Genomic DNA, 286,764 nt, shown 5'->3' with positions numbered 1-286,764 from the left:
GCAAGCTGGATGACCTCGTTTTGCACATCAACCCTTAAAGTGCCTGTAAGGCGTTGTGTGTATTAACTTGTTGCGATTCGTTTTAGCCGCTATGTGCAAACTTGAATCGCAGTTCTGAGCCTAACCCACGAAAGCTTGAGTGACGCCTATTTGCACATCATGCCTAAAAGTGCGTGTAAGGCTTTGTTTGTATTAGCATGTTGCGATTCGTTTTAGCCGCTACGTGCAAACTTGAATCGCAATTCTGAGCCTAATCCGAGCAAGCTGGATGACCGCGTTTTGCACATCATGCCTAAAAGTGCCTGTAAGGCGTTGTGTGTATTAACTTGTTGCGATTCGTTTGAGCCGCTACGTGCAAACTTGAATCGCACTTCTGAGCCTAACCCGCGCAAGCTGGAAGACCCCGTTTTGCACATCATGCCTTAAAGTGCCTGTAAGGCTTTGTGTGTATTAACTTATTGCGATTCGTTTTAGCCGCTACGTGCAAACTTGAATCGCAGTTCTGATCCTCACCCGCGCAAGCTGGATGACCGCGTTTTGCACATCAAGCCTAAAAGTGCCTGTAAGGCCTTGTGTGTATTAACTTGTTCCGATTCGTTTTAGCCGCTATGTGTAAACTTGAATCGCATTTCTGAGCCTAACCCGAGCAAGCTGGATGACCGCGTTTTGCACATCATGCCTAAAAGAGCCTGTAAGGCTTTGTGTGTATTAACTTGTTGCGATTCGTTTGCGCCGCTACGTGCAAACTTGAATCGCATTTCTGAGCCTAACCCGCGCAAGCTGGAAGACCCCGTTTTGCACATCATGCCTAAAAGTGCCTGTAAGGCATTGTGTGTATTAACTTGTTGCGATTCGTTTTAGCCGCTATGTGCAATTTTGAATCGCAGTTCTGAGCCTAACCCGCGCAAGCTTGATTGACGCCTATTTGCACATCATGCCTAAAAGTGCGTTTAAGGCTTTGTTTGTATTAGCATGTTGCGATTCGTTTTAGCCGCTAAGTGCAAACTTGAATCGCAGTTCTGAGCCTAATCCGAGCAAGCTGGATGACTGCGTTTTGCACATCATGCCTAAATGTTGCTGTAAGGCGTTGTGTGTATTAACTTGTTGCGATTCGTTTGAGCCGCTACGTGCAAACTTGAATCGCACTTCTGAGCCTAACCCGCGCAAGCTGGAAGACCCCGTTTTGCACATCAAGCCTAAAAGTGCCTGTAAGGCGTTGTGTGTATTAACTTGTTGCGATTCGTTTTAGCCGCTATGTGCAAACTTGAATCGCAGTTCTGAGCCTAACCCGAGCAAGCTGGATGACCGCGTTTTGCACATCATGCCTAAAAGTGCCTGTAAAGCTGTGTGTGTATTAACTTGTTGCGATTCGTTTGAGCCGCTACGTGCAAACTTGAATCGCATTTCTGAGCCTAACCCGCGCAAGCTGGAAGACCCCGTTTTGCACATCATGCCTAAAAGTGCCTGTAAGGCGTTGTGTGTATTGTTGCGATTCGATTGAGCCGCTACGTGCAAACTTGAATCGCAGTTCTGAGCCTAACCCGAGCAAGCTGGATGACCGCGTTTTGCACATCATGCCTAAAAGTGCCTGTAAAGCTGTGTGTGTGTTAACTTGTTGCGATTCGTTTTAGCCGCTATGTGCAAACTTGAATCGCAGTTCTGCGCCTAACCCGAGCAAGCTGGACGACCGTGTTTTGCACATCATGCCTAAAAGTGCCTGTAAAGCTGTGTGTGTATTAACTTGTTGCGATTCGTTTTAGCCGCTATGTGCAATTTTGAATCGCAGTTCTGAGCCTTACCCACGCAAGCTTGAGTGACGCCTATTTGCACATCATGCCTAAAAGTGCGTGTAAGGCTTTGTTTGTATTAGCATGTTGCGATTCGTTTTAGCCGCTACGTGCAAACTTGAATCGCAGCTCTGAGCCTAATCCGAGCAAGCTGGATGACCGCGTTTTGCACATCATGCTTTAAAGTTGCTGTAAGGCGTTGTGTGTATTATCTTGTTGCGATTCGTTTCAGCCGCTACGTGCAAACTTGAATCGCACTTCTGAGCCTAACCCGCGCAAGCTGGATGGCCGCGTTTTGCACATCATGCCTAAATGTGCCTGTAAGGCTATGTGTTTATTAACTTGTTGCGATTCGTTTTAGCCGCTATGTGCGAACTTTAATCGCAGTGCTGAGCCTCACCCGCGCAAGCTGGATGACAGCGTTTTGCACATCAAGCCTAAAAGTGCCTGTAAGGCTTTGTGTGTATAAACTTGTTGCGATTCGTTTTAGCCGCTACGTGCAAACTTCAATCGCATTTCTGAGCCTAACCCGCGCAAGCTGGATGACCGCGTTTTGCACATCATGCCTAAAAGTGCCTGTAAGGCGTTGTGTGTATTAACTTGTTGCGATTCGTTTGAGCCGCTACGTGCAAGCTTGAATCGCATTTCTGAGCCTAACCCGCGCAAGCTGGAAGACCCCGTTTTGCACATCATGCCTTAAAGTGCCTGTAAGGCGTTGTGTGTATTAACTTGCTGCGATTCGTTTGAGCCGCTACGTGCAAACTTGAATCGCAGTTCTGAGCCTAACCCGAGCAAGCTGGATGACCGCGTTTTGCACATCATGCCTAAAAGTTCCTGTAAAGCTGTGTGTGTATTAACTTGTTGCGATTCGTTTTAGCCGCTATGTGCAAACTTGAATCGCAGTTCTGAGCCTAACCCGAGCAAGCTGGATGACCGTGTTTTGCACATATTGCCTAAATGTGCCTGTAAAGCTGTGTGTGTAATAACTTATTGCGATTCGTTTTAGCCGCTATGTGCAATTTTGAATCGCAGTTCTGAGCCTAACCCGCGGAAGCTTGATTGACGCCTATTTGCACATCATGCCTAAAAGTGCGTTTAAAGCTTTGTTTGTATTAGCACGTTGCGATTCGTTTTAGCCGCTAAGTGCAAACTTGAATCGCAGTTCTGAGCCTAATCCGAGCAAGCTGGATGACTGCGTTTTGCACATCATGCCTAAAAGTTGCTGTAAGGCGTTGTGTGTATTAACTTGTTGCGATTCGTTTGAGCCGCTACGTGCAAACTTGAATCGCACTTCTGAGCCTAACCCTCGCAAGCTGGAAGACCCCGTTTTGCACATCATGCCTTAAAGTGCCTGTAAGGCGTTGTGTGTATTAACTTGTTGCGATTCGTTTGAGCCGCTACGTGCAAACTTCAATCGCATTTCTGAGCCTAACCCGCGCAAGCTGGAAAACCCCGTTTTGCACATCAAGTCTAAAAGTGCCTGTAAGGCTTTGTGTGTATTAACTTGTTGCGATTCGTTTGAGCCGCTACGTGCAAACTTGAATCGCATTTCTGAGCCTAACCCGCGCAAGCTGGAAGACCCCGTTTTGCACATCATGCCTTAAAGTGCCTGTAAGGCGTTGTGTGTATTAACTTGTTGCGATTCGTTTTAGCCGCTATGTGCAAACTTGAATCGCAGTTCTGAGCCTAACCCACGCAAGCTTGAGTGAGGCCTATTTGCACATCATGCCTAAAAGTGCCTGTAAGGCCTTGTGTGTATTAACTTGTTCCGATTCGTTTTAGCCGCTACGTGCCAACTTGAATCGCATTTCTGAGCCTAACCCGAGCGAGCTGGATGACCGCGTTTTGCACATCATGCCTAAAAGAGCCTGTAAGGCTTTGTGTGTATGAACTTGTTGCGATTCGATTGAGCCGCTACGTGCAAACTTGAATCGCAGTTCTGAGCCTAACCCGAGCAAGCTGGATGACAGCGTTTTGCACATCATGCCTAAAAGTGCTTGTAAAGCTGTGTGTGTATTAACTTGTTGCGATTCGTTTTAGCCGCTATGTGCAATTTTGAATCGCAGTTCTGAGCCTAACCCGCGCAAGCTTGAGTGACGCCTATTTGCACATCATGCCTAAAAGTGCGTGTAAGGCGTTGTGTGTATTAACTTGTTGCGATTCGTATTAGCCGCTATGTGCAAACTTGAATCGCAGTTCTGAGCCTAACTCGCGCAACCTGGATGGCCGCGTTTGGCACATCATGCCTAAAAGTGCCTGTAAGGCTTTGTGTTTATTAACGTGTTGCGATTCGTTTTAGCCTCTATGTGCGAACTTGAATCGCAGTGCTGAGCCTCACCCGCGCAAGCTGGATGACCGCGTTTTGCACATCAAGCCTAAAAGTGCCTGTAAGGCTTTGTGTGTATAAACTTGTTGAGATTCGTTTTAGCCGCTACGTGCAAACTTGAATCGCATTTCTGAGCCTAACCCGCGCAAGCTGGATGACCGCGTTTTGCACATCATGCCTACAAGTGCCTGTAAGGCTTTGTGTGTATTACCTTGGTGCGATTTGTTTTAGCCGCTATGTGCAAACTTGCATCGCAGTTCCGAGCCTAACCCGCGCAAGCTGGATGACAGCGTTTTGCACATCATGCCTAAAAGTGCCTGTAAGGCGTTGTGTGTATTAACTTGTTGCGATTCGTTTGAGCCGCTACGTGCCAACTTGAATCGCATTTCTGAGCCTAACCCGCGCAAGCTGGAAGACCCCGTTTTGCACATCATGCCTTAAAGTGCCTGTAAGGCGTTGTGTGTATTATCTTGTTGCGATTCGTTTGAGCCGCTACGTGCCAACTTGAATCGCAGTTCTGAGCCTAGCCCGAGCAAGCTGGATGACCGCGTTTTGCACATCATGCCTAAAAGTGCCTGTAAGGCGTTGTGTGTATTGTTGCGATTCGTTTGAGCCGCTACGTGCAAACTTGAATCGCGTTTCTGAGCCTAACCCACGCAAGCTGGAAGACCCCGTTTTGCACATCAAGCCTAAAAGTGCCTGTAAGGCGTTGTGTGTATTAACTTGTTGCGATTCGTTTTAGCCGCTATGTGCAAACTTGAATCGCAGTTCTGAGCCTAACCCGAGCAAGCTGGATGACCGCGTTTTGCACATCATGCCTAAAAGTGCCTGTAAGCTTTGTGTGTATTACCTTGGTGCGATTAGTTTTAGCCGCTATGTGCAAACATGAGTCGCATTTCTGAGCCTAACCAGCGCAAACTGGATGACCCCGTTTTGCACATCATGCCTTAAAGTGCCTGTAAGGCGTTGTGTGTATTAACTTGTTGCGATTCGTTTGAGCCGCTACGTGCAAGCTTGAATCGCATTTCTGAGCCTAACCCGCGCAAGCTGGAAGACCCCGTTTTGCACATCAAGCCTAAAAGTGCCTGTAAGGCTTTGTGTGTATTAACTTGTTGCGATTCGATTGAGCCGCTACGTGCAAACTTGAATCGCAGTTCTGAGCCTAACCCGAGCAAGCTGGATGACCGCGTTTTGCACATCATGCCTAAAAGTGCCTGTAAAGCTGTGTGTGTATTAACTTGTTGCGATTCGTTTTAGCCGCTATGTGCAAACTTGAATCGCAGTTCTGAGCCTAACCCGAGCAAGCTGGATGACCGTGTTTTGCACATCATGCCTAAAAGTGCCTGTAAAGCTGTGTGTGTAATAACTTGTTGCGATTCGGTTTAGCCGCTATGTGCAATTTTGAATCGCAGTTCTGAGCCTAACCCGCGCAAGCTTGAGTGACGCCTATTTGCACATCATGCCTAAAAGTGCGTTTAAGGCTTTGTATTAGCATGTTGCGATTCGTTTTAGCCGCTACGTGCAAACTTGAATCGCACTTCTGAGCCTAACCCGCGCAAGCTGGAAGACCCCGTTTTGCACATCATGCCTTAAAGTGCCTGTAAGGCGTTGTGTGTATTAACTTGTTGCGCATCGTATTAGCCGCCCTGTGCAAACTTGAATCGCAGTTCTGAGCCTAACCCGCGCAAGCTGGACGACCGCGTTTTGCACATCATGCCTAAAAGTGCCTGTAAAGCTGTGTGTGTATTAACTTGTTGCGATTCGTTTGAGCCGCTACGTGCAAACTTGAATCGCAGTTCTGAGCCTAACCCGGGCAAGCTGGATGACCGCGTTTTGCACATCATGCCTAAAAGTGCCTGTAAAGCTGAGTGTGTATTAACTGGTTGCGATTCGTTTTAGCCGCTATGTGCAAACTTGAATCGCATTTCTGAGCCTAACCCGAGCAAGCTGGATGACCCCGTTTTGCACATCATGCCTTAAAGTGCCTGTAAGGCGTTGTGCGTATTAACTTGTTGCGATTCGTTTTAGCCGCTATGTGCAAACTTGAATCGTAGTTCTGAGCCTAACCCACGCAAGCGTGAGTGACGCCTATTTGCACATCATGCCTAATAAGGCCTTGTGTGTATTAGCTTGTTCCGATTCGTTTTAGAAGCTAAGTGCAAACTTGAATCGCATTTCTGAGCCTAACCCGAGCGAGCTGGATGACCGCGTTTTGCACATCATGCCTAAAAGAGCCTGTAAGGCTTTGTGTGTATGAACTTGTTGCGATTCGATTGAGCCGCTACGTGCAAACTTGAATCGCAGTTCTGAGCCTAACCCGAGCAAGCTGGATGACCGCGTTTTGCACATCATGCCTAAAAGTGCCTGTAAAGCTGTGTGTGTATTAACTTGTTGCGATTCGTTTGAGCCGCTACGTGCAAACTTGAATCGCAGTTCTGAGCCTAACCCACGAAAGCTTGAGAGACGCCTATTTGCACATCATGCCTAAAAGTGCCTGTAAAGCTGTGTGTGTATTAACTTGTTGCGATTCGTTTGAGCCGCTACATGCAAACTTGAATCGCTGCTCTGAGCCTAACCCGAGCAAGCTGGATGACCGCGTTTTGCACATCATGCCTAAAAGTGCCTGTAAAGCTGTGTGTGTATTAACTTGTAGCGATTCGTTTTAGCCGCTATGTGCAAACTCGAATCGCATTTCTGAGCCTAACCCGAGCAAGCTGGATGACCTCGTTTTGCACATCAACCCTTAAAGTGCCTGTAAGGCGTTGTGTGTATTAACTTGTTGCGATTCGTTTTAGCCGCTATGTGCAAACTTGAATCGCAGTTCTGAGCCTAACCCACGAAAGCTTGAGTGACGCCTATTTGCACATCATGCCTAAAAGTGCGTGTAAGGCTTTGTTTGTATTAGCATGTTGCGATTCGTTTTAGCCGCTACGTGCAAACTTGAATCGCAATTCTGAGCCTAATCCGAGCAAGCTGGATGACCGCGTTTTGCACATCATGCCTAAAAGTGCCTGTAAGGCGTTGTGTGTATTAACTTGTTGCGATTCGTTTGAGCCGCTACGTGCAAACTTGAATCGCACTTCTGAGCCTAACCCGCGCAAGCTGGAAGACCCCGTTTTGCACATCATGCCTTAAAGTGCCTGTAAGGCTTTGTGTGTATTAACTTATTGCGATTCGTTTTAGCCGCTACGTGCAAACTTGAATCGCAGTTCTGATCCTCACCCGCGCAAGCTGGATGACCGCGTTTTGCACATCAAGCCTAAAAGTGCCTGTAAGGCCTTGTGTGTATTAACTTGTTCCGATTCGTTTTAGCCGCTATGTGTAAACTTGAATCGCATTTCTGAGCCTAACCCGAGCAAGCTGGATGACCGCGTTTTGCACATCATGCCTAAAAGAGCCTGTAAGGCTTTGTGTGTATTAACTTGTTGCGATTCGTTTGCGCCGCTACGTGCAAACTTGAATCGCATTTCTGAGCCTAACCCGCGCAAGCTGGAAGACCCCGTTTTGCACATCATGCCTAAAAGTGCCTGTAAGGCATTGTGTGTATTAACTTGTTGCGATTCGTTTTAGCCGCTATGTGCAATTTTGAATCGCAGTTCTGAGCCTAACCCGCGCAAGCTTGATTGACGCCTATTTGCACATCATGCCTAAAAGTGCGTTTAAGGCTTTGTTTGTATTAGCATGTTGCGATTCGTTTTAGCCGCTAAGTGCAAACTTGAATCGCAGTTCTGAGCCTAATCCGAGCAAGCTGGATGACTGCGTTTTGCACATCATGCCTAAATGTTGCTGTAAGGCGTTGTGTGTATTAACTTGTTGCGATTCGTTTGAGCCGCTACGTGCAAACTTGAATCGCACTTCTGAGCCTAACCCGCGCAAGCTGGAAGACCCCGTTTTGCACATCATGCCTTAAAGTGCCTGTAAGGCGTTGTGTGTATTAACTTGTTGCGATTCGTTTGAGCCGCTACGTGCAAACTTCAATCGCATTTCTGAGCCTAACCCGCGCAAGCTGGAAAACCCCGTTTTGCACATCAAGTCTAAAAGTGCCTGTAAGGCTTTGTGTGTATAAACTTGTTGCGATTCGTTTGAGCCGCTACGTGCAAACTTGAATCGCATTTCTGAGCCTAACCCGCGCAAGCTGGAAGACCCCGTTTTGCACATCATGCCTTAAAGTGCCTGTAAGGCGTTGTGTGTATTAACTTGTTGCGATTCGTTTTAGCCGCTCTGTGCAAACTTGAATCGCAGTTCTGAGCCTAACCCACGCAAGCTTGAGTGAGGCCTATTTGCACATCATGCCTAAAAGTGCCTGTAAGGCCTTGTGTGTATTAACTTGTTCCGATTCGTTTTAGCCGCTACGTGCCAACTTGAATCGCATTTCTGAGCCTAACCCGAGCGAGCTGGATGACCGCGTTTTGCACATCATGCCTAAAAGAGCCTGTAAGGCTTTGTGTGTATGAACTTGTTGCGATTCGATTGAGCCGCTACGTGCAAACTTGAATCGCAGTTCTGAGCCTAACCCGAGCAAGCTGGATGACCGCGTTTTGCACATCATGCCTAAAAGTGCTTGTAAAGCTGTGTGTGTATTAACTTGTTGCGATTCGTTTTAGCCGCTATGTGCAATTTTGAATCGCAGTTCTGAGCCTAACCCGCGCAAGCTTGAGTGACGCCTATTTGCACATCATGCCTAAAAGTGCGTGTAAGGCGTTGTGTGTATTAACTTGTTGCGATTCGTATTAGCCGCTATGTGCAAACTTGAATCGCAGTTCTGAGCCTAACTCGCGCAAGCTGGATGGCCGCGTTTGGCACATCATGCCTAAAAGTGCCTGTAAGGCTTTGTGTTTATTAACGTGTTGCGATTCGTTTTAGCCTCTATGTGCGAACTTGAATCGCAGTGCTGAGCCTCACCCGCGCAAGCTGGATGACCGCGTTTTGCACATCAAGCCTAAAAGTGCCTGTAAGGCTTTGTGTGTATAAACTTGTTGAGATTCGTTTTAGCCGCTACGTGCAAACTTGAATCGCATTTCTGAGCCTAACCCGCGCAAGCTGGATGACCGCGTTTTGCACATCATGCCTACAAGTGCCTGTAAGGCTTTGTGTGTATTACCTTGGTGCGATTCGTTTTAGCCGCTATGTGCAAACTTGCATCGCAGTTCCGAGCCTAACCCGCGCAAGCTGGATGACAGCGTTTTGCACATCATGCCTAAAAGTGCCTGTAAGGCGTTGTGTGTATTAACTTGTTGCGATTCTTTTGAGCCGCTACGTGCCAACTTGAATCGCATTTCTGAGCCTAACCCGCGCAAGCTGGAAGACCCCGTTTTGCACATCATGCCTAAAAGTGCCTGTAAGGCTTTGTGTGTATTACCTTGGTGCGATTAGTTTTAGCCGCTATGTGCAAACATGAGTCGCATTTCTGAGCCTAACCAGCGCAAACTGGATGACCCCGTTTTGCACATCATGCCTTAAAGTGCCTGTAAGGCGTTGTGTGTATTAACTTGTTGCCATTCGTTTGAGCCGCTACGTGCAAGCTTGAATCGCATTTCTGAGCCTAACCCGCGCAAGCTGGAAGACCCCGTTTTGCACATCAAGCCTAAAAGTGCCTGTAAGGCTTTGTGTGTATTAACTTGTTGCGATTCGATTGAGCCGCTACGTGCAAACTTGAATCGCAGTTCTGAGCCTAACCCGAGCAAGCTGGATGACCGCGTTTTGCACATCATGCCTAAAAGTGCCTGTAAAGCTGTGTGTGTATTAACTTGTTGCGATTCATTTTAGCCGCTATGTGCAAACTTGAATCGCAGTTCTGAGCCTAACCCGAGCAAGCTGGATGACCGTGTTTTGCACATCATGCCTAAAAGTGCCTGTAAAGCTGTGTGTGTAATAACTTGTTGCGATTCGGTTTAGCCGCTATGTGCAATTTTGAATCGCAGTTCTGAGCCTAACCCGCGCAAGCTTGAGTGACGCCTATTTGCACATCATGCCTAAAAGTGCGTTTAAGGCTTTGTATTAGCATGTTGCGATTCGTTTTAGCCGCTACGTGCAAACTTGAATCGCACTTCTGAGCCTAACCCGCGCAAGCTGGAAGACCCCGTTTTGCACATCATGCCTTAAAGTGCCTGTAAGGCGTTGTGTGTATTAACTTGTTGCGCATCGTATTAGCCGCCCTGTGCAAACTTGAATCGCAGTTCTGAGCCTAACCCGCGCAAGCTGGACGACCGCGTTTTGCACATCATGCCTAAAAGTGCCTGTAAAGCTGTGTGTGTATTAACTTGTTGCGATTCGTTTGAGCCGCTACGTGCAAACTTGAATCGCAGTTCTGAGCCTAACCCGGGCAAGCTGGATGACCGCGTTTTGCACATCATGCCTAAAAGTGCCTGTAAAGCTGAGTGTGTATTAACTTGTTGCGATTCGTTTTAGCCGCTATGTGCAAACTTGAATCGCATTTCTGAGCCTAACCCGAGCAAGCTGGATGACCCCGTTTTGCACATCATGCCTTAAAGTGCCTGTAAGGCGTTGTGCGTAATAACTTGTTGCGATTCGTTTTAGCCGCTATGTGCAAACTTGAATCGTAGTTCTGAGCCTAACCCACGCAAGCTTGAGTGACGCCTATTTGCACATCATGACTAATAAGGCCTTGTGTGTATTAACTTGTTGCGATTCGTTTGAGCCGCTACGTGCAAACTTGAATCGCACTTCTGAGCCTAACCCGCGCAAGCTGGAAGACCCCGTTTTGCACATCATGCCTTAAAGTGCCTGTAAGGCTTTGTGTGTATTAACTTATTGCGATTCGTTTTAGCCGCTACGTGCAAACTTGAATCGCAGTTCTGATCCTCACCCGCGCAAGCTGGATGACCGCGTTTTGCACATCAAGCCTAAAAGTGCCTGTAAGGCCTTGTGTGTATTAACTTGTTCCGATTCGTTTTAGCCGCTATGTGTAAACTTGAATCGCATTTCTGAGCCTAACCCGAGCAAGCTGGATGACCGCGTTTTGCACATCATGCCTAAAAGAGCCTGTAAGGCTTTGTGTGTATTAACTTGTTGCGATTCGTTTGAGCCGCTACGTGCAAACTTGAATCGCATTTCTGAGCCTAACCCGCGCAAGCTGGAAGACCCCGTTTTGCACATCATGCCTAAAAGTGCCTGTAAGGCATTGTGTGTATTAACTTGTTGCGATTCGTTTGAGCCGCTACGTGCAAACTTGAATCGCAGTTCTGAGCCTAACCCGAGCAAGGTGGATGACCGCGTTTTGCACGTCATGCCTAAAAGTGCCTGTAAAGCTGTGGTGTATTAACTTGTTGCGATTCGTTTCAGCCGCTATGTGCAAACTTGAATCGCAGTTCTGAGCCTAACCCGAGCAAGCTGAATGACAGCGTTTTGCACATCATGCCTAAAAGTGCCTGTAAAGCTGTGTGTGTATTAACTTGTTGCGATTCATTTGAGCCGCTACATGCAAACTTGAATCGCTGTTCTGAGCCTAACCCGAGCAAGCTGGATGACCGCGTTTTGCACATCATGCCTAAAAGTGCCTGTAAAGCTGTGTGTGTATTAACTTGTAGCGATTCGTTTTAGCCGCTATGTGCAAACTCGAATCGCATTTCTGAGCCTAACCCGAGCAAGCTGGATGACCTCGTTTTGCACATCAACCCTTAAAGTGCCTGTAAGGCGTTGTGTGTATTAACTTGTTGCGATTCGTTTTAGCCGCTATGTGCAAACTTGAATCGCAGTTCTGAGCCTAACCCACGAAAGCTTGAGTGACGCCTATTTGCACATCATGCCTCAAAGTGCGTGTAAGGCTTTGTTTGTATTAGCATGTTGCGATTCGTTTTAGCCGCTACGTGCAAACTTGAATCGCAATTCTGAGCCTAATCCGAGCAAGCTGGATGACCGCGTTTTGCACATCATGCCTAAAAGTGCCTGTAAGGCGTTGTGTGTATTAACTTGTTGCGATTCGTTTGAGCCGCTACGTGCAAACTTGAATCGCACTTCTGAGCCTAACCCGCGCAAGCTGGAAGACCCCGTTTTGCACATCATGCCTTAAAGTGCCTGTAAGGCTTTGTGTGTATTAACTTATTGCGATTCGTTTTAGCCGCTACGTGCAAACTTGAATCGCAGTTCTGATCCTCACCCGCGCAAGCTGGATGACCGCGTTTTGCACATCAAGCCTAAAAGTGCCTGTAAGGCGTTGTGTGTATCAACTTGTTGCGATTCGTCTGAGCCGCTATGTGCAAACTTAAATCGAAGTTCTGCGCCTAACCCGCGCAAGCTGGATGAAGCCGTTTTGCCCATCATGCCTAAAAGTGCCTGTAAGGCGTTGTGTGTATTAACTTGTTGCGATTCGTTTAGCCGCTATGTGCAAACTTGAATCGCAGTTCTGAGTCTAACCCGAGCAAGCTGGTGACCCCGTTTTGCACATCATGCCTGTAAGGCGTTGTGTGCATCAACTTGTTGCGATTCGTCTGAGCCGCTATATGCAAACTTAAATCGAAGTTCTGCGCCTAACCCGCGCAAGCTGGATGACCGCGTTTTGCACATCATGCCTAAAAGAGCCTGTAAGGCTTTGTGTGTATTAACTTGTTGCGATTCGTTTCAGCCGCTATGTGCAAACTTGAATCGCAGTTCTGAGCCTAACCCGAGCAAGCTGGATGACCGCGTTTCGCACATCATGCCTAAAAGTGCCTGTAAAGCTGGGTGTGTATTAACTTGTTGCGATTCGTTTGAGCCGCTACATGCAAACTTGAATCGCTGTTCTGAGCCTAACCCGAGCAAGCTGGATGACCGCGTTTTGCACATCATGCCTAAAAGTGCCTGTAAAGTTGTGTGTGTATTAACTTGTTGCGATTCGTTTTAGCCGCTATGTGCAAACTTGAATCGCATTTCTGAGCCTAACCCGAGCAAGCTGGATGACCTCGTTTTGCACATCAACCATTAAAGTGCCTGTAAGGCGTTCTTTTTATTAACTTGTTGCGATTCGTTTTAGCCGCTATGTGCAAACTTGAATCGCAGTTCTGAGCCTAACCCACGAAAGCTTGAGTGACGCCTATTTGCACATCATGCCAAAAAGTGCCTGTAAGGCCTTGTGTGTATTAACTTGTTCCGATTCGTTTTAGCCGCTACGTGCAAACTTGTATCGCATTTCTGAGCCTAACCCGAGCAAGCTGGATGACCGCGTTTTGCACATCATGCCTAAAAGTGCCTGTAAGGCCTTGTGTGTATTAACTTGTTCCGATTCGTTTTAGCCGCTACGTGCAAACTTGAATCGCATTTCTGAGCCTATCCCGAGCAAGCTGGATGACCGCGTTTTGCACATCATGCCTAAAAGTGCCTGTAATATACAGATATGTGGCGCAAACAAAGACAAACACAGGAGAAGATCCACAACACACGCGCACACTATCAACTGTAAGACGAACCGGAAAACACTTCCTCTTCTACACTCAGGCACGTCTCAACTTCTTCTTCTCATCTTCCTCGTCTTTGCCAAGGGGAAAATGTCACACTCTTCCTCGCAGACCATAACCTTGTCCAAACATGGCGGTGACCAATCTCTTCTTTCTTTTCTTCTATTCTTCCTCTTCTTTACCAAGGGGATATATAGACACTTTCTTCCTCTCAGCCCAAAAAACATCAACAAAACAATACAGTCACAAATTCTATACTGTCCTGTAAATCCACACCACTGCATTGCCCAGTAACTCCTACCACACTGGACAGGTAAATATCACCACATAGTCACAAATCATGCACTAAAAACACCACCACACAAATACAGCAAATACAGTAGGACATGTCCATCTACACACCATAACTTAAGTAGTCCCTATCTATTGAGAAACTATATCTTGCCAACATCTAAGAAGCCACGAGGCCCATGTACTTAAGGGGGAAAAAAATTCTGCAAACTCCCATGGCCCCAAAAACGTAAGATGAGTCCAATAACAACTTTAGGTCAAGAATAACAGCTTGAGGCCCGATAATAATCTCGTTCTTTGCATAACTCAAGAGAATTGCTCAATAAAATTTAGTTCTTTTCTACGTAAACTCAACGATGCTTCACTAATGCATCTTTCATTTTTCTTCTGTATCCAATATGCCTCTAAAATTTCGCGTGCCATCTTATCCCGACTCTTGCCTAATATGTTTAACCTACTAAACAATGGCTCACACTTGCACTTTTGGCAGTGCAAGGCTAAATTTGACCCTTTGCCATTTTCTATGTTCTTCTCATGTTCCCTCATTCTATCATTAATACATCTTCCTGTTTGCCCAATATATAGATTACCGCACGTCAGAGGAACCTCATAAATCACCCCCACCCGACATCCAATAAAACTCTTAACATGCTTCTTCTCGCATTGCCCTTTGTTTTTTCTCCCTATTATTGCACATAACCCACCCAGTTTATTGGGGGCAGAAAACACAAGTGGCACCTCAAACCTACTAGCCACTTTTTTCAGGCCGTGTGAAACTCTATGTATATAAGGGATCACTTGTGGTCGTTTATTCCTCAACATATCTGGCGATCTTTTTTTCCCTTTCATTTTTTGAAGCAATGACTCTGCCACCCCACATATAATCATACCCGGGAAACCAGCCGCATCAAGTCTTTGTAATTGATTATTAAAGCTTTCCTCTGCCATATGTACACATGATTTCAACAAAGCCGACTCCAAACAAAGGGAAGCTATCCCTCTTTTTATAGTCTTTGAATGGGCTGATCCATATGGAAGTAGCTCTTTTTTAGCCCTGGGAAAATATTTCCAACACACTTCGCCATTACAAATTTTTATATTTAAATCAAGAAACTGCAATTTGTTGTCCACCGATAGCTCATGAGTAAACGTGAGCCCTTTTCCTTGTATCTTAAAAATAGAAAGCACACTTTCCACACTTTGACTCACTGCAGCGCCCTTATCCACAATGACTAGGAAATCGTCAACATATCTAAATATTTTAAAACCTGATCCATTAAGGGCTGTATAAATTGCTCTGTCAACACAGGATAAAAAGATGTTACATAGAACAGGGGCAACACATGACCCTATACAAATGCCCCTTCTCTGCACATACAAATCAGACCCAAACGATACAACAGTGGACTTAAGGTAAAACTCAAGAAGGGCTAGAAAATTGTCCACATTGACACCAGAAGAGTTCTGAAAGTCTATAGTCCCATTACTTTCAATGCATTCCCGCACCGATTCAAACAATTCTAAATGTGGCACCGAATAAAACAAATCCTCTACATCAATAGAAAAAAAGTACCCAAGATTGGTTTGATCTTTTAAAAAATTGATCACTTCAAAAGAATTCTTAGTAGCAAAGGGATCATGAACCTCCAAACCTTTTAAATGTTTAAGAAGATACCGGCTGATCTGATGCTGCCACGCATCACGTTCAGACACAATACATCTGAAAGGCGAGTCCGGTTTATGAGTCTTAACAGTAAAGAACACATCCAAACAGGCCTTCTTGCATTCACTGATCCCTTTTGCCAACCTGGTTAGCTTCATATCATTACATAACGCAATAGCTCTTGTTCTACAAACTTTCTTCTTCACTTTAACAAAATTTTTCTCAATTGCAATTGTCGCCTTCTCTTCAAAGAGTCCAGCCGGTATCACAGCAAAACCCCCTTCTTTGTCCGTTTGAAGTAATCGAAGGTTATTCTTTTCAAAAAACTTCACCACTTCTGCAGTACATTCCTTTGGTACCTTGTCCTTGTTCCAAGACGTCCTCATAATACTATCAAGCCCATCCAGTAAGCATCGGTCCCGATCTTCACCAGCTTTATCCGCTATCTTTCTGTTCAAGGACAGAAGCTCACAAGCTGGAATCTTGGGCGCCACACTATATTTCGGGCCCTTCTTTAGGGTATCAGCGACTTTTTCTGGAATAGCGATATCCCCCAAAACAACCAACTGCCTTGGCTTACCAGTATGCTTTTCCATTTTTCTTGGCAGCAAGGCCACATATCGTAGCCACAAAAACTCTGTTGTCTGGGTCACTAGACGCCATGTTTCCTTCAATTTTCTTTCCGCAACCCACACAGGGTGTATTGTGTAGCATATAATACGAATCCAGTCTTTGAACATCCGAATTTGCCTCCATAACTCTGATTTCAAAATTCGGCAAATCCTCTTAACGTGACCAACAGACGGCTGAATCACACCGAAAAAAACACTCACTTCTGCTGGAACCAAACCCTTTCGCAAACAGAAGCTGATGCATCTTGCCCGGCATGTCGAAGAAGCAATCCGAGCGATGAGCACATGTACCTGAGCGTAGTTAGGATGAGAACACATAAAAGGGCCCACAGTACAAGAAAGGTATCTCAAAATAACGGCTTGAGAGGCTAGTTGGTGCATCATCATATTCAGATATGTGGCGCAAACAAAGACAAACACAGGAGAAGATCCACAACACACGCGCACACTATCAACTGTAAGACGAACCGGAAAACACTTCCTCTTCTACACTCAGGCACGTCTCAACTTCTTCTTCTCATCTTCCTCGTCTTTGCCAAGGGGGAAAATGTCACACTCTTCCTCGCAGACCATAACCTTGTCCAAACATGGCGGTGACCAATCTCTTCTTTCTTTTCTTCTATTCTTCCTCTTCTTTACCAAGGGGATATATAGACACTTTCTTCCTCTCAGCCCAAAAAACATCAACAAAACAATACAGTCACAAATTCTATACTGTCCTGTAAATCCACACCACTGCATTGCCCAGTAACTCCTACCACACTGGACAGGTAAATATCACCACATAGTCACAAATCATGCACTAAAAACACCACCACACAAATACAGCAAATACAGTAGGACATGTCCATCTACACACCATAACTTAAGTAGTCCCTATCTATTGAGAAACTATATCTTGCCAACATCTAAGAAGCCACGAGGCCCATGTACTTAAGGGGGAAAAAAATTCTGCAAACTCCCATGGCCCCCATGGATTTGCCGAATTTTGAAATCAGAGTTATGGAGGCAAATTCGGATGTTCAAAGACTGGATTCGTATTATATGCTACACAATACACCCTGTGTGGGTTGCGGAAAGAAAATTGAAGGAAACATGGCGTCTAGTGACCCAGACAACAGAGTTTTTGTGGCTACGATATGTGGCCTTGCTGCCAAGAAAAATGGAAAAGCATACTGGTAAGCCAAGGCAGTTGGTTGTTTTGGGGGATATCGCTATTCCAGAAAAAGTCGCTGATACCCTAAAGAAGGGCCCGAAATATAGTGTGGCGCCCAAGATTCCAGCTTGTGAGCTTCTGTCCTTGAACAGAAAGATAGCGGATAAAGCTGGTGAAGATCGGGACCGATGCTTACTGGATGGGCTTGATAGTATTATGAGGACGTCTTGGAACAAGGACAAGGTACCAAAGGAATGTACTGCAGAAGTGGTGAAGTTTTTTGAAAAGAATAACCTTCGATTACTTCAAACGGACAAAGAAGGGGGTTTTGCTGTGATACCGGCTGGACTCTTTGAAGAGAAGGCGACAATTGCAATTGAGAAAAATTTTGTTAAAGTGAAGAAGAAAGTTTGTAGAACAAGAGCTATTGCGTTATGTAATGATATGAAGCTAACCAGGTTGGCAAAAGGGATCAGTGAATGCAAGAAGGCCTGTTTGGATGTGTTCTTTACTGTTAAGACTCATAAACCGGACTCGCCTTTCAGATGTATTGTGTCTGAACGTGATGCGTGGCAGCATCAGATCAGCCGGTATCTTCTTAAACATTTAAAAGGTTTGGAGGTTCATGATCCCTTTGCTACTAAGAATTCTTTTGAAGTGATCAATTTTTTAAAAGATCAAACCAATCTTGGGTACTTTTTTTCTATTGATGTAGAGGATTTGTTTTATTCGGTGCCACATTTAGAATTGTTTGAATCGGTGCGGGAATGCATTGAAAGTAATGGGACTATAGACTTTCAGAACTCTTCTGGTGTCAATGTGGACAATTTTCTAGCCCTTCTTGAGTTTTACCTTAAGTCCACTGTTGTATCGTTTGGGTCTGATTTGTATGTGCAGAGAAGGGGCATTTGTATAGGGTCATGTGTTGCCCCTGTTCTATGTAACATCTTTTTATCCTGTGTTGACAGAGCAATTTATACAGCCCTTAATGGATCAGGTTTTAAAATATTTAGATATGTTGACGATTTCCTAGTCATTGTGGATAAGGGCGCTGCAGTGAGTCAAAGTGTGGAAAGTGTGCTTTCTATTTTTAAGATACAAGGAAAAGGGCTCACGTTTACTCATGAGCTATCGGTGGACAACAAATTGCAGTTTCTTGATTTAAATATAAAAATTTGTAATGGCGAAGTGTGTTGGAAATATTTTCCCAGGGCTAAAAAAGAGCTACTTCCATATGGATCAGCCCATTCAAAGACTATAAAAAGAGGGATAGCTTCCCTTTGTTTGGAGTCGGCTTTGTTGAAATCATGTGTACATATGGCAGAGGAAAGCTTTAATAATCAATTACAAAGACTTGATGCGGCTGGTTTCCCGGGTATGATTATATGTGGGGTGGCAGAGTCATTGCTTCAAAAAATGAAAGGGAAAAAAAGATCGCCAGATATGTTGAGGAATAAACGACCACAAGTGATCCCTTATATACATAGAGTTTCACACGGCCTGAAAAAAGTGGCTAGTAGGTTTGAGGTGCCACTTGTGTTTTCTGCCCCCAATAAACTGGGTGGGTTATGTGCAATAATAGGGAGAAAAAACAAAGGGCAATGCGAGAAGAAGCATGTTAAGAGTTTTATTGGATGTCGGGTGGGGGTGATTTATGAGGTTCCTCTGACGTGCGGTAATCTATATATTGGGCAAACAGGAAGATGTATTAATGATAGAATGAGGGAACATGAGAAGAACATAGAAAATGGCAAAGGGTCAAATTTAGCCTTGCACTGCCAAAAGTGCAAGTGTGAGCCATTGTTTAGTAGGTTAAACATATTAGGCAAGAGTCGGGATAAGATGGCACGCGAAATTTTAGAGGCATATTGGATACAGAAGAAAAATGAAAGATGCATTAGTGAAGCATCGTTGAGTTTACGTAGAAAAGAACTAAATTTTATTGAGCAATTCTCTTGAGTTATGCAAAGAACGAGATTATTATCGGGCCTCAAGCTGTTATTCTTGACCTAAAGTTGTTATTGGACTCATCTTACGTTTTTGGGGCCATGGGAGTTTGCAGAATTTTTTTCCCCCTTAAGTACATGGGCCTCGTGGCTTCTTAGATGTTGGCAAGATATAGTTTCTCAATAGATAGGGACTACTTAAGTTATGGTGTGTAGATGGACATGTCCTACTGTATTTGCTGTATTTGTGTGGTGGTGTTTTTAGTGCATGATTTGTGACTATGTGGTGATATTTACCTGTCCAGTGTGGTAGGAGTTACTGGGCAATGCAGTGGTGTGGATTTACAGGACAGTATAGAATTTGTGACTGTATTGTTTTGTTGATGTTTTTTGGGCTGAGAGGAAGAAAGTGTCTATATATCCCCTTGGTAAAGAAGAGGAAGAATAGAAGAAAAGAAAGAAGAGATTGGTCACCGCCATGTTTGGACAAGGTTATGGTCTGCGAGGAAGAGTGTGACATTTTCCCCTTGGCAAAGACGAGGAAGATGAGAAGAAGAAGTTGAGACGTGCCTGAGTGTAGAAGAGGAAGTGTTTTCCGGTTCGTCTTACAGTTGATAGTGTGCGCGTGTGTTGTGGATCTTCTCCTGTGTTTGTCTTTGTTTGCGCCACATATCTGTATATTACAGGCACTTTTAGGCATGATGTGCAAAACGCGGTCATCCAGCTTGCTCGGGATAGGCTCAGAAATGCGATTCAAGTTTGCACGTAGCGGCTAAAACGAATCGGAACAAGTTAATACACACAAGGCCTTACAGGCACTTTTAGGCATGATGTGCAAAACGCGGTCATCCAGCTTGCTCGGGTTAGGCTCAGAAATGCGATACAAGTTTGCACGTAGCGGCTAAAACGAATCGGAACAAGTTAATACACACAAGGCCTTACAGGCACTTTTTGGCATGATGTGCAAATAGGCGTCACTCAAGCTTTCGTGGGTTAGGCTCAGAACTGCGATTCAAGTTTGCACATAGCGGCTAAAACGAATCGCAACAAGTTAATAAAAAGAACGCCTTACAGGCACTTTAATGGTTGATGTGCAAAACGAGGTCATCCAGCTTGCTCGGGTTAGGCTCAGAAATGCGATTCAAGTTTGCACATAGCGGCTAAAACGAATCGCAACAAGTTAATACACACACAACTTTACAGGCACTTTTAGGCATGATGTGCAAAACGCGGTCATCCAGCTTGCTCGGGTTAGGCTCAGAACAGCGATTCAAGTTTGCATGTAGCGGCTCAAACGAATCGCAACAAGTTAATACACACCCAGCTTTACAGGCACTTTTAGGCATGATGTGCGAAACGCGGTCATCCAGCTTGCTCGGGTTAGGCTCAGAACTGCGATTCAAGTTTGCACATAGCGGCTGAAACGAATCGCAACAAGTTAATACACACAAAGCCTTACAGGCTCTTTTAGGCATGATGTGCAAAACGCGGTCATCCAGCTTGCGCGGGTTAGGCGCAGAACTTCGATTTAAGTTTGCATATAGCGGCTCAGACGAATCGCAACAAGTTGATGCACACAACGCCTTACAGGCATGATGTGCAAAACGGGGTCACCAGCTTGCTCGGGTTAGACTCAGAACTGCGATTCAAGTTTGCACATAGCGGCTAAACGAATCGCAACAAGTTAATACACACAACGCCTTACAGGCACTTTTAGGCATGATGGGCAAAACGGCTTCATCCAGCTTGCGCGGGTTAGGCGCAGAACTTCGATTTAAGTTTGCACATAGCGGCTCAGACGAATCGCAACAAGTTGATACACACAACGCCTTACAGGCACTTTTAGGCTTGATGTGCAAAACGCGGTCATCCAGCTTGCGCGGGTGAGGATCAGAACTGCGATTCAAGTTTGCACGTAGCGGCTAAAACGAATCGCAATAAGTTAATACACACAAAGCCTTACAGGCACTTTAAGGCATGATGTGCAAAACGGGGTCTTCCAGCTTGCGCGGGTTAGGCTCAGAAGTGCGATTCAAGTTTGCACGTAGCGGCTCAAACGAATCGCAACAAGTTAATACACACAACGCCTTACAGGCACTTTTAGGCATGATGTGCAAAACGCGGTCATCCAGCTTGCTCGGATTAGGCTCAGAATTGCGATTCAAGTTTGCACGTAGCGGCTAAAACGAATCGCAACATGCTAATACAAACAAAGCCTTACACGCACTTTGAGGCATGATGTGCAAATAGGCGTCACTCAAGCTTTCGTGGGTTAGGCTCAGAACTGCGATTCAAGTTTGCACATAGCGGCTAAAACGAATCGCAACAAGTTAATACACACAACGCCTTACAGGCACTTTAAGGGTTGATGTGCAAAACGAGGTCATCCAGCTTGCTCGGGTTAGGCTCAGAAATGCGATTCGAGTTTGCACATAGCGGCTAAAACGAATCGCTACAAGTTAATACACACACAGCTTTACAGGCACTTTTAGGCATGATGTGCAAAACGCGGTCATCCAGCTTGCTCGGGTTAGGCTCAGAACAGCGATTCAAGTTTGCATGTAGCGGCTCAAATGAATCGCAACAAGTTAATACACACACAGCTTTACAGGCACTTTTAGGCATGATGTGCAAAACGCTGTCATTCAGCTTGCTCGGGTTAGGCTCAGAACTGCGATTCAAGTTTGCACATAGCGGCTGAAACGAATCGCAACAAGTTAATACACCACAGCTTTACAGGCACTTTTAGGCATGACGTGCAAAACGCGGTCATCCACCTTGCTCGGGTTAGGCTCAGAACTGCGATTCAAGTTTGCACGTAGCGGCTCAAACGAATCGCAACAAGTTAATACACACAATGCCTTACAGGCACTTTTAGGCATGATGTGCAAAACGGGGTCTTCCAGCTTGCGCGGGTTAGGCTCAGAAATGCGATTCAAGTTTGCACGTAGCGGCTCAAACGAATCGCAACAAGTTAATACACACAAAGCCTTACAGGCTCTTTTAGGCATGATGTGCAAAACGCGGTCATCCAGCTTGCTCGGGTTAGGCTCAGAAATGCGATTCAAGTTTACACATAGCGGCTAAAACGAATCGGAACAAGTTAATACACACAAGGCCTTACAGGCACTTTTAGGCTTGATGTGCAAAACGCGGTCATCCAGCTTGCGCGGGTGAGGATCAGAACTGCGATTCAAGTTTGCACGTAGCGGCTAAAACGAATCGCAATAAGTTAATACACACAAAGCCTTACAGGCACTTTAAGGCATGATGTGCAAAACGGGGTCTTCCAGCTTGCGCGGGTTAGGCTCAGAAGTGCGATTCAAGTTTGCACGTAGCGGCTCAAACGAATCGCAACAAGTTAATACACACAAGGCCTTATTAGTCATGATGTGCAAATAGGCGTCACTCAAGCTTGCGTGGGTTAGGCTCAGAACTACGATTCAAGTTTGCACATAGCGGCTAAAACGAATCGCAACAAGTTATTACGCACAACGCCTTACAGGCACTTTAAGGCATGATGTGCAAAACGGGGTCATCCAGCTTGCTCGGGTTAGGCTCAGAAATGCGATTCAAGTTTGCACATAGCGGCTAAAACGAATCGCAACAAGTTAATACACACTCAGCTTTACAGGCACTTTTAGGCATGATGTGCAAAACGCGGTCATCCAGCTTGCCCGGGTTAGGCTCAGAACTGCGATTCAAGTTTGCACGTAGCGGCTCAAACGAATCGCAACAAGTTAATACACACACAGCTTTACAGGCACTTTTAGGCATGATGTGCAAAACGCGGTCGTCCAGCTTGCGCGGGTTAGGCTCAGAACTGCGATTCAAGTTTGCACAGGGCGGCTAATACGATGCGCAACAAGTTAATACACACAACGCCTTACAGGCACTTTAAGGCATGATGTGCAAAACGGGGTCTTCCAGCTTGCGCGGGTTAGGCTCAGAAGTGCGATTCAAGTTTGCACGTAGCGGCTAAAACGAATCGCAACATGCTAATACAAAGCCTTAAACGCACTTTTAGGCATGATGTGCAAATAGGCGTCACTCAAGCTTGCGCGGGTTAGGCTCAGAACTGCGATTCAAAATTGCACATAGCGGCTAAACCGAATCGCAACAAGTTATTACACACACAGCTTTACAGGCACTTTTAGGCATGATGTGCAAAACACGGTCATCCAGCTTGCTCGGGTTAGGCTCAGAACTGCGATTCAAGTTTGCACATAGCGGCTAAAATGAATCGCAACAAGTTAATACACACACAGCTTTACAGGCACTTTTAGGCATGATGTGCAAAACGCGGTCATCCAGCTTGCTCGGGTTAGGCTCAGAACTGCGATTCAAGTTTGCACGTAGCGGCTCAATCGAATCGCAACAAGTTAATACACACAAAGCCTTACAGGCACTTTTAGGCTTGATGTGCAAAACGGGGTCTTCCAGCTTGCGCGGGTTAGGCTCAGAAATGCGATTCAAGCTTGCACGTAGCGGCTCAAACGAATGGCAACAAGTTAATACACACAACGCCTTACAGGCACTTTAAGGCATGATGTGCAAAACGGGGTCATCCAGTTTGCGCTGGTTAGGCTCAGAAATGCGACTCATGTTTGCACATAGCGGCTAAAACTAATCGCACCAAGGTAATACACACAAAGCCTTACAGGCACTTTTAGGCATGATGTGCAAAACGGGGTCTTCCAGCTTGCGCGGGTTAGGCTCAGAAATGCGATTCAAGTTGGCACGTAGCGGCTCAAAAGAATCGCAACAAGTTAATACACACAACGCCTTACAGGCACTTTTAGGCATGATGTGCAAAACGCTGTCATCCAGCTTGCGCGGGTTAGGCTCGGAACTGCGATGCAAGTTTGCACATAGCGGCTAAAACGAATCGCACCAAGGTAATACACACAAAGCCTTACAGGCACTTGTAGGCATGATGTGCAAAACGCGGTCATCCAGCTTGCGCGGGTTAGGCTCAGAAATGCGATTCAAGTTTGCACGTAGCGGCTAAAACGAATCTCAACAAGTTTATACACACAAAGCCTTACAGGCACTTTTAGGCTTGATGTGCAAAACGCGGTCATCCAGCTTGCGCGGGTGAGGCTCAGCACTGCGATTCAAGTTCGCACATAGAGGCTAAAACGAATCGCAACACGTTAATAAACACAAAGCCTTACAGGCACTTTTAGGCATGATGTGCCAAACGCGGCCATCCAGCTTGCGCGAGTTAGGCTCAGAACTGCGATTCAAGTTTGCACATAGCGGCTAATACGAATCGCAACAAGTTAATACACACAACGCCTTACACGCACTTTTAGGCATGATGTGCAAATAGGCGTCACTCAAGCTTGCGCGGGTTAGGCTCAGAACTGCGATTCAAAATTGCACATAGCGGCTAAAACGAAGAAAGAAGAGATTGGTCACCGCCATGTTTGGACAAGGTTATGGTCTGCGAGGAAGAGTGTGACATTTTCCCCTTGGCAAAGACGAGGAAGATGAGAAGAAGAAGTTGAGACGTGCCTGAGTGTAGAAGAGGAAGTGTTTTCCGGTTCGTCTTACAGTTGATAGTGTGCGCGTGTGTTGTGGATCTTCTCCTGTGTTTGTCTTTGTTTGCGCCACATATCTGAATATGATGATGCACCAACTAGCCTCTCAAGCCGTTATTTTGAAGTGCCTGTAAAGCTGTGTGTGTATTAACTTGTTGCGATTCGTTTGAGCCGCTACGTGCCAAATTGAATCGCATTTCTGAGCCTAACCCGCCCAAGCTGGAAGACCCCGTTTTGCACATCATGCCTTAAAGTGCCTGTAAGGCGTTGTGTGTATTAACTTGTTGCGGTTCGTTTGAGCCGCTACGTGCAAACATGAGTCACATTTCTGAGCCTAACCCGCGTAAGCTGGATGACAGCGTTTTGCACATCATGCCTAAAAGTGCCTGTAAGGCTTTGTGTGTATTAACTTGGTTCGATTCGTTTTAGCCGCTATGTGCAAACTTGAATCGCTGTTCTGAGCCTAACCCGCGCAAGCTTGAGGGACGCCTATTTGCACATCATGCCTAAAAGTGCCTGTAAGGCGTTGTGTGTATTAACTTGTTGCGATTCGTTTGAGCCGCTACGTGCAAACTTGAATCGCGTTTCTGAGCCTAACCCGCGCAAGCTGGAAGACCCCGTTTTGCACATCAAGCCTAAAAGTGCCTGTAAGGCGTTGTGTGTATTAACTTGTTGCGATTCGTTTGAGCCGCTACGTGCAAACATGTGTCGCATTTCTGAGCCTAACCCGCGCAAGCTTGAGTGACGCCTATTTGCACATCATGCTTAAAAGTGCCTGTAAGACGTTGTGTGTATTAACTTGTTGCGATTCGTTTTAGCCGCTACGTGCAAACTTGAATCGCAGCTCTGAGCCTAACCCGAGCAAGCTGGATGACAGCGTTTTGCACATCATGCCTAAAAGTGCCTGTAAAGCTGTGTGTGTATTAACTTGTTGCGATTCGTTTGAGCCGCTACATGCAAACTTGAATCGCTGTTCTGAGCCTAACCCGAGCAAGCTGGATGACAGCGTTTTGCACATCATGCCTAAAAGTGCCTGTAAAGCTGTGTGTGTATTAACTTGTAGCGATTCGTTTTAGCCGCTATGTGCAAACTCGAATCGCATTTCTGAGCCTAACCCGAGCAAGCTGGATGACCTCGTTTTGCACATCAACCCTTAAAGTGCCTGTAAGGCGTTGTGTGTATTAACTTGTTGCGATTCGTTTTAGCCGCTATGTGCAAACTTGAATCGCAGTTCTGAGCCTAACCCACGAAAGCTTGAGTGACGCCTATTTGCACATCATGCCTAAAAGTGCGTGTAAGGCTTTGTTTGTATTAGCATGTTGCGATTCGTTTTAGCCGCTACGTGCAAACTTGAATCGCAATTCTGAGCCTAATCCGAGCAAGCTGGATGACCGCGTTTTGCACATCATGCCTAAAAGTGCCTGTAAGGCGTTGTGTGTATTAACTTGTTGCGATTCGTTTGAGCCGCTACGTGCAAACTTGAATCGCACTTCTGAGCCTAACCCGCGCAAGCTGGAAGACCCCGTGTTGCACATCATGCCTTAAAGTGCCTGTAAGGCTTTGTGTGTATTAACTTATTGCGATTCGTTTTAGCCGCTACGTGCAAACTTGAATCGCAGTTCTGATCCTCACCCGCGCAAGCTGGACGACCGCGTTTTGCACATCAAGCCTAAAAGTGCCTGTAAGGCCTTGTGTGTATTCGTTTTAGCCGCTACGTGCAAACTTGAATCGCGTTTCTGAGCCTAACCCGCGCAAGCTGGAAGACCCCGTTTTGCACATCATGCCTAAAAGTGCCTGTAAGGCATTGTGTGTATTAACTTGTTGCGATTCGTTTGAGCCGCTACGTGCAAACTTGAATCGCTCTTCTGATCCTCACCCGCGCAAGCTGGATGACCGCGTTTTGCACATCAAGCCTAAAAGTGCCTGTAAGGCCTTGTGTGTATTAACTTGTTGCGATTCGTTTGAGCCGCTACGTGCAAACTTGAATCGCATTTCTGAGCCTAACCAGCGCAAGCTGGAAGACCCCGTTTTGCACATCATGCCTTAAAGTGCCTGTAAGGCTTTGTGTGTATTAACTTATTGCGATTCGTTTTAGCCGCTACGTGCAAACTTGAATCGCAGTTCTGATCCTCACCCGCGCAAGCTGGATGACCGCGTTTTGCACATCAAGCCTAAAAGTGCCTGTAAGGCCTTGTGTGTATTAACTTGTTCCGATTCGTTTTAGCCGCTACGTGTAAACTTGAATCGCATTTCTGAGCCTAACCCGAGCAAGCTGGATGACCGCGTTTTGCACATCATGCCTAAAAGTGCCTGTAAAGCTGTGGTGTATTAACTTGTTGCGATTCGTTTCAGCCGCTACGTGTAAACTTGAATCGCATTTCTGAGCCTAACCCGAGCAAGCTGGATGACCGCGTTTTGCACATCATGCCTAAAAGAGCCTGTAAGGCTTTGTGTGTATTAACTTGTTGCGATTCGTTTGAGCCGCTACGTGCAAACTTGAATCGCATTTCTGAGCCTAACCCGCGCAAGCTGGAAGACCCCGTTTTGCACATCATGCCTAAAAGTGCCTGTAAGGCATTGTGTGTATTAACTTGTTGCGATTCGTTTGAGCCGCTACGTGCAAACTTGAATCGCAGTTCTGAGCCTAACCCGAGCAAGGTGGATGACCGCGTTTTGCACGTCATGCCTAAAAGTGCCTGTAAAGCTGTGGTGTATTAACTTGTTGCGATTCGTTTCAGCCGCTATGTGCAAACTTGAATCGCAGTTCTGAGCCTAACCCGAGCAAGCTGAATGACAGCGTTTTGCACATCATGCCTAAAAGTGCCTGTAAAGCTGTGTGTGTATTAACTTGTTGCGATTCATTTGAGCCGCTACATGCAAACTTGAATCGCTGTTCTGAGCCTAACCCGAGCAAGCTGGATGACCGCGTTTTGCACATCATGCCTAAAAGTGCCTGTAAAGCTGTGTGTGTATTAACTTGTAGCGATTCGTTTTAGCCGCTATGTGCAAACTCGAATCGCATTTCTGAGCCTAACCCGAGCAAGCTGGATGACCTCGTTTTGCACATCAACCCTTAAAGTGCCTGTAAGGCGTTGTGTGTATTAACTTGTTGCGATTCGTTTTAGCCGCTATGTGCAAACTTGAATCGCAGTTCTGAGCCTAACCCACGAAAGCTTGAGTGACGCCTATTTGCACATCATGCCTCAAAGTGCGTGTAAGGCTTTGTTTGTATTAGCATGTTGCGATTCGTTTTAGCCGCTACGTGCAAACTTGAATCGCAATTCTGAGCCTAATCCGAGCAAGCTGGATGACCGCGTTTTGCACATCATGCCTAAAAGTGCCTGTAAGGCGTTGTGTGTATTAACTTGTTGCGATTCGTTTGAGCCGCTACGTGCAAACTTGAATCGCACTTCTGAGCCTAACCCGCGCAAGCTGGAAGACCCCGTTTTGCACATCATGCCTTAAAGTGCCTGTAAGGCTTTGTGTGTATTAACTTATTGCGGTTCGTTTTAGCCGCTACGTGCAAACTTGAATCGCAGTTCTGATCCTCACCCGCGCAAGCTGGATGACCGCGTTTTGCACATCAAGCCTAAAAGTGCCTGTAAGGCGTTGTGTGTATCAACTTGTTGCGATTCGTCTGAGCCGCTATGTGCAAACTTAAATCGAAGTTCTGCGCCTAACCCGCGCAAGCTGGATGAAGCCGTTTTGCCCATCATGCCTAAAAGTGCCTGTAAGGCGTTGTGTGTATTAACTTGTTGCGATTCGTTTAGCCGCTATGTGCAAACTTGAATCGCAGTTCTGAGTCTAACCCGAGCAAGCTGGTGACCCCGTTTTGCACATCATGCCTGTAAGGCGTTGTGTGCATCAACTTGTTGCGATTCGTCTGAGCCGCTATATGCAAACTTAAATCGAAGTTCTGCGCCTAACCCGCGCAAGCTGGATGACCGCGTTTTGCACATCATGCCTAAAAGAGCCTGTAAGGCTTTGTGTGTATTAACTTGTTGCGATTCGTTTCAGCCGCTATGTGCAAACTTGAATCGCAGTTCTGAGCCTAACCCGAGCAAGCTGGATGACCGCGTTTCGCACATCATGCCTAAAAGTGCCTGTAAAGCTGGGTGTGTATTAACTTGTTGCGATTCGTTTGAGCCGCTACATGCAAACTTGAATCGCTGTTCTGAGCCTAACCCGAGCAAGCTGGATGACCGCGTTTTGCACATCATGCCTAAAAGTGCCTGTAAAGTTGTGTGTGTATTAACTTGTTGCGATTCGTTTTAGCCGCTATGTGCAAACTTGAATCGCATTTCTGAGCCTAACCCGAGCAAGCTGGATGACCTCGTTTTGCACATCAACCATTAAAGTGCCTGTAAGGCGTTGTTTTTATTAACTTGTTGCGATTCGTTTTAGCCGCTATGTGCAAACTTGAATCGCAGTTCTGAGCCTAACCCACGAAAGCTTGAGTGACGCCTATTTGCACATCATGCCAAAAAGTGCCTGTAAGGCCTTGTGTGTATTAACTTGTTCCGATTCGTTTTAGCCGCTACGTGCAAACTTGTATCGCATTTCTGAGCCTAACCCGAGCAAGCTGGATGACCGCGTTTTGCACATCATGCCTAAAAGTGCCTGTAAGGCCTTGTGTGTATTAACTTGTTCCGATTCGTTTTAGCCGCTACGTGCAAACTTGAATCGCATTTCTGAGCCTATCCCGAGCAAGCTGGATGACCGCGTTTTGCACATCATGCCTAAAAGTGCCTGTAAAGCTGTGTGTGTATTAACTTGTTGCGATTCGTTTGAGCCGCTACGTGCCAAATTGAATCGCATTTCTGAGCCTAACCCGCCCAAGCTGGAAGACCCCGTTTTGCACATCATGCCTTAAAGTGCCTGTAAGGCGTTGTGTGTATTAACTTGTTGCGGTTCGTTTGAGCCGCTACGTGCAAACATGAGTCACATTTCTGAGCCTAACCCGCGTAAGCTGGATGACAGCGTTTTGCACATCATGCCTAAAAGTGCCTGTAAGGCTTTGTGTGTATTAACTTGGTTCGATTCGTTTTAGCCGCTATGTGCAAACTTGAATCGCTGTTCTGAGCCTAACCCGCGCAAGCTTGAGGGACGCCTATTTGCACATCATGCCTAAAAGTGCCTGTAAGGCGTTGTGTGTATTAACTTGTTGCGATTCGTTTGAGCCGCTACGTGCAAACTTGAATCGCGTTTCTGAGCCTAACCCGCGCAAGCTGGAAGACCCCGTTTTGCACATCAAGCCTAAAAGTGCCTGTAAGGCGTTGTGTGTATTAACTTGTTGCGATTCGTTTGAGCCGCTACGTGCAAACATGTGTCGCATTTCTGAGCCTAACCCGCGCAAGCTTGAGTGACGCCTATTTGCACATCATGCTTAAAAGTGCCTGTAAGACGTTGTGTGTATTAACTTGTTGCGATTCGTTTTAGCCGCTACGTGCAAACTTGAATCGCAGCTCTGAGCCTAACCCGAGCAAGCTGGATGACAGCGTTTTGCACATCATGCCTAAAAGTGCCTGTAAAGCTGTGTGTGTATTAACTTGTTGCGATTCGTTTGAGCCGCTACATGCAAACTTGAATCGCTGTTCTGAGCCTAACCCGAGCAAGCTGGATGACAGCGTTTTGCACATCATGCCTAAAAGTGCCTGTAAAGCTGTGTGTGTATTAACTTGTAGCGATTCGTTTTAGCCGCTATGTGCAAACTCGAATCGCATTTCTGAGCCTAACCCGAGCAAGCTGGATGACCTCGTTTTGCACATCAACCCTTAAAGTGCCTGTAAGGCGTTGTGTGTATTAACTTGTTGCGATTCGTTTTAGCCGCTATGTGCAAACTTGAATCGCAGTTCTGAGCCTAACCCACGAAAGCTTGAGTGACGCCTATTTGCACATCATGCCTAAAAGTGCGTGTAAGGCTTTGTTTGTATTAGCATGTTGCGATTCGTTTTAGCCGCTACGTGCAAACTTGAATCGCAATTCTGAGCCTAATCCGAGCAAGCTGGATGACCGCGTTTTGCACATCATGCCTAAAAGTGCCTGTAAGGCGTTGTGTGTATTAACTTGTTGCGATTCGTTTGAGCCGCTACGTGCAAACTTGAATCGCACTTCTGAGCCTAACCCGCGCAAGCTGGAAGACCCCGTGTTGCACATCATGCCTTAAAGTGCCTGTAAGGCTTTGTGTGTATTAACTTATTGCGATTCGTTTTAGCCGCTACGTGCAAACTTGAATCGCAGTTCTGATGCTCACCCGCGCAAGCTGGACGACCGCGTTTTGCACATCAAGCCTAAAAGTGCCTGTAAGGCCTTGTGTGTATTCGTTTTAGCCGCTACGTGCAAACTCTAATCGCGTTTCTGAGCCTAACCCGCGCAAGCTGGAAGACCCCGTTTTGCACATCATGCCTAAAAGTGCCTGTAAGGCATTGTGTGTATTAACTTGTTGCGATTCGTTTGAGCCGCTACGTGCAAACTTGAATCGCTCTTCTGATCCTCACCCGCGCAAGCTGGATGACCGCGTTTTGCACATCAAGCCTAAAAGTGCCTGTAAGGCCTTGTGTGTATTAACTTGTTGCGATTCGTTTGAGCCGCTACGTGCAAACTTGAATCCCATTTCTGAGCCTAACCAGCGCAAGCTGGAAGACCCCGTTTTGCACATCATGCCTTAAAGTGCCTGTAAGGCTTTGTGTGTATTAACTTATTGCGATTCGTTTTAGCCGCTACGTGCAAACTTGAATCGTAGTTCTGATCCTCACCCGCGCAAGCTGGATGACCGCGTTTTGCACATCAAGCCTAAAAGTGCCTGTAAGGCCTTGTGTGTATTAACTTGTTCCGATTCGTTTTAGCCGCTACGTGTAAACTTGAATCGCATTTCTGAGCCTAACCCGAGCAAGCTGGATGACCGCGTTTTGCACATCATGCCTAAAAGTGCCTGTAAAGCTGTGGTGTATTAACTTGTTGCGATTCGTTTCAGCCGCTATGTGCAAACTTGAATCGCAGTTCTGAGCCTAACCCGAGCAAGCTGGATGACAGCGTTTTGCACATCATGCCTAATAGTGCCTGTAAAGCTGTGTGTGTATTAACTTGTTGCGATTCGTTTGAGCCGCTACATGCAAACTTGAATCGCTGTTCTGAGCCTAACCCGAGCAAGCTGGATGACCGCGTTTTGCACATCATGCCTAAAAGTGCCTGTAAAGCTGTGTGTGTATTAACTTGTAGCGATTCGTTTTAGCCGCTATGTGCAAACTCGAATCGCATTTCTGAGCCTAACCCGAGCAAGCTGGATGACCTCGTTTTGCACATCAACCCTTAAAGTGCCTGTAAGGCGTTGTGTGTATTAACTTGTTGCGATTCGTTTTAGCCGCTATGTGCAAACTTGAATCGCAGTTATTAGTGTAACCCACGAAAGCTTGAGTGACGCCTATTTGCACATCATGCCTAAAAGTGCGTGCAAAGCTTTGTTTGTATTAGCATGTTGCGATTCGTTTTAGCCGCTACGTGCAAACTTGAATCGCAATTCTGAGCCTAATCCGAGCAAGCTGGATGACCGCGTTTTGCACATCATGCCTAAAAGTGCCTGTAAGGCGTTGTGTGTATTAACTTGTTGCGATTCGTTCGAGCCGCTACGTGCAAACTTGTATCGCACTTCTGAGCCTAACCCGCGCAAGCTGGAAGACCCCGTTTTGCACATCATGCCTTAAAGTGCCTGTAAGGCTTTGTGTGTATTAACTTATTGCGATTCGTTTTAGCCGCTACGTGCAAACTTGAATCGCTCTTCTGATCCTCACCCGCGCAAGCTGGATGACCGCGTTTTGCACATCAAGCCTAAAAGTGCCTGTAAGGCCTTGTGTGTATTAACTTGTTGCGATTCGTTTGAGCCGCTACGTGCAAACTTGAATCGCATTTCTGAGCCTAACCAGCGCAAGCTGGAAGACCCCGTTTTGCACATCATGCCTTAAAGTGCCTGTAAGGCTTTGTGTGTATTAACTTATTGCGATTCGTTTTAGCCGCTACGTGCAAACTTGAATCGCAGTTCTGATCCTCACCCGCGCAAGCTGGATGACCGCGTTTTGCACATCAAGCCTAAAAGTGCCTGTAAGGCCTTGTGTGTATTAACTTGTTCCGATTCGTTTTAGCCGCTACGTGTAAACTTGAATCGCATTTCTGAGCCTAACCCGAGCAAGCTGGATGACCGCGTTTTGCACATCATGCCTAAAAGTGCCTGTAAAGCTGTGGTGTATTAACTTGTTGCGATTCGTTTCAGCCGCTATGTGCAAACTTGAATCGCAGTTCTGAGCCTAACCCGAGCAAGCTGGATGACAGCGTTTTGCACATCATGCCTAAAAGTGCCTGTAAAGATGTGTGTGTATTAACTTGTTGCGATTCGTTTGAGCCGCTACATGCAAACTTGAATCGCTGTTCTGAGCCTAACCCGAGCAAGCTGGATGACCGCGTTTTGCACATCATGCCTAAAAGTGCCTGTAAAGCTGTGTGTGTATTAACTTGTAGCGATTCGTTTTAGCCGCTATGTGCAAACTCGAATCGCATTTCTGAGCCTAACACGAGCAAGCTGGATGACCTCGTTTTGCACATCAACCCTTAAAGTGCCTGTAAGGCGTTGTGTGTATTAACTTGTTGCGATTCGTTTTAGCCGCTATGTGCAAACTTGAATCGCAGTTCTGAGCGTAACCCACGAAAGCTTGAGTGACGCCTATTTGCACATCATGCCTAAAAGTGCGTGCAAGGCTTTGTTTGTATTAGCATGTTGCGATTCGTTTTAGCCGCTACGTGCAAACTTGAATCGCAATTCTGAGCCTAATCCGAGCAAGCTGGATGACCGCGTTTTGTACATCATGCCTAAAAGTGCCTGTAAGGCGTTGTGTGTATTAACTTGTTGCGATTCGTTTGAGCCGCTACGTGCAAACTTGAATCGCACTTCTGATCCTCACCCGCGCAAGCTGGATGACCGCGTTTTGCACATCAAGCCTAAAAGTGCCTGTAAGGCCTTGTGTGTATTAACTTGTTGCGATTCGTTTGAGCCGCTACGTGCAAACTTGAATCGCATTTCTGAGCCTAACCAGCGCAAGCTGGAAGACCCCGTTTTGAACATCATGCCTTAAAGTGCCTGTAAGGCTTTGTGTGTATTAACTTATTGCGATTCGTTTTTGCCGCTACGTGCAAATTTGAATCGCAGTTCTGATCCTCACCCGCGCAAGCTGGATGACCTCGTTTTGCACATCAAGCCTAAAAGTGCCTGTAAGGCCTTGTGCGTATTAACTTGTTCCGATTCGTTTTAGCCGCTACGTGTAAACTTGAATCGCATTTCTGAGCCTAACCCGAGCAAGCTGGATGACCGCGTTTTGCACATCATGCCTAAAAGTGCCTGTAAAGCTGTGGTGTATTAACTTGTTGCGATTCGTTTCAGCCGCTATGTGCAAACTTGAATCGCTCTTCTGATCCTCACCCGCGCAAGCTGGATGACCGCGTTTTGCACATCAAGCCTAAAAGTGCCTGTAAGGCTTTGTGTGTATTAACTTGGTTCGATTCGTTTTAGCCGCTATGTGCAAACTTGAATCGCTGTTCTGAGCCTAACCCGCGCAAGCTTGAGGGACGCCTATTTGCACATCATGCCTAAAAGTGCCTGTAAGGCGTTGTGTGTATTAACTTGTTGCGATTCGTTTGAGCCGCTACGTGCAAACTTGAATCGCGTTTCTGAGCCTAACCCGCGCAAGCTGGAAGACCCCGTTTTGCACATCAAGCCTAAAAGTGCCTGTAAGGCGTTGTGTGTATTAACTTGTTGCGATTCGTTTGAGCCGCTACGTGCAAACATGTGTCGCATTTCTGAGCCTAACCCGCGCAAGCTTGAGTGACGCCTATTTGCACATCATGCTTAAAAGTGCCTGTAAGACGTTGTGTGTTTTAACTTGTTGCGATTCGTTTTAGCCGCTACGTGCAAACTTGAATCGCAGTTCTGAGCCTAACCCGAGCAAGCTGGATGACAGCGTTTTGCACATCATGCCTAAAAGTGCCTGTAAAGCTGTGTGTGTATTAACTTGTTGCGATTCGTTTGAGCCGCTACATGCAAACTTGAATCGCTGTTCTGAGCCTAACCCGAGCAAGCTGGATGACAGCGTTTTGCACATCATGCCTAAAAGTGCCTGTAAAGCTGTGTGTGTATTAACTTGTAGCGATTCGTTTTAGCCGCTATGTGCAAACTCGAATCGCATTTCTGAGCCTAACCCGAGCAAGCTGGATGACCTCGTTTTGCACATCAACCCTTAAAGTGCCTGTAAGGCGTTGCGTGTATTAACTTGTTGCGATTCGTTTTAGCCGCTATGTGCAAACTTGAATCGCAGTTCTGAGCCTAACCCACAAAAGCTTGAGTGACGCCTATTTGCACATCATGCCTAAAAGTGCGTGTAAGGCTTTGTTTGTATTAGCATGTTGCGATTCGTTTTAGCCGCTACGTGCAAACTTGAATCGCAATTCTGAGCCTAATCCGAGCAAGCTGGATGACCGCGTTTTGCACATCATGCCTAAAAGTGCCTGTAAGGCGTTGTGTGTATTAACTTGTTGCGATTCGTTTGAGCCGCTACGTGCAAACTTGAATCGCACTTCTGAGCCTAACCCGCGCAAGCTGGAAGACCCCGTGTTGCACATCATGCCTTAAAGTGCCTGTAAGGCCTTGTGTGTATTCGTTTTAGCCGCTACGTGCAAACTTGAATCGCGTTTCTGAGCCTAACCCGCGCAAGCTGGAAGACCCCGTTTTGCACATCATGCCTAAAAGTGCCTGTAAGGCATTGTGTGTATTAACTTGTTGCGATTCGTTTGAGCCGCTACGTGCAAACTTGAATCGCTCTTCTGATCCTCACCCGCGCAAGCTGGATGACCGCGTTTTGCACATCAAGCCTAAAAGTGCCTGTAAGGCCTTGTGTGTATTAACTTGTTGCGATTCGTTTGAGCCGCTACGTGCAAACTTGAATCGCATTTCTGAGCCTAACCAGCGCAAGCTGGAAGACCCCGTTTTGCACATCATGCCTTAAAGTGCCTGTAAGGCTTTGTGTGTATTAACTTATTGCGATTCGTTTTAGCCGCTACGTGCAAACTTGAATCGCAGTTCTGATCCTCACCCGCGCAAGCTGGATGACCGCGTTTTGCACATCAAGCCTAAAAGTGCCTGTAAGGCCTTGTGTGTATTAACTTGTTCCGATTCGTTTTAGCCGCTACGTGTAAACTTGAATCGCATTTCTGAGCCTAACCCGAGCAAGCTGGATGACCGCGTTTTGCACATCATGCCTAAAAGTGCCTGTAAAGCTGTGGTGTATTAACTTGTTGCGATTCGTTTCAGCCGCTATGTGCAAACTTGAATCGCAGTTCTGAGCCTAACCCGAGCAAGCTGGATGACAGCGTTTTGCACATCATGCCTAATAGTGCCTGTAAAGCTGTGTGTGTATTAACTTGTTGCGATTCGTTTGAGCCGCTACATGCAAACTTGAATCGCAGTTCTGAGCCCAACTCGCGCAAGCTGGATGGCCGCGTTTGGCACATCATGCCTAAAAGTGCCTGTAAGGCTTTGTGTTTATTAACGTGTTGCGATTCGTTTTAGCCTCTATGTGCGAACTTGAATCGCAGTGCTGAGCCTCACCCGCGCAAGCTGGATGACCGCGTTTTGCACATCAAGCCTAAAAGTGCCTGTAAGGCTTTGTGTGTATAAACTTGTTGAGATTCGTTTTACCCCCTACGTGCAAACTTGAATCGCATTTCTGAGCCTAACCCGCGCAAGCTGGATGACCGCGTTTTGCACATCATGCCTACAAGTGCCTGTAAGGCTTTGTGTGTATTACCTTGGTGCGATTCGTTTTAGCCGCTATGTGCAAACTTGCATCGCAGTTCCGAGCCTAACCCGCGCAAGCTGGATGACAGCGTTTTGCACATCATGCCTAAAAGTGCCTGTAAGGCCTTGTGTGTATTAACTTGTTGCGATTCGTTTGAGCCGCTACGTGCCAACTTGAATCGCATTTCTGAGCCTAACCCGCGCAAGCTGGAAGACCCCGTTTTGCACATCATGCCTAAAAGTGCCTGTAAGGCTTTGTGTGTATTACCTTGGTGCGATTAGTTTTAGCCGCTATGTGCAAACATGAGTCGCATTTCTGAGCCTAACCAGCGCAAACTGGATGACCCCGTTTTGCACATCATGCCTTAAAGTGCCTGTAAGGCGTTGTGTGTATTAACTTGTTGCCATTCGTTTGAGCCGCTACGTGCAAGCTTGAATCGCATTTCTGAGCCTAACCCGCGCAAGCTGGAAGACCCCGTTTTGCACATCAAGCCTAAAAGTGCCTGTAAGGCTTTGTGTGTATTAACTTGTTGCGATTCGATTGAGCCGCTACGTGCAAACTTGAATCGCAGTTCTGAGCCTAACCCGAGCAAGCTGGATGACCGCGTTTTGCACATCATGCCTAAAAGTGCCTGTAAAGCTGTGTGTGTATTAACTTGTTGCGATTCGTTTTAGCCGCTATGTGCAAACTTGAATCGCAGTTCTGAGCCTAACCCGAGCAAGCTGGATGACCGTGTTTTGCACATCATGCCTAAAAGTGCCTGTAAAGCTGTGTGTGTAATAACTTGTTGCGATTCGGTTTAGCCGCTATGTGCAATTTTGAATCGCAGTTCTGAGCCTAACCCGCGCAAGCTTGAGTGACGCCTATTTGCACATCATGCCTAAAAGTGCGTTTAAGGCTTTGTATTAGCATGTTGCGATTCGTTTTAGCCGCTACGTGCAAACTTGAATCGCACTTCTGAGCCTAACCCGCGCAAGCTGGAAGACCCCGTTTTGCACATCATGCCTTAAAGTGCCTGTAAGGCGTTGTGTGTATTAACTTGTTGCGCATCGTATTAGCCGCCCTGTGCAAACTTGAATCGCAGTTCTGAGCCTAACCCGCGCAAGCTGGACGACCGCGTTTTGCACATCATGCCTAAAAGTGCCTGTAAAGCTGTGTGTGTATTAACTTGTTGCGATTCGTTTGAGCCGCTACGTGCAAACTTGAATCGCAGTTCTGAGCCTAACCCGGGCAAGCTGGATGACCGCGTTTTGCACATCATGCCTAAAAGTGCCTGTAAAGCTGAGTGTGTATTAACTTGTTGCGATTCGTTTTAGCCGCTATGTGCAAACTTGAATCGCATTTCTCAGCCTAACCCGAGCAAGCTGGATGACCCCGTTTTGCACATCATGCCTTAAAGTGCCTGTAAGGCGTTGTGCGTATTAACTTGTTGCGATTCGTTTTAGCCGCTATGTGCAAACTTGAATCGTAGTTCTGAGCCTAACCCACGCAAGCTTGAGTGACGCCTATTTGCACATCATGCCTAATAAGGCCTTGTGTGTATTAACTTGTTGCGATTCGTTTGAGCCGCTACGTGCAAACTTGAATCGCACTTCTGAGCCTAACCCGCGCAAGCTGGAAGACCCCGTTTTGCACATCATGCCTTAAAGTGCCTGTAAGGCTTTGTGTGTATTAACTTATTGCGATTCGTTTTAGCCGCTACGTGCTAACTTGAATCGCAGTTCTGATCCTCACCCGCGCAAGCTGGATGACCGCGTTTTGCACATCAAGCCTAAAAGTGCCTGTAAGGCCTTGTGTGTATTAACTTGTTCCGATTCGTTTTAGCCGCTATGTGTAAACTTGAATCGCATTTCTGAGCCTAACCCGAGCAAGCTGGATGACCGCGTTTTGCACATCATGCCTAAAAGAGCCTGTAAGGCTTTGTGTGTATTAACTTGTTGCGATTCGTTTGAGCCGCTACGTGCAAACTTGAATCGCATTTCTGAGCCTAACCCGCGCAAGCTGGAAGACCCCGTTTTGCACATCATGCCTAAAAGTGCCTGTAAGGCATTGTGTGTATTAACTTGTTGCGATTCGTTTGAGCCGCTACGTGCAAACTTGAATCGCAGTTCTGAGCCTAACCCGAGCAAGGTGGATGACCGCGTTTTGCACGTCATGCCTAAAAGTGCCTGTAAAGCTGTGGTGTATTAACTTGTTGCGATTCGTTTCAGCCGCTATGTGCAAACTTGAATCGCAGTTCTGAGCTTAACCCGAGCAAGCTGATTGACAGCGTTTTGCACATCATGCCTAAAAGTGCCTGTAAAGCTGTGTGTGTATTAACTTGTTGCGATTCATTTGAGCCGCTACATGCAAACTTGAATCGCTGTTCTGAGCCTAACCCGAGCAAGCTGGATGACCGCGTTTTGCACATCATGCCTAAAAGTGCCTGTAAAGCTGTGTGTGTATTAACTTGTAGCGATTCGTTTTAGCCGCTATGTGCAAACTCGAATCGCATTTCTGAGCCTAACCCGAGCAAGCTGGATGACCTCGTTTTGCACATCAACCCTTAAAGTGCCTGTAAGGCGTTGTGTGTATTAACTTGTTGCGATTCGTTTTAGCCGCTATGTGCAAACTTGAATCGCAGTTCTGAGCCTAACCCACGAAAGCTTGAGTGACGCCTATTTGCACATCATGCCTCAAAGTGCGTGTAAGGCTTTGTTTGTATTAGCATGTTGCGATTCGTTTTAGCCGCTACGTGCAAACTTGAATCGCAATTCTGAGCCTAATCCGAGCAAGCTGGATGACCGCGTTTTGCACATCATGCCTAAAAGTGCCTGTAAGGCGTTGTGTGTATTAACTTGTTGCGATTCGTTTGAGCCGCTACGTGCAAACTTGAATCGCACTTCTGAGCCTAACCCGCGCAAGCTGGAAGACCCCGTTTTGCACATCATGCCTTAAAGTGCCTGTAAGGCTTTGTGTGTATTAACTTATTGCGATTCGTTTTAGCCGCTACGTGCAAACTTGAATCGCAGTTCTGATCCTCACCCGCGCAAGCTGGATGACCGCGTTTTGCACATCAAGCCTAAAAGTGCCTGTAAGGCGTTGTGTGTATCAACTTGTTGCGATTCGTCTGAGCCGCTATGTGCAAACTTAAATCGAAGTTCTGCGCCTAACCCGCGCAAGCTGGATGAAGCCGTTTTGCCCATCATGCCTAAAAGTGCCTGTAAGGCGTTGTGTGTATTAACTTGTTGCGATTCGTTTAGCCTCTATGTGCAAACTTGAATCGCAGTTCTGAGTCTAACCCGAGCAAGCTGGTGACACCGTTTTGCACATCATGCCTGTAAGGCGTTGTGTGCATCAACTTGTTGCGATTCGTCTGAGCCGCTATATGCAAACTTAAATCGAAGTTCTGCGCCTAACCCGCGCAAGCTGGATGACCGCGTTTTGCACATCATGCCTAAAAGAGCCTGTAAGGCGTTGTTTTTATTAACTTGTTGCGATTCGTTTTAGCCGCTATGTGCAAACTTGAATCGCAGTTCTGAGCCTAACCCACGAAAGCTTGAGTGACGCCTATTTGCACATCATGCCAAAAAGTGCCTGTAAGGCCTTGTGTGTATTAACTTGTTCCGATTCGTTTTAGCCGCTACGTGCAAACTGGTATCGCATTTCTGAGCCTAACCCGAGCAAGCTGGATGACCGCGTTTTGCACATCATGCCTAAAAGTGCCTGTAAGGCCTTGTGTGTATTAACTTGTTCCGATTCGTTTTAGCCGCTACGTGCAAACTTGAATCGCATTTCTGAGCCTATCCCGAGCAAGCTGGATGACCGCGTTTTGCACATCATGCCTAAAAGTGCTTGTAAAGCTGTGTGTGTATTAACTTGTTGCGATTCGTTTGAGCCGCTACGTGCCAAATTGAATCGCATTTCTGAGCCTAACCCGCGCAAGCTGGAAGACCCCGTTTTGCACATCATGCCTTAAAGTGCCTGTAAGGCGTTGTGTGTATTAACTTGTTGCGGTTCGTTTGAGCCGCTACGTGCAAACATGAGTCACATTTCTGAGCCTAACCCGCGTAAGCTGGATGACAGCGTTTTGCACATCATGCCTAAAAGTGCCTGTAAGGCTTTGTGTGTATTAACTTGGTTCGATTCGTTTTAGCCGCTATGTGCAAACTTGAATCGCTGTTCTGAGCCTAACCCGCGCAAGCTTGAGGGACGCCTATTTGCACATCATGCCTAAAAGTGCCTGTAAGGCGTTGTGTGTATTAACTTGTTGCGATTCGTTTGAGCCGCTACGTGCAAACTTGAATCGCGTTTCTGAGCCTAACCCGCGCAAGCTGGAAGACCCCGTTTTGCACATCAAGCCTAAAAGTGCCTGTAAGGCGTTGTGTGTATTAACTTGTTGCGATTCGTTTGAGCCGCTACGTGCAAACATGTGTCGCATTTCTGAGCCTAACCCGCGCAAGCTTGAGTGACGCCTATTTGCACATCATGCTTAAAAGTGCCTGTAAGACGTTGTGTGTATTAACTTGTTGCGATTCGTTTTAGCCGCTACGTGCAAACTTGAATCGCAGCTCTGAGCCTAACTCGAGCAAGCTGGATGACAGCGTTTTGCACATCATGCCTAAAAGTGCCTGTAAAGCTGTGTGTGTATTAACTTGTTGCGATTCGTTTGAGCCGCTACATGCAAACTTGAATCGCTGTTCTGAGCCTAACCCGAGCAAGCTGGATGACAGCGTTTTGCACATCATGCCTAAAAGTGCCTGTAAAGCTGTGTGTGTATTAACTTGTAGCGATTCGTTTTAGCCGCTATGTGCAAACTCGAATCGCATTTCTGAGCCTAACCCGAGCAAGCTGGATGACCTCGTTTTGCACATCAACCCTTAAAGTGCCTGTAAGGCGTTGTGTGTATTAACTTGTTGCGATTCGTTTTAGCCGCTATGTGCAAACTTGAATCGCAGTTCTGAGCCTAACCCACGAAAGCTTGAGTGACGCCTATTTGCACATCATGCCTAAAAGTGCGTGTAAGGCTTTGTTTGTATTAGCATGTTGCGATTCGTTTTAGCCGCTACGTGCAAACTTGAATCGCAATTCTGAGCCTAATCCGAGCAAGCTGGATGACCGCGTTTTGCACATCATGCCTAAAAGTGCCTGTAAGGCGTTGTGTGTATTAACTTGTTGCGATTCGTTTGAGCCGCTACGTGCAAACTTGAATCGCACTTCTGAGCCTAACCCGCGCAAGCTGGAAGACCCCGTGTTGCACATCATGCCTTAAAGTGCCTGTAAGGCTTTGTGTGTATTAACTTATTGCGATTCGTTTTAGCCGCTACGTGCAAACTTGAATCGCAGTTCTGATCCTCACCCGCGCAAGCTGGACGACCGCGTTTTGCACATCAAGCCTAAAAGTGCCTGTAAGGCCTTGTGTGTATTCGTTTTAGCCGCTACGTGCAAACTTGAATCGCGTTTCTGAGCCTAACCCGCGCAAGCTGGAAGACCCCGTTTTGCACATCATGCCTAAAAGTGCCTGTAAGGCATTGTGTGTATTAACTTGTTGCGATTCGTTTGAGCCGCTACGTGCAAACTTGAATCGCTCTTCTGATCCTCACCCGCGCAAGCTGGATGACGGCGTTTTGCACATCAAGCCTAAAAGTGCCTGTAAGGCCTTGTGTGTATTAACTTGTTGCGATTCGTTTGAGCCGCTACGTGCAAACTTGAATCGCATTTCTGAGCCTAACCAGCGCAAGCTGGAAGACCCCGTTTTGCACATCATGCCTTAAAGTGCCTGTAAGGCTTTGTGTGTATTAACTTATTGCGATTCGTTTTAGCCGCTACGTGCAAACTTGAATCGCAGTTCTGATCCTCACCCGCGCAAGCTGGATGACCGCGTTTTGCACATCAAGCCTAAACGTGCCTGTAAGGCCTTGTGTGTATTAACTTGTTCCGATTCGTTTTAGCCGCTACGTGTAAACTTGAATCGCATTTCTGAGCCTAACCCGAGCAAGCTGGATGACCGCGTTTTGCACATCATGCCTAAAAGTGCCTGTAAAGCTGTGGTGTATTAACTTGTTGCGATTCGTTTCAGCCGCTATGTGCAAACTTGAATCGCAGTTCTGAGCCTAACCCGAGCAAGCTGGATGACAGCGTTTTGCACATCATGCCTAATAGTGCCTGTAAAGCTGTGTGTGTATTAACTTGTTGCGATTCGTTTGAGCCGCTACATGCAAACTTGAATCGCTGTTCTGAGCCTAACCCGAGCAAGCTGGATGACCGCGTTTTGCACATCATGCCTAAAAGTGCCTGTAAAGCTGTGTGTGTATTAACTTGTAGCGATTCGTTTTAGCCGCTATGTGCAAACTCGAATCGCATTTCTGAGCCTAACCCGAGCAAGCTGGATGACCTCGTTTTGCACATCAACCCTTAAAGTGCCTGTAAGGCGTTGTGTGTATTAACTTGTTGCGATTCGTTTTAGCCGCTATGTGCAAACTTGAATCGCAGTTATTAGTGTAACCCACGAAAGCTTGAGTGACGCCTATTTGCACATCATGCCTAAAAGTGCGTGCAAAGCTTTGTTTGTATTAGCATGTTGCGATTCGTTTTAGCCGCTACGTGCAAACTTGAATCGCAATTCTGAGCCTAATCCGAGCAAGCTGGATGACCGCGTTTTGCACATCATGCCTAAAAGTGCCTGTAAGGCGTTGTGTGTATTAACTTGTTGCGATTCGTTCGAGCCGCTACGTGCAAACTTGTATCGCACTTCTGAGCCTAACCCGCGCAAGCTGGAAGACCCCGTTTTGCACATCATGCCTTAAAGTGCCTGTAAGGCTTTGTGTGTATTAACTTATTGCGATTCGTTTTAGCCGCTACGTGCAAACTTGAATCGCTCTTCTGATCCTCACCCGCGCAAGCTGGATGACCGCGTTTTGCACATCAAGCCTAAAAGTGCCTGTAAGGCCTTGTGTGTATTAACTTGTTGCGATTCGTTTGAGCCGCTACGTGCAAACTTGAATCGCATTTCTGAGCCTAACCAGCGCAAGCTGGAAGACCCCGTTTTGCACATCATGCCTTAAAGTGCCTGTAAGGCTTTGTGTGTATTAACTTATTGCGATTCGTTTTAGCCGCTACGTGCAAACTTGAATCGCAGTTCTGATCCTCACCCGCGCAAGCTGGATGACCGCGTTTTGCACATCAAGCCTAAAAGTGCCTGTAAGGCCTTGTGTGTATTAACTTGTTCCGATTCGTTTTAGCCGCTACGTGTAAACTTGAATCGCATTTCTGAGCCTAACCCGAGCAAGCTGGATGACCGCGTTTTGCACATCATGCCTAAAAGTGCCTGTAAAGCTGTGGTGTATTAACTTGTTGCGATTCGTTTCAGCCGCTATGTGCAAACTTGAATCGCAGTTCTGAGCCTAACCCGAGCAAGCTGGATGACAGCGTTTTGCACATCATGCCTAAAAGTGCCTGTAAAGATGTGTGTGTATTAACTTGTTGCGATTCGTTTGAGCCGCTACATGCAAACTTGAATCGCTGTTCTGAGCCTAACCCGAGCAAGCTGGATGACCGCGTTTTGCACATCATGCCTAAAAGTGCCTGTAAAGCTGTGTGTGTATTAACTTGTAGCGATTCGTTTTAGCCGCTATGTGCAAACTCGAATCGCATTTCTGAGCCTAACACGAGCAAGCTGGATGACCTCGTTTTGCACATCAACCCTTAAAGTGCCTGTAAGGCGTTGTGTGTATTAACTTGTTGCGATTCGTTTTAGCCGCTATGTGCAAACTTGAATCGCAGTTCTGAGCGTAACCCACGAAAGCTTGAGTGACGCCTATTTGCACATCATGCCTAAAAGTGCGTGCAAGGCTTTGTTTGTATTAGCATGTTGCGATTCGTTTTAGCCGCTACGTGCAAACTTGAATCGCAATTCTGAGCCTAATCCGAGCAAGCTGGATGACCGCGTTTTGTACATCATGCCTAAAAGTGCCTGTAAGGCGTTGTGTGTATTAACTTGTTGCGATTCGTTTGAGCCGCTACGTGCAAACTTGAATCGCACTTCTGAGCCTAACCCGCGCAAGCTGGAAGACCCCGTTTTGCACATCATGCCTTAAAGTGCCTGTAAGGCTTTGTGTGTATTAACTTATTGCGATTCGTTTTAGCCGCTACGTGCAAACTTGAATCGCTCTTCTGATCCTCACCCGCGCAAGCTGGATGACCGCGTTTTGCACATCAAGCCTAAAAGTGCCTGTAAGGCCTTGTGTGTATTAACTTGTTGCGATTCGTTTGAGCCGCTACGTGCAAACTTGAATCGCATTTCTGAGCTTAACCAGCGCAAGCTGGAAGACCCCGTTTTGAACATCATGCCTTAAAGTGCCTGTAAGGCTTTGTGTGTATTAACTTATTGCGATTCGTTTTTGCCGCTACGTGCAAACTTGAATCGCAGTTCTGATCCTCACCCGCGCAAGATGGATGACCTCGTTTTGCACATCAAGCCTAAAAGTGCCTGTAAGGCCTTGTGCGTATTAACTTGTTCCGATTCGTTTTAGCCGCTACGTGTAAACTTGAATCGCATTTCTGAGCCTAACCCGAGCAAGCTGGATGACCGCGTTTTGCACATCATGCCTAAAAGTGCCTGTAAAGCTGTGGTGTATTAACTTGTTGCGATTCGTTTCAGCCGCTATGTGCAAACTTGAATCGCTCTTCTGATCCTCACCCGCGCAAGCTGGATGACCGCGTTTTGCACATCAAGCCTAAAAGTGCCTGTAAGGCTTTGTGTGTATTAACTTGGTTCGATTCGTTTTAGCCGCTATGTGCAAACTTGAATCGCTGTTCTGAGCCTAACCCGCGCAAGCTTGAGGGACGCCTATTTGCACATCATGCCTAAAAGTGCCTGTAAGGCGTTGTGTGTATTAACTTGTTGCGATTCGTTTGAGCCGCTACGTGCAAACTTGAATCGCGTTTCTGAGCCTAACCCGCGCAAGCTGGAAGACCCCGTTTTGCACATCAAGCCTAAAAGTGCCTGTAAGGCGTTGTGTGTATTAACTTGTTGCGATTCGTTTGAGCCGCTACGTGCAAACATGTGTCGCATTTCTGAGCCTAACCCGCGCAAGCTTGAGTGACGCCTATTTGCACATCATGCTTAAAAGTGCCTGTAAGACGTTGTGTGTATTAACTTGTTGCGATTCGTTTTAGCCGCTACGTGCAAACTTGAATCGCAGTTCTGAGCCTAACCCGAGCAAGCTGGATGACAGCGTTTTGCACATCATGCCTAAAAGTGCCTGTAAAGCTGTGTGTGTATTAACTTGTTGCGATTCGTTTGAGCCGCTACATGCAAACTTGAATCGCTGTTCTGAGCCTAACCCGAGCAAGCTGGATGACAGCGTTTTGCACATCATGCCTAAAAGTGCCTGTAAAGCTGTGTGTGTATTAACTTGTAGCGATTCGTTTTAGCCGCTATGTGCAAACTCGAATCGCATTTCTGAGCCTAACCCGAGCAAGCTGGATGACCTCGTTTTGCACATCAACCCTTAAAGTGCCTGTAAGGCGTTGCGTGTATTAACTTGTTGCGATTCGTTTTAGCCGCTATGTGCAAACTTGAATCGCAGTTCTGAGCCTAACCCACGAAAGCTTGAGTGACGCCTATTTGCACATCATGCCTAAAAGTGCGTGTAAGGCTTTGTTTGTATTAGCATGTTGCGATTCGTTTTAGCCGCTACGTGCAAACTTGAATCGCAATTCTGAGCCTAATCCGCGCAAGCTGGAAGACCCCGTGTTGCACATCATGCCTTAAAGTACCTGTAAGGCTTTGTGTGTATTAACTTATTGCGATTCGTTTTAGCCGCTACGTGCAAACTTGAATCGCAGTTCTGATCCTCACCCGCGCAAGCTGGACGACCGCGTTTTGCACATCATGCCTAAAAGTGCCTGTAAGGCGTTGTGTGTATTAACTTGTTGCGATTCGTTTGAGCCGCTACGTGCAAACTTGAATCGCACTTCTGAGCCTAACCCGCGCAAGCTGGAAGACCCCGTGTTGCACATCATGCCTTAAAGTACCTGTAAGGCTTTGTGTGTATTAACTTATTGCGATTCGTTTTAGCCGCTACGTGCAAACTTGAATCGCAGTTCTGATCCTCACCCGCGCAAGCTGGACGACCGCGTTTTGCACATCAAGCCTAAAAGTGCCTGTAAGGCCTTGTGTGTATTCGTTTTAGCCGCTACGTGCAAACTTGAATCGCGTTTCTGAGCCTAACCCGCGCAAGCTGGAAGACCCCGTTTTGCACATCATGCCTAAAAGTGCCTGTAAGGCATTGTGTGTATTAACTTGTTGCGATTCGTTTGAGCCGCTACGTGCAAACTTGAATCGCTCTTCTGATCCTCACCCGCGCAAGCTGGAAGACCCCGTTTTGCACATCATGCCTAAAAGTGCCTGTAAGGCATTGTGTGTATTAACTTGTTGCGATTCGTTTGAGCCGCTACGTGCAAACTTGAATCGCTCTTCTGATCCTCACCCGCGCAAGCTGGATGACCGCGTTTTGCACATCAAGCCTAAAAGTGCCTGTAAGGCCTTGTGTGTATTAACTTGTTGCGATTCGTTTGAGCCGCTACGTGCAAACTTGAATCGCATTTCTGAGCCTAACCAGCGCAAGCTGGAAGACCCCGTTTTGCACATCATGCCTTAAAGTGCCTGTAAGGCTTTGTGTGTATTAACTTATTGCGATTCGTTTTAGCCGCTACGTGCAAACTTGAATCGCAATTCTGATCCTCACCCGCGCAAGCTGGATGACCGCGTTTTGCACATCAAGCCTAAAAGTGCCTGTAAGGCCTTGTGTGTATTAACTTGTTCCGATTCGTTTTAGCCGCTACGTGTAAACTTGAATCGCATTTCTGAGCCTAACCCGAGCAAGCTGGATGACCGCGTTTTGCACATCATGCCTAAAAGTGCCTGTAAAGCTGTGGTGTATTAACTTGTTGCGATTCGTTTCAGCCGCTATGTGCAAACTTGAATCGCAGTTCTGAGCCTAACCCGAGCAAGCTGGATGACAGCGTTTTGCACATCATGCCTAATAGTGCCTGTAAAGCTGTGTGTGTATTAACTTGTTGCGATTCGTTTGAGCCGCTACATGCAAACTTGAATCGCTGTTCTGAGCCTAACCCGAGCAAGCTGGATGACCGCGTTTTGCACATCATGCCTAAAAGTGCCTGTAAAGCTGTGTGTGTATTAACTTGTAGCGATTCGTTTTAGCCGCTATGTGCAAACTCGAATCGCATTTCTGAGCCTAACCCGAGCAAGCTGGATGACCTCGTTTTGCACATCAACCCTTAAAGTGCCTGTAAGGCGTTGTGTGTATTAACTTGTTGCGATTCGTTTTAGCCGCTATGTGCAAACTTGAATCGCAGTTCTGAGTGTAACCCACGAAAGCTTGAGTGACGCCTATTTGCACATCATGCCTAAAAGTGCGTGCAAAGCTTTGTTTGTATTAGCATGTTGCGATTCGTTTTAGCCGCTACGTGCAAACTTGAATCGCAATTCTGAGCCTAATCCGAGCAAGCTGGATGACCGCGTTTTGCACATCATGCCTAAAAGTGCCTGTAAGGCCTTGTGTGTATTAACTTGTTCCGATTCGTTTTAGCCGCTACGTGTAAACTTGAATCGCATTTCTGAGCCTAACCCGAGCAAGCTGGATGACCGCGTTTTGCACATCATGCCTAAAAGTGCCTGTAAAGCTGTGGTGTATTAACTTGTTGCGATTCGTTTCAGCCGCTATGTGCAAACTTGAATCGCAGTTCTGAGCCTAACCCGAGCAAGCTGGATGACAGCGTTTTGCACATCATGCCTAAAAGTGCCTGTAAAGCTGTGTGTGTATTAACTTGTTGCGATTCGTTTGAGCCGCTAAGCGCAAACTTGAATCGCTGTTCTGAGCCTAACCCGAGCAAGCTGGATGACCGCGTTTTGCACATCATGCCTAAAAGTGCCTGTAAAGCTGTGTGTGTATTAACTTGTTGCGATTCGTTTTAGCCGCTATGTGCAAACTTGAATCGCAGTTCTGAGCGTAACCCACGAAAGCTTGAGTGACGCCTATTTGCACATACTGCCTAAAAGTGCGTGCAAGGCTTTGTTTGTATTAGCATGTTGCGATTCGTTTTAGCCGCTACGTGCAAACTTGAATCGCAATTCTGAGCCTAATCCGAGCAAGCTGGATGACCGCGTTTTGCACATCATGCCTAAAAGTGCCTGTAAGGCGTTGTGTGTATTAACTTGTTGCGATTCGTTTGAGCCGCTACGTGCAAACTTGAATCGCACTTCTGAGCCTAACCCGCGCAAGCTGGAAGACCCCGTTTTGCACATCATGCCTTAAAGTGCCTGTAAGGCTTTGTGTGTATTAACTTATTGCGATTCGTTTTAGCCGCTACGTGCAAACTTGAATCGCAGTTCTGATCCTCACCCGCGCAAGCTGGATGACCGCGTTTTGCACATCAAGCCTAAAAGTGCCTGTAAGGCTTTGTGTGTATTAACTTGTTGCGATTCGTTTTAGCCGCTATGTGCAAACTTGAATCGCAGTTCTGGCCTAGCCCCCGCAAGCTTGAGTGACGCCTATTTGCACATCATGCCTAAAAGTGCCTGTAAGGCGTTGTGTGTATCAACTTGTTGCGATTCGTCTGAGCCGCTATGTGCAAACTTAAATCGAAGTTCTGCGCCTAACCCGCGCAAGCTGGATGAAGCCGTTTTGCCCATCATGCCTAAAAGTGCCTGTAAGGCGTTGTGTGTATTAACTTGTTGCGATTCGTTTAGCCGCTATGTGCAAACTTGAATCGCAGTTCTGAGTCTAACCCGAGCAAGCTGGTGACCCCGTTTTGCACATCATGCCTGTAAGGCGTTGTGTGCATCAACTTGTTGCGATTCGTATGAGCCGCTATATGCAAACTTAAATCGAAGTTCTGCGCCTAACCCGCGCAAGCTGGATGACCGCGTTTTGCACATCATGCCTAAAAGAGCCTGTAAGGCTTTGTGTGTATTAACTTGTTGCGATTCGTTTCAGCCGCTATGTGCAAACTTGAATCGCAGTTCTGAGCCTAACCCGAGCAAGCTGGATGACAGCGTTTTGCACATCATGCCTAAAAGTGCCTGTAAAGTTGTGTGTGTGTATAAACTTGTTGCGATTCGTTTTAGCCGCTATGTGCAAACTTGAATCGCATTTCTGAGCCTAACCCGAGCAAGCTGGATGACCTCGTTTTGCACATCAACCATTAAAGTGCCTGTAAGGCGTTGTTTTTATTAACTTGTTGCGATTCGTTTTAGCCGCTATGTGCAAACTTGAATCGCAGTTCTGAGCCTAACCCACGAAAGCTTGAGTGACGCCTATTTGCACATCATGCCAAAAAGTGCCTGTAAGGCCTTGTGTGTATTAACTTGTTCCGAATCGTTTTAGCCGCTATGTGCAAACTTGAATCGCATTTCTGAGCCTAACCCGAGCAAGCTGGATGACCGCGTTTTGCACATCATGCCTAAAAGTGCCTGTAAGGCCTTGTGTGTATTAACTTGTTCCGATTCGTTTTAGCCGCTACGTGCAAACTTGAATCGCATTTCTGAGCCTAACCCGAGCAAGCTGGATGACCGCGTTTTGCACATCATGCCTAAAAGTGCCTGTAAAGCTGTGTGTGTATTAACTTGTTGCGATTCGTTTGAGCCGCTACGTGGCAACTTGAATCGCATTTCTGAGCCTAACCCGCGCAAGCTGGAAGACCCCGTTTTGCACATCATGCCTTAAAGTGCCTGTATTATCTTGTTGCGATTCGTTTGAGCCGCTACGTGCCAACTTGAATCGCATTTCTGAGCCTAACCCGCGCAAGCTGGAAGACCCCGTTTTGCACATCATGCCTTAAAGTGCCTGTAAGGCGTTGTGTGTATTGGTTCGATTCGTTTTAGCCGCTATGTGCAAACTTGAATCGCAGTTCTGAGCCTAACCCGCGCAAGCTTGAGGGACGCCTATTTGCACATCATGCTTAAAAGTGCCTGTAAGGCGTTGTGTGTATTAACTTGTTGCGATTCGTTTGAGCCGCTACGTGCAAACTTGAATCGCAGTTCTGAGCCTAGCCCGAGCAAGCTGGATGACCGCGTTTTGCACATCATGCCTAAAAGTGCCTGTAAGGCGTTGTGTGTATTAACTTGTTGCGATTCGTTTGAGCCGCTACGTGCAAACTTGAATCGCGTTTCTGAGCCTAACCCGCGCAAGCGGGAAGACCCCGTTTTGCACATCAAGCTTAAAAGTGCCTGTAAGGCATTGTGTGTATTAACTTGTTGCGATTCGTTTGAGCCTCTACGTGCAAACATGTGTCGCATTTCTGAGCCTAACCCGCGCAAGCTTGAGTGACGCCTATTTGCACATCATGCTTAAAAGTGCCTGTAAGACGTTGTGTGTATTAACTTGTTGCGATTCGTTTTAGCCGCTACGTGCAAACTTGAATCGCAGTTCTGAGCCTAACCCGAGCAAGCTGGATGACAGCGTTTTGCACATCATGCCTAAAAGTGCCTGTAAAGCTGTGTGTGTATTAACTTGTTGCGATTCGTTTGAGCCGCTACATGCAAACTTGAATCGCTGTTCTGAGCCTAACCCGAGCAAGCTGGATGACCGCGTTTTGCACATCATGCCTAAAAGTGCCTGTAAAGCTGTGTGTGTATTAACTTGTAGCGATTCGTTTTAGCCGCTATGTGCAAACTCGAATCGCATTTCTGAGCCTAACCCGAGCAAGCTGGATGACCTCGTTTTGCACATCAACCCTTAAAGTGCCTGTAAGGCGTTGTGTGTATTAACTTGTTGCGATTCGTTTTAGCAGCTATGTGCAAACTTGAATCGCAGTTCTGAGCCTAACCCACGAAAGCTTGAGTGACGCCTATTTGCACATCATGCCTAAAACTGCGTGTAAGGCTTTGTTTGTATTAGCATGTTGCGATTCGTTTTAGCCGCTACGTGCAAACTTGAATCGCAATTCTGAGCCTAATCCGAACAAGCTGGATGACCGCGTTTTGCACATCATGCCTAAAAGTGCCTGTAAGGCGTTGTGTGTATTAACTTGTTGCGATTCGTTTGAGCCGCTACGTGCAAACTTGAATCGCACTTCTGAGCCTAACCCGCGCAAGCTGGAAGACCCCGTTTTGCACATCATGCCTTAAAGTGCCTGTAAGGCTTTGTGTGTATTAACTTATTGCGATTCGTTTTAGCCGCTACGTGCAAACTTGAATCGCAGTTCTGATCCTCACCCGCGCAAGCTGGATGACCGCGTTTTGCACATCAAGCCTAAAAGTGCCTGTAAGGCCTTGTGTGTATTAACTTGTTCCGATTCGTTTTAGCCGCTACGTGTAAACTTGAATCGCATTTCTGAGCCTAACCCGAGCAAGCTGGATGACCGCGTTTTGCACATCATGCCTAAAAGAGCCTGTAAGGCTTTGTGTGTATTAACTTGTTGCGATTCGTTTGAGCCGCTACGTGCAAACTTGAATCGCATTTCTGAGCCTAACCCGCGCAAGCTGGAAGACCCCGTTGTGCACATCATGCCTAAAAGTGCCTGTAAGGCATTGTGTGTATTAACTTGTTGCGATTCGTTTGAGCCGCTACGTGCAAACTTGAATCGCTGTTCTGATCCTCACCCGCGCAAGCTGGATGACCGCGTTTTGCACATCATGCCTAAAAGAGCCTGTAAGGCTTTGTGTGTATTAACTTGTTGCGATTCGTTTGAGCCGCTACGTGCAAACTTGAATCGCATTTCTGAGCCTAACCCGCGCAAGCTGGAAGACCCCGTTTTGCACATCATGCCTAAAAGTGCCTGTAAGGCATTGTGTGTATTAACTTGTTGCGATTCGTTTGAGCCGCTACGTGCAAACTTGAATCGCTGTTCTGATCCTCACCCGCGCAAGCTGGATGACCGCGTTTTGCACATCAAGCCTAAAAGTGCCTGTAAGGCCTTGTGTGTATTAACTTGTTGCGATTCGTTTGAGCCGCTACGTGCAAACTTGAATCGCATTTCTGAGCCTAACCAGCGCAAGCTGGAAGACCCCGTTTTGCACATCATGCCTTAAAGTGCCTGTAAGGCTTTGTGTGTATTAACTTATTGCGATTCGTTTTAGCCGCTACGTGCAAACTTGAATCGCAGTTCTGATCCTCACCCGCGCAAGCTGGATGACCGCGTTTTGCACATCAAGCCTAAAAGTGCCTGTAAGGCCTTGTGTGTATTAACTTGTTCCGATTCGTTTTAGCCGCTACGTGTAAACTTGAATCGCATTTCTGAGCCTAACCCGAGCAAGCTGGATGACCGCGTTTTGCACATCATGCCTAAAAGTGCCTGTAAAGCTGTGGTGTATTAACTTGTTGCGATTCGTTTCAGCCGCTATGTGCAAACTTGAATCGCAGTTCTGAGCCTAACCCGAGCAAGCTGGATGACAGCGTTTTGCACATCATGCCTAAAAGTGCCTGTAAAGCTGTGTGTGTATTAACTTGTTGCGATTCGTTTGAGCCGCTACATGCAAACTTGAATCGCTGTTCTGAGCCTAACCCGAGCAAGCTGGATGACCGCGTTTTGCACATCATGCCTAAAAGTGCCTGTAAAGCTGTGTGTGTATTAACTTGTAGCGATTCGTTTTAGCCGCTATGTGCAAACTCGAATCGCATTTCTGAGCCTAACCCGAGCAAGCTGGATGACCTCGTTTTGCACATCAACCCTTAAAGTGCCTGTAAGGCGTTGTGTGTATTAACTTGTTGCGATTCGTTTTAGCCGCTATGTGCAAACTTGAATCGCAGTTCTGAGCCTAACCCACGAAAGCTTGAGTGACGCCTATTTGCACATCATGCCTAAAAGTGCGTGTAAGGCTTTGTTTGTATTAGCATGTTGCGATTCGTTTTAGCCGCTACGTGCAAACTTGAATCGCAATTCTGAGCCTAATCCGAGCAAGCTGGATGACCGCGTTTTGCACATCATGCCTAAAAGTGCCTGTAAGGCGTTGTGTGTATTAACTTGTTGCGATTCGTTTGAGCCGCTACGTGCAAACTTGAATCGCACTTCTGAGCCTAACCCGCGCAAGCTGGAAGACCCCGTTTTGCACATCATGCCTTAAAGTGCCTGTAAGGCTTTGTGTGTATTAACTTATTGCGATTCGTTTTAGCCGCTACGTGCAAACTTGAATCGCAGTTCTGATCCTCACCCGCGCAAGCTGGATGACCGCGTTTTGCACATCAAGCCTAAAAGTGCCTGTAAGGCCTTGTGTGTATTAACTTGTTCCGATTCGTTTTAGCCGCTACGTGTAAACTTGAATCGCATTTCTGAGCCTAACCCGAGCAAGCTGGATGACCGCGTTTTGCACATCATGCCTAAAAGAGCCTGTAAGGCTTTGTGTGTATTAACTTGTTGCGATTCGTTTGAGCCGCTACGTGCAAACTTGAATCGCATTTCTGAGCCTAACCCGCGCAAGCTGGAAGACCCCGTTTTGCACATCATGCCTAAAAGTGCCTGTAAGGCATTGTGTGTATTAACTTGTTGCGATTCGTTTGAGCCGCTACGTGCAAACTTGAATCGCTGTTCTGATCCTCACCCGCGCAAGCTGGATGACCGCGTTTTGCACATCATGCCTAAAAGAGCCTGTAAGGCTTTGTGTGTATTAACTTGTTGCGATTCGTTTGAGCCGCTACGTGCAAACTTGAATCGCATTTCTGAGCCTAACCCGCGCAAGCTGGAAGACCCCGTTTTGCACATCATGCCTAAAAGTGCCTGTAAGGCATTGTGTGTATTAACTTGTTGCGATTCGTTTGAGCCGCTACGTGCAAACTTGAATCGCTGTTCTGATCCTCACCCGCACAAGCTGGATGACCGCGTTTTGCACATCAAGCCTAAAAGTGCCTGTAAGGCCTTGTGTGTATTAACTTGTTGCGATTCGTTTGAGCCGCTACGTGCAAACTTGAATCGCATTTCTGAGCCTAACCAGCGCAAGCTGGAAGACCCCGTTTTGCACATCATGCCTTAAAGTGCCTGTAAGGCTTTGTGTGTATTAACTTATTGCGATTCGTTTTAGCCGCTACGTGCAAACTTGAATCGCAGTTCTGATCCTCACCCGCGCAAGCTGGATGACCGCGTTTTGCACATCAAGCCTAAAAGTGCCTGTAAGGCCTTGTGTGTATTAACTTGTTCCGATTCGTTTTAGCCGCTACGTGTAAACTTGAATCGCATTTCTGAGCCTAACCCGAGCAAGCTGGATGACCGCGTTTTGCACATCATGCCTAAAAGTGCCTGTAAAGCTGTGGTGTATTAACTTGTTGCGATTCGTTTCAGCCGCTATGTGCAAACTTGAATCGCAGTTCTGAGCCTAACCCGAGCAAGCTGGATGACAGCGTTTTGCACATCATGCCTAAAAGTGCCTGTAAAGCTGTGTGTGTATTAACTTGTTGCGATTCGTTTGAGCCGCTACATGCAAACTTGAATCGCTGTTCTGAGCCTAACCCGAGCAAGCTGGATGACCGCGTTTTGCACATCATGCCTAAAAGTGCCTGTAAAGCTGTGTGTGTATTAACTTGTAGCGATTCGTTTTAGCCGCTATGTGCAAACTCGAATCGCATTTCTGAGCCTAACCCGAGCAAGCTGGATGACCTCGTTTTGCACATCAACCCTTAAAGTGCCTGTAAGGCGTTGTGTGTATTAACTTGTTGCGATTCGTTTTAGCCGCTATGTGCAAACTTGAATCGCAGTTCTGAGCCTAACCCACGAAAGCTTGAGTGACGCCTATTTGCACATCATGCCTAAAAGTGCGTGTAAGGCTTTGTTTGTATTAGCATGTTGCGATTCGTTTTAGCCGCTACGTGCAAACTTGAATCGCAATTCTGAGCCTAATCCGAGCAAGCTGGATGACCGCGTTTTGCACATCATGCCTAAAAGTGCCTGTAAGGCGTTGTGTGTATTAACTTGTTGCGATTCGTTTGAGCCGCTACGTGCAAACTTGAATCGCACTTCTGAGCCTAACCCTCGCAAGCTGGAAGACCCCGTTTTGCACATCATGCCTTAAAGTGCCTGTAAGGCTTTGTGTGTATTAGCTTATTGCGATTCGTTTTAGCCGCTACGTGCAAACTTGAATCGCAGTTCTGATCCTCACCCGCGCAAGCTGGATGACCGCGTTTTGCACATCAAGCCTAAAAGTGCCTGTAAGGCTTTGTGTGTATTAACTTGTTGCGATTCGTTTTAGCCGCTATGTGCAAACTTGAATCGCAGTTCTGAGCCTAACCCGCGCAAGCTTGAGTGACGCCTATTTGCACATCATGGTTAAAAGTGCCTGTAAGGCGTGTGTTCCGATTCGTTTTAGCAGCTATATGCGAACTTGATTCGCAGTTCTGCGCCTAACCCTCGCAAGCTGGATGACCCCGTTTTGCACATCATGCCTAAAAGTGCCTGTAAGGCGTTGTGTGTATCAACATGTTGCGATTCGTCTGAGCAGTATGTGCAAACTTAAATCGAAGTTCTGCGCCTAACCCGCGCAAGCTGGATGAAGCCGTTTTGCCCATCATGCCTAAAAGTGCCTGTAAGGCGTTGTGTGTATTAACTTGTTGCGATTCGTTTAGCCGCTATGTGCAAACTTGAATCGCAGCTCTGAGTCTAACCCGAGCAAGCTGGTGACCCCGTTTTGCACATCATGCCTGTAAGGCGTTGTGTGCATCAACTTGTTGCGATTCGTATGAGCCGCTATATGCAAACTTAAATCGAAGTTCTGCGCCTAACCCGCGCAAGCTGGATGACCGCGTTTTGCACATCATGCCTAAAAGAGCCTGTAAGGCTTTGTGTGTATTAACTTGTTGCGATTCGTTTCAGCCGCTATGTGCAAACTTGAATCGCAGTTCTGAGCCTAACCCGAGCAAGCTGGATGACCGCGTTTTGCACATCATGCCTAAAAGTGCCTGTAAAGCTGGGAGTGTATTAACTTGTTGCGATTCGTTTGAGCCGCTACATGCAAACTTGAATCGCTGTTCTGAGCCTAACCCGAGCAAGCTGGATGACCGCGTTTTGCACATCATGCCTAAAAGTGCCTGTAAAGTGTGTGTGTATTAACTTGTTGCGATTCGTTTTAGCCGCTATGTGCAAACTTGAATCGCATTTCTGAGCCTAACCCGAGCAAGCTGGATGACCTCGTTTTGCACATCAACCATTAAGTGCCTGTAAGGCGTTGTTTTTATTAACTTGTTGCGATTCGTTTTAGCCGCTATGTGCAAACTTGAATCGCAGTTCTGAGCCTAACCCACGAAAGCTTGAGTGACGCCTATTTGCACATCATGCCAAAAAGTGCCTGTAAGGCCTTGTGTGTATTAACTTGTTCCGAATCGTTTTAGCCGCTACGTGCAAACTTGAATCGCATTTCTGAGCCTAACCCGAGCAAGCTGGATGACCGCGTTTTGCACATCATGCCTTAAAGTGCCTGTATTATCTTGTTGCGATTCGTTTGAGCCGCTACGTGCCAACTTGAATCGCATTTCTGAGCCTAACCCGCGCAAGCTGGAAGACCCCGTTTTGCACATCATGCCTTAAAGTGCCTGTAAGGCGTTGTGTGTATTGGTTCGATTCGTTTTAGCCGCTATGTGCAAACTTGAATCGCAGTTCTGAGCCTAACCCGCGCAAGCTTGAGGGACGCCTATTTGCACATCATGCTTAAAAGTGCCTGTAAGGCGTTGTGTGTATTAACTTGTTGCGATTCGTTTGAGCCGCTACGTGCAAACTTGAATCGCAGTTCTGAGCCTAGCACGAGCAAGCTGGATGACCGCGTTTTGCACATCATGCCTAAAAGTGCCTGTAAGGCGTTGTGTGTATTAACTTGTTGCGATTCGTTTGAGCCGCTACGTGCAAACTTGAATCGCGTTTCTGAGCCTAACCCGCGCAAGCTGGAAGACCCCGTTTTGCACATCAAGCCTAAAAGTGCCTGTAAGGCCTTGTGTGTATTAACTTGTTCCGATTCGTTTTAGCCGCTACGTGTAAACTTGAATCGCATTTCTGAGCCTAACCCGAGCAAGCTGGATGACCGCGTTTTGCACATCATGCCTAAAAGTGCCTGTAAAGCTGTGGTGTATTAACTTGTTGCGATTCGTGTCAGCCGCTATGTGCAAACTTGAATCGCAGTTCTGAGCCTAACCCGAGCAAGCTGGATGACAGCGTTTTGCACATCATGCCTAAAAGTGCCTGTAAAGCTGTGTGTGTATTAACTTGTTGCGATTCGTTTGAGCCGCTACATACAAACTTGAATCGCTGTTCTGAGCCTAACCCGAGCAAGCTGGATGACCGCGTTTTGCACATCATGCCTAAAAGTGCGTGTAAAGCTGTGTGTGTATTAACTTGTTGCGATTCGTTTTAGCCGCTATGTGCAAACTTGAATCGCAGTTCTGAGCCTAACCCACGAAAGCTTGAGTGACGCCTATTTGCACATCATGCCTAAAAGTGCGTGTAAGGCTTTGTTTGTATTAGCATGTTGCGATTCGTTTTAGCCGCTACGTGCAAACTTGAATCGCAATTCTGAGCCTAATCCGAGCAAGCTGGATGACCGCGTTTTGCACATCATGCCTAAAAGTGCCTGTAAGGCGTTGTGTGTATTAACTTGTTGCGATTCGTTTGAGCCGCTACGTGCAAACTTGAATCGCACTTCTGAGCCTAACCCGCGCAAGCTGGAAGACCCCGTTTTGCACATCATGCCTTAAAGTGCCTGTAAGGCTTTGTGTGTATTAACTTATTGCGATTCGTTTTAGCCGCTACGTGCAAACTTGAATCGCAGTTCTGATCCTCACCCGCGCAAGCTGGATGACCGCGTTTTGCACATCAAGCCTAAAAGTGCCTGTAAGGCCTTGTGTGTATTAACTTGTTCCGATTCGTTTTAGCCGCTACGTGTAAACTTGAATCGCATTTCTGAGCCTAACCCGAGCAAGCTGGATGACCGCGTTTTGCACATCATGCCTAAAAGAGCCTGTAAGGCTTTGTGTGTATTAACTTGTTGCGATTCGTTTGAGCCGCTACGTGCAAACTTGAATCGCATTTCTGAGCCTAACCCGCGCAAGCTGGAAGACCCCGTTTTGCACATCATGCCTAAAAGTGCCTGTAAGGCATTGTGTGTATTAACTTGTTGCGATTCGTTTGAGCCGCTACGTGCAAACTTGAATCGCTGTTCTGATCCTCACCCGCGCAAGCTGGATGACCGCGTTTTGCACATCATGCCTAAAAGAGCCTGTAAGGCTTTGTGTGTATTAACTTGTTGCGATTCGTTTGAGCCGCTACGTGCAAACTTGAATCGCATTTCTGAGCCTAACCCGCGCAAGCTGGAAGACCCCGTTTTGCACATCATGCCTAAAAGTGCCTGTAAGGCATTGTGTGTATTAACTTGTTGCGATTCGTTTGAGCCGCTACGTGCAAACTTGAATCGCTGTTCTGATCCTCACCCGCACAAGCTGGATGACCGCGTTTTGCACATCAAGCCTAAAAGTGCCTGTAAGGCCTTGTGTGTATTAACTTGTTGCGATTCGTTTGAGCCGCTACGTGCAAACTTGAATCGCATTTCTGAGCCTAACCAGCGCAAGCTGGAAGACCCCGTTTTTCACATCATGCCTTAAAGTGCCTGTAAGGCTTTGTGTGTATTAACTTATTGCGATTCGTTTTAGCCGCTACGTGCAAACTTGAATCGCAGTTCTGATCCTCACCCGCGCAAGCTGGATGACCGCGTTTTGCACATCAAGCCTAAAAGTGCCTGTAAGGCCTTGTGTGTATTAACTTGTTCCGATTCGTTTTAGCCGCTACGTGTAAACTTGAATCGCATTTCTGAGCCTAACCCGAGCAAGCTGGATGACCGCGTTTTGCACATCATGCCTAAAAGTGCCTGTAAAGCTGTGGTGTATTAACTTGTTGCGATTCGTTTCAGCCGCTATGTGCAAACTTGAATCGCAGTTCTGAGCCTAACCCGAGCAAGCTGGATGACAGCGTTTTGCACATCATGCCTAAAAGTGCCTGTAAAGCTGTGTGTGTATTAACTTGTTGCGATTCGTTTGAGCCGCTACATGCAAACTTGAATCGCTGTTCTGAGCCTAACCCGAGCAAGCTGGATGACCGCGTTTTGCACATCATGCCTAAAAGTGCCTGTAAAGCTGTGTGTGTATTAACTTGTAGCGATTCGTTTTAGCCGCTATGTGCAAACTCGAATCGCATTTCTGAGCCTAACCCGAGCAAGCTGGATGACCTCGTTTTGCACATCAACCCTTAAAGTGCCTGTAAGGCGTTGTGTGTATTAACTTGTTGCGATTCGTTTTAGCCGCTATGTGCAAACTTGAATCGCAGTTCTGAGCCTAACCCACGAAAGCTTGAGTGACGCCTATTTGCACATCATGCCTAAAAGTGCGTGTAAGGCTTTGTTTGTATTAGCATGTTGCGATTCGTTTTAGCCGCTACGTGCAAACTTGAATCGCAATTCTGAGCCTAATCCGAGCAAGCTGGATGACCGCGTTTTGCACATCATGCCTAAAAGTGCCTGTAAGGCGTTGTGTGTATTAACTTGTTGCGATTCGTTTGAGCCGCTACGTGCAAACTTGAATCGCACTTCTGAGCCTAACCCTCGCAAGCTGGAAGACCCCGTTTTGCACATCATGCCTTAAAGTGCCTGTAAGGCTTTGTGTGTATTAACTTATTGCGATTCGTTTTAGCCGCTACGTGCAAACTTGAATCGCAGTTCTGATCCTCACCCGCGCAAGCTGGATGACCGCGTTTTGCACATCAAGCCTAAAAGTGCCTGTAAGGCTTTGTGTGTATTAACTTGTTGCGATTCGTTTTAGCCGCTATGTGCAAACTTGAATCGCAGTTCTGAGCCTAACCCGCGCAAGCTTGAGTGACGCCTATTTGCACATCATGGTTAAAAGTGCCTGTAAGGCGTGTGTTCCGATTCGTTTTAGCAGCTATATGCGAACTTGATTCGCAGTTCTGCGCCTAACCCTCGCAAGCTGGATGACCCCGTTTTGCACATCATGCCTAAAAGTGCCTGTAAGGCGTTGTGTGTATCAACTTGTTGCGATTCGTCTGAGCAGTATGTGCAAACTTAAATCGAAGTTCTGCGCCTAACCCGCGCAAGCTGGATGAAGCCGTTTTGCCCATCATGCCTAAAAGTGCCTGTAAGGCGTTGTGTGTATTAACTTGTTGCGATTCGTTTAGCCGCTATGTGCAAACTTGAATCGCAGCTCTGAGTCTAACCCGAGCAAGCTGGTGACCCCGTTTTGCACATCATGCCTGTAAGGCGTTGTGTGCATCAACTTGTTGCGATTCGTATGAGCCGCTATATGCAAACTTAAATCGAAGTTCTGCGCCTAACCCGCGCAAGCTGGATGACCGCGTTTTGCACATCATGCCTAAAAGAGCCTGTAAGGCTTTGTGTGTATTAACTTGTTGCGATTCGTTTCAGCCGCTATGTGCAAACTTGAATCGCAGTTCTGAGCCTAACCCGAGCAAGCTGGATGACCGCGTTTTGCACATCATGCCTAAAAGTGCCTGTAAAGCTGGGTGTGTATTAACTTGTTGCGATTCGTTTGAGCCGCTACATGCAAACTTGAATCGCTGTTCTGAGCCTAACCCGAGCAAGCTGGATGACCGCGTTTTGCACATCATGCCTAAAAGTGCCTGTAAAGTGTGTGTGTATTAACTTGTTGCGATTCGTTTTAGCCGCTATGTGCAAACTTGAATCGCATTTCTGAGCCTAACCCGAGCAAGCTGGATGACCTCGTTTTGCACATCAACCATTAAGTGCCTGTAAGGCATTGTTTTTATTAACTTGTTGCGATTCGTTTTAGCCGCTATGTGCAAACTTGAATCGCAGTTCTGAGCCTAACCCACGAAAGCTTGAGTGACGCCTATTTGCACATCATGCCAAAAAGTGCCTGTAAGGCCTTGTGTGTATTAACTTGTTCCGAATCGTTTTAGCCGCTACGTGCAAACTTGAATCGCATTTCTGAGCCTAACCCGAGCAAGCTGGATGACCGCGTTTTGCACATCATGCCTAAAAGTGCCTGTAAAGCTGTGTGTGTATTAACTTGTTGCGATTCGTTTGAGCCGCTACGTGCCAACTTGAATCGCATTTCTGAGCCTAACCCGCGCAAGCTGGAAGACCCCGTTTTGCACATCATGCCTTAAAGTGCCTGTATTATCTTGTTGCGATTCGTTTGAGCCGCTACGTGCCAACTTGAATCGCATTTCTGAGCCTAACCCGCGCAAGCTGGAAGACCCCGTTTTGCACATCATGCCTTAAAGTGCCTGTAAGGCGTTGTGTGTATTGGTTCGATTCGTTTTAGCCGCTATGTGCAAACTTGAATCGCAGTTCTGAGCCTAACCCGCGCAAGCTTGAGGGACGCCTATTTGCACATCATGCTTAAAAGTGCCTGTAAGGCGTTGTGTGTATTAACTTGTTGCGATTCGTTTGAGCCGCTACGTGCAAACTTGAATCGCAGTTCTGAGCCTAGCACGAGCAAGCTGGATGACCGCGTTTTGCACATCATGCCTAAAAGTGCCTGTAAGGCGTTGTGTGTATTAACTTGTTGCGATTCGTTTGAGCCGCTACGTGCAAACTTGAATCGCGTTTCTGAGCCTAACCCGCGCAAGCTGGAAGACCCCGTTTTGCACATCAAGCCTAAAAGTGCCTGTAAGGCCTTGTGTGTATTAACTTGTTCCGATTCGTTTTAGCCGCTACGTGTAAACTTGAATCGCATTTGAGCCTAACCCGAGCAAGCTGGATGACCGCGTTTTGCACATCATGCCTAAAAGTGCCTGTAAAGCTGTGGTGTATTAACTTGTTGCGATTCGTTTCAGCCGCTATGTGCAAACTTGAATCGCAGTTCTGAGCCTAACCCGAGCAAGCTGGATGACAGCGTTTTGCACATCATGCCTAAAAGTGCCTGTAAAGCTGTGTGTGTATTAACTTGTTGCGATTCGTTTGAGCCGCTACATACAAACTTGAATCGCTGTTCTGAGCCTAACCCGAGCAAGCTGGATGACCGCGTTTTGCACATCATGCCTAAAAGTGCCTGTAAAGCTGTGTGTGTATTAACTTGTAGCGATTCGTTTTAGCCGCTATGTGCAAACTCGAATCGCATTTCTGAGCCTAACCCGAGCAAGCTGGATGACCTCGTTTTGCACATCAACCCTTAAAGTGCCTGTAAGGCGTTGTGTGTATTAACTTGTTGCGATTCGTTTTAGCCGCTATGTGCAAACTTGAATCGCAGTTCTGAGCCTAACCCACGAAAGCTTGAGTGACGCCTATTTGCACATCATGCCTAAAAGTGCGTGTAAGGCTCTGTTTGTATTAGCATGTTGCGATTCGTTTTAGCCGCTACGTGCAAACTTGAATCGCAATTCTGAGCCTAATCCGAGCAAGCTGGATGACCGCGTTTTGCACATCATGCCTAAAAGTGCCTGTAAGGCGTTGTGTGTATTAACTTGTTGCGATTCGTTTGAGCCGCTACGTGCAAACTTGAATCGCACTTCTGAGCCTAACCCGCGCAAGCTGGAAGACCCCGTTTTGCACATCATGCCTTAAAGTGCCTGTAAGGCTTTGTGTGTATTAACTTATTGCGATTCGTTTTAGCCGCTATGTGCAAACTTGAATCGCATTTCTGAGCCTAACCCGAGCAAGCTGGATGACCTCGTTTTGCACATCAACCATTAAAGTGCCTGTAAGGCGTTGTTTTTATTAACTTGTTGCGATTCGTTTTAGCCGCTATGTGCAAACTTGAATCGCAGTTCTGAGCCTAACCCACGAAAGCTTGAGTGACGCCTATTTGCACATCATGCCAAAAAGTGCCTGTAAGGCCTTGTGTGTATTGTCACGTCTCGGTAGAAGACCAAGGAGAACCTAGCGATAGATGGTTTGAATGGTCGACCAGAACAAGTCTTGTGTTCAAGCTTCTTTCACTTCCAGGCTCGCGCTTGTCGTCATCTTTTGCGTCGTCTTCTATGCGGCATTTGCCTCCCTCCTTAGGAAGCATCGTCCCGATGAGAACAAAAGGAAGTAGGAGGTTAAGGTCAGACTGAGTGGTATGGCTTCATACGCACGACGTGGACGACGTCAGCTTGGTGCTGGCGTCGCTTTGATGTCGACACCCCGTCTGGCATCACCTCATAAGTGACGTCGGTTAAACGTCGCTGAACAACATAGGGTCCAAAGTATCGTCGCAATAGTTTTTCGGAGAGTCCGCGGCGGCGAATAGGTGTCCAGACCCACACTTTGTCGCCAGGTTCGTACATTACATGCCGGTGTCTCTGATTGTAGCGTTGTGCATCGTGCTCCTGCTGATTTTGAATCTGCACACGAGCTAGTTGGCGAGCTTCCTCTGCACGCTGAGCGAATTCCTCGGCGTCCTGGTCGAGATCATCGGTGTCGGCATTCGGGAGCAACATTGCATCCAGCATAGTTGTTACTGGTCGCCCGTGAAGGAGGCTGAATGGTGTCATGCGAGTGGTGTCTTGGCGGGCCGTATTGTAGGCGAACGTAACGTAGGGAAGTATTTCGTCCCAATTCTTGTGGTTTACGTCGACGTACATGCAAAGCATGTCTGCGAGGGTCTTATTGAGGCGTTCCGTCAACCCATTGGTTTGAGGGTGATAGGCAGTAGTTTTACGGTGACTGGTACCACTGAGGCGAAGAACGATGTCCAAAAGTTCGGCCGTAAATGTAGTTCCTCGGTCAGTTATAATAAGTGCCGGAGCGCCATGCCTCAGGACAATGTTCTCAACGAAGAACCTAGCTGCTTCGGCGGCGGTACCCCTTGGCAGAGCCTTGGTCTCCGCGTAGCGGGTCAGATAATCAGTGGCGACAATTATCCATTTATTCCCGGCTGTAGACGTCGGAAATGGTCCCAGGAGGTCCATGCCAATTTGCTTAAAAGGTGTCGCTGGCACTTGAAGAGGGTGGAGTAGGCCAGCTGGTTTTACAGGGGGTGATTTACGGCGCTGGCAGTCAATGCACGTACGTACATAGCGTTTCACTGTCGCCGGCAGTTTTGGCCAGTAGTATCCGTGCTGTACTCTAGCCAACGTGCGGGTGTAGCCTAGGTGACCGGCGGTTGGCTCGTCGTGGCACGCTTGCAAAACTTCAGTGCGGAGAACCGATGGGACGACGAGCAGAAAACTGTTTCCCCCAGGACGGAAGTTCTTCTTGTAAAGGACGTTGTTGCGAATAAAAAATGAAGAGATTACTCGGGCGAAAATCTTCGGCACAACCGTAGTTCGCTTCTCCAAGAAATCAATAAGAGGGAGCAATTCCTGATCCTCTCGCTGCTGTTGGGAAAGCGTTGCGTCATCTATGACACCTAAAAACGCAGTGTCTTCATCGGTCATAGTGGAAGGTTCGACCGGCGCTCGCGAAAGGCAATCTGCATCTGTGTGCTTCTTTCCAGATTTGTAAATAACTGCCATGTCAAATTCTTGTAATCGAAGGCTCCAACGCGCGAGTCTCCCTGAAGGGTCCTTTAAGTTCGTCAGCCAACAGAGAGAGTGATGGTCGCTGACGACTTGAAAGGGGCGAGCGTACAAATAAGGGCGGAATTTCATAACCGCCCATACCACTGCAAGACATTCTTTTTCGGTTGCCGAGTAGTTCGCTTCTGCTTTAGATAGGGTCCTGCTGGCGTAAGCAATTACCTTTTTCACACCATCCTGGCGCTGTACTAACACAGCACCTAAGCCCACGTTGCTGGCATCCGTATGAAGCAGTGTAGGGGCGTCGTCATCAAAGTGCGCCAGGACAGGTGGTGTCTGTAGACGCCTCCTCAGCTCATTGAAAGCTTGTTGCTGGTCTTCACCCCAGCGAAAGACTGCGTTGTCACGAGTCAGTGAAGTTAATGGCCAGGCTATTCGTGAAAAGCCAGCAATAAACCGACGGTAATAGGCGCAAAGACCCAAGAAGCGCCGCAATGTCTTTTTGTCCGTAGGTGTTGGGAACTTGGCGACTGCGGAGAGCTTTTCAGGATCCGGCCGAACACCTTCTTGGCTGACGACGTGGCCTAAGAACTGCAGCTCCTCGTAACCGAAGTGGCACTTCTCGGGTTTTAATGTGAGGCCCGCAGATTGTATGGCCTGAAACACAGCTAGCAAACGGAGTAGATGCTCTTCAAATGTAGCCGAAAACACTATCACGTCGTCAAGATACACCAAGCATGTTTGCCACTTAAGTCCCGAAAGCACAGTGTCCATCAGTCTCTGAAATGTTGCTGGCGCCGAGCATAAACCGAACGGAAGGACTTTAAACTCATACAATCCGTCGGGAGTGATGAATGCTGTCTTCTCCCGATCCCTCTCATCCACTTCGATTTGCCAATATCCACTTTTCAAGTCCATCGACGAGAAGTAACGTGCATTTCGTAGGCGATCTAAGGAGTCGTCGATGCGAGGGAGAGGGTACACGTCTTTTTTGGTCACTTGGTTGAGCTTGCGATAGTCTATGCAAAATCGTAAGCTGCCGTCTTTCTTTTTAACAAGTACCACGGGGGAAGCCCAGGGACTCTGTGACGGCTGGATAACGTCGTCTCTAAGCATTTCGGCCACCTGGCGCTGAATGGCTTCACGTTCTTTCGGAGCCACACGGTAAGGATTTTGTCGAATCGGGCGAATCGAGTCATCCGTGATAATTCGATGTTTTGTCAAAGGCGTTTGGCCGATCCGCGATTCTGAAGCAAAACAGTCTCGAAATTGATCTATGAGATCCAAAAGGCGGTCCCGCTCTGAAGAAGACAGATTTGGGCTCACATCAACGATGGTTACGGGTGTCTTGCACACTGATCCTCTCTGTTGCAGTAAGCAACAGTGCTGCGCATTTGGGAGGCTGTCGAAAAAGGCCACAGTTGTGCCTTTCGGAATTTGCTGACGCTCGTCGCTGAAGTTTGTCAGCAGCAGTTCGGTATGCCCATTGGTCAAGTTGACCAGCCCTCGAGCTATAGAAACACCTCGGCTGAGTACCAGGGTAACTGCCCGTTCGGCGACGCCATCGCCTGTATGCGCCACGTCGCATTTCACTTCAACAAGAGAACATGATCTCGGAGGTAATGTCACCGTCTCATTGGCGACGCGTAAGGGCAATAGTGGTACTTGCGCATAACCAAGGTCTTCATGGTTATTGGTGAAGGCAACGATGCTGTCACGGATGCTGATTACAGCCCCATGAAGACGCAGAAAGTCCATGCCCAAGATGAGGTCTTTGCAGCAGTCAGGGAGAATAACGAAGCTGCCAACAAACACCGCGTTTCCTATTCCTATCCGGGCAGTGCATTTCCCTGTCGGTGCCAGTAGCTGACCCCCAGCACTTCTTATTACTGGCCCAGTCCATTCAGTTTTTACTTTGCGCAGGGTGTCGGCCAGTTTCTGGCTAATAATTGAAAAATCTGCCCCGGTATCCACCAGAGCATGTACCGCCAGCCCATCAATAGAAACGGCGAGGTCAGCGCTAACAAAATTATCTGGGTTGATCGTCCCTTTCGGCATTTGCAGCGGAAGCGCGGCAAGGTCGGCGCTGTCAGCTTCGTCGTCATGGCTGATCATCTGGTACGGCATTTTCGGCGGTAGTGCGGAAATGTCAATGTTAGCGGCGGCGTCAGAAGCCCGGGTTGTCGGCAATTGCGGCGGTGGTGAGGGTTTCGACACTTTTAGACTGGTTGCAACCTCCCCTCGCGAGGTTGCAGCTCTTAGTTTCCCCGGTGAGGGCTAGGAGACCGCCGTCCGCTAACGCCAGTAGTGTTGCGACGTGTCGGCGAATAACGCTGTGGCGATGGGGAGGAGCGGCGGCGGAAACCCGGGGTTTCGGTTTCCCTGCTGACCGGAGGGTCGTCGTCGATTTGGGCAGAATTAGTGTCGAAGCGGCGGCGAGCAGAAGCAAGCGGAAAGGACTGCCCCTCTTCGCGGTGGCGGCAGTACCGATACACATGGCCAGGTTGTCCGCAGTAGAAACAAAGTGGTCGGCTGTCATAACTGCGCCACCTGTCAGTTCGGCGCAGTTGAGAGCGCCTGGGAGGCGCCCACTGAGGCCCCTGGAGGAACCGAATCTCCTGACGGTTCGGTGAGCTCGGTGGGGCGTGGTCTGGAGGTGGGCGACGAAGGACCGCAGCATAGCTCTCGGGCTGCGGCTCGAGGTAAGCTGCAGGAATGTTGGCGGTGCAGCTGATCGGTTTTGGAGCGTGGTATGGTTCGGAAAGGGGTGCCGCGTTGTAGACTGGATGAGACTCGTTGCATGGTGTAGACGGTGATAGGGCGTATCGAATTTCATTCCTCACTGTTTCCATGAGGGCCCCTGACGACTGAGCCTTCGTAGTCGTAATTCGCTGCAGCTCCTCAAGGACAATGCCTCTAATGATGTCTCGAAGAGTGGTCGTATCTGTTGCAGTCAGCGCCGCCGCAGTCGTCGGGGCACAGTTGACCGGTCGGTTGTACTGGCGGCACCGGTCTTGGAGGGCTCGTTCGATAGCCGTAGCGTCCTTAACGAACTCACTCACGGTTTTAGGGGGGTTGCGGACCAAGCCGGCAAACACCTGTTCTTTGACGCCATGCATGAGATGCCGTAGCTTCTTTGGTTCACTCATATCAGGGTCGGCACGGCGAAAAAGGCGAGCCATGTCTTCCGCAAACATAGCCACGCTCTCATTTGGCTTCTGGATGCGCACTTCAAGCAGGCGCAGCGCATTGTCCCGTCGGTCAGTTCTCGCGAAAGTGTCGACCAGCTGGCAGCGGAAGTCATCCCATGTGGATAAGCTGGCCTCATGGTTTTCAAACCACGTTCTAGCATTATCCTGAAGGGCAAAATAAACATTACAAAGCTTCTGGTCCGCGCTCCACTGGTTGATCTTTGACACTCGCTCAAACTGGTCGAGCCAGTCTTCCACATCTTCAAACGCTTCCCCGTGAAAGCACTCTGGCACCTTGGTGTTCTGTAGAGTCACCGGTGTAGGATTGGTATGTGCCATGGCTTGAGAGGTCTTAGGAACTTGGGCGTTTGAGGAGTCGTTCGGCAGATGACTGTACTCCGGCGCTAGGCCTAGAAGGCGGCGGCTAGCACGATGGACAGGCGTGTCGATGTTTGGGATCCGCTGTGGACTGCCGGAAGGAGTCCTATGCATACCCCAGCGCGCTCCACCAGTGTCACGTCTCGGTAGAAGACCAAGGAGAACCTAGCGATAGATGGTTTGAATGGTCGACCAGAACAAGTCTTGTGTTCAAGCTTCTTTCACTTCCAGGCTCGCGCTTGTCGTCATCTTTTGCGTCGTCTTCTATGCGGCAGTATTAACTTGTTCCGAACCGTTTTAGCCGCTACGTGCAAACTTGAATCGCATTTCTGAGCCTAACCCGAGCAAGCTGGATGACCGCGTTTTGCACATCATGCCTAAAAGTGCCTGTAAAGCTGTGTGTGTATTAACTTGTTGCGATTCGTTTGAGCCGCTACGTGCCAACTTGAATCGCATTTCTGAGCCTAACCCGCGCAAGCTGGAAGACCCCGTTTTGCACATCATGCCTTAAAGTGCCTGTATTATCTTGTTGCGATTCGTTTGAGCCGCTACGTGCCAACTTGAATCGCATTTCTGAGCCTAACCCGCGCAAGCTGGAAGACCCCGTTTTGCACATCATGCCTTAAAGTGCCTGTAAGGCGTTGTGTGTATTGGTTCGATTCGTTTTAGCCGCTATGTGCAAACTTGAATCGCAGTTCTGAGCCTAACCCGCGCAAGCTTGAGGGACGCCTATTTGCACATCATGCTTAAAAGTGCCTGTAAGGCGTTGTGTGTATTAACTTGTTGCGATTCGTTTGAGCCGCTACGTGCAAACTTGAATCGCGTTTCTGAGCCTAACCCGCGCAAGCTGGAAGACCCCGTTTTGCACATCAAGCCTAAAAGTGCCTGTAAGGCCTTGTGTGTATTAACTTGTTCCGATTCGTTTTAGCCGCTACGTGTAAACTTGAATCGCATTTCTGAGCCTAACCCGAGCAAGCTGGATGACCGCGTTTTGCACATCATGCCTAAAAGTGCCTGTAAAGCTGTGGTGTATTAACTTGTTGCGATTCGTTTCAGCCGCTATGTGCAAACTTGAATCGCAGTTCTGAGCCTAACCCGAGCAAGCTGGGTGACAGCGTTTTGCACATCATGCCTAAAAGTGCCCGTAAAGCTGTGTGTGTATTAACTTGTTGCGATTCGTTTGAGCCGCTACATGCAAACTTGAATCGCTGTTCTGAGCCTAACCCGAGCAAGCTGGATGACCGCGTTTTGCACATCATGCCTAAAAGTGCCTGTAAAGCTGTGTGTGTATTAACTTGTAGCGATTCGTTTTAGCCGCTATGTGCAAACTCGAATCGCATTTCTGAGCCTAACCCGAGCAAGCTGGATGACCTCGTTTTGCACATCAACCCTTAAAGTGCCTGTAAGGCGTTGTGTGTATTAACTTGTTGCGATTCGTTTTAGCCGCTATGTGCAAACTTGAATCGCAGTTCTGAGCCTAACCCACGAAAGCTTGAGTGACGCCTATTTGCACATCATGCCTAAAAGTGCGTGTAAGGCTCTGTTTGTATTAGCATGTTGCGATTCGTTTTAGCCGCTACGTGCAAACTTGAATCGCAATTCTGAGCCTAATCCGAGCAAACTGGATGACCGCGTTTTGCACATCATGCCTAAAAGTGCCTGTAAGGCGTTGTGTGTATTAACTTGTTGCGATTCGTTTGAGCCGCTACGTGCAAACTTGAATCGCACTTCTGAGCCTAACCCGCGCAAGCTGGAAGACCCCGTTTTGCACATCATGCCTTAAAGTGCCTGTAAGGCTTTGTGTGTATTAACTTATTGCGATTCGTTTTAGCCGCTACGTGCAAACTTGAATCGCAGTTCTGATCCTCACCCGCGCAAGCTGGATGACCGCGTTTTGCACATCAAGCCTAAAAGTGCCTGTAAGGCTTTGTGTGTATTAACTTGTTGCGATTCGTTTTAGCCGCTATGTGCAAACTTGAATCGCAGTTCTGAGCCTAACCCGCGCAAGCTTGAGTGACGCCTATTTGCACATCATGGTTAAAAGTGCCTGTAAGGCGTGTGTTCCGATTCGTTTTAGCAGCTATATGCGAACTTGATTCGCAGTTCTGCGCCTAACCATCGCAAGCTGGATGACCCCGTTTTGCACATCATGCCTAAAAGTGCCTGTAAGGCGTTGTGTGTATCAACTTGTTGCGATTCGTCTGAGCAGTATGTGCAAACTTAAATCGAAGTTCTGCGCCTAACCCGCGCAAGCTGGATGAAGCCGTTTTGCCCATCATGCCTAAAAGTGCCTGTAATGCGTTGTGTGTATTAACTTGTTGCGATTCGTTTAGCCGCTATGTGCGAACTTGAATCGCAGTTCTGAGTCTAACCCGAGCAAGCTGGTGACCCCGTTTTGCACATCATGCCTGTAAGGCGTTGTGTGCATCAACTTGTTGCGATTCGTCTGAGCCGCTATATGCAAACATAAATCGAAGTTCTGCGCCTAACCCGCGCAAGCTGGATGACCGCGTTTTGCACATCATGCCTAAAATAGCCTGTAAGGCTTTGTGTGTATTAACTTGTTGCGATTCGTTTCAGCCGCTATGTGCAAACTTGAATCGCAGTTCTGAGCCTAACCCGAGCAAGCTGGATGACCGCGTTTTGCACATCATGCCTAAAAGTGCCTGTAAAGCTGGGTGTGTATTAACTTGTTGCGATTCGTTTGAGCCGCTACATGCAAACTTGAATCGCTGTTCTGAGCCTAACCCGAGCAAGCTGGATGACCGCGTTTTGCACATCATGCCTAAAAGTGCCTGTAAAGTGTGTGTATTAACTTGTTGCGATTCGTTTTAGCCGCTATGTGCAAACTTGAATCGCATTTCTGAGCCTAACCCGAGCAAGCTGGATGACCTCCTTTTGCACATCAACCATTAAAGTGCCTGTAAGGCGTTGTTTTTATTAACTTGTTCCGATTCGTTTGAGCCGCTACGTGCCAACTTGAATCGCATTTCTGAGCGTAACCCGCGCAAGCTGGAAGACCCCGTTTTGCACATCATGCCTTAAAGTGCCCGTATTATCTTGTTGCGATTCGTTTGAGCCGCTACGTGCCAACTTGAATCGCATTTCTGAGCCTAACCCGCGCAAGCTGGAAGACCCCGTTTTGCACATCATGCCTTAAAGTGCCCGTATTATCTTGTTGCGATTCGTTTGAGCCGCTACGTGCCAACTTGAATCGCATTTCTGAGCCTAACCCGCGCAAGCTGGAAGACCCCGTTTTGCACATCATGCCTTAAAGTGCCTGTAAGGCGTTGTGTGTATTAACTTGTTGCGGTTCGTTTGAGCCGCTACGTGCAAACATGAGTCACATTTCTGAGCCTAACCCGCGCAAGCTGGATGACCGCGTTTTGCACATCATGCCTAAAAGTGCCTGTAAGGCTTTGTGTGTATTAACTTGTTGCGATTCGTTTGAGCCGCTACGTGCAAACTTGAATCGCAGTTCTGAGCCTAGCCCGAGCAAGCTGGATCACCGCGTTTTGCACATCATGCCTAAAAGTGCCTGTAAGGCGTTGTGTGTATTAACTTGTTGCGATTCGTTTGAGCCGCTACGTGCAAACTTGAATCGCGTTTCTGAGCCTCACCCGCGCAAGCTGGAAGACCCCGTTTTGCACATCAAGCCTAAAAGTGCCTGTAAGGCGTTGTGTGTATTAACCCTTGGCGATTCGTTTGAGCCGCTACGTGCAAACATGTGACGCATTTCTGAGCCTAACCCTAACCCGCGCAAGCTGGATGACCGCGTTTTGCACATCATGCCTAAAAGTGCCTGTAAGGCTATGTGTGTATTAACTTGGTTCGATTCGTTTTAGCCGCTATGTGCAAACTTGAATCGCAGTTCTGAGCCTAACCCGCGCAAGCTTGAGGGACTATTTGCACATCATGCTTAAAAGTGCCTGTAAGGCGTTGTGTGTATTAACTTGTTGCGATTCGTTTGAGCCGCTACGTGCAAACTTGAATCGCGTTTCTGAGCCTAACCCGCGCAAGCTGGAAGACCCCGTTTTGCACATCAAGCCTAAAAGTGCCTGTAAGGCCTTGTGTGTATTAACTTGTTCCGATTCGTTTTAGCCGCTACGTGTAAACTTGAATCGCATTTCTGAGCCTAACCCGAGCAAGCTGGATGACCGCGTTTTGCACATCATGCCTAAAAGAGCCTGTAAGGCTTTGTGTGTATTAACTTGTTGCGATTCGTTTCAGCCGCTATGTGCAAACTTGAATCGCAGTTCTGAGCCTAACCCGAGCAAGCTGGATGACCGCGTTTTGCACATCATGCCTAAAAGTGCCTGTAAAGCTGGGTGTGTATTAACTTGTTGCGATTCGTTTGAGCCGCTACATGCAAACTTGAATCGCTGTTCTGAGCCTAACCCGAGCAAGCTGGATGACCGCGTTTTGCACATCATGCCTAAAAGTGCCTGTAAAGTTGTGTGTGTATTAACTTGTTGCGATTCGTTTTAGCCGCTATGTGCAAACTTGAATCGCATTTCTGAGCCTAACCCGAGCAAGCTGGATGACCTCCTTTTGCACATCAACCATTAAAGTGCCTGTAAGGCGTTGTTTTTATTAACTTGTTCCGATTCGTTTTAGCCGCTACGTGCAAACTTGAATCGCATTTCTGAGCCTAACCCGAGCAAGCTGGATGACCGCGTTTTGCACATCATGCCTAAAAGTGCCTGTAAGGCCTTGTGTGTATTAACTTGTTCCGATTCGTTTTAGCCGCTACGTGCAAACTTGAATCGCATTTCTGAGCCTAACCCGAGCAAGCTGGATGACCGCGTTTTGCACATCATGCCTAAAAGTGCCTGTAAAGCTGTGTGTGTATTAACTTGTAGCGATTCGTTTTAGCCGCTATGTGCAAACTCGAATCGCATTTCTGAGCCTAACCCGAGCAAGCTGGATGACCTCGTTTTGCACATCAACCCTTAAAGTGCCTGTAAGGCGTTGTGTGTATTAACTTGTTGCGATTCGTTTTAGCCGCTATGTGCAAACTTGAATCGCAGTTCTGAGCCTAACCCACGAAAGCTTGAGTGACGCCTATTTGCACATCATGCCTAAAAGTGCGTGTAAGGCTCTGTTTGTATTAGCATGTTGCGATTCGTTTTAGCCGCTACGTGCAAACTTGAATCGCAATTCTGAGCCTAATCCGAGCAAGCTGGATGACCGCGTTTTGCACATCATGCCTAAAAGTGCCTGTAAGGCGTTGTGTGTATTAACTTGTTGCGATTCGTTTGAGCCGCTACGTGCAAACTTGAATCGCACTTCTGAGCCTAACCCGCGCAAACTGGAAGACCCCGTTTTGCACATCATGCCTTAAAGTGCCTGTAAGGCTTTGTGTGTATTAACTTATTGCGATTCGTTTTAGCCGCTATGTGCAAACTTGAATCGCATTTCTGAGCCTAACCCGAGCAAGCTGGATGACCTCGTTTTGCACATCAACCATTAAAGTGCCTGTAAGGCGTTGTTTTTATTAACTTGTTGCGATTCGTTTTAGCCGCTATGTGCAAACTTGAATCGCAGTTCTGAGCCTAACCCACGAAAGCTTGAGTGACGCCTATTTGCACATCATGCCAAAAAGTGCCTGTAAGGCCTTGTGTGTATTAACTTGTTCCGAACCGTTTTAGCCGCTACGTGCATACTTGAATCGCATTTCTGAGCCTAACCCGAGCAAGCTGGATGACCGCGTTTTGCACATCATGCCTAAAAGTGCCTGTAAGGCCTTGTGTGTATTAACTTGTTTCGATTCGTTTTAGCCGCTACGTGCAAACTTGAATCGCATTTCTGAGCCTAACCCGAGCAAGCTGGATGACCCCGTTTTGCACATCATGCCTTAAAGTGCCCGTATTATCTTGTTGCGATTCGTTTGAGCCGCTACGTGCCAACTTGAATCGCATTTCTGAGCCTAACCCGCGCAAGCTGGAAGACCCCGTTTTGCACATCATGCCTTAAAGTGCCCGTATTATCTTGTTGCGATTCGTTTGAGCCGCTACGTGCCAACTTGAATAGCATTTCTGAGCCTAACCCGCGCAAGCTGGAAGACCCCGTTTTGCACATCATGCCTTAAAGTGCCTGTAAGGCGTTGTGTGTATTAACTTGTTGCGGTTCGTTTGAGCCGCTACGTGCAAACATGAGTCACATTTCTGAGCCTAACCCGCGCAAGCTGGATGACCGCGTTTTGCACATCATGCCTAAAAGTGCCTGTAAGGCTTTGTGTGTATTAACTTGTTGCGATTCGTTTGAGCCGCTACGTGCAAACTTGAATCGCAGTTCTGAGCCTAGCCCGAGCAAGCTGGATCACCGCGTTTTGCACATCATGCCTAAAAGTGCCTGTAAGGCGTTGTGTGTATTAACTTGTTGCGATTCGTTTGAGCCGCTACGTGCAAACTTGAATCGCGTTTCTGAGCCTCACCCGCGCAAGCTGGAAGACCCCGTTTTGCACATCAAGCCTAAAAGTGCCTGTAAGGCGTTGTGTGTATTAACCCTTGGCGATTCGTTTGAGCCGCTACGTGCAAACATGTGACGCATTTCTGAGCCTAACCCTAACCCGCGCAAGCTGGATGACCGCGTTTTGCACATCATGCCTAAAAGTGCCTGTAAGGCTTTGTGTGTATTAACTTGGTTCGATTCGTTTTAGCCGCTATGTGCAAACTTGAATCGCAGTTCTGAGCCTAACCCGCGCAAGCTTGAGGGACTATTTGCACATCATGCTTAAAAGTGCCTGTAAGGCGTTGTGTGTATTAACTTGTTGCGATTCGTTTGAGCCGCTACGTGCAAACTTGAATCGCGTTTCTGAGCCTAACCCGCGCAAGCTGGAAGACCCCGTTTTGCACATCAAGCCTAAAAGTGCCTGTAAGGCCTTGTGTGTATTAACTTGTTCCGATTCGTTTCAGCCGCTATGTGCAAACTTGAATCGCAGTTCTGAGCCTAACCCGAGCAAGCTGGATGACAGCGTTTTGCACATCATGCCTAAAAGTGCCTGTAAAGCTGTGTGTGTATTAACTTGTTGCGATTCGTTTGAGCCGCTACATACAAACTTGAATCGCTGTTCTGAGCCTAACCCGAGCAAGCTGGATGACCGCGTTTTGCACATCATGCCTAAAAGTGCCTGTAAAGCTGTGTGTGTATTAACTTGTAGCGATTCGTTTTAGCCGCTATGTGCAAACTCGAATCGCATTTCTGAGCCTAACCCGAGCAAGCTGGATGACCTCGTTTTGCACATCAACCCTTAAAGTGCCTGTAAGGCGTTGTGTGTATTAACTTGTTGCGATTCGTTTTAGCCGCTATGTGCAAACTTGAATCGCAGTTCTGAGCCTAACCCACGAAAGCTTGAGTGACGCCTATTTGCACATCATGCCTAAAAGTGCGTGTAAGGCTCTGTTTGTATTAGCATGTTGCGATTCGTTTTAGCCGCTACGTGCAAACTTGAATCGCAATTCTGAGCCTAATCCGAGCAAGCTGGATGACCGCGTTTTGCACATCATGCCTAAAAGTGCCTGTAAGGCGTTGTGTGTATTAACTTGTTGCGATTCGTTTGAGCCGCTACGTGCAAACTTGAATCGCACTTCTGAGCCTAACCCGCGCAAACTGGAAGACCCCGTTTTGCACATCATGCCTTAAAGTGCCTGTAAGGCTTTGTGTGTATTAACTTATTGCGATTCGTTTTAGCCGCTATGTGCAAACTTGAATCGCATTTCTGAGCCTAACCCGAGCAAGCTGGATGACCTCGTTTTGCACATCAACCATTAAAGTGCCTGTAAGGCGTTGTTTTTATTAACTTGTTGCGATTCGTTTTAGCCGCTATGTGCAAACTTGAATCGCAGTTCTGAGCCTAACCCACGAAAGCTTGAGTGACGCCTATTTGCACATCATGCCAAAAAGTGCCTGTAAGGCCTTGTGTGTATTAACTTGTTCCGAACCGTTTTAGCCGCTACGTGCATACTTGAATCGCATTTCTGAGCCTAACCCGAGCAAGCTGGATGACCGCGTTTTGCACATCATGCCTAAAAGTGCCTGTAAGGCCTTGTGTGTATTAACTTGTTTCGATTCGTTTTAGCCGCTACGTGCAAACTTGAATCGCATTTCTGAGCCTAACCCGAGCAAGCTGGATGACCGCGTTTTGCACATCATGCCTAAAAGTGCCTGTAAAGCTGTGTGTGTATTAACTTGTTGCGATTCGTTTGAGCCGCTACGTGCCAACTTGAATCGCATTTCTGAGCCTAACCCGCGCAAGCTGGAAGACCCCGTTTTGCACATCATGCCTTAAAGTGCCTGTATTATCTTGTTGCGATTCGTTTGAGCCGCTACGTGCCAACTTGAATCGCATTTCTGAGCCTAACCCGCGCAAGCTGGAAGACCCCGTTTTGCACATCATGCCTTAAAGTGCCTGTAAGGCGTTGTGTGTATTGGTTCGATTCGTTTTAGCCGCTATGTGCAAACTTGAATCGCAGTTTTGAGCCTAACCCGCGCAAGCTTGAGGGACGCCTATTTGCACATCATGCTTAAAAGTGCCTGTAAGGCGTTGTGTGTATTAACTTGTTGCGATTCGTTTGAGCCGCTACGTGCAAACTTGAATCGCAGTTCTGAGCCTAGCCCGAGCAAGCTGGATGACCGCGTTTTGCACATCATGCCTAAAAGTGCCTGTAAGGCGTTGTGTGTATTAACTTGTTGCGATTCGTTTGAGCCGCTACGTGCAAACTTGAATCGCGTTTCTGAGCCTAACCCGCGCAAGCTGGAAGACCCCGTTTTGCACATCAAGCCTAAAAGTGCCTGTAAGGCCTTGTGTGTATTAACTTGTTCCGATTCGTTTTAGCCGCTACGTGTAAACTTGAATCGCATTTCTGAGCCTAACCCGAGCAAGCTGGATGACAGCGTTTTGCACATCATGCCTAAAAGTGCCTGTAAAGCTGTGTGTGTATTAACTTGTTGCGATTCGTTTTAGCCGCTATGTGCAAACTCGAATCGCATTTCTGAGCCTAACCCGAGCAAGCTGGATGACCTCGTTTTGCACATCAACCCTTAAAGTGCCTGTAAGGCGTTGTGTGTATTAACTTGTTGCGATTCGTTTTAGCCGCTATGTGCAAACTTGAATCGCAGTTCTGAGCCTAACCCACGAAAGCTTGAGTGACGCCTATTTGCACATAATGCCTAAAAGTGCGTGTAAGGCTCTGTTTGTATTAGCATGTTGCGATTCGTTTTAGCCGCTACGTGCAAACTTGAATCGCAATTCTGAGCCTAATCCGAGCAAGCTGGATGACCGCGTTTTGCACATCATGCCTAAAAGTGCCTGTAAGGCGTTGTGTGTATTAACTTGTTGCGATTCGTTTGAGCCGCTACGTGCAAACTTGAATCGCACTTCTGAGCCTAACCCGCGCAAGCTGGAAGACCCCGTTTTGCACATCATGCCTTAAAGTGCCCGTAAGGCTTTGTGTGTATTAACTTATTGCGATTCGTTTTAGCCGCTACGTGCAAACTTGAATCGCAGTTCTGATCCTCACCCGCGCAAGCTGGATGACCGCGTTTTGCACATCAAGCCTAAAAGTGCCTGTAAGGCTTTGTGTGTATTAACTTGTTGCGATTCGTTTTAGCCGCTATGTGCAAACTTGAATCGCAGTTCTGAGCCTAACCCGCGCAAGCTTGAGTGACGCCTATTTGCACATCATGGTTAAAAGTGCCTGTAAGGCGTGTGTTCCGATTCGTTTTAGCAGCTATATGCGAACTTGATTCGCAGTTCTGCGCCTAACCCTCGCAAGCTGGATGACCCCGTTTTGCACATCATGCCTAAAAGTGCCTGTAAGGCGTTGTGTGTATCAACTTGTTGCGATTCGTCTGAGCAGTATGTGCAAACTTAAATCGAAGTTCTGCGCCTAACCCGCGCAAGCTGGATGAAGCCGTTTTGCCCATCATGCCTAAAAGTGCCTGTAATGCGTTGTGTGTATTGTTGCGATTCGTTTAGCCGCTATGTGCGAACTTGAATCGCAGTTCTGAGTCTAACCCGAGCAAGCTGGTGACCCCGTTTTGCACATCATGCCTGTAAGGCGTTGTGTGCATCAACTTGTTGCGATTCGTCTGAGCCGCTATATGCAAACTTAAATCGAAGTTCTGCGCCTAACCCGCGCAAGCTGGATGACCGCGTTTTGCACATCATGCCTAAAAGAGCCTGTAAGGCTTTGTGTGTATTAACTTGTTGCGATTCGTTTCAGCCGCTATGTGCAAACTTGAATCGCAGTTCTGAGCCTAACCCGAGCAAGCTGGAAGACCCCGTTTTGCACATCATGCCTTAAAGTGCCTGTATTATCTTGTTGCGATTCGTTTGAGCCGCTACGTGCCAACTTGAATCGCATTTCTGAGCCTAACCCGCGCAAGCTGGAAGACCCCGTTTTGCACATCATGCCTTAAAGTGCCTGTAAGGCGTTGTGTGTATTAACTTGTTGCGGTTCGTTTGAGCCGCTACGTGCAAACATGAGTCACATTTCTGAGCCTAACCCGCGCAAGCTGGATGACCGCGTTTTGCACATCATGCCTAAAAGTGCCTGTAAGGCTTTGTGTGTATTAACTTGTTGCGATTCGTTTGAGCCGCTACGTGCAAACTTGAATCGCAGTTCTGAGCCTAGCCCGAGCAAGCTGGATCACCGCGTTTTGCACATCATGCCTAAAAGTGCCTGTAAGGCGTTGTGTGTATTAACTTGTTGCGATTCGTTTGAGCCGCTACGTGCAAACTTGAATCGCAGTTCTGAGCCTAGCCCGAGCAAGCTGGATCACCGCGTTTTGCACATCATGCCTAAAAGTGCCTGTAAGGCGTTGTGTGTATTAACCCTTTGCGATTCGTTTGAGCCGCTACGTGCAAACATGTGACGCATTTCTGAGCCTAGCCCGAGCAAGCTGGATCACCGCGTTTTGCACATCATGCCTAAAAGTGCCTGTAAGGCTTTGTGTGTATTAACTTGTTGCGATTCGTTTGAGCCGCTACGTGCAAACTTGAATCGCAGTTCTGAGCCTAGCCCGAGCAAGCTGGATCACCGCGTTTTGCACATCATGCCTAAAAGTGCCTGTAAGGCGTTGTGTGTATTAACCCTTTGCGATTCGTTTGAGCCGCTACGTGCAAACATGTGACGCATTTCTGAGCCTAACCCTAACCCGCGCAAGCTGAATGACCGCGTTTTGCACATCATGCCTAAAAGTGCCTGTAAGGCTTTGTGTGTATTAACTTGGTTCGATTCGTTTTAGCCGCTATGTGCAAACTTGAATCGCAGTTCTGAGCCTAACCCGCGCAAGCTTGAGGGACGCCTATTTGCACATCATGCTTAAAAGTGCCTGTAAGGCGTTGTGTGTATTAACTTGTTGCGATTCGTTTGAGCCGCTACATGCAAACTTGAATCGCTGTTCTGAGCCTAACCCGAGCAAGCTGGATGACCGCGTTTTGCACATCATGCCTAAAAGTGCCTGTAAAGTTGTGTGTGTATTAACTTGTTGCGATTCGTTTTAGCCGCTATGTGCAAACTTGAATCGCATTTCTGAGCCTAACCCGAGCAAGCTGGATGACCTCCTTTTGCACATCAACCATTAAAGTGCCTGTAAGGCGTTGTTTTTATTAACTTGTTGCGATTCGTTTTAGCCGCTATGTGCAAACTTGAATCGCAGTTCTGAGCCTAACGCACGAAAGCTTGAGTGACGCCTATTTGCACATCATGCCAAAAAGTGCCTGTAAGGCCTTGTGTGTATTAACTTGTTCCGATTCGTTTTAGCCGCTACGTGCAAACTTGAATCGCATTTCTGAGCCTAACCCGAGCAAGCTGGATGACCGCGTTTTGCACATCATGCCTAAAAGTGCCTGTAAGACCTTGTGTGTATTAACTTGTTCCGATTCGTTTTAGCCGCTACGTGCAAACTTGAATCGCATTTCTGAGCCTAACCCGAGCAAGCTGGATGACCGCGTTTTGCACATCATGCCTAAAAGTGCCTGTAAAGCTGTGTGTGTATTAACTTGTTGCGATTCGTTTGAGCCGCTACGTGCCAACTTGAATCGCATTTCTGAGCCTAACCCGCGCAAGCTGGAAGACCCCGTTTTGCACATCATGCCTTAAAGTGCCTGTATTATCTTGTTGCGATTCGTTTGAGCCGCTGCGTGCCAACTTGAATCGCATTTCTGAGCCTAACCCGCGCAAGCTGGAAGACCCCGTTTTGCACATCATGCCTTAAAGTGCCTGTAAGGCGTTGTGTGTATTAACTTGTTGCGGTTCGTTTGAGCCGCTACGTGCAAACATGAGTCACATTTCTGAGCCTAACCCGCGCAAGCTGGATGACCGCGTTTTGCACATCATGCCTAAAAGTGCCTGTAAGGCTTTGTGTGTATTAACTTGTTGCGATTCGTTTGAGCCGCTACGTGCAAACTTGAATCGCAGTTCTGAGCCTAGCCCGAGCAAGCTGGATCACCGCGTTTTGCACATCATGCCTAAACGTGCCTGTAAGGCGTTGTGTGTATTAACTTGTTGCGATTCGTTTGAGCCGCTACGTGCAAACTTGAATCGCGTTTCTGAGCCTAACCCGCGCAAGCTGGAAGACCCCGTTTTGCACATCAAGCCTAAAAGTGCCTGTAAGGCGTTGTGTGTATTAACTTGTTGCGATTCGTTTGAGCCGCTACGTGCAAACATGTGTCGCATTTCTGAGCCTAACCCTAACCCGCGCAAGCTGGATGACCGCGTTTTGCACATCATGCCTAAAAGTGCCTGTAAGGCTTTGTGTGTATTAACTTGGTTCGATTCGTTTTAGCCGCTATGTGCAAACTTGAATCGCAGTTCTGAGCCTAACCCGCGCAAGCTTGAGGGACGCCTATTTGCACATCATGCTTAAAAGTGCCTGTAAGGCGTTGTGTGTATTAACTTGTTGCGATTCGTTTGAGCCGCTACGTGCAAACTTGAATCGCAGTTCTGAGCCTAGCCCGAGCAACCTGGATGACCGCGTTTTGCACATCATGCTTAAAAGTGCCTGTAAGGCGTTGTGTGTATTAACTTGTTGCGATTCGTTTGAGCCGCTACGTGCAAACTTGAATCGCGTTTCTGAGCCTAACCCGCGCAAGCTGGAAGACCCCGTTTTGCACATCAAGCCTAAAAGTGCCTGTAGGCGTTGTGTGTATTAACTTGTTGCGATTCGTTTGAGCCGCTACGTGCAAACTTGAATCGCATTTCTGAGCCTAACCCGCGCAAACTGGATTACCCCGTTTTCCACATCAAGCTTAAAGTGCCTGTAGGCGTTGTGTGTATTAACTTGTTGCGATTCGTTTTAGCCGCTATGTGCAAACTTGAATCGCATTTCTGAGCCTAACCCGAGCAAGCTGGATGACCGCGTTTTGCACATCATGCCTAAAAGTGCCTGTAAAGCTGTGTGTGTATTAACTTGTTGCGATTCGTTTTAGCCGCTATGTGCGATTTTGAATCGCGGTTCTGAGCCTAACCCGCGCAAGCTTGAGTGACGCCTATTTGCACATCATGCCTTAAAGTGCGTGTAAGGCTTTGTTTGTATTAGCATGTTGCGATTCGTTTTAGCCGCTACGTGCAAACTTGAATCGCAGTTCTGAGCCTAATCCGAGCAAGCTGGATGACCGCGTTTTGCACATCATGCCTAAAAGTGCCTGTAAGGCGTTGTGTGTATTAACTTGTTGCGATTCGTTTGAGCCGCTACGTGCAAACTTGAATCGCACTTCTGAGCCTAACCCGCGCAAGCTGGAAGACCCCGTTTTGAACATCATGCCTTAAAGTGCCTGTAAGGCTTTGTGTGTATTAACTTGTTGCGATTCGTTTTAGCCGCTACGTGCAAACTTGAATCGCAGTTCTGAGCCTCACCCGCGCAAGCTGGATGACCGCGTTTTGCACATCAAGCCTAAAAGTGCCTGTAAGGCTTTGTGTGTATTAACTTGTTGCGATTCGTTTGAGCCGCTACGTGCAAACTTGAATCGCAGTTCTGAGCCTAGCCCGAGCAAGCTGGATCACCGCGTTTTGCACATCATGCCTAAACGTGCCTGTAAGGCGTTGTGTGTATTAACTTGTTGCGATTCGTTTGAGCCGCTACGTGCAAACTTGAATCGCGTTTCTGAGCCTAACCCGCGCAAGCTGGAAGACCCCGTTTTGCACATCAAGCCTAAAAGTGCCTGTAAGGCGTTGTGTGTATTAACTTGTTGCGATTCGTTTGAGCCGCTACGTGCAAACATGTGTCGCATTTCTGAGCCTAACCCTAACCCGCGCAAGCTGGATGACCGCGTTTTGCACATCATGCCTAAAAGTGCCTGTAAGGCTTTGTGTGTATTAACTTGGTTCGATTCGTTTTAGCCGCTATGTGCAAACTTGAATCGCAGTTCTGAGCCTAACCCGCGCAAGCTTGAGGGACGCCTATTTGCACATCATGCTTAAAAGTGCCTGTAAGGCGTTGTGTGTATTAACTTGTTGCGATTCGTTTGAGCCGCTACGTGCAAACTTGAATCGCAGTTCTGAGCCTAGCCCGAGCAACCTGGATGACCGCGTTTTGCACATCATGCTTAAAAGTGCCTGTAAGGCGTTGTGTGTATTAACTTGTTGCGATTCGTTTGAGCCGCTACGTGCAAACTTGAATCGCGTTTCTGAGCCTAACCCGCGCAAGCTGGAAGACCCCGTTTTGCACATCAAGCCTAAAAGTGCCTGTAGGCGTTGTGTGTATTAACTTGTTGCGATTCGTTTGAGCCGCTACGTGCAAACTTGAATCGCATTTCTGAGCCTAACCCGCGCAAACTGGATGACCCCGTTTTCCACATCAAGCTTAAAGTGCCTGTAGGCGTTGTGTGTATTAACTTGTTGCGATTCGTTTTAGCCGCTATGTGCAAACTTGAATCGCATTTCTGAGCCTAACCCGAGCAAGCTGGATGACCGCGTTTTGCACATCATGCCTAAAAGTGCCTGTAAAGCTGTGTGTGTATTAACTTGTTGCGATTCGTTTTAGCCGCTATGTGCGATTTTGAATCGCGGTTCTGAGCCTAACCCGCGCAAGCTTGAGTGACGCCTATTTGCACATCATGCCTTAAAGTGCGTGTAAGGCTTTGTTTGTATTAGCATGTTGCGATTCGTTTTAGCCGCTACGTGCAAACTTGAATCGCAGTTCTGAGCCTAATCCGAGCAAGCTGGATGACCGCGTTTTGCACATCATGCCTAAAAGTGCCTGTAAGGCGTTGTGTGTATTAACTTGTTGCGATTCGTTTGAGCCGCTACGTGCAAACTTGAATCGCACTTCTGAGCCTAACCCGCGCAAGCTGGAAGACCCCGTTTTGAACATCATGCCTTAAAGTGCCTGTAAGGCTTTGTGTGTATTAACTTGTTGCGATTCGTTTTAGCCGCTACGTGCAAACTTGAATCGCAGTTCTGAGCCTCACCCGCGCAAGCTGGATGACCGCGTTTTGCACATCAAGCCTAAAAGTGCCTGTAAGGCTTTGTGTGTATTAACTTGTTGCGATTCGTTTTAGCCGCTATGTGCAAACTTGAATCGCAGTTCTGAGCCTAAACAGAACAAGCTTGAGTGACGCCTATTTGCATATCATGCCTAAATGTGCCTTTAAGGCGTTGTGTATTCCGATTCGTTTTAGCAGCTATATGCGAACTTGAATCGCAGTTCTGCGCCTAACCCTCGCAAGCTGGTGACCCCGTTTTGCACACCATGCCTAAAAGTGCCTGTAAGGCGTTGTGTGTATCAACTTGTTGCGATTCGTCTGAGCCGCTATATGCAAACTTAAATCGAAGTTCTGCGCCTAACCCGCGCAAGCTGGATGCCCGCGTTTTGCACATCATGCCTAAAAGTGCCTGTAAGGCCTTGTGTGTATTAACTTGTTGCGATTCGTTTTAGCCGCTATGTGCAAACTTGAATCGCAGTTCTGAGCCTAACCCGCGCAAGCTTGAGTGACGCCTATTTGCACATCATGGTTAAAAGTGCCTGTAAGGCGTGTGTTCCGATTCGTTTTAGCAGCTATATGCGAACTTGATTCGCAGTTCTGCGCCTAACCCTCGCAAGCTGGATGACCCCGTTTTGCACATCATGCCTAAAAGTGCCTGTAAGGCGTTGTGTGTATCAACTTGTTGCGATTCGTCTGAGCAGTATGTGCAAACTTAAATCGAAGTTCTGAGCCTAACCCGCGCAAGCTGGATGAAGCCGTTTTGCCCATCATGCCTAAAAGTGCCTGTAATGCGTTGTGTGTATTAACTTGTTGCGATTCGTTTAGCCGCTATGTGCAAACTTGAATCGCAGTTCTGAGTCTAACCCGAGCAAGCTGGTGACCCCGTTTTGCACATCATGCCTGTAAGGCGTTGTGTGCATCAACTTGTTGCGATTCGTCTGAGCCGCTATATGCAAACTTAAATCGAAGTTCTGAGCCTAACCCGCGCAAGCTGGATGACCGCGTTTTGCACATCATGCCTAAAAGAGCCTGTAAGGCTTTGTGTGTATTAACTTGTTGCGATTCGTTTCAGCCGCTATGTGCAAACTTGAATCGCAGTTCTGAGCCTAACCCGAGCAAGCTGGATGACCGCGTTTTGCACATCATGCCAAAAAGTGCCTGTAAAGCTGGGTGTGTATTAACTTGTTGCGATTCGTTTGAGCCGCTACATGCAAACTTGAATCGCTGTTCTGAGCCTAACCCGAGCAAGCTGGATGACCGCGTTTTGCACATCATGCATAAAAGTGCCTGTAAAGTTGTGTGTGTATTAACTTGTTGCGATTCGTTTTAGCCGCTATGTGCAAACTTGAATCGCATTTCTGAGCCTAACCCGAGCAAGCTGGATGACCTCCTTTTGCACATCAACCATTAAAGTGCCTGTAAGGCATTGTTTTTATTAACTTGTTCCGATTCGTTTTAGCCGCTACGTGCAAACTTGAATCGCATTTCTGAGCCTAACCCGAGCAAGCTGGATGACCGCGTTTTGCACATCATGCCTAAAAGTGCCTGTAAGGCCTTGTGTGTATTAACTTGTTCCGATTCGTTTTAGCCGCTACGTGCAAACTTGAATCGCATTTCTGAGCCTAACCCGAGCAAGTTGGATGACCGCGTTTTGCACATCATGCCTAAAAGTGCCTGTAAAGCTGTGTGTGTATTAACTTGTTGCGATTCGTTTGAGCCGCTACGTGCCAACTTGAATCGCATTTCTGAGCCTAACCCGCGCAAGCTGGAAGACCCCGTTTTGCACATCATGCTTTAAAGTGCCTGTATTATCTTGTTGCGATTCGTTTGAGCCGCTACGTGCCAACTTGAATCGCATTTCTGAGCCTAACCCGCGCAAGCTGGAAGACCCCGTTTTGCACATCATGCCTTAAAGTGCCTGTAAGGCGTTGTGTGTATTAACTTGTTGCGGTTCGTTTGAGCCGCTACGTGCAAACATGAGTCACATTTCTGAGCCTAACCCGCGCAAGCTGGATGACCGCGTTTTGCACATCATGCCTAAAAGTGCCTGTAAGGCTTTGTGTGTATTAACTTGTTGCGATTCGTTTGAGCCGCTACGTGCAAACTTGAATCGCAGTTCTGAGCCTAGCCCGAGCAAGCTGGATCACCGCGTTTTGCACATCATGCCTAAAAGTGCCTGTAAGGCGTTGTGTGTATTAACTTGTTGCGATTCGTTTGAGCCGCTACGTGCAAACTTGAATCGCGTTTCTGAGCCTCACCCGCGCAAGCTGGAAGACCCCGTTTTGCACATCAAGCCTAAAAGTACCTGTAAGGCGTTGTGTGTATTAACCCTTTGCGATTCGTTTGAGCCGCTACGTGCAAACATGTGACGCATTTCTGAGCCTAACCCTAACCCGCGCAAGCTGGATGACCGCGTTTTGCACATCATGCCTAAAAGTGCCTGTAAGGCTTTGTGTGTATTAACTTGGTTCGATTCGTTTTAGCCGCTATGTGCAAACTTGAATCGCAGTTCTGAGCCTAACCCGCGCAAGCTTGAGGGACGCCTATTTGCACATCATGCTTAAAAGTGCCTGTAAGGCGTTGTGTGTATTAACTTGTTGCGATTCGTTTGAGCCGCTACATGCAAACTTGAATCGCTGTTCTGAGCCTAACCCGAGCAAGCTGGATGACCGCGTTTTGCACATCATGCCTAAAAGTGCCTGTAAAGTTGTGTGTGTTTTAGCCGCTATGTGCAAACTTGAATCGCATTTCTGAGCCTAACCCGAGCAAGCTGGATGACCTCCTTTTGCACATCAACCATTAAAGTGCCTGTAAGGCGTTGTTTTTATTAACTTGTTGCGATTCGTTTTAGCCGCTATGTGCAAACTTGAATCGCAGTTCTGAGCCTAACCCACGAAAGCTTGAGTGACGCCTATTTGCACATCATGCCAAAAAGTGCCTGTAAGGCCTTGTGTGTATTAACTTGTTCCGATTCGTTTTAGCCGCTACGTGCAAACTTGAATCGCATTTCTGAGCCTAACCCGAGCAAGCTGGATGACCGCGTTTTGCACATCATGCCTAAAAGTGCCTGTAAGGCCTTGTGTGTATTAACTTGTTCCGATTCGTTTTAGCCGCTACGTGCAAACTTGAATCGCATTTCTGAGCCTAACCCGAGCAAGCTGGATGACCGCGTTTTGCACATCATGCCTAAAAGTGCCTGTAAAGCTGTGTGTGTATTAACTTGTTGCGATTCGTTTGAGCCGCTACGTGCCAACTTGAATCGCATTTCTGAGCCTAACCCGCGCAAGCTGGAAGACCCCGTTTTGCACATCATGCCTTAAAGTGCCTGTAAGGCGTTGTGTGTATTAACTTGTTGCGGTTCGTTTGAGCCGCTACGTGCAAACATGAGTCACATTTCTGAGCCTAACCCGCGCAAGCTGGATGACCGCGTTTTGCACATCATGCCTAAAAGTGCCTGTAAGGCTTTGTGTGTATTAACTTGTTGCGATTCGTTTGAGCCGCTACGTGCAAACTTGAATCGCAGTTCTGAGCCTAGCCCGAGCAAGCTGGATCACCGCGTTTTGCACATCATGCCTAAAAGTGCCTGTAAGGCGTTGTGTGTATTAACTTGTTGCGATTCGTTTGAGCCGCTACGTGCAAACTTGAATCGCGTTTCTGAGCCTAACCCGCGCAAGCTGGAAGACCCCGTTTTGCACATCAAGCCTAAAAGTGCCTGTAAGGCGTTGTGTGTATTAACTTGTTGCGATTCGTTTGAGCCGCTACGTGCAAACATGTGTCGCATTTCTGAGCCTAACCCTAACCCGCGCAAGCTGGATGACCGCGTTTTGCACATCATGCCTAAAAGTGCCTGTAAGGCTTTGTGTGTATTAACTTGGTTCGATTCGTTTTAGCCGCTATGTGCAAACTTGAATCGCAGTTCTGAGCCTAACCCGCGCAAGCTTGAGGGACGCCTATTTGCACATCATGCTTAAAAGTGCCTGTAAGGCGTTGTGTGTATTAACTTGTTGCGATTCGTTTGAGCCGCTACGTGCAAACTTGAATCGCAGTTCTGAGCCTAGCCCGAGCAACCTGGATGACCGCGTTTTGCACATCATGCTTAAAAGTGCCTGTAAGGCGTTGTGTGTATTAACTTGTTGCGATTCGTTTGAGCCGCTACGTGCAAACTTGAATCGCGTTTCTGAGCCTAACCCGCGCAAGCTGGAAGACCCCGTTTTGCACATCAAGCCTAAAAGTGCCTGTAGGCGTTGTGTGTATTAACTTGTTGCGATTCGTTTGAGCCGCTACGTGCAAACTTGAATCGCATTTCTGAGCCTAACCCGCGCAAACTGGATGACCCCGTTTTCCACATCAAGCCTAAAAGTGCCTGTAGGCGTTGTGTGTATTAACTTGTTGCGATTCGTTTTAGCCGCTATGTGCAAACTTGAAACGCCTTTCTGAGCCTAACCCGAGCAAGCTGGATGACCGCGTTTTGCACATCATGCCTAAAAGTGCCTGTAAGGCTGTGTGTGTATTAACTTGTTACGATTCGTTTTAGCCGCTTTGTGCAAACTTGAATCGCATTTCTGAGCCTAACCCGAGCAAGCTGGATGACCTCGTTTTGCACATCATGCCTAAAAGTGCCTGTAAAGCTGTGTGTGTATTAACTTGTTGCGATTCGTTTTAGCCGCTATGTGCAATTTTGAATCGCGGTTCTGAGCCTAACCCGCGCAAGCTTGAGTGACGCCTATTTGCACATCATGCCTTAAAGTGCGTGTAAGGCTTTGTTTGTATTAGCATGTTGCGATTCGTTTTAGCCGCTACGTGCAAACTTGAATCGCAGTTCTGAGCCTAATCCGAGCAAGCTGGATGACCGCGTTTTGCACATCATGCCTAAAAGTGCCTGTAAGGCGTTGTGTGTATTAACTTGTTGCGATTCGTTTGAGCCGCTACGTGCAAACTTGAATCGCACTTCTGAGCCTAACCCGCGCAAGCTGGAAGACCCCGTTTTGAACATCATGCCTTAAAGTGCCTGTAAGGCTTTGTGTGTATTAACTTGTTGCGATTCGTTTTAGCCGCTACGTGCAAACTTGAATCGCAGTTCTGAGCCTCACCCGCGCAAGCTGGATGACCGCGTTTTGCACATCAAGCCTAAAAGTGCCTGTAAGGCTTTGTGTGTATTAACTTGTTGCGATTCGTTTTAGCCGCTATGTGCAAACTTGAATCGCAGTTCTGAGCCTAAACAGAGCAAGCTTGAGTGACGCCTATTTGCATATCATGCCTAAATGTGCCTTTAAGGCGTTGTGTATTCCGATTCGTTTTAGCAGCTATATGCGAACTTGAATCGCAGTTCTGCGCCTAACCCTCGCAAGCTGGTGACCCCGTTTTGCACACCATGCCTAAAAGTGCCTGTAAGGCGTTGTGTGTATCAACTTGTTGCGATTCGTCTGAGCCGCTATATGCAAACTTAAATCGAAGTTCTGCGCCTAACCCGCGCAAGCTGGATGCCCGCGTTTTGCACATCATGCCTAAAAGTGCCTGTAAGGCCTTGTGTGTATTAACTTGTTGCGATTCGTTTTAGCCGCTATGTGCAAACTTGAATCGCAGTTCTGAGCCTAACCCGCGCAAGCTTGAGTGACGCCTATTTGCACATCATGGTTAAAAGTGCCTGTAAGGCGTGTGTTCCGATTCGTTTTAGCAGCTATATGCGAACTTGATTCGCAGTTCTGCGCCTAACCCTCGCAAGCTGGATGACCCCGTTTTGCACATCATGCCTAAAAGTGCCTGTAAGGCGTTGTGTGTATCAACTTGTTGCGATTCGTCTGAGCAGTATGTGCAAACTTAAATCGAAGTTCTGCGCCTAACCCGCGCAAGCTGGATGAAGCCGTTTTGCCCATCATGCCTAAAAGTGCCTGTAATGCGTTGTGTGTATTAACTTGTTGCGATTCGTTTAGCCGCTATGTGCAAACTTGAATCGCAGTTCTGAGTCTAACCCGAGCAAGCTGGTGACCCCGTTTTGCACATCATGCCTGTAAGGCGTTGTGTGCATCAACTTGTTGCGATTCGTCTGAGCCGCTATATGCAAACTTAAATCGAAGTTCTGCGCCTAACCCGCGCAAGCTGGATGACCGCGTTTTGCACATCATGCCTAAAAGAGCCTGTAAGGCTTTGTGTGTATTAACTTGTTGCGATTCGTTTCAGCCGCTATGTGCAAACTTGAATCGCAGTTCTGAGCCTAACCCGAGCAAGCTGGATGACCGCGTTTTGCACATCATGCCTAAAAGTGCCTGTAAAGCTGGGTGTGTATTAACTTGTTGCGATTCGTTTGAGCCGCTACATGCAAACTTGAATCGCTGTTCTGAGCCTAACCCGAGCAAGCTGGATGACCGCGTTTTGCACATCATGCCTAAAAGTGCCTGTAAAGTTGTGTGTGTATTAACTTGTTGCGATTCGTTTTAGCCGCTATGTGCAAACTTGAATCGCATTTCTGAGCCTAACCCGAGCAAGCTGGATGACCTCCTTTTGCACATCAACCATTAAAGTGCCTGTAAGGCGTTGTTTTTATTAACTTGTTCCGATTCGTTTTAGCCGCTACGTGCAAACTTGAATCGCATTTCTGAGCCTAACCCGAGCAAGCTGGATGACCGCGTTTTGCACATCATGCCTAAAAGTGCCTGTAAAGCTGTGTGTGTATTAACTTGTTGCGATTCGTTTGAGCCGCTACGTGCCAACTTGAATCGCATTTCTGAGCCTAACCCGCGCAAGCTGGAAGACCCCGTTTTGCACATCATGCTTTAAAGTGCCTGTATTATCTTGTTGCGATTCGTTTGAGCCGCTACGTGCCAACTTGAATCGCATTTCTGAGCCTAACCCGCGCAAGCTGGAAGACCCCGTTTTGCACATCATGCCTTAAAGTGCCTGTAAGGCGTTGTGTGTATTAACTTGTTGCGGTTCGTTTGAGCCGCTACGTGCAAACATGAGTCACATTTCTGAGCCTAACCCGCGCAAGCTGGATGACCGCGTTTTGCACATCATGCCTAAAAGTGCCTGTAAGGCTTTGTGTGTATTAACTTGTTGCGATTCGTTTGAGCCGCTACGTGCAAACTTGAATCGCAGTTCTGAGCCTAGCCCGAGCAAGCTGGATCACCGCGTTTTGCACATCATGCCTAAAAGTGCCTGTAAGGCGTTGTGTGTATTAACTTGTTGCGATTCGTTTGAGCCGCTACGTGCAAACTTGAATCGCGTTTCTGAGCCTCACCCGCGCAAGCTGGAAGACCCCGTTTTGCACATCAAGCCTAAAAGTACCTGTAAGGCGTTGTGTGTATTAACCCTTTGCGATTCGTTTGAGCCGCTACGTGCAAACATGTGACGCATTTCTGAGCCTAACCCTAACCCGCGCAAGCTGGATGACCGCGTTTTGCACATCATGCCTAAAAGTGCCTGTAAGGCTTTGTATTAACTTGGTTCGATTCGTTTTAGCCGCTACGTGCAAACTTGAATCGCAGTTCTGAGCCTAACCCGCGCAAGCTTGAGGGACGCCTATTTGCACATCATGCTTAAAAGTGCCTGTAAGGCGTTGTGTGTATTAACTTGTTGCGATTCGTTTGAGCCGCTACATGCAAACTTGAATCGCTGTTCTGAGCCTAACCCGAGCAAGCTGGATGACCGCGTTTTGCACATCATGCCTAAAAGTGCCTGTAAAGTTGTGTGTGTTTTAGCCGCTATGTGCAAACTTGAATTGCATTTCTGAGCCTAACCCGAGCAAGCTGGATGACCTCCTTTTGCACATCAACCATTAAAGTGCCTGTAAGGCGTTGTTTTTATTAACTTGTTGCGATTCGTTTTAGCCGCTATGTGCAAACTTGAATCGCAGTTCTGAGCCTAACCCACGAAAGCTTGAGTGACGCCTATTTGCACATCATGCCAAAAAGTGCCTGTAAGGCCTTGTGTGTATTAACTTGTTCCGATTCGTTTTAGCCGCTACGTGCAAACTTGAATCGCATTTCTGAGCCTAACCCGAGCAAGCTGGATGACCGCGTTTTGCACATCATGCCTAAAAGTGCCTGTAAGGCCTTGTGTGTATTAACTTGTTCCGATTCGTTTTAGCCGCTACGTGCAAACTTGAATCGCATTTCTGAGCCTAACCCGAGCAAGCTGGATGACCGCGTTTTGCACATCATGCCTAAAAGTGCCTGTAAAGCTGTGTGTGTATTAACTTGTTGCGATTCGTTTGAGCCGCTACGTGCCAACTTGAATCGCATTTCTGAGCCTAACCCGCGCAAGCTTGAAGACCCCGTTTTGCACATCATGCCTTAAAGTGCCTGTATTATCTTGTTGCGATTCGTTTGAGCCGCTACGTGCCAACTTGAATCGCATTTCTGAGCCTAACCCGCGCAAGCTGGAAGACCCCGTTTTGCACATCATGCCTTAAAGTGCCTGTAAGGCGTTGTGTGTATTAACTTGTTGCGGTTCGTTTGAGCCGCTACGTGCAAACATGAGTCACATTTCTGAGCCTAACCCGCGCAAGCTGGATGACCGCGTTTTGCACATCATGCCTAAAAGTGCCTGTAAGGCTTTGTGTGTATTAACTTGTTGCGATTCGTTTGAGCCGCTACGTGCAAACTTGAATCGCAGTTCTGAGCCTAGCCCGAGCAAGCTGGATCACCGCGTTTTGCACATCATGCCTAAAAGTGCCTGTAAGGCGTTGTGTGTATTAACTTGTTGCGATTCGTTTGAGCCGCTACGTGCAAACTTGAATCGCGTTTCTGAGCCTAACCCGCGCAAGCTGGAAGACCCCGTTTTGCACATCAAGCCTAAAAGTGCCTGTAAGGCGTTGTGTGTATTAACTTGTTGCGATTCGTTTGAGCCGCTACGTGCAAACATGTGTCGCATTTCTGAGCCTAACCCTAACCCGCGCAAGCTGGATGACCGCGTTTTGCACATCATGCCTAAAAGTGCCTGTAAGGCTTTGTGTGTATTAACTTGGTTCGATTCGTTTTAGCCGCTATGTGCAAACTTGAATCGCAGTTCTGAGCCTAACCCGCGCAAGCTTGAGGGACGCCTATTTGCACATCATGCTTAAAAGTGCCTGTAAGGCGTTGTGTGTATTAACTTGTTGCGATTCGTTTGAGCCGCTACGTGCAAACTTGAATCGCAGTTCTGAGCCTAGCCCGAGCAACCTGGATGACCGCGTTTTGCACATCATGCTTAAAAGTGCCTGTAAGGCGTTGTGTGTATTAACTTGTTGCGATTCGTTTGAGCCGCTACGTGCAAACTTGAATCGCGTTTCTGAGCCTAACCCGCGCAAGCTGGAAGACCCCGTTTTGCACATCAAGCCTAAAAGTGCCTGTAGGCGTTGTGTGTATTAACTTGTTGCGATTCGTTTGAGCCGCTACGTGCAAACTTGAATCGCATTTCTGAGCCTAACCCGCGCAAACTGGATGACCCCGTTTTCCACATCAAGCCTAAAAGTGCCTGTAGGCGTTGTGTGTATTAACTTGTTGCGATTCGTTTTAGCCGCTATGTGCAAACTTGAAACGCATTTCTGAGCCTAACCCGAGCAAGCTGGATGACCGCGTTTTGCACATCATGCCTAAAAGTGCCTGTAAGGCTGTGTGTGTATTAACTTGTTACGATTCGTTTTAGCCGCTTTGTGCAAACTTGAATCGCATTTCTGAGCCTAACCCGAGCAAGCTGGATGACCTCGTTTTGCACATCATGCCTAAAAGTGCCTGTAAAGCTGTGTGTGTATTAACTTGTTGCGATTCGTTTTAGCCGCTATGTGCAATTTTAAATCGCGGTTCTGAGCCTAACCCGCGCAAGCTTGAGTGACGCCTATTTGCACATCATGCCTTAAAGTGCGTGTAAGGCTTTGTTTGTATTAGCATGTTGCGATTCGTTTTAGCCGCTACGTGCAAACTTGAATCGCAGTTCTGAGCCTAATCCGAGCAAGCTGGATGACCGCGTTTTGCACATCATGCCTAAAAGTGCCTGTAAGGCGTTGTGTGTATTAACTTGTTGCGATTCGTTTGAGCCGCTACGTGCAAACTTGAATCGCACTTCTGAGCCTAACCCGCGCAAGCTGGAAGACCCCGTGTTGAACATCATGCCTTAAAGTGCCTGTAAGGCTTTGTGTGTATTAACTTGTTGCGATTCGTTTTAGCCGCTACGTGCAAACTTGAATCGCAGTTCTGAGCCTCACCCGCGCAAGCTGGATGACCGCGTTTTGCACATCAAGCCTAAAAGTGCCTGTAAGGCTTTGTGTGTATTAACTTGTTGCGATTCGTTTTAGCCGCTATGTGCAAACTTGAATCGCAGTTCTGAGCCTAAACAGAACAAGCTTGAGTGACGCCTATTTGCATATCATGCCTAAATGTTCCTTTAAGGCGTTGTGTATTCCGATTCGTTTTAGCAGCTATATGCGAACTTGAATCGCAGTTCTGCGCCTAACCCTCGCAAGCTGGTGACCCCGTTTTGCACACCATGCCTAAAAGTGCCTGTAAGGCGTTGTGTGTATCAACTTGTTGCGATTCGTCTGAGCCGCTATATGCAAACTTAAATCGAAGTTCTGCGCCTAACCCGCGCAAGCTGGATGCCCGCGTTTTGCACATCATGCCTAAAAGTGCCTGTAAGGCCTTGTGTGTATTAACTTGTTGCGATTCGTTTTAGCCGCTATGTGCAAACTTGAATCGCAGTTCTGAGCCTAACCCGCGCAAGCTTGAGTGACGCCTATTTGCACATCATGGTTAAAAGTGCCTGTAAGGCGTGTGTTCCGATTCGTTTTAGCAGCTATATGCGAACTTGATTCGCAGTTCTGCGCCTAACCCTCGCAAGCTGGATGACCCCGTTTTGCACATCATGCCTAAAAGTGCCTGTAAGGCGTTGTGTGTATCAACTTGTTGCGATTCGTCTGAGCAGTATGTGCAAACTTAAATCGAAGTTCTGCGCCTAACCCGCGCAAGCTGGATGAAGCCGTTTTGCCCATCATGCCTAAAAGTGCCTGTAATGCGTTGTGTGTATTAACTTGTTGCGATTCGTTTAGCCGCTATGTGCAAACTTGAATCGCAGTTCTGAGTCTAACCCGAGCAAGCTGGTGACCCCGTTTTGCACATCATGCCTGTAAGGCGTTGTGTGCATCAACTTGTTGCGATTCGTCTGAGCCGCTATATGCAAACTTAAATCGAAGTTCTGCGCCTAACCCGCGCAAGCTGGATGACCGCGTTTTGCACATCATGCCTAAAAGAGCCTGTAAGGCTTTGTGTGTATTAACTTGTTGCGATTCGTTTCAGCCGCTATGTGCAAACTTGAATCGCAGTTCTGAGCCTAACCCGAGCAAGCTGGATGATTGCGTTTTGCACATCATGCCTAAAAGTGCCTGTAAAGCTGGGTGTGTATTAACTTGTTGCGATTCGTTTGAGCCGCTACATGCAAACTTGAATCGCTGTTCTGAGCCTAACCCGAGCAAGCTGGATGACCCCGTTTTGCACATCATGCCTAAAAGTGCCTGTAAAGTTGTGTGTGTATTAACTTGTTGCGATTCGTTTTAGCCGCTATGTGCAAACTTGAATCGCATTTCTGAGCCTAACCCGAGCAAGCTGGATGACCTCCTTTTGCACATCAACCATTAAAGTGCCTGTAAGGCGTTGTTTTTATTAACTTGTTGCGATTCGTTTTAGCCGCTATGTGCAAACTTGAATCGCAGTTCTGAGCCTAACCCACGAAAGCTTGAGTGACGCCTATTTGCACATCATGCCAAAAAGTGCCTGTAAGGCCTTGTGTGTATTAACTTGTTCCGATTCGTTTTAGCCGCTACGTGCAAACTTGAATCGCATTTCTGAGCCTAACCCGAGCAAGCTGGATGACCGCGTTTTGCACATCATGCCTAAAAGTGCCTGTAAGGCCTTGTGTGTATTAACTTGTTCCGATTCGTTTTAGCCGCTACGTGCAAACTTGAATCGCATTTCTGAGCCTAACCCGAGCAAGCTGGATGGCCGCGTTTTGCACATCATGCCTAAAAGTGCCTGTAAAGCTGTGTGTGTATTATCTTGTTGCGATTCGTTTGAGCCGCTACGTGCCAACTTGAATCGCATTTCTGAGCCTAACCCGCGCAAGCTGGAAGACCCCGTTTTGCACATCATGCCTTAAAGTGCCTGTAAGGCGTTGTGTGTATTAACTTGTTGCGGTTCGTTTGAGCCGCTACGTGCAAACATGAGTCACATTTCTGAGCCTAACCCGCGCAAGCTGGATGACCGCGTTTTGCACATCATGCCTAAAAGTGCCTGTAAGGCTTTGTGTGTATTAACTTGGTTCGATTCGTTTTAGCCGCTATGTGCAAACTTGAATCGCAGTTCTGAGCCTAACCCGCGCAAGCTTGAGGGACGCCTATTTGCACATCATGCTTAAAAGTGCCTGTAAGGCGTTGTGTGTATTAACTTGTTGCGATTCGTTTGAGCTGCTACGTGCAAACTTGAATCGCAGTTCTGAGCCTAGCCCGAGCAACCTGGATGACAGCGTTTTGCACATCATGCTTAAAAGTGCCTGTAAGGCGTTGTGTGTATTAACTTGTTGCGATTCGTTTGAGCCGCTACGTGCAAACTTGAATCGCGTTTCTGAGCCTAACCCGCGCAAGCTGGAAGACCCCGTTTTGCACATCAAGCCTAAAAGTGCCTGTAGGCGTTGTGTGTATTAACTTGTTGCGATTCGTTTCAGCCGCTACGTGCAAACTTGAATCGGATTTCTGAGCCTAACCCGCGCAAACTGGATGACCCCGTTTTCCACATCAAGCCTAAAAGTGCCTGTAGGCGTTGTGTGTATTAACTTGTTGCGATTCGTTTTAGCCGCTATGTGCAAACTTGAATCGCAGTTCTGAGCCTAACCCGAGCAAGCTGGATGACCTCGTTTTGCACATCATGCCTAAAAGTGCCTGTAAAGCTGTGTGTGTATTAACTTGGTTCGATTCGTTTTAGCCGCTATGTGCAAACTTGAATCGCAGTTCTGAGCCTAACCCGCGCAAGCTTGAGGGACGCCTATTTGCACATCATGCTTAAAAGTGCCTGTAAGGCGTTGTGTGTATTAACTTGTTGCGATTCGTTTGAGCCGGTACGTGCAAACTTGAATCGCAGTTCTGAGCCTAGCCCGAGCAACCTGGATGAGCGCGTTTTGCACATCATGCTTAAAAGTGCCTGTAAGGCGTTGTGTGTATTAACTTGTTGCGATTCGTTTGAGCCGCTACGTGCAAACTTGAATCGCGTTTCTGAGCCTAACCCGCGCAAGCTGGAAGACCCCGTTTTGCACATCAAGCCTAAAAGTGCCTGTAGGCGTTGTGTGTATTAACTTGTTGCGATTCGTTTCAGCCGCTACGTGCAAACTTGAATCGCATTTCTGAGCCTAACCCGCGCAAACTGGATGACCCCGTTTTCCACATCAAGCCTAAAAGTGCCTGTAGGCGTTGTGTGTATTAACTTGTTGCGATTCGTTTTAGCCGCTATGTGCAAACTTGAATCGCAGTTCTGAGCCTAACCCGAGCAAGCTGGATGACCTCGTTTTGCACATCATGCCTAAAAGTGCCTGTAAAGCTGTGTGTGTATTAACTTGTTGCGATTCGTTTTAGCCGCTATGTGCAATTTTGAATCGCAGTTCTGAGCCTAACCCACGCAAGCTTGAGTGAAGCCTATTTGCACATCATGCCTAAAAGTGCCTGTAAGGCCTTGTGTGTATTAACTTGTTCCGATTCGTTTTAGCCGCTATGTGCAAACTTGAATCGCATTTCTGAGCCTAACCCGAGCAAGCTGGATGACCGCGTTTTGCACATCATGCCTAAAAGTGCCTGTAAGGCTGTGTGTTTATTAACTTGTTACGATTCGTTTTAGCCGCTATGTGCAAACTTGAATCGCAGTTCTGAGCCTAACCCGAGCAAGCTGGATGACCTCGTTTTGCACATCATGCCTAAAAGTGCCTGTAAAGCTGTGTGTGTATTAACTTGTTGCGATTCGTTTCAGCCGCTATGTGCAATTTTGAATCGCAGTTCTGAGCCTAACCCGCGCAAGCTTGAGTGACGCCTATTTGCACATCATGCCTTAAAGTGCGTGTAAGGCTTTGTTTGTATTAGCATGTTGCGATTCGTTTTAGCCGCTACGTGCAAACTTGAATCGCAGTTCTGAGCCTAATCCGAGCAAGCTGGATGACCGCGTCTTGCACATCATGCCTAAAAGTGCCTGTAAGGCGTTGTGTGTATTAACTTGTTGCGATTCGTTTGAGCCGCTACGTGCAAACTTGAATCGCACTTCTGAGCCTAACCCGCGCAAGCTGGAAGACCCCGTTTTGAACATCATGCCTTAAAGTGCCTGTAAGGCTTTGTGTGTATTAACTTGTTGCGATTCGTTTTAGCCGCTACGTGCAAACTTGAATCGCAGTTCTGAGCCTCACCCGCGCAAGCTGGATGACCGCGTTTTGCACATCAAGCCTAAAAGTGCCTGTAAGGCTTTGTGTGTATTAACTTGTTGCGATTCGTTTTAGCCGCTATGTGCAAACTTGAATCGCAGTTCTGAGCCTAAACAGAACAAGCTTGAGTGACGCCTATTTGCATATCATGCCTAAATGTGCCTTTAAGGCGTTGTGTATTCCGATTCGTTTTAGCAGCTATATGCGAACTTGAATCGCAGTTCTGCGCCTAACCCTCGCAAGCTGGTGACCCCGTTTTGCACACCATGCCTAAAAGTGCCTGTAAGGCGTTGTGTGTATCAACTTGTTGCGATTCGTCTGAGCCGCTATATGCAAACTTAAATCGAAGTTCTGCGCCTAACCCGCGCAAGCTGGATGCCCGCGTTTTGCACATCATGCCTAAAAGTGCCTGTAAGGCCTTGTGTGTATTAACTTGTTCCGATTCGTTTTAGCCGCTACGTGCAAACTTGAATCGCATTTCTGAGCCTAACCCGAGCAAGCTGGATGACCGCGTTTTGCACATCATGCCTAAAAGAGCCTGTAAGGCTTTGTGTGTATTAACTTGTTGCGATTCGTTTGAGCCGCTACGTGCAAACTTGAATCGCATTTCTGAGCCTAACCCGCGCAAGCTGGAAGACCCCGTTTTGCACATCATGCCTAAATGTGCCTGTAAGGCATTGTGCGTAATAACTTGTTGCGATTCGTTTGAGCCGCTACGTGCAAACTTGAATCGCAGTTCTGAGCCTAACCTGAGCAAGCTGGATGACCGCGTTTTGCACATCATGCCTAAAAGTGCCTGTAAAGCTGTGGTGTATTAACTTGTTGCGATTCGTTTCAGCCGCTATGTGCAAACTTGAATCGCAGTTCTGAGCCTAACCCGAGCAAGCTGGATGACCGCGTTTTGCACATCATGCCTTAAAGTGCCTTAAGGCGTTGTGTGTATTAACTTGTTGCGATTCGTTTGAGCCTGCAACGCTATGACCTGCAAACATGAGTCGCATTTCTGAGCCTAACCCGCGCAAACTGGATGACCCCGTTTTCCACATCATGCCTTAAAGTGCCTGTAAGGCGTTGTGTGTATTAACTTGTTGCGATTCGTTTTAGCCGCTATGTGCAAACTTGAATCGCAGTTCTGAGCCTAACCCACGCAAGCTTGAGTGAAGCCTATTTGCACATCATGCCTAAAAGTGCCTGTAAGGCCTTGTGTGTATTAACTTGTTCCGATTCGTTTAACCGCTATGTGCAAACTTGAATCGCATTTCTGAGCCTAACCCGAGCAAGCTGGATGACCGCGTTTTGCACATCATGCCTAAAAGTCCCTGTAAGGCTGTGTGTGTATTAACTTGTTACGATTCGTTTTAGCCGCTATGTGCAAACTTGAATCGCAGTTCTGAGCCTAACCCGAGCAAGCTGGATGACCTCGTTTTGCACATCATGCCTAAAAGTGCCTGTAAAGCTGTGTGTGTATTAACTTGTTGCGATTCGTTTTAGCCGCTATGTGCAATTTTGAATCGCAGTTCTGAGCCTAACCCGCGCAAGCTTGAGTGACGCCTATTTGCACATCATGCCTAAAAGTGCGTGTAAGGCTTTGTTTGTATTAGCATGTTGCGATTCGTTTTAGCCGCTACGTGCAAACTTGAATCGCAGTTCTGAGCCTAATCCGAGCAAGCTGGATGACCGCGTTTTGCACATCATGCCTAAAAGTGCCTGTAAGGCGTTGTGTGTATTAACTTGTTGCGATTCGTTTGAGCCGCTACGTGCAAACTTGAATCGCACTTCTGAGCCTAACCCGCGCAATCTGGAAGACCCCGTTTTGAACATCATGCCTTAAAGTGCCTGTAAGGCTTTGTGTGTATTAACTTGTTGCGATTCGTTTGAGCCGCTACGTGCAAACTTGAATCGCATTTCTGAGCCTAACCCGCGCAAACTGGATGACCCCGTTTTCCACATCATGCCTTAAAGTGCCTGTAAGGCGTTGTGTGTATTAACTTGTTGCGATTCGTTTTAGCCGCTATGTGCAAACTTGAATCGCAGTTCTGAGCCTAACCCACGCAAGCTTGAGTGAAGCCTATTTGCACATCATGCCTAAAAGTGCCTGTAAGGCCTTGTGTGTATTACCTTGTTCCGATTCGTTTTAGCCGCTATGTGCAAACTTGAATCGCATTTCTGAGCCTAACCCGAGCAAGCTGGATGACCGCGTTTTGCACATCATGCCTAAAAGTGCCTGTAAGGCTGTGTGTGTATTAACTTGTTACGATTCGTTTTAGCCGCTATGTGCAAACTTGAATCGCAGTTCTGAGCCTAAACCGAGCAAGCTGGATGACCTCGTTTTGCACATCATGCCTAAAAGTGCCTGTAAAGCTGTGCGTGTATTAACTTGTTGCGATTCGTTTTAGCCGCTATGTGCAATTTTGAATCGCAGTTCTGAGCCTAACCCGCGCAAGCTTGAGTGTTGCCTATTTGCACATCATGCCTAAAAGTGCGTGTAAGGCTTTGTTTGTATTAGCATGTTGCGATTCGTTTTAGCCGCTACGTGCAAACTTGAATCGCAGTTCTGAGCCTAATCCGAGCAAGCTGGATGACCGCGTTTTGCACATCATGCCTAAAAGTGCCTGTAAGGCGTTGTGTGTATTAACTTGTTGCGATTCGTTTGAGCCGCTACGTGCAAACTTGAATCGCACTTCTGAGCCTAACCCGCGCAAGCTGGAAGACCCCGTTTTGAACATCATGCCTTAAAGTGCCTGTAAGGCTTTGTGTGTATTAACTTGTTGCGATTCGTTTGAGCCGCTACGTGCAAACTTGAATCGCATTTCTGAGCCTAACCCGCGCAAACTGGATGACCCCGTTTTCCACATCATGCCTTAAAGTGCCTGTAAGGCGTTGTGTGTATTAACTTGTTACGATTCGTTTTAGCCGCTATGTGCAAACTTGAATCGCAGTTCTGAGCCTAACCCGAGCAAGCTGGATGACCTCGTTTTGCACATCATGCCTAAAAGTGCCTGTAAAGCTGTGTGTGTATTAACTTGTTGCGATTCGTTTTAGCCGCTATGTGCAATTTTGAATCGCAGTTCTGAGCCTAACCCGCGCAAGCTTGAGTGACGCCTATTTGCACATCATGCCTAAAAGTGCGTGTAAGGCTTTGTTTGTATTAGCATGTTGCGATTCGTTTTAGCCGCTACGTGCAAACTTCAATCGCAGTTCTGAGCCTAACCCGAGCAAGCTTGATGACCGCGTTTTGCACATCATGCCTAAAAGTGCCTGTAAGGCGTTGTGTGTATTATCTTGTTGCGATTCGTTTGAGCCGCTACGTGCAAACTTGAATCGCGTTTCTGAGCCTAACCCGCGCAAGCTGGAAGACCCCGTTTTGCACATCATGCTGAAAAGTGCCTGTAAGGCGTTGTGTGTATTAACTTGTTGCGATTCGTTTGAGCCGCTACGTGCAAACTTGAATCGCATTTCTGAGCCTAACCCGCGCAAACTGGATGACCCCGTTTTCCACATCATGCCTTAAAGTGCCTGTAAGGCGTTGTGTGTATTAACTTGTTGCGATTCGTTTTAGCCGCTATGTGCAAACTTGAATCGCAGTTCTGAGCCTAACCCACGCAAGCTTGAGTGAAGCCTATTTGCACATCATGCCTAAAAGTGCCTGTAAGGCCTTGTGTGTATTAACTTGTTCCGATTCGTTTTAGCCGCTATGTGCAAACTTGAATCGCATTTCTGAGCCTAACCCGAGCAAGCTGGATGACCGCGTTTTGCACATCATGCCTAAAAGTGCCTGTAAGGCTGTGTGTGTATTAACTTGTTACGATTCGTTTTAGCCGCTATGTGCAAACTTGAATCGCAGTTCTGAGCCTAACCCGAGCAAGCTGGATGACCTCGTTTTGCACATCATGCCTAAAAGTTCCTGTAAAGCTGTGTGTGTATTAACTTGTTGCGATTCGTTTTAGCCGCTGTGTGCAATTTTGAATCGCAGTTCTGAGCCTAACCCGCACAAGCTTGAGTGACGCCTATTTGCACATCATGCCTTAAAGTGCGTGTAAGGCTTTGTTTGTATTAGCATGTTGCGATTCGTTTTAGCCGCTACGTGCAAACTTGAATCGCAGTTCTGAGCCTAATCCGAGCAAGCTGGATGACAGCGTTTTGCACATCATGCCTAAAAGTGCCTGTAAGGCGTTGTGTGTATTAACTTGTTGCGATTCGTTTGAGCCGCTACGTGCAAACTTGAATCGCACTTCTGAGCCTAACCCGCGCAAGCTGGAAGACCCCGTTTTGAACATCATGCCTTAAAGTGCCTGTAAGGCTTTGTGTGTATTAACTTGTTGCGATTCGTTTTAGCCGCTACGTGCAAACTTGAATCGCAGTTCTGAGCCTCACCCGCGCAAGCTGGATGACCGCGTTTTGCACATCAAGCCTAAAAGTGCCTGTAAGGTTTTTGTGCGTATTAACTTGTTGCGATTCGTTTTAGCTGCTATGTGCAAACTTGAATCGCAGTTCTGAGCCTAAACAGAACAAGCTTGAGTGACGCCTATTTGCATATCATGCCTAAATGTGCCTTAGAGGCGTTGTGTATTCCGATTCGTTTTAGCAGCTATATTGGAACTTGAATCGCAGTTCTGCGCCTAACCCTCGCAAGCTGGTGACCCCGTTTTGCACACCATGCCTAAAAGTGCCTGTAAGGCGTTGTGTGTATCAACTTGTTGCGATTCGTTTTAGCCGCTATGTGCAAACTTGAATCGCAGTTCTGAGCCTAACCCACGCAAGCTTGAGTGAAGCCTATTTGCACATCATGCCTAAAAGTGCCTGTAAGGCCTTGTGTGTATTAACTTGTTCCGATTCGTTTTAGCCGCTACGTGCAAACTTGAATCGCATTTCTGAGCCTAACCCGAGCAAGCCGGATGACCGCGTTTTGCACATCATGCCTAAAAGAGCCTGTAAGGCTTTGTGCGTATTAACTTGTTGCGATTCGTTTGAGCCGCTACGTGCAAACTTGAATCGCATTTCTGAGCCTAACCCGCGCAAGCTGGAAGACCCCGTTTTGCACATCATGCCTAAAAGTGCGTGTAAAGCTGTGGTGTATTAACTTGTTGCGATTCGTTTCAGCCGCTATGTGCAAACTTGAATCGCAGTTCTGAGCCTAACCCGAGCAAGCTGGATGACCGCGTTTTGCACATCATGCCTTAAAGTGCCTGTAAGGCGTTGTGTGTATTAACTTGTTGCGATTCGTTTTAGCCGCTATGTGCAAACTTGAATCGCAGTTCTGAGCCTAACCCGAGCAAGCTGGATGACCTCGTTTTGCACATCATGCCTAAAAGTGCCTGTAAAGCTGTGTGTGTATTAACTTGTTGCGATTCGTTTTAGCCGCTATGTGCAATTTTGAATCGCAGTTCTGAGCCTAACCCGCGCAAGCTTGAGTGACGCCTATTTGCACATCATGCCTAAAAGTGCGTGTAAGGCTTTGTTTGTATTAGCATGTTGCGATTCGTTTTAGCCGCTACGTGCAAACTTGAATCGCAGTTCTGAGCCTAACCCGAGCAAGCTGGATGACCGCGTTTTGCACATCATGCCTAAAAGTGCCTGTAAAGCTGTGGTGTATTAACTTGTTGCGATTCGTTTCAGCCGCTATGTGCAAACTTGAATCGCAGTTCTGAGCCTAACCCGAGCAAGCTGGATGACCGCGTTTTGCACATCATGCTTTAAAGTGCCTGTAAGGCGTTGTGTGTATTAACTTGTTGCGATTCGTTTGAGCCACTACCTGCAAACATGAGTCGCATTTCTGAGCCTAACCCGCGCAAACTGGATGACCCCGTTTTCCACATCATGCCTTAAAGTGCCTGTAAGGCGTTGTGTGTATTAACTTGTTGCGATTCCTTTTAGCCGCTATGTGCAAACTTGAATCGCAGTTCTGAGCCTAACCCACGCAAGCTTGAGTGAAGCCTATTTGCACATCATGCCTAAAAGTGCCTGTAAGGCCTTGTGTGTATTAACTTGTTCCGATTCGTTTTAGCCGCTATGTGCAAACTTGAATCGCATTTCTGAGCCTAACCCGAGCAAGCTGGATGACAGCGTTTTGCACATCATGCCTAAAAGTGCCTGTAAGGCTGTGTGTGTATTAACTTGTTACGATTCGTTTTAGCCGCTATGTGCAAACTTGAATCGCAGTTCTGAGCCTAACCCGAGCAAGCTGGATGACCTCGTTTTGCACAACATGCCTAAAAGTGCCTGTAAAGCTGTGTGTGTATTAACTTGTTGCGATTCGTTTTAGCCGCTATGTGCAATTTTGAATCGCAGTTCTGAGCCTAACCCGCGCAAGCTTGAGTGACGCCTATTTGCACATCATGCCTAAAAGTGCGTGTAAGGCTTTGTTTGTATTAGCATGTTGCGATTCGTTTTAGCCGCTACGTGCAAACTTGAATCGCAGTTCTGAGCCTAATCCGAGCAAGCTGGATGACCGCGTTTTGCACATCATGCCTAAAAGTGCCTGTAAGGCGTTGTGTGTATTAACTTGTTGCGATTCGTTTGAGCCGCTACGTGCAAACTTGAATCGCACTAATGAGCCTAACCCGCGCAAGCTGGAAGACCCCGTTTTGAACATCATGCCTTAAAGTGCCTGTAAGGCTTTGTGTGTATTAACTTGTTGCGATTCGTTTTAGCCGCTATGTGCAAACTTGAATTGCAGTTCTGAGCCTAACCCGCGCAAGCTTGAGTGACGCCTATTTGCACATCATGGTTAAATGTGCCTGTAAGGCGTGTGTTCTGGTTCGTTTTAGCAGCTATATGCGAACTTGAATCGCAGTTCTGCGCCTAACCCGCGCAAGCTGGATGACCGCGTTTTGCACATCATGCCTAAAAGTGCCTGTAAGGCCTTGTGTGTATTAACTTGTTCCGATTAGTTTTAGCCGCTACGTGCAAACTTGAATCGCATTTCTGAGCCTAACCCGAGCAAGCTGGATGACCACGTTTTGCACATCATGCCTAAAAGTGCCTGTAAGGCCTTGTGTGTATTAACTTGTTCCGATTCGTTTTAGCCGCTACGTGTAAACTTGAATCGCATTTCTGAGCCTAACCCGAGCAAGCTGGATGACCGCGTTTTGCACATCATGCCTAAAAGAGCCTGTAAGGCTTTGTGTGTATTAACTTGTTGCGATTCGTTTGAGCCGCCACGTGCAAACTTGAATCGCATTTCTGAGCCTAACCCGCGCAAGCTGGAAGACCCCGTTTTGCACATCATGCCTAAAAGTGCCTGTAAGGCATTGTGTGTATTAACTTGTTGCGATTCGTTTGAGCCGCTACGTGCAAACTTGAATCGCAGTTTTGAGCCTAACCCGAGCAAGCTGGATGACCGCGTTTTGCACATCATGCCTAAAAGAGCCTGTAAAGCTGTGGTGTATTAACTTGTTGCGATTCGTTTCAGTCGCTATGTGCAAACTTGAATCGCAGTTCTGAGCCTAACCCGAGCAAGCTGGATGACAGCGTTTTGCACATCATGCCTAAAAGTGCCTGTAAAGCTATGTGTGTAATAACTTGTAGCGATTCGCTTTAGCCGCTATGTGCAAACTCGAATCGCATTTCTGAGCCTAACCCGAGCAAGCTGGATGACCTCGTTTTGCACATCAACCCTTAAAGTGCCTGTAAGGCGTTGTGTGTATTAACTTGTTGCGATTCGTTTTAGCCGCTATGTGCAATCTTGAATCGCAGTTCTGAGCCTAACCCACGAAAGCTTGAGTGACGCCTATTTGCACATCATGCCTAAAAGTGCCTGTAAGGCCTTGTGTGTATTAACTTGTTCCGATTCGTTTGAGCCGCTACGTGCAAATTGAATCGCAGTTCTGAGCCTAACCCGCGCAAGCTGGAAGACCCCGTTTTGCACATCATGCCTAAAAGTGCCTGTAAGGCGTTGTGTGTATTAACTTGTTGCGATTCGTTTGAGCCGCTACGTGCAAATTGAATCGCAGTTCTGAGCCTAACCCGAGCAAGCTGGATGACCGCGTTTTGCACATCATGCTTAAAAGTGCCTGTAAAGCTGTGTGTGTATTAACTTGTTGCGATTCGTTTTAGCCGCTATGTGCAAAGGAATCGCAGTTCTGAGCCTAACCCGAGCAAGCTGGATGACCGCGTTTTACACATCATGCCTAAAAGTGCCTGTAAAGCTGTGTGTGTATTAAGTTGTTGCGATTCGTTTTAGCCGCTATGAGCAATTTTGAATCGCAGTTCTGAGCCTAACCCGCGCAAGCTTGAGTGACGCCTATTTGCACATCATGCCTAAAAGTGCTTGTAAGGCTTTGTAATAGCATGTTGCGATTCGTTTTAGCCACTACGTACAAACTTGATCGCAGTTCTGAGCCTAATCCGAGCAAGCTGGATGACAGCGTTTTGCACATCATGCCTAAAAGTGCCTGTAAGGCGTTGTGTGTATTAACTTGTTGCGGTTCGTTTGAGCCGCTACGTGCAAACTTGAATCGCACTTCTGAGCCTAACCCGCGCAAGCTGGAAGACCCCGTTTTGCACATCATGCCTTAAAGTGCCTGTAAGGCGTAGTGTGTATTAACTTGTTGCGATTCGTTTGAGCCGCTACGTGCAAACTTGAATCGCACTTCTGAGCCTAACCCGCGCAAGCTGGAAGACCCCGTTTTGCACATCATGCCTTAAAGTGCCTGTAAGGCGTTGTGTGTATTAACTTGTTTCGATTCGTATTAGCCGCTATGTGCAAACTTGAATCGCATTTCTGAGCCTAACCCGAGCAAGCTGGATGACCGCGTTTTGCACATCAAGCCTAAAAGTGCTGTAAGGCTTTGAGTGTATTAACTTGTTGCGATTCGTTTTAGCCGCTATGTGCAAACTTGAATCGTAGTTCTGAGCCTAACCCGCGCAAGCTTGAGTGACGCCTATTTGCACATCATGGTTAAAAGTGCCTGTAAGGCGTGTGTTCCGATTCGTTTTAGCAGCTATATGCGAACTTGAATCGCAGTTCTGCGCCTAACCCTCGCAAGCTGGTGACCCCGTTTTGCACACCATGCCTAAAAGTGCCTGTAAGGCGTTGTGTGTATCAGCTTGTTGCGATTCGTTTTAGCCGCTATGTGCAAACTTGAATCGCAGTTCTGAGCCTAACCCACGCAAGCTTGAGTGAAGCCTATTTGCACATCATGCCTAAAAGTGCCTGTAAGGCCTTGTGTGTATTAACTTGTTCCGATTCGTTTTAGCCGCTACGTGCAAACTTGAATCGCATTTCTGAGCCTAACCCGAGCAAGCCGGATGACCGCGTTTTGCACATCATGCCTAAAAGAGCCTGTAAGGCTTTGTGCGTATTAACTTGTTGCGATTCGTTTGAGCCGCTACGTGCAAACTTGAATCGCATTTCTGAGCCTAACCCGCGCAAGCTGGAAGACCCCGTTTTGCACATCATGCCTAAAAGTGCCTGTAAAGCTGTGGTGTATTAACTTGTTGCGATTCGTTTCAGCCGCTATGTGCAAACTTGAATCGCAGTTCTGAGCCTAACCCGAGCAAGCTGGATGACCGCGTTTTGCACATCATGCCTTAAAGTGCCTGTAAGGCGTTGTGTGTATTAACTTGTTGCGATTCGTTTTAGCCGCTATGTGCAAACTTGAATCGCAGTTCTGAGCCTAACCCGAGCAAGCTGGATGACCTCGTTTTGCACATCATGCCTAAAAGTGCCTGTAAAGCTGTGTGTGTATTAACTTGTTGCGATTCGTTTTAGCCGCTATGTGCAATTTTGAATCGCAGTTCTGAGCCTAACCCGCGCAAGCTTGAGTGACGCCTATTTGCACATCATGCCTAAAAGTGCGTGTAAGGCTTTGTTTGTATTAGCATGTTGCGATTCGTTTTAGCCGCTACGTGCAAACTTGAATCGCAGTTCTGAGCCTAACCCGAGCAAGCTGGATGACCGCGTTTTGCACATCATGCCTAAAAGTGCCTGTAAAGCTGTGGTGTATTAACTTGTTGCGATTCGTTTCAGCCGCTATGTGCAAACTTGAATCGCAGTTCTGAGCCTAACCCGAGCAAGCTGGATGACCGCGTTTTGCACATCATGCCTTAAAGTGCCTGTAAGGCGTTGTGTGTATTAACTTGTTGCGATTCGTTTGAGCCACTACCTGCAAACATGAGTCGCATTTCTGAGCCTAACCCGCGCAAACTGGATGACCCCGTTTTCCACATCATGCCTTAAAGTGCCTGTAAGGCGTTGTGTGTATTAACTTGTTGCGATTCCTTTTAGCCGCTATGTGCAAACTTGAATCGCAGTTCTGAGCCTAACCCACGCAAGCTTGAGTGAAGCCTATTTGCACATCATGCCTAAAAGTGCCTGTAAGGCCTTGTGTGTATTAACTTGTTCCGATTCGTTTTAGCCGCTATGTGCAAACTTGAATCGCATTTCTGAGCCTAACCCGAGCAAGCTGGATGACAGCGTTTTGCACATCATGCCTAAAAGTGCCTGTAAGGCTGTGTGTGTATTAACTTGTTACGATTCGTTTTAGCCGCTATGTGCAAACTTGAATCGCAGTTCTGAGCCTAACCCGAGCAAGCTGGATGACCTCGTTTTGCACAACATGCCTAAAAGTGCCTGTAAAGCTGTGTGTGTATTAACTTGTTGCGATTCGTTTTAGCCGCTATGTGCAATTTTGAATCGCAGTTCTGAGCCTAACCCGCGCAAGCTTGAGTGACGCCTATTTGCACATCATGCCTAAAAGTGCGTGTAAGGCTTTGTTTGTATTAGCATGTTGCGATTCGTTTTAGCCGCTACGTGCAAACTTGAATCGCAGTTCTGAGCCTAATCCGAGCAAGCTGGATGACCGCGTTTTGCACATCATGCCTAAAAGTGCCTGTAAGGCGTTGTGTGTATTAACTTGTTGCGATTCGTTTGAGCCGCTACGTGCAAACTTGAATCGCACTTCTGAGCCTAACCCGCGCAAGCTGGAAGACCCCGTTTTGAACATCATGCCTTAAAGTGCCTGTAAGGCTTTGTGTGTATTAACTTGTTGCGATTCGTTTTAGCCGCTATGTGCAAACTTGAATTGCAGTTCTGAGCCTAACCCGCGCAAGCTTGAGTGACGCCTATTTGCACATCATGGTTAAATGTGCCTGTAAGGCGTGTGTTCTGGTTCGTTTTAGCAGCTATATGCGAACTTGAATCGCAGTTCTGCGCCTAACCCGCGCAAGCTGGATGACCGCGTTTTGCACATCATGCCTAAAAGTGCCTGTAAGGCCTTGTGTGTATTAACTTGTTCCGATTAGTTTTAGCCGCTACGTGCAAACTTGAATCGCATTTCTGAGCCTAACCCGAGCAAGCTGGATGACCACGTTTTGCACATCATGCCTAAAAGTGCCTGTAAGGCCTTGTGTGTATTAACTTGTTCCGATTCGTTTTAGCCGCTACGTGTAAACTTGAATCGCATTTCTGAGCCTAACCCGAGCAAGCTGGATGACCGCGTTTTGCACATCATGCCTAAAAGAGCCTGTAAGGCTTTGTGTGTATTAACTTGTTGCGATTCGTTTGAGCCGCCACGTGCAAACTTGAATCGCATTTCTGAGCCTAACCCGCGCAAGCTGGAAGACCCCGTTTTGCACATCATGCCTAAAAGTGCCTGTAAGGCATTGTGTGTATTAACTTGTTGCGATTCGTTTGAGCCGCTACGTGCAAACTTGAATCGCAGTTTTGAGCCTAACCCGAGCAAGCTGGATGACCGCGTTTTGCACATCATGCCTAAAAGAGCCTGTAAAGCTGTGGTGTATTAACTTGTTGCGATTCGTTTCAGCCGCTATGTGCAAACTTGAATCGCAGTTCTGAGCCTAACCCGAGCAAGCTGGATGACAGCGTTTTGCACATCATGCCTAAAAGTGCCTGTAAAGCTATGTGTGTAATAACTTGTAGCGATTCGCTTTAGCCGCTATGTGCAAACTCGAATCGCATTTCTGAGCCTGACCCGAGCAAGCTGGATGACCTCGTTTTGCACATCAACCCTTAAAGTGCCTGTAAGGCGTTGTGTGTATTAACTTGTTGCGATTCGTTTTAGCCGCTATGTGCAATCTTGAATCGCAGTTCTGAGCCTAACCCACGAAAGCTTGAGTGACGCCTATTTGCACATCATGCCTAAAAGTGCCTGTAAGGCCTTGTGTGTATTAACTTGTTCCGATTCGTTTGAGCCGCTACGTGCAAATTGAATCGCAGTTCTGAGCCTAACCCGCGCAAGCTGGAAGACCCCGTTTTGCACATCATGCCTAAAAGTGCCTGTAAGGCGTTGTGTGTATTAACTTGTTGCGATTCGTTTGAGCCGCTACGTGCAAATTGAATCGCAGTTCTGAGCCTAACCCGAGCAAGCTGGATGACCGCGTTTTGCACATCATGCTAAAAAGTGCCTGTAAAGCTGTGTGTGTATTAACTTGTTGCGATTCGTTTTAGCCGCTATGTGCAAAGGAATCGCAGTTCTGAGCCTAACCCGAGCAAGCTGGATGACCGCGTTTTACACATCATGCCTAAAAGTGCCTGTAAAGCTGTGTGTGTATTAAGTTGTTGCGATTCGTTTTAGCCGCTATGTGCAATTTTGAATCGCAGTTCTGAGCCTAACCCGCGCAAGCTTGAGTGACGCCTATTTGCACATCATGCCTAAAAGTGCTTGTAAGGCTTTGTAATAGCATGTTGCGATTCGTTTTAGCCACTACGTACAAACTTGATCGCAGTTCTGAGCCTAATCCGAGCAAGCTGGATGACAGCGTTTTGCACATCATGCCTAAAAGTGCCTGTAAGGCGTTGTGTGTATTAACTTGTTGCGGTTCGTTTGAGCCGCTACGTGCAAACTTGAATCGCACTTCTGAGCCTAACCCGCGCAAGCTGGAAGACCCCGTTTTGCACATCATGCCTTAAAGTGCCTGTAAGGCGTAGTGTGTATTAACTTGTTGCGATTCGTTTGAGCCGCTACGTGCAAACTTGAATCGCACTTCTGAGCCTAACCCGCGCAAGCTGGAAGACCCCGTTTTGCACATCATGCCTTAAAGTGCCTGTAAGGCGTTGTGTGTATTAACTTGTTTCGATTCGTATTAGCCGCTATGTGCAAACTTGAATCGCATTTCTGAGCCTAACCCGAGCAAGCTGGATGACCGCGTTTTGCACATCAAGCCTAAAAGTGCTGTAAGGCTTTGTGTGTATTAACTTGTTGCGATTCGTTTTAGCCGCTATGTGCAAACTTGAATCGTAGTTCTGAGCCTAACCCGCGCAAGCTTGAGTGACGCCTATTTGCACATCATGGTTAAAAGTGCCTGTAAGGCGTGTGTTCCGATTCGTTTTAGCAGCTATATGCGAACTTGAATCGCAGTTCTGCGCCTAACCCTCGCAAGCTGGTGACCCCGTTTTGCACACCATGCCTAAAAGTGCCTGTAAGGCGTTGTGTGTATCAACTTGTTGCGATTCGTTTTAGCCGCTATGTGCAAACTTGAATCGCAGTTCTGAGCCTAACCCACGCAAGCTTGAGTGAAGCCTATTTGCACATCATGCCTAAAAGTGCCTGTAAGGCCTTGTGTGTATTAACTTGTTCCGATTCGTTTTAGCCGCTACGTGCAAACTTGAATCGCATTTCTGAGCCTAACCCGAGCAAGCCGGATGACCGCGTTTTGCACATCATGCCTAAAAGAGCCTGTAAGGCTTTGTGCGTATTAACTTGTTGCGATTCGTTTGAGCCGCTACGTGCAAACTTGAATCGCATTTCTGAGCCTAACCCGCGCAAGCTGGAAGACCCCGTTTTGCACATCATGCCTAAAAGTGCCTGTAAAGCTGTGGTGTATTAACTTGTTGCGATTCGTTGCAGCCGCTATGTGCAAACTTGAATCGCAGTTCTGAGCCTAACCCGAGCAAGCTGGATGACCGCGTTTTGCACATCATGCCTTAAAGTGCCTGTAAGGCGTTGTGTGTATTAACTTGTTGCGATTCGTTTTAGCCGCTATGTGCAAACTTGAATCGCAGTTCTGAGCCTAACCCGAGCAAGCTGGATGACCTCGTTTTGCACATCATGCCTAAAAGTGCCTGTAAAGCTGTGTGTGTATTAACTTGTTGCGATTCGTTTTAGCCGCTATGTGCAATTTTGAATCGCAGTTCTGAGCCTAACCCGCGCAAGCTTGAGTGACGCCTATTTGCACATCATGCCTAAAAGTGCGTGTAAGGCTTTGTTTGTATTAGCATGTTGCGATTCGTTTTAGCCGCTACGTGCAAACTTGAATCGCAGTTCTGAGCCTAACCCGAGCAAGCTGGATGACCGCGTTTTGCACATCATGCCTAAAAGTGCCTGTAAAGCTGTGGTGTATTAACTTGTTGCGATTCGTTTCAGCCGCTATGTGCAAACTTGAATCGCAGTTCTGAGCCTAACCCGAGCAAGCTGGATGACCGCGTTTTGCACATCATGCCTTAAAGTGCCTGTAAGGCGTTGTGTGTATTAACTTGTTGCGATTCGTTTGAGCCACTACCTGCAAACATGAGTCGCATTTCTGAGCCTAACCCGCGCAAACTGGATGACCCCGTTTTCCACATCATGCCTTAAAGTGCCTGTAAGGCGTTGTGTGTATTAACTTGTTGCGATTCCTTTTAGCCGCTATGTGCAAACTTGAATCGCAGTTCTGAGCCTAACCCACGCAAGCTTGAGTGAAGCCTATTTGCACATCATGCCTAAAAGTGCCTGTAAGGCCTTGTGTGTATTAACTTGTTCCGATTCGTTTTAGCCGCTATGTGCAAACTTGAATCGCATTTCTGAGCCTAACCCGAGCAAGCTGGATGACAGCGTTTTGCACATCATGCCTAAAAGTGCCTGTAAGGCTGTGTGTGTATTAACTTGTTACGATTCGTTTTAGCCGCTATGTGCAAACTTGAATCGCAGTTCTGAGCCTAACCCGAGCAAGCTGGATGACCTCGTTTTGCACAACATGCCTAAAAGTGCCTGTAAAGCTGTGTGTGTATTAACTTGTTGCGATTCGTTTTAGCCGCTATGTGCAATTTGAATCGCAGTTCTGAGCCTAACCCGCGCAAGCTTGAGTGACGCCTATTTGCACATCATGCCTAAAAGTGCGTGTAAGGCTTTGTTTGTATTAGCATGTTGCGATTCGTTTTAGCCGCTACGTGCAAACTTGAATCGCAGTTCTGAGCCTAATCCGAGCAAGCTGGATGACCGCGTTTTGCACATCATGCCTAAAAGTGCCTGTAAGGCGTTGTGTGTATTAACTTGTTGCGATTCGTTTGAGCCGCTACGTGCAAACTTGAATCGCACTTCTGAGCCTAACCCGCGCAAGCTGGAAGACCCCGTTTTGAACATCATGCCTTAACGTGCCTGTAAGGCTTTGTGTGTATTAACTTGTTGCGATTCGTTTTAGCCGCTATGTGCAAACTTGAATTGCAGTTCTGAGCCTAACCCGCGCAAGCTTGAGTGACGCCTATTTGCACATCATGGTTAAATGTGCCTGTAAGGCGTGTGTTCTGGTTCGTTTTAGCAGCTATATGCGAACTTGAATCGCAGTTCTGCGCCTAACCCGCGCAAGCTGGATGACCGCGTTTTGCACATCATGCCTAAAAGTGCCTGTAAGGCCTTGTGTGTATTAACTTGTTCCGATTAGTTTTAGCCGCTACGTGCAAACTTGAATCGCATTTCTGAGCCTAACCCGAGCAAGCTGGATGACCACGTTTTGCACATCATGCCTAAAAGTGCCTGTAAGGCCTTGTGTGTATTAACTTGTTCCGATTCGTTTTAGCCGCTACGTGTAAACTTGAATCGCATTTCTGAGCCTAACCCGAGCAAGCTGGATGACCGCGTTTTGCACATCATGCCTAAAAGAGCCTGTAAGGCTTTGTGTGTATAACTTGTTGCGATTCGTTTGAGCCGCCACGTGCAAACTTGAATCGCATTTCTGAGCCTAACCCGCGCAAGCTGGAAGACCCCGTTTTGCACATCATGCCTAAAAGTGCCTGTAAGGCATTGTGTGTATTAACTTGTTGCGATTCGTTTGAGCCGCTACGTGCAAACTTGAATCGCAGTTTTGAGCCTAACCCGAGCAAGCTGGATGACCGCGTTTTGCACATCATGCCTAAAAGAGCCTGTAAAGCTGTGGTGTATTAACTTGTTGCGATTCGTTTCAGCCGCTATGTGCAAACTTGAATCGCAGTTCTGAGCCTAACCCGAGCAAGCTGGATGACAGCGTTTTGCACATCATGCCTAAAAGTGCCTGTAAAGCTATGTGTGTAATAACTTGTAGCGATTCGCTTTAGCCGCTATGTGCAAACTCGAATCGCATTTCTGAGCCTAACCCGAGCAAGCTGGATGACCTCGTTTTGCACATCAACCCTTAAAGTGCCTGTAAGGCGTTGTGTGTATTAACTTGTTGCGATTCGTTTTAGCCGCTATGTGCAATCTTGAATCGCAGTTCTGAGCCTAACCCACGAAAGCTTGAGTGACGCCTATTTGCACATCATGCCTAAAAGTGCCTGTAAGGCCTTGTGTGTATTAACTTGTTCCGATTCGTTTGAGCCGCTACGTGCAAATTGAATCGCAGTTCTGAGCCTAACCCGCGCAAGCTGGAAGACCCCGTTTTGCACATCATGCCTAAAAGTGCCTGTAAGGCGTTGTGTGTATTAACTTGTTGCGATTCGTTTGAGCCGCTACGTGCAAATTGAATCGCAGTTCTGAGCCTAACCCGAGCAAGCTGGATGACCGCGTTTTGCACATCATGCTTAAAAGTGCCTGTAAAGCTGTGTGTGTATTAACTTGTTGCGATTCGTTTTAGCCGCTATGTGCAAAGGAATCGCAGTTCTGAGCCTAACCCGAGCAAGCTGGATGACCGCGTTTTACACATCATGCCTAAAAGTGCCTGTAAAGCTGTGTGTGTATTAAGTTGTTGCGATTCGTTTTAGCCGCTATGTGCAATTTTGAATCGCAGTTCTGAGCCTAACCCGCGCAAGCTTGAGTGACGCCTATTTGCACATCATGCCTAAAAGTGCTTGTAAGGCTTTGTAATAGCATGTTGCGATTCGTTTTAGCCACTACGTACAAACTTGATCGCAGTTCTGAGCCTAATCCGAGCAAGCTGGATGACAGCGTTTTGCACATCATGCCTAAAAGTGCCTGTAAGGCGTTGTGTGTATTAACTTGTTGCGGTTCGTTTGAGCCGCTACGTGCAAACTTGAATCGCACTTCTGAGCCTAACCCGCGCAAGCTGGAAGACCCCGTTTTGCACATCATGCCTTAAAGTGCCTGTAAGGCGTAGTGTGTATTAACTTGTTGCGATTCGTTTGAGCCGCTACGTGCAAACTTGAATCGCACTTCTGAGCCTAACCCGCGCAAGCTGGAAGACCCCGTTTTGCACATCATGCCTTAAAGTGCCTGTAAGGCGTTGTGTGTATTAACTTGTTTCGATTCGTATTAGCCGCTATGTGCAAACTTGAATCGCATTTCTGAGCCTAACCCGAGCAAGCTGGATGACCGCGTTTTGCGCATCAAGCCTAAAAGTGCTGTAAGGCTTTGTGTGTATTAACTTGTTGCGATTCGTTTTAGCCGCTATGTGCAAACTTGAATCGTAGTTCTGAGCCTAACCCGCGCAAGCTTGAGTGACGCCTATTTGCACATCATGGTTAAAAGTTCCTGTAAGGCGTGTGTTCCGATTCGTTTTAGCAGCTATATGCGAACTTGAATCGCAGTTCTGCGCCTAACCCTCGCAAGCTGGATGACCCCGTTTTGCACATCATGCCTAAAAGTGCCTGTAAGGCTTTGTGTGTATCAACTTGTTGCGATTCGTCTGAGCCGCTATGTGCAAACTTAAATCGAAGTTCTGCGCCTAACCCGCGCAAGCTGGATGACCGCGTTTTGCACATCATGCCTAAAAGTGCCTGTAAGGCCTTGTGTGTATTGACTTGTTCCGATTCATTTTAGCCGCTACGTGCAAACTTGAATCGCATTTCTGAGCCTAACCCGAGCAAGCTGGATGACCGGGTTTTGCACATCATGCCTAAAAGTGCCTGTAAAGCTGTGGTGTATTAACTTGTTGCGATTCGTTTCAGCTGCTATGTGCAAACTTGAATCGCAGTTCTGTGCCTAACCCGAGCAAGCTGGATGACCTCGTTTTGCACATCATGCCTAAAAGTACCTGTAAAGCTGTGTGTGTATTAACTTGTTGCGATTCGTTTGAGCCGCTACATGCAAACTTGAATCGCTGTTCTGAGCCTAACCCGAGCAAGCTGGATGACCGCGTTTTGCACATCATGCCTAAAAGTGCCTGTAAAGCTGTGTGTGTATTAACTTGTTGCGATTCGTTTTAGCCGCTATGTGCAAACTTGAATCGCAGTTCTGTGCCTAACCCGAGCAAGCTGGATGACCGCGTTTTGCACATCATGCCTAAAAGTGCCTGTAAAGCTGTGTGTGTCTTAACTTGTTGCGATTCGTCTTAGCCGCTATGTGCAAACTTGAATCGCAGTTCTGAGCCTAACCCGCGCAAGCTTGAGTGACGCCTATTTGCACATCATGCCTAAAAGTGCCTGTAAGGCTTTGTGTGTATCAACTTGTTGCGATTCGTCTGAGCCGCTATGTGCAAACTTAAATCGAAGTTCTGCGCCTAACCCGCGCAAGCTGGATGACCGCGTTTTGCACATCATGCCTAAAAGTGCCTGTAAGGCCTTGTGTGTATTGACTTGTTCCGATTCGTTCTAGCCGCTATGTGCAAACTTGAATCGCAGTTCTGAGCCTAACCCGAGCAAGCTGGATGACCTCGTTTTGCACATCATGCCTAAAAGTGCCTGTAAAGCTGTGTGTGTCTTAACTTGTTGCGATTCGTCTTAGCCGCTATGTGCAATTTTGAATCGCAGTTCTGAGCCTAACCCGCGCAAGCTTGAGTGACGCCTATTTGCACATCATGCCTAAAAGTGCGTGTAAGGCTTTGTTTGTATTAGCATGTTGCGATTCGTTTTAGCCGCTACGTGCAAACTTCAATCGCAGTTCTGAGCCTAATCCGAGCAAGCTGGATGACCGCGTTTTGCACATCATGCCTAAAAGTGCCTGTAAGGCGTTGTGTGTATTAACTTGTTGCGATTCGTTTGAGCCGCTACGTGCAAACTTGAATCGCACTTCTGAGCGTAACCCGCGCAAGCTGGAAGACCCCGTTTTGCACATCATGCCTTAAAGTGCCTGTAAGGCTTTGTGTGTATTACCTTTTTGCGATTCGTTTTAGCCGCTACGTGCAAACTTGAATCGCAGTTCTGAGCCTCACCCGCGCAAGCTGGATGACCGCGTTTTGCACATCAAGCCTAAAAGTGCCTGTAAGGCTTTGTGTGTATTAAATTGTTGCGATTCGTTTTAGCCGCTATGTGCAAACTTGAATCGCAGTTCTGAGCCTAACCCGCGCAAGCTTGAGTGACGCCTATTTGCACATCATGGTTAAAAGTGCCTGTAAGGCGTGTGTTCCGATTCGTTTTAGCAGCTATATGCGAACTTGAATCGCAGTTCTGCGCCTAACCCTCGCAAGCTGGATGACCCCGTTTTGCACATCATGCCTAAAAGTGCCTGTAAGGCGTTGTGTGTATCAACTTGTTGCGATTCGTCTGAGCCGCTATATGCAAACTTAAATCGAAGTTCTGCGCCTAACCCGCGCAAGCTGGATGACCGCGTTTTGCCTATCATGCCTAAAAGTGCCTGTAGGCCTTGTGTGTATTAACTTGTTCCGATTCGTTTTAGCCGCTACGTGCAAACTTGAATCGCATTTCTGAGCCTAACCCGAGCAAGCTGGATGACCGCGTTTTGCACATCATGTCTAAAAGAGCCTGTAAGGCTTTGTGTGTATTAACTTGTTGCGATTCGTTTGAGCCGCTACGTGCAAACTTGCATCGCATTTCTGAGCCTAACCCGCGCAGCTGGAAGACCCCGTTTTGCACATCATGCCTAAAAGTGCCTGTAAGGCATTGTGTGTATTAACTTGTTGCGATTCGTTTGAGCCGCTACGTGCAAACTTGAATCGCAGTTCTGAGCCTAACCCGAGCAAGCTTGATGACCGCGTTTTGCACATCATGCCTAAAAGTGCCTGTAAAGCTGTGGTGTATTAACTTGTTGCGATTCGTTTCAGTCGCTATGTGCAAACTTGAATCGCAGTTCTGAGCCTAACCCGAGCAAGCTGGATGACAGCGTTTTGCACATCATGCCTAAAAGTGCCTGTAAAGCTGTGTGTGTATTAACTTGTTGCTATTCGTTTGAGCCGCTACATGCAAACTTGAATCGCTGTTCTGAGCCTAACCCGAGCAAGCTGGATGACCGCGTTTTGCACATCATGCCTAAAAGTGCCTGTAAAGCTGTGTGTGTATTAACTTGTAGCGATTCGTTTTAGCCGCTATGTGCAAACTCGAATCGCATTTCTGAGCCTAACCCGAGCAAGCTGGATGACCTCGTTTTGCACATCAACCCTTAAAGTGCCTGTAAGGCGTTGTGTGTATCAACTTGTTGCGATTCGTCTGAGCCGCTATGTGCAAACTTAAATCGAAGTTCTGCGCCTAACCCGCGCAAGCTGGATGACCGCGTTTTGCACATCATGCCTAAAAGTGCCTGTAAGGCCTTGTGTGTATTGACTTGTTCCGATTCGTTCTAGCCGCTATGTGCAAACTTGAATCGCAGTTCTGAGCCTAACCCGAGCAAGCTGGATGACCTCGTTTTGCACATCATGCCTAAAAGTGCCAGTAAAGCTGTGTGTGTCTTAACTTGTTGCGATTCGTCTTAGCCGCTATGTGCAATTTTGAATCGCAGTTCTGAGCCTAACCCGCGCAAGCTTGAGTGACGCCTATTTGCACATCATGCCTAAAAGTGCGTGTAAGGCTTTGGTTGTAATAGCATGTTGCGATTCGTTTTAGCCACTACGTGCAAACTTGATCGCAGTTCTGAGCCTAATCCGAGCAAGCTGGATGACCGCGTTTTGCACATCATGCCTAAAAGTGCCTGTAAGGCGTTGTGTGTATTAACTTGTTGCGATTCGTTTGAGCCACTACGTGCAAACTTGAATCGCACTTCTGAGCCTAACCCGCGCAAGCTGGAAGACCCCGTTTTGCACATCATGCCTTAAAGTGCCTGTAAGGCGTAGTGTGTATTAACTTGTTGCGATTCGTTTGAGCCGCTACGTGCAAACTTGAATCGCACTTCTGAGCCTAACCCGCGCAAGCTGGAAGACCCCGTTTTGCACATCATGCCTAAAAGTGCCTGTAAGGCATTGTGTGTATTAACTTGTTCCGATTCGTTTTAGCCGCTACGTGTAAACTTGAATCGCATTTCTGAGCCTAACCCGAGCAAGCTGGATGACCGCGTTTTGCACATCATGCCTAGAAGAGCCTGTAAGGCTTTGTGTGTATTAACTTGTTGCGATTCGTTTGAGCCGCCACGTGCAAACTTGAATCGCATTTCTGAGCCTAACCCGCGCAAGCTGGAAGACCCCGTTTTGCACATCATGCCTAAAAGTGCCTGTAAGGCATTGTGTGTATTAACTTGTTGCGATTCGTTTGAGCCGCTACGTGCAAACTTGAATCGCAGTTCTGAGCCTAACCCGAGCAAGCTGGATGACCGCGTTTTGCACATCATGCCTAAAAGAGCCTGTAAAGCTGTGGTGTATTAACTTGTTGCGATTCGTTTCAGCCGCTATGTGCAAACTTGAATCGCAGTTCTGAGCCTAACCCGAGCAAGCTGGATGACAGCGTTTTGCACATCATGCCTAAAAGTGCCTGTAAAGCTGTGTGTGTAATAACTTGTAGCGATTCGTTTTAGCCGCTATGTGCAAACTCGAATCGCATTTCTGAGCCTAACCCGAGCAAGCTGGATGACCTCGTTTTGCACATCAACCCTTAAAGTGCCTGTAAGGCGTTGTGTGTATTAACTTGTTGCGATTCGTTTTAGCCGCTATGTGCAAACTTGAATCGCAGTTCTGAGCCTAACCCACGAAAGCTTGAGTGACGCCTATTTGCACATCATGCCTAAAAGTGCCTGTAAGGCCTTGTGTGTATTAACTTGTTCCGATTCGTTTGAGCCGCTACGTGCAAATTGAATCGCAGTTCTGAGCCTAACCCGCGCAAGCTGGAAGACCCCGTTTTGCACATCATGCCTAAAAGTGCCTGTAAGGCGTTGTGTGTATTAACTTGTTGCGATTCGTTTGAGCCGCTACGTGCAAATTGAATCGCAGTTCTGAGCCTAACCCGAGCAAGCTGGATGACCGCGTTTTGCACATCATGCTTAAGTGCCTGTAAAGCTGTGTGTGTATTAACTTGTTGCGATTCGTTTTAGCCGCTATGTGCAAACGAATCGCAGTTCTGAGCCTAACCCGAGCAAGCTGGATGACCGCGTTTTACACATCATGCCTAAAAGTGCCTGTAAAGCTGTGTGTGTATTAAGTTGTTGCGATTCGTTTTAGCCGCTATGTGCAATTTTGAATCGCAGTTCTGAGCCTAACCCGCGCAAGCTTGAGTGACGCCTATTTGCACATCATGCCTAAAAGTGCTTGTAAGGCTTTGTTTGTAATAGCATGTTGCGATTCGTTTTAGCCACTACGTGCAAACTTGATCGCAGTTCTGAGCCTAATCCGAGCAAGCTGGATGACAGCGTTTTGCACATCATGCCTAAGTTCCTGTAAGGCGTTGTGTGTATTAACTTGTTGCGATTCGTTTGAGCCGCTACGTGCAAACTTGAATCGCACTTCTGAGCCTAACCCGCGCAAGCTGGAAGACCCCGTTTTGCACATCATGCCTTAAAGTGCCTGTAAGGCGTAGTGTGTATTAACTTGTTGCGATTCGTTTGAGCCGCTACGTGCAAACTTGAATCGCACTTCTGAGCCTAACCCGCGCAAGCTGGAAGACCCCGTTTTGCACATCATGCCTTAAAGTGCCTGTAAGGCGTTGTGTGTATTAACTTGTTGCGATTCGTATTAGCCGCTATGTGCAAACTTGAATCGCATTTCTGAGCCTAACCCGAGCAAGCTGGATGACCGCGTTTTGCACATCAAGCCTAAAAGTGCTGTAAGGCTTTGTGTGTATTAACTTGTTGCGATTCGTTTTAGCCGCTATGTGCAAACTTGAATCGCAGTTCTGAGCCTAACCCGCGCAAGCTTGAGTGACGCCTATTTGCACATCATGGTTAAAAGTGCCTGTAAGGCGTGTGTTCCGATTCGTTTTAGCAGCTATATGCGAACTTGAATCGCAGTTCTGCGCCTAACCCTCGCAAGCTGGATGACCCCGTTTTGCACATCATGCCTAAAAGTGCCTGTAAGGCTTTGTGTGTATCAACTTGTTGCGATTCGTCTGAGCCGCTATGTGCAAACTTAAATCGAAGTTCTGCGCCTAACCCGCGCAAGCTGGATGACCGCGTTTTGCACATCATGCCTAAAAGTGCCTGTAAGGCCTTGTGTGTATTGACTTGTTCCGATTCATTTTAGCCGCTACGTGCAAACTTGAATCGCATTTCTGAGCCTAACCCGAGCAAGCTGGATGACCGCGTTTTCCACATCAAGCCTAAAAGTGCTGTAAGGCTTTGTGTGTATAACCTTTTTGCGATTCGTTTTAGCCGCTATGTGCAAACTTGAATCGCAGTTCTGAGCCTAACCCGCGCAAGCTTGAGTGACGCCTATTTGCACATCATGCCTAAACCTTCCTGTAAGGCTTTGTGTGTATCAACTTGTTGCGATTCGTCTGAGCCGCTATGTGCAAACTTAAATCGAAGTTCTGCGCCTAACCCGCGCAAGCTGGATGACCGCGTTTTGCACATCATGCCTAAAAGTGCCTGTAAGGCCTTGTGTGTATTGACTTGTTCCGATTCGTTTTAGCCGCTATGTGCAAACTTGAATCGCAGTTCTGAGCCTAACCCGAGCAAGCTGGATGACCTCGTTTTGCACATCATGCCTAAAAGTGCCTGTAAAGCTGTGTGTGTATTAAATTGTTGCGATTCGTCTTAGCCGCTATGTGCAATTTTGAATCGCAGTTCTGAGCCTAACCCGCGCAAGCTTGAGTGACGCCTATTTGCACAACATGCCTAAAAGTGCGTGTAAGGCTTTGTTTGTATTAGCATGTTGCGATTCGTTTTAGCCGCTACGTGCAAACTTCAATCGCAGTTCTGAGCCTAATCCGAGCAAGCTGGATGACCGCGTTTTGCACATCATGCCTAAAAGTGCCTGTAAGGCTTTGTGTGTATTAACTTGTTGCGATTCGTTTGAGCCGCTACGTGCAAACTTGAATCGCAGTTCTGAGCCTCACCCGCGCAAGCTGGATGACCGCGTTTTGCACATCAAGCCTAAAAGTGCCTGTAAGGCTTTGTGTGTATTAACTTGTTGCGATTCGTTTTAGCCGCTATGTGCAAACTTGAATCGCAGTTCTGAGCCTAACCCGCGCAAGCTTGAGTGACGCCTATTTGCACATCATGGTTAAAAGTGCCTGTAAGGCGTGTGTTCCGATTCGTTTTAGCAGCTATATGCGAACTTGAATCGCAGTTCTGCGCCTAACCCTCGCAAGCTGGATGACCCCGTTTTGCACATCATGCCTAAAAGTGCCTGTAAGGCGTTGTGTGTATCAACTTGTTGCGATTCGTCTGAGCCGCTATATGCAAACTTAAATCGAAGTTCTGCGCCTAACCCGCGCAAGCTGGATGACCGCGTTTTGCCTATCATGCCTAAAAGTGCCTGTAGGCCTTGTGTGTATTAACTTGTTCCGATTCGTTTTAGCCGCTACGTGCAAACTTGAATCGCATTTCTGAGCCTAACCCGAGCAAGCTGGATGACCGCGTTTTGCACATCATGCCTAAAAGAGCCTGTAAGGCTTTGTGTGTATTAACTTGTTGCGATTCGTTTGAGCCGCTACGTGCAAACTTGCATCGCATTTCTGAGCCTAACCCGCGCAGCTGGAAGACCCCGTTTTGCACATCATGCCTAAAAGTGCCTGTAAGGCATTGTGTGTATTAACTTGTTGCGATTCGTTTGAGCCGCTACGTGCAAACTTGAATCGCAGTTCTGAGCCTAACCCGAGCAAGCTTGATGACCGCGTTTTGCACATCATGCCTAAAAGTGCCTGTAAAGCTGTGGTGTATTAACTTGTTGCGATTCGTTTCAGCCGCTATGTGCAAACTTGAATCGCAGTTCTGAGCCTAACCCGAGCAAGCTGGATGACAGCGTTTTGCACATCATGCCTAAAAGTGCCTGTAAAGCTGTGTGTGTATTAACTTGTTGCTATTCGTTTGAGCCGCTACATGCAAACTTGAATCGCTGTTCTGAGCCTAACCCGAGCAAGCTGGATGACCGCGTTTTGCACATCATGCCTAAAAGTGCCTGTAAAGCTGTGTGTGTATTAACTTGTAGCGATTCGTTTTAGCCGCTATGTGCAAACTCGAATCGCATTTCTGAGCCTAACCCGAGCAAGCTGGATGACCTCGTTTTGCACATCAACCCTTAAAGTGCCTGTAAGGCGTTGTGTGTATCAACTTGTTGCGATTCGTCTGAGCCGCTATGTGCAAACTTAAATCGAAGTTCTGCGCCTAACCCGCGCAAGCTGGATGACCGCGTTTTTCACATCATGCCTAAAAGTGCCTGTAAGGCCTTGTGTGTATTGACTTGTTCCGATTCGTTCTAGCCGCTATGTGCAAACTTGAATCGCAGTTCTGAGCCTAAACCGAGCAAGCTGGATGACCTCGTTTTGCACATCATGCCTAAAAGTGCCTGTAAAGCTGTGTGTGTCTTAACTTGTTGCGATTCGTCTTAGCCGCTATGTGCAAACTTAAATCGAAGTTCTGCGCCTAACCCGCGCAAGCTGGATGACCGCGTTTTGCACATCATGCCTAAAAGTGCCTGTAAGGCCTTGTGTGTATTGACTTGTTCCGATTCGTTCTAGCCGCTATGTGCAAACTTGATCGCAGTTCTGAGCCTAATCCGAGCAAGCTGGATGACCGCGTTTTGCACATCATGCCTAAAAGTGCCTGTAAGGCTTTGTGTGTATTAACTTGTTGCGATTCGTTTGAGCCACTACGTGCAAACTTGAATCGCACTTCTGAGCCTAACCCGCGCAAGTTGGAAGACCCCGTTTTGCACATCATGCCTTAAAGTGCCTGTAAGGCGTAGTGTGTATTAACTTGTTGCGATTCGTTTGAGCCGCTACGTGCAAACTTGAATCGCACTTCTGAGCCTAACCCGCGCAAGCTGGAAGACCCCGTTTTGCACATCATGCCTAAAAGTGCCTGTAAGGCATTGTGTGTATTAACTTGTTGCGATTCGTATTAGCCGCTATGTGCAAACTTGAATCGCATTTCTGAGCCTAACCCGAGCAAGCTGGATGACCGCGTTTTGCACATCATGCCTAAAAGTGCCTGTAAGGCCTTGTGTGTATTAACTTGTTCCGATTCGTTTTAGCCGCTACGTGTAAACTTGAATCGCATTTCTGAGCCTAACCCGAGCAAGCTGGATGACCGCGTTTTGCACATCATGCCTAAAAGAGCCTGTAAGGCTTTGTGTGTATTAACTTGTTGCGATTCGTTTGAGCCGCCACGTGCAAACTTGAATCGCATTTCTGAGCCTAACCCGCGCAAGCTGGAAGACCCCGTTTTGCACATCATGCCTAAAAGTGCCTGTAAAGCTGTGGTGTATTAACTTGTTGCGATTCGTTTCAGCCGCTATGTGCAAACTTGAATCGCAGTTCTGAGCCTAACCCGAGCAAGCTGGATGACCGCGTTTTGCACATCATGCCTAAAAGAGCCTGTAAAGCTGTGGTGTATTAACTTGTTGCGATTCGTTTCAGCCGCTATGTGCAAACTTGAATCGCAGTTCTGAGCCTAACCCGAGCAAGCTGGATGACAGCGTTTTGCACATCATGCCTAAAAGTGCCTGTAAAGCTGTGTGTGTAATAACTTGTAGCGATTCGTTTTAGCCGCTATGTGCAAACTCGAATCGCATTTCTGAGCCTAACCCGAGCAAGCTGGATGACCTCGTTTTGCACATCAACCCTTAAAGTGCCTGTAAGGCGTTGTGTGTATTAACTTGTTGCGATTCGTTTTAGCCGCTATGTGCAAACTTGAATCGCAGTTCTGAGCCTAACCCACGAAAGCTTGAGTGACGCCTATTTGCACATCATGCCTAAAAGTGCCTGTAAGGCCTTGTGTGTATTAACTTGTTCCGATTCGTTTGAGCCGCTACGTGCAAATTGAATCGCAGTTCTGAGCCTAACCCGCGCAAGCTGGAAGACCCCGTTTTGCACATCATGCCTAAAAGTGCCTGTAAGGCGTTGTGTGTATTAACTTGTTGCGATTCGTTTGAGCCGCTACGTGCAAATTGAATCGCAGTTCTGAGCCTAACCCGAGCAAGCTGGATGACCGCGTTTTGCACATCATGCTTAAGTGCCTGTAAAGCTGTGTGTGTATTAACTTGTTGCGATTCGTTTTAGCCGCTATGTGCAAACGAATCGCAGTTCTGAGCCTAACCCGAGCAAGCTGGATGACCGCGTTTTGCACATCATGCCTAAAAGAGCCTGTAAAGCTGTGGTGTATTAACTTGTTGCGATTCGTTTCAGCCGCTATGTGCAAACTTGAATCGCAGTTCTGAGCCTAACCCGAGCAAGCTGGATGACCGCGTTTTGCACATCATGCCTAAAAGAGCCTGTAAAGCTGTGGTGTATTAACTTGTTGCGATTCGTTTCAGCCGCTATGTGCAAACTTGAATCGCAGTTCTGAGCCTAACCCGAGCAAGCTGGATGACAGCGTTTTGCACATCATGCCTAAAAGTGCCTGTAAAGCTGTGTGTGTAATAACTTGTAGCGATTCGTTTTAGCCGCTATGTGCAAACTCGAATCGCATTTCTGAGCCTAACCCGAGCAAGCTGGATGACCTCGTTTTGCACATCAACCCTTAAAGTGCCTGTAAGGCGTTGTGTGTATTAACTTGTTGCGATTCGTTTTAGCCGCTATGTGCAAACTTGAATCGCAGTTCTGAGCCTAACCCACGAAAGCTTGAGTGACGCCTATTTGCACATCATGCCTAAAAGTGCCTGTAAGGCTTTGTGTGTATTAACTTGTTGCGATTCGTTTGAGCCGCTACGTGCAAACTTGAATCGCAGTTCTGAGCCTCACCCGCGCAAGCTGGATGACCGCGTTTTGCACATCAAGCCTAAAAGTGCCTGTAAGGCTTTGTGTGTATTAACTTGTTGCGATTCGTTTTAGCCGCTATGTGCAAACTTGAATCGCAGTTCTGAGCCTAACCCGCGCAAGCTTGAGTGACGCCTATTTGCACATCATGGTTAAAAGTGCCTGTAAGGCGTGTGTTCCGATTCGTTTTAGCAGCTATATGCGAACTTGAATCGCAGTTCTGCGCCTAACCCTCGCAAGCTGGATGACCCCGTTTTGCACATCATGCCTAAAAGTGCCTGTAAGGCGTTGTGTGTATCAACTTGTTGCGATTCGTCTGAGCCGCTATATGCAAACTTAAATCGAAGTTCTGCGCCTAACCCGCGCAAGCTGGATGACCGCGTTTTGCCTATCATGCCTAAAAGTGTCTGTAGGCCTTGTGTGTATTAACTTGTTGCGATTCGTTTTAGCCGCTACGTGCAAACTTGAATCGCATTTCTGAGCCTAACCCGCGCAGCTGGAAGACCCCGTTTTGCACATCATGCCTAAAAGTGCCTGTAAGGCATTGTGTGTATTAACTTGTTGCGATTCGTTTGAGCCGCTACGTGCAAACTTGAATCGCAGTTCTGAGCCTAACCCGAGCAAGCTTGATGACCGCGTTTTGCACATCATGCCTAAAAGTGCCTGTAAAGCTGTGGTGTATTAACTTGTTGCGATTCGTTTCAGCCGCTATGTGCAAACTTGAATCGCAGTTCTGAGCCTAACCCGAGCAAGCTGGATGACAGCGTTTTGCACATCATGCCTAAAAGTGCCTGTAAAGCTGTGTGTGTATTAACTTGTTGCTATTCGTTTGAGCCGCTACATGCAAACTTGAATCGCTGTTCTGAGCCTAACCCGAGCAAGCTGGATGACCGCGTTTTGCACATCATGCCTAAAAGTGCCTGTAAAGCTGTGTGTGTATTAACTTGTAGCGATTCGTTTTAGCCGCTATGTGCAAACTCGAATCGCATTTCTGAGCCTAACCCGAGCAAGCTGGATGACCTCGTTTTGCACATCAACCCTTAAAGTGCCTGTAAGGCGTTGTGTGTATCAACTTGTTGCGATTCGTCTGAGCCGCTATGTGCAAACTTAAATCGAAGTTCTGCGCCTAACCCGCGCAAGCTGGATGACCGCGTTTTGCACATCATGCCTAAAAGTGCCTGTAAGGCCTTGTGTGTATTGACTTGTTCCGATTCGTTCTAGCCGCTATGTGCAAACTTGAATCGCAGTTCTGAGCCTAACCCGAGCAAGCTGGATGACCTCGTTTTGCACATCATGCCTAAAAGTGCCTGTAAAGCTGTGTGTGTCTTAACTTGTTGCGATTCGTCTTAGCCGCTATGTGCAAACTTAAATCGAAGTTCTGCGCCTAACCCGCGCAAGCTGGATGACCGCGTTTTGCACATCATGCCTAAAAGTGCCTGTAAGGCCTTGTGTGTATTGACTTGTTCCGATTCGTTCTAGCCGCTATGTGCAAACTTGATCGCAGTTCTGAGCCTAATCCGAGCAAGCTGGATGACCGCGTTTTGCACATCATGCCTAAAAGTGCCTGTAAGGCTTTGTGTGTATTCACTTGTTGCGATTCGTTTGAGCCACTACGTGCAAACTTGAATCGCACTTCTGAGCCTAACCCGCGCAAGTTGGAAGACCCCGTTTTGCACATCATGCCTTAAAGTGCCTGTAAGGCGTAGTGTGTATTAACTTGTTGCGATTCGTTTGAGCCGCTACGTGCAAACTTGAATCGCACTTCTGAGCCTAACCCGCGCAAGCTGGAAGACCCCGTTTTGCACATCATGCCTAAAAGTGCCTGTAAGGCATTGTGTGTATTAACTTGTTGCGATTCGTATTAGCCGCTATGTGCAAACTTGAATCGCATTTCTGAGCCTAACCCGAGCAAGCTGGATGACCGCGTTTTGCACATCATGCCTAAAAGTGCCTGTAAGGCCTTGTGTGTATTAACTTGTTCCGATTCGTTTTAGCCGCTACGTGTAAACTTGAATCGCATTTCTGAGCCTAACCCGAGCAAGCTGGATGACCGCGTTTTGCACATCATGCCTAAAAGAGCCTGTAAGGCTTTGTGTGTATTAACTTGTTGCGATTCGTTTGAGCCGCCACGTGCAAACTTGAATCGCATTTCTGAGCCTAACCCGCGCAAGCTGGAAGACCCCGTTTTGCACATCATGCCTAAAAGTGCCTGTAAAGCTGTGGTGTATTAACTTGTTGCGATTCGTTTCAGCCGCTATGTGCAAACTTGAATCGCAGTTCTGAGCCTAACCCGAGCAAGCTGGATGACCGCGTTTTGCACATCATGTCTAAAAGTGCCTGTAAAGCTGTGCGTGTACTAACTTGTTGCGATTCGTTTTAGCCGCTATGTGCAAACTTGAATCGCAGTTCTGAGCCTAACCCACGAAAGCTTGAGTGACGCCTATTTGCACATCATGCCTAAAAGTGCCTGTAAGGCCTTGTGTGTATTAACTTGTTCCGATTCGTTTGAGCCGCTACGTGCAAACTTGAATCGCATTTCTGAGCCTAACCCGCGCAAGCTGGAAGACCCCGTTTTGCACATCATGCCTAAAAGTGCCTGTAAGGCTTTGTGTGTATTAACTTGTTGCGATTCGTTTGAGCCGCTACGTGCAAATTGAATCGCAGTTCTGAGCCTAACCCGAGCAAGCTGGATGACCGCGTTTTGCACATCATGCTTAAAAGTGCCTGTAAAGCTGTGTGTGTATTAACTTGTTGCGATTCGTTTTAGCCGCTATGTGCAAACTTGAATCGCAGTTCTGAGCCTAACCCGAGCAAGCTGGATGACAGCGTTTTGCACATCATGCCTAAAAGTGCCTGTAAAGCTGTGTGTGTATTAACTTGTTGCTATTCGTTTGAGCCGCTACATGCAAACTTGAATCGCTGTTCTGAGCCTAACCCGAGCAAGCTGGATGACCGCGTTTTGCACATCATGCCTAAAAGTGCCTGTAAAGCTGTGTGTGTATTAACTTGTAGCGATTCGTTTTAGCCGCTATGTGCAAACTCGAATCGCATTTCTGAGCCTAACCCGAGCAAGCTGGATGACCTCGTTTTGCACATCAACCCTTAAAGTGCCTGTAAGGCGTTGTGTGTATCAACTTGTTGCGATTCGTCTGAGCCGCTATGTGCAAACTTAAATCGAAGTTCTGCGCCTAACCCGCGCAAGCTGGATGACCGCGTTTTGCACATCATGCCTAAAAGTGCCTGTAAGGCCTTGTGTGTATTGACTTGTTCCGATTCGTTCTAGCCGCTATGTGCAAACTTGAATCGCAGTTCTGAGCCTAAACCGAGCAAGCTGGATGACCTCGTTTTGCACATCATGCCTAAAAGTGCCTGTAAAGCTGTGTGTGTCTTAACTTGTTGCGATTCGTCTTAGCCGCTATGTGCAAACTTAAATCGAAGTTCTGCGCCTAACCCGCGCAAGCTGGATGACCGCGTTTTGCACATCATGCCTAAAAGTGCCTGTAAGGCCTTGTGTGTATTGACTTGTTCCGATTCGTTCTAGCCGCTATGTGCAAACTTGATCGCAGTTCTGAGCCTAATCCGAGCAAGCTGGATGACCGCGTTTTGCACATCATGCCTAAAAGTGCCTGTAAGGCTTTGTGTGTATTAACTTGTTGCGATTCGTTTGAGCCACTACGTGCAAACTTGAATCGCACTTCTGAGCCTAACCCGCGCAAGTTGGAAGACCCCGTTTTGCACATCATGCCTTAAAGTGCCTGTAAGGCGTAGTGTGTATTAACTTGTTGCGATTCGTTTGAGCCGCTACGTGCAAACTTGAATCGCACTTCTGAGCCTAACCCGCGCAAGCTGGAAGACCCCGTTTTGCACATCATGCCTAAAAGTGCCTGTAAGGCATTGTGTGTATTAACTTGTTGCGATTCGTATTAGCCGCTATGTGCAAACTTGAATCGCATTTCTGAGCCTAACCCGAGCAAGCTGGATGACCGCGTTTTGCACATCATGCCTAAAAGTGCCTGTAAGGCCTTGTGTGTATTAACTTGTTCCGATTCGTTTTAGCCGCTACGTGTAAACTTGAATCGCATTTCTGAGCCTAACCCGAGCAAGCTGGATGACCGCGTTTTGCACATCATGCCTAAAAGAGCCTGTAAGGCTTTGTGTGTATTAACTTGTTGCGATTCGTTTGAGCCGCCACGTGCAAACTTGAATCGCATTTCTGAGCCTAACCCGCGCAAGCTGGAAGACCCCGTTTTGCACATCATGCCTAAAAGTGCCTGTAAGGCTTTGTGTGTATTAACTTGTTGCGATTCGTTTGAGCCACTACGTGCAAACTTGAATCGCACTTCTGAGCCTAACCCGCGCAAGTTGGAAGACCCCGTTTTGCACATCATGCCTTAAAGTGCCTGTAAGGCGTAGTGTGTATTAACTTGTTGCGATTCGTTTGAGCCGCTACGTGCAAACTTGAATCGCACTTCTGAGCCTAACCCGCGCAAGCTGGAAGACCCCGTTTTGCACATCATGCCTAAAAGTGCCTGTAAGGCATTGTGTGTATTAACTTGTTGCGATTCGTTTTAGCCGCTATGTGCAAACTCGAATCGCATTTCTGAGCCTAACCCGAGCAAGCTGGATGACCTCGTTTTGCACATCAACCCTTAAAGTGCCTGTAAGGCGTTGTGTGTATTAACTTGTTGCGATTCGTTTTAGCCGCTATGTGCAAACTTGAATCGCAGTTCTGAGCCTAACCCACGAAAGCTTGAGTGACGCCTATTTGCACATCATGCCTAAAAGTGCCTGTAAGGCCTTGTGTGTATTAACTTGTTCCGATTCGTTTGAGCCGCTACGTGCAAATTGAATCGCAGTTCTGAGCCTAACCCGCGCAAGCTGGAAGACCCCGTTTTGCACATCATGCCTAAAAGTGCCTGTAAGGCGTTGTGTGTATTAACTTGTTGCGATTCGTTTGAGCCGCTACGTGCAAATTGAATCGCAGTTCTGAGCCTAACCCGAGCAAGCTGGATGACCGCGTTTTGCACATCATGCTTAAGTGCCTGTAAAGCTGTGTGTGTATTAACTTGTTGCGATTCGTTTTAGCCGCTATGTGCAAACGAATCGCAGTTCTGAGCCTAACCCGAGCAAGCTGGATGACCGCGTTTTGCACATCATGCCTAAAAGAGCCTGTAAAGCTGTGGTGTATTAACTTGTTGCGATTCGTTTCAGCCGCTATGTGCAAACTTGAATCGCAGTTCTGAGCCTAACCCGAGCAAGCTGGATGACCGCGTTTTGCACATCATGCCTAAAAGAGCCTGTAAAGCTGTGGTGTATTAACTTGTTGCGATTCGTTTCAGCCGCTATGTGCAAACTTGAATCGCAGTTCTGAGCCTAACCCGAGCAAGCTGGATGACAGCGTTTTGCACATCATGCCTAAAAGTGCCTGTAAAGCTGTGTGTGTAATAACTTGTAGCGATTCGTTTTAGCCGCTATGTGCAAACTCGAATCGCATTTCTGAGCCTAACCCGAGCAAGCTGGATGACCTCGTTTTGCACATCAACCCTTAAAGTGCCTGTAAGGCGTTGTGTGTATTAACTTGTTGCGATTCGTTTTAGCCGCTATGTGCAAACTTGAATCGCAGTTCTGAGCCTAACCCACGAAAGCTTGAGTGACGCCTATTTGCACATCATGCCTAAAAGTGCCTGTAAGGCTTTGTGTGTATTAACTTGTTGCGATTCGTTTGAGCCGCTACGTGCAAACTTGAATCGCAGTTCTGAGCCTCACCCGCGCAAGCTGGATGACCGCGTTTTGCACATCAAGCCTAAAAGTGCCTGTAAGGCTTTGTGTGTATTAACTTGTTGCGATTCGTTTTAGCCGCTATGTGCAAACTTGAATCGCAGTTCTGAGCCTAACCCGCGCAAGCTTGAGTGACGCCTATTTGCACATCATGGTTAAAAGTGCCTGTAAGGCGTGTGTTCCGATTCGTTTTAGCAGCTATATGCGAACTTGAATCGCAGTTCTGCGCCTAACCCTCGCAAGCTGGATGACCCCGTTTTGCACATCATGCCTAAAAGTGCCTGTAAGGCGTTGTGTGTATCAACTTGTTGCGATTCGTCTGAGCCGCTATATGCAAACTTAAATCGAAGTTCTGCGCCTAACCCGCGCAAGCTGGATGACCGCGTTTTGCCTATCATGCCTAAAAGTGTCTGTAGGCCTTGTGTGTATTAACTTGTTGCGATTCGTTTTAGCCGCTACGTGCAAACTTGAATCGCATTTCTGAGCCTAACCCGCGCAGCTGGAAGACCCCGTTTTGCACATCATGCCTAAAAGTGCCTGTAAGGCATTGTGTGTATTAACTTGTTGCGATTCGTTTGAGCCGCTACGTGCAAACTTGAATCGCAGTTCTGAGCCTAACCCGAGCAAGCTTGATGACCGCGTTTTGCACATCATGCCTAAAAGTGCCTGTAAAGCTGTGGTGTATTAACTTGTTGCGATTCGTTTCAGCCGCTATGTGCAAACTTGAATCGCAGTTCTGAGCCTAACCCGAGCAAGCTGGATGACAGCGTTTTGCACATCATGCCTAAAAGTGCCTGTAAAGCTGTGTGTGTATTAACTTGTTGCTATTCGTTTGAGCCGCTACATGCAAACTTGAATCGCTGTTCTGAGCCTAACCCGAGCAAGCTGGATGACCGCGTTTTGCACATCATGCCTAAAAGTGCCTGTAAAGCTGTGTGTGTATTAACTTGTAGCGATTCGTTTTAGCCGCTATGTGCAAACTCGAATCGCATTTCTGAGCCTAACCCGAGCAAGCTGGATGACCTCGTTTTGCACATCAACCCTTAAAGTGCCTGTAAGGCGTTGTGTGTATCAACTTGTTGCGATTCGTCTGAGCCGCTATGTGCAAACTTAAATCGAAGTTCTGCGCCTAACCCGCGCAAGCTGGATGACCGCGTTTTGCACATCATGCCTAAAAGTGCCTGTAAGGCCTTGTGTGTATTGACTTGTTCCGATTCGTTCTAGCCGCTATGTGCAAACTTGAATCGCAGTTCTGAGCCTAACCCGAGCAAGCTGGATGACCTCGTTTTGCACATCATGCCTAAAAGTGCCTGTAAAGCTGTGTGTGTCTTAACTTGTTGCGATTCGTCTTAGCCGCTATGTGCAAACTTAAATCGAAGTTCTGCGCCTAACCCGCGCAAGCTGGATGACCGCGTTTTGCACATCATGCCTAAAAGTGCCTGTAAGGCCTTGTGTGTATTGACTTGTTCCGATTCGTTCTAGCCGCTATGTGCAAACTTGATCGCAGTTCTGAGCCTAATCCGAGCAAGCTGGATGACCGCGTTTTGCACATCATGCCTAAAAGTGCCTGTAAGGCTTTGTGTGTATTCACTTGTTGCGATTCGTTTGAGCCACTACGTGCAAACTTGAATCGCACTTCTGAGCCTAACCCGCGCAAGTTGGAAGACCCCGTTTTGCACATCATGCCTTAAAGTGCCTGTAAGGCGTAGTGTGTATTAACTTGTTGCGATTCGTTTGAGCCGCTACGTGCAAACTTGAATCGCACTTCTGAGCCTAACCCGCGCAAGCTGGAAGACCCCGTTTTGCACATCATGCCTAAAAGTGCCTGTAAGGCATTGTGTGTATTAACTTGTTGCGATTCGTATTAGCCGCTATGTGCAAACTTGAATCGCATTTCTGAGCCTAACCCGAGCAAGCTGGATGACCGCGTTTTGCACATCATGCCTAAAAGTGCCTGTAAGGCCTTGTGTGTATTAACTTGTTCCGATTCGTTTTAGCCGCTACGTGTAAACTTGAATCGCATTTCTGAGCCTAACCCGAGCAAGCTGGATGACCGCGTTTTGCACATCATGCCTAAAAGAGCCTGTAAGGCTTTGTGTGTATTAACTTGTTGCGATTCGTTTGAGCCGCCACGTGCAAACTTGAATCGCATTTCTGAGCCTAACCCGCGCAAGCTGGAAGACCCCGTTTTGCACATCATGCCTAAAAGTGCCTGTAAAGCTGTGGTGTATTAACTTGTTGCGATTCGTTTCAGCCGCTATGTGCAAACTTGAATCGCAGTTCTGAGCCTAACCCGAGCAAGCTGGATGACCGCGTTTTGCACATCATGTCTAAAAGTGCCTGTAAAGCTGTGCGTGTACTAACTTGTTGCGATTCGTTTTAGCCGCTATGTGCAAACTTGAATCGCAGTTCTGAGCCTAACCCACGAAAGCTTGAGTGACGCCTATTTGCACATCATGCCTAAAAGTGCCTGTAAGGCCTTGTGTGTATTAACTTGTTCCGATTCGTTTGAGCCGCTACGTGCAAACTTGAATCGCATTTCTGAGCCTAACCCGCGCAAGCTGGAAGACCCCGTTTTGCACATCATGCCTAAAAGTGCCTGTAAGGCTTTGTGTGTATTAACTTGTTGCGATTCGTTTGAGCCGCTACGTGCAAATTGAATCGCAGTTCTGAGCCTAACCCGAGCAAGCTGGATGACCGCGTTTTGCACATCATGCTTAAAAGTGCCTGTAAAGCTGTGTGTGTATTAACTTGTTGCGATTCGTTTTAGCCGCTATGTGCAAACTTGAATCGCAGTTCTGAGCCTAACCCGAGCAAGCTGGATGACAGCGTTTTGCACATCATGCCTAAAAGTGCCTGTAAAGCTGTGTGTGTATTAACTTGTTGCTATTCGTTTGAGCCGCTACATGCAAACTTGAATCGCTGTTCTGAGCCTAACCCGAGCAAGCTGGATGACCGCGTTTTGCACATCATGCCTAAAAGTGCCTGTAAAGCTGTGTGTGTATTAACTTGTAGCGATTCGTTTTAGCCGCTATGTGCAAACTCGAATCGCATTTCTGAGCCTAACCCGAGCAAGCTGGATGACCTCGTTTTGCACATCAACCCTTAAAGTGCCTGTAAGGCGTTGTGTGTATCAACTTGTTGCGATTCGTCTGAGCCGCTATGTGCAAACTTAAATCGAAGTTCTGCGCCTAACCCGCGCAAGCTGGATGACCGCGTTTTGCACATCATGCCTAAAAGTGCCTGTAAGGCCTTGTGTGTATTGACTTGTTCCGATTCGTTCTAGCCGCTATGTGCAAACTTGAATCGCAGTTCTGAGCCTAAACCGAGCAAGCTGGATGACCTCGTTTTGCACATCATGCCTAAAAGTGCCTGTAAAGCTGTGTGTGTCTTAACTTGTTGCGATTCGTCTTAGCCGCTATGTGCAAACTTAAATCGAAGTTCTGCGCCTAACCCGCGCAAGCTGGATGACCGCGTTTTGCACATCATGCCTAAAAGTGCCTGTAAGGCCTTGTGTGTATTGACTTGTTCCGATTCGTTCTAGCCGCTATGTGCAAACTTGATCGCAGTTCTGAGCCTAATCCGAGCAAGCTGGATGACCGCGTTTTGCACATCATGCCTAAAAGTGCCTGTAAGGCTTTGTGTGTATTAACTTGTTGCGATTCGTTTGAGCCACTACGTGCAAACTTGAATCGCACTTCTGAGCCTAACCCGCGCAAGTTGGAAGACCCCGTTTTGCACATCATGCCTTAAAGTGCCTGTAAGGCGTAGTGTGTATTAACTTGTTGCGATTCGTTTGAGCCGCTACGTGCAAACTTGAATCGCACTTCTGAGCCTAACCCGCGCAAGCTGGAAGACCCCGTTTTGCACATCATGCCTAAAAGTGCCTGTAAGGCATTGTGTGTATTAACTTGTTGCGATTCGTATTAGCCGCTATGTGCAAACTTGAATCGCATTTCTGAGCCTAACCCGAGCAAGCTGGATGACCGCGTTTTGCACATCATGCCTAAAAGTGCCTGTAAGGCCTTGTGTGTATTAACTTGTTCCGATTCGTTTTAGCCGCTACGTGTAAACTTGAATCGCATTTCTGAGCCTAACCCGAGCAAGCTGGATGACCGCGTTTTGCACATCATGCCTAAAAGAGCCTGTAAGGCTTTGTGTGTATTAACTTGTTGCGATTCGTTTGAGCCGCCACGTGCAAACTTGAATCGCATTTCTGAGCCTAACCCGCGCAAGCTGGAAGACCCCGTTTTGCACATCATGCCTAAAAGTGCCTGTAAAGCTGTGGTGTATTAACTTGTTGCGATTCGTTTCAGCCGCTATGTGCAAACTTGAATCGCAGTTCTGAGCCTAACCCGAGCAAGCTGGATGACCGCGTTTTGCACATCATGCCTAAAAGAGCCTGTAAAGCTGTGGTGTATTAACTTGTTGCGATTCGTTTCAGCCGCTATGTGCAAACTTGAATCGCAGTTCTGAGCCTAACCCGAGCAAGCTGGATGACAGCGTTTTGCACATCATGCCTAAAAGTGCCTGTAAAGCTGTGTGTGTAATAACTTGTAGCGATTCGTTTTAGCCGCTATGTGCAAACTCGAATCGCATTTCTGAGCCTAACCCGAGCAAGCTGGATGACCTCGTTTTGCACATCAACCCTTAAAGTGCCTGTAAGGCGTTGTGTGTATTAACTTGTTGCGATTCGTTTTAGCCGCTATGTGCAAACTTGAATCGCAGTTCTGAGCCTAACCCACGAAAGCTTGAGTGACGCCTATTTGCACATCATGCCTAAAAGTGCCTGTAAGGCCTTGTGTGTATTAACTTGTTCCGATTCGTTTGAGCCGCTACGTGCAAATTGAATCGCAGTTCTGAGCCTAACCCGCGCAAGCTGGAAGACCCCGTTTTGCACATCATGCCTAAAAGTGCCTGTAAGGCGTTGTGTGTATTAACTTGTTGCGATTCGTTTGAGCCGCTACGTGCAAATTGAATCGCAGTTCTGAGCCTAACCCGAGCAAGCTGGATGACCGCGTTTTGCACATCATGCTTAAGTGCCTGTAAAGCTGTGTGTGTATTAACTTGTTGCGATTCGTTTTAGCCGCTATGTGCAAACGAATCGCAGTTCTGAGCCTAACCCGAGCAAGCTGGATGACCGCGTTTTGCACATCATGCCTAAAAGAGCCTGTAAAGCTGTGGTGTATTAACTTGTTGCGATTCGTTTCAGCCGCTATGTGCAAACTTGAATCGCAGTTCTGAGCCTAACCCGAGCAAGCTGGATGACCGCGTTTTGCACATCATGCCTAAAAGAGCCTGTAAAGCTGTGGTGTATTAACTTGTTGCGATTCGTTTCAGCCGCTATGTGCAAACTTGAATCGCAGTTCTGAGCCTAACCCGAGCAAGCTGGATGACAGCGTTTTGCACATCATGCCTAAAAGTGCCTGTAAAGCTGTGTGTGTAATAACTTGTAGCGATTCGTTTTAGCCGCTATGTGCAAACTCGAATCGCATTTCTGAGCCTAACCCGAGCAAGCTGGATGACCTCGTTTTGCACATCAACCCTTAAAGTGCCTGTAAGGCGTTGTGTGTATTAACTTGTTGCGATTCGTTTTAGCCGCTATGTGCAAACTTGAATCGCAGTTCTGAGCCTAACCCACGAAAGCTTGAGTGACGCCTATTTGCACATCATGCCTAAAAGTGCCTGTAAGGCTTTGTGTGTATTAACTTGTTGCGATTCGTTTGAGCCGCTACGTGCAAACTTGAATCGCAGTTCTGAGCCTCACCCGCGCAAGCTGGATGACCGCGTTTTGCACATCAAGCCTAAAAGTGCCTGTAAGGCTTTGTGTGTATTAACTTGTTGCGATTCGTTTTAGCCGCTATGTGCAAACTTGAATCGCAGTTCTGAGCCTAACCCGCGCAAGCTTGAGTGACGCCTATTTGCACATCATGGTTAAAAGTGCCTGTAAGGCGTGTGTTCCGATTCGTTTTAGCAGCTATATGCGAACTTGAATCGCAGTTCTGCGCCTAACCCTCGCAAGCTGGATGACCCCGTTTTGCACATCATGCCTAAAAGTGCCTGTAAGGCGTTGTGTGTATCAACTTGTTGCGATTCGTCTGAGCCGCTATATGCAAACTTAAATCGAAGTTCTGCGCCTAACCCGCGCAAGCTGGATGACCGCGTTTTGCCTATCATGCCTAAAAGTGTCTGTAGGCCTTGTGTGTATTAACTTGTTGCGATTCGTTTTAGCCGCTACGTGCAAACTTGAATCGCATTTCTGAGCCTAACCCGCGCAGCTGGAAGACCCCGTTTTGCACATCATGCCTAAAAGTGCCTGTAAGGCATTGTGTGTATTAACTTGTTGCGATTCGTTTGAGCCGCTACGTGCAAACTTGAATCGCAGTTCTGAGCCTAACCCGAGCAAGCTTGATGACCGCGTTTTGCACATCATGCCTAAAAGTGCCTGTAAAGCTGTGGTGTATTAACTTGTTGCGATTCGTTTCAGCCGCTATGTGCAAACTTGAATCGCAGTTCTGAGCCTAACCCGAGCAAGCTGGATGACAGCGTTTTGCACATCATGCCTAAAAGTGCCTGTAAAGCTGTGTGTGTATTAACTTGTTGCTATTCGTTTGAGCCGCTACATGCAAACTTGAATCGCTGTTCTGAGCCTAACCCGAGCAAGCTGGATGACCGCGTTTTGCACATCATGCCTAAAAGTGCCTGTAAAGCTGTGTGTGTATTAACTTGTAGCGATTCGTTTTAGCCGCTATGTGCAAACTCGAATCGCATTTCTGAGCCTAACCCGAGCAAGCTGGATGACCTCGTTTTGCACATCAACCCTTAAAGTGCCTGTAAGGCGTTGTGTGTATCAACTTGTTGCGATTCGTCTGAGCCGCTATGTGCAAACTTAAATCGAAGTTCTGCGCCTAACCCGCGCAAGCTGGATGACCGCGTTTTGCACATCATGCCTAAAAGTGCCTGTAAGGCCTTGTGTGTATTGACTTGTTCCGATTCGTTCTAGCCGCTATGTGCAAACTTGAATCGCAGTTCTGAGCCTAACCCGAGCAAGCTGGATGACCTCGTTTTGCACATCATGCCTAAAAGTGCCTGTAAAGCTGTGTGTGTCTTAACTTGTTGCGATTCGTCTTAGCCGCTATGTGCAAACTTAAATCGAAGTTCTGCGCCTAACCCGCGCAAGCTGGATGACCGCGTTTTGCACATCATGCCTAAAAGTGCCTGTAAGGCCTTGTGTGTATTGACTTGTTCCGATTCGTTCTAGCCGCTATGTGCAAACTTGATCGCAGTTCTGAGCCTAATCCGAGCAAGCTGGATGACCGCGTTTTGCACATCATGCCTAAAAGTGCCTGTAAGGCTTTGTGTGTATTCACTTGTTGCGATTCGTTTGAGCCACTACGTGCAAACTTGAATCGCACTTCTGAGCCTAACCCGCGCAAGTTGGAAGACCCCGTTTTGCACATCATGCCTTAAAGTGCCTGTAAGGCGTAGTGTGTATTAACTTGTTGCGATTCGTTTGAGCCGCTACGTGCAAACTTGAATCGCACTTCTGAGCCTAACCCGCGCAAGCTGGAAGACCCCGTTTTGCACATCATGCCTAAAAGTGCCTGTAAGGCATTGTGTGTATTAACTTGTTGCGATTCGTATTAGCCGCTATGTGCAAACTTGAATCGCATTTCTGAGCCTAACCCGAGCAAGCTGGATGACCGCGTTTTGCACATCATGCCTAAAAGTGCCTGTAAGGCCTTGTGTGTATTAACTTGTTCCGATTCGTTTTAGCCGCTACGTGTAAACTTGAATCGCATTTCTGAGCCTAACCCGAGCAAGCTGGATGACCGCGTTTTGCACATCATGCCTAAAAGAGCCTGTAAGGCTTTGTGTGTATTAACTTGTTGCGATTCGTTTGAGCCGCCACGTGCAAACTTGAATCGCATTTCTGAGCCTAACCCGCGCAAGCTGGAAGACCCCGTTTTGCACATCATGCCTAAAAGTGCCTGTAAAGCTGTGGTGTATTAACTTGTTGCGATTCGTTTCAGCCGCTATGTGCAAACTTGAATCGCAGTTCTGAGCCTAACCCGAGCAAGCTGGATGACCGCGTTTTGCACATCATGTCTAAAAGTGCCTGTAAAGCTGTGCGTGTACTAACTTGTTGCGATTCGTTTTAGCCGCTATGTGCAAACTTGAATCGCAGTTCTGAGCCTAACCCACGAAAGCTTGAGTGACGCCTATTTGCACATCATGCCTAAAAGTGCCTGTAAGGCCTTGTGTGTATTAACTTGTTCCGATTCGTTTGAGCCGCTACGTGCAAACTTGAATCGCATTTCTGAGCCTAACCCGCGCAAGCTGGAAGACCCCGTTTTGCACATCATGCCTAAAAGTGCCTGTAAGGCTTTGTGTGTATTAACTTGTTGCGATTCGTTTGAGCCGCTACGTGCAAATTGAATCGCAGTTCTGAGCCTAACCCGAGCAAGCTGGATGACCGCGTTTTGCACATCATGCTTAAAAGTGCCTGTAAAGCTGTGTGTGTATTAACTTGTTGCGATTCGTTTTAGCCGCTATGTGCAAACGAATCGCAGTTCTGAGCCTAACCCGAGCAAGCTGGATGACCGCGTTTTACACATCATGCCTAAAAGTGCCTGTAAAGCTGTGTGTGTATTAAGTTGTTGCGATTCGTTTTAGCCGCTATGTGCAATTTTGAATCGCAGTTCTGAGCCTAACCCGCGCAAGCTTGAGTGACGCCTATTTGCACATCATGCCTAAAAGTGCTTGTAAGGCTTTGTTTGTAATAGCATGTTGCGATTCGTTTTAGCCACAACGTGCAAATTGAATCGCAGTTCTGAGCCTAACCCGAGCAAGCTGGATGACCGCGTTTTGCACATCATGCTTAAAAGTGCCTGTAAAGCTGTGTGTGTATTAACTTGTTGCGATTCGTTTCAGCCGCTACGTGCAAACTTGAATCGCACTTCTGAGCCTAACCCGCGCAAGCTGGAAGACCCCGTTTTGCACATCATGCCTTAAAGTGCCTGTAAGGCGTTGTGTGTATTAACTTGTTGCGATTCGTATTAGCCGCTATGTGCAAACTTGAATCGCATTTCTGAGCCTAACCCGAGCAAGCTGGATGACCGCGTTTTGCACATCAAGCCTAAAAGTGCTGTAAGGCTTTGTGTGTATTAACTTGTTGCGATTCGTTTTAGCCGCTATGTGCAAACTTGAATCGCAGTTCTGAGCCTAACCCGCGCAAGCTTAAGTGACGCCTATTTGCACATCATGCCTAAAAGTGCGTGTAAGGCTTTGTTTGTATCTGCATGTTGCGATTCGTTTTAGCCGCTACGTGCAAACTTGAATCGCAGTTCTGAGCCTAACCCGCGCAAGCTGGAAGACCCCGTTTTGCACATCATGCCTTAAAGTGCCTGTAAGGCTTTGTGTGTATTACCTTTTTGCGATTCGTTTTAGCCGCTACGTGCAAACTTGAATCGCAGTTCTGAGCCTCAACCGCGCAAGCTGGATGACCGCGTTTTGCACATCAAGCCTAAAAGTGCCTGTAAGGCTTTGTGTGTATTACCTTGTTGCGATTCGTTTTAGCCGCTATGTGCAAACTTGAATCGCAGTTCTGAGCCTAACACGCGCAGGCTTGAGTGACGCCTATTTGCACATCATGGTTAAAAGTGCCTGAGGCGTGTGTTCCGATTCGTTTTAGCAGCTATATGCGAACTTGAATCGCAGTTCTGCGCCTAACCCTCGCAAGCTGGATGACCCCGTTTTGCACATCATGCCTAAAAGTGCCTGTAAGGCGTTGTATCAACTTGTTGCGATTCGTCTGAGCCGCTATATGCAAACTTAAATCGAAGTTCTGCGCCTAACCCGCGCAAGCTGGATGACCGCGTTTTGCACATCATGCCTAAAAGTTCCTGTAAGGCATTGTGTGTATTAACTTGTTGCGATTCGTTTGAGCCGCTACGTGCAAACTTGAATCGCAGTTCTGAGCCTAACCCGAGCAAGCTGGATGACCGCGTTTTGCACATCATGCCTAAATGTGCCTGTAAAGCTGTGGTGTATTAACTTGTTGCGATTCGTTTCAGCCGCTATGTGCAAACTTGAATCGCAGTTCTGTGCCTAACCCGAGCAAGCTGGATGACCTCGCTTTGCACATCATGCCTAAAAGTGCCTGTAAAGCTGTGTGTGTATTAACTTGTTGCGATTCGTTTGAGCCGCTACATGCAAACTTGAATCGCTGTTCTGAGCCTAACCCGAGCAAGCTGGATGACCGCGTTTTGCACATCATGCCTAAAAGTGCCTCTAAAGCTGTGTGTGTATTAACTTGTTGCGATTCGTTTTAGCCGCTATGTGCAAACTTGAATCGCAGTTCTGTGCCTAACCCGAGCAAGCTGGATGACCTCGTTTTGCACATCATGCCTAAAAGTGCCTGTAAAGCTGTGTGTGTATTAACTTGTTGCGATTCGTTTGAGCCGCTACATGCAAACTTGAATCGCTGTTCTGAGCCTAACCCGAGCAAGCTGGATGACCGTGTTTTGCACATCATGCCTAAAAGTGCCTGTAAAGCTGTGTGTGTATTAACTTGTTGCGATTCGTTTTAGCCGCTATGTGCAAACTTGAATCGCAGTTCTGTGCCTAAGCCGAGCAAGCTGGATGACCGCGTTTTGCACATCATGCCTAAAAGTGCCTGTAAAGCTGTGTGTGTTTTAACTTGTTGCGATTCGTTTGAGCCGCTACATGCAAACTTGAATCGCTGTTCTGAGCCTATCCCGAGCAAGCTGGATGACCGCGTTTTGCACATCATGCCTAAAAGTGCCTGTAAAGCTGTGGTGTATTAACTTGTTGCGATTCGTTTCAGCCGCTATGTGCAAACTTGAATCGCAGTTCTGTGCCTAACCCGAGCAAGCTGAATGACGGCGTTTTGCACATCATGCCTAAAAGTGCCTGTAAAGCTGTGTGTGTATTAACTTGTTGCGATTCGTTTGAGCCGCTACATGCAAACTTGAATCGCTGTTCTGAGCCTAACCCGAGCAAGCTGGATGACCGCGTTTTGCACATCATGCCTAAAAGTGCCTGTAAGCCTGTGTGTGTATTAACTTGTTGCGATTCGTTTTAGCCGCTATGTGCAAACTTGAATCGCATTTCTGAGCCTAACCCGAGCAAGCTGGATGATCTCGTTTTGCACCTCATGCCTAAAAGTGCCTGTAAAGCAGTGTGTGTATTAACTTGTTGCGATTCGTTTTAGCCGCTATGTGCAAACTTGAATCGCATTTCTGAGCCTAACCCGAGCAAGCTGGATGACCGCGTTTTGCACATCATGCTTAAAAGTGCCTGTAAAGCTGTGTGTGTATTAACTTGTTGCGATTCGTTTTAGCCGCTATGTGCAAACGAATCGCAGTTCTGAGCCTAACCCGAGCAAGCTGGATGACCGCTTTTTACACATCATGGCTAAAAGTGCCTGTAAAGCTGTGTGTGTATTAAGTTGTTGCGATTAGTTTTAGCCGCTATGTGCAATTTTGAATCGCAGTTCTGAGCCTAACCCGCGCAAGCTTGAGTGACGCCTATTTGCACATCATGCCTAAAAGTGCGTGTAAGGCTTTGTTTGTAGCATGTTGTGATTCGTTTTAGCCGTTACGTGCAAACTTGATCGCAGTTCTGAGCCTAATCCGAGCAAGCTGGATGACCGCGTTTTGCACATCATGCCTAAAAGTGCCTGTAAGGCGTTGTGTGTATTAACTTGTTGCGATTCGTTTGAGCCGCTACGTGCAAACTTGAATCGCATTTCTGAGCCTAACCCGCGCAAGCTGGAAGACCCCGTTTTGCACATCATGCCTAAAAGTGCCTGTAAGGCGTTGTGTGTATTAACTTGTTGCGATTCGTTTGAGCAGCTACGTGCAAACTTGAATCGCAGTTCTGAGCCTAACCCGAGCAAGCTGTATGACCGCGTTTTGCACATCATGTCTAAAAGTGCCTGTAAAGCTGTGTGTGTACTAACTTGTTGCGATTCGTTTTAGCCGCTATGTGCAAACTTGAATCGCAGTTCTGAGCCTAACCCACGAAAGCTTGAGTGACGCCTATTTGCACATCATGCCTAAAAGTGCCTGTAAGGCCTTGTGTGTATTAACTTGTTCCGATTCGTTTGAGCCGCTACGTGCAAACTTGAATCGCATTTCTGAGCCTAACCCGCGCAAGCTGGAAGACCCCGTTTTGCACATCATGCCTAAAAGTGCCTGTAAGGCTTTGTGTGTATTAACTTGTTGCGATTCGTTTGAGCCGCTACGTGCAAATTGAATCGCAGTTCTGAGCCTAACCCGAGCAAGCTGGATGACCGCGTTTTGCACATCATGCTTAAAAGTGCCTGTAAAGCTGTGTGTGTATTAACTTGTTGCGATTCGTTTTAGCTGCTATGTGCAAACGAATCGCAGTTCTGAGCCTAACCCGAGCAAGCTGGATGACCGCGTTTTACACATCATGCCTAAAAGTGCCTGTAAAGCTGTGTGTGTATTAAGTTGTTGCGATTCGTTTTAGCCGCTATGTGCAATTTTGAATCGCAGTTCTGAGCCTAACCCGCGCAAGCTTGAGTGACGCCTATTTGCACATCATGCCTAAAAGTGCTTGTAAGGCTTTGTTTGTAATAGCATGTTGCGATTCGTTTTAGCCACAACGTGCAAATTGAATCGCAGTTCTGAGCCTAACCCGAGCAAGCTGGATGACCGCGTTTTGCACATCATGCTTAAAAGTGCCTGTAAAGCTGTGTGTGTATTAACTTGTTGCGATTCGTTTGAGCCGCTACGTGCAAACTTGAATCGCACTTCTGAGCCTAACCCGCGCAAGCTGGAAGACCCCGTTTTGCACATCATGCCTTAAAGTGCCTGTAAGGCGTAGTGTGTATTAACTTGTTGCGATTCGTTTGAGCCGCTACGTGCAAACTTGAATCGCACTTCTGAGCCTAACCAGCGCAAGCTGGAAGACCCCGTTTTGCACATCATGCCTTAAAGAGCCTGTAAGGCGTTGTGTGTATTAACTTGTTGCGATTTGTTTTAGCCGCTATGTGCAAACTTGAATCGCAGTTCTGAGCCTAACCCGAGCAAGCTGGATGACCGCGTTTTGCACATCATGCCTAAATGTGCCTGTAAAGCTGTGGTGTATTAACTTGTTGCGATTCGTTTCAGCCGCTATGTGCAAACATGAATCACAGTTCTGTGCCTAACCCGAGCAAGCTGGATGACCTCGCTTTGCACATCATGCCTAAAAGTGCCTGTAAAGCTGTGTGTGTATTAACTTGTTGCGATTCGTTTGAGCCGCTACATGCAAACTTGAATCGCTGTTCTGAGCCTAACCCGAGCAAGCTGGATGACAGCGTTTTGCACATCATGCCTAAAAGTGCCTGTAAAGCTGTGTGTGTATTAACTTGTTGCGATTCGTTTTAGCCGCTATGTGCAAACTTGAATCGCAGTTCTGTGCCTAACCCGAGCAAGCTGGATGACCTCGTTTTGCACATCATGCCTAAAAGTGCCTGTAAAGCTGTGTGTGTATTAACTTGTTGCGATTCGTTTGAGCCGCTACATGCAAACTTGAATCGCTGTTCTGAGCCTAACCCGAGCAAGCTGGATGACCGTGTTTTGCACATCATGCCTAAAAGTGCCTGTAAAGCTGTGTGTGTATTAACTTGTTGCGATTCGTTGTAGCCGCTATGTGCAAACTTGAATCGCAGTTCTGTGCCTAAGCCGAGCAAGCTGGATGACCGCGTTTTCCACATCATGCCTAAAAGTGCCTGTAAAGCTGTGTGTGTTTTAACTTGTTGCGATTCGTTTGAGCCGCTACCTGCAAACTTGAATCGCTGTTCTGAGCCTAACCCGAGCAAGCTGGATGACCGCGTTTTGCACATCATGCCTAAAAGTGCCTGTAAAGCTGTGGTGTATTAACTTGTTGCGATTCGTTTCAGCCGCTATGTGCAAACTTGAATCGCAGTTCTGTGCCTAACCCGAGCAAGCTGAATGACCGCGTTTTGCACATCATGCCTAAAGGTGCCTGTAAAGCTGTGTGTGTATTAACTTGTTGCGATTCGTTTGAGCCGCTACATGCAAACTTGAATCGCTGTTCTGAGCCTAACCCCGAGCAAGCTGGATGACCCCGTTTTGCACATCATGCCTAAAAGTGCCTGTAAACCTGTGTGTGTATTAACTTGTTGCGATTCGTTTTAGCAGCTATGTGCAAACTTGAATCGCATTTATGAGCCTAACCCGAGCAAGCTGGATGACCTCGTTTTGCACATCGTGCCTAAAAGTGCCTGTAAAGCTGTGTGTGTATTAACTTGTTGCGATTCGTTTGAGCCGCTATGTGCAAACTTGAATCGCATTTCTGAGCCTAACCCGAGCAAGCTGGATGACCTCGTTTTGCACCTCATGCCTAAAAGTGCCTGTAAAGCAGTGTGTGTATTAACTTGTTGCGATTCGTTTTAGCCGCTATGTGCAAACTTGAATCGCATTTCTGAGCCTAACCCGAGCAAGCTGGATGACCGCGTTTTGCACATCATGCTTAAAAGTGCCTGTAAAGCTGTGTGTGTATTAACTTGTTGCGATTCGTTTTAGCCGCTATGTGCAAACGAATCGCAGTTCTGAGCCTAACCCGAGCAAGCTGGATGACCGCTTTTTACACATCATGGCTAAAAGTGCCTGTAAAGCTGTGTGTGTATTAAGTTGTTGCGATTAGTTTTAGCCGCTATGTGCAATTTTGAATCGCAGTTCTGAGCCTAACCCGCGCAAGCTGAGTGACGCCTATTTGCACATCATGCCTAAAAGTGCGTGTAAGGCTTTGTTTGTAATAGCATGTTGTGATTCGTTTTAGCCGTTACGTGCAAACTTGATCGCAGTTCTGAGCCTAATCCGAGCAAGCTGGATGACCGCGTTTTTGCACATCATGCCTAAAAGTGCCTGTAAGGCGTTGTGTGTATTAACTTGTTGCGATTCGTTTGAGCCGCTACGTGCAAACTTGAATCGCATTTCTGAGCCTAACCCGCGCAAGCTGGAAGACCCCGTTTTGCACATCATGCCTAAAAGTGCCTGTAAGGCTTTGTGTGTATTAACTTGTTGCGATTCGTTTGAGCAGCTACGTGCAAACTTGAATCGCAGTTCTGAGCCTAACCCGAGCAAGCTGTATGACCGCGTTTTGCACATCATGTCTAAAAGTGCCTGTAAAGCTGTGTGTGTACTAACTTGTTGCGATTCGTTTTAGCCGCTATGTGCAAACTTGAATCGCAGTTCTGAGCCTAACCACGAAAGCTTGAGTGACGCCTATTTGCACATCATGCCTAAAGTGCCTGTAAGGCTTTGTGTGTATTAACTTGTTCCGATTCGTTTGAGCCGCTACGTGCAAACTTGAATCGCATTTCTGAGCCTAACCCGCGCAAGCTGGAAGACCCCGTTTTGCACATCATGCCTAAAAGTGCCTGTAAGGCTTTGTGTGTATTAACTTGTTGCGATTCGTTTGAGCCGCTACGTGCAAATTGAATCGCAGTTCTGAGCCTAACCCGAGCAAGCTGGATGACAGCGTTTTGCACATCATGCTTAAAAGTGCCTGTAAAGCTGTGTGTATTAACTTGTTCCGATTCGTTTTAGCCGCTATGTGCAAACGAATCGCAGTTCTGAGCCTAACCCGAGCAAGCTGGATGACCGCGTTTTACACATCATGCCTAAAAGTGCCTGTAAAGCTGTGTGTGTATTAAGTTGTTGCGATTCGTTTTAGCCGCTATGTGCAATTTTGAATCGCAGTTCTGAGCCTAACCCGCGCAAGCTTGAGTGACGCCTATTTGCACATCATGCCTAAAAGTGCTTGTAAGGCTTTGTTTGTAATAGCATGTTGCGATTCGTTTTAGCCACAACGTGCAAATTGAATCGCAGTTCTGAGCCTAACCCGAGCAAGCTGGATGACCGCGTTTTGCACATCATGCTTAAAAGTGCCTGTAAAGCTGTGTGTGTATTAACTTGTTGCGATTCGTTTGAGCCGCTACGTGCAAACTTGAATCGCACTTCTGAGCCTAACCCGCGTAAGCTGGAAGACCCCGTTTTGCACATCATGCCTTAAAGTGCCTGTAAGGCGTAGTGTGTATTAACTTGTTGCGATTCGTTTGAGCCGCTACGTGCAAACTTGAATCGCACTTCTGAGCCTAACCAGCGCAAGCTGGAAGACCCCGTTTTGCACATCATGCCTTAAAGTGCCTGTAAGGCGTTGTGTGTATTAACTTGTTGCGATTCGTATTAGCCGCTATGTGCAAACTTGAATCGCATTTCTGAGCCTAACCCGAGCAAGCTGGATGACCGCGTTTTGCACATCAAGCCTAAAAGTGCTGTAAGGCTTTGTGTGTATTAACTTGTTGCGATTCGTTTTAGCCGCTATGTGCAAACTTGAATCGCAGTTCTGAGCCTAACCCGCGCAAGCTTGAGTGACGCCTATTTGCACATCATGGTTAAAAGTGCCTGTAAGGTTTGTGTTCCGATTCGTTTTAGCAGCTATATGCGAACTTGAATCGCAGTTCTGCGCCTAACCCTCGCAAGCTGGATGACCCCGTTTTGCACATCATGCCTAAAAGTGCCTGTAAAGCTTTGTGTGTATCAACTTGTTGCGATTCGTCTGAGCCGCTATGTGCAAACTTAAATCGAAGTTCTGCGCCTAGCCCGCGCAAGCTGGATGACCGCGTTTTGCACATCATGCCTAAAAGTGCCTGTAAGGCCCTGTGTGTATTGACTTCCGATTCATTTTAGCCGCTATGTGCAAACTTGAATCGCAGTTCTGAGCCTAACCCGCGCAAGCTTGAGTGACGCCTATTTGCACATCATGGTTAAAAGTGCCTGTAAGGCGTGTGTTCCGATTCGTTTTAGCAGCTATATGCGAACTTGAATCGCAGTTATGCGCCTAACCCGAGCAAGCTGGATGACCTCGTTTTGCACATCATGCCTAAAAGTGCCTGTAAAGCTGTGTGTGTATTAACTTGTTGCGATTCGTTTGAGCCGCTACGTGCAAACTTGAATCGCACTTCTGAGCGTAACCCGCGCAAGCTGGAAGACCCCGTTTTGCACATCATGCCTTAAAGTGCCTGTAAGGCTTTGTGTGTATTACCTTTTTGCGATTCGTTATAGCCGCTACGTGCAAACTTGAATCGCAGTTCTGAGCCTCACCCGCGCAAGCTGGATGACCGCGTTTTGCACATCAAGCCTAAAAGTGCCTGTAAGGCTTTGTGTGTATTAACTTGTTGCGATTCGTTTTAGCCGCTATGTGCAAACTTGAATCGCAGTTCAGAGCCTAACCCGCGCAAGCTTGAGTGACGCCTATTTGCACATCATGGTTAAAAGTGCCTGTAAGGCGTGTGTTCCGATTCGTTTTAGCAGCTATATGCGAACTTGAATCGCAGTTCTGCGCCTAACCCTCGCAAGCTGGATGACCCCGTTTTGCACATCATGCCTAAAAGTTCCTGTAAGGCATTGTGTGTATTAACTTGTTGCGATTCGTTTGAGCAGCTACGTGCAAACTTGAATCGCAGTTCTGAGCCTAACCCGAGCAAGCTGGATGACCGCGTTTTGCACATCATGCCTAAAAGTGCCTGTAAAGATGTGGTGTATTAACTTGTTGCGATTCGTTTCAGCTGCTATGTGCAAACTTGAATCGCAGTTCTGTGCCTAACCCGAGCAAGCTTGATGACCTTGTTTTGCACATCATGCCTAAAAGTGCCTGTAAAGCTGTGTGTGTATTAACTTGTTGCGATTCGTTTGAGCCGCTACACGCAAACTTGAATCGCTCTTCTGAGCCTAACCCGAGCAAGCTGGATGACAGCGTTTTGCACATCATGCCTAAAAGTGCCTGTAAAGCTGTGTGTGTATTAACTTGTTGCTATTCGTTTGAGCCGCTACATGCAAACTTGAATCGCTGTTCTGAGCCTAACCCGAGCAAGCTGGATGACCGCGTTTTGCACATCATGCCTAAAGGTGCCTGTAAGGCTTTGTGTGTATTAACTTGTAGCGATTCGTTTTAGCCGCTATGTGCAAACTCGAATCGCATTTCTGAGCCTAACCCGAGCAAGCTGGATGACCTCGTTTTGCACATCAACCCTTAAAGTGCCTGTAAGGCGTTGTGTGTATTAACTTGTTGCGATTCGTTTTAGCCGCTATGTGTAAACTTGAATCGCAGTTCTGAGCCTAACCCACGAAAGCTTGAGTGACGCCTATTTGCACATCATGCCTAAAAGTGCCTGTAAGGCCTTGTGTGTATTAACTTGTTCCGATTCGTTTGAGCCGCTACATGCAAACTTGAATCGCATTTCTGAGCCTAACCCGCGCAAGCTGGAAGACCCCGTTTTGCACATCATGCCTAAAAGTGCCTGTAAGGCGTTGTGTGTATTAACTTGTTGCGATTCGTTTGAGCCGCTACGTGCAAACTTGAATCGCAGTTCTGAGCCTAACCCGAGCAAGCTGGATGACCACGTTTTGCACATCATGCTTAAAAGTGCCTGTAAAGCTGTGTGTGCATTAACTTGTTGCGATTCGTTTTAGCAGCTATATGCGAACTTGAATCGCAGTTCTGCGCCTAACTCTCGCAAGCTGGATGACCCCGTTTTGCACATCATGCCTAAAAGTGCCTGTAAGGCGTTGTGTGTATCAACTTGTTGCGATTCGTCTGAGCCGCTATGTGCAAACTTAAATCAAAGTTCTGCGCCTAACCCGCACAAGCTGGATGCCCATCATGCCTAAAAGTGCCTGTAAGGCGTTGTGTGTATTAACTTGTTGCGATTCGTTTGAGCCGCTACGTGCAAACTTGAATCGCATTTCTGAGCCTAACCCGCGCAAGCTGAAGACCCCGTTTTGCACATCATGCCTAAAAGTTCCTGTAAGGCATTGTGTGTATTAACTTGTTGCAATTCGTTTGAGCCGCTACGTGCAAACTTGAATCGCAGTTCTGAGCCTAACCCGAGCAAGCTGGATGACCGCGTTTTGCACATCATGCCTAAAAGTGCCTGTAAAGCTGTGGTGTATTAACTTGTTGCGATTCGTTTCAGCTGCTATGTGCAAACTTGAATCGCAGTTCTGTGCCTAACCCGAGCAAGCTGGATGACCTCGTTTTGCACATCATGCCTAAAAGTACCTGTAAAGCTGTGTGTGTATTAACTTGTTGCGATTCGTTTGAGCCGCTACATGCAAACTTGAATCGCTGTTCTGAGCCTAACCCGAGCAAGCTGGATGACCGCGTTTTGCACATCATGCCTAAAAGTGCCTGTAAAGCTGTGTGTGTATTAACTTGTTGCGATTCGTTTTAGCCGCTATGTGCAAACTTGAATCGCAGTTCTGTGCCTAACCCGAGCAAGCTGGATGACCGCGTTTTGCACATCATGCCTAAAAGTGCCTGTAAAGCTGTGTGTGTCTTAACTTGTTGCGATTCGTCTTAGCCGCTATGTGCAAACTTGAATCGCAGTTCTGAGCCTAACCCGCGCAAGCTTGAGTGACGCCTATTTGCACATCATGCCTAAAAGTGCCTGTAAGGCTTTGTGTGTATCAACTTGTTGCGATTCGTCTGAGCCGCTATGTGCAAACTTAAATCGAAGTTCTGCGCCTAACCCGCGCAAGCTGGATGACCGCGTTTTGCACATCATGCCTAAAAGTGCCTGTAAGGCCTTGTGTGTATTGACTTGTTCCGATTCGTTCTAGCCGCTATGTGCAAACTTGAATCGCAGTTCTGAGCCTAACCCGAGCAAGCTGGATGACCTCGTTTTGCACATCATGCCTAAAAGTGCCTGTAAAGCTGTGTGTGTCTTAACTTGTTGCGATTCGTCTTAGCCGCTATGTGCAATTTTGAATCGCAGTTCTGAGCCTAACCCGCGCAAGCTTGAGTGACGCCTATTTGCACATCATGCCTAAAAGTGCGTGTAAGGCTTTGTTTGTATTAGCATGTTGCGATTCGTTTTAGCCGCTACGTGCAAACTTCAATCGCAGTTCTGAGCCTAATCCGAGCAAGCTGGATGACCGCGTTTTGCACATCATGCCTAAAAGTGCCTGTAAGGCGTTGTGTGTATTAACTTGTTGCGATTCGTTTGAGCCGCTACGTGCAAACTTGAATCGCACTTCTGAGCGTAACCCGCGCAAGCTGGAAGACCCCGTTTTGCACATCATGCCTTAAAGTGCCTGTAAGGCTTTGTGTGTATTACCTTTTTGCGATTCGTTTTAGCCGCTACGTGCAAACTTGAATCGCAGTTCTGAGCCTCACCCGCGCAAGCTGGATGACCGCGTTTTGCACATCAAGCCTAAAAGTGCCTGTAAGGCTTTGTGTGTATTAACTTGTTGCGATTCGTTTTAGCCGCTATGTGCAAACTTGAATCGCAGTTCTGAGCCTAACCCGCGCAAGCTTGAGTGACGCCTATTTGCACATCATGGTTAAAAGTGCCTGTAAGGCGTGTGCTCCGATTCGTTTTAGCAGCTATATGCGAACTTGAATCGCAGTTCTGCGCCTAACCCTCGCAAGCTGGATGACCCCGTTTTGCACATCATGCCTAAAAGTGCCTGTAAGGCGTTGTGTGTATCAACTTGTTGCGATTCGTCTGAGCCGCTATATGCAAACTTAAATCGAAGTTCTGCGCCTAACCCGCGCAAGCTGGATGACCGCGTTTTGCCTATCATGCCTAAAAGTGCCTGTAGGCCTTGTGTGTATTAACTTGTTCCGATTCGTTTTAGCCGCTACGTGCAAACTTGAATCGCATTTCTGAGCCTAACCCGAGCAAGCTGGATGACCGCGTTTTGCACATCATGTCTAAAAGAGCCTGTAAGGCTTTGTGTGTATTAACTTGTTGCGATTCGTTTGAGCCGCTACGTGCAAACTTGCATCGCATTTCTGAGCCTAACCCGCGCAGCTGGAAGACCCCGTTTTGCACATCATGCCTAAAAGTGCCTGTAAGGCATTGTGTGTATTAACTTGTTGCGATTCGTTTGAGCCGCTACGTGCAAACTTGAATCGCAGTTCTGAGCCTAACCCGAGCAAGCTTGATGACCGCGTTTTGCACATCATGCCTAAAAGTGCCTGTAAAGCTGTGGTGTATTAACTTGTTGCGATTCGTTTGAGCCGCTACATGCAAACTTGAATCGCTGTTCTGAGCCTAACCCGAGCAAGCTGGATGACCGCGTTTTGCACATCATGCCTAAAAGTGCCTGTAAAGCTGTGTGTGTATTAACTTGTAGCGATTCGTTTTAGCCGCTATGTGCAAACTCGAATCGCATTTCTGAGCCTAACCCGAGCAAGCTGGATGACCTCGTTTTGCACATCAACCCTTAAAGTGCCTGTAAGGCGTTGTGTGTATCAACTTGTTGCGATTCGTCTGAGCCGCTATGTGCAAACTTAAATCGAAGTTCTGCGCCTAACCCGCGCAAGCTGGATGACAGCGTTTTGCACATCATGCCTAAAAGTGCCTGTAAGGCCTTGTGTGTATTGACTTGTTCCGATTCGTTCTAGCCGCTATGTGCAAACTTGAATCGCAGTTCTGAGCCTAACCCGAGCAAGCTGGATGACCTCGTTTTGCACATCATGCCTAAAAGTGCCTGTAAAGCTGTGTGTGTCTTAACTTGTTGCGATTCGTCTTAGCCGCTATGTGCAATTTTGAATCGCAGTTCTGAGCCTAACCCGCGCAAGCTTGAGTGACGCCTATTTGCACATCATGCCTAAAAGTGCGTGTAAGGCTTTGTTTGTATTAGCATGTTGCGATTCGTTTTAGCCGCTACGTGCAAACTTCAATCGCAGTTCTGAGCCTAATCCGAGCAAGCTGGATGACCGCGTTTTGCACATCATGCCTAAAAGTGCCTGTAAAGCTGTGTGTGTATTAAGTTGTTGCGATTCGTTTCAGCCGCTATGTGCAATTTTGAATCGCAGTTCTGAGCCTAACCCGCGCAAGCTTGAGTGACGCCTATTTGCACATCATGCCTAAAAGTGCGTGTAAGGCTTTGGTTGTAATAGCATGTTGCGATTCGTTTTAGCCACTACGTGCAAACTTGATCGCAGTTCTGAGCCTAATCCGAGCAAGCTGGATGACCGCGTTTTGCACATCATGCCTAAAAGTGCCTGTAAGGCGTTGTGTGTATTAACTTGTTGCGATTCGTTTGAGCCACTACGTGCAAACTTGAATCGCACTTCTGAGCCTAACCCGCGCAAGCTGGAAGACCCCGTTTTGCACATCATGCCTTAAAGTGCCTGTAAGGCGTAGTGTGTATTAACTTGTTGCGATTCGTTTGAGCCGCTACGTGCAAACTTGAATCGCACTTCTGAGCCTAACCCGCGCAAGCTGGAAGACCCCGTTTTGCACATCATGCCTAAAAGTGCCTGTAAGGCATTGTGTGTATTAACTTGTTCCGATTCGTTTTAGCCGCTACGTGTAAACTTGAATCGCATTTCTGAGCCTAACCCGAGCAAGCTGGATGACCGCGTTTTGCACATCATGCCTAGAAGAGCCTGTAAGGCTTTGTGTGTATTAACTTGTTGCGATTCGTTTGAGCCGCCACGTGCAAACTTGAATCGCATTTCTGAGCCTAACCCGCGCAAGCTGGAAGACCCCGTTTTGCACATCATGCCTAAAAGTGCCTGTAAGGCATTGTGTGTATTAACTTGTTGCGATTCGTTTGAGCCGCTACGTGCAAACTTGAATCGCAGTTCTGAGCCTAACCCGAGCAAGCTGGATGACCGCGTTTTGCACATCATGCTTAAAAGTGCCTGTAAAGCTGTGTGTGTATTAACTTGTTGCGATTCGTTTGAGCCGCTACGTGCAAACTTGAATCGCACTTCTGAGCCTAACCCGCGCAAGCTGGAAGACCCCGTTTTGCACATCATGCCTTAAAGTGCCTGTAAGGCGTAGTGTGTATTAACTTGTTGCGATTCGTTTGAGCCGCTACGTGCAAACTTGAATCGCACTTCTGAGCCTAACCAGCGCAAGCTGGAAGACCCCGTTTTGCACATCATGCCTTAAAGAGCCTGTAAGGCGTTGTGTGTATTAACTTGTTGCGATTTGTTTTAGCCGCTATGTGCAAACTTGAATCGCAGTTCTGAGCCTAACCCGAGCAAGCTGGATGACCGCGTTTTGCACATCATGCCTAAATGTGCCTGTAAAGCTGTGGTGTATTAACTTGTTGCGATTCGTTTCAGCCGCTATGTGCAAACATGAATCACAGTTCTGTGCCTAACCCGAGCAAGCTGGATGACCTCGCTTTGCACATCATGCCTAAAAGTGCCTGTAAAGCTGTGTGTGTATTAACTTGTTGCGATTCGTTTGAGCCGCTACATGCAAACTTGAATCGCTGTTCTGAGCCTAACCCGAGCAAGCTGGATGACAGCGTTTTGCACATCATGCCTAAAAGTGCCTGTAAAGCTGTGTGTGTATTAACTTGTTGCGATTCGTTTTAGCCGCTATGTGCAAACTTGAATCGCAGTTCTGTGCCTAACCCGAGCAAGCTGGATGACCTCGTTTTGCACATCATGCCTAAAAGTGCCTGTAAAGCTGTGTGTGTATTAACTTGTTGCGATTCGTTTGAGCCGCTACATGCAAACTTGAATCGCTGTTCTGAGCCTAACCCGAGCAAGCTGGATGACCGTGTTTTGCACATCATGCCTAAAAGTGCCTGTAAAGCTGTGTGTGTATTAACTTGTTGCGATTCGTTTTAGCCGCTATGTGCAAACTTGAATCGCAGTTCTGTGCCTAAGCCGAGCAAGCTGGATGACCGCGTTTTCCACATCATGCCTAAAAGTGCCTGTAAAGCTGTGTGTGTTTTAACTTGTTGCGATTCGTTTGAGCCGCTACATGCAAACTTGAATCGCTGTTCTGAGCCTAACCCGAGCAAGCTGGATGACCGCGTTTTGCACATCATGCCTAAAAGTGCCTGTAAAGCTGTGGTGTATTAACTTGTTGCGATTCGTTTCAGCCGCTATGTGCAAACTTGAATCGCAGTTCTGTGCCTAACCCGAGCAAGCTGAATGACCGCGTTTTGCACATCATGCCTAAAGGTGCCTGTAAAGCTGTGTGTGTATTAACTTGTTGCGATTCGTTTGAGCCGCTACATGCAAACTTGAATCGCTGTTCTGAGCCTAACCCGAGCAAGCTGGATGACCCCGTTTTGCACATCATGCCTAAAAGTGCCTGTAAACCTGTGTGTGTATTAACTTGTTGCGATTCGTTTTAGCAGCTATGTGCAAACTTGAATCGCATTTATGAGCCTAACCCGAGCAAGCTGGATGACCTCGTTTTGCACATCGTGCCTAAAAGTGCCTGTAAAGCTGTGTGTGTATTAACTTGTTGCGATTCGTTTGAGCCGCTATGTGCAAACTTGAATCGCATTTCTGAGCCTAACCCGAGCAAGCTGGATGACCTCGTTTTGCACCTCATGCCTAAAAGTGCCTGTAAAGCAGTGTGTGTATTAACTTGTTGCGATTCGTTTTAGCCGCTATGTGCAAACTTGAATCGCATTTCTGAGCCTAACCCGAGCAAGCTGGATGACCGCGTTTTGCACATCATGCTTAAAAGTGCCTGTAAAGCTGTGTGTGTATTAACTTGTTGCGATTCGTTTTAGCCGCTATGTGCAAACGAATCGCAGTTCTGAGCCTAACCCGAGCAAGCTGGATGACCGCTTTTTACACATCATGGCTAAAAGTGCCTGTAAAGCTGTGTGTGTATTAAGTTGTTGCGATTAGTTTTAGCCGCTATGTGCAATTTTGAATCGCAGTTCTGAGCCTAACCCGCGCAAGCTTGAGTGACGCCTATTTGCACATCATGCCTAAAAGTGCGTGTAAGGCTTTGTTTGTAATAGCATGTTGTGATTCGTTTTAGCCGTTACGTGCAAACTTGATCGCAGTTCTGAGCCTAATCCGAGCAAGCTGGATGACCGCGTTTTGCACATCATGCCTAAAAGTGCCTGTAAGGCGTTGTGTGTATTAACTTGTTGCGATTCGTTTGAGCCGCTACGTGCAAACTTGAATCGCATTTCTGAGCCTAACCCGCGCAAGCTGGAAGACCCCGTTTTGCACATCATGCCTAAAAGTGCCTGTAAGGCTTTGTGTGTATTAACTTGTTGCGATTCGTTTGAGCAGCTACGTGCAAACTTGAATCGCAGTTCTGAGCCTAACCCGAGCAAGCTGTATGACCGCGTTTTGCACATCATGTCTAAAAGTGCCTGTAAAGCTGTGTGTGTACTAACTTGTTGCGATTCGTTTTAGCCGCTATGTGCAAACTTGAATCGCAGTTCTGAGCCTAACCCACGAAAGCTTGAGTGACGCCTATTTGCACATCATGCCTAAAAGTGCCTGTAAGGCCTTGTGTGTATTAACTTGTTCCGATTCGTTTGAGCCGCTACGTGCAAACTTGAATCGCATTTCTGAGCCTAACCCGCGCAAGCTGGAAGACCCCGTTTTGCACATCATGCCTAAAAGTGCCTGTAAGGCTTTGTGTGTATTAACTTGTTGCGATTCGTTTGAGCCGCTACGTGCAAATTGAATCGCAGTTCTGAGCCTAACCCGAGCAAGCTGGATGACAGCGTTTTGCACATCATGCTTAAAAGTGCCTGTAAAGCTGTGTGTATTAACTTGTTGCGATTCGTTTTAGCCGCTATGTGCAAACGAATCGCAGTTCTGAGCCTAACCCGAGCAAGCTGGATGACCGCGTTTTACACATCATGCCTAAAAGTGCCTGTAAAGCTGTGTGTGTATTAAGTTGTTGCGATTCGTTTTAGCCGCTATGTGCAATTTTGAATCGCAGTTCTGAGCCTAACCCGCGCAAGCTTGAGTGACGCCTATTTGCACATCATGCCTAAAAGTGCTTGTAAGGCTTTGTTTGTAATAGCATGTTGCGATTCGTTTTAGCCACAACGTGCAAATTGAATCGCAGTTCTGAGCCTAACCCGAGCAAGCTGGATGACCGCGTTTTGCACATCATGCTTAAAAGTGCCTGTAAAGCTGTGTGTGTATTAACTTGTTGCGATTCGTTTGAGCCGCTACGTGCAAACTTGAATCGCACTTCTGAGCCTAACCCGCGCAAGCTGGAAGACCCCGTTTTGCACATCATGCCTTAAAGTGCCTGTAAGGCGTAGTGTGTATTAACTTGTTGCGATTCGTTTGAGCCGCTACGTGCAAACTTGAATCGCACTTCTGAGCCTAACCAGCGCAAGCTGGAAGACCCCGTTTTGCACATCATGCCTTAAAGTGCCTGTAAGGCGTTGTGTGTATTAACTTGTTGCGATTCGTATTAGCCGCTATGTGCAAACTTGAATCGCATTTCTGAGCCTAACCCGAGCAAGCTGGATGACCGCGTTTTGCACATCAAGCCTAAAAGTGCTGTAAGGCTTTGTGTGTATTAACTTGTTGCGATTCGTTTTAGCCGCTATGTGCAAACTTGAATCGCAGTTCTGAGCCTAACCCGCGCAAGCTTGAGTGACGCCTATTTGCACATCATGGTTAAAAGTGCCTGTAAGGTTTGTGTTCCGATTCGTTTTAGCAGCTATATGCGAACTTGAATCGCAGTTCTGCGCCTAACCCTCGCAAGCTGGATGACCCCGTTTTGCACATCATGCCTAAAAGTGCCTGTAAAGCTTTGTGTGTATCAACTTGTTGCGATTCGTCTGAGCCGCTATGTGCAAACTTAAATCGAAGTTCTGCGCCTAGCCCGCGCAAGCTGGATGACCGCGTTTTGCACATCATGCCTAAAAGTGCCTGTAAGGCCCTGTGTGTATTGACTTCCGATTCATTTTAGCCGCTATGTGCAAACTTGAATCGCAGTTCTGAGCCTAACCCGCGCAAGCTTGAGTGACGCCTATTTGCACATCATGGTTAAAAGTGCCTGTAAGGCGTGTGTTCCGATTCGTTTTAGCAGCTATATGCGAACTTGAATCGCAGTTCTGCGCCTAACCCGAGCAAGCTGGATGACCTCGTTTTGCACATCATGCCTAAAAGTGCCTGTAAAGCTGTGTGTGTATTAACTTGTTGCGATTCGTTTGAGCCGCTACGTGCAAACTTGAATCGCACTTCTGAGCGTAACCCGCGCAAGCTGAAAGACCCCGTTTTGCACATCATGCCTTAAAGTGCCTGTAAGGCTTTGTGTGTATTACCTTTTTGCGATTCGTTATAGCCGCTACGTGCAAACTTGAATCGCAGTTCTGAGCCTCACCCGCGCAAGCTGGATGACCGCGTTTTGCACATCAAGCCTAAAAGTGCCTGTAAGGCTTTGTGTGTATTAACTTGTTGCGATTCGTTTTAGCCGCTATGTGCAAACTTGAATCGCAGTTCAGAGCCTAACCCGCGCAAGCTTGAGTGACGCCTATTTGCACATCATGGTTAAAAGTGCCTGTAAGGCGTGTGTTCCGATTCGTTTTAGCAGCTATATGCGAACTTGAATCGCAGTTCTGCGCCTAACCCTCGCAAGCTGGATGACCCCGTTTTGCACATCATGCCTAAAAGTTCCTGTAAGGCATTGTGTGTATTAACTTGTTGCGATTCGTTTGAGCAGCTACGTGCAAACTTGAATCGCAGTTCTGAGCCTAACCCGAGCAAGCTGGATGACCGCGTTTTGCACATCATGCCTAAAAGTGCCTGTAAAGATGTGGTGTATTAACTTGTTGCGATTCGTTTCAGCTGCTATGTGCAAACTTGAATCGCAGTTCTGTGCCTAACCCGAGCAAGCTTGATGACCTTGTTTTGCACATCATGCCTAAAAGTGCCTGTAAAGCTGTGTGTGTATTAACTTGTTGCGATTCGTTTGAGCCGCTACATGCAAACTTGAATCGCTCTTCTGAGCCTAACCCGAGCAAGCTGGATGACAGCGTTTTGCACATCATGCCTAAAAGTGCCTGTAAAGCTGTGTGTGTATTAACTTGTTGCTATTCGTTTGAGCCGCTACATGCAAACTTGAATCGCTGTTCTGAGCCTAACCCGAGCAAGCTGGATGACCGCGTTTTGCACATCATGCCTAAAAGTGCCTGTAAGGCTTTGTGTGTATTAACTTGTAGCGATTCGTTTTAGCCGCTATGTGCAAACTCGAATCGCATTTCTGAGCCTAACCCGAGCAAGCTGGATGACCTCGTTTTGCACATCAACCCTTAAAGTGCCTGTAAGGCGTTGTGTGTATTAACTTGTTGCGATTCGTTTTAGCCGCTATGTGTAAACTTGAATCGCAGTTCTGAGCCTAACCCACGAAAGCTTGAGTGACGCCTATTTGCACATCATGCCTAAAAGTGCCTGTAAGGCCTTGTGTGTATTAACTTGTTCCGATTCGTTTGAGCCGCAACATGCAAACTTGAATCGCAGTTCTGAGCCTAACCCGAGCAAGCTGGATGACCGCGTTTTGCACATCATGCCTAAAAGTGCCTGTAAAGCTGTGGTGTATTAACTTGTTGCGATTCGTTTCAGCTGCTATGTGCAAACTTGAATCGCAGTTCTGTGCCTAACCCGAGCAAGCTGGATGACCTCGTTTTGCACATCATGCCTAAAAGTACCTGTAAAGCTGTGTGTGTATTAACTTGTTGCGATTCGTTTGAGCCGCTACATGCAAACTTGAATCGCTGTTCTGAGCCTAACCCGAGCAAGCTGGATGACCGCGTTTTGCACATCATGCCTAAAAGTGCCTGTAAAGCTGTGTGTGTATTAACTTGTTGCGATTCGTTTTAGCCGCTATGTGCAAACTTGAATCGCAGTTCTGTGCCTAACCCGAGCAAGCTGGATGACCGCGTTTTGCACATCATGCCTAAAAGTGCCTGTAAAGCTGTGTGTGTTTTAACTTGTTGCGATTCGTTTGAGCCGCTACATGCAAACTTGAATCGCTGTTCTGAGCCTAACCCGAGCAAGCTGGATGACCGCGTTTTGCACATCATGCCTAAAAGTGCCTGTAAAGCTGTGTGTGTATTAACTTGTTGCGATTCGTTTGAGCCGCTACATGCAAACTTGAATCGCTGTTCTGAGCCTAACCCGAGCAAGCTCGATGACCGCGTTTTGCACATCATGCCTAAAAGTGCCTGTAAAGCTGTGTGTGTATTAAGTTGTTGCGATTCGTTTTAGCCGCTATGTGCAATTTTGAATCGCAGTTCTGAGCCTAACCCGCGCAAGCTTGAGTGACGCCTATTTGCACATCATGCCTAAAAGTGCGTGTAAGGCTTTGTTTGTAATAGCATGTTGTGATTCGTTTTAGCCGCTACGTGCAAACTTGATCGCAGTTCTGAGCCTAATCCGAGCAAGCTGGATGACCGCGTTTTGCACATCATGCCTAAAAGTGCCTGTAAGGCGTTGTGTGTATTAACTTGTTGCGATTCGTTTGAGCCGCTACGTGCAAACTTGAATCGCACTTCTGAGCCTAACCCGCGCAAGCTGGAAGACCCCGTTTTGCACATCATGCCTTAAAGTGCCTGTAAGGCGTAGTGTGTATTAACTTGTTGCGATTCGTTTGAGCCGCTACGTGCAAACTTGAATCGCACTTCTGAGCCTAACCCGCGCAAGCTGGAAGACCCCGTTTTGCACATCATGCCTTAAAGTGCCTGTAAGGCGTTGTGTGTATTAACTTGTTGCGATTCGTTTTAGCCCCTATGTGCAAACTTGAATCGCAGTTCTGAGCCTAACCCGCGCAAGCTTGAGTGACGCCTATTTGCACATCATGGTTAAAAGTGCCTGTAAGGCGTGTGTTCCGATTCGTTTTAGCAGCTATATGCGAACTTGAATCGCAGTTCTGCGCCAAACCCTCGCAAGCTGGATGACCCCGTTTTGCACATCATGCCTAAAAGTGCCTGTAAGGCGTTGTGTGTATCAAGTTGTTGCGATTCGTCTGAGCCGCTATGTGCAAACTTAAATCGAAGTTCTGCGCCTAACCCGCGCAAGCTGGATGAAGCCGTTTTGCCCATCATGCCTAAAAGAGCCTGTAAGGCTTTGTGTGTATTAACTTGTTGCGATTCGTTTGAGCCGCTACGTGCAAACTTGAATCGCATTTCTGAGCCTAACCCGCGCAAGCTGGAAGACCCCGTTTTGCACATCATGCCTAAAAGTGCCTGTAAGGCGCTGTGTGTATTAACTTGTTGCGATTCGTTTGAGCAGCTACGTGCAAACTTGAATCGCAGTTCTGAGCCTAACCCGAGCAAGCTGTATGACCGCGTTTTGCACATCATGCCTAAAAGTGCCTGTAAAGCTGTGTGTGTACTAACTTGTTGCGATTCGTTTTAGCCGCTATGTGCAAACTTGAATCGCAGTTCTGAGCCTAACCCACGAATGCTTGAGTGACGCCTATTTGCACATCATGCCTAAAAGTGCCTGTAAGGCCTTGTGTGTATTAACTTGTTCCGATTCGTTTGAGCCGCTACGTGCAAACTTGAATCGCATTTCTGAGCCTAACCCGCGCAAGCTGGAAGACCCCGTTTTGCACATCATGCCTAAAAGTGCCTGTAAGGCTTTGTGTGTATTAACTTGTTGCGATTCGTTTGAGCGGCTACGTGCAAATTGAATCGCAGTTCTGAGCCTAACCCGAGCAAGCTGGATGACCGCGTTTTGCACATCATGCTTAAAAGTGCCTGTAAAGCTGTGTGTGTATTAACTTGTTGCGATTCGTTTTAGCCGCTATGTGCAAACGAATCGCAGTTCTGAGCCTAACCCGAGCAAGCTGGATGACCGCGTTTTACACATCATGCCTAAAAGTGCCTGTAAAGCTGTGTGTGTATTAAGTTGTTGCGATTCGTTTTAGCCGCTATGGGCAATTTTGAATCGCAGTTCTGAGCCTAACCCGCGCAAGCTTGAGTGACGCCTATTTGCAGATAATGCCTAAAAGTGCTTGTAAGGCTTTGTAATGCATGTTGCGATTCGTTTCAGCCACTACGTGCAAACTTGATCGCAGTTCTGAGCCTAATCCGAGCAAGCTGGATGACAGCGTTTTGCACATCATGCCTTAAAGTGCCTGTAAGGCGTTGTGTGTATTAACTTGTTGCGATTCGTATTAGCCGCTATGTGCAAACTTGAATCGCATTTCTGAGCCTAACCCGAGCAAGCTGGATGACCGCGTTTTGCACATCAAGCCTAAAAGTGCTGTAAGGTTTTGTGTGTATTAACTTGTTGCGATTCGTTTTAGCCGCTATGTGCAAACTTGAATCGCAGTTCTGAGCCTAACCCGCGCAAGCTTGAGTGACGCCTATTTGCACATCATGGTTAAAAGTGCCTGTAAGGCGTGTGTTCCGATTCGTTTTAGCAGCTATATGCGAACTTGAATCGCAGTTCTGCGCCTAACCCTCGCAAGCTGGATGACCCCGTTTTGCACATCATGCCTAAAAGTGCCTGTTAAGCTTTGTGTGTATCAACTTGTTGCGATTCGTCTGAGCCGCTATGTGCAAACTTAAATCGAAGTTCTGCGCCTAACCCGCGCAAGCTGGATGACCGCGTTTTGCACATCATGCCTAAAAGTGCCTGTAAGGCCTTGTGTGTATTGACTTGTTCCGATTCATTTTAGCCGCTACGTGCAAACTTGAATCGCATTTCTGAGCCTAACCCGAGCAAGCTGGATGACCGCGTTTTCCACATCAAGCCTAAAAGTGCTGTAAGGCTTTGTGTGTATTAACTTGTTGCGATTCGTTTTAGCCGCTATGTGCAAACTTGAATCGCAGTTCTGAGCCTAACCCGCGCAAGCTTGAGTGACGCCTATTTGCACATCATGGTTAAAAGTGCCTGTAAGGCGTGTTCCGATTCGTTTTAGCAGCTATATGCTAACTTGAATCGCAGTTCTGCGCCTAACCCTCGCTAGCTGGATGACCCCGTTTTGAACATCATGCCTAAAAGTGCGTAAGGCTTTGTGTGTATCAACTTGTTGCGATTCGTCTGAGCCGCTATGTGCAAACTTAAATCGAAGTTCTGCGCCTAACCCGCGCAAGCTGGATGACCGCGTTTTGCACATCATGCCTAAAAGTGCCTGTAAGGCCTTGTGTGTATTGACTTGTTCCGATTCGTTTTAGCCGCTATGTGCAAACTTGAATCGCAGTTCTGAGCCTAACCCGAGCAAGCTGGATGACCTCGTTTTGCACATCATGCCTAAAAGTGCCTGTAAAGCTGTGTGTGTATTAACTTGTTGCGATACGTCTTAGCCGCTATGTGCAATTTTGAATCGCAGTTCTGAGCCTAACCCGCGCAAGCTTGAGTGACGCCTATTTGCACATCATGCCTAAAAGTGCGTGTAAGGCTTTGTTTGTATTAGCATGTTGCGATTCGTTTTAGCCGCTACGTGCAAACTTGAATCGCAGTTCTGAGCCTAATCCGAGCAAGCTGGATGACCGCGTTTTGCACATCATGCCTAAAAGTGCCTGTAAGGCGTTGTGTGTATTACCTTGTTGCGATTCGTTTGAGCCGCTACGTGCAAACTTGAATCGCACTTCTGAGCGTAACCCGCGCAAGCTGGAAGACCCCGTTTTGCACATCATGCCTTAAAGTGCCTGTAAGGCTTTGTGTGTACTACCTTTTTGCGATTCGTTTTAGCCGCTACGTGCAAACTTGAATCGCAGTTCTGAGCCTCACCCGCGCAAGCTGGATGACCGCGTTTTGCACATCAAGCCTAAAAGTGCCTGTAAGGCTTTGTGTGTATTAACTTGTTGCGATTCGTTTTAGCCGCTATGTGCAAACTTGAATCGCAGTTCTGAGCCTAACCCGAGCAAGCTGGATGACCGCGTTTTGCCCATCATGCCTAAAAGAGCCTGTAAGGCTTTGTGTGTATCAACTTGTTGCGATTCGTCTGAGCCGCTATATGCAAACTTGAATCGCATTTCTGAGCCTAACCCGAGCAAGCTGGATGACCGCGTTTTGCCCATCATGCCTAAAAGAGCCTGTAAGGCTTTGTGTGTATTAACTTGTTGCGATTCGTTTGAGCCGCTACGTGCAAACTTGCATCGCATTTCTGAGCCTAACCCGCGCAAGCTGGATGACCCCGTTTTGCACATCATGCCTAAAAGTGCCTGTAAGGCGTTGTGTGTATCAACTTGTTGCGATTCGTCTGAGCCGCTATATGCAAACTTGAATCGCATTTCTGAGCCTAACCCGAGCAAGCTGGATGACCGCGTTTTGCCCATCATGCCTAAAAGAGCCTGTAAGGCTTTGTGTGTATTAACTTGTTGCGATTCGTTTGAGCCGCTACGTGCAAACTTGCATCGCATTTCTGAGCCTAACCCGCGCAGCTGGAAGACCCCGTTTTGCACATCATGCCTAAAAGTGCCTGTAAGGCTTTGTGTGTATTAACTTGTTGCGATTCGTTTGAGCCGCTACGTGCAAACTTGAATCGCAGTTCTGAGCCTAACCCGAGCAAGCTTGATGACCGCTTTTGCACATCATGCCTAAAAGTGCCTGTAAAGCTGTGGTGTATTAACGTGTTGCGATTCGTTTCAGCCGCTATGTGCAAACTTGAATCGCAGTTCTGAGCCTAACCCGAGCAAGCTGGATGACAGCGTTTTGCACATCATGCCTAAAAGTGCCTGTAAAGCTGTGTGTGTATTAACTTGTTGCTATTCGTTTGAGCCGCTACATGCAAACTTGAATCGCTGTTCTGAGCCTAACCCGAGCAAGCTGGATGACCGCGTTTTGCACATCATGCCTAAAAGTGCCTGTAAAGCTGTGTGTGTATTAACTTGTAGCGATTCGTTTTAGCCGCTATGTGCAAATTCGAATCGCATTTCTGAGCCTAACCCGAGCAAGCTGGATGACCTCGTTTTGCACATCAACCCTTAAAGTGCCTGTGGGCGTTGTGTGTATTAACTTGTTGCGATTCGTTTTAGCCGCTATGTGCAAACTTGAATCGCAGTTCTGAGCCTAACCCACGAAAGCTTGAGTGACGCCTATTTGCACATCATGCCTAAAAGTGCCTGTAAGGCCTTGTGTGTATTAACTTGTTCCGATTCGTTTGAGCCGCTACATGCAAACTTGAATCGCATTTCTGAGCCTAACCCGCGCAAGCTGGAAGACCCCGTTTTGCACATCATGCCTAAAAGTGCCTGTAAGGCGTTGTGTGTATTAACTTGTTGCGATTCGTTTTAGCCGCTATATGCAAACGAATCGCAGTTCTGAGCCTAACCCGAGCAAGCTGGATGACCGCGTTTTACACATCATGCCTAAAAGTGCCTGTAAAGCTGTGTGTGTATTAAGTTGTTGCGATTCGTTTTAGCCGCTATGTGCAATTTTGAATCGCAGTTCTGAGCCTAACCCGCGCAAGCTTGAGTGACGCCTATTTGCACATCATGCCTAAAAGTGCGTGTAAGGCTTTGTTTGTAATAGCATGTTGCGATTCGTTTTAGCCACTACGTGCAAACTTGATCGCAGTTCTGAGCCTAATCCGAGCAAGCTGGATGACCGCGTTTTGCACATCATGCCTAAAAGTGCCTGTAAGGCGTTGTGTGTATTAACTTGTTGCGATTCGTTTGAGCCGCTACGTGCAAACTTGAATCGCACTTCTGAGCCTAACCCGCGCAAGCTGGAAGACCCCGTTTTGCACATCATGCCTTAAAGTGCCTGTAAGGCGTAGTGTGTATTAACTTGTTGCAATTCGTTTGAGCCGCTACGTGCAAACTTGAATCGCACTTCTGAGCCTAACCCGCGCAAGCTGGAAGACCCCGTTTTGCACATCATGCCTTAAAGTGCCTGTAAGGCGTTGTGTGCATTAACTTGTTGCGATTCGTATTAGCCGCTATGTGCAAACTTGAATCGCATTTCTGAGCCTAACCCGAGCAAGCTGGATGACCGCGTTTTGCAAATCAAGCCTAAAAGTGCTGTAAGGCTTTGTGTGTATTAACTTGTTGCGATTCGTTTTAGCCGCTATGTGCAAACTTGAATCGCAGTTCTGAGCCTAACCCGCGCAAGCTTGAGTGACGCCTATTTGCACATCATGGTTAAAAGTGCCTGTAAGGCGTGTGTTCCGATTCGTTTTAGCAGCTATATGCGAACTTGAATCGCAGTTCTGCGCCTAACCCTCGCAAGCTGGATGACCCCGTTTTGCACATCATGCCTAAAAGTGCCTGTAAGGCATTGTGTGTATCAACTTGTTGCGATTCGTTTGAGCCGCTACGTGCAAACTTGAATCGCATTTCTGAGCCTTACCCGCGCAAGCTGGAAGACCCCGTTTTGCACATCATGCCTAAAAGTGCCGGTAAGGCGTTGTGTGTATTAACTTGTTGCGATTCGTTTGAGCCGCTACGTGCAAACTTGAATCGCAGTTCTGAGCCCAACCCGAGCAAGCTGGATGACCGCGTTTTGCACATCATGCCTAAAAGTGCCTGTAAAGCTGTGTGTGTATTAACTTGTTGCGATTCGTTTTAGCCGCACCGCACAAACTTGAATCGCATTTCTGAGCCTAAGCCGCGCAAACTGGAAGACGTCGTTTTGCACATCATGCCTAAAAGTGCCTGTAAAGCTGTGTGTGTATTAACTTGTTGCGATTCGTTTTAGCCGCTATGTGCAATTTTGAATCGCAGTTCTGAGCCTAACCCGCGCAAGCTTGAGTGACGCCTATTTGCACATCATGCCTAAAAGTGCGTGTAAGGCTTTGTTTGTATTAGCATGTTGCGATTCGTTTTAGCCGCTACGTGCAAACTTGAATCGCAGTTCTGAGCCTAATCCGAGCAAGCTGGATGACCGCGTTTTGCACATCATGCCTAAAAGTGCCTGTAAGGCGTTGTGTGTATTAACTTGTTGCGATTCGTTTGAGCCGCTACGTGCAAACTTGAATCGCACTTCTCAGCCTAACCCGCGCAAGCTGGAAGACCCCGTTTTGCACATCATGCCTTAAAGTGCCTGTAAGGCTTTGTGTGTATTACCTTTTTGCGATTCGTTTTAGCCGCTACGTGCAAACTTGAATCGCAGTTCTGAGCCTCACCCGCGCAAGCTGGATGACCGCGTTTTGCACATCAAGCCTAAAAGTGCCTGTAAGGCTTTGTGTGTATTACCTTGTTGCGATTCGTTTTAGCCGCTATGTGCAAACTTGATTCGCAGTTCTGAGCCTAACACGCGCAGGCTTGAGTGACGCCTATTTGCACATCATGGTTAAAAGTGCCTGAGGCGTGTGTTCCGATTCGTTTTAGCAGCTATATGCGAACTTGAATCGCAGTTCTGCGCCTAACCCTCGCAAGCTGGATGACCCCGTTTTGCACATCATGCCTAAAAGTGCCTGTAAGGCGTTGTGTGTATTATCTTGTTGCGATTCGTCTGAGCCGCTATGTGCAAACTTAAATCAAAGTTCTGCGCCTAACCCGCGCAAGCTGGATGCCCATCATGCCTAAAAGTGCCTGTAAGGCGTTGTGTGTATTAACTTGTTGCGATTCGTTTCAGCCGCTATGTGCAAACTTGAATCGCAGTTCTGAGCCTAATCCGAGCAAGCTGGATGACCGCGTTTTGCACATCATGCCTAAAAGTGCCTGTAAGGCGTTGTGTGTATTAACTTGTTGCGATTCTTTTGAGCCGCTACGTGCAAACTTGAATCGCACTTCTGAGCCTAACCAGCGCAAGCTGGAAGACCCCGTTTTGCACACCATGCCTAAAAGTGCATGTAAGGCTTTGTTTGTATTAGCATGTTGCGATTCGTTTTAGCCGCTACGTGCAAACTTGAATCGCAGCTCTGAGCCTAACCCGCGCAAACTGGATGACCGCGTTTTGCACATCAAGCCTAAAAGTGCCTGTAAGGCTTTGTGTGTATAAACTTGTTGAGATTCGTTTTAGCCGCTACGTGCAAACTTGAATCGCATTTCTGAGCCTAACCCGCGCAAGCTGGATGACCGCGTTTTGCACATCATGCCTAAAAGTGCCTGTAAGGCGTTGTGTGTATTAACTTGTTGCGATTCGTTTGAGCCGCTACGTGCAAACATGAGTCGCATTTCTGAGCCTAACCCGTGCAAGCTGGATGACAGCGTTTTGCACATCATGCCTAAAAGTACCTGTAAGGCGTTGTGTGTATTAACTTGTTGCGATTCCTTTGAGCCGCTACGTGCAAACTTGAATCGCACTTCTGAGCCTAACCCGCGCAAGCTGGAAGACCCAGTTTTGCACATCATGCCTTAAAGTGCCTGTAAGGCGTTTTGTGTATTAACTTGTTGCGATTCGTATTAGCCGCTACGTGCAAACTTGAATCGCAGCTCTGAGCCTAACCCGTGCAAGCTGGATGACAGCGTTTTGCACATCATGCCTAAAAGTGCCTGTAAGGCTTTGTGTGTATTAACTTGTTGCGATTCGTTTGAGCCGCTACGTGCAAACTTGAATCGCATTTCTGAGCCTAACCCTCGTAAGCTGGAAGACCCCGTTTTGCACGTCAAGCCTAAAAGTGCCTGTAAGGCTTTGTGTGTATTAACTTGTTGCGATTCGTTTTAGCCGCTACGTGCAAACTTGAATCGCAGTTCTGAGCCTAACCCGAGCAAGCTGGATGTCCGCGTTTTGCACATCATGCCTGTGCCTGTGCCTGTAAGGCGTTGTGTGTATTAACTGTTGCGATTCGTTTGAGCCGCTACGTGCAAACTTGAATCGTTTTCTGAGCCTAACCCGCGCAAGCTGGAAGACCCCGTTTTGCACATCATGCCTTAAAGTGCCTGTAAGGCGTTGTGTGTATTAACTTGTTGCGATTCGTTTTAGCCGCTATGTGCAAACTTGAATCGCAGTTCTGAGCCTAACCCGCGCAAACTGGATGGCCGCGTTTTGCACATCATGCCTAAAAGTGCCTGTAAGGCGTTGTGTGTATTAACTTGTTGCGATTCTTTTGAGCCGCTACGTGCAAACTTGAATCGCACTTCTGAGCCTAACCCGCGCAAGCTGGAAGACCCAGTTTTGCCCATCATGCCTTAAAGTGCCTGTAAAGCGTTTTGTGTATTAACTTGTTGCGATTCGTATTAGCCGCTATGTGCATACTTGAATCGCAGTTCTGAGCCTAACCCGCGCAAACTGGATGACCGCGTTTCACATCAAGCCTAAAAGTGCCTGTAAGGCTTTGTGTGTATAAACTTGTTGAGATTCGTTTTAGCCGCTACGTGCAAACTTGAATCGCATTTCTGAGCCTAACCCGCGCAAGCTGGATGACCGCGTTTTGCACATCATGCCTAAAAGTGCCTGCAAGGCATTGTGTGTATTAACTTGTTGCGATTCGTTTGAGCCGCTACGTGCAAACATGAGTCGCATTTCTGAGCCTAACCCGTGCAAGCTGGATGACAGCGTTTTGCACATCATGCCTAAAAGTGCCTGTAAGGCTTTGTGTGTATTACCTTGGTGCGATCCGTTTTAGCCGCTATATGCAAACTTGCATCGCAGTTCTGAGCCTAACCCGCGCAACCTGGATGACAGCGTTTTGCACATCATGCCTAAAAGTGCCTGTAAGGCGTTGTGTGTATTAACTTGTTGCGATTCGTTTGAGCCGCTACGTGCAAACTTGAATCGCATTTCTGAGGCTAACCCGCGCAAGCTGGAAGACCCCGTTTTGCACATCATGCCTAAAAGTGCCTGTAAGGCTTTGTGTGTATTAACTTGGTGCGATTCGTTTTAGCCGCTATGTGCAAACTTGAATCGCAGTTCTTAGCCTAACCCGAGCAAGCTGGATGACCACGTTTTGCACATCATGCTTAAAAGTGCCTGTAAAGCTGTGTGTGTATTAACTTGTTGCGATTCGTTTTAGCCGCTATATGCAAACGAATCGCAGTTCTGAGCCTAACCCGAGCAAGCTGGATGACCGCGTTTTACACATCATGCCTAAAAGTGCCTGTAAAGCTGTGTGTGTATTAAGTTGTTGCGATTCGTTTTAGCCGCTATGTGCAATTTTGAATCGCAGTTCTGAGCCTAACCCGCGCAAGCTTGAGTGACGCCTATTTGCACATCATGCCTAAAAGTGCGTGTAAGGCTTTGTTTGTAATAGCATGTTGCGATTCGTTTTAGCCACTACGTGCAAACTTGATCGCAGTTCTGAGCCTAATCCGAGCAAGCTGGATGACGGCGTTTTGCACATCATGCCTAAAAGTGCCTGTAAGGCGTTGTGTGTATTAACTTGTTGCGATTCGTTTGAGCCGCTACGTGCAAACTTGAATCGCACTTCTGAGCCTAACCCGCGCAAGTTGGAAGACCCCGTTTTGCACATCATGCCTTAAAGTGCCTGTAAGGCGTAGTGTGTATTAACTTGTTGCAATTCGTTTGAGCCGCTACGTGCAAACTTGAATCGCACTTCTGAGCCTAACCCGCGCAAGCTGGAAGACCCCGTTTTGCACATCATGCCTTAAAGTGCCTGTAAGGCGTTGTGTGTGTTAACTTGTTGCGATTCGTATTAGCCGCTATGTGCAAACTTGAATCGCATTTCTGAGCCTAACCCGAGCAAGCTGGATGACAGCGTTTTGCAAATCAAGCCTAAAAGTGCTGTAAGGCTTTGTGTGTATTAACGTGTTGCGTTTCGTTTTAGCCGCTATGTGCAAACTTGAATCGCAGTTCTGAGCCTAACCCGCGCAAGCTTGAGTGACGCCTATTTGCACATCATGGTTAAAAGTGCCTGTAAGGCGTGTGTTCCGATTCGTTTTAGCAGCTATATGCGAACTTGAATCGCAGTTCTGCGCCTAACCCTCGCAAGCTGGATGACCCCGTTTTGCACATCATGCCTAAAAGTGCCTGTAAGGCATTGTGTGTATCAACTTGTTGCGATTCGTTTGAGCCGCTACGTGCAAACTTGAATCGCATTTCTGAGCCTTACCCGCGCAAGCTGGAAGACCCCGTTTTGCACATCATGCCTAAAAGTGCCTGTAAGGCGTTGTGTGTATTAACTTGTTGCGATTCGTTTGAGCCGCTACGTGCAAACTTGAATCGCAGTTCTGAGCCCAACCCGAGCAAGCTGGATGACCGCGTTTTGCACATCATGCCTAAAAGTGCCTGTAAAGCTGTGTGTGTATTAACTTGTTGCGATTCGTTTTAGCCGCACCGTGCAAACTTGAATCGCATTTCTGAGCCTAAGCCGCGCAAACTGGAAGACGTCGTTTTGCACATCATGCCTAAAAGTGCCTGTAAAGCTGTGTGTGTATTAACTTGTTGCGATTCGTTTTAGCCGCTATGTGCAATTTTGAATCGCAGTTCTGAGCCTAACCCGCGCAAGCTTGAGTGACGCCTATTTGCACATCATGCCTAAAAGTGCGTGTAAGGCTTTGTTTGTATTAGCATGTTGCGATTCGTTTTAGCCGCTACGTGCAAACTTGAATCGCAGTTCTGAGCCTAATCCGAGCAAGCTGGATGACCGCGTTTTGCACATAATGCCTAAAAGTGCCTGTAAGGCGTTGTGTGTATTAACTTGTTGCGATTCGTTTGAGCCGCTACGTGCAAACTTGAATCGCACTTCTCAGCCTAACCCGCGCAAGCTGGAAGACCCCGTTTTGCACATCATGCCTTAAAGTGCCTGTAAGGCTTTGTGTGTATTACCTTTTTGCGATTCGTTTTAGCCGCTACGTGCAAACTTGAATCGCAGTTCTGAGCCTCACCCGCGCAAGCTGGATGACCGCGTTTTGCACATCAAGCCTAAAAGTGCCTGTAAGGCTTTGTGTGTATTACCTTGTTGCGATTCGTTTTAGCCGCTATGTGCAAACTTGATTCGCAGTTCTGAGCCTAACACGCGCAGGCTTGAGTGACGCCTATTTGCACATCATGGTTAAAAGTGCCTGAGGCGTGTGTTCCGATTCGTTTTAGCAGCTATATGCGAACTTGAATCGCAGTTCTGCGCCTAACCCTCGCAAGCTGGATGACCCCGTTTTGCACATCATGCCTAAAAGTGCCTGTAAGGCGTTGTGTGTATCATCTTGTTGCGATTCGTCTGAGCCGCTATGTGCAAACTTAAATCAAAGTTCTGCGCCTAACCCGCGCAAGCTGGATGCCCATCATGCCTGAAAGTGCCTGTAAGGCGTTGTGTGTATTAACTTGTTGCGATTCGTTTCAGCCGCTATGTGCAAACTTGAATCGCAGTTCTGAGCCTAATCCGAGCAAGCTGGATGACCGCGTTTTGCACATCATGCCTAAAAGTGCCTGTAAGGCGTTGTGTGTATTAACTTGTTGCGATTCTTTTGAGCCGCTACGTGCAAACTTGAATCGCACTTCTGAGCCTAACCAGCGCAAGCTGGAAGACCCCGTTTTGCACACCATGCCTAAAAGTGCATGTAAGGCTTTGTTTGTATTAGCATGTTGCGATTCGTTTTAGCCGCTACGTGCAAACTTGAATCGCAGCTCTGAGCCTAACCCGCGCAAACTGGATGACCGCGTTTTGCACATCAAGCCTAAAAGTGCCTGTAAGGCTTTGTGTGTATAAACTTGTTGAGATTCGTTTTAGCCGCTACGTGCAAACTTGAATCGCATTTCTGAGCCTAACCCGCGCAAGCTGGATGACCGCGTTTTGCATATCATGCCTAAAAGTGCCTGTAAGGCGTTGTGTGTATTAACTTGTTGCGATTCGTTTGAGCCGCTACGTGCAAACATGAGTCGCATTTCTGAGCCTAACCCGTGCAAGCTGGATGACAGCGTTTTGCACATCATGCCTAAAAGTGCCTGTAAGGCGTTGTGTGTATTAACTTGTTGCGATTCCTTTGAGCCGCTACGTGCAAACTTGAACCGAACTTCTGAGCCTAACCCGCGCAAGCTGGAAGACCCAGTTTTGCACATCATGCCTTAAAGTGCCTGTAAGGCGTTTTGTGTATTAACTTGTTGCGATTCGTATTAGCCGCTACGTGCAAACTTGAATCGCAGCTCTGAGCCTAACCCGTGCAAGCTGGATGACAGCGTTTTGCACATCATGCCTAAAAGTGCCTGTAAGGCGTTGTGTGTATTAACTTGTTGCGATTCGTTTGAGCCGCTACGTGCAAACTTGAATCGCATTTCTGAGCCTAACCCTCGTAAGCTGGAAGACCCCGTTTTGCACGTCAAGCCTAAAAGTGCCTGTAAGGCTTTGTGTGTATTAACTTGTTGCGATTCGTTTTAGCCGCTACGTGCAAACTTGAATCGCAGTTCTGAGCCTAACCCGAGCAAGCTGGATGACCGCGTTTTGCACATCATGCCTGTGCCTGTGCCTGTAAGGCGTTGTGTGTATTAACTGTTGCGATTCGTTTGAGCCGCTACGTGCAAACTTGAATCGTTTTCTGAGCCTAACCCGCGCAAGCTGGAAGACCCCGTTTTGCACATCATGCCTTAAAGTGCCTGTAAGGCGTTGTGTGTATTAACTTGTTGCGATTCGTTTTAGCCGCTATGTGCAAACTTGAATCGCAGTTCTGAGCCTAACCCGCGCAAACTGGATGGCCGCGTTTTGCACATCATGCCTAAAAGTGGTTGTAAGGCGTTGTGTGTATTAACTTGTTGCGATTCTTTTGAGCCGCTACGTGCAAACTTGAATCGCACTTCTGAGCCTAACCCGCGCAAGCTGGAAGACCCAGTTTTGCCCATCATGCCTTAAAGTGCCTGTAAGGCGTTTTGTGTATTAACTTGTTGCGATTCGTATTAGCCGCTATGTGCATACTTGAATCGCAGTTCTGAGCCTAACCCGCGCAAACTGGATGGCCGCGTTTTGCACATCATGCCTAAAAGTGCCTGTAAGGCGTTGTGTGTATTAACTTGTTGCGATTCTTTTGAGCCGCTACGTGCAAACTTGAATCGCACTTCTGAGCCTAACCCGCGCAAGCTGGAAGACCCAGTGTTGCCCATCATGCCTTAAAGTGCCTGTAAGGCGTTTTGTGTATTAACTTGTTGCGATTCGTATTAGCCGCTATGTGCATACTTGAATCGCAGTTCTGAGCCTGACCCGCGCAAACTGGATGACCGCGTTTTGCACATCAAGCCTAAAAGTGCCTGTAAGGCTTTGTGTGTATAAACTTGTTGAGATTCGTTTTAGCCGCTACGTGCAAACTTGAATCGCATTTCTGAGCCTAACCCGCGCAAGCTGGATGACCGCGTTTTGCACATCATGCCTAAAAGTGCCTGCAAGGCATTGTGTGTATTAACTTGTTGCGATTCGTTTGAGCCGCTACGTGCAAACATGAGTCGCATTTCTGAGCCTAACCCGTGCAAGCTGGATGACAGCGTTTTGCACATCATGCCTAAAAGTGCCTGTAAGGCTTTGTGTGTATTACCTTTTTGCGATTCGTTTTAGCCGCTACGTGCAAACTTGAATCGCAGTTCTGAGCCTCACCCGCGCAAGCTGGATGACCGCGTTTTGCACATCAAGCCTAAAAGTGCCTGTAAGGCTTTGTGTGTATTACCTTGTTGCGATTCGTTTTAGCCGCTATGTGCAAACTTGATTCGCAGTTCTGAGCCTAACACGCGCAGGCTTGAGTGACGCCTATTTGCACATCATGGTTAAAAGTGCCTGAGGCGTGTGTTCCGATTCGTCTGAGCCGCTATGTGCAAACTTAAATCAAAGTTCTGCGCCTAACCCGCGCAAGCTGGATGCCCATCATGCCTAAAAGTGCCTGTAAGGCGTTGTGTGTATTAACTTGTTGCGATTCGTTTCAGCCGCTATGTACAAACTTGAATCGCAGTTCTGAGCCTAATCCGAGCAAGCTGGATGACCGCGTTCTGCACATCATGCCTAAAAGTGCCTGTAAGGCGTTGTGTGTATTAACTTGTTGCGATTCTTTTGAGCCGCTACGTGCAAACTTGAATCGCACTTCTGAGCCTAACCAGCGCAAGCTGGAAGACCCCGTTTTGCACACCATGCCTAAAAGTGCATGTAAGGCTTTGTTTGTATTAGCATGTTGCGATTCGTTTTAGCCGCTACGTGCAAACTTGAATCGCAGCTCTGAGCCTAACCCGCGCAAACTGGATGACCGCGTTTTGCACATCAAGCCTAAAAGTGCCTGTAAGGCTTTGTGTGTATAAACTTGTTGAGATTCGTTTTAGCCGCTACGTGCAAACTTGAATCGCATTTCTGAGCCTAACCCGCGCAAGCTGGATGACCGCGTTTTGCACATCATGCCTAAAAGTGCCTGTAAGGCGTTGTGTGTATTAACTTGTTGCGATTCGTTTTAGCCGCTATGTGCAAACTTGAATCGCAGTTCTGAGCCTAACCCGCGCAAACTGGATGGCCGCGTTTTGCACATCATGCCTAAAAGTGGCTGTAAGGCGTTGTGTGTATTAACTTGTTGCGATTCTTTTGAGCCGCTACGTGCAAACTTGAATCGCACTTCTGAGCCTAACCCGCGCAAGCTGGAAGACCCAGTTTTGCACGTCAAGCCTAAAAGTGCCTGTAAGGCTTTGTGTGTATTAACTTGTTGCGATACGTTTTAGCCGCTACGTGCAAACTTGAATCGCAGTTCTGAGCCTAACCCGAGCAAGCTGGATGACCGCGTTTTGCACATCATGCCTGTGCCTGTGCCTGTAAGGCGTTGTGTGTATTAACTGTTGCGATTCGTTTGAGCCGCTACGTGCAAACTTGAATCGTTTTCTGAGCCTAACCCGCGCAAGCTGGAAGACCCCGTTTTGCACATCATGCCTTAAAGTGCCTGTAAGGCGTTGTGTGTATTAACTTGTTGCGATTCGTTTTAGCCGCTATGTGCAAACTTGAATCGCAGTTCTGAGCCTAACCCGCGCAAACTGGATGGCCGCGTTTTGCACATCATGCCTAAAAGTGGCTGTAAGGCGTTGTGTGTATTAACTTGTTGCGATTCTTTTGAGCCGCTACGTGCAAACTTGAATCGCACTTCTGAGCCTAACCCGCGCAAGCTGGAAGACCCAGTTTTGCCCATCATGCCTTAAAGTGCCTGTAAGGCGTTTTGTGTATTAACTTGTTGCGATTCGTATTAGCCGCTATGTGCATACTTGAATCGCAGTTCTGAGCCTAACCCGCGCAAACTGGATGGCCGCGTTTTGCACATCATGCCTAAAAGTGCCTGTAAGGCGTTGTGTGTATTAACTTGTTGCGATTCTTTTGAGCCGCTACGTGCAAACTTGAATCGCACTTCTGAGCCTAACCCGCGCAAGCTGGAAGACCCAGTGTTGCCCATCATGCCTTAAAGTGCCTGTAAGGCGTTTTGTGTATTAACTTGTTGCGATTCGTATTAGCCGCTATGTGCATACTTGAATCGCAGTTCTGAGCCTGACCCGCGCAAACTGGATGACCGCGTTTTGCACATCAAGCCTAAAAGTGCCTGTAAGGCTTTGTGTGTATAAACTTGTTGAGATTCGTTTTAGCCGCTACGTGCAAACTTGAATCGCATTTCTGAGCCTAACCCGCGCAAGCTGGATGACCGCGTTTTGCACATCATGCCTAAAAGTGCCTGCAAGGCATTGTGTGTATTAACTTGTTGCGATTCGTTTGAGCCGCTACGTGCAAACATGAGTCGCATTTCTGAGCCTAACCCGTGCAAGCTGGATGACAGCGTTTTGCACATCATGCCTAAAAGTGCCTGTAAGGCTTTGTGTGTATTACCTTTTTGCGATTCGTTTTAGCCGCTACGTGCAAACTTGAATCGCAGTTCTGAGCCTCACCCGCGCAAGCTGGATGACCGCGTTTTGCACATCAAGCCTAAAAGTGCCTGTAAGGCTTTGTGTGTATTACCTTGTTGCGATTCGTTTTAGCCGCTATGTGCAAACTTGATTCGCAGTTCTGAGCCTAACACGCGCAGGCTTGAGTGACGCCTATTTGCACATCATGGTTAAAAGTGCCTGAGGCGTGTGTTCCGATTCGTCTGAGCCGCTATGTGCAAACTTAAATCAAAGTTCTGCGCCTAACCCGCGCAAGCTGGATGCCCATCATGCCTAAAAGTGCCTGTAAGGCGTTGTGTGTATTAACTTGTTGCGATTCGTTTCAGCCGCTATGTACAAACTTGAATCGCAGTTCTGAGCCTAATCCGAGCAAGCTGGATGACCGCGTTCTGCACATCATGCCTAAAAGTGCCTGTAAGGCGTTGTGTGTATTAACTTGTTGCGATTCTTTTGAGCCGCTACGTGCAAACTTGAATCGCACTTCTGAGCCTAACCAGCGCAAGCTGGAAGACCCCGTTTTGCACACCATGCCTAAAAGTGCATGTAAGGCTTTGTTTGTATTAGCATGTTGCGATTCGTTTTAGCCGCTACGTGCAAACTTGAATCGCAGCTCTGAGCCTAACCCGCGCAAACTGGATGACCGCGTTTTGCACATCAAGCCTAAAAGTGCCTGTAAGGCTTTGTGTGTATAAACTTGTTGAGATTCGTTTTAGCCGCTACGTGCAAACTTGAATCGCATTTCTGAGCCTAACCCGCGCAAGCTGGATGACCGCGTTTTGCACATCATGCCTAAAAGTGCCTGTAAGGCGTTGTGTGTATTAACTTGTTGCGATTCGTTTTAGCCGCTATGTGCAAACTTGAATCGCAGTTCTGAGCCTAACCCGCGCAAACTGGATGGCCGCGTTTTGCACATCATGCCTAAAAGTGGCTGTAAGGCGTTGTGTGTATTAACTTGTTGCGATTCTTTTGAGCCGCTACGTGCAAACTTGAATCGCACTTCTGAGCCTAACCCGCGCAAGCTGGAAGACCCAGTTTTGCCCATCATGCCTTAAAGTGCCTGTAAGGCGTTTTGTGTATTAACTTGTTGCGATTCGTATTAGCCGCTATGTGCATACTTGAATCGCAGTTCTGAGCCTAACCCGCGCAAACTGGATGGCCGCGTTTTGCACATCATGCCTAAAAGTGCCTGTAAGGCGTTGTGTGTATTAACTTGTTGCGATTCTTTTGAGCCGCTACGTGCAAACTTGAATCGCACTTCTGAGCCTAACCCGCGCAAGCTGGAAGACCCAGTGTTGCCCATCATGCCTTAAAGTGCCTGTAAGGCGTTTTGTGTATTAACTTGTTGCGATTCGTATTAGCCGCTATGTGCATACTTGAATCGCAGTTCTGAGCCTGACCCGCGCAAACTGGATGACCGCGTTTTGCACATCAAGCCTAAAAGTGCCTGTAAGGCTTTGTGTGTATAAACTTGTTGAGATTCGTTTTAGCCGCTACGTGCAAACTTGAATCGCATTTCTGAGCCTAACCCGCGCAAGCTGGATGACCGCGTTTTGCACATCATGCCTAAAAGTGCCTGCAAGGCATTGTGTGTATTAACTTGTTGCGATTCGTTTGAGCCGCTACGTGCAAACATGAGTCGCATTTCTGAGCCTAACCCGTGCAAGCTGGATGACAGCGTTTTGCACATCATGCCTAAAAGTGCCTGTAAGGCTTTGTGTGTATTACCTTTTTGCGATTCGTTTTAGCCGCTACGTGCAAACTTGAATCGCAGTTCTGAGCCTCACCCGCGCAAGCTGGATGACCGCGTTTTGCACATCAAGCCTAAAAGTGCCTGTAAGGCTTTGTGTGTATTACCTTGTTGCGATTCGTTTTAGCCGCTATGTGCAAACTTGATTCGCAGTTCTGAGCCTAACACGCGCAGGCTTGAGTGACGCCTATTTGCACATCATGGTTAAAAGTGCCTGAGGCGTGTGTTCCGATTCGTCTGAGCCGCTATGTGCAAACTTAAATCAAAGTTCTGCGCCTAACCCGCGCAAGCTGGATGCCCATCATGCCTAAAAGTGCCTGTAAGGCGTTGTGTGTATTAACTTGTTGCGATTCGTTTCAGCCGCTATGTACAAACTTGAATCGCAGTTCTGAGCCTAATCCGAGCAAGCTGGATGACCGCGTTCTGCACATCATGCCTAAAAGTGCCTGTAAGGCGTTGTGTGTATTAACTTGTTGCGATTCTTTTGAGCCGCTACGTGCAAACTTGAATCGCACTTCTGAGCCTAACCAGCGCAAGCTGGAAGACCCCGTTTTGCACACCATGCCTAAAAGTGCATGTAAGGCTTTGTTTGTATTAGCATGTTGCGATTCGTTTTAGCCGCTACGTGCAAACTTGAATCGCAGCTCTGAGCCTAACCCGCGCAAACTGGATGACCGCGTTTTGCACATCAAGCCTAAAAGTGCCTGTAAGGCTTTGTGTGTATAAACTTGTTGAGATTCGTTTTAGCCGCTACGTGCAAACTTGAATCGCATTTCTGAGCCTAACCCGCGCAAGCTGGATGACCGCGTTTTGCACATCATGCCTAAAAGTGCCTGTAAGGCGTTGTGTGTATTAACTTGTTGCGATTCGTTTGAGCCGCTACGTGCAAACATGAGTCGCATTTCTGAGCCTAACCCGTGCAAGCTGGATGACAGCGTTTTGCACATCATGCCTAAAAGTGCCTGTAAGGCGTTGTGTGTATTAACTTGTTGCGATTCCTTTGAGCCGCTACGTGCAAACTTGAATCGCACTTCTGAGCCTAACCCGCGCAAGCTGGAAGACCCAGTTTTGCACATCATGCCTTAAAGTGCCTGTAAGGCGTTTTGTGTATTAACTTGTTGCGATTCGTATTAGCCGCTACGTGCAAACTTGAATCGCAGCTCTGAGCCTAACCCGTGCAAGCTGGATGACAGCGTTTTGCACATCATGCCTGTGCCTGTGCCTGTAAGGCGTTGTGTGTATTAACTTGTTGCGATTCGTTTGAGCCGCTACGTGCAAACTTGAATCGCATTTCTGAGCCTAACCCTCGTAAGCTGGAAGACCCCGTTTTGCACGTCAAGCCTAAAAGTGCCTGTAAGGCTTTGTGTGTATTAACTTGTTGCGATTCGTTTTAGCCGCTACGTGCAAACTTGAATCGCAGTTCTGAGCCTAACCCGAGCAAGCTGGATGACCGCGTTTTGCACATCATGCCTGTGCCTGTGCCTGTAAGGCGTTGTGTGTATTAACTGTTGCGATTCGTTTGAGCCGCTACGTGCAAACTTGAATCGTTTTCTGAGCCTAACCCGCGCAAGCTGGAAGACCCCGTTTTGCACATCATGCCTTAAAGTGCCTGTAAGGCGTTGTGTGTATTAACTTGTTGCGATTCGTTTTAGCCGCTATGTGCAAACTTGAATCGCAGTTCTGAGCCTAACCCGCGCAAACTGGATGGCCGCGTTTTGCACATCATGCCTAAAAGTGCCTGTAAGGCGTTGTGTGTATTAACTTGTTGCGATTCTTTTGAGCCGCTACGTGCAAACTTGAATCGCACTTCTGAGCCTAACCCGCGCAAGCTGGAAGACCCAGTTTTGCCCATCATGCCTTAAAGTGCCTGTAAGGCGTTTTGTGTATTAACTTGTTGCGATTCGTATTAGCCGCTATGTGCATACTTGAATCGCAGTTCTGAGCCTAACCCGCGCAAACTGGATGGCCGCGTTTTGCACATCATGCCTAAAAGTGCCTGTAAGGCGTTGTGTGTATTAACTTGTTGCGATTCTTTTGAGCCGCTACGTGCAAACTTGAATCGCACTTCTGAGCCTAACCCGCGCAAGCTGGAAGACCCAGTTTTGCCCATCATGCCTTAAAGTGCCTGTAAGGCGTTTTGTGTATTAACTTGTTGCGATTCGTATTAGCCGCTATGTGCATACTTGAATCGCAGTTCTGAGCCTAACCCGCGCAAACTGGATCGCGTTTTGCACATCAAGCCTAAAAGTGCCTGTAAGGCTTTGTGTGTATAAACTTGTTGAGATTCGTTTTAGCCGCTACGTGCAAACTTGAATCGCATTTCTGAGCCTAACCCGCGCAAGCTGGATGACCGCGTTTTTCACATCATGCCTAAAAGTGCCTGCAAGGCATTGTGTGTATTAACTTGTTGCGATTCGTTTGAGCCGCTACGTGCAAACATGAGTCGCATTTCTGAGATTAACCCGTGCAAGCTGGATGACAGCGTTTTGCACATCATGCCTAAAAGTGCCTGTAAGGCTTTGTGTGTATTACCTTGGTGCGATCCGTTTTAGCCGCTATATGCAAACTTGCATCGCAGTTCTGAGCCTAACCCGCGCAACCTGGATGACAGCGTTTTGCACATCATGCCTAAAAGTGCCTGTAAGGCGTTGTGTGTATTAACTTGTTGCGATTCGTTTGAGCCGCTACGTGCAAACTTGAATCGCATTTCTGAGGCTAACCCGCGCAAGCTGGAAGACCCCGTTTTGCACATCATGCCTAAAAGTGCCTGTAAGGCTTTGTGTGTATTAACTTGGTGCGATTCGTTTTAGCCGCTATGTGCAAACTTGAATCGCAGTTCTGAGCCTAACCCGCGCAAGCTTGAGTGACGCCTATTTGCACATCATGCTTAAAAGTGCCTGTAAGGCGTTGTGTGTATTAACTTGTTGCGATTCGTTTGAGCCGCTACGTGCAAACTTGAATCGCAGTTCTGAGCCTCTCCCGCGCAAGCTGGATGACCGCGTTTTGCACATCATGCCTAAAAGTGCCTGTAAGGCTTTGTGTGTATTACCTTGGTGGGATTCGTTTTAGCCGCTATGTGCAAACTTGCATCGCAGTTCTGAGCCTAACCCGCGCAAGCTGGATGACAGCGTTTTGCACATCATGCCTAAAAGTGCCTGTAAGGCGTTGTGTGTATTAACTTGTTGCGATTCGTTTGAGCCGCTACGGGCAAATTTGAATCGCATTTCTGAGCCTAACCCGCGCAAGCTGGATGACCGCGTTTTGCACATCATGCCTAAAAGTGCCTGTAAGGCGTTGTGTGTATTAACTTGTTGCGATTCGTTTGAGCCGCTACGTGCAAACATGAGTCGCATTTCTGAGCCTAACCCGTGCAAGCTGGATGACAGCGTTTTGCACATCATGCCTAAAAGTGCCTGTAAGGCGTTGTGTGTATTAACTTGTTGCGATTTCTTTGAGCCGCTACGTGCAAACTTGAATCGCACTTCTGAGCCTAACCCGCGCAAGCTGGAAGACCCAGTTTTGCACATCATGCCTTAAAGTGCCTGTAATGCGTTTTGTGTATTAACTTGTTGCGATTCGTTTGAGCCGCTACGTGCAAACTTGAATCGCATTTCTGAGCCTAACCCTCGCAAGCTGGAAGACCCCGTTTTGCACGTCAAGCCTAAAAGTCCCTGTAAGGCTTTGTGTGTATTAACTTGTTGCGATTCGTTTTAGCCGCTACGTGCAAACTTGAATCGCAGTTCTGAGCCTAACCCGAGCAAGCTGGATGACCGCGTTTTGCACATCATGCCTGTGCCTGTGCCTGTAAGGCGTTGTGTGTATTAACTTGTTGCGATTCGTTTGAGCCGCTACGTGCAAACTTGAATCGTTTTCTGAGCCTAACCCGCGCAAGCTAAAAGACCCCGTTTTGCACATCATGCCTTAAAGTGCCTGTAAGGCGTTGTGTGTATTAACTTGTTGCGATTCGTCTGAGCTGCTACGTGCAAACATGAGTCGCAGTTCTGAGCCTAACCCGCGCAAGCTGGATGACCGCGTTTTGCACATCAAGCCTAAAAGTGCCTGTAAGGCTTTGTGTGTATAAACTTGTTGAGATTCGTTTTAGCCGCTACGTGCAAACTTGAATCGAATTTCTGAGCCTAACCCGCGCAAGCTGGATGACCGCGTTTTGCACATCATGCCTAAAAGTGCCTGTAAGGCGTTGTGTGTTTTAACTTGTTGCGATTCGTTTGAGCCGCTACGTGCAAACATGAGTCGCATTTCTGAGCCTAACCCGTGCAAGCTGGATGACAGCGTTTTGCACATCATGCCTAAAAGTGCCTGTAACGCTTTTTGTGTATTACCTCGGTGCGATTCGTTTTGCCACTATGTGCAACCTTGCATCGCAGTTCTGAGCCTAACCCGCGCAAGCTGGATGACAGCGTTTTGCACATCATGCCTAAAAGTTCCTGTAAGGCGTTGTGTGTATTAACTTGTTGCGATTCGTTTGAGCCGCTACGTGCAAACTTGAATCGCATTTCTGAGCCTAACCCGAGCAAGCTGGAAGACCCCGTTTTGCACATCATGCCTAAAAGTGCCTGTAAGGCTTTGTTTGTATTAGCATGTTGCGATTCGTTTTTGCCGCTACGTGCAAACTTGAATCGCAGTTCTGAGCCTAATCCGAGCAAGCTGGATGACCGCGTTTTGCACATCATGCCTAAAAGTGCCTGTAAGGCGTTGTGTGTATTAACTTGTTGCGATTCGTTTGAGCCGCTACGTGAAAACTTGAATCGCACTTCTGAGCCTAACCCGCGCAAGCTGGAAGACCCAGTTTTGCACATCATGCCTTAAAGTGCCTGTAATGCGTTTTGTGTATTAACTTGTTGCGATTCGTTTGAGCCGCTACGTGCAAACTTGAATCGCATTTCTGAGCCTAACCCTCGCAAGCTGGAAGACCCCGTTTTGCACGTCAAGCCTAAAAGTCCCTGTAAGGCTTTGTGTGTATTAACTTGTTGCGATTCGTTTTAGCCGCTACGTGCAAACTTGAATCGCAGTTCTGAGCCTAACCCGAGCAAGCTGGATGACCGCGTTTTGCACATCATGCCTGTGCCTGTGCCTGTAAGGCGTTGTGTGTATTAACTTGTTGCGATTCGTTTGAGCCGCTACGTGCAAACTTGAATCGTTTTCTGAGCCTAACCCGCGCAAGCTGGAAGACCCCGTTTTGCACATCATGCCTTAAAGTGCCTGTAAGGCGTTGTGTGTATTAACTTGTTGCGATTCGTCTGAGCTGCTACGTGCAAACATGAGTCGCAGTTCTGAGCCTAACCCGCGCAAGCTGGATGACCGCGTTTTGCACATCAAGCCTAAAAGTGCCTGTAAGGCTTTGTGTGTATAAACTTGTTGAGATTCGTTTTAGCCGCTACGTGCAAACTTGAATCGAATTTCTGAGCCTAACCCGCGCAAGCTGGATGACCGCGTTTTGCACATCATGCCTAAAAGTGCCTGTAAGGCGTTGTGTGTATTAACTTGTTGCGATTCGTTTGAGCCGCTACGTGCAAACATGAGTCGCATTCCTGAGCCTAACCCCTGCAAGCTGGATGACGGCGTTTTTCACATCATGCCTAAAAGTGCCTGTAACGCTTTTTGTGTATTACCTCGGTGCGATTCGTTTTGCCACTATGTGCAACCTTGCATCGCAGTTCTGAGCCTAACCCGCGCAAGCTGGATGACAGCGTTTTGCACATCATGCCTAAAAGTTCCTGTAAGGCGTTGTGTGTATTAACTTGTTGCGATTCGTTTGAGCCGCTACGTGCAAACTTGAATCGCATTTCTGAGCCTAACCCGAGCAAGCTGGAAGACCCCGTTTTGCACATCATGCCTAAAAGTGCCTGTAAGGCTTTGTTTGTATTAGCATGTTGCGATTCGTTTTTGCCGCTACGTGCAAACTTGAATCGCAGTTCTGAGCCTAATCCGAGCAAGCTGGATGACCGCGTTTTGCACATCATGCCTAAAAGTGCCTGTAAGGCGTTGTGTGTATTAACTTGTTGCGATTCGTTTGAGCCGCTACGTGAAAACTTGAATCGCACTTCTGAGCCTAACCAGCGCAAGCTGGAAGACCCCGTTTTGCACATCATGCACTAAAGTGCCTGTAAGGCGTTGTGTGTATTAACTTGTTGCGATTCGTTTTAGCCGCTACGTGCAAACTTGAATCGCAGTTCTGAGCCTAATCCGAGCAAGCTGGATGACCGCGTTTTGCACATCATGCCTAAAAGTGCCTGTAAGGCGTTGTGTGTATTAACTTGTTGCGATTCTTTTGAGCCGCTACGTGCAAACTTGAATCGCACTTCTGAGCCTAACCAGCGCAAGCTGGAAGACCCAGTTTTGCCCATCATGCCTTAAAGTGCCTGTAAGGCGTTTTGTGTATTAACTTGTTGCGATTCGTATTAGCCGCTATGTGCATAATTGAATCGCAGTTCTGAGCCTAACCCGCGCAAACTGGATGACCGCGTTTTCCACATCAAGCCTAAAAGTGCCTGTAAGGCTTTGTGTGTATAAACTTGTTGAGATTCGCTTTAGCCGCTACGTGCAAACTTGAATCGCATTTCTGAGCCTAACCGCGCAAGCTGGATGACCGCGTTTTGCACATCATGCCTAAAAGTGCCTGTAAGGCTTTGTGTGTATTACCTTGGTGGGATTCGTTTTAGCCGCTATGTGCAAACTTGCATCGCTGTTCTGAGCCTAACCCGCGCAAGCTGGATGACAGCGTTTTGCACATCATGCCTAAAAGTGCCTGTAAGGCGTTGTGTGTATTAACTTGTTGCGATTCGTTTGAGCCGCTACGTGCAAACATGAGTCGCATTTCTGAGCCTCTCCCGCGCAAGCTGGATGACCGCGTTTTGCACATCATGCCTAAAAGTGCCTGTAAGGCTTTGTGTGTATTACCTTGGTGGGATTCGTTTTAACCGCTATGTGCAAACTTACATCGCTGTTCTGAGCCTAACCCGCGCAAGCTGGATGACAGCGTTTTGCACATCATGCCTAAAAGTGCCTGTAAGGCGTTGTGTGTATTAACTTGTTGCGATTCGTTTGAGCCGCTACGTGCAAATTTGAATCGCATTTCTGAGCCTAACCCGCGCAAGCTGGAAGACCCCGTTTTGCACACCATGCCTAAAAGTGTATGTAAGGCTTTGTTTGTATTAGCATGTTGCGATTCGTTTTAGCCGCTACGTGCAAACTTGAATCGCAGTTCTAGCCTAATCCGAGCAAGCTGGATGACCGCGTTTTGCACATCATGCCTAAAAGTGCCTGTAAGGCGTTGTGTGTATTAACTTGTTGCGATTCGTTTGAGCCGCTACGTGAAAACTTGAATCGCACTTCTGAGCCTAACCCGCGCAAGCTGGAAGACCCCGTTTTGCACATCATGCACTAAAGTGCCTGTAAGGCGTTGTGTGTATTAACTTGTTGCGATTCGTTTTAGCCGCTACGTGCAAACTTGAATCGCAGTTCTGAGCCTAATCCGAGCAAGCTGGATGACCGCGTTTTGCACATCATGCCTAAACGTGCCTGTAAGGCGTTGTGTGTATTAACTTGTTGCGATTCTTTTGAGCCGCTACGTGCAAACTTGAATCTCACTTCTGAGCCTAACCAGCGCAAGCTGGAAGACCCCGTTTTGCACACCATGCCTAAAAGTGCATGTAGGGCTTTGTATTAGCATGTTGCGATTCGTTTTAGCCGCTACGTGCAAACTTGAATCGCAGTTCTGAGCCTAACCCGCGCAAACTGGATGACCGCGTTTTGCACATCAAGCCTAAAAGTGCCTGTAAGGCTTTGTGTGAATAAACTTGTTGAGATTCGTTTTAGCCGCTACGTGCAAACTTGAATCGCAGTTCTGAGCCTAACCCGAGCAAGCTGGATGACCGCGTTTTGCACATCATGCCTGTGCCTGTGCCTGTAAGGCGTTGTGTGTATTAACTTGTTGCGATTCGTTTGAGCCGCTACGTGCAAACTTGAATCGTTTTCTGAGCCTAACCCGCGCAAGCTGGAAGACCCCGTTTTGCACATCATGCCTTAAAGTGCCTGTAAGGCGTTGTGTGTATTAACTTGTTGCGATTCGTCTGAGCTGCTACGTGCAAACATGAGTCGCAGTTCTGAGCCTAACCCGCGCAAGCTGGATGACCGCGTTTTGCACATCAAGCCTAAAAGTGCCTGTAAGGCTTTGTGTGTATAAACTTGTTGAGATTCGTTTTAGCCGCTACGTGCAAACTTGAATCGAATTTCTGAGCCTAACCCGCGCAAGCTGGATGACCGCGTTTTGCACATCATGCCTAAAAGTGCCTGTAAGGCGTTGTGTGTTTTAACTTGTTGCGATTCGTTTGAGCCGCTACGTGCAAACATGAGTCGCATTTCTGAGCCTAACCCGTGCAAGCTGGATGACAGCGTTTTGCACATCATGCCTAAAAGTGCCTGTAAGGCGTTGTGTGTATTAACTTGTTGCGATTCGTTTGAGCCGCTACGTGCAAACATGAGTCGCATTTCTGAGCCTAACCCCTGCAAGCTGGATGACGGCGTTTTGCACATCATGCCTAAAAGTGCCTGTAACGCTTTTTGTGTATTACCTCGGTGCGATTCGTTTTGCCACTATGTGCAACCTTGCATCGCAGTTCTGAGCCTAACCCGCGCAAGCTGGATGACAGAGTTTTGCACATCATGCCTAAAAGTTCCTGTAAGGCGTTGTGTGTATTAACTTGTTGCGATTCGTTTGAGCCGCTACGTGCAAACTTGAATCGCATTTCTGAGCCTAACCCGAGCAAGCTGGAAGACCCCGTTTTGCACATCATGCCTAAAAGTGCCTGTAAGGCTTTGTTTGTATTAGCATGTTGCGATTCGTTTTTGCCGCTACGTGCAAACTTGAATCGCAGTTCTGAGCCTAATCCGAGCAAGCTGGATGACCGCGTTTTGCACATCATGCCTAAAAGTGCCTGTAAGGCGTTGTGTGTATTAACTTGTTGCGATTCGTTTGAGCCGCTACGTGAAAACTTGAATCGCACTTCTGAGCCTAACCAGCGCAAGCTGGAAGACCCCGTTTTGCACATCATGCACTAAAGTGCCTGTAAGGCGTTGTGTGTATTAACTTGTTGCGATTCGTTTTAGCCGCTACGTGCAAACTTGAATCGCAGTTCTGAGCCTAATCCGAGCAAGCTGGATGACCGCGTTTTGCACATCATGCCTAAAAGTGCCTGTAAGGCGTTGTGTGTATTAACTTGTTGCGATTCTTTTGAGCCGCTACGTGCAAACTTGAATCGCACTTCTGAGCCTAACCAGCGCAAGCTGGAAGACCCAGTTTTGCCCATCATGCCTTAAAGTGCCTGTAAGGCGTTTTGTGTATTAACTTGTTGCGATTCGTATTAGCCGCTATGTGCATAATTGAATCGCAGTTCTGAGCCTAACCCGCGCAAACTGGATGACCGCGTTTTCCACATCAAGCCTAAAAGTGCCTGTAAGGCTTTGTGTGTATAAACTTGTTGAGATTCGTTTTAGCCGCTACGTGCAAACTTGAATCGCATTTCTGAGCCTAACCGCGCAAGCTGGATGACCGCGTTTTGCACATCATGCCTAAAAGTGCCTGTAAGGCTTTGTGTGTATTACCTTGGTGGGATTCGTTTTAGCCGCTATGTGCAAACTTGCATCGCTGTTCTGAGCCTAACCCGCGCAAGCTGGATGACAGCGTTTTGCACATCATGCCTAAAAGTGCCTGTAAGGCGTTGTGTGTATTAACTTGTTGCGATTCGTTTGAGCCGCTACGTGCAAACATGAGTCGCATTTCTGAGCCTCTCCCGCGCAAGCTGGATGACCGCGTTTTGCACATCATGCCTAAAAGTGCCTGTAAGGCTTTGTGTGTATTACCTTGGTGGGATTCGTTTTAACCGCTATGTGCAAACTTACATCGCTGTTCTGAGCCTAACCCGCGCAAGCTGGATGACAGCGTTTTGCACATCATGCCTAAAAGTGCCTGTAAGGCGTTGTGTGTATTAACTTGTTGCGATTCGTTTGAGCCGCTACGTGCAAATTTGAATCGCATTTCTGAGCCTAACCCGCGCAAGCTGGAAGACCCCGTTTTGCACACCATGCCTAAAAGTGTATGTAAGGCTTTGTTTGTATTAGCATGTTGCGATTCGTTTTAGCCGCTACGTGCAAACTTGAATCGCAGTTCTAGCCTAATCCGAGCAAGCTGGATGACCGCGTTTTGCACATCATGCCTAAAAGTGCCTGTAAGGCGTTGTGTGTATTAACTTGTTGCGATTCGTTTGAGCCGCTACGTGAAAACTTGAATCGCACTTCTGAGCCTAACCCGCGCAAGCTGGAAGACCCCGTTTTGCACATCATGCACTAAAGTGCCTGTAAGGCGTTGTGTGTATTAACTTGTTGCGATTCGTTTTAGCCGCTACGTGCAAACTTGAATCGCAGTTCTGAGCCTAATCCGAGCAAGCTGGATGACCGCGTTTTGCACATCATGCCTAAACGTGCCTGTAAGGCGTTGTGTGTATTAACTTGTTGCGATTCTTTTGAGCCGCTACGTCCAAACTTGAATCTCACTTCTGAGCCTAACCAGCGCAAGCTGGAAGACCCCGTTTTGCACACCATGCCTAAAAGTGCATGTAAGGCTTTGTTTGTATTAGCATGTTGCGATTCGTTTTAGCCGCTACGTGCAAACTTGAATCGCAGTTCTGAGCCTAACCCGCGCAAACTGGATGACCGCGTTTTGCACATCAAGCCTAAAAGTGCCTGTAAGGCTTTGTGTGTATAAACTTGTTGAGATTCGTTTTAGCCGCTACGTGCAAACTTGAATCGCATTTCTGAGCCTAACCCGCGCAAGCTGGATGACCGCGTTTTGCACATCATGCCTAAAAGTGCCTGTAAGGCGTTGTGTGTATTAACTTGTTGCGATTCGTTTGAGCCGCTACGTGCAAACATGAGTCGCATTTCTGAGCCTAACCCGTGCAAGCTGGATGACAGCGTTTTGCACATCATGCCTAAAAGTGCCTGTAAGGCGTTGTGTGTATTAACTTGTTGCGATTCCTTTGAGCCGCTACGTGCAAACTTGAATCGCACTTCTGAGCCTAACCCGCGCAAGCTGGAAGACCCAGTTTTGCACATCATGCCTTAAAGTGCCTGTAAGGCGTTTTGTGTATTAACTTGTTGCGATTCGTATTAGCCGCTACGTGCAAACTTGAATCGCAGCTCTGAGCCTAACCCGTGCAAGCTGGATGACAGCGTTTTGCACATCATGCCTAGAAGTGCCTGTAAGGCGTTGTGTGTATTAACTTGTTGCGATTCGTTTGAGCCGCTACGTGGAAACTTGAATCGCATTTCTGAGCCTAACCCTCGTAAGATGGAAGACCCCGTTTTGCACGTCAAGCCTAAAAGTGCCTGTAAGGCTTTGTGTGTATTAACTTGTTGCGATTCGTTTTAGCCGCTACGTGCAAACTTGAATCGCAGTTCTGAGCCTAACCCGAGCAAGCTGGATGACCGCGTTCTGCACATCATGCCTGTGCCTGTGCCTGTAAGGCGTTGTGTGTATTAACTGTTGCGATTCGTTTGAGCCGCTACGTGCAAACTTGAATCGTTTTCTGAGCCTAACCCGCGCAAGCTGGAAGACCCCGTTTTGCACATCATGCCTTAAAGTGCCTGTAAGGCGTTGTGTGTATTAACTTGTTGCGATTCGTTTTAGCCGCTATGTGCAAACTTGAATCGCAGTTCTGAGCCTAACCCGCGCAAACTGGATGGCCGCGTTTTGCACATCATGCCTAAAAGTGCCTGTAAGGCGTTGTGTGTATTAACTTGTTGCGATTCTTTTGAGCCGCTACGTGCAAACTTGAATCGCACTTCTGAGCCTAACCCGCGCAAGCTGGAAGACCCAGTTTTGCCCATCATGCCTTAAAGTGCCTGTAAGGCGTTTTGTGTATTAACTTGTTGCGATTCGTATTAGCCGCTATGTGCAAACATGAGTCGCATTTCTGAGCCTAACCCCTGCAAGCTGGATGGCGGCGTTTTGCACATCATGCCTAAAAGTGCCTGTAAGGCGTTGTGTGTATTAACTTGTTGCGATTCGTTTGAGCCGCTACGTGCAAACATGAGTCGCATTTCTTAGCCTAACCCCTGCAAGCTGGATGACGGCGTTTTGCACATCATGCCTAAAAGTGCCTGTAACGCTTTTTGTGTATTACCTTGGTGCGATTCGTTTTAGCCACTATGTGCAACCTTGAATCGCAGTTCTGAGCCTAACCCGCGCAAACTGGATGACCGCGTTTTGCACATCAAGCCTAAAAGTGCCTGTAAGGCTTTGTGTGTATAAACTTGTTGAGATTCATTTTAGCCGCTACGTGCAAACTTGAATCGCATTTCTGAGCCTAACCCGCGCAAGCTGGATGACCGCGTTTTGCACATCATGCCTAAAAGTGCCTGTAAGGCGTTGTGTGTATTAACTTGTTGCGATTCGTTTGAGCCGCTACGTGCAAACATGAGTCGCAGTTCTAGCCTAATCCGAGCAAGCTGGATGACCGCGTTTTGCACATCATGCCTAAAAGTGCCTGTAAGGCGTTGTGTGTATTAACTTGTTGCGATTCGTTTGAGCCGCTACGTGAAAACTTGAATCGCACTTCTGAGCCTAACCCGCGCAAGCTGGAAGACCCCGTTTTGCACATCATGCACTAAAGTGCCTGTAAGGCGTTGTGTGTATTAACTTGTTGCGATTCGTTTGAGCCGCTACGTGCAAACATGAGTCGCATTTCTGAGCCTAACCCGTGCAAGCTGGATGACAGCGTTTTGCACATCATGCCTAAAAGTGCCTGTAAGGCGTTGTGTGTATTAACTTGTTGCGATTCCTTTGAGCCGCTACGTGCAAACTTGAATCGCACTTCTGAGCCTAACCCGCGCAAGCTGGAAGACCCAGTTTTGCACATCATGCCTTAAAGTGCCTGTAAGGCGTTTTGTGTATTAACTTGTTGCGATTCGTATTAGCCGCTACGTGCAAACTTGAATCGCAGCTCTGAGCCTAACCCGTGCAAGCTGGATGACAGCGTTTTGCACATCATGCCTAAAAGTGCCTGTAAGGCGTTGTGTGTATTAACTTGTTGCGATTCGTTTGAGCCGCTACGTGGAAACTTGAATCGCATTTCTGAGCCTAACCCTCGTAAGCTGGAAGACCCCGTTTTGCACGTCAAGCCTAAAAGTGCCTGTAAGGCTTTGTGTGTATTAACTTGTTGCGATTCGTTTTAGCCGCTACGTGCAAACTTGAATCGCAGTTCTGAGCCTAACCCGAGCAAGCTGGATGACCGCGTTCTGCACATCATGCCTGTGCCTGTGCCTGTAAGGCGTTGTGTGTATTAACTGTTGCGATTCGTTTGAGCCGCTACGTGCAAACTTGAATCGTTTTCTGAGCCTAACCCGCGCAAGCTGGAAGACCCCGTTTTGCACATCATGCCTTAAAGTGCCTGTAAGGCGTTGTGTGTATTAACTTGTTGCGATTCGTTTTAGCCGCTATGTGCAAACTTGAATCGCACTTCTGAGCCTAACCCGCGCAAGCTGGAAGACCCAGTTTTGCCCATCATGCCTTAAAGTGCCTGTAAGGCGTTTTGTGTATTAACTTGTTGCGATTCGTATTAGCCGCTATGTGCAAACATGAGTCGCATTTCTGAGCCTAACCCCTGCAAGCTGGATGGCGGCGTTTTGCACATCATGCCTAAAAGTGCCTGTAAGGCGTTGTGTGTATTAACTTGTTGCGATTCGTTTGAGCCGCTACGTGCAAACATGAGTCGCATTTCTTAGCCTAACCCCTGCAAGCTGGATGACGGCGTTTTGCACATCATGCCTAAAAGTGCCTGTAACGCTTTTTGTGTATTACCTTGGTGCGATTCGTTTTAGCCACTATGTGCAACCTTGAATCGCAGTTCTGAGCCTAACCCGCGCAAACTGGATGACCGCGTTTTGCACATCAAGCCTAAAAGTGCCTGTAAGGCTTTGTGTGTATAAACTTGTTGAGATTCGTTTTAGCCGCTACGTGCGAACTTGAATCGCATTTCTGAGCCTAACCCGCGCAAGCTGGATGACCTCGTTTTGCACATCATGCCTAAAAGTGCCTGTAAGGCGTTGTGTGTATTAACTTGTTGCGATTCGTTTGAGCCGCTACGTGCAAACATGAGTCGCATTTCTGAGCCTAACCCGTGCAAGCTGGACGACAGCGTTTTGCACATCATGCCTAAAAGTGCCTGTAAGGCGTTGTGTGTATTAACTTGTTGCGATTCCTTTGAGCCGCTACGTGCAAACTTGAATCGCACTTCTGAGCCTAACCCGCGCAAGCTGGAAGACCCAGTTTTGCACATCATGCCTTAAAGTGCCTGTAAGGCGTTTTGTGTATTAACTTGTGGCGATTCGTATTAGCCGCTACGTGCAAACTTGAATCGCAGCTCTGAGCCTAACCCGTGCAAGCTGGATGACAGCGTTTTGCACATCATGCCTAAAAGTGCCTGTAAGGCGTTGTGTGTATTAACTTGTTGCGATTCGTTTGAGCCGCTACGTGGAAACTTGAATCGCATTTCTGAGCCTAACCCTCGTAAGCTGGAAGACCCCGTTTTGCACGTCAAGCCTAAAAGTGCCTGTAAGGCTTTGTGTGTATTAACTTGTTGCGATTCGTTTTAGCCGCTACGTGCAAACTTGAATCGCAGTTCTGAGCCTAACCCGAGCAAGCTGGATGACCGCGTTTTGCACATCATGCCTGTGCCTGTGCCTGTAAGGCGTTGTGTGTATTAACTGTTGCGATTCGTTTGAGCCGCTACGTGCAAACTTGAATCGTTTTCTGAGCCTAACCCGCGCAAGCTGGAAGACCCCGTTTTGCACATCATGCCTTAAAGTGCCTGTAAGGCGTTGTGTGTATTAACTTGTTGCGATTCGTTTTAGCCGCTATGTGCAAACTTGAATCGCAGTTCTGAGCCTAACCCGCGCAAACTGGATGGCCGCATTTTGCACATCATGCCTAAAAGTGCCTGTAAGGCGTTTTGTGTATTAACTTGCTGCGATTCGTATTAGCCGCTATGTGCATACTTGAATCGCAGTTCTGAGCCTAACCCGCGCAAACTGGATGACCGCGTTTTGCACATCAAGCCTAAAAGTGCCTGTAAGGCTTTGTGTGTATAAACTTGTTGAGATTCGTTTTAGCCGCTACGTGCAAACTTGAATCGCATTTCTGAGCCTAACCCGCGCAAGCTGGATGACCGCGTTTTGCACATCATGCCTAAAAGTGCCTGCAAGGCATTGTGTGTATTAACTTGTTGCGATTCGTTTGAGCCGCTACGTGCAAACATGAGTCGCATTTCTGAGCCTAACCCGTGCAAGCTGGATGACAGCGTTTTGCACATCATGCCTAAAAGTGCCTGTAAGGCTTTGTGTGTATTACCTTGGTGCGATCCGTTTTAGCCGCTATATGCAAACTTGCATCGCAGTTCTGAGCCTAACCCGCGCAAGCTGGATGACAGCGTTTTGCACATCATGCCTAAAAGTGCCTGTAAGGCGTTGTGTGTATTAACTTGTTGCGATTCGTTTGAGCCGCTACGTGCAAACTTGAATCGCATTTCTGAGGCTAACCCGCGCAAGCTGGAAGACCCCGTTTTGCACATCATGCCTAAAAGTGCCTGTAAGGCTTTGTGTGTATTAACTTGGTGCGATTCGTTTTAGCCGCTATGTGCAAACTTGAATCGCTGTTCTGAGCCTAACCCGCGCAAGCTTGAGTGACGCCTATTTGCACATCATGCTTAAAAGTGCCTTTAAGGCGTTGTGTGTATTAACTTGTTGCGATTCGTTTGAGCCGCTACGTGCAAACTTGAATCGCAGTTCTGAGCCTCTCCCGCGCAAGCTGGATGACCGCGTTTTGCACATCATGCCTAAAAGTGCCTGTAAGGCTTTGTGTGTATTACCTTGGTGGGATTCGTTTTAGCCGCTATGTGCAAATTTGCATCGCAGTTCTGAGCCTAACCCGCGCAAGCTGGATGACAGCGTTTTGCACATCATGCCTAAAAGTGCCTGTAAGGCGTTGTGTGTATTAACTTGTTGCGATTCGTTTGAGCCGCTACGTGCAAATTTGAATCGCATTTCTGAGCCTAACCCGCGCAAGCTGGATGACCGCGTTTTGCCCATCATGCCTAAAAGTGCCTGTAAGGCGTTGTGTGTATTAACTTGTTGCGATTCGTTTGAGCCGCTACGTGCAAACATGAGTCGCATTTCTGAGCCTAACCCGTGCAAGCTGGATGACAGCGTTTTGCACATCATGCCTAAAAGTGCCTGTAAGGCGTTGTGTGTATTAACTTGTTGCGATTCCTTTGAGCCGCTACGTGCAAACTTGAATCGCACTTCTGAGCCTAACCCGCGCAAGCTGGAAGACCCCGTTTTGCACACCATGCCTAAAAGTGCATGTAAGGCTTTGTTTGTATTAGCATGTTGCGATTCGTTTTAGCCGCTACGTGCAAACTTGAATCGCAGTTCTGAGCCTAACCCGCGCAAACTGGATGACCGCGTTTTGCACATCAAGCCTAAAAGTGCCTGTAAGGCGTTGTGTGTATTAACTTGTTGCGATTCGTTTTAGCCGCTACGTGCAAACTTGAATCGCAGTTCTGAGCCTAATCCGAGCAAGCTGGATGACCGCGTTTTGCACATCATGCCTAAAAGTGCCTGTAAGGCGTTGTGTGTATTAACTTGCGATTCTTTTGAGCCGCTACGTGCAAACTTGAATCGCACTTCTGAGCCTAACCAGCGCAAGCTGGAAGACCCCGTTTTGCACACCATGCCTAAAAGTGCATATAAGGCTTTGTTTGTATTAGCATGTTGCGATTCGTTTTAGCCGCTACGTGCAAACTTGAATCGCAGTTCTGAGCCTAACCCGCGCAAACTGGATGACCGCGTTTTGCACATCAAGCCTAAAAGTGCCTGTAAGGCTTTGTGTGTATAAACTTGTTGAGATTCGTTTTAGCCGCTACGTGCAAACTTGAATCGCATTTCTGAGCCTAACCCGCGCAAGCTGGATGACCGCGTTTTGCACATCATGCCTAAAAGTGCCTGTAAGGCGTTGTGTGTATTAACTTGTTGCGATTCGTTTGAGCCGCTACGTGCAAACATGAGTCGCATTTCTGAGCCTAACCCGTGCAAGCTGGATGACAGCGTTTTGCACATCATGCCTAAAAGTGCCTGTAAGGCGTTGTGTGTATTAACTTGTTGCGATTCCTTTGAGCCGCTACGTGCAAACTTGAATCGCACTTCTGAGCCTAACCCGCGCAAGCTGGAAGACCCAGTTTTGCACATCATGCCTTAAAGTGCCTGTAAGGCGTTTTGTGTATTAACTTGTTGCGATTCGTATTAGCCGCTACGTGCAAACTTGAATCGCAGCTCTGAGCCTAACCCGTGCAAGCTAGATGACAGCGTTTTGCACATCATGCCTAAAAGTGCCTGTAAGGCGTTGTGTGTATTAACTTGTTGCGATTCGTTTGAGCCGCTACGTGGAAACTTGAATCGCATTTCTGAGCCTAACCCTCGTAAGCTGGAAGACCCCGTTTTGCACGTCAAGCCTAAAAGTGCCTGTAAGGCTTTGTGTGTATTAACTTGTTGCGATTCGTTTTAGCCGCTACGTGCAAACTTGAATCGCAGTTCTGAGCCTAACCCGAGCAAGCTGGATGACCGCGTTTTGCACATCATGCCTGTGCCTGTGCCTGTAAGGCGTTGTGTGTATTAACTGTTGCGATTCGTTTGAGCCGCTACGTGCAAACTTGAATCGTTTTCTGAGCCTAACCCGCGCAAGCTGGAAGACCCCGTTTTGCACATCATGCCTTAAAGTGCCTGTAAGGCGTTGTGTGTATTAACTTGTTGCGATTCGTTTTAGCCGCTATGTGCAAACTTGAATCGCAGTTCTGAGCCTAACCCGCGCAAACTGGATGGCCGCGTTTTGCACATCATGCCTAAAAGTGCCTGTAAGGCGTTGTGTGTATTAACTTGTTGCGATTCTTTTGAGCCGCTACGTGCAAACTTGAATCGCACTTCTGAGCCTAACCCGCGCAAGCTGGAAGACCCAGTTTTGCCCATCATGCCTTAAAGTGCCTGTAAGGCGTTTTGTGTATTAACTTGTTGCGATTCGTATTAGCCGCTATGTGCATACTTGAATCGCAGTTCTGAGCCTAACCCGCGCAAACTGGATGACCGCGTTTTGCACATCAAGCCTAAAAGTGCCTGTAAGGCTTTGTGTGTATAAACTTGTTGAGATTCGTTTTAGCCGCTACGTGCAAACTTGAATCGCATTTCTGAGCCTAACCCGCGCAAGCTGGATGACCGCGTTTTGCACATCATGCCTAAAAGTGCCTGCAAGGCATTGTGTGTATTAACTTGTTGCGATTCGTTTGAGCCGCTACGTGCAAACATGAGTCGCATTTCTGAGCCTAACCCGTGCAAGCTGGATGACAGCGTTTTGCACATCATGCCTAAAAGTGCCTGTAAGGCTTTGTGTGTATTACCTTGGTGCGATCCGTTTTAGCCGCTATATGCAAACTTGCATCGCAGTTCTGAGCCTAACCCGCGCAAGCTGGATGACAGCGTTTTGCACATCATGCCTAAAAGTGCCTGTAAGGCGTTGTGTGTATTAACTTGTTGCGATTCGTTTGAGCCGCTACGTGCAAACTTGAATCGCATTTCTGAGGCTAACCCGCGCAAGCTGGAAGACCCCGTTTTGCACATCATGCCTAAAAGTGCCTGTAAGGCTTTGTGTGTATTACCTTGGTGGGATTCGTTTTAGCCGCTATGTGCAAACTTGCATCGCAGTTCTGAGCCTAACCCGCGCAAGCTGGATGACAGCGTTTTGCACATCATGCCTAAAAGTGCCTGTAAGGCGTTGTGTGTATTAACTTGTTGCGATTCGTTTGAGCCGCTACGTGCAAATTTGAATCGCATTTCTGAGCCTAACCCGCGCAAGCTGGATGACCGCGTTTTGCACATCATGCCTAAAAGTGCCTGTAAGGCGTTGTGTGTATTAACTTGTTGCGATTCGTTTGAGCCGCTACGTGCAAACATGAGTCGCATTTCTGAGCCTAACCCGTGCAAGCTGGATGACAGCGTTTTGCACATCATGCCTAAAAGTGCCTGTAAGGCGTTGTGTGTATTAACTTGTTGCGATTCCTTTGAGCCGCTACGTGCAAACTTGAATCGCACTTCTGAGCCTAACCCGCGCAAGCTGGAAGACCCAGTTTTGCACATCATGCCTTAAAGTGCCTGTAAGGCGTTTTGTGTATTAACTTGTTGCGATTCGTATTAGCCGCTACGTGCAAACTTGAACCGCAGCTCTGAGCCTAACCCGTGCAAGCTGGATGACAGCGTTTTGCACATCATGCCTAAAAGTGCCTGTAAGGCGTTGTGTGTATTAACTTGTTGCGATTCGTTTGAGCCGCTACGTGCAAACTTGAATCGCATTTCTGAGCCTAACCCTCGCAAGCTGGAAGACCCCGTTTTGCACGTCAAGCCTAAAAGTGCCTGTAAGGCTTTGTGTGTATTAACTTGTTGCGATTCGTTTTAGCCGCTACGTGCAAACTTGAATCGCAGTTCTGAGCCTAACCCGAGCAAGCTGGATGACCGCGTTTTGCACATCATGCCTGTGCCTGTGCCTGTAAGGCGTTGTGTGTATTAACTTGTTGCGATTCGTTTGAGCCGCTACGTGCAAACTTGAATCGTTTTCTGAGCCTAACCCGCGCAAGCTGGAAGACCCCGTTTTGCACATCATGCCTTAAAGTGCCTGTAAGGCGTTGTGTGTATTAACTTGTTGCGATTCGTTTGAGCCGCTACGTGCACACATGAGTCGCAGTTCTGAGCCTAACCCGCGCAAGCTGGATGACCGCGTTTTGCACATCAAGCCTAAAAGTGCCTGTAAGGCTTTGTGTGTATAAACTTGTTGAGATTCGTTTTAGCCGCTACGTGCAAACTTGAATCGAATTTCTGAGCCTAATCCGAGCAAGCTGGATGACCGCGTTTTGCACATCATGCCTAAAAGTGCCTGTAAGGCGTTGTGTGTATTAACCTGTTGCGATTCGTTTGAGCCGCTACGTGCAAACATGAGTCGCATTTCTGAGCCTAACCCGTGCAAGCTGGATGACAGCGTTTTGCACATCATGCCTAAAAGTGCCTGTAAGGCGTTGTGTGTATTAACTTGTTGCGATTCGTTTGAGCCGCTACGTGCAAACATGAGTCGCATTTCTGAGCCTCTCCCGCGCAAGCTGGATGACCGCGTTTTGCACATCATGCCTAAAAGTGCCTGTAAGGCTTTGTGTGTATTACCTTGGTGGGATTCGTTTTAGCCGCTATGTGCAAATTTGCATCGCAGTTCTGAGCCTAACCCGCGCAAGCTGGATGACAGCGTTTTGCACATCATGCCTAAAAGTGCCTGTAAGGCGTTGTGTGTATTAACTTGTTGCGATTCGTTTGATGCGCTACGTGCAAACTTGAATCGCAGTTCTGAGCCTCTCCCGCGCAAGCTGGATGACCGCGTTTTGCACATCATGCCTAAAAGTGCCTGTAAGGCTTTGTGTGTATTACCTTGGTGGGATTCGTTTTAGCCGCTATGTGCAAACTTGCATCGCAGTTCTGAGCCTAACCCGCGCAAGCTGGATGACAGCGTTTTGCACATCATGCCTAAAAGTGCCTGTAAGGCGTTGTGTGTATTAACTTGTTGCGATTCGTTTGAGCCGCTACGTGCAAATTTGAATCGCATTTCTGAGCCTAACCCGCGCAAGCTGGAAGACCCCGTTTTGCACACCATGCCTAAAAGTGCACGTAAGGCTTTGTTTGTATTAGCATGTTGCGATTCGTTTTAGCCGCTACGTGCAAACTTGAATCGCAGTTCTGAGCCTAATCCGAGCAAGCTGGATGACCGCGTTTTGCACATCATGCCTAAAAGTGCCTGTAAGGCGTTGTGTGTATTAACTTGTTGCGATTCGTTTGAGCCGCTACGTGCAAACATGAGTCGCATTTCTGAGCCTAACCCGTGCAAGCTGGATGACAGCGTTTTGCACATCATGCCTAAAAGTGCCTGTAAGGCTTTGTGTGTATTACCTTGGTGCGATCCGTTTTAGCCGCTATATGCAAACTTGCATCGCAGTTCTGAGCCTAACCCGCGCAAGCTGGATGACAGTGTTTTGCACATCATGCCTAAAAGTGCCTGTAAGGCGTTGTGTGTATTAACTTGTTGCGATTCGTTTGAGCCGCTACGTGCAAACTTGAATCGCATTTCTGAGGCTAACCCGCGCAAGCTGGAAGACCCCGTTTTGCACATCATGCCTAAAAGTGCCTGTAAGGCTTTGTGTGTATTACCTTGGTGGGATTCGTTTTAGCCGCTATGTGCAAACTTGCATCGCAGTTCTGAGCCTAACCCGCGCAAGCTGGATGACAGCGTTTTGCACATCATGCCTAAAAGTGCCTGTAAGGCGTTGTGTGTATTAACTTGTTGCGATTCGTTTGAGCCGCTACGTGCAAATTTGAATCGCATTTCTGAGCCTAACCCTCGCAAGCTGGAAGACCCCGTTTTGCACGTCAAGCCTAAAAGTGCCTGTAAGGCTTTGTGTGTATTAACTTGTTGCGATTCGTTTTAGCCGCTACGTGCAAACTTGAATCGCAGTTCTGAGCCTAACCCGAGCAAGCTGGATGACCGCGTTTTGCACATCATGCCTGTGCCTGTGCCTGTAAGGCGTTGTGTGTATTAACTTGTTGCGATTCGTTTGAGCCGCTACGTGCAAACTTGAATCGTTTTCTGAGCCTAACCCGCGCAAGCTGGAAGACCCCGTTTTGCACATCATGCCTTAAAGTGCCTGTAAGGCGTTGTGTGTATTAACTTGTTGCGATTCGTTTGAGCCGCTACGTGCACACATGAGTCGCAGTTCTGAGCCTAACCCGCGCAAGCTGGATGACCGCGTTTTGCACATCAAGCCTAAAAGTGCCTGTAAGGCTTTGTGTGTATAAACTTGTTGAGATTCGTTTTAGCCGCTACGTGCAAACTTGAATCGAATTTCTGAGCCTAATCCGAGCAAGCTGGATGACCGCGTTTTGCACATCATGCCTAAAAGTGCCTGTAAGGCGTTGTGTGTATTAACCTGTTGCGATTCGTTTGAGCCGCTACGTGCAAACATGAGTCGCATTTCTGAGCCTAACCCGTGCAAGCTGGATGACAGCGTTTTGCACATCATGCCTAAAAGTGCCTGTAAGGCGTTGTGTGTATTAACTTGTTGCGATTCGTTTGAGCCGCTACGTGCAAACATGAGTCGCATTTCTGAGCCTCTCCCGCGCAAGCTGGATGACCGCGTTTTGCACATCATGCCTAAAAGTGCCTGTAAGGCTTTGTGTGTATTACCTTGGTGGGATTCGTTTTAGCCGCTATGTGCAAATTTGCATCGCAGTTCTGAGCCTAACCCGCGCAAGCTGGATGACAGCGTTTTGCACATCATGCCTAAAAGTGCCTGTAAGGCGTTGTGTGTATTAACTTGTTGCGATTCGTTTGATGCGCTACGTGCAAACTTGAATCGCAGTTCTGAGCCTCTCCCGCGCAAGCTGGATGACCGCGTTTTGCACATCATGCCTAAAAGTGCCTGTAAGGCTTTGTGTGTATTACCTTGGTGGGATTCGTTTTAGCCGCTATGTGCAAACTTGCATCGCAGTTCTGAGCCTAACCCGCGCAAGCTGGATGACAGCGTTTTGCACATCATGCCTAAAAGTGCCTGTAAGGCGTTGTGTGTATTAACTTGTTGCGATTCGTATTAGCCGCTATGTGCATACTTGAATCGCAGTTCTGAGCCTAACCCGCGCAAACTGGATGACCGCGTTTTGCACATCAAGCCTAAAAGTGCCTGTAAGGCTTTGTGTGTATAAACTTGTTGAGATTCGTTTTAGCCGCTACGTGCAAACTTGAATCGCATTTCTGAGCCTAACCCGCGCAAGCTGGATGACCGCGTTTTGCACATCATGCCTAAAAGTGCCTGCAAGGCATTGTGTGTATTAACTTGTTGCGATTCGTTTGAGCCGCTACGTGCAAACATGAGTCGCATTTCTGAGCCTAACCCGTGCAAGCTGGATGACAGCGTTTTGCACATCATGCCTAAAAGTGCCTGTAAGGCTTTGTGTGTATTACCTTGGTGCGATCCGTTTTAGCCGCTATATGCAAACTTGCATCGCAGTTCTGAGCCTAACCCGCGCAAGCTGGATGACAGCGTTTTGCACATCATGCCTAAAAGTGCCTGTAAGGCGTTGTGTGTATTAACTTGTTGCGATTCGTTTGAGCCGCTACGTGCAAACTTGAATCGCATTTCTGAGGCTAACCCGCGCAAGCTGGAAGACCCCGTTTTGCACATCATGCCTAAAAGTGCCTGTAAGGCTTTGTGTGTATTACCTTGGTGGGATTCGTTTTAGCCGCTATGTGCAAACTTGCATCGCAGTTCTGAGCCTAACCCGCGCAAGCTGGATGACAGCGTTTTGCACATCATGCCTAAAAGTGCCTGTAAGGCGTTGTGTGTATTAACTTGTTGCGATTCGTTTGAGCCGCTACGTGCAAATTTGAATCGCATTTCTGAGCCTAACCCGCGCAAGCTGGATGACCGCGTTTTGCACATCATGCCTAAAAGTGCCTGTAAGGCGTTGTGTGTATTAACTTGTTGCGATTCGTTTGAGCCGCTACGTGCAAACATGAGTCGCATTTCTGAGCCTAACCCGTGCAAGCTGGATGACAGCGTTTTGCACATCATGCCTAAAAGTGCCTGTAAGGCGTTGTGTGTATTAACTTGTTGCGATTCCTTTGAGCCGCTACGTGCAAACTTGAATCGCACTTCTGAGCCTAACCCGCGCAAGCTGGAAGACCCAGTTTTGCACATCATGCCTTAAAGTGCCTGTAAGGCGTTTTGTGTATTAACTTGTTGCGATTCGTATTAGCCGCTACGTGCAAACTTGAACCGCAGCTCTGAGCCTAACCCGTGCAAGCTGGATGACAGCGTTTTGCACATCATGCCTAAAAGTGCCTGTAAGGCGTTGTGTGTATTAACTTGTTGCGATTCGTTTGAGCCGCTACGTGCAAACTTGAATCGCATTTCTGAGCCTAACCCTCGCAAGCTGGAAGACCCCGTTTTGCACGTCAAGCCTAAAAGTGCCTGTAAGGCTTTGTGTGTATTAACTTGTTGCGATTCGTTTTAGCCGCTACGTGCAAACTTGAATCGCAGTTCTGAGCCTAACCCGAGCAAGCTGGATGACCGCGTTTTGCACATCATGCCTGTGCCTGTGCCTGTAAGGCGTTGTGTGTATTAACTTGTTGCGATTCGTTTGAGCCGCTACGTGCAAACTTGAATCGTTTTCTGAGCCTAACCCGCGCAAGCTGGAAGACCCCGTTTTGCACATCATGCCTTAAAGTGCCTGTAAGGCGTTGTGTGTATTAACTTGTTGCGATTCGTTTGAGCCGCTACGTGCACACATGAGTCGCAGTTCTGAGCCTAACCCGCGCAAGCTGGATGACCGCGTTTTGCACATCAAGCCTAAAAGTGCCTGTAAGGCTTTGTGTGTATAAACTTGTTGAGATTCGTTTTAGCCGCTACGTGCAAACTTGAATCGAATTTCTGAGCCTAATCCGAGCAAGCTGGATGACCGCGTTTTGCACATCATGCCTAAAAGTGCCTGTAAGGCTTTGTGTGTATAAACTTGTTGAGATTCGTTTTAGCCGCTACGTGCAAACTTGAATCGAATTTCTGAGCCTAATCCGAGCAAGCTGGATGACCGCGTTTTGCACATCATGCCTAAAAGTGCCTGTAAGGCGTTGTGTGTATTAACCTGTTGCGATTCGTTTGAGCCGCTACGTGCAAACTTGAATCGCAGTTCTGAGCCTCTCCCGCGCAAGCTGGATGACCGCGTTTTGCACATCATGCCTAAAAGTGCCTGTAAGGCTTTGTGTGTATTACCTTGGTGGGATTCGTTTTAGCCGCTATGTGCAAATTTGCATCGCAGTTCTGAGCCTAACCCGCGCAAGCTGGATGACAGCGTTTTGCACATCATGCCTAAAAGTGCCTGTAAGGCGTTGTGTGTATTAACTTGTTGCGATTCGTTTGAGCCGCTACGTGCAAATTTGAATCGCATTTCTGAGCCTAACCCGCGCAAGCTGGATGACCGCGTTTTGCCCATCATGCCTAAAAGTGCCTGTAAGGCGTTGTGTGTATTAACTTGTTGCGATTCGTTTGAGCCGCTACGTGCAAACATGAGTCGCATTTCTGAGCCTAACCCGTGCAAGCTGGATGACAGCGTTTTGCACATCATGCCTAAAAGTGCCTGTAAGGCGTTGTGTGTATTAACTTGTTGCGATTCCTTTGAGCCGCTACGTGCAAACTTGAATCGCACTTCTGAGCCTAACCCGCGCAAGCTGGAAGACCCCGTTTTGCACACCACGCCTAAAAGTGCATGTAAGGCTTTGTTTGTATTAGCATGTTGCGATTCGTTTTAGCCGCTACGTGCAAACTTGAATCGCAGTTCTGAGCCTAACCCGCGCAAACTGGATGACCGCGTTTTGCACATCAAGCCTAAAAGTGCCTGTAAGGCGTTGTGTGTATTAACTTGTTGCGATTCGTTTTAGCCGCTACGTGCAAACTTGAATCGCAGTTCTGAGCCTAATCCGAGCAAGCTGGATGACCGCGTTTTGCACATCATGCCTAAAAGTGCCTGTAAGGCGTTGTGTGTATTAACTTGCGATTCTTTTGAGCCGCTACGTGCAAACTTGAATCGCACTTCTGAGCCTAACCAGCGCAAGCTGGAAGACCCCGTTTTGCACACCATGCCTAAAAGTGCATATAAGGCTTTGTTTGTATTAGCATGTTGCGATTCGTTTTAGCCGCTACGTGCAAACTTGAATCGCAGTTCTGAGCCTAACCCGCGCAAACTGGATGACCGCGTTTTGCACATCAAGCCTAAAAGTGCCTGTAAGGCTTTGTGTGTATAAACTTGTTGAGATTCGTTTTAGCCGCTACGTGCAAACTTGAATCGCATTTCTGAGCCTAACCCGCGCAAGCTGGATGACCGCGTTTTGCACATCATGCCTAAAAGTGCCTGTAAGGCGTTGTGTGTATTAACTTGTTGCGATTCGTTTGAGCCGCTACGTGCAAACATGAGTCGCATTTCTGAGCCTAACCCGTGCAAGCTGGATGACAGCGTTTTGCACATCATGCCTAAAAGTGCCTGTAAGGCGTTGTGTGTATTAACTTGTTGCGATTCCTTTGAGCCGCTACGTGCAAACTTGAATCGCACTTCTGAGCCTAACCCGCGCAAGCTGGAAGACCCAGTTTTGCACATCATGCCTTAAAGTGCCTGTAAGGCGTTTTGTGTATTAACTTGTTGCGATTCTTATTAGCCGCTACGTGCAAACTTGAATCGCAGCTCTGAGCCTAACCCGTGCAAGCTAGATGACAGCGTTTTGCACATCATGCCTAAAAGTGCCTGTAAGGCGTTGTGTGTATTAACTTGTTGCGATTCGTTTGAGCCGCTACGTGGAAACTTGAATCGCATTTCTGAGCCTAACCCTCGTAAGCTGGAAGACCCCGTTTTGCACGTCAAGCCTAAAAGTGCCTGTAAGGCTTTGTGTGTATTAACTTGTTGCGATTCGTTTTAGCCGCTACGTGCAAACTTGAATCGCAGTTCTGAGCCTAACCCGAGCAAGCTGGATGACCGCGTTTTGCACATCATGCCTGTGCCTGTGCCTGTAAGGCGTTGTGTGTATTAACTGTTGCGATTCGTTTGAGCCGCTACGTGCAAACTTGAATCGTTTTCTGAGCCTAACCCGCGCAAGCTGGAAGACCCCGTTTTGCACATCATGCCTTAAAGTGCCTGTAAGGCGTTGTGTGTATTAACTTGTTGCGATTCGTTTTAGCCGCTATGTGCAAACTTGAATCGCAGTTCTGAGCCTAACCCGCGCAAACTGGATGGCCGCGTTTTGCACATCATGCCTAAAAGTGCCTGTAAGGCGTTGTGTGTATTAACTTGTTGCGATTCTTTTGAGCCGCTACGTGCAAACTTGAATCGCACTTCTGAGCCTAACCCGCGCAAGCTGGAAGACCCAGTTTTGCCCATCATGCCTTAAAGTGCCTGTAAGGCGTTTTGTGTATTAACTTGTTGCGATTCGTATTAGCCGCTATGTGCATACTTGAATCGCAGTTCTGAGCCTAACCCGCGCAAACTGGATGACCGCGTTTTGCACATCAAGCCTAAAAGTGCCTGTAAGGCTTTGTGTGTATAAACTTGTTGAGATTCGTTTTAGCCGCTACGTGCAAACTTGAATCGCATTTCTGAGCCTAACCCGCGCAAGCTGGATGACCGCGTTTTGCACATCATGCCTAAAAGTGCCTGCAAGGCATTGTGTGTATTAACTTGTTGCGATTCGTTTGAGCCGCTACGTGCAAACATGAGTCGCATTTCTGAGCCTAACCCGTGCAAGCTGGATGACAGCGTTTTGCACATCATGCCTAAAAGTGCCTGTAAGGCTTTGTGTGTATTACCTTGGTGCGATCCGTTTTAGCCGCTATATGCAAACTTGCATCGCAGTTCTGAGCCTAACCCGCGCAAGCTGGATGACAGCGTTTTGCACATCATGCCTAAAAGTGCCTGTAAGGCGTTGTGTGTATTAACTTGTTGCGATTCGTTTGAGCCGCTACGTGCAAACTTGAATCGCATTTCTGAGCCTAACCCGCGCAAGCTGGATGACAGCGTTTTGCACATCATGCCTAAAAGTGCCTGTAAGGCGTTGTGTGTATTAACTTGTTGCGATTCGTTTGAGCCGCTACGTGCAAATTTGAATCGCATTTCTGAGCCTAACCCGCGCAAGCTGGATGACCGCGTTTTGCACATCATGCCTAAAAGTGCCTGTAAGGCGTTGTGTGTATTAACTTGTTGCGATTCGTTTGAGCCGCTACGTGCAAACATGAGTCGCATTTCTGAGCCTAACCCGTGCAAGCTGGATGACAGCGTTTTGCACATCATGCCTAAAAGTGCCTGTAAGGCGTTGTGTGTATTAACTTGTTGCGATTCCTTTGAGCCGCTACGTGCAAACTTGAATCGCACTTCTGAGCCTAACCCGCGCAAGCTGGAAGACCCAGTTTTGCACATCATGCCTTAAAGTGCCTGTAAGGCGTTTTGTGTATTAACTTGTTGCGATTCGTATTAGCCGCTACGTGCAAACTTGAACCGCAGCTCTGAGCCTAACCCGTGCAAGCTGGATGACAGCGTTTTGCACATCATGCCTAAAAGTGCCTGTAAGGCGTTGTGTGTATTAACTTGTTGCGATTCGTTTGAGCCGCTACGTGCAAACTTGAATCGCATTTCTGAGCCTAACCCTCGCAAGCTGGAAGACCCCGTTTTGCACGTCAAGCCTAAAAGTGCCTGTAAGGCTTTGTGTGTATTAACTTGTTGCGATTCGTTTTAGCCGCTACGTGCAAACTTGAATCGCAGTTCTGAGCCTAACCCGAGCAAGCTGGATGACCGCGTTTTGCACATCATGCCTGTGCCTGTGCCTGTAAGGCGTTGTGTGTATTAACTTGTTGCGATTCGTTTGAGCCGCTACGTGCAAACTTGAATCGTTTTCTGAGCCTAACCCGCGCAAGCTGGAAGACCCCGTTTTGCACATCATGCCTTAAAGTGCCTGTAAGGCGTTGTGTGTATTAACTTGTTGCGATTCGTTTGAGCCGCTACGTGCACACATGAGTCGCAGTTCTGAGCCTAACCCGCGCAAGCTGGATGACCGCGTTTTGCACATCAAGCCTAAAAGTGCCTGTAAGGCTTTGTGTGTATAAACTTGTTGAGATTCGTTTTAGCCGCTACGTGCAAACTTGAATCGAATTTCTGAGCCTAATCCGAGCAAGCTGGATGACCGCGTTTTGCACATCATGCCTAAAAGTGCCTGTAAGGCGTTGTGTGTATTAACCTGTTGCGATTCGTTTGAGCCGCTACGTGCAAACATGAGTCGCATTTCTGAGCCTAACCCGTGCAAGCTGGATGACAGCGTTTTGCACATCATGCCTAAAAGTGCCTGTAAGGCGTTGTGTGTATTAACTTGTTGCGATTCGTTTGAGCCGCTACGTGCAAACATGAGTCGCATTTCTGAGCCTAACCCGTGCAAGCTGGATGACGGCGTTTTGCACATCATGCCTAAAAGTGCCTGTAACACTTTTTGTGTATTACCTTGGTGCGATTCGTTTTAGCCACTATGTGCAACCTTGCATCGCAGTTCTGAGCCTAACCCGCGCAAGCTGGATGACAGCGTTTTGCACATCATGCCTAAAAGTGCCTGTAAGGCGTTGTGTGTATTAACTTGTTGCGATTCGTTTGATGCGCTACGTGCAAACTTGAATCGCAGTTCTGAGCCTCTCCCGCGCAAGCTGGATGACCGCGTTTTGCACATCATGCCTAAAAGTGCCTGTAAGGCTTTGTGTGTATTACCTTGGTGGGATTCGTTTTAGCCGCTATGTGCAAACTTGCATCGCAGTTCTGAGCCTAACCCGCGCAAGCTGGATGACAGCGTTTTGCACATCATGCCTAAAAGTGCCTGTAAGGCGTTGTGTGTATTAACTTGTTGCGATTCGTTTGAGCCGCTACGTGCAAATTTGAATCGCATTTCTGAGCCTAACCCGCGCAAGCTGGAAGACCCCGTTTTGCACACCATGCCTAAAAGTGCACGTAAGGCTTTGTTTGTATTAGCATGTTGCGATTCGTTTTAGCCGCTACGTGCAAACTTGAATCGCAGTTCTGAGCCTAATCCGAGCAAGCTGGATGACCGCGTTTTGCACATCATGCCTAAAAGTGCCTGTAAGGCGTTGTGTGTATTAACTTGTTGCGATTCGTTTGAGCCGCTACGTGAAAACTTGAATCGCACTTCTGAGCCTAACCCGCACAAGCTGGAAGACCCGGTTTTGCACATAATGCCTAAAAGTGCGTGTAAGGCTTTGTTTGTATTATCATATTGCGATTCGTTTTAGCCGCTACGTGCAAACTTGAATCGCAGTTCTGAGCCTAATCCGAGCAAGCTGGATGACCGCGTTTTGCACATCATGCCTAAAAGTGCCTGTAAGGCGTTGTGTGTATTAACTTGTTGCGATTCTTTTGAGCCGCTACGTGCAAACTTGAATCGCACTTCTGAGCCTAACCCGCGCAAGCTGGAAGACCCAGTTTTGCCCATCATGCCTTAAAGTGCCAGTAAGGCGTTTTGTGTATTAACTTGTTGCGATTCGTATTAGCCGCTATGTGCATACTTGAATCGCAGTTCTGAGCCTAACCCGCGCAAACTGGATGACCGCGTTTTGCACATCAAGCCTAAAAGTGCCTGTAATGCTTTGTGTGTATAAACTTGTTGAGATTCGTTTTAGCCGCTACGTGCAAACTTGAATCGCATTTCTGAGCCTAACCCGCGCAAGCTGGATGACCGCGTTTTGCACATCATGCCTAAAAGTGCCTGTAAGGCGCTTTGTGTATTAACTTGTTGCGATTCGTTTGAGCCGCTACGTGCAAACGTGAGTCGCATTTCTGAGCCTAACCCGTGCAAGCTGGATGACAGCGTTTTGCACATCATGCCTAAAAGTGCCTGTAAGGCGTTGTGTGTATTAACTTGTTGCGATTCGTTTGAGCCGCTACGTGCAAACTTGAATCGCATTTCTGAGCCTAACCCTCGCAAGCTGGAAGACCCCGTTTTGCACGTCAAGCCTAAATGTGCCTGTAAGGCTTTGTGTGTATTAACTTGTTGCGATTCGTTTTAGCCGCTACGTGCAAACTTGAATCGCAGTTCTGAGCCTAACCCGAGCAAGCTGGATGACCGCGTTTTGCACATCATGCCTGTGCCTGTGCCTGTAAGGCGTGGTGTGTATTAACTTGTTGCGATTCGTTTGAGCCGCTACGTGCAAACTTGAATCGTTTTCTGAGCCTAGCCCGCGCAAGCTGGAAGACCCCGTTTTGCACATCATGCCTTAAAGTGCCTGTAAGGCGTTGTGTGTATTAACTTGTTGCGATTCGTTTTAGCCGCTATGTGCAAACTTGAATCGCAGTTCTGAGCCTAACCCGCGCAAACTGGATGGCCGCGTTTTGCACATCATGCCTAAAAGTGCCTGTAAGGCGTTGTGTGTATTAACTTGTTGCGATTCGTTTGAGCCGCTACGTGCAAACATGAGTCGCATTTCTGAGCCTAACCCGTGCAAGCTGGATGACAGCGTTTTGCACATCATGCCTAAAAGTGCCTGTAAGGCGTTGTGTGTATTAACTTGTTGCGATTCCTTTGAGCCGCTACGTGCAAACTTGAATCGCACTTCTGAGCCTAACCAGCGCAAGCTGGAAGACCCAGTTTTGCACATCATGCCTTAAAGTGCCTGTAAGGCGTTTTGTGTATTAACTTGTTGCGATTCGTATTAGCCGCTATGTGCAAACTTGAATCGCAGTTCTGAGCCTCACCCGCGCAAGCTGGATGACCGCGTTTTGCACATCAAGCCTAAAAGTGCCTGTAAGGCTTTGTGTGTATAAACTTGTTGAGATTCGTTTTAGCCGCTACGTGCAAACTTGAATCGCATTTCTGAGCCTAACCCGCGCAAGCTGGATGACCGCGTTTTGCACATCATGCCTAAAAGTGCCTGTAAGGCGTTGTGTGTATTAACTTGTTGCGATTCGTTTGAGCCGCTACGTGCAAACATGAGTCGCATTTTTGAGCCTAACCCGTGCAAGCTGGATGACAGCGTTTTGCACATCATGCCTAAAAGTGCCTGTAAGGCGTTGTGTGTATTAACTTGTTGCGATTCGTTTGAGCCGCTACGTGCAAACTTGAATCGCATTTCTGAGCCTAACCCGCGCAAGCTGGAAGACCCCGTTTTGCACGTCAAGCCTAAACATGCCTGTAAGGCTTTGTGTCTATTAACTTGTTGCGATTCGTATTAGCCGCTACGTGCAAACTTGAATCGCAGCTCTGAGCCTAACCCGTGCAAGCTGGATGACAGCGTTTTGCACATCATGCCTAAAAGTGCCTGTAAGGCGTTGTGTGTATTAACTTGTTGCGATTCGTTTGAGCCGCTACGTGCAAACTTGAATCGCATTTCTGAGCCTAACCCTCGCAAGCTGGAAAACCCCGTTTTGCACGTCAAGCCTAAAAGTGCCTGTAAGGCTTTGTGTGTATTAACTTGTTGCGATTCGTTTTAGCCGCTACGTGCAAACTTGAATCGCAGTTCTGAGCCTAACCCGAGCAAGCTGGATGACCGCGTTTTGCACATCATGCCTAAAAGTGCCTGTAAGGCGTTGTGTGTATTAACTTGTTGCGATTCGTTTGAGCCGCTACGTGCAAACTTGAATCGTTTTCTGAGCCTAACCCGCGCAAGCTGGAAGACCCCGTTTTGCACATCATGTCTTAAAGTGCCTGTAAGGCGTTGTGTGTATTAACTTGTTGCGATTCGTTTTAGCCGCTATGTGCAAACTTGAATCGCAGTTCTGAGCCTAACCCGCGCAAACTGGATGGCCGGGTTTTGCACATCATGCCTAAAAGTGCCTGTAAGGCGTTGTGTGTATTAACTTGTTGCGATTCGTTTTAGCCGCTACGTGCAAACTTGAATCGCAGTTCTGAGCCTAATCCGAGCAAGCTGGATGACCGCGTTTTGCACATCATGCCTAAAAGTGCCTGTAAGGCGTTGTGTGTATTAACTTGTTGCGATTCTTTTGAGCCGCTACGTGCAAACTTGAATCGCACTTCTGAGCCTAACCAGCGCAAGCTGGAAGACCCCGTTTTGCACACCATGCCTAAAAGTGCATATAAGGCTTTGTTTGTATTAGCATGTTGCGATTCGTTTTAGCCGCTACGTGCAAACTTGAATCGCAGTTCTGAGCCTAACCCGCGCAAACTGGATGACCGCGTTTTGCACATCAAGCCTAAAAGTGCCTGTAAGGCTTTGTGTGTATAAACTTGTTGAGATTCGTTTTAGCCGCTACGTGCAAACTTGAATCGCATTTCTGAGCCTAACCCGCGCAAGCTGGATGACCGCGTTTTGCACATCATGCCTAAAAGTGCCTGTAAGGCGTTGTGTGTATTAACTTGTTGCGATTCGTTTGAGCCGCTACGTGCAAACATGAGTCGCATTTCTGAGCCTAACCCGTGCAAGCTGGATGACAGCGTTTTGCACATCATGCCTAAAAGTGCCTGTAAGGCGTTGTGTGTATTAACTTGTTGCGATTCCTTTGAGCCGCTACGTGCAAACTTGAATCGCACTTCTGAGCCTAACCAGCGCAAGCTGGAAGACCCAGTTTTGCACATCATGCCTTAAAGTGCCTGTAAGGCGTTTTGTGTATTAACTTGTTGCGATTCGTATTAGCCGCTATGTGCAAACTTGAATCGCAGTTCTGAGCCTCACCCGCGCAAGCTGGATGACCGCGTTTTGCACATCAAGCCTAAAAGTGCCTGTAAGGCTTTGTGTGTATAAACTTGTTGAGATTCGTTTTAGCCGCTACGTGCAAACTTGAATCGCATTTCTGAGCCTAACCCGCGCAAGCTGGATGACCGCGTTTTGCACATCATGCCTAAAAGTGCCTGTAAGGCGTTGTGTGTATTAACTTGTTGCGATTCGTTTGAGCCGCTACGTGCAAACATGAGTCGCATTTTTGAGCCTAACCCGTGCAAGCTGGATGACAGCGTTTTGCACATCATGCCTAAAAGTGCCTGTAAGGCGTTGTGTGTATTAACTTGTTGCGATTCGTTTGAGCCGCTACGTGCAAACTTGAATCGCATTTCTGAGCCTAACCCGCGCAAGCTGGAAGACCCCGTTTTGCACGTCAAGCCTAAACATGCCTGTAAGGCTTTGTGTCTATTAACTTGTTGCGATTCGTATTAGCCGCTACGTGCAAACTTGAATCGCAGCTCTGAGCCTAACCCGTGCAAGCTGGATGACAGCGTTTTGCACATCATGCCTAAAAGTGCCTGTAAGGCGTTGTGTGTATTAACTTGTTGCGATTCGTTTGAGCCGCTACGTGCAAACTTGAATCGCATTTCTGAGCCTAACCCTCGCAAGCTGGAAAACCCCGTTTTGCACGTCAAGCCTAAAAGTGCCTGTAAGGCTTTGTGTGTATTAACTTGTTGCGATTCGTTTTAGCCGCTACGTGCAAACTTGAATCGCAGTTCTGAGCCTAACCCGAGCAAGCTGGATGACCGCGTTTTGCACATCATGCCTAAAAGTGCCTGTAAGGCGTTGTGTGTATTAACTTGTTGCGATTCGTTTGAGCCGCTACGTGCAAACTTGAATCGTTTTCTGAGCCTAACCCGCGCAAGCTGGAAGACCCCGTTTTGCACATCATGTCTTAAAGTGCCTGTAAGGCGTTGTGTGTATTAACTTGTTGCGATTCGTTTTAGCCGCTATGTGCAAACTTGAATCGCAGTTCTGAGCCTAACCCGCGCAAACTGGATGGCCGGGTTTTGCACATCATGCCTAAAAGTGCCTGTAAGGCGTTGTGTGTATTAACTTGTTGCGATTCGTTTTAGCCGCTACGTGCAAACTTGAATCGCAGTTCTGAGCCTAATCCGAGCAAGCTGGATGACCGCGTTTTGCACATCATGCCTAAAAGTGCCTGTAAGGCGTTGTGTGTATTAACTTGTTGCGATTCTTTTGAGCCGCTACGTGCAAACTTGAATCGCACTTCTGAGCCTAACCAGCGCAAGCTGGAAGACCCCGTTTTGCACACCATGCCTAAAAGTGCATATAAGGCTTTGTTTGTATTAGCATGTTGCGATTCGTTTTAGCCGCTACGTGCAAACTTGAATCGCAGTTCTGAGCCTAACCCGCGCAAACTGGATGACCGCGTTTTGCACATCAAGCCTAAAAGTGCCTGTAAGGCTTTGTGTGTATAAACTTGTTGAGATTCGTTTTAGCCGCTACGTGCAAACTTGAATCGCATTTCTGAGCCTAACCCGCGCAAGCTGGATGACCGCGTTTTGCACATCATGCCTAAAAGTGCCTGTAAGGCGTTGTGTGTATTAACTTGTTGCGATTCGTTTGAGCCGCTACGTGCAAACATGAGTCGCATTTCTGAGCCTAACCCGTGCAAGCTGGATGACAGCGTTTTGCACATCATGCCTAAAAGTGCCTGTAAGGCGTTGTGTGTATTAACTTGTTGCGATTCCTTTGAGCCGCTACGTGCAAACTTGAATCGCACTTCTGAGCCTAACCCGCGCAAGCTGGAAGACCCATTTTTGCACATCATGCCTTAAAGTGCCTGTAAGGCGTTTTGTGTATTAACTTGTTGCGATTCGTATTAGCCGCTACGTGCAAACTTGAATCGCAGCTCTGAGCCTAACCCGTGCAAGCTAGATGACAGCGTTTTGCACATCATGCCTAAAAGTGCCTGTAAGGCGTTGTGTGTATTAACTTGTTGCGATTCGTTTGAGCCGCTACGTGGAAACTTGAATCGCATTTCTGAGCCTAACCCTCGTAAGCTGGAAGACCCCGTTTTGCACGTCAAGCCTAAAAGTGCCTGTAAGGCTTTGTGTGTATTAACTTGTTGCGATTCGTTTTAGCCGCTACGTGCAAACTTGAATCGCAGTACTGAGCCTAATCCGAGCAAGCTGGATGACCGCGTTTTGCACATCATGCCTAAAAGTGCCTGTAAGGCGTTGTGTGTATTAACTTGTTGCGATTCTTTTGAGCCGCTACGTGCAAACTTGAATCGCACTTCTGAGCCTAACCCGCGCAAGCTGGAAGACCCAGTTTTGCCCATCATGCCTTAAAGTGCCAGTAAGGCGTTTTGTGTATTAACTTGTTGCGATTCGTATTAGCCGCTATGTGCATACTTGAATCGCAGTTCTGAGCCTAACCCGCGCAAACTGGATGACCGCGTTTTGCACATCAAGCCTAAAAGTGCCTGTAATGCTTTGTGTGTATAAACTTGTTGAGATTCGTTTTAGCCGCTACGTGCAAACTTGAATCGCATTTCTGAGCCTAACCCGCGCAAGCTGGATGACCGCGTTTTGCACATCATGCCTAAAAGTGCCTGTAAGGCGCTTTGTGTATTAACTTGTTGCGATTCGTTTGAGCCGCTACGTGCAAACATGAGTCGCATTTCTGAGCCTAACCCGTGCAAGCTGGATGACAGCGTTTTGCACATCATGCCTTAAAGTGCCTGTAAGGCGTTGTGTGTATTAACTTGTTGCGATTCGTTTGAGCCGCTACGTGCAAACTTGAATCGCATTTCTGAGCCTAACCCTCGCAAGCTGGAAGACCCCGTTTTGCACGTCAAGCCTAAAAGTGCCTGTAAGGCTTTGTGTGTATTAACTTGTTGCGATTCGTTTTAGCCGCTACGTGCAAACTTGAATCGCAGTTCTGAGCCTAACCCGAGCAAGCTGGATGACCGCGTTTTGCACATCATGCCTGTGCCTGTGCCTGTAAGGCGTGGTGTGTATTAACTTGTTGCGATTCGTTTGAGCCGCTACGTGCAAACTTGAATCGTTTTCTGAGCCTAGCCCGCGCAAGCTGGAAGACCCCGTTTTGCACATCATGCCTTAAAGTGCCTGTAAGGCGTTGTGTGTATTAACTTGTTGCGATTCGTTTTAGCCGCTATGTGCAAACTTGAATCGCAGTTCTGAGCCTAACCCGCGCAAACTGGATGGCCGCGTTTTGCACATCATGCCTAAAACTGCCTGTAAGGCGTTGTGTGTATTAACTTGTTGCGATTCGTTTGAGCCGCTACGTGCAAACATGAGTCGCATTTCTGAGCCTAACCCGTGCAAGCTGGATGACAGCGTTTTGCACATCATGCCTAAAAGTGCCTGTAAGGCGTTGTGTGTATTAACTTGTTGCGATTCCTTTGAGCCGCTACGTGCAAACTTGAATCGCACTTCTGAGCCTAACCAGCGCAAGCTGGAAGACCCAGTTTTGCACATCATGCCTTAAAGTGCCTGTAAGGCGTTTTGTGTATTAACTTGTTGCGATTCGTATTAGCCGCTATGTGCAAACTTGAATCGCAGTTCTGAGCCTCACCCGCGCAAGCTGGATGACCGCGTTTTGCACATCAAGCCTAAAAGTGCCTGTAAGGCTTTGTGTGTATAAACTTGTTGAGATTCGTTTTAGCCGCTACGTGCAAACTTGAATCGCATTTCTGAGCCTAACCCGCGCAAGCTGGATGACCGCGTTTTGCACATCATGCCTAAAAGTGCCTGTAAGGCGTTGTGTGTATTAACTTGTTGCGATTCGTTTGAGCCGCTACGTGCAAACATGAGTCGCATTTTTGAGCCTAACCCGTGCAAGCTGGATGACAGCGTTTTGCACATCATGCCTAAAAGTGCCTGTAAGGCGTTGTGTGTATTAACTTGTTGCGATTCGTTTGAGCCGCTACGTGCAAACTTGAATCGCATTTCTGAGCCTAACCCGCGCAAGCTGGAAGACCCCGTTTTGCACGTCAAGCCTAAACATGCCTGTAAGGCTTTGTGTCTATTAACTTGTTGCGATTCGTATTAGCCGCTACGTGCAAACTTGAATCGCAGCTCTGAGCCTAACCCGTGCAAGCTGGATGACAGCGTTTTGCACATCATGCCTAAAAGTGCCTGTAAGGCGTTGTGTGTATTAACTTGTTGCGATTCGTTTGAGCCGCTACGTGCAAACTTGAATCGCATTTCTGAGCCTAACCCTCGCAAGCTGGAAAACCCCGTTTTGCACGTCAAGCCTAAAAGTGCCTGTAAGGCTTTGTGTGTATTAACTTGTTGCGATTCGTTTTAGCCGCTACGTGCAAACTTGAATCGCAGTTCTGAGCCTAACCCGAGCAAGCTGGATGACCGCGTTTTGCACATCATGCCTAAAAGTGCCTGTAAGGCGTTGTGTGTATTAACTTGTTGCGATTCGTTTGAGCCGCTACGTGCAAACTTGAATCGTTTTCTGAGCCTAACCCGCGCAAGCTGGAAGACCCCGTTTTGCACATCATGTCTTAAAGTGCCTGTAAGGCGTTGTGTGTATTAACTTGTTGCGATTCGTTTTAGCCGCTATGTGCAAACTTGAATCGCAGTTCTGAGCCTAACCCGCGCAAACTGGATGGCCGGGTTTTGCACATCATGCCTAAAAGTGCCTGTAAGGCGTTGTGTGTATTAACTTGTTGCGATTCGTTTTAGCCGCTACGTGCAAACTTGAATCGCAGTTCTGAGCCTAATCCGAGCAAGCTGGATGACCGCGTTTTGCACATCATGCCTAAAAGTGCCTGTAAGGCGTTGTGTGTATTAACTTGTTGCGATTCTTTTGAGCCGCTACGTGCAAACTTGAATCGCACTTCTGAGCCTAACCAGCGCAAGCTGGAAGACCCCGTTTTGCACACCATGCCTAAAAGTGCATATAAGGCTTTGTTTGTATTAGCATGTTGCGATTCGTTTTAGCCGCTACGTGCAAACTTGAATCGCAGTTCTGAGCCTAACCCGCGCAAACTGGATGACCGCGTTTTGCACATCAAGCCTAAAAGTGCCTGTAAGGCTTTGTGTGTATAAACTTGTTGAGATTCGTTTTAGCCGCTACGTGCAAACTTGAATCGCATTTCTGAGCCTAACCCGCGCAAGCTGGATGACCGCGTTTTGCACATCATGCCTAAAAGTGCCTGTAAGGCGTTGTGTGTATTAACTTGTTGCGATTCGTTTGAGCCGCTACGTGCAAACATGAGTCGCATTTCTGAGCCTAACCCGTGCAAGCTGGATGACAGCGTTTTGCACATCATGCCTAAAAGTGCCTGTAAGGCGTTGTGTGTATTAACTTGTTGCGATTCCTTTGAGCCGCTACGTGCAAACTTGAATCGCACTTCTGAGCCTAACCCGCGCAAGCTGGAAGACCCAGTTTTGCACATCATGCCTTAAAGTGCCTGTAAGGCGTTTTGTGTATTAACTTGTTGCGATTCGTATTAGCCGCTACGTGCAAACTTGAATCGCAGCTCTGAGCCTAACCCGTGCAAGCTAGATGACAGCGTTTTGCACATCATGCCTAAAAGTGCCTGTAAGGCGTTGTGTGTATTAACTTGTTGCGATTCGTTTGAGCCGCTACGTGGAAACTTGAATCGCATTTCTGAGCCTAACCCTCGTAAGCTGGAAGACCCCGTTTTGCACGTCAAGCCTAAAAGTGCCTGTAAGGCTTTGTGTGTATTAACTTGTTGCGATTCGTTTTAGCCGCTACGTGCAAACTTGAATCGCAGTTCTGAGCCTAATCCGAGCAAGCTGGATGACCGCGTTTTGCACATCATGCCTAAAAGTGCCTGTAAGGCGTTGTGTGTATTAACTTGTTGCGATTCTTTTGAGCCGCTACGTGCAAACTTGAATCGCACTTCTGAGCCTAACCCGCGCAAGCTGGAAGACCCAGTTTTGCCCATCATGCCTTAAAGTGCCAGTAAGGCGTTTTGTGTATTAACTTGTTGCGATTCGTATTAGCCGCTATGTGCATACTTGAATCGCAGTTCTGAGCCTAACCCGCGCAAACTGGATGACCGCGTTTTGCACATCAAGCCTAAAAGTGCCTGTAATGCTTTGTGTGTATAAACTTGTTGAGATTCGTTTTAGCCGCTACGTGCAAACTTGAATCGCATTTCTGAGCCTAACCCGCGCAAGCTGGATGACCGCGTTTTGCACATCATGCCTAAAAGTGCCTGTAAGGCGCTTTGTGTATTAACTTGTTGCGATTCGTTTGAGCCGCTACGTGCAAACATGAGTCGCATTTCTGAGCCTAACCCGTGCAAGCTGGATGACAGCGTTTTGCACATCATGCCTAAAAGTGCCTGTAAGGCGTTGTGTGTATTAACTTGTTGCGATTCGTTTGAGCCGCTACGTGCAAACTTGAATCGCATTTCTGAGCCTAACCCTCGCAAGCTGGAAGACCCCGTTTTGCACGTCAAGCCTAAAAGTGCCTGTAAGGCTTTGTGTGTATTAACTTGTTGCGATTCGTTTTAGCCGCTACGTGCAAACTTGAATCGCAGTTCTGAGCCTAACCCGAGCAAGCTGGATGACCGCGTTTTGCACATCATGCCTGTGCCTGTGCCTGTAAGGCGTGGTGTGTATTAACTTGTTGCGATTCGTTTGAGCCGCTACGTGCAAACTTGAATCGTTTTCTGAGCCTAGCCCGCGCAAGCTGGAAGACCCCGTTTTGCACATCATGCCTTAAAGTGCCTGTAAGGCGTTGTGTGTATTAACTTGTTGCGATTCGTTTTAGCCGCTATGTGCAAACTTGAATCGCAGTTCTGAGCCTAACCCGCGCAAACTGGATGGCCGCGTTTTGCACATCATGCCTAAAAGTGCCTGTAAGGCGTTGTGTGTATTAACTTGTTGCGATTCGTTTGAGCCGCTACGTGCAAACATGAGTCGCATTTCTGAGCCTAACCCGTGCAAGCTGGATGACAGCGTTTTGCACATCATGCCTAAAAGTGCCTGTAAGGCGTTGTGTGTATTAACTTGTTGCGATTCGTTTGAGCCGCTACGTGCAAACTTGAATCGCATTTCTGAGCCTAACCCTCGCAAGCTGGAAGACCCCGTTTTGCACGTCAAGCCTAAATGTGCCTGTAAGGCTTTGTGTGTATTAACTTGTTGCGATTCGTTTTAGCCGCTACGTGCAAACTTGAATCGCAGTTCTGAGCCTAACCCGAGCAAGCTGGATGACCGCGTTTTGCACATCATGCCTGTGCCTGTGCCTGTAAGGCGTGGTGTGTATTAACTTGTTGCGATTCGTTTGAGCCGCTACGTGCAAACTTGAATCGTTTTCTGAGCCTAGCCCGCGCAAGCTGGAAGACCCCGTTTTGCACATCATGCCTTAAAGTGCCTGTAAGGCGTTGTGTGTATTAACTTGTTGCGATTCGTTTTAGCCGCTATGTGCAAACTTGAATCGCAGTTCTGAGCCTAACCCGCGCAAACTGGATGGCCGCGTTTTGCACATCATGCCTAAAAGTGCCTGTAAGGCGTTGTGTGTATTAACTTGTTGCGATTCGTTTGAGCCGCTACGTGCAAACATGAGTCGCATTTCTGAGCCTAACCCGTGCAAGCTGGATGACAGCGTTTTGCACATCATGCCTAAAAGTGCCTGTAAGGCGTTGTGTGTATTAACTTGTTGCGATTCCTTTGAGCCGCTACGTGCAAACTTGAATCGCACTTCTGAGCCTAACCAGCGCAAGCTGGAAGACCCAGTTTTGCACATCATGCCTTAAAGTGCCTGTAAGGCGTTTTGTGTATTAACTTGTTGCGATTCGTATTAGCCGCTATGTGCAAACTTGAATCGCAGTTCTGAGCCTCACCCGCGCAAGCTGGATGACCGCGTTTTGCACATCAAGCCTAAAAGTGCCTGTAAGGCTTTGTGTGTATAAACTTGTTGAGATTCGTTTTAGCCGCTACGTGCAAACTTGAATCGCATTTCTGAGCCTAACCCGCGCAAGCTGGATGACCGCGTTTTGCACATCATGCCTAAAAGTGCCTGTAAGGCGTTGTGTGTATTAACTTGTTGCGATTCGTTTGAGCCGCTACGTGCAAACATGAGTCGCATTTTTGAGCCTAACCCGTGCAAGCTGGATGACAGCGTTTTGCACATCATGCCTAAAAGTGCCTGTAAGGCGTTGTGTGTATTAACTTGTTGCGATTCGTTTGAGCCGCTACGTGCAAACTTGAATCGCATTTCTGAGCCTAACCCGCGCAAGCTGGAAGACCCCGTTTTGCACGTCAAGCCTAAACATGCCTGTAAGGCTTTGTGTCTATTAACTTGTTGCGATTCGTATTAGCCGCTACGTGCAAACTTGAATCGCAGCTCTGAGCCTAACCCGTGCAAGCTGGATGACAGCGTTTTGCACATCATGCCTAAAAGTGCCTGTAAGGCGTTGTGTGTATTAACTTGTTGCGATTCGTTTGAGCCGCTACGTGCAAACTTGAATCGCATTTCTGAGCCTAACCCTCGCAAGCTGGAAAACCCCGTTTTGCACGTCAAGCCTAAAAGTGCCTGTAAGGCTTTGTGTGTATTAACTTGTTGCGATTCGTTTTAGCCGCTACGTGCAAACTTGAATCGCAGTTCTGAGCCTAACCCGAGCAAGCTGGATGACCGCGTTTTGCACATCATGCCTAAAAGTGCCTGTAAGGCGTTGTGTGTATTAACTTGTTGCGATTCGTTTGAGCCGCTACGTGCAAACTTGAATCGTTTTCTGAGCCTAACCCGCGCAAGCTGGAAGACCCCGTTTTGCACATCATGTCTTAAAGTGCCTGTAAGGCGTTGTGTGTATTAACTTGTTGCGATTCGTTTTAGCCGCTATGTGCAAACTTGAATCGCAGTTCTGAGCCTAACCCGCGCAAACTGGATGGCCGGGTTTTGCACATCATGCCTAAAAGTGCCTGTAAGGCGTTGTGTGTATTAACTTGTTGCGATTCGTTTTAGCCGCTACGTGCAAACTTGAATCGCAGTTCTGAGCCTAATCCGAGCAAGCTGGATGACCGCGTTTTGCACATCATGCCTAAAAGTGCCTGTAAGGCGTTGTGTGTATTAACTTGTTGCGATTCTTTTGAGCCGCTACGTGCAAACTTGAATCGCACTTCTGAGCCTAACCAGCGCAAGCTGGAAGACCCCGTTTTGCACACCATGCCTAAAAGTGCATATAAGGCTTTGTTTGTATTAGCATGTTGCGATTCGTTTTAGCCGCTACGTGCAAACTTGAATCGCAGTTCTGAGCCTAACCCGCGCAAACTGGATGACCGCGTTTTGCACATCAAGCCTAAAAGTGCCTGTAAGGCTTTGTGTGTATAAACTTGTTGAGATTCGTTTTAGCCGCTACGTGCAAACTTGAATCGCATTTCTGAGCCTAACCCGCGCAAGCTGGATGACCGCGTTTTGCACATCATGCCTAAAAGTGCCTGTAAGGCGTTGTGTGTATTAACTTGTTGCGATTCGTTTGAGCCGCTACGTGCAAACATGAGTCGCATTTCTGAGCCTAACCCGTGCAAGCTGGATGACAGCGTTTTGCACATCATGCCTAAAAGTGCCTGTAAGGCGTTGTGTGTATTAACTTGTTGCGATTCCTTTGAGCCGCTACGTGCAAACTTGAATCGCACTTCTGAGCCTAACCCGCGCAAGCTGGAAGACCCATTTTTGCACATCATGCCTTAAAGTGCCTGTAAGGCGTTTTGTGTATTAACTTGTTGCGATTCGTATTAGCCGCTACGTGCAAACTTGAATCGCAGCTCTGAGCCTAACCCGTGCAAGCTAGATGACAGCGTTTTGCACATCATGCCTAAAAGTGCCTGTAAGGCGTTGTGTGTATTAACTTGTTGCGATTCGTTTGAGCCGCTACGTGGAAACTTGAATCGCATTTCTGAGCCTAACCCTCGTAAGCTGGAAGACCCCGTTTTGCACGTCAAGCCTAAAAGTGCCTGTAAGGCTTTGTGTGTATTAACTTGTTGCGATTCGTTTTAGCCGCTACGTGCAAACTTGAATCGCAGTACTGAGCCTAATCCGAGCAAGCTGGATGACCGCGTTTTGCACATCATGCCTAAAAGTGCCTGTAAGGCGTTGTGTGTATTAACTTGTTGCGATTCTTTTGAGCCGCTACGTGCAAACTTGAATCGCACTTCTGAGCCTAACCCGCGCAAGCTGGAAGACCCAGTTTTGCCCATCATGCCTTAAAGTGCCAGTAAGGCGTTTTGTGTATTAACTTGTTGCGATTCGTATTAGCCGCTATGTGCATACTTGAATCGCAGTTCTGAGCCTAACCCGCGCAAACTGGATGACCGCGTTTTGCACATCAAGCCTAAAAGTGCCTGTAATGCTTTGTGTGTATAAACTTGTTGAGATTCGTTTTAGCCGCTACGTGCAAACTTGAATCGCATTTCTGAGCCTAACCCGCGCAAGCTGGATGACCGCGTTTTGCACATCATGCCTAAAAGTGCCTGTAAGGCGCTTTGTGTATTAACTTGTTGCGATTCGTTTGAGCCGCTACGTGCAAACATGAGTCGCATTTCTGAGCCTAACCCGTGCAAGCTGGATGACAGCGTTTTGCACATCATGCCTAAAAGTGCCTGTAAGGCGTTGTGTGTATTAACTTGTTGCGATTCGTTTGAGCCGCTACGTGCAAACTTGAATCGCATTTCTGAGCCTAACCCTCGCAAGCTGGAAGACCCCGTTTTGCACGTCAAGCCTAAAAGTGCCTGTAAGGCTTTGTGTGTATTAACTTGTTGCGATTCGTTTTAGCCGCTACGTGCAAACTTGAATCGCAGTTCTGAGCCTAACCCGAGCAAGCTGGATGACCGCGTTTTGCACATCATGCCTGTGCCTGTGCCTGTAAGGCGTGGTGTGTATTAACTTGTTGCGATTCGTTTGAGCCGCTACGTGCAAACTTGAATCGTTTTCTGAGCCTAGCCCGCGCAAGCTGGAAGACCCCGTTTTGCACATCATGCCTTAAAGTGCCTGTAAGGCGTTGTGTGTATTAACTTGTTGCGATTCGTTTTAGCCGCTATGTGCAAACTTGAATCGCAGTTCTGAGCCTAACCCGCGCAAACTGGATGGCCGCGTTTTGCACATCATGCCTAAAAGTGCCTGTAAGGCGTTGTGTGTATTAACTTGTTGCGATTCGTTTGAGCCGCTACGTGCAAACATGAGTCGCATTTCTGAGCCTAACCCGTGCAAGCTGGATGACAGCGTTTTGCACATCATGCCTAAAAGTGCCTGTAAGGCGTTGTGTGTATTAACTTGTTGCGATTCCTTTGAGCCGCTACGTGCAAACTTGAATCGCACTTCTGAGCCTAACCAGCGCAAGCTGGAAGACCCAGTTTTGCACATCATGCCTTAAAGTGCCTGTAAGGCGTTTTGTGTATTAACTTGTTGCGATTCGTATTAGCCGCTATGTGCAAACTTGAATCGCAGTTCTGAGCCTCACCCGCGCAAGCTGGATAACCGCGTTTTGCACATCAAGCCTAAAAGTGCCTGTAAGGCTTTGTGTGTATAAACTTGTTGAGATTCGTTTTAGCCGCTACGTGCAAACTTGAATCGCATTTCTGAGCCTAACCCGCGCAAGCTGGATGACCGCGTTTTGCACATCATGCCTAAAAGTGCCTGTAAGGCGTTGTGTGTATTAACTTGTTGCGATTCGTTTGAGCCGCTACGTGCAAACATGAGTCGCATTTTTGAGCCTAACCCGTGCAAGCTGGATGACAGCGTTTTGCACATCATGCCTAAAAGTGCCTGTAAGGCGTTGTGTGTATTAACTTGTTGCGATTCGTTTGAGCCGCTACGTGCAAACTTGAATCGCATTTCTGAGCCTAACCCGCGCAAGCTGGAAGACCCCGTTTTGCACGTCAAGCCTAAACATGCCTGTAAGGCTTTGTGTCTATTAACTTGTTGCGATTCGTATTAGCCGCTACGTGCAAACTTGAATCGCAGCTCTGAGCCTAACCCGTGCAAGCTGGATGACAGCGTTTTGCACATCATGCCTAAAAGTGCCTGTAAGGCGTTGTGTGTATTAACTTGTTGCGATTCGTTTGAGCCGCTACGTGCAAACTTGAATCGCATTTCTGAGCCTAACCCTCGCAAGCTGGAAAACCCCGTTTTGCACGTCAAGCCTAAAAGTGCCTGTAAGGCTTTGTGTGTATTAACTTGTTGCGATTCGTTTTAGCCGCTACGTGCAAACTTGAATCGCAGTTCTGAGCCTAACCCGAGCAAGCTGGATGACCGCGTTTTGCACATCATGCCTAAAAGTGCCTGTAAGGCGTTGTGTGTATTAACTTGTTGCGATTCGTTTGAGCCGCTACGTGCAAACTTGAATCGTTTTCTGAGCCTAACCCGCGCAAGCTGGAAGACCCCGTTTTGCACATCATGTCTTAAAGTGCCTGTAAGGCGTTGTGTGTATTAACTTGTTGCGATTCGTTTTAGCCGCTATGTGCAAACTTGAATCGCAGTTCTGAGCCTAACCCGCGCAAACTGGATGGCCGGGTTTTGCACATCATGCCTAAAAGTGCCTGTAAGGCGTTGTGTGTATTAACTTGTTGCGATTCGTTTTAGCCGCTACGTGCAAACCTGAATCGCAGTTCTGAGCCTAATCCGAGCAAGCTGGATGACCGCGTTTTGCACATCATGCCTAAAAGTGCCTGTAAGGCGTTGTGTGTATTAACTTGTTGCGATTCTTTTGAGCCGCTACGTGCAAACTTGAATCGCACTTCTGAGCCTAACCAGCGCAAGCTGGAAGACCCCGTTTTGCACACCATGCCTAAAAGTGCATATAAGGCTTTGTTTGTATTAGCATGTTGCGATTCGTTTTAGCCGCTACGTGCAAACTTGAATCGCAGTTCTGAGCCTAACCCGCGCAAACTGGATGACCGCGTTTTGCACATCAAGCCTAAAAGTGCCTGTAAGGCTTTGTGTGTATAAACTTGTTGAGATTCGTTTTAGCCGCTACGTGCAAACTTGAATCGCATTTCTGAGCCTAACCCGCGCAAGCTGGATGACCGCGTTTTGCACATCATGCCTAAAAGTGCCTGTAAGGCGTTGTGTGTATTAACTTGTTGCGATTCGTTTGAGCCGCTACGTGCAAACATGAGTCGCATTTCTGAGCCTAACCCGTGCAAGCTGGATGACAGCGTTTTGCACATCATGCCTAAAAGTGCCTGTAAGGCGTTGTGTGTATTAACTTGTTGCGATTCCTTTGAGCCGCTACGTGCAAACTTGAATCGCACTTCTGAGCCTAACCCGCGCAAGCTGGAAGACCCAGTTTTGCACATCATGCCTTAAAGTGCCTGTAAGGCGTTTTGTGTATTAACTTGTTGCGATTCGTATTAGCCGCTACGTGCAAACTTGAATCGCAGCTCTGAGCCTAACCCGTGCAAGCTAGATGACAGCGTTTTGCACATCATGCCTAAAAGTGCCTGTAAGGCGTTGTGTGTATTAACTTGTTGCGATTCGTTTGAGCCGCTACGTGGAAACTTGAATCGCATTTCTGAGCCTAACCCTCGTAAGCTGGAAGACCCCGTTTTGCACGTCAAGCCTAAAAGTGCCTGTAAGGCTTTGTGTGTATTAACTTGTTGCGATTCGTTTTAGCCGCTACGTGCAAACTTGAATCGCAGTTCTGAGCCTAATCCGAGCAAGCTGGATGACCGCGTTTTGCACATCATGCCTAAAAGTGCCTGTAAGGCGTTGTGTGTATTAACTTGTTGCGATTCTTTTGAGCCGCTACGTGCAAACTTGAATCGCACTTCTGAGCCTAACCCGCGCAAGCTGGAAGACCCAGTTTTGCCCATCATGCCTTAAAGTGCCAGTAAGGCGTTTTGTGTATTAACTTGTTGCGATTCGTATTAGCCGCTATGTGCATACTTGAATCGCAGTTCTGAGCCTAACCCGCGCAAACTGGATGACCGCGTTTTGCACATCAAGCCTAAAAGTGCCTGTAAGGCGCTTTGTGTATTAACTTGTTGCGATTCGTTTGAGCCGCTACGTGCAAACATGAGTCGCATTTCTGAGCCTAACCCGTGCAAGCTGGATGACAGCGTTTTGCACATCATGCCTAAAAGTGCCTGTAAGGCGTTGTGTGTATTAACTTGTTGCGATTCGTTTGAGCCGCTACGTGCAAACTTGAATCGCATTTCTGAGCCTAACCCTCGCAAGCTGGAAGACCCCGTTTTGCACGTCAAGCCTAAAAGTGCCTGTAAGGCTTTGTGTGTATTAACTTGTTGCGATTCGTTTTAGCCGCTACGTGCAAACTTGAATCGCAGTTCTGAGCCTAACCCGAGCAAGCTGGATGACCGCGTTTTGCACATCATGCCTGTGCCTGTGCCTGTAAGGCGTGGTGTGTATTAACTTGTTGCGATTTGTTTGAGCCGCTACGTGCAAACTTGAATCGTTTTCTGAGCCTAGCCCGCGCAAGCTGGAAGACCCCGTTTTGCACATCATGCCTTAAAGTGCCTGTAAGGCGTTGTGTGTATTAACTTGTTGCGATTCGTTTTAGCCGCTATGTGCAAACTTGAATCGCAGTTCTGAGCCTAACCCGCGCAAACTGGATGGCCGCGTTTTGCACATCATGCCTAAAAGTGCCTGTAAGGCGTTGTGTGTATTAACTTGTTGCGATTCGTTTGAGCCGCTACGTGCAAACATGAGTCGCATTTCTGAGCCTAACCCGTGCAAGCTGGATGACAGCGTTTTGCACATCATGCCTAAAAGTGCCTGTAAGGCGTTGTGTGTATTAACTTGTTGCGATTCCTTTGAGCCGCTACGTGCAAACTTGAATCGCACTTCTGAGCCTAACCAGCGCAAGCTGGAAGACCCAGTTTTGCACATCATGCCTTAAAGTGCCTGTAAGGCGTTTTGTGTATTAACTTGTTGCGATTCGTATTAGCCGCTATGTGCAAACTTGAATCGCAGTTCTGAGCCTCACCCGCGCAAGCTGGATGACCGCGTTTTGCACATCAAGCCTAAAAGTGCCTGTAAGGCTTTGTGTGTATAAACTTGTTGAGATTCGTTTTAGCCGCTACGTGCAAACTTGAATCGCATTTCTGAGCCTAACCCGCGCAAGCTGGATGACCGCGTTTTGCACATCATGCCTAAAAGTGCCTGTAAGGCGTTGTGTGTATTAACTTGTTGCGATTCGTTTGAGCCGCTACGTGCAAACATGAGTCGCATTTTTGAGCCTAACCCGTGCAAGCTGGATGACAGCGTTTTGCACATCATGCCTAAAAGTGCCTGTAAGGCGTTGTGTGTATTAACTTGTTGCGATTCGTTTGAGCCACTACGTGCAAACTTGAATCGCATTTCTGAGCCTAACCCGCGCAAGCTGGAAGACCCCGTTTTGCACGTCAAGCCTAAACATGCCTGTAAGGCTTTGTGTCTATTAACTTGTTGCGATTCGTATTAGCCGCTACGTGCAAACTTGAATCGCAGCTCTGAGCCTAACCCGTGCAAGCTGGATGACAGCGTTTTGCACATCATGCCTAAAAGTGCCTGTAAGGCGTTGTGTGTATTAACTTGTTGCGATTCGTTTGAGCCGCTACGTGCAAACTTGAATCGCATTTCTGAGCCTAACCCTCGCAAGCTGGAAAACCCCGTTTTGCACGTCAAGCCTAAAAGTGCCTGTAAGGCTTTGTGTGTATTAACTTGTTGCGATTCGTTTTAGCCGCTACGTGCAAACTTGAATCGCAGTTCTGAGCCTAACCCGAGCAAGCTGGATGACCGCGTTTTGCACATCATGCCTAAAAGTGCCTGTAAGGCGTTGTGTGTATTAACTTGTTGCGATTCGTTTGAGCCGCTACGTGCAAACTTGAATCGTTTTCTGAGCCTAACCCGCGCAAGCTGGAAGACCCCGTTTTGCACATCATGTCTTAAAGTGCCTGTAAGGCGTTGTGTGTATTAACTTGTTGCGATTCGTTTTAGCCGCTATGTGCAAACTTGAATCGCAGTTCTGAGCCTAACCCGCGCAAACTGGATGGCCGGGTTTTGCACATCATGCCTAAAAGTGCCTGTAAGGCGTTGTGTGTATTAACTTGTTGCGATTCGTTTTAGCCGCTACGTGCAAACTTGAATCGCAGTTCTGAGCCTAATCCGAGCAAGCTGGATGACCGCGTTTTGCACATCATGCCTAAAAGTGCCTGTAAGGCGTTGTGTGTATTAACTTGTTGCGATTCTTTTGAGCCGCTACGTGCAAACTTGAATCGCACTTCTGAGCCTAACCAGCGCAAGCTGGAAGACCCCGTTTTGCACACCATGCCTAAAAGTGCATATAAGGCTTTGTTTGTATTAGCATGTTGCGATTCGTTTTAGCCGCTACGTGCAAACTTGAATCGCAGTTCTGAGCCTAACCCGCGCAAACTGGATGACCGCGTTTTGCACATCAAGCCTAAAAGTGCCTGTAAGGCTTTGTGTGTATAAACTTGTTGAGATTCGTTTTAGCCGCTACGTGCAAACTTGAATCGCATTTCTGAGCCTAACCCGTGCAAGCTGGATGACAGCGTTTTGCACATCATGCCTAAAAGTGCCTGTAAGGCGTTGTGTGTATTAACTTGTTGCGATTCCTTTGAGCCGCTACGTGCAAACTTGAATCGCACTTCTGAGCCTAACCCGCGCAAGCTGGAAGACCCAGTTTTGCACATCATGCCTTAAAGTGCCTGTAAGGCGTTTTGTGTATTAACTTGTTGCGATTCGTATTAGCCGCTACGTGCAAACTTGAATCGCAGCTCTGAGCCTAACCCGTGCAAGCTAGATGACAGCGTTTTGCACATCATGCCTAAAAGTGCCTGTAAGGCGTTGTGTGTATTAACTTGTTGCGATTCGTTTGAGCCGCTACGTGGAAACTTGAATCGCATTTCTGAGCCTAACCCTCGTAAGCTGGAAGACCCCGTTTTGCACGTCAAGCCTAAAAGTGCCTGTAAGGCTTTGTGTGTATTAACTTGTTGCGATTCGTTTCAGCCGCTATGTGCAAACTTGAATCGCAGTTCTGAGCCTAATCCGAGCAAGCTGGATGACCGCGTTTTGCACATCATGCCTAAAAGTGCCTGTAAGGCGTTGTGTGTATTAACTTGTTGCGATTCTTTTGAGCCGCTACGTGCAAACTTGAATCGCACTTCTGAGCCTAACCAGCGCAAGCTGGAAGACCCCGTTTTGCACACCATGCCTAAAAGTGCATGTAAGGCTTTGTTTGTATTAGCATGTTGCGATTCGTTTTAGCCGCTACGTGCAAACTTGAATCGCATTTCTGAGCCTAACCCGCGCAAGCTGGATGACCGCGTTTTGCCCATCATGCCTAAAAGTGCCTGTAAGGCGTTGTGTGTATTAACTTGTTGCGATTCGTTTGAGCCGCTACGTGCAAACATGAGTCGCATTTCTGAGCCTAACCCGTGCAAGCTGGATGACAGCGTTTTGCACATCATGCCTAAAAGTGCCTGTAAGGCGTTGTGTGTATTAACTTGTTGCGATTCCTTTGAGCCGCTACGTGCAAATTTGAATCGCATTTCTGAGCCTAACCCGCGCAAGCTGGATGACCGCGTTTTGCCCATCATGCCTAAAAGTGCCTGTAAGGCGTTGTGTGTATTAACTTGTTGCGATTCGTTTGAGCCGCTACGTGCAAACATGAGTCGCAGTTCTGAGCCTAACCCGCGCAAGCTGGATGACCGCGTTTTGCACATCAAGCCTAAAAGTGCCTGTAAGGCTTTGTGTGTATAAACTTGTTGAGATTCGTTTTAGCCGCTACGTGCAAACTTGAATCGAATTTCTGAGCCTAACCCGCGCAAGCTGGATGACCGCGTTTTGCACATCATGCCTAAAAGTGCCTGTAAGGCGTTGTGTGTTTTAACTTGTTGCGATTCGTTTGAGCCGCTACGTGCAAACATGAGTCGCATTTCTGAGCCTAACCCGTGCAAGCTGGATGACAGCGTTTTGCACATCATGCCTAAAAGTGCCTGTAAGGCGTTGTGTGTATTAACTTGTTGCGATTCGTTTGAGCCGCTACGTGCAAATTTGAATCGCATTTCTGAGCCTAACCCGCGCAAGCTGGATGACCGCGTTTTGCCCATCATGCCTAAAAGTGCCTGTAAGGCGTTGTGTGTATTAACTTGTTGCGATTCGTTTGAGCCGCTACGTGCAAACATGAGTCGCATTTCTGAGCCTAACCCGTGCAAGCTGGATGACAGCGTTTTGCACATCATGCCTAAAAGTGCCTGTAAGGCGTTGTGTGTATTAACTTGTTGCGATTCCTTTGAGCCGCTACGTGCAAACTTGAATCGCACTTCTGAGCCTAACCCGCGCAAACTGGATGGCCGCGTTTTGCACATCATGCCTAAAAGTGCCTGTAAGGCGTTGTGTGTATTAACTTGTTGCGATTCTTTTGAGCCGCTACGTGCAAACTTGAATCGCACTTCTGAGCCTAACCCGCGCAAGCTGGAAGACCCAGTTTTGCCCATCATGCCTTAAAGTGCCTGTAAGGCGTTTTGTGTATTAACTTGTTGCGATTCGTATTAGCCGCTATGTGCATACTTGAATCGCAGTTCTGAGCCTAACCCGCGCAAACTGGATCGCGTTTTGCACATCAAGCCTAAAAGTGCCTGTAAGGCTTTGTGTGTATAAACTTGTTGAGATTCGTTTTAGCCGCTACGTGCAAACTTGAATCGCATTTCTGAGCCTAACCCGCGCAAGCTGGATGACCGCGTTTTTCACATCATGCCTAAAAGTGCCTGCAAGGCATTGTGTGTATTAACTTGTTGCGATTCGTTTGAGCCGCTACGTGCAAACATGAGTCGCATTTCTGAGCCTAACCCGTGCAAGCTGGATGACAGCGTTTTGCACGTCATGCCTAAAAGTGCCTGTAAGGCTTTGTGTGTATTACCTTGGTGCGATCCGTTTTAGCCGCTATATGCAAACTTGCATCGCAGTTCTGAGCCTAACCCGCGCAACCTGGATGACAGCGTTTTGCACATCATGCCTAAAAGTGCCTGTAAGGCGTTGTGTGTATTAACTTGTTGCGATTCGTTTGAGCCGCTACGTGCAAACTTGAATCGCATTTCTGAGGCTAACCCGCGCAAGCTGGAAGACCCCGTTTTGCACATCATGCCTAAAAGTGCCTGTAAGGCTTTGTGTGTATTAACTTGGTGCGATTCGTTTTAGCCGCTATGTGCAAACTTGAATCGCAGTTCTGAGCCTAACCCGCGCAAGCTTGAGTGACGCCTATTTGCACATCATGCTTAAAAGTGCCTGTAAGGCGTTGTGTGTATTAACTTGTTGCGATTCGTTTGAGCCGCTACGTGCAAACTTGAATCGCAGTTCTGAGCCTCTCCCGCGCAAGCTGGATGACCGCGTTTTGCACATCATGCCTAAAAGTGCCTGTAAGGCTTTGTGTGTATTACCTTGGTGGGATTCGTTTTAGCCGCTATGTGCAAACTTGCATCGCAGTTCTGAGCCTAACCCGCGCAAGCTGGATGACAGCGTTTTGCACATCATGCCTAAAAGTGCCTGTAAGGCGTTGTGTGTATTAACTTGTTGCGATTCGTTTGAGCCGCTACGTGCAAATTTGAATCGCATTTCTGAGCCTAACCCGCGCAAGCTGGATGACCGCGTTTTGCACATCGTGCCTAAAAGTGCCTGTAAGGCGTTGTGTGTATTAACTTGTTGCGATTCGTTTGAGCCGCTACGTGCAAACATGAGTCGCATTTCTGAGCCTAACCCGTGCAAGCTGGATGACAGCGTTTTGCACATCATGCCTAAAAGTGCCTGTAAGGCGTTGTGTGTATTAACTTGTTGCGATTTCTTTGAGCCGCTACGTGCAAACTTGAATCGCACTTCTGAGCCTAACCCGCGCAAGCTGGAAGACCCCGTTTTGCACGTCAAGCCTAAAAGTCCCTGTAAGGCTTTGTGTGTATTAACTTGTTGCGATTCGTTTTAGCCGCTACGTGCAAACTTGAATCGCAGTTCTGAGCCTAACCCGAGCAAGCTGGATGACCGCGTTTTGCACATCATGCCTGTGCCTGTGCCTGTAAGGCGTTGTGTGTATTAACTTGTTGCGATTCGTTTGAGCCGCTACGTGCAAACTTGAATCGTTTTCTGAGCCTAACCCGCGCAAGCTGGAAGACCCCGTTTTGCACATCATGCCTTAAAGTGCCTGTAAGGCGTTGTGTGTATTAACTTGTTGCGATTCGTCTGAGCTGCTACGTGCAAACATGAGTCGCAGTTCTGAGCCTAACCCGCGCAAGCTGGATGACCGCGTTTTGCACATCAAGCCTAAAAGTGCCTGTAAGGCTTTGTGTGTATAAACTTGTTGAGATTCGTTTTAGCCGCTACGTGCAAACTTGAATCGAATTTCTGAGCCTAACCCGCGCAAGCTGGATGACCGCGTTTTGCACATCATGCCTAAAAGTGCCTGTAAGGCGTTGTGTGTTTTAACTTGTTGCGATTCGTTTGAGCCGCTACGTGCAAACATGAGTCGCATTTCTGAGCCTAACCCGTGCAAGCTGGATGACAGCGTTTTGCACATCATGCCTAAAAGTGCCTGTAAGGCGTTGTGTGTATTAACTTGTTGCGATTCGTTTGAGCCGCTACGTGCAAACATGAGTCGCATTTCTGAGCCTAACCCCTGCAAGCTGGATGACGGCGTTTTGCACATCATGCCTAAAAGTGCCTGTAACGCTTTTTGTGTATTACCTCGGTGCGATTCGTTTTGCCACTATGTGCAACCTTGCATCGCAGTTCTGAGCCTAACCCGCGCAAGCTGGATGACAGCGTTTTGCACATCATGCCTAAAAGTTCCTGTAAGGCGTTGTGTGTATTAACTTGTTGCGATTCGTTTGAGCCGCTACGTGCAAACTTGAATCGCATTTCTGAGCCTAACCCGAGCAAGCTGGAAGACCCCGTTTTGCACATCATGCCTAAAAGTGCCTGTAAGGCTTTGTTTGTATTAGCATGTTGCGATTCGTTTTTGCCGCTACGTGCAAACTTGAATCGCAGTTCTGAGCCTAATCCGAGCAAGCTGGATGACCGCGTTTTGCACATCATGCCTAAAAGTGCCTGTAAGGCGTTGTGTGTATTAACTTGTTGCGATTCGTTTGAGCCGCTACGTGAAAACTTGAATCGCACTTCTGAGCCTAACCAGCGCAAGCTGGAAGACCCCGTTTTGCACATCATGCACTAAAGTGCCTGTAAGGCGTTGTGTGTATTAACTTGTTGCGATTCGTTTTAGCCGCTACGTGCAAACTTGAATCGCAGTTCTGAGCCTAATCCGAGCAAGCTGGATGACCGCGTTTTGCACATCATGCCTAAAAGTGCCTGTAAGGCGTTGTGTGTATTAACTTGTTGCGATTCTTTTGAGCCGCTACGTGCAAACTTGAATCGCACTTCTGAGCCTAACCAGCGCAAGCTGGAAGACCCAGTTTTGCCCATCATTCCTTAAAGTGCCTGTAAGGCGTTTTGTGTATTAACTTGTTGCGATTCGTATTAGCCGCTATGTGCATAATTGAATCGCAGTTCTGAGCCTAACCCGCGCAAACTGGATGACCGCGTTTTCCACATCAAGCCTAAAAGTGCCTGTAAGGCTTTGTGTGTATAAACTTGTTGAGATTCGTTTTAGCCGCTACGTGCAAACTTGAATCGCATTTCTGAGCCTAACCGCGCAAGCTGGATGACCGCGTTTTGCACATCATGCCTAAAAGTGCCTGTAAGGCTTTGTGTGTATTACCTTGGTGGGATTCGTTTTAGCCGCTATGTGCAAACTTGCATCGCTGTTCTGAGCCTAACCCGCGCAAGCTGGATGACAGCGTTTTGCACATCATGCCTAAAAGTGCCTGTAAGGCGTTGTGTGTATTAACTTGTTGCGATTCGTTTGAGCCGCTACGTGCAAACATGAGTCGCATTTCTGAGCCTCTCCCGCGCAAGCTGGATGACCGCGTTTTGCACATCATGCCTAAAAGTGCCTGTAAGGCTTTGTGTGTATTACCTTGGTGGGATTCGTTTTAACCGCTATGTGCAAACTTACATCGCTGTTCTGAGCCTAACCCGCGCAAGCTGGATGACAGCGTTTTGCACATCATGCCTAAAAGTGCCTGTAAGGCGTTGTGTGTATTAACTTGTTGCGATTCGTTTGAGCCGCTACGTGCAAATTTGAATCGCATTTCTGAGCCTAACCCGCGCAAGCTGGAAGACCCCGTTTTGCACACCATGCCTAAAAGTGTATGTAAGGCTTTGTTTGTATTAGCATGTTGCGATTCGTTTTAGCCGCTACGTGCAAACTTGAATCGCAGTTCTAGCCTAATCCGAGCAAGCTGGATGACCGCGTTTTGCACATCATGCCTAAAAGTGCCTGTAAGGCGTTGTGTGTATTAACTTGTTGCGATTCGTTTGAGCCGCTACGTGAAAACTTGAATCGCACTTCTGAGCCTAACCCGCGCAAGCTGGAAGACCCCGTTTTGCACATCATGCACTAAAGTGCCTGTAAGGCGTTGTGTGTATTAACTTGTTGCGATTCGTTTTAGCCGCTACGTGCAAACTTGAATCGCAGTTCTGAGCCTAACCCGAGCAAGCTGGATGACCGCGTTCTGCACATCATGCCTGTGCGTGTGCCTGTAAGGCGTTGTGTGTATTAACTGTTGCGATTCGTTTGAGCCGCTACGTGCAAACTTGAATCGTTTTCTGAGCCTAACCCGCGCAAGCTGGAAGACCCCGTTTTGCACATCATGCCTTAAAGTGCCTGTAAGGCGTTGTGTGTATTAACTTGTTGCGATTCGTTTTAGCCGCTATGTGCAAACTTGAATCGCAGTTCTGAGCCTAACCCGCGCAAACTGGATGGCCGCGTTTTGCACATCATGCCTAAAAGTGCCTGTAAGGCGTTGTGTGTATTAACGTGTTGCGATTCTTTTGAGCCGCTACGTGCAAACTTGAATCGCACTTCTGAGCCTAACCCGCGCAAGCTGGAAGACCCAGTTTTGCCCATCATGCCTTAAAGTGCCTGTAAGGCGTTTTGTGTATTAACTTGTTGCGATTCGTATTAGCCGCTATGTGCAAACATGAGTCGCATTTCTGAGCCTAACCCCTGCAAGCTGGATGACGGCGTTTTGCACATCATGCCTAAAAGTGCCTGTAAGGCGTTGTGTGTATTAACTTGTTGCGATTCGTTTGAGCCGCTACGTGCAAACATGAGTCGCATTTCTTAGCCTAACCCCTGCAAGCTGGATGACGGCGTTTTGCACATCATGCCTAAAAGTGCCTGTAACGCTTTTTGTGTATTACCTTGGTGCGATTCGTTTTAGCCACTATGTGCAACCTTGAATCGCAGTTCTGAGCCTAACCCGCGCAAACTGGATGACCGCGTTTTGCACATCAAGCCTAAAAGTGCCTGTAAGGCTTTGTGTGTATAAACTTGTTGAGATTCGTTTTAGCCGCTACGTGCAAACTTGAATCGCATTTCTGAGCCTAACCCGCGCAAGCTGGATGACCGCGTTTTGCACATCATGCCTAAAAGTGCCTGTAAGGCGTTGTGTGTATTAACTTGTTGCGATTCGTTTGAGCCGCTACGTGCAAACATGAGTCGCATTTCTGAGCCTAACCCGTGCAAGCTGGATGACAGCGTTTTGCACATCATGCCTAAAAGTGCCTGTAAGGCGTTGTGTGTATTAACTTGTTGCGATTCCTTTGAGCCGCTACGTGCAAACTTGAATCGCACTTCTGAGCCTAACCCGCGCAAGCTGGAAGACCCAGTTTTGCACATCATGCCTTAAAGTGCCTGTAAGGCGTTTTGTGTATTAACTTGTTGCGATTCGTATTAGCCGCTACGTGCAAACTTGAATCGCAGCTCTGAGCCTAACCCGTGCAAGCTGGATGACAGCGTTTTGCACATCATGCCTAAAAGTGCCTGTAAGGCGTTGTGTGTATTAACTTGTTGCGATTCGTTTGAGCCGCTACGTGGAAACTTGAATCGCATTTCTGAGCCTAACCCTCGTAAGCTGGAAGACCCCGTTTTGCACGTCAAGCCTAAAAGTGCCTGTAAGGCTTTGTGTGTATTAACTTGTTGCGATTCGTTTTAGCCGCTACGTGCAAACTTGAATCGCAGTTCTGAGCCTAACCCGAGCAAGCTGGATGACCGCGTTTTGCACATCATGCCTGTGCCTGTGCCTGTAAGGCGTTGTGTGTATTAACTGTTGCGATTCGTTTGAGCCGCTACGTGCAAACTTGAATCGTTTTCTGAGCCTAACCCGCGCAAGCTGGAAGACCCCGTTTTGCACATCATGCCTTAAAGTGCCTGTAAGGCGTTGTGTGTATTAACTTGTTGCGATTCGTTTTAGCCGCTATGTGCAAACTTGAATCGCAGTTCTGAGCCTAACCCGCGCAAACTGGATGGCCGCGTTTTGCACATCATGCCTAAAAGTGCCTGTAAGGCGTTTTGTGTATTAACTTGTTGCGATTCGCATTAGCCGCTATGTGCATACTTGAATCGCAGTTCTGAGCCTAACCCGCGCAAACTGGATGACCGCGTTTTGCACATCAAGCCTAAAAGTGCCTGTAAGGCTTTGTGTGTATAAACTTGTTGAGATTCGTTTTAGCCGCTACGTGCAAACTTGAATCGCATTTCTGAGCCTAACCCGCGCAAGCTGGATGACCGCGTTTTGCACATCATGCCTAAAAGTGCCTGCAAGGCATTGTGTGTATTAACTTGTTGCGATTCGTTTGAGCCGCTACGTGCAAACATGAGTCGCATTTCTGAGCCTAACCCGTGCAAGCTGGATGACAGCGTTTTGCACATCATGCCTAAAAGTGCCTGTAAGGCTTTGTGTGTATTACCTTGGTGCGATCCGTTTTAGCCGCTATATGCAAACTTGCATCGCAGTTCTGAGCCTAACCCGCGCAAGCTGGATGACAGCGTTTTGCACATCATGCCTAAAAGTGCCTGTAAGGCGTTGTGTGTATTAACTTGTTGCGATTCGTTTGAGCCGCTACGTGCAAACTTGAATCGCATTTCTGAGGCTAACCCGCGCAAGCTGGAAGACCCCGTTTTGCACATCATGCCTAAAAGTGCCTGTAAGGCTTTGTGTGTATTAACTTGGTGCGATTCGTTTTAGCCGCTATGTGCAAACTTGAATCGCTGTTCTGAGCCTAACCCGCGCAAGCTTGAGTGACGCCTATTTGCACATCATGCTTAAAAGTGCCTGTAAGGCGTTGTGTGTATTAACTTGTTGCGATTCGTTTGAGCCGCTATGTGCAAATTTGCATCGCAGTTCTGAGCCTAACCCGCGCAAGCTGGATGACAGCGTTTTGCACATCATGCCTAAAAGTGCCTGTAAGGCTTTGTGTGTATTACCTTGGTGGGATTCGTTTTAGCCGCTATGTGCAAATTTGCATCGCAGTTCTGAGCCTAACCCGCGCAAGCTGGATGACAGCGTTTTGCACATCATGCCTAAAAGTGCCTGTAAGGCGTTGTGTGTATTAACTTGTTGCGATTCGTTTGAGCCGCTACGTGCAAATTTGAATCGCATTTCTGAGCCTAACCCGCGCAAGCTGGATGACCGCGTTTTGCCCATCATGCCTAAAAGTGCCTGTAAGGCGTTGTGTGTATTAACTTGTTGCGATTCGTTTGAGCCGCTACGTGCAAACATGAGTCGCATTTCTGAGCCTAACCCGTGCAAGCTGGATGACAGCGTTTTGCACATCATGCCTAAAAGTGCCTGTAAGGCGTTGTGTGTATTAACTTGTTGCGATTCCTTTGAGCCGCTACGTGCAAACTTGAATCGCACTTCTGAGCCTAACCCGCGCAAGCTGGAAGACCCCGTTTTGCACACCATGCCTAAAAGTGCATGTAAGGCTTTGTTTGTATTAGCATGTTGCGATTCGTTTTAGCCGCTACGTGCAAACTTGAATCGCAGTTCTGAGCCTAACCCGCGCAAACTGGATGACCGCGTTTTGCACATCAAGCCTAAAAGTGCCTGTAAGGCGTTGTGTGTATTAACTTGTTGCGATCCGTTTTAGCCGCTACGTGCAAACTTGAATCGCAGTTCTGAGCCTAATCCGAGCAAGCTGGATGACCGCGTTTTGCACATCATGCCTAAAAGTGCCTGTAAGGCGTTGTGTGTATTAACTTGTTGCGATTCTTTTGAGCCGCTACGTGCAAACTTGAATCGCACTTCTGAGCCTAACCAGCGCAAGCTGGAAGACCCCGTTTTGCACACCATGCCTAAAAGTGCATATAAGGCTTTGTTTGTATTAGCATGTTGCGATTCGTTTTAGCCGCTACGTGCAAACTTGAATCGCAGTTCTGAGCCTAACCCGCGCAAACTGGATGACCGCGTTTTGCACATCAAGCCTAAAAGTGCCTGTAAGGCTTTGTGTGTATAAACTCGTTGAGATTCGTTTTAGCCGCTACGTGCAAACTTGAATCGCATTTCTGAGCCTAACCCGCGCAAGCTGGATGACCGCGTTTTGCACATCATGCCTAAAAGTGCCTGTAAGGCGTTGTGTGTATTAACTTGTTGCGATTCGTTTGAGCCGCTACGTGCAAACATGAGTCGCATTTCTGAGCCTAACCCGTGCAAGCTGGATGACAGCGTTTTGCACATCATGCCTAAAAGTGCCTGTAAGGCGTTGTGTGTATTAACTTGTTGCGATTCCTTTGAGCCGCTACGTGCAAACTTGAATCGCACTTCTGAGCCTAACCCGCGCAAGCTGGAAGACCCAGTTTTGCACATCATGCCTTAAAGTGCCTGTAAGGCGTTTTGTGTATTAACTTGTTGCGATTCGTATTAGCCGCTACGTGCAAACTTGAATCGCAGCTCTGAGCCTAACCCGTGCAAGCTAGATGACAGCGTTTTGCACATCATGCCTAAAAGTGCCTGTAAGGCGTTGTGTGTATTAACTTGCTGCGATTCGTTTGAGCCGCTACGTGGAAACTTGAATCGCATTTCTGAGCCTAACCCTCGTAAGCTGGAAGACCCCGTTTTGCACGTCAAGCCTAAAAGTGCCTGTAAGGCTTTGTGTGTATTAACTTGTTGCGATTCGTTTTAGCCGCTACGTGCAAACTTGAATCGCAGTTCTGAGCCTAACCCGAGCAAGCTGGATGACCGCGTTTTGCACATCATGCCTGTGCCTGTGCCTGTAAGGCGTTGTGTGTATTAACTGTTGCGATTCGTTTGAGCCGCTACGTGCAAACTTGAATCGTTTTCTGAGCCTAACCCGCGCAAGCTGGAAGACCCCGTTTTGCACATCATGCCTTAAAGTGCCTGTAAGGCGTTGTGTGTATTAACTTGTTGCGATTCGTTTTAGCCGCTATGTGCAAACTTGAATCGCAGTTCTGAGCCTAACCCGCGCAAACTGGATGGCCGCGTTTTGCACATCATGCCTAAAAGTGCCTGTAAGGCGTTGTGTGTATTAACTTGTTGCGATTCTTTTGAGCCGCTACGTGCAAACTTGAATCGCACTTCTGAGCCTAACCCGCGCAAGCTGGAAGACCCAGTTTTGCCCATCATGCCTTAAAGTGCCTGTAAGGCGTTTTGTGTATTAACTTCTTGCGATTCGTATTAGCCGCTATGTGCATACTTGAATCGCAGTTCTGAGCCTAACCCGAGCAAGCTGGATGACCGCGTTTTGCACATCATGCCTGTGCCTGTGCCTGTAAGGCGTTGTGTGTATTAACTGTTGCGATTCGTTTGAGCCGCTACGTGCAAACTTGAATCGTTTTCTGAGCCTAACCCGCGCAAGCTGGAAGACCCCGTTTTGCACATCATGCCTTAAAGTGCCTGTAAGGCGTTGTGTGTATTAACTTGTTGCGATTCGTTTTAGCCGCTATGTGCAAACTTGAATCGCAGTTCTGAGCCTAACCCGCGCAAGCTGGATGACAGCGTTTTGCACATCATGCCTAAAAGTGCCTGTAAGGCGTTGTGTGTATTAACTTGTTGCGATTCGTTTGAGCCGCTACGTGCAAACTTGACTCGCATTTCTGAGGCTAACCCGCGCAAGCTGGAAGACCCCGTTTTGCACATCATGCCTAAAAGTGCCTGTAAGGCTTTGTGTGTATTACCTTGGTGGGATTCGTTTTAGCCGCTATGTGCAAACTTGCATCGCAGTTCTGAGCCTAACCCGCGCAAGCTGGATGACAGCGTTTTGCACATCATGCCTAAAAGTGCCTGTAAGGCGTTGTGTGTATTAACTTGTTGCGATTCGTTTGAGCCGCTACGTGCAAATTTGAATCGCATTTCTGAGCCTAACCCGCGCAAGCTGGATGACCGCGTTTTGCACATCATGCCTAAAAGTGCCTGTAAGGCGTTGTGTGTATTAACTTGTTGCGATTCGTTTGAGCCGCTACGTGCAAACATGAGTCGCATTTCTGAGCCTAACCCGTGCAAGCTGGATGACAGCGTTTTGCACATCATGCCTAAAAGTGCCTGTAAGGCGTTGTGTGTATTAACTTGTTGCGATTCCTTTGAGCCGCTACGTGCAAACTTGAATCGCACTTCTGAGCCTAACCCGCGCAAGCTGGAAGACCCAGTTTTGCACATCATGCCTTAAAGTGCCTGTAAGGCGTTTTGTGTATTAACTTGTTGCGATTCGTATTAGCCGCTACGTGCAAACTTGAACCGCAGCTCTGAGCCTAACCCGTGCAAGCTGGATGACAGCGTTTTGCACATCATGCCTAAAAGTGCCTGTAAGGCGTTGTGTGTATTAACTTGTTGCGATTCGTTTGAGCCGCTACGTGCAAACTTGAATCGCATTTCTGAGCCTAACCCTCGCAAGCTGGAAGACCCCGTTTTGCACGTCAAGCCTAAAAGTGCCTGTAAGGCTTTGTGTGTATTAACTTGTTGCGATTCGTTTTAGCCGCTACGTGCAAACTTGAATCGCAGTTCTGAGCCTAACCCGAGCAAGCTGGATGACCGCGTTTTGCACATCATGCCTGTGCCTGTGCCTGTAAGGCGTTGTGTGTATTAACTTGTTGCGATTTGTTTGAGCCGCTACGTGCAAACTTGAATCGTTTTCTGAGCCTAACCCGCGCAAGCTGGAAGACCCCGTTTTGCACATCATGCCTTAAAGTGCCTGTAAGGCGTTGTGTGTATTAACTTGTTGCGATTCGTTTGAGCCGCTACGTGCACACATGAGTCGCAGTTCTGAGCCTAACCCGCGCAAACTGGATGACCGCGTTTTGCACATCAAGCCTAAAAGTGCCTGTAAGGCTTTGTGTGTATAAACTTGTTGAGATTCGTTTTAGCCGCTACGTGCAAACTTGAATCGCATTTCTGAGCCTAACCCGCGCAAGCTGGATGACCGCGTTTTGCACATCATGCCTAAAAGTGCCTGCAAGGCATTGTGTGTATTAACTTGTTGCGATTCGTTTGAGCCGCTACGTGCAAACATGAGTCGCATTTCTGAGCCTAACCCGTGCAAGCTGGATGACAGCGTTTTGCACATCATGCCTAAAAGTGCCTGTAAGGCTTTGTGTGTATTACCTTGGTGCGATCCGTTTTAGCCGCTATATGCAAACTTGCATCGCAGTTCTGAGCCTAACCCGCGCAAGCTGGATGACAGCGTTTTGCACATCATGCCTAAAAGTGCCTGTAAGGCGTTGTGTGTATTAACTTGTTGCGATTCGTTTGAGCCGCTACGTGCAAACTTGACTCGCATTTCTGAGGCTAACCCGCGCAAGCTGGAAGACCCCGTTTTGCACATCATGCCTAAAAGTGCCTGTAAGGCTTTGTGTGTATTACCTTGGTGGGATTCGTTTTAGCCGCTATGTGCAAACTTGCATCGCAGTTCTGAGCCTAACCCGCGCAAGCTGGATGACAGCGTTTTGCACATCATGCCTAAAAGTGCCTGTAAGGCGTTGTGTGTATTAACTTGTTGCGATTCGTTTGAGCCGCTACGTGCAAATTTGAATCGCATTTCTGAGCCTAACCCGCGCAAGCTGGATGACCGCGTTTTGCACATCATGCCTAAAAGTGCCTGTAAGGCGTTGTGTGTATTAACTTGTTGCGATTCGTTTGAGCCGCTACGTGCAAACATGAGTCGCATTTCTGAGCCTAACCCGTGCAAGCTGGATGACAGCGTTTTGCACATCATGCCTAAAAGTGCCTGTAAGGCGTTGTGTGTATTAACTTGTTGCGATTCCTTTGAGCCGCTACGTGCAAACTTGAATCGCACTTCTGAGCCTAACCCGCGCAAGCTGGAAGACCCAGTTTTGCACATCATGCCTTAAAGTGCCTGTAAGGCTTTTTGTGTATTAACTTGTTGCGATTCGTATTAGCCGCTACGTGCAAACTTGAACCGCAGCTCTGAGCCTAACCCGTGCAAGCTGGATGACAGCGTTTTGCACATCATGCCTAAAAGTGCCTGTAAGGCGTTGTGTGTATTAACTTGTTGCGATTCGTTTGAGCCGCTACGTGCAAACTTGAATCGCATTTCTGAGCCTAACCCTCGCAAGCTGGAAGACCCCGTTTTGCACGTCAAGCCTAAAAGTGCCTGTAAGGCTTTGTGTGTATTAACTTGTTGCGATTCGTTTTAGCCGCTACGTGCAAACTTGAATCGCAGTTCTGAGCCTAACCCGAGCAAGCTGGATGACCGCGTTTTGCACATCATGCCTGTGCCTGTGCCTGTAAGGCGTTGTGTGTATTAACTTGTTGCGATTTGTTTGAGCCGCTACGTGCAAACTTGAATCGTTTTCTGAGCCTAACCCGCGCAAGCTGGAAGACCCCGTTTTGCACATCATGCCTTAAAGTGCCTGTAAGGCGTTGTGTGTATTAACTTGTTGCGATTCGTTTGAGCCGCTACGTGCACACATGAGTCGCAGTTCTGAGCCTAACCCGCGCAAGCTGGATGACCGCGTTTTGCACATCAAGCCTAAAAGTGCCTGTAAGACTTTGTGTGTATAAACTTGTTGAGATTCGTTTTAGCCGCTACGTGCAAACTTGAATCGAATTTCTGAGCCTAACCCGCGCAAGCTGGATGACCGCGTTTGCACATCATGCCTAAAAGTGCCTGTAAGGCGTTGTGTGTATTAACCTGTTGCGATTCGTTTGAGCCGCTACGTGCAAACATGAGTCGCATTTCTGAGCCTAACCCGTGCAAGCTGGATGACAGCGTTTTGCACATCATGCCTAAAAGTTCCTGTAAGGCGTTGTGTGTATTAACTTGTTGCGATTCGTTTGAGCCGCTACGTGCAAACATGAGTCGCATTTCTGAGCCTAACCCGTGCAAGCTGGATGACGGCGTTTTGCACATCATGCCTAAAAGTGCCTGTAACACTTTTTGTGTATTACCTTGGTGCGATTCGTTTTAGCCACTATGTGCAACCTTGCATCGCAGTTCTGAGCCTAACCCGCGCAAGCTGGATGACAGCGTTTTGCACATCATGCCTAAAAGTGCCTGTAAGGCGTTGTGTGTATTAACTTGTTGCGATTCGTTTGATGCGCTACGTGCAAACTTGAATCGCAGTTCTGAGCCTCTCCCGCGCAAGCTGGATGACCGCGTTTTGCACATCATGCCTAAAAGTGCCTGTAAGGCTTTGTGTGTATTACCTTGGTGGGATTCGTTTTAGCCGCTATGTGCAAACTTGCATCGCAGTTCTGAGCCTAACCCGCGCAAGCTGGATGACAGCGTTTTGCACATCATGCCTAAAAGTGCCTGTAAGGCGTTGTGTGTATTAACTTGTTGCGATTCGTTTGAGCCGCTACGTGCAAATTTGAATCGCATTTCTGAGCCTAACCCGCGCAAGCTGGAAGACCCCGTTTTGCACACCATGCCTAAAAGTGCACGTAAGGCTTTGTTTGTATTAGCATGTTGCGATTCGTTTTAGCCGCTACGTGCAAACTTGAATCGCAGTTCTGAGCCTAATCCGAGCAAGCTGGATGACCGCGTTTTGCACATCATGCCTAAAAGTGCCTGTAAGGCGTTGTGTGTATTAACTTGTTGCGATTCGTTTGAGCCGCTACGTGAAAACTTGAATCGCACTTCTGAGCCTAACCCGCACAAGCTGGAAGACCCGGTTTTGCACATAATGCCTAAAAGTGCGTGTAAGGCTTTGTTTGTATTATCATATTGCGATTCGTTTTAGCCGCTACGTGCAAACTTGAATCGCAGTTCTGAGCCTAATCCGAGCAAGCTGGATGACCGCGTTTTGCACATCATGCCTAAAAGTGCCTGTAAGGCGTTGTGTGTATTAACTTGTTGCGATTCTTTTGAGCCGCTACGTGCAAACTTGAATCGCACTTCTGAGCCTAACCCGCGCAAGCTGGAAGACCCAGTTTTGCCCATCATGCCTTAAAGTGCCAGTAAGGCGTTTTGTGTATTAACTTGTTGCGATTCGTATTAGCCGCTATGTGCATACTTGAATCGCAGTTCTGAGCCTAACCCGCGCAAACTGGATGACCGCGTTTTGCACATCAAGCCTAAAAGTGCCTGTAATGCTTTGTGTGTATAAACTTGTTGAGATTCGTTTTAGCCGCTACGTGCAAACTTGAATCGCATTTCTGAGCCTAACCCGCGCAAGCTGGATGACCGCGTTTTGCACATCATGCCTAAAAGTGCCTGTAAGGCGCTTTGTGTATTAACTTGTTGCGATTCGTTTGAGCCGCTACGTGCAAACATGAGTCGCATTTCTGAGCCTAACCCGTGCAAGCTGGATGACAGCGTTTTGCACATCATGCCTAAAAGTGCCTGTAAGGCGTTGTGTGTATTAACTTGTTGCGATTCCATTGAGCCGCTACGTGCAAACTTGAATCGCACTTCTGAGCCTAACCCGCGCAAGCTGGAAGACCCAGTTTTGCACATCATGCCTTAAAGTGCCTGTAAGGCGTTTTGTGTATTAACTTGTTGCGATTCGTATTAGCCACTACGTGCAAACTTGAATCGCAGCTCTGAGCCTAACCCGTGCAAGCTGGATGACAGCGTTTTGCACATCATGCCTAAAAGTGCCTGTAACGCGTTGTGTGTATTAACTTGTTGCGATTCGTTTGAGCCGCTACGTGCAAACTTGAATCGCATTTCTGAGCCTAACCCTCTCAAGATGGAAGACCCCGTTTTGCACGTCAAGCCTAAAAGAGCCTGTAAGGCTTTGTGTGTATTAACTTGTGCGATTCGTTTTAGCCGCTAAGTGCAAACTTAAATCGCAGTTCTGAGCCTAACCCGAGCAAGCTGGATGACCGCGTTTTGCACATCATGCCTGTGCCTGTGCCTCTAAGGCGTTGTGTGTATTAACTTGTTGCTATTCGTTTGAGCCGCTACGTGCGAACTTGAATCGCATTTCTGAGCCTAACCCGCGCAAGCTGGAAGACCCCGTTTTGCACATCATGCCTTAAAGTGCCTGTAAGGCGTTGTGTGTATTAGCTTGTTGCGATTCGTATTAGCCCCTACGTGCAAACTTGAATCGCAGCTCTGAGCCTAACCCGTGCAAGCTGGAAGACCCAGTTTTGCCCATCATGCCTTAAAGTGCCTGTAAGGCGTTTTGTGTATTAACTTGTTGCGATTCGCAATAGCCGCTATGTGCATACTTGAATCGCAGTTCTGAGCCTAACCCGCGCAAACTGGATGACCGCGTTTTGCACATCAAGCCTAAAAGTGCCTGTAAGGCTTTGTGTGTATAAACTTGTTGAGATTCGTTTTAGCCGCTACGTGCAAACTTGAATCGCATTTCTGAGCCTAACCCGCGCAAGCTGGATGACCGCGTTTTGCACATCATGCCTAAAAGTGCCTGTAAGGCGTTGTGTGTATTAACTTGTTGCGATTCGTTTGAGCCGCTACGTGCAAACATGAGTCGCATTTCTGAGCCTAACCCGTGCAAGCTGGATGACAGCGTTTTGCACATCATTCCTAAAAGTGCCTGTAAGGCGTTGTGTGTATTAACTTGTTGCGATTCCTTTGAGCCGCTACGTGCAAACTTGAATCGCACTTCTGAGCCTAACCCGCGCAAGCTGGAAGACCCAGTTTTGCACACCATGCCTTAAATTGCCTGTAAGGCGTTTTGTGTATTAACTTGTTGCGATTCGTATTAGCCGCTACGTGCAAACTTGAATCGCAGTTCTGAGCCTAATCCGAGCAAGCTGGATGACCGCGTTTTGCACATCATGCCTAAAAGTGCCTGTAAGGCGTTGTGTGTATTAACTTGTTGCGATTCTTTTGAGCCGCTACGTGCAAACTTGAATCGCACTTCTGAGCCTAACCCGCGCAAGCTGGAAGACCCAGTTTTGCCCATCATGCCTTAAAGTGCCAGTAAGGCGTTTTGTGTATTAACTTGTTGCGATTCGTATTAGCCGCTATGTGCATACTTGAATCGCAGTTCTGAGCCTAACCCGCGCAAACTGGATGACCGCGTTTTGCACATCAAGCCTAAAAGTGCCTGTAATGCTTTGTGTGTATAAACTTGTTGAGATTCGTTTTAGCCGCTACGTGCAAACTTGAATCGCATTTCTGAGCCTAACCCGCGCAAGCTCGATGACCGCGTTTTGCACATCATGCCTAAAAGTGCCTGTAAGGCGCTTTGTGTATTAACTTGTTGCGATTCGTTTGAGCCGCTACGTGCAAACATGAGTCGCATTTCTGAGCCTAACCCGTGCAAGCTGGATGACAGCGTTTTGCACATCATGCCTAAAAGTGCCTGTAAGGCGTTGTGTGTATTAACTTGTTGCGATTCCATTGAGCCGCTACGTGCAAACTTGAATCGCACTTCTGAGCCTAACCCGCTCAAGCTTGAAGACCCAGTTTTGCACATCATGCCTTAAAGTGCCTGTAAGGCGTTTTGTGTATTAACTTGTTGCGATTCGTATTAGCCACTACGTGCAAACTTGAATCGCAGCTCTGAGCCTAACCCGTGCAAGCTGGATGACAGCGTTTTGCACATCATGCCTAAAAGTGCCTGTAACGCGTTGTGTGTATTAACTTGTTGCGATTCGTTTGAGCCGCTACGTGCAAACTTGAATCGCATTTCTGAGCCTAACCCTCGCAAGATGGAAGACCCCGTTTTGCACGTCAAGCCTAAAAGAGCCTGTAAGGCTTTGTGTGTATTAACTTGTGCGATTCGTTTTAGCCGCTAAGTGCAAACTTAAATCGCAGTTCTGAGCCTAACCCGAGCAAGCTGGATGACCGCGTTTTGCACATCATGCCTGTGCCTGTGCCTCTAAGGCGTTGTGTGTATTAACTTGTTGCTATTCGTTTGAGCCGCTACGTGCGAACTTGAATCGCATTTCTGAGCCTAACCCGCGCAAGCTGGAAGACCCCGTTTTGCACATCATGCCTTAAAGTGCCTGTAAGGCGTTGTGTGTATTAACTTGTTGCGATTCGTATTAGCCCCTACGTGCAAACTTGAATCGCAGCTCTGAGCCTAACCCGCGCAAGCTGGAAGACCCAGTTTTGCACATCATGCCTTAAAGTGCCTGTAAGGCGTTTTGTGTATTAACTTGTTGCGATTCGTATTTGCCGCTACGTGCAAACTTGAATCGCAGCTCTGAGCCTAACCCGTGCAAGCTAGATGACAGCGTTTTGCACATCATGCCTAAAAGTGCCTGTAAGGCGTTGTGTGTATTAACTTGTTGCGATTCGTTTGAGCCGCTACGTGGAAACTTGAATCGCATTTCTGAGCCTAACCCTCGTAAGCTGGAAGACCCCGTTTTGCACGTCAAGCCTAAAAGTGCCTGTAAGGCTTTGTGTGTATTAACTTGTTGCGATTCGTTTTAGCCGCTACGTGCAAACTTGAATCGCAGTTCTGAGCCTAACCCGAGCAAGCTGGATGACCGCGTTTTGCACATCATGCCTGTGCCTGTGCCTGTAAGGCGTTGTGTGTATTAACTGTTGCGATTCGTTTGAGCCGCTACGTGCAAACTTGAATCGTTTTCTGAGCCTAACCCGCGCAAGCTGGAAGACCTCGTTTTGCACATCATGCCTTAAAGTGCCTGTAAGGCGTTGTGTGTATTAACTTGTTGCGATTCGTTTTAGCCGCTATGTGCAAACTTGAATCGCAGTTCTGAGCCTAACCCGCGCAAACTGGATGGCCGCGTTTTGCACATCATGCCTAAAAGTGCCTGTAAGGCGTTGTGTGTATTAACTTGTTGCGATTCTTTTGAGCCGCTACGTGCAAACTTGAATCGCACTTCTGAGCCTAACCCGCGCAAGCTGGAAGACCCAGTTTTGCCCATCATGCCTTAAAGTGCCTGTAAGGCGTTTTGTGTATTAACTTGTTGCGATTCGTATTAGCCGCTATGTGCATACTTGAATCGCAGTTCTGAGCCTAACCCGCGCAAACTGGATGACCGCGTTTTGCACATCAAGCCTAAAAGTGCCTGTAAGGCTTTGTGTGTATAAACTTGTTGAGATTCGTTTTAGCCGCTACGTGCAAACTTGAATCGCATTTCTGAGCCTAACCCGCGCAAGCTGGATGACCGCGTTTTGCACATCATGCCTAAAAGTGCCTGCAAGGCATTGTGTGTATTAACTTGTTGCGATTCGTTTGAGCCGCTACGTGCAAACATGAGTCGCATTTCTGAGCCTAACCCGTGCAAGCTGGATGACAGCGTTTTGCACATCATGCCTAAAAGTGCCTGTAAGGCTTTGTGTGTATTACCTTGGTGCGATCCGTTTTAGCCGCTATATGCAAACTTGCATCGCAGTTCTGAGCCTAACCCGCGCAAGCTGGATGACAGCGTTTTGCACATCATGCCTAAAAGTGCCTGTAAGGCGTTGTGTGTATTAACTTGTTGCGATTCGTTTGAGCCGCTACGTGCAAACATGAGTCGCATTTCTGAGCCTAACCCGTGCAAGCTGGATGACAGCGTTTTGCACATCATGCCTAAAAGTGCCTGTAAGGCGTTGTGTGTATTAACTTGTTGCGATTCCTTTGAGCCGCTACGTGCAAACTTGAATCGCATTTCTGAGCCTAACCCGCGCAAGCTGGATGACCGCGTTTTGCACATCATGCCTAAAAGTGCCTGTAAGGCGTTGTGTGTATTAACTTGTTGCGATTCGTTTGAGCCGCTACGTGCAAACATGAGTCGCATTTCTGAGCCTAACCCGTGCAAGCTGGATGACAGCGTTTTGCACATCATGCCTAAAAGTGCCTGTAAGGCGTTGTGTGTATTAACTTGTTGCGATTCCTTTGAGCCGCTACGTGCAAACTTGAATCGCACTTCTGAGCCTAACCCGCGCAAGCTGGAAGACCCAGTTTTGCACATCATGCCTTAAAGTGCCTGTAAGGCGTTTTGTGTATTAACTTGTTGCGATTCGTATTAGCCGCTACGTGCAAACTTGAATCGCAGCTCTGAGCCTAACCCGTGCAAGCTGGATGACAGCGTTTTGCACATCATGCCTAAAAGTGCCTGTAAGGCGTTGTGTGTATTAACTTGTTGCGATTCGTTTGAGCCGCTACGTGGAAACTTGAATCGCATTTCTGAGCCTAACCCTCGTAAGCTGGAAGACCCCGTTTTGCACGTCAAGCCTAAAAGTGCCTGTAAGGCTTTGTGTGTATTAACTTGTTGCGATTCGTTTTAGCCGCTACGTGCAAACTTGAATCGCAGTTCTGAGCCTAACCCGAGCAAGCTGGATGACCGCGTTCTGCACATCATGCCTGTGCCTGTGCCTGTAAGGCGTTGTGTGTATTAACTGTTGCGATTCGTTTGAGCCGCTACGTGCAAACTTGAATCGTTTTCTGAGCCTAACCCGCGCAAGCTGGAAGACCCCGTTTTGCACATCATGCCTTAAAGTGCCTGTAAGGCGTTGTGTGTATTAACTTGTTGCGATTCGTTTTAGCCGCTATGTGCAAACTTGAATCGCAGTTCTGAGCCTAATCCGAGCAAGCTGGATGACCGCGTTTTGCACATCATGCCTAAAAGTGCCTGTAAGGCGTTGTGTGTATTAACTTGTTGCGATTCTTTTGAGCCGCTACGTGCAAACTTGAATCGCACTTCTGAGCCTAACCCGCGCAAGCTGGAAGACCCAGTTTTGCCCATCATGCCTTAAAGTGCCAGTAAGGCGTTTTGTGTATTAACTTGTTGCGATTCGTATTAGCCGCTATGTGCATACTTGAATCGCAGTTCTGAGCCTAACCCGCGCAAACTGGATGACCGCGTTTTGCACATCAAGCCTAAAAGTGCCTGTAATGCTTTGTGTGTATAAACTTGTTGAGATTCGTTTTAGCCGCTACGTGCAAACTTGAATCGCATTTCTGAGCCTAACCCGCGCAAGCTGGATGACCGCGTTTTGCACATCATGCCTAAAAGTGCCTGTAAGGCGCTTTGTGTATTAACTTGTTGCGATTCGTTTGAGCCGCTACGTGCAAACATGAGTCGCATTTCTGAGCCTAACCCGTGCAAGCTGGATGACAGCGTTTTGCACATCATGCCTAAAAGTGCCTGTAAGGCGTTGTGTGTATTAACTTGTTGCGATTCCATTGAGCCGCTACGTGCAAACTTGAATCGCACTTCTGAGCCTAACCCGCGCAAGCTTGAAGACCCAGTTTTGCACATCATGCCTTAAAGTGCCTGTAAGGCGTTTTGTGTATTAACTTGTTGCGATTCGTATTAGCCACTACGTGCAAACTTGAATCGCAGCTCTGAGCCTAACCCGTGCAAGCTGGATGACAGCGTTTTGCACATCATGCCTAAAAGTGCCTGTAACGCGTTGTGTGTATTAACTTGTTGCGATTCGTTTGAGCCGCTACGTGCAAACTTGAATCGCATTTCTGAGCCTAACCCTCGCAAGATGGAAGACCCCGTTTTGCACGTCAAGCCTAAAAGAGCCTGTAAGGCTTTGTGTGTATTAACTTGTGCGATTCGTTTTAGCCGCTAAGTGCAAACTTAAATCGCAGTTCTGAGCCTAACCCGAGCAAGCTGGATGACCGCGTTTTGCCCATCATGCCTGTGCCTGTGCCTCTAAGGCGTTGTGTGTATTAACTTGTTGCTATTCGTTTGAGCCGCTACGTGCGAACTTGAATCGCATTTCTGAGCCTAACCCGCGCAAGCTGGAAGACCCCGTTTTGCACATCATGCCTTAAAGTGCCTGTAAGGCGTTGTGTGTATTAACTTGTTGCGATTCGTATTAGCCCCTACGTGCAAACTTGAATCGCAGCTCTGAGCCTAACCCGCGCAAGCTGGAAGACCCAGTTTTGCACATCATGCCTTAAAGTGCCTGTAAGGCGTTTTGTGTATTAACTTGTTGCGATTCGTATTAGCCGCTACGTGCAAACTTGAATCGCAGCTCTGAGCCTAACCCGTGCAAGCTAGATGACAGCGTTTTGCACATCATGCCTAAAAGTGCCTGTAAGGCGTTGTGTGTATTAACTTGTTGCGATTCGTTTGAGCCGCTACGTGGAAACTTGAATCGCATTTCTGAGCCTAACCCTCGTAAGCTGGAAGACCCCGTTTTGCACGTCAAGCCTAAAAGTGCCTGTAAGGCTTTGTGTGTATTAACTTGTTGCGATTCGTTTTAGCCGCTACGTGCAAACTTGAATCGCAGTTCTGAGCCTAACCCGAGCAAGCTGGATGACCGCGTTTTGCACATCATGCCTGTGCCTGTGCCTGTAAGGCGTTGTGTGTATTAACTGTTGCGATTCGTTTGAGCCGCTACGTGCAAACTTGAATCGTTTTCTGAGCCTAACCCGCGCAAGCTGGAAGACCTCGTTTTGCACATCATGCCTTAAAGTGCCTGTAAGGCGTTGTGTGTATTAACTTGTTGCGATTCGTTTTAGCCGCTATGTGCAAACTTGAATCGCAGTTCTGAGCCTAACCCGCGCAAACTGGATGGCCGCGTTTTGCACATCATGCCTAAAAGTGCCTGTAAGGCGTTGTGTGTATTAACTTGTTGCGATTCTTTTGAGCCGCTACGTGCAAACTTGAATCGCACTTCTGAGCCTAACCCGCGCAAGCTGGAAGACCCAGTTTTGCCCATCATGCCTTAAAGTGCCTGTAAGGCGTTTTGTGTATTAACTTGTTGCGATTCGTATTAGCCGCTATGTGCATACTTGAATCGCAGTTCTGAGCCTAACCCGCGCAAACTGGATGACCGCGTTTTGCACATCAAGCCTAAAAGTGCCTGTAAGGCTTTGTGTGTATAAACTTGTTGAGATTCGTTTTAGCCGCTACGTGCAAACTTGAATCGCATTTCTGAGCCTAACCCGCGCAAGCTGGATGACCGCGTTTTGCACATCATGCCTAAAAGTGCCTGCAAGGCATTGTGTGTATTAACTTGTTGCGATTCGTTTGAGCCGCTACGTGCAAACATGAGTCGCATTTCTGAGCCTAACCCGTGCAAGCTGGATGACAGCGTTTTGCACATCATGCCTAAAAGTGCCTGTAAGGCTTTGTGTGTATTACCTTGGTGCGATCCGTTTTAGCCGCTATATGCAAACTTGCATCGCAGTTCTGAGCCTAACCCGCGCAAGCTGGATGACAGCGTTTTGCACATCATGCCTAAAAGTGCCTGTAAGGCGTTGTGTGTATTAACTTGTTGCGATTCGTTTGAGCCGCTACGTGCAAACATGAGTCGCATTTCTGAGCCTAACCCGTGCAAGCTGGATGACAGCGTTTTGCACATCATGCCTAAAAGTGCCTGTAAGGCGTTGTGTGTATTAACTTGTTGCGATTCCTTTGAGCCGCTACGTGCAAACTTGAATCGCATTTCTGAGCCTAACCCGCGCAAGCTGGATGACCGCGTTTTGCACATCATGCCTAAAAGTGCCTGTAAGGCGTTGTGTGTATTAACTTGTTGCGATTCGTTTGAGCCGCTACGTGCAAACATGAGTCGCATTTCTGAGCCTAACCCGTGCAAGCTGGATGACAGCGTTTTGCACATCATGCCTAAAAGTGCCTGTAAGGCGTTGTGTGTATTAACTTGTTGCGATTCCTTTGAGCCGCTACGTGCAAACTTGAATCGCACTTCTGAGCCTAACCCGCGCAAGCTGGAAGACCCAGTTTTGCACATCATGCCTTAAAGTGCCTGTAAGGCGTTTTGTGTATTAACTTGTTGCGATTCGTATTAGCCGCTACGTGCAAACTTGAATCGCAGCTCTGAGCCTAACCCGTGCAAGCTGGATGACAGCGTTTTGCACATCATGCCTAAAAGTGCCTGTAAGGCGTTGTGTGTATTAACTTGTTGCGATTCGTTTGAGCCGCTACGTGGAAACTTGAATCGCATTTCTGAGCCTAACCCTCGTAAGCTGGAAGACCCCGTTTTGCACGTCAAGCCTAAAAGTGCCTGTAAGGCTTTGTGTGTATTAACTTGTTGCGATTCGTTTTAGCCGCTACGTGCAAACTTGAATCGCAGTTCTGAGCCTAACCCGAGCAAGCTGGATGACCGCGTTCTGCACATCATGCCTGTGCCTGTGCCTGTAAGGCGTTGTGTGTATTAACTGTTGCGATTCGTTTGAGCCGCTACGTGCAAACTTGAATCGTTTTCTGAGCCTAACCCGCGCAAGCTGGAAGACCCCGTTTTGCACATCATGCCTTAAAGTGCCTGTAAGGCGTTGTGTGTATTAACTTGTTGCGATTCGTTTTAGCCGCTATGTGCAAACTTGAATCGCAGTTCTGAGCCTAACCCGCGCAAACTGGATGGCCGCGTTTTGCACATCATGCCTAAAAGTGCCTGTAAGGCGTTGTGTGTATTAACTTGTTGCGATTATTTTGAGCCGCTACGTGCAAACTTGAATCGCACTTCTGAGCCTAACCCGCGCAAGCTGGAAGACCCAGTTTTGCCCATCATGCCTTAAAGTGCCTGTAAGGCGTTTTGTGTATTAACTTGTTGCGATTCGTATTAGCCGCTATGTGCAAACATGAGTCGCATTTCTGAGCCTAACCCCTGCAAGCTGGATGACGGCGTTTTGCACATCATGCCTAAAAGTGCCTGTAAGGCGTTGTGTGTATTAACTTGTTGCGATTCGTTTGAGCCGCTACGTGCAAACATGAGTCGCATTTCTTAGCCTAACCCCTGCAAGCTGGATGACGGCGTTTTGCACATCATGCCTAAAAGTGCCTGTAACGCTTTTTGTGTATTACCTTGGTGCGATTCGTTTTAGCCACTATGTGCAACCTTGAATCGCAGTTCTGAGCCTAACCCGCGCAAACTGGATGACCGCGTTTTGCACATCAAGCCTAAAAGTGCCTGTAAGGCTTTGTGTGTATTACCTTGGTGCGATCCGTTTTAGCCGCTATATGCAAACTTGCATCGCAGTTCTGAGCCTAACCCGCGCAAGCTGGATGACAGCGTTTTGCACATCATGCCTAAAAGTGCCTGTAAGGCGTTGTGTGTATTAACTTGTTGCGATTCGTTTGAGCCGCTACGTGCAAACATGAGTCGCATTTCTGAGCCTAACCCGTGCAAGCTGGATGACAGCGTTTTGCACATCATGCCTAAAAGTGCCTGTAAGGCGTTGTGTGTATTAACTTGTTGCGATTCCTTTGAGCCGCTACGTGCAAACTTGAATCGCATTTCTGAGCCTAACCCGCGCAAGCTGGATGACCGCGTTTTGCACATCATGCCTAAAAGTGCCTGTAAGGCGTTGTGTGTATTAACTTGTTGCGATTCGTTTGAGCCGCTACGTGCAAACATGAGTCGCATTTCTGAGCCTAACCCGTGCAAGCTGGATGACAGCGTTTTGCACATCATGCCTAAAAGTGCCTGTAAGGCGTTGTGTGTATTAACTTGTTGCGATTCCTTTGAGCCGCTACGTGCAAACTTGAATCGCACTTCTGAGCCTAACCCGCGCAAGCTGGAAGACCCAGTTTTGCACATCATGCCTTAAAGTGCCTGTAAGGCGTTTTGTGTATTAACTTGTTGCGATTCGTATTAGCCGCTACGTGCAAACTTGAATCGCAGCTCTGAGCCTAACCCGTGCAAGCTGGATGACAGCGTTTTGCACATCATGCCTAAAAGTGCCTGTAAGGCGTTGTGTGTATTAACTTGTTGCGATTCGTTTGAGCCGCTACGTGGAAACTTGAATCGCATTTCTGAGCCTAACCCTCGTAAGCTGGAAGACCCCGTTTTGCACGTCAAGCCTAAAAGTGCCTGTAAGGCTTTGTGTGTATTAACTTGTTGCGATTCGTTTTAGCCGCTACGTGCAAACTTGAATCGCAGTTCTGAGCCTAACCCGAGCAAGCTGGATGACCGCGTTCTGCACATCATGCCTGTGCCTGTGCCTGTAAGGCTTTGTGTGTATTAACTGTTGCGATTCGTTTGAGCCGCTACGTGCAAACTTGAATCGTTTTCTGAGCCTAACCCGCGCAAGCTGGAAGACCCCGTTTTGCACATCATGCCTTAAAGTGCCTGTAAGGCGTTGTGTGTATTAACTTGTTGCGATTCGTTTTAGCCGCTATGTGCAAACTTGAATCGCAGTTCTGAGCCTAACCCGCGCAAACTGGATGGCCGCGTTTTGCACATCATGCCTAAAAGTGCCTGTAAGGCGTTGTGTGTATTAACTTGTTGCGATTCTTTTGAGCCGCTACGTGCAAACTTGAATCGCACTTCTGAGCCTAACCCGCGCAAGCTGGAAGACCCAGTTTTGCCCATCATGCCTTAAAGTGCCTGTAAGGCGTTTTGTGTATTAACTTGTTGCGATTCGTATTAGCCGCTATGTGCAAACATGAGTCGCATTTCTGAGCCTAACCCCTGCAAGCTGGATGACGGCGTTTTGCACATCATGCCTAAAAGTGCCTGTAAGGCGTTGTGTGTATTAACTTGTTGCGATTCGTTTGAGCCGCTACGTGCAAACATGAGTCGCATTTCTTAGCCTAACCCCTGCAAGCTGGATGACGGCGTTTTGCACATCATGCCTAAAAGTGCCTGTAACGCTTTTTGTGTATTACCTTGGTGCGATTCGTTTTAGCCACTATGTGCAACCTTGAATCGCAGTTCTGAGCCTAACCCGCGCAAACTGGATGACCGCGTTTTGCACATCAAGCCTAAAAGTGCCTGTAAGGCTTTGTGTGTATAAACTTGTTGAGATTCGTTTTAGCCGCTACGTGCAAACTTGAATCGCATTTCTGAGCCTAACCCGCGCAAGCTGGATGACCGCGTTTTGCACATCATGCCTAAAAGTGCCTGTAAGGCGTTGTGTGTATTAACTTGTTGCGATTCGTTTGAGCCGCTACGTGCAAACATGAGTCGCATTTCTGAGCCTAACCCGTGCAAGCTGGATGACAGCGTTTTGCACATCATGCCTAAAAGTGCCTGTAAGGCGTTGTGTGTATTAACTTGTTGCGATTCCTTTGAGCCGCTACGTGCAAACTTGAATCGCACTTCTGAGCCTAACCCGCGCAAGCTGGAAGACCCAGTTTTGCACATCATGCCTTAAAGTGCCTGTAAGGCGTTTTGTGTATTAACTTGTTGCGATTCGTATTAGCCGCTACGTGCAAACTTGAATCGCAGCTCTGAGCCTAACCCGTGCAAGCTGGATGACAGCGTTTTGCACATCATGCCTAAAAGTGCCTGTAAGGCGTTGTGTGTATTAACTTGTTGCGATTCGTTTGAGCCGCTACGTGGAAACTTGAATCGCATTTCTGAGCCTAACCCTCGTAAGCTGGAAGACCCCGTTTTGCACGTCAAGCCTAAAAGTGCCTGTAAGGCTTTGTGTGTATTAACTTGTTGCGATTCGTTTTAGCCGCTACGTGCAAACTTGAATCGCAGTTCTGAGCCTAATCCGAGCAAGCTGGATGACCGCGTTTTGCACATCATGCCTGTGCCTGTGCCTGTAAGGCGTTGTGTGTATTAACTGTTGCGATTCGTTTGAGCCGCTACGTGCAAACTTGAATCGTTTTCTGAGCCTAACCCGCGCAAGCTGGAAGACCCCGTTTTGCACATCATGCCTTAAAGTGCCTGTAAGGCGTTGTGTGTATTAACTTGTTGCGATTCGTTTTAGCCGCTATGTGCAAACTTGAATCGCAGTTCTGAGCCTAACCCGCGCAAACTGGATGGCCGCGTTTTGCACATCATGCCTAAAAGTGCCTGTAAGGCGTTTTGTGTATTAACTTGTTGCGATTCGTATTAGCCGCTATGTGCATACTTGAATCGCAGTTCTGAGCCTAACCCGCGCAAACTGGATGACCGCGTTTTGCACATCAAGCCTAAAAGTGCCTGTAAGGCTTTGTGTGTATAAACTTGTTGAGATTCGTTTTAGCCGCTACGTGCAAACTTGAATCGCATTTCTGAGCCTAACCCGCGCAAGCTGGATGACCGCGTTTTGCACATCATGCCTAAAAGTGCCTGCAAGGCATTGTGTGTATTAACTTGTTGCGATTCGTTTGAGCCGCTACGTGCAAACATGAGTCGCATTTCTGAGCCTAACCCGTGCAAGCTGGATGACAGCGTTTTGCACATCATGCCTAAAAGTGCCTGTAAGGCTTTGTGTGTATTACCTTGGTGCGATCCGTTTTAGCCGCTATATGCAAACTTGCATCGCAGTTCTGAGCCTAACCCGCGCAAGCTGGATGACAGCGTTTTGCACATCATGCCTAAAAGTGCCTGTAAGGCGTTGTGTGTATTAACTTGTTGCGATTCGTTTGAGCCGCTACGTGCAAACTTGAATCGCATTTCTGAGGCTAACCCGCGCAAGCTGGAACACCCCGTTTTGCACATCATGCCTAAAAGTGCCTGTAAGGCTTTGTGTGTATTAACTTGGTGCGATTCGTTTTAGCCGCTATGTGCAAACTTGAATCGCTGTTCTGAGCCTAACCCGCGCAAGCTTGAGTGACGCCTATTTGCACATCATGCTTAAAAGTGCCTGTAAGGCGTTGTGTGTATTAACTTGTTGCGATTCGTTTGAGCCGCTACGTGCAAACTTGAATCGCAGTTCTGAGCCTCTCCCGCGCAAGCTGGATGACCGCGTTTTGCACATCATGCCTAAAAGTGCCTGTAAGGCTTTGTGTGTATTACCTTGGTGGGATTCGTTTTAGCCGCTATGTGCAAATTTGCATCGCAGTTCTGAGCCTAACCCGCGCAAGCTGGATGACAGCGTTTTGCACATCATGCCTAAAAGTGCCTGTAAGGCGTTGTGTGTATTAACTTGTTGCGATTCGTTTGAGCCGCTACGTGCAAATTTGAATCGCATTTCTGAGCCTAACCCGCGCAAGCTGGATGACCGCGTTTTGCCCATCATGCCTAAAAGTGCCTGTAAGGCGTTGTGTGTATTAACTTGTTGCGATTCGTTTGAGCCGCTACGTGCAAACATGAGTCGCATTTCTGAGCCTAACCCGTGCAAGCTGGATGACAGCGTTTTGCACATCATGCCTAAAAGTGCCTGTAAGGCGTTGTGTGTATTAACTTGTTGCGATTCCTTTGAGCCGCTACGTGCAAACTTGAATCGCACTTCTGAGCCTAACCCGCGCAAGCTGGAAGACCCCGTTTTGCACACCATGCCTAAAAGTGCATGTAAGGCTTTGTTTGTATTAGCATGTTGCGATTCGTTTTAGCCGCTACGTGCAAACTTGAATCGCAGTTCTGAGCCTAACCCGCGCAAACTGGATGACCGCGTTTTGCACATCAAGCCTAAAAGTGCCTGTAAGGCGTTGTGTGTATTAACTTGTTGCGATTCGTTTTAGCCGCTACGTGCAAACTTGAATCGCAGTTCTGAGCCTAATCCGAGCAAGCTGGATGACCGCGTTTTGCACATCATGCCTAAAAGTGCCTGTAAGGCGTTGTGTGTATTAACTTGTTGCGATTCTTTTGAGCCGCTACGTGCAAACTTGAATCGCACTTCTGAGCCTAACCAGCGCAAGCTGGAAGACCCCGTTTTGCACACCATGCCTAAAAGTGCATATAAGGCTTTGTTTGTATTAGCATGTTGCGATTCGTTTTAGCCGCTACGTGCAAACTTGAATCGCAGTTCTGAGCCTAACCCGCGCAAACTGGATGACAGCGTTTTGCACATCAAGCCTAAAAGTGCCTGTAAGGCTTTGTGTGTATAAACTTGTTGAGATTCGTTTTAGCCGCTACGTGCAAACTTGAATCGCATTTCTGAGCCTAACCCGCGCAAGCTGGATGACCGCGTTTTGCACATCATGCCTAAAAGTGCCTGTAAGGCGTTGTGTGTATTAACTTGTTGCGATTCGTTTGAGCCGCTACGTGCAAACATGAGTCGCATTTCTGAGCCTAACCCGTGCAAGCTGGATGACAGCGTTTTGCACATCATGCCTAAAAGTGCCTGTAAGGCGTTGTGTGTATTAACTTGTTGCGATTCCTTTGAGCCGCTACGTGCAAACTTGAATCGCACTTCTGAGCCTAACCCGCGCAAGCTGGAAGACCCAGTTTTGCACATCATGCCTTAAAGTGCCTGTAAGGCGTTTTGTGTATTAACTTGTTGCGATTCGTATTAGCCGCTATGTGCAAACATGAGTCGCATTTCTGAGCCTAACCCCTGCAAGCTGGATGACGGCGTTTTGCACATCATGCCTAAAAGTGCCTGTAAGGCGTTGTGTGTATTAACTTGTTGCGATTCGTTTGAGCCGCTACGTGCAAACATGAGTCGCATTTCTTAGCCTAACCCCTGCAAGCTGGATGACGGCGTTTTGCACATCATGCCTAAAAGTGCCTGTAACGCTTTTTGTGTATTACCTTGGTGCGATTCGTTTTAGCCACTATGTGCAACCTTGAATCGCAGTTCTGAGCCTAACCCGCGCAAACTGGATGACCGCGTTTTGCACATCAAGCCTAAAAGTGCCTGTAAGGCTTTGTGTGTATAAACTTGTTGAGATTCGTTTTAGCCGCTACGTGCAAACTTGAATCGCATTTCTGAGCCTAACCCGCGCAAGCTGGATGACCGCGTTTTGCACATCATGCCTAAAAGTGCCTGTAAGGCGTTGTGTGTATTAACTTGTTGCGATTCGTTTGAGCCGCTACGTGCAAACATGAGTCGCATTTCTGAGCCTAACCCGTGCAAGCTGGATGACAGCGTTTTGCACATCATGCCTAAAAGTGCCTGTAAGGCGTTGTGTGTATTAACTTGTTGCGATTCCTTTGAGCCGCTACGTGCAAACTTGAATCGCACTTCTGAGCCTAACCCGCGCAAGCTGGAAGACCCAGTTTTGCACATCATGCCTTAAAGTGCCTGTAAGGCGTTTTGTGTATTAACTTGTTGCGATTCGTATTAGCCGCTACGTGCAAACTTGAATCGCAGCTCTGAGCCTAACCCGTGCAAGCTGGATGACAGCGTTTTGCACATCATGCCTTAAAGTGCCTGTAAGGCGTTGTGTGTATTAACTTGTTGCGATTCGTTTTAGCCGCTATGTGCAAACTTGAATCGCAGTTCTGAGCCTAACCCGCGCAAACTGGATGGCCGCGTTTTGCACATCATGCCTGTGCCTGTGCCTGTAAGGCGTTGTGTGTATTAACTGTTGCGATTCGTTTGAGCCGCTACGTGCAAACTTGAATCGTTTTCTGAGCCTAACCCGCGCAAGCTGGAAGACCCCGTTTTGCACATCATGCCTTAAAGTGCCTGTAAGGCGTTGTGTGTATTAACTTGTTGCGATTCGTTTTAGCCGCTATGTGCAAACTTGAATCGCAGTTCTGAGCCTAACCCGCGCAAACTGGATGGCCGCGTTTTGCACATCATGCCTAAAAGTGCCTGTAAGGCGTTTTGTGTATTAACTTGTTGCGATTCGTATTAGCCGCTATGTGCATACTTGAATCGCAGTTCTGAGCCTAACCCGCGCAAACTGGATGACCGCGTTTTGCACATCAAGCCTAAAAGTGCCTGTAAGGCTTTGTGTGTATAAACTTGTTGAGATTCGTTTTAGCCGCTACGTGCAAACTTGAATCGCATTTCTGAGCCTAACCCGCGCAAGCTGGATGACCGCGTTTTGCACATCATGCCTAAAAGTGCCTGCAAGGCATTGTGTGTATTAACTTGTTGCGATTCGTTTGAGCCGCTACGTGCAAACATGAGTCGCATTTCTGAGCCTAACCCGTGCAAGCTGGATGACAGCGTTTTGCACATCATGCCTAAAAGTGCCTGTAAGGCTTTGTGTGTATTACCTTGGTGCGATCCGTTTTAGCCGCTATATGCAAACTTGCATCGCAGTTCTGAGCCTAACCCGCGCAAGCTGGATGACAGCGTTTTGCACATCATGCCTAAAAGTGCCTGTAAGGCGTTGTGTGTATTAACTTGTTGCGATTCGTTTGAGCCGCTACGTGCAAACTTGAATCGCATTTCTGAGGCTAACCCGCGCAAGCTGGAACACCCCGTTTTGCACATCATGCCTAAAAGTGCCTGTAAGGCTTTGTGTGTATTAACTTGGTGCGATTCGTTTTAGCCGCTATGTGCAAACTTGAATCGCTGTTCTGAGCCTAACCCGCGCAAGCTTGAGTGACGCCTATTTGCACATCATGCTTAAAAGTGCCTGTAAGGCGTTGTGTGTATTAACTTGTTGCGATTCGTTTGAGCCGCTACGTGCAAACTTGAATCGCAGTTCTGAGCCTCTCCCGCGCAAGCTGGATGACCGCGTTTTGCACATCATGCCTAAAAGTGCCTGTAAGGCTTTGTGTGTATTACCTTGGTGGGATTCGTTTTAGCCGCTATGTGCAAATTTGCATCGCAGTTCTGAGCCTAACCCGCGCAAGCTGGATGACAGCGTTTTGCACATCATGCCTAAAAGTGCCTGTAAGGCGTTGTGTGTATTAACTTGTTGCGATTCGTTTGAGCCGCTACGTGCAAATTTGAATCGCATTTCTGAGCCTAACCCGCGCAAGCTGGATGACCGCGTTTTGCCCATCATGCCTAAAAGTGCCTGTAAGGCGTTGTGTGTATTAACTTGTTGCGATTCGTTTGAGCCGCTACGTGCAAACATGAGTCGCATTTCTGAGCCTAACCCGTGCAAGCTGGATGACAGCGTTTTGCACATCATGCCTAAAAGTGCCTGTAAGGCGTTGTGTGTATTAACTTGTTGCGATTCCTTTGAGCCGCTACGTGCAAACTTGAATCGCACTTCTGAGCCTAACCCGCGCAAGCTGGAAGACCCCGTTTTGCACACCATGCCTAAAAGTGCATGTAAGGCTTTGTTTGTATTAGCATGTTGCGATTCGTTTTAGCCGCTACGTGCAAACTTGAATCGCAGTTCTGAGCCTAACCCGCGCAAACTGGATGACCGCGTTTTGCACATCAAGCCTAAAAGTGCCTGTAAGGCGTTGTGTGTATTGTGAGGCAGAAGAACGCACCAGCAAATTCACCTTTTTACTTCAGGTAGGCCGAAGCAGCAGCTACCGACTAGCCACAGCTTAGCAACACTTCGTCTTCTTCGCACGACCCGATGACCGATGATGATTACGCTGAGATGAAGATGAAGGTCACTCACAGTGCTTACAACATTCCCCCTCGAACGAAAGCGACCATCCTGGTCGCAAATTAAATCTTAAGGTCGGCGGTTAAAGGGTTTCAAGCGCGACACGTGCACAATCTCGGTGCCGCGACACCGACGATCGCGAACAGGCGATGCAGGTGTGATGAGATAGTTTACAGGGGAAGTTTGTTCCAGAACCGTGTACGGGCCAATAAAACGGCTCAGAAACTTTTCACACAGGCCGGGGATGCGAGTAGGTGTCCAGAGTAGCACTTCGTCTCCAGGGCGGAAAGACACTGAGCGATGAGTCGCATCATACGTGCTTTTCCTGGAAGCTTGAGTGGCTTCAGTTTGAAGGCGGGCACGATCACGGCAGTGGGCGATACGAGACACGAACTGTTCGTGGGAAGGCGCGGCAGAAGGAGTAGAAGCTGTGAAGAAAGATGCTTCGAGGGAGAAGGTAGGATGGCGGGCATAAACAAGAAAAAACGGAGAGTAGGTGGTGGTTCGTTGAACGGCAGTGTTGTAGGCGAAGGTTACAAAGGGGAGTAAAGAGTCCCAGTTGTTGTGCTGAGGGTGAATGTAGGTGGATAGCATATCAGAGAGGGTGCGATGAAAGCGTTCCGTGAGGCCATTGGTCTGAGGGTGGTAAGGAGATGTAGTTTTATGCACCGTGCCTGAAGCATGAAGCACTGCGGCGAGGACGGTGGAGAGGAACGACTTGCCACGATCGCTAAGGAGGAGGCGAGGGGCGCCGTGGCGAAGAAGTATGGTGTGGAGGAAGAAGTTGGCGATTTCGGAAGCGGAGCCGGAAGGAAGTGCTGCGGTTTCAGCGTATCGGGTGAGGTGGTCAACGGCAGTAACGACCCAGCGGTTGCCAGCTGGAGTCAAGGGCAGGGGTCCATACAAGTCGATTCCGACGACTTCGAAAGGTGTGGAAGGACATGGGAGAGGTTGCAAGAGACCGGCAGGAGGCGACGTAGACCGCTTGCGTCGTTGACAAGGGATGCAAGACGCTACGTATTTTAATACTGAGGTTGAAAGGCCAGGCCAGAAGAAACGACGTTTGATGCGGTCGTAGGTTTTGTGGTACCCAAGGTGACCTGCGGTGGGGTCGTCGTGAAAGGCTTGTAGAACTTGAGGACGCAGGGAAGAAGGAATTACGGGAACCCATGTGTGGCCCAGTGGGCTGTAGTTGTGCCAAAATAATGTGCCATCCTGTAACTTGAAATTTTTGAGCCGACGACGGAGACGGGCATTTGGAGGTCTAATAACACCGCTGAGACTATCAATCAGCTTTTGACAGTAAGGGTCAGCACTCTGGTGGTGAGCAAGATTGCAGTGTATATCTGGCATGGGAGCAATAGAGGCGGCGCTCAAAGACTGCATAACTGTAGGGTTTAAATGGCTTGACTCCGTTGGGACAGGAGAGGAATGCGAGGACATGGGTTGCGACGGCAAAGCAATAGGGCAACGAGAGAGAGCGTCGGCGTCCTTGTGCTTCTTGCCCGATTTGTAAGTGACAGTAAAGTCGTACTCTTGAAGGCGGAGGATCCACCGCCCGAGACGACCGGACAGATTTTTCAAAGTGGATAACCAGCATAGGGCGTGGTGGTCAGTGACGACTGTGAAGTGACGGCCGTACAGGTAAGGACGAAACTTCTGAACAGCCCAGACGACGGCGAGACATTCTTGTTCGGTAATAGTGTAGTTTTGTTCCGCAGAAGTCAGAGTTCGGCTCGCATAGGCAACAACATTTTCTGTAGAGGTGTTTTGGCGTTGCAGAAGGACAGCGCCAATGCCATGGCTACTGGCGTCGGTGTGCAAAATTGTCGGTGCTTTATCATCAAAATGGCAGAGGACGGGACCCGAAGTCAGAGCACGCTTCAGAGTTTCAAATGCTTCTTCGCAAGCAGGAGACCAGATGAAAGGCGTGTCGTTGTGAAGAAGCGCATGTAAAGGTGAGGCAATAGAGGCGAAATTGCGGATGAATCTGCGGAAGTATGATGCCAAGCCGAGGAAACTGCGGAGATCTTTGACCCGAGTTGGACGGGGAAAGTGCAGCGCAGCAGCGATTTTTTCAGGGTCAGGCTTAATTCCTTCGCTGCTTACGAGATGGCCAAGAACTTTAATGGATTTTGATGCAAAACGGCATTTCTTCGTGTTTAGCTGTAGGCCAGCGCTGGAAAGTGCTGTCAAAACTTCATCGAGACGAGTAAGGTGATCAGGAAATGACGAAGAAAAAATGACGATGTCATCTAAGTAACAGAGACATGTTTTCCATTTGAGGCCGCGGAGAACTGTGTCAATCATACGCTCGAATGTAGCAGGAGCGTTGCAGAGTCCAAAAGGCATTACATTGAATTCGTATAAACCGTCCGGTGTTGCAAAGGCGGTCTTCTCTTTATCATCTTCATTCATGGGGATCTGCCAGTAGCCTGATCTTAAGTCAAGGCTGGAGAAAAATTGGGCACCTTGCAAACAATCGAGGGCGTCGTCAATTCGAGGGAGGGGATACACATCCTTACGAGTTATTCTGTTTAGAGCACGGTAATCTACACAAAAACGAACCGAACCGTCTTTTTTTTGCACTAGCACAACAGGCGATGACCAGGAACTAGACGATGGGCGTATGATGTTGCGTGCAAGCATGTCAGCAACATTTTCCTGAATAACTTTGCGCTCGGTTGGAGAAACACGATAAGGCCGGCGTCTAACTATGCTTGATCCGTCGGTGAGTATGCGATGCGTTGCTGCAGCGGTTTGACCCAGTGTGCCGGAATTGACGTCGAACGAGTCTGCGTGCTTGTTCAATACAGCGAGCAATGCGTCTGTCTGGTCTGTTGTCAGGTCGGTGCTGATCGTGTGGCGAAGTGCTGCACTGAGCGAGGCAGGGGATGAATCAGAGCGATCGGAGGTGGAAATGGGAAGAAGTGTGACAGGCTGGGCGGAAGCAATTGATGCAACAGTAGAGTCGCGTCGCAGAAGAATGGGCTCTGATGTGGTGTTGAATGCGGCGAGAAGAGAAGAACCGCTGGAGAAGCGAAGAAGGGACACGATGATGATAATACCTCTTGACAGGAGACGAGGGCTGGGTGTAATCAGGACGTCGCCATCGGTGACGGCGTCAGAAGTCACAGATAGAATATCTTCGTTGCCCGGATAGAGGACGTGATCGGCAAGCATAACTACACGGGAAGAAAGTGGTTCTCTATCGGCAAGAATGTTGCATTCAGTGACTTCAATAGTGGGAGGGGAACACGTAATGACTGCTGAGGCGTTTTGGAGGAAATCCCAGCCGAAGATGAGTTGATGGACACAGGAGGATAGGACAGCAAACTCAATGAAGTGCAAGATGCCATCAATGGTGACTCGGGCTGTGCACGCTCCACAAGGGTTAATATTCTGTCCATTTGCAGCACGTAAAGGAGGACCGGTATAAGGTGTGCGCACTTTTCGCAGTTTTAAACACAAGTCAAGTTTCATAATAGAAATAGCGGCGCCGGTATCAATTAAAGCTTCCAGTTTATGTCCCTCAAGGAATACAGTCAACATGTTTGATGGGAGCAGAGGAGGAATTGGAGCGACGACAGGCGGTGCAGTTTTACCTCCGGAAACTGCACAGGTTAGTTTTCCGTTTGGCGGGCAGAAGCTGAAGATGGAGGGCGAAGGGGCGACGAAGTCCGGCGAAAGGGTGACGGGGAGCGACGACGCGATGGCCGTGCTGTCCTAGACCGGTCAGGAGAAGTCGACGGGGAGGAAGAGGGACGGAGGTCATTATCGGTGTAGTACTGGCGAGGAGGAAGCTGGTAGGCGTCGTCACGTCGAACGTACCCATAGCTCGCACGCTCATCTCGCAGTCGTCGGCGACAAACGCGTGTTACATGGCCGCGGATTCCGCAGTAGAAACATACTGGACGAGGTGGGAGAGGCCGCCAATTACCATACACCGGTGGTCGCGGGGACAGGGCGGCGAGGCTGGGTGGGACAGGCGCGTGATGGACAGGAGGACAAGGAGGAGGAGCCGCAGTGACTTCAGCATACGTCGGAGCGTAGGGAGGGGCTGGTGGTTCTGTAGCCATGGGACGATTGAGTGAAGTAAGCTCCTCCTTGATAATGCCACGCAACCCAGTAGATTGAGCAGGTGGGCGTGAGAAGGCAGGAACCGACGAAATATCATTGTGGAGCTCTTCCCGTATTATAGATCGTATGATGGTGCGCAGATCAGTTTCGGGAATTTGGCTCGGATCCCAGGTGTTGTTGAGGCGGCGCGACTGTAGATAGTCAAGTCGCTGGCAAGTGGCACGAATGTCTGCCACCGTGACGGGATTTTGGGCAGCTAGAGCTGCGTAGGCAAAAGAGCCAATTCCTTTTAAAATATGTCCGACACGTTCAGCCTCGACCATGCCATTGTTAACTCGCCGGCAAAGGGCGAGTACGTCCTCAATGTAGGATGTGTATGTCTCTCCTGGAAGCTGCACACGGGTCTCTAGCTTCTTTTGAAAAGAGGCCGGACCAGCACCAACAGTTCCAAATATCTGGCGGATCTGTGTCGTGAATTGAGGCCAGTCAGGAATGGCGTCCTCATGGTTGAGGAACCACGTCTTAGCCACGTCACTCAGGTAGAATGAGACGTTGAGTAGCTTCATAGAAGCGTCCCAACCGTTAAAAGCGCTCACCCGATCGTACTGCTGTAGCCAGTCTTCGACGTCGTCACCGCGGAGACCGGCGAAAACCGGAGGGTCGCGCTGACGTGAGGTAACTGACCAAGTTGGGTGGGTCAAATGGTGCTGAGCAAGTGCACCTTGGGACGTCAGTGGTGCAGAGGTGGCATGGGCAGCCGTGGGATGCCCATCGGTAGCTACAGGCGCCGGAACGGTGAGAGCAGGGGGATGTGACTGCGCCATGGCGGTTGATGTGCCGCCAAGAACACGACCGGAACGGAGCTCCAGGGGGTGCCGCGTTGAGGACGCTGGGATCAGGAGTCACTTCCACCACTTGTGAGGCAGAAGAACGCACCAGCAAATTCACCTTTTTACTTCAGGTAGGCCGAAGCAGCAGCTACCGACTAGCCACAGCTTAGCAACACTTCGTCTTCTTCGCACGACCCGATGACCGATGATGATTACGCTGAGATGAAGATGAAGGTCACTCACAGTGCTTACAGTATTAACTTGTTGCGATTCGTTTTAGCCGCTACGTGCAAACTTGAATCGCAGTTCTGAGCCTAATCCGAGCAAGCTGGATGACCGCGTTTTGCACATCACGCCTAAAAGTGCCTGTAAGGCGTTGTGTGTATTAACTTGTTGCGATTCTTTTGAGCCGCTACGTGCAAACTTGAATCGCACTTCTGAGCCTAACCAGCGCAAGCTGGAAGACCCCGTTTTGCACACCATGCCTAAAAGTGCATATAAGGCTTTGTTTGTATTAGCATGTTGCGATTCGTTTTAGCCGCTACGTGCAAACTTGAATCGCAGTTCTGAGCCTAACCCGCGCAAACTGGATGACAGCGTTTTGCACATCAAGCCTAAAAGTGCCTGTAAGGCTTTGTGTGTATAAACTTGTTGAGATTCGTTTTAGCCGCTACGTGCAAACTTGAATCGCATTTCTGAGCCTAACCCGCGCAAGCTGGATGACCGCGTTTTGCACATCATGCCTAAAAGTGCCTGTAAGGCGTTGTGTGTATTAACTTGTTGCGATTCGTTTGAGCCGCTACGTGCAAACATGAGTCGCATTTCTGAGCCTAACCCGTGCAAGCTGGATGACAGCGTTTTGCTCATCATGCCTAAAAGTGCCTGTAAGGCGTTGTGTGTATTAACTTGTTGCGATTCCTTTGAGCCGCTACGTGCAAACTTGAATCGCACTTCTGAGCCTAACCCGCGCAAGCTGGAAGACCCAGTTTTGCACATCATGCCTTAAAGTGCCTGTAAGGCGTTTTGTGTATTAACTTGTTGCGATTCGTATTAGCCGCTACGTGCAAACTTGAATCGCAGCTCTGAGCCTAACCCGTGCAAGCTAGATGACAGCGTTTTGCACATCATGCCTAAAAGTGCCTGTAAGGCGTTGTGTGTATTAACTTGCTGCGATTCGTTTGAGCCGCTACGTGGAAACTTGAATCGCATTTCTGAGCCTAACCCTCGTAAGCTGGAAGACCCCGTTTTGCACGTCAAGCCTAAAAGTGCCTGTAAGGCTTTGTGTGTATTAACTTGTTGCGATTCGTTTTAGCCGCTACGTGCAAACTTGAATCGCAGTTCTGAGCCTAACCCGAGCAAGCTGGATGACCGCGTTTTGCACATCATGCCTGTGCCTGTGCCTGTAAGGCGTTGTGTGTATTACCTGTTGCGATTCGTTTGAGCCGCTACGTGCAAACTTGAATCGTTTTCTGAGCCTAACCCGCGCAAGCTGGAAGACCCCGTTTTGCACATCATGCCTTAAAGTGCCTGTAAGGCGTTGTGTGTATTAACTTGTTGCGATTCGTTTTAGCCGCTATGTGCAAACTTGAATCGCAGTTCTGAGCCTAACCCGCGCAAACTGGATGGCCGCGTTTTGCACATCATGCCTAAAAGTGCCTGTAAGGCGTTGTGTGTATTAACTTGTTGCGATTCTTTTGAGCCGCTACGTGCAAACTTGAATCGCACTTCTGAGCCTAACCCGCGCAAGCTGGAAGACCCAGTTTTGCCCATCATGCCTTAAGGTGCCTGTAAGGCGTTTTGTGTATTAACTTCTTGCGATTCGTATTAGCCGCTATGTGCATACTTGAATCGCAGTTCTGAGCCTAACCCGCGCAAACTGGATGACCGCGTTTTGCACATCAAGCCTAAAAGTGCCTGTAAGGCTTTGTGTGTATAAACTTGTTGAGATTCGTTTTAGCCGCTACGTGCAAACTTGAATCGCATTTCTGAGCCTAACCCGCGCAAGCTGGATGACCGCGTTTTGCACATCATGCCTAAAAGTGCCTGCAAGGCATTGTGTGTATTAACTTGTTGCGATTCGTTTGAGCCGCTACGTGCAAACATGAGTCGCATTTCTGAGCCTAACCCGTGCAAGCTGGATGACAGCGTTTTGCACATCATGCCTAAAAGTGCCTGTAAGGCTTTGTGTGTATTACCTTGGTGCGATCCGTTTTAGCCGCTATATGCAAACTTGCATCGCAGTTCTGAGCCTAACCCGCGCAAGCTGGATGACAGCGTTTTGCACATCATGCCTAAAAGTGCCTGTAAGGCGTTGTGTGTATTAACTTGTTGCGATTCGTTTGAGCCGCTACGTGCAAACTTGACTCGCATTTCTGAGGCTAACCCGCGCAAGCTGGAAGACCCCGTTTTGCACATCATGCCTAAAAGTGCCTGTAAGGCTTTGTGTGTATTACCTTGGTGGGATTCGTTTTAGCCGCTATGTGCAAACTTGCATCGCAGTTCTGAGCCTAACCCGCGCAAGCTGGATGACAGCGTTTTGCACATCATGCCTAAAAGTGCCTGTAAGGCGTTGTGTGTATTAACTTGTTGCGATTCGTTTGAGCCGCTACGTGCAAATTTGAATCGCATTTCTGAGCCTAACCCGCGCAAGCTGGATGACCGCGTTTTGCACATCATGCCTAAAAGTGCCTGTAAGGCGTTGTGTGTATTAACTTGTTGCGATTCGTTTGAGCCGCTACGTGCAAACATGAGTCGCATTTCTGAGCCTAACCCGTGCAAGCTGGATGACAGCGTTTTGCACATCATGCCTAAAAGTGCCTGTAAGGCGTTGTGTGTATTAACTTGTTGCGATTCCTTTGAGCCGCTACGTGCAAACTTGAATCGCACTTCTGAGCCTAACCCGCGCAAGCTGGAAGACCCAGTTTTGCACATCATGCCTTAAAGTGCCTGTAAGGCGTTTTGTGTATTAACTTGTTGCGATTCGTATTAGCCGCTACGTGCAAACTTGAACCGCAGCTCTGAGCCTAACCCGTGCAAGCTGGATGACAGCGTTTTGCACATCATGCCTAAAAGTGCCTGTAAGGCGTTGTGTGTATTAACTTGTTGCGATTCGTTTGAGCCGCTACGTGCAAACTTGAATCGCATTTCTGAGCCTAACCCTCGCAAGCTGGAAGACCCCGTTTTGCACGTCAAGCCTAAAAGTGCCTGTAAGGCTTTGTGTGTATTAACTTGTTGCGATTCGTTTTAGCCGCTACGTGCAAACTTGAATCGCAGTTCTGAGCCTAACCCGAGCAAGCTGGATGACCGCGTTTTGCACATCATGCCTGTGCCTGTGCCTGTAAGGCGTTGTGTGTATTAACTTGTTGCGATTTGTTTGAGCCGCTACGTGCAAACTTGAATCGTTTTCTGAGCCTAACCCGCGCAAGCTGGAAGACCCCGTTTTGCACATCATGCCTTAAAGTGCCTGTAAGGCGTTGTGTGTATTAACTTGTTGCGATTCGTTTGAGCCGCTACGTGCACACATGAGTCGCAGTTCTGAGCCTAACCCGCGCAAGCTGGATGACCGCGTTTTGCACATCAAGCCTAAAAGTGCCTGTAAGGCTTTGTGTGTATAAACTTGTTGAGATTCGTTTTAGCCGCTACGTGCAAACTTGAATCGAATTTCTGAGCCTAACCCGCGCAAGCTGGATGACCGCGTTTTGCACATCATGCCTAAAAGTGCCTGTAAGGCGTTGTGTGTATTAACCTGTTGCGATTCGTTTGAGCCGCTACGTGCAAACATGAGTCGCATTTCTGAGCCTAACCCGTGCAAGCTGGATGACAGCGTTTTGCACATCATGCCTAAAAGTGCCTGTAAGGCGTTGTGTGTATTAACTTGTTGCGATTCGTTTGAGCCGCTACGTGCAAACATGAGTCGCATTTCTGAGCCTAACCCGTGCAAGCTGGATGACGGCGTTTTGCTCATCATGCCTAAAAGTGCCTGTAACACTTTTTGTGTATTACCTTGGTGCGATTCGTTTTAGCCACTATGTGCAACCTTGCATCGCAGTTCTGAGCCTAACCCGCGCAAGCTGGATGACAGCGTTTTGCACATCACGCCTAAAAGTGCCTGTAAGGCGTTGTGTGTATTAACTTGTTGCGATTCGTTTGATGCGCTACGTGCAAACTTGAATCGCAGTTCTGAGCCTCTCCCGCGCAAGCTGGATGACCGCGTTTTGCACATCATGCCTAAAAGTGCCTGTAAGGCTTTGTGTGTATTACCTTGGTGGGATTCGTTTTAGCCGCTATGTGCAAACTTGCATCGCAGTTCTGAGCCTAACCCGCGCAAGCTGGATGACAGCGTTTTGCACATCATGCCTAAAAGTGCCTGTAAGGCGTTGTGTGTATTAACTTGTTGCGATTCGTTTGAGCCGCTACGTGCAAATTTGAATCGCATTTCTGAGCCTAACCCGCGCAAGCTGGAAGACCCCGTTTTGCACACCATGCCTAAAAGTGCACGTAAGGCTTTGTTTGTATTAGCATGTTGCGATTCGTTTTAGCCGCTACGTGCAAACTTGAATCGCAGTTCTGAGCCTAATCCGAGCAAGCTGGATGACCGCGTTTTGCACATCATGCCTAAAAGTGCCTGTAAGGCGTTGTGTGTATTAACTTGTTGCGATTCGTTTGAGCCGCTACGTGAAAACTTGAATCGCACTTCTGAGCCTAACCCGCACAAGCTGGAAGACCCGGTTTTGCACATAATGCCTAAAAGTGCGTGTAAGGCTTTGTTTGTATTATCATATTGCGATTCGTTTTAGCCGCTACGTGCAAACTTGAATCGCAGTTCTGAGCCTAATCCGAGCAAGCTGGATGACCGCGTTTTGCACATCATGCCTAAAAGTGCCTGTAAGGCGTTGTGTGTATTAACTTGTTGCGATTCTTTTGAGCCGCTACGTGCAAACTTGAATCGCACTTCTGAGCCTAACCCGCGCAAGCTGGAAGACCCAGTTTTGCCCATCATGCCTTAAAGTGCCAGTAAGGCGTTTTGTGTATTAACTTGTTGCGATTCGTATTAGCCGCTATGTGCATACTTGAATCGCAGTTCTGAGCCTAACCCGCGCAAACTGGATGACCGCGTTTTGCACATCAAGCCTAAAAGTGCCTGTAATGCTTTGTGTGTATAAACTTGTTGAGATTCGTTTTAGCCGCTACGTGCAAACTTGAATCGCATTTCTGAGCCTAACCCGCGCAAGCTGGATGACCGCGTTTTGCACATCATGCCTAAAAGTGCCTGTAAGGCGCTTTGTGTATTAACTTGTTGCGATTCGTTTGAGCCGCTACGTGCAAACATGAGTCGCATTTCTGAGCCTAACCCGTGCAAGCTGGATGACAGCGTTTTGCACATCATGCCTAAAAGTGCCTGTAAGGCGTTGTGTGTATTAACTTGTTGCGATTCCATTGAGCCGCTACGTGCAAACTTGAATCGCACTTCTGAGCCTAACCCGCGCAAGCTGGAAGACCCAGTTTTGCACATCATGCCTTAAAGTGCCTGTAAGGCGTTTTGTGTATTAACTTGTTGCGATTCGTATTAGCCACTACGTGCAAACTTGAATCGCAGCTCTGAGCCTAACCCGTGCAAGCTGGATGACAGCGTTTTGCACATCATGCCTAAAAGTGCCTGTAACGCGTTGTGTGTATTAACTTGTTGCGATTCGTTTGAGCCGCTACGTGCAAACTTGAATCGCATTTCTGAGCCTAACCCTCGCAAGATGGAAGACCCCGTTTTGCACGTCAAGCCTAAAAGAGCCTGTAAGGCTTTGTGTGTATTAACTTGTGCGATTCGTTTTAGCCGCTAAGTGCAAACTTAAATCGCAGTTCTGAGCCTAACCCGAGCAAGCTGGATGACCGCGTTTTGCACATCATGCCTGTGCCTGTGCCTCTAAGGCGTTGTGTGTATTAACTTGTTGCTATTCGTTTGAGCCGCTACGTGCGAACTTGAATCGCATTTCTGAGCCTAACCCGCGCAAGCTGGAAGACCCCGTTTTGCACATCATGCCTTAAAGTGCCTGTAAGGCGTTGTGTGTATTAACTTGTTGCGATTCGTATTAGCCCCTACGTGCAAACTTGAATCGCAGCTCTGAGCCTAACCCGTGCAAGCTGGAAGACCCAGTTTTGCCCATCATGCCTTAAAGTGCCTGTAAGGCGTTTTGTGTATTAACTTGTTGCGATTCGCAATAGCCGCTATGTGCATACTTGAATCGCAGTTCTGAGCCTAACCCGCGCAAACTGGATGACCGCGTTTTGCACATCAAGCCTAAAAGTGCCTGTAAGGCTTTGTGTGTATAAACTTGTTGAGATTCGTTTTAGCCGCTACGTGCAAACTTGAATCGCATTTCTGAGCCTAACCCGCGCAAGCTGGATGACCGCGTTTTGCACATCATGCCTAAAAGTGCCTGTAAGGCGTTGTGTGTATTAACTTGTTGCGATTCGTTTGAGCCGCTACGTGCAAACATGAGTCGCATTTCTGAGCCTAACCCGTGCAAGCTGGATGACAGCGTTTTGCACATCATTCCTAAAAGTGCCTGTAAGGCGTTGTGTGTATTAACTTGTTGCGATTCCTTTGAGCCGCTACGTGCAAACTTGAATCGCACTTCTGAGCCTAACCCGCGCAAGCTGGAAGACCCAGTTTTGCACATCATGCCTTAAATTGCCTGTAAGGCGTTTTGTGTATTAACTTGTTGCGATTCGTATTAGCCGCTACGTGCAAACTTGAATCGCAGTTCTGAGCCTAATCCGAGCAAGCTGGATGACCGCGTTTTGCACATCATGCCTAAAAGTGCCTGTAAGGCTTTGTGTGTATTAACTTGTTGCGATTCTTTTGAGCCGCTACGTGCAAACTTGAATCGCACTTCTGAGCCTAACCCGCGCAAGCTGGAAGACCCAGTTTTGCCCATCATGCCTTAAAGTGCCAGTAAGGCGTTTTGTGTATTAACTTGTTGCGATTCGTATTAGCCGCTATGTGCATACTTGAATCGCAGTTCTGAGCCTAACCCGCGCAAACTGGATGACCGCGTTTTGCACATCAAGCCTAAAAGTGCCTGTAATGCTTTGTGTGTATAAACTTGTTGAAATTCGTTTTAGCCGCTACGTGCAATCTTGAATCGCATTTCTGAGCCTAACCCGCGCAAGCTGGATGACCTCGTTTTGCACATCATGCCTAAAAGTGCCTGTAAGGCGCTTTGTGTATTAACTTGTTGCGATTCGTTTGAGCCGCTACGTGCAAACATGAGTCGCATTTCTGAGCCTAACCCGTGCAAGCTGGATGACAGCGTTTTGCACATCATGCCTAAAAGTGCCTGTAAGGCGTTGTGTGTATTAACTTGTTGCGATTCCATTGAGCCGCTACGTGCAAACTTGAATCGCACTTCTGAGCCTAACCCGCGCAAGCTGGAAGACCCAGTTTTGCACATCATGCCTTAAAGTGCCTGTAAGGCGTTTTGTGTATTAACTTGTTGCGATTCGTATTAGCCACTACGTGCAAACTTGAATCGCAGCTCTGAGCCTAACCCGTGCAAGCTGGATGACAGCGTTTTGCACATCATGCCTAAAAGTGCCTGTAACGCGTTGTGTGTATTAACTTGTTGCGATTCGTTTGAGCCGCTACGTGCAAACTTGAATCGCATTTCTGAGCCTAACCCTCGCAAGATGGAAGACCCCGTTTTGCACGTCAAGCCTAAAAGAGCCTGTAAGGCTTTGTGTGTATTAACTTGTGCGATTCGTTTTAGCCGCTAAGTGCAAACTTAAATCGCAGTTCTGAGCCTAACCCGAGCAAGCTGGATGACCGCGTTTTGCACATCATGCCTGTGCCTGTGCCTCTAAGGCGTTGTGTGTATTAACTTGTTGCTATTCGTTTGAGCCGCTACGTGCGAACTTGAATCGCATTTCTGAGCCTAACCCGCGCAAGCTGGAAGACCCCGTTTTGCACATCATGCCTTAAAGTGCCTGTAAGGCGTTGTGTGTATTAACTTGTTGCGATTCGTATTAGCCCCTACGTGCAAACTTGAATCGCAGCTCTGAGCCTAACCCGTGCAAGCTGGAAGACCCAGTTTTGCCCATCATGCCTTAAAGTGCCTGTAAGGCGTTTTGTGTATTAACTTGTTGCGATTCGCAATAGCCGCTATGTGCATACTTGAATCGCAGTTCTGAGCCTAACCCGCGCAAACTGGATGACCGCGTTTTGCACATCAAGCCTAAAAGTGCCTGTAAGGCTTTGTGTGTATAAACTTGTTGAGATTCGTTTTAGCCGCTACGTGCAAACTTGAATCGCATTTCTGAGCCTAACCCGCGCAAGCTGGATGACCGCGTTTTGCACATCATGCCTAAAAGTGCCTGTAAGGCGTTGTGTGTATTAACTTGTTGCGATTCGTTTGAGCCGCTACGTGCAAACTTGAATCGCACTTCTGAGCCTAACCCGCGCAAGCTGGAAGACCCAGTTTTGCCCATCATGCCTTAAAGTGCCAGTAAGGCGTTTTGTGTATTAACTTGTTGCGATTCGTATTAGCCGCTATGTGCATACTTGAATCGCAGTTCTGAGCCTAACCCGTGCAAACTGGATGACCGCGTTTTGCACATCAAGCCTAAAAGTGCCTGTAATGCTTTGTGTGTATAAACTTGTTGAGATTCGTTTTAGCCGCTACGTGCAAACTTGAATCGCATTTCTGAGCCTAACCCGCGCAAGCTGGATGACCGCGTTTTGCACATCATGCCTAAAAGTGCCTGTAAGGCGCTTTGTGTATTAACTTGTTGCGATTCGTTTGAGCCGCTACGTGCAAACATGAGTCGCATTTCTGAGCCTAACCCGTGCAAGCTGGATGACAGCGTTTTGCACATCATGCCTAAAAGTGCCTGTAAGGCGTTGTGTGTATTAACTTGTTGCGATTCCATTGAGCCGCTACGTGCAAACTTGAATCGCACTTCTGAGCCTAACCCGCGCAAGCTGGAAGACCCAGTTTTGCACATCATGCCTTAAAGTGCCTGTAAGGCGTTTTGTGTATTAACTTGTTGCGATTCGTATTAGCCACTACGTGCAAACTTGAATCGCAGCTCTGAGCCTAACCCGTGCAAGCTGGATGACAGCGTTTTGCACATCATGCCTAAAAGTGCCTGTAACGCGTTGTGTGTATTAACTTGTTGCGATTCGTTTGAGCCGCTACGTGCAAACTTGAATCGCATTTCTGAGCCTAACCCTCGCAAGATGGAAGACCCCGTTTTGCACGTCAAGCCTAAAAGAGCCTGTAAGGCTTTGTGTGTATTAACTTGTGCGATTCGTTTTAGCCGCTAAGTGCAAACTTAAATCGCAGTTCTGAGCCTAACCCGAGCAAGCTGGATGACCGCGTTTTGCACATCATGCCTGTGCCTGTGCCTCTAAGGCGTTGTGTGTATTAACTTGTTGCTATTCGTTTGAGCCGCTACGTGCGAACTTGAATCGCATTTCTGAGCCTAACCCGCGCAAGCTGGAAGACCCCGTTTTGCACATCATGCCTTAAAGTGCCTGTAAGGCGTTGTGTGTATTAACTTGTTGCGATTCGTATTAGCCCCTACGTGCAAACTTGAATCGCAGCTCTGAGCCTAACCCGTGCAAGCTGGAAGACCCAGTTTTGCCCATCATGCCTTAAAGTGCCTGTAAGGCGTTTTGTGTATTAACTTGTTGCGATTCGCAATAGCCGCTATGTGCATACTTGAATCGCAGTTCTGAGCCTAACCCGCGCAAACTGGATGACCGCGTTTTGCACATCAAGCCTAAAAGTGCCTGTAAGGCTTTGTGTGTATAAACTTGTTGAGATTCGTTTTAGCCGCTACGTGCAAACTTGAATCGCATTTCTGAGCCTAACCCGCGCAAGCTGGATGACCGCGTTTTGCACATCATGCCTAAAAGTGCCTGTAAGGCGTTGTGTGTATTAACTTGTTGCGATTCGTATGAGCCGCTACGTGCAAACATGAGTCGCATTTCTGAGCCTAACCCGTGCAAGCTGGATGACAGCGTTTTGCACATCATTCCTAAAAGTGCCTGTAAGGCGTTGTGTGTATTAACTTGTTGCGATTCCTTTGAGCCGCTACGTGCAAACTTGAATCGCACTTCTGAGCCTAACCCGCGCAAGCTGGAAGACCCAGTTTTGCCCATCATGCCTTAAAGTGCCAGTAAGGCGTTTTGTGTATTAACTTGTTGCGATTCGTATTAGCCGCTATGTGCATACTTGAATCGCAGTTCTGAGCCTAACCCGCGCAAACTGGATGACCGCGTTTTGCACATCAAGCCTAAAAGTGCCTGTAATGCTTTGTGTGTATAAACTTGTTGAAATTCGTTTTAGCCGCTACGTGCAATCTTGAATCGCATTTCTGAGCCTAACCCGCGCAAGCTGGATGACCTCGTTTTGCACATCATGCCTAAAAGTGCCTGTAAGGCGCTTTGTGTATTAACTTGTTGCGATTCGTTTGAGCCGCTACGTGCAAACATGAGTCGCATTTCTGAGCCTAACCCGTGCAAGCTGGATGACAGCGTTTTGCACATCATGCCTAAAAGTGCCTGTAAGGCGTTGTGTGTATTAACTTGTTGCGATTCCATTGAGCCGCTACGTGCAAACTTGAATCGCACTTCTGAGCCTAACCCGCGCAAGCTGGAAGACCCAGTTTTGCACATCATGCCTTAAAGTGCCTGTAAGGCGTTTTGTGTATTAACTTGTTGCGATTCGTATTAGCCACTACGTGCAAACTTGAATCGCAGCTCTGAGCCTAACCCGTGCAAGCTGGATGACAGCGTTTTGCACATCATGCCTAAAAGTGCCTGTAACGCGTTGTGTGTATTAACTTGTTGCGATTCGTTTGAGCCGCTACGTGCAAACTTGAATCGCATTTCTGAGCCTAACCCTCGCAAGATGGAAGACCCCGTTTTGCACGTCAAGCCTAAAAGAGCCTGTAAGGCTTTGTGTGTATTAACTTGTGCGATTCGTTTTAGCCGCTAAGTGCAAACTTAAATCGCAGTTCTGAGCCTAACCCGAGCAAGCTGGATGACCGCGTTTTGCACATCATGCCTGTGCCTGTGCCTCTAAGGCGTTGTGTGTATTAACTTGTTGCTATTCGTTTGAGCCGCTACGTGCGAACTTGAATCGCATTTCTGAGCCTAACCCGCGCAAGCTGGAAGACCCCGTTTTGCACATCATGCCTTAAAGTGCCTGTAAGGCGTTGTGTGTATTAACTTGTTGCGATTCGTATTAGCCCCTACGTGCAAACTTGAATCGCAGCTCTGAGCCTAACCCGTGCAAGCTGGAAGACCCAGTTTTGCCCATCATGCCTTAAAGTGCCTGTAAGGCGTTTTGTGTATTAACTTGTTGCGATTCGCAATAGCCGCTATGTGCATACTTGAATCGCAGTTCTGAGCCTAACCCGCGCAAACTGGATGACCGCGTTTTGCACATCAAGCCTAAAAGTGCCTGTAAGGCTTTGTGTGTATAAACTTGTTGAGATTCGTTTTAGCCGCTACGTGCAAACTTGAATCGCATTTCTGAGCCTAACCCGCGCAAGCTGGATGACCGCGTTTTGCACATCATGCCTAAAAGTGCCTGTAAGGCGTTGTGTGTATTAACTTGTTGCGATTCGTTTGAGCCGCTACGTGCAAACATGAGTCGCATTTCTGAGCCTAACCCGTGCAAGCTGGATGACAGCGTTTTGCACATCATTCCTAAAAGTGTCTGTAAGGCGTTGTGTGTATTAACTTGTTGCGATTCCTTTGAGCCGCTACGTGCAAACTTGAATCGCACTTCTGAGCCTAACCCGCGCAAGCTGGAAGACCCAGTTTTGCACATCATGCCTTAAATTGCCTGTAAGGCGTTTTGTGTATTAACTTGTTGCGATTCGTATTAGCCGCTACGTGCAAACTTGAATCGCAGCTCTGAGCCTAACCCGTGCAAGCTGGATGACAGCGTTTTGCACATCATGCCTAAAAGTGCCTGTAAGGCGTTGTGTGTATTAACTTGTTGCGATTCGTTTGAGCCGCTACGTGCAAACTTGAATCGCATTTCTGAGCCTAACCCTCGCAAGCTGGAAGACCCCGTTTTGCACGTCAAGCCTAAAAGTGCCTGTAAGGCTTTGTGTGTATTAACTTGTTGCGATTCGTTTTAGCCGCTACGTGCAAACTTGAATCGCAGTTCTGAGCCTAACCCGAGCAAGCTGGATGACCGCGTTTTGCACATCATGCCTGTGCCTGTGCCTGTAAGGCGTGGTGTGTATTAACTTGTTGCGATTCGTTTGAGCCGCTACGTGCAAACTGGAATCGTTTTCTGAGCCTAGCCCGCGCAAGCTGGAAGACCCCGTTTTGCACATCATGCCTTAAAGTGCCTGTAAGGCGTTGTGTGTATTAACTTGTTGCGATTCGTTTTAGCCGCTATGTGCAAACTTGAATCGCAGTTCTGAGCCTAACCCGCGCAAACTGGATGGCCGCGTTTTGCACATCATGCCTAAAAGTGCCTGTAAGGCGTTGTGTGTATTAACTTGTTGCGATTCGTTTGAGCCGCTACGTGCAAACATGAGTCGCATTTCTGAGCCTAACCCGTGCAAGCTGGATGACAGCGTTTTGCACATCATGCCTAAAAGTGCCTGTAAGGCGTTGTGTGTATTAACTTGTTGCGATTCCTTTGAGCCGCTACGTGCAAACTTGAATCGCACTTCTGAGCCTAACCCGCGCAAGCTGGAAGACCCAGTTTTGCACATCATGCCTTAAAGTGCCTGTAAGGCGTTTTGTGTATTAACTTGTTGCGATTCGTATTAGCCGCTATGTGCAAACTTGAATCGCAGTTCTGAGCCTCACCCGCGCAAGCTGGATGACCGCGTTTTGCACATCAAGCCTAAAAGTGCCTGTAAGGCTTTGTGTGTATAAACTTGTTGAGATTCGTTTTAGCCGCTACGTGCAAACTTGAATCGCATTTCTGAGCCTAACCCGCGCAAGCTGGATGACCGCGTTTTGCACATCATGCCTAAAAGTGCCTGTAAGGCGTTGTGTGTATTAACTTGTTGCGATTCGTTTGAGCCGCTACGTGCAAACATGAGTCGCATTTTTGAGCCTAACCCGTGCAAGCTGGATGACAGCGTTTTGCACATCATGCCTAAAAGTGCCTGTAAGGCGTTGTGTGTATTAACTTGTTGCGATTCGTTTGAGCCGCTACGTGCAAACTTGAATCGCATTTCTGAGCCTAACCCGCGCAAGCTGGAAGACCCCGTTTTGCACGTCAAGCCTAAACATGCCTGTAAGGCTTTGTGTCTATTAACTTGTTGCGATTCGTATTAGCCGCTACGTGCAAACTTGAATCGCAGCTCTGAGCCTAACCCGTGCAAGCTGGATGACAGCGTTTTGCACATCATGCCTAAAAGTGCCTGTAAGGCGTTGTGTGTATTAACTTGTTGCGATTCGTTTGAGCCGCTACGTGCAAACTTGAATCGCATTTCTGAGCCTAACCCTCGCAAGCTGGAAAACCCCGTTTTGCACGTCAAGCCTAAAAGTGCCTGTAAGGCTTTGTGTGTATTAACTTGTTGCGATTCGTTTTAGCCGCTACGTGCAAACTTGAATCGCAGTTCTGAGCCTAACCCGAGCAAGCTGGATGACCGCGTTTTGCACATCATGCCTAAAAGTGCCTGTAAGGCGTTGTGTGTATTAACTTGTTGCGATTCGTTTGAGCCGCTACGTGCAAACTTGAATCGTTTTCTGAGCCTAACCCGCGCAAGCTGGAAGACCCCGTTTTGCACATCATGTCTTAAAGTGCCTGTAAGGCGTTGTGTGTATTAACTTGTTGCGATTCGTTTTAGCCGCTATGTGCAAACTTGAATCGCAGTTCTGAGCCTAACCCGCGCAAACTGGATGGCCGGGTTTTGCACATCATGCCTAAAAGTGCATGTAAGGCGTTGTGTGTATTAACTTTTTGCGATTCGCTTTAGCCGCTATGTGCAAGCTTGAATCGCAGTTCTGAGCCTAACCAGAACAAGCTTGAGTGACGCCTATTTGCATATCATGACTAAATGTGCCTGTAAGGCGTTGTGTATTTTGATTCGTTTTCGCAGCTATATGCGAACATGAATCGCAGTTCTGCGCCTAACCCGCGCAAGCTTGAGTGACGCCTATTTGCACATCATGCCTAAAAGTGCGTGTAAGGCTTTGTTTGTATTAGCATGTTGCGATTCGTTTTAGCCGCTATGTGCAAACTTGAAACGCATTTCTGCGCCCAATGCGCGCTACTTGGAGTGACTCCGTTTGGCACATCATGCCTAAAAGTGCCTGTAAGGCTTTGTGTATATAACTTGTTCCGATTCGTTTTAGCCGCTACGTGCAAACTTGAATCGCAGTTCTGAGCCTAACCCGCGCAAGCTTGAGTGACGCCTATTTGCACATCGTGCTTAAAAGTGCCTGTAAAGCTTTGTGTGTTCCGATTCGTTTTAGCAGCTATATGCGAACTTGAATCGCAGTTCTGCGCCTAACCCGAGCAAGCTTGAGTGACGCCTATTTGCACATCATGCTTAAAAGTGCCTGAAAGGCGTTGTGTGTATTAACTTGTTGCGATTCGTTTTAGCCGCTATGTGCAAACTTGAATCGCAGTTCTGAGCCTAACCCGCGCAAGCTTGAGTGACGCCTATTTGCACATCATGCCTAAAAGTGCGTGTAAGGCTTTGTTTGTATTAGCATGTTGCGATTCGTTTTAGCCGCTATGTGCAAACTTGAATCGCAGTTCTGCGCCCAATGCGCGCTACTTGGAGTGACTCCGTTTGGCACATCACGCCTAAAAGTGCCTGTAAGGCTTTGTGTATATTAACTTGTTGCGATTCGTTTTAGCCGCTACGTGCAAACTTGAATCGCAGTTCTGAGCCTAACCCGCGCAAGCTTGAGTGACGCCTATTTGCACATCGTGCTTAAAAGTGCCTGTAAAGCTTTGTTTGTTCCGATTCGTTTTAGCAGCTATATGCGAACTTGAATCGCATTTCTGAGCCTAACCCGCGCAAGCTGGATGACCGCGTTTTGCACATCATGCCTAAAAGTGCCTGTAAGGCTATGTGTGTATTAACTTGTTGCGATTCGTGTGAGACGCTACGTGCAAACTTGAATCTCAGTTCTCAGCCTAACCCGAGCAAGCTCGATGACCGCGTTTTTCACATCATGCCTAAAAGTGCCTGTAAGGCGTTGTGTTTATTAACTTGTTGCGATTCGTTTGAGCCGCTACGTGCAAACTTGAGTCGCATTTCTGAGCCTAACCCGCGCAAGCTGGATGACCCCGTTTTGCACATCATGCCTTAAAGTGCCTGTAAGGCGTTGTGTGTATTAACTTGTTGCGATTCGTTTTACCCGCTATGTGCAAACTTGAATCGCAGTTCTGAGCCAAACCCGCGCAAGCTTGAGTGACGCCTATTTGCACATCATGCCTAAAAGTGCCTGTAAGGCGTTGTGTGTATTAACTTGTTGCGATTCGTTTTAGCCGCTACGTGCAAACTTGAATCACAGTTCTGAGCCTAACCCGAGCAAGCTGGATGACAGCGTTTTGCACATCATGCCTAAATGTGCCTGTAAGGCGTTGTGTATTCCGATTCGTTTTAGCCGCTACGTGCAAAATTGAATCGCATTTCTGAGCCTAACCCGCGCAAGCTGGATGACCGCGTTTTGCACATCATGCCTAAAAGTGCCTATAAGGCTGTGTGTGTATCAACTTGTTGCGATTCGTTTGAGCCGCTATGTGCAAACTTAAATCGAAGTTCTGCGCCTAACCCGCGCAGGCTGGATGAAGCTGTTTTGCCCATCATGCCTAAAAGTGCCTGTAAGGCGTTGTGTGTATTAACTTGTTGCGATTCGTTTTAGCCGCTATGTGCAAACTTGAATCGCAGTTCTGAGCCTAACAAGAACAAGCTTGAGTGACGCCTATTTGCATATCATGCCTAAACGTGCCTGTAAGGCGTTGTGTATTCCGATTCGTTTTAGCAGCTATATGCGAACATGAATCGCAGTTCTGCGCCTAACCTGCGCAAGCTGGAAGACCCCGTTTTGCACATCATGCCTTAAAGTGCCTGTAAGGCGTTTTGTGTATTAACTTGTTGCGATTCGTTTTAGCCGCAATGTGCAAACTTGAATCGCAGTTCTGAGCCTAACCCGCGCAAACTGGATGGCCGGGTTTTGCTCATCATGCCTAAAAGTGCATGTAAGGCGTTGTGTGTATTAACTTTTTGCGATTCGCTTTAGCCGCTATGTGCAAGCTTGAATCGCAGTTCTGAGCCTAACCAGAACAAGCTTGAGTGACGCCTATTTGCATATCATGCCTAAATGTGCCTGTAAGGCGTTGTATATTTTGATTCGTTTTCGCAGCTATATGCGAACATGAATCGCAGTTCTGCGCCTAACCCGCGCAAGCTTGAGTGACGCCTATTTGCACGTCATGCCTAAAAGTGCGTGTAAGGCTTTGTTTGTATTAGCATGTTGCGATTCGTTTTAGCCGCTATGTGCAAACTTGAATCGCATTTCTGCGCCCAATGCGCGCTACTTGGAGTGACTCCGTTTGGCACATCATGCCTAAAAGTGCCTGTAAGGCTTTGTGTATATAACTTGTTGCGATTCGTTTTAGCCGCTACGTGCAAACTTGAATCGCAATTCTGAGCCTAACCCGCGCAAGCTTGAGTGACGCCTATTTGCACATCGTGCTTAAAAGTGCCTGTAAAGCTTTGTGTGTTCCGATTCGTTTTAGCAGCTATATGCGAACTTGAATCGCAGTTCTGCGCCTAACCCGAGCAAGCTTGAGTGACGCCTATTTGCACATCATGCTTAAAAGTGCCTGAAAGGCGTTGTGTGTATTAACTTGTTGCGATTCGTTTTAGCCGCTATGTGCAAACTTGAATCGCAGTTCTGAGCCTAACCCGCGCAAGCTTGAGTGACGCCTATTTGCACATCATGCCTAAAAGTGCGTGTAAGGCTTTGTTTGTATTAGCATGTTGCGATTCGTTTTAGCCGCTATGTGCAAACTTGAATCGCAGTTCTGCGCCCAATGCGCGCTACTTGGAGTGACTCCGTTTGGCACACCACGCCTAAAAGTGCCTGTAAGGCTTTGTGTATATTAACTTGTTGCGATTCGTTTTAGCCGCTACGTGCAAACTTGAATCGCAGTTCTGAGCCTAACCCGCGCAAGCTTGAGTGACGCCTATTTGCACATCGTGCTTAAAAGTGCCTGTAAAGCTTTGTGTGTTCCGATTCGTTTTAGCAGCTATACGCGAACTTGAATCGCATTTCTGAGCCTAACCCGCGCAAGCTGGATGACCGCGTTTTGCACATCATGCCTAAAAGTGCATGTAAGGCGTTGTGTGTATTAACTTTTTGCGATTCGCTTTAGCCGCTATGTGCAAGCTTGAATCGCAGTTCTGAGCCTAACCAGAACAAGCTTGAGTGACACCTATTTGCATATCATGCCTAAATGTGCCTGTAAGGCGTTGTATATTTTGATTCGTTTTCGCAGCTATATGCGAACATGAATCGCAGTTCTGCGCCTAACCCGCGCAAGCTTGAGTGACGCCTATTTGCACATCACGCCTAAAAGTGCGTGTAAGGCGTTGTGTGTATTAACTTGTTGCGATTCGTTTTAGCCGCTATGTGCAAACTTGAATCGCAGTTCTGAGCCTAACCCGCGCAAGCTTGAGTGACGCCTATTTGCACATCATGCCTAAAAGTGCGTGTAAGGCTTTGTTTGTATTAGCATGTTGCGATTCGTTTTAGCCGCTATGTGCAAACTTGAATCGCAGTTCTGCGCCCAATGCGCGCTACTTGGAGTGACTCCGTTTGGCACATCACGCCTAAAAGTGCCTGTAAGGCTTTGTGTATATTAACTTGTTGCGATTCGTTTTAGCCGCTACGTGCAAACTTGAATCGCAGTTCTGAGCCTAACCCGCGCAAGCTTGAGTGACGCCTATTTGCACATCGTGCTTAAAAGTGCCTGTAAAGCTTTGTGTGTTCCGATTCGTTTTAGCAGCTATATGCGAACTTGAATCGCATTTCTGAGCCTAACCCGCGCAAGCTGGATGACCGCGTTTTGCACATCATGCCTAAAAGTGCCTGTAAGGCTATGTGTGTATTAACTTGTTGCGATTCGTGTGAGACGCTACGTGCAAACTTGAATCTCAGTTCTCAGCCTAACCCGAGCAAGCTCGATGACCGCGTTTTTCACATCATGCCTAAAAGTGCCTGTAAGGCGTTGTGTTTATTAACTTGTTGCGATTCGTTTGAGCCGCTACGTGCAAACTTGAGTCGCATTTCTGAGCCTAACCCGCGCAAGCTGGATGACCCCGTTTTGCACATCATGCCTTAAAGTGCCTGTAAGGCGTTGTGTGTATTAACTTGTTGCGATTCGTTTTACCCGCTATGTGCAAACTTGAATCGCAGTTCTGAGCCAAACCCGCGCAAGCTTGAGTGACGCCTATTTGCACATCATGCCTAAAAGTGCCTGTAAGGCGTTGTGTGTATTAACTTGTTGCGATTCGTTTGAGCCGCTACGTGCAAACTTGAGTCGCATTTCTGAGCCTAACCCGCGCAAGCTGGATGACCCCGTTTTGCACATCATGCCTTAAAGTGCCTGTAAGGCGTTGTGTGTATTAACTTGTTGCGATTCGTTTTACCCGCTATGTGCAAACTTGAATCGCAGTTCTGAGCCAAACCCGCGCAAGCTTGAGTGACGCCTATTTGCACATCATGCCTAAAAGTGCC

The sequence above is a fragment of the Amblyomma maculatum genome, chromosome 5 (genome assembly GCF_055883805.1).
Source record: "Amblyomma maculatum isolate TAMU_Amacu chromosome 5, ASM5588380v1, whole genome shotgun sequence".
Classification (NCBI taxonomy): Eukaryota; Metazoa; Arthropoda; class Arachnida; order Ixodida; family Ixodidae; genus Amblyomma; species Amblyomma maculatum.
Note: the sequence above shows the minus strand (reverse complement) of the source record.